Raw genomic sequence first — 203640 nt, forward strand, 5'->3', positions numbered from 1 at the left:
ACAGTGCTCTAGCCCCAGGGCAGAGCAGGGAAACCTGCGTAACAACATTGAGTGAATTACGCTGGGAGCTACAGAGCAGTGTATGATCGGGAGGGTGGTAAAGATGGCTTTTTTTCCACCCTTCTTCTGGGCCATGAGTTCTGTGCTGCACAGCTGAGAGGCACAGCACAGAATCTCGCCTGGTGCCTCTGTGCATGACTGGTTTGTTAGTGCCCATGCATGCACACACTGCTGGATTTAGGGATGAATTATGTCAAATATCTGCCTATCCTAGATTTTATTAAGTGCCCATCACCAGGGTGCCTAACCACGTTCATGCAGATGAGCAGCTGAGAGCAGTCCCTCCATGCAGACCTAGCTAGCAGGGTCAACACCTGCGGTGCCCTCTTCACAACTGTGGTGTGTTGGGACATAACTCCATTTTAACATTGTAATCGAAGAGAGCAGCTCTTGATCAATAAACAGAGGCTTTTATCTTAATCATTGATCCCTGAGTCATAAATATGCAGCCTTTTAGCCTGTCAGTAACATGGTTTATGCCTTTTCATGTATGGTTAAAGGGGGGGTAGTCAAAAAAAACAATACCCTGTGCATACTGGGATATGGAAACTGTTACAGCCGTGCCAGCAACAACCGTGTCTGCAAACTGCCAGAACCGTGTGATGACTGCTTTTAAATTCATTTGCTGCTGGCATAGTTCCAGCTGCCGGGTGGCAGAATAAATCCGTGCTAGCTTGATCCATTCCAGCGTTACCTAGTCATTGTGGCTGTGTCTAAGCTACCAAACTTTATAGCTGTAATATACTGTGTCTGGTAGTAATAGTGGGAGCTTGGATATAGACAGAGCCTTTAAGTACCATTCAAACACCTGAACTCGTCTGCATTAAGTAAATGTTATTTATCATAAAATAGTCAGTGCTTTTCGTTTAATGTAATTATACTCAGGAAACAGTTTTTGTTTGTTCCTTAGTGCTTTATAAAGATTATTGCCTTTCATGGGGAAAAGCTTCTGTGTAATCCTGATGTGTCAAAAAAGCCACAAGTTATACTAGCTCCTGTTTAAATAAGCCTCAAATACCTGTTGTAACCAAGAGTCTTGGGGGCTGTGATTTACCCCAGGTCTTGGTTCTTTACTTTGAAAAGATAAACAATATTTCCAGCAGGTTGCAGTGACTTTGGGGGATGGTTAAGCACACTTGATCCAGATCTGGATGATAAGAGATGAGGTTGGGATGACACTTGTGGGATAGGCATTGCTAAGTTGTGGTGAAGCTGTCAAAATGTTTTGAGGAAAATGAATGAGTGACAATAATGCCCTCTGATATGCTTTGTGAGAATATTTTTTTAAAATTTTTGCAGTTTGTGCAAAGTTTCCAAATATTAGAGCAGTTTTAGTCTGGCTGATATGTTTTCTTAAGATGAGGACTTTGCTGCAAGAAAAAAAATAAAATCAGCTAGAAGTATCTGTTTTTCAACATTCAGTTCTTAGTCGTATTGATTATCTATTTATGGTATTTTTATGCCCCTCATTACCATAGTGTCTGAACACCTCTCAGTCTTTAAGGCATTTATCCTCACAGCACCCCAGTGGGGTAGGATGGTATTACCCCCATTTTATAGCTGGGGAATTGAGGCACAGAGAGGCTAAGTAACTTGTTCAAGATCACACAGGAAGTCTGTGGCAGAGCAGGGACCTTCCAGCTCTCCCAAATCCTAGGCTAGTGCTCTAAGCACTGAATGTCCTTACTCTCTGTTTGGGGATTATGTTTTGGGATTAATGAGCACTTTACAATCTCAGCTAGTGGGGCAGTTGCTTTTAAATTCAACTAATACCACTTTGTCAGCTAAAAGGAAGAATGCAAACTCTGTGTGACTGCCTGTTGCATATAGAGGAAAGATGATCTTGTAAGACATTGGACTAGCGAACAGGAAAATGGGGTTCTACTCCTGGTTGTGTTACGGACTTCCAGTGTGACCTGAATCGCTGTGCCTCAGTTTCCGCATCTGTAAAACTGAGAATAACATTTTACCAGAGAATCTAATAAATTGATCTCCCAGCCTCCCCATCTGCTTGTTAGCAATTTTGAAATAAACCATCTCCATTCTGTTCTTGTAGGAAGTATTTGACTATACCAGAAAGGATGCTAACCATTCTATTGCATCAATGACAATACTCCTCCTGTTTCTTTTTAGACATAAAGAACAGCAGGTTAATAAATACAGATTGTAAAATAAACACCTCTATCCTTCTTGAATATATGCTACTTTATGGTAAATAAATGTCACTGTTATTCTTAGGTGCTCTGAAATAGGGGTATATCTTTTTAATTGGAATTTCAGCCATATGCATCACCAGTGTATTCTGCTGTATTGTCAAATAATGGTACGGTTCTGGCATCTTAAAGAGACGTTGCTATATTTGGCTTTAGACATAAATAACAGCAATTCTTTTCTGCTAACACTTGTTAATAACTATCACAGATCTAGCATTCCAGAAGATAAAACCATAGGGCAACAAATTCCGGGGCATTTGGGACCTGATCCAACTCCTGTTAAAGTTACTGGAAAGACACCCCCCCCCCCCCCCCCGGCAGTAACTCTGATGCATGTTGGATCAGGCCTCAGTCATTGTGAGATCAAAAGAGGTGTAAAAAGGCCAAGCTGGTCTTCTCTCCAGCAAATCAACTCTAATCTTAGATTCAGTGTAACAACAGAGGAATCGATAAAGCCATGCTCATAGCTAGGTAACAAGCCTACACAAAGCAAGCTGAAAATAAATTTGCCCAGCAGTTAATTTAGCCAACTGACAAAAGAAACTGAACAACACAGAGAAAAGAAAAGGCAGAGAAGAGACTGAATTAATAAGGATGCAGCTTGTCAGAGTTCTCAGCTGCCAAGTCTTACCTCATTAGAGACAGGAAGCTATCTTCTCATGGCCCTAAAAGCAACCTTTTGGTTGAGTGATTAGGGTTGTAGTTACACTGTGTGGTTTTTGGGTCATCTTAGTCTAGTTACAGCAGTATTCTCTTTGAGGTGTTTTGATGGCAAAATCTGATGTCATTTTAGCTGAGTTACTTATTTAGGATGGGAGGAATGAAAATAGACTCCTTTTGCATTTTGTGCTTGTGAAAGCATGGAAGGTCCCTCAGTTAGTGATTTCTCTGTATTTCTGAGTAACTACTTCTCCCTTATTTGATTGAGTTTGCCAGAGGGTCTTCCTTCTCCTTCAAGTGACGGAACTGTCCCCCACTGGTTCATGTGGTTTAGCTCCACCTATTCAGCCATCTGACCGCCACTCACTGAGGCAAATGGCAAGACAGAGGCTCCAGGTTGGCAGAGGAAGGTTTCTGTAGCAGCTAGAACACTGAAACAATCTTCTGATCGAAGGATTGAGGGCTGGGTTATGGTGGTTGGAGCTAGAGCTGGGTGAAGAGAGGAGGCACAGTGCCTATATAATGGGGATGCCTCCAAGTTTGTGCTTCTCTGCAGCAGGGTGGCTGTCTAGTCAGAGAGCACGAGGAGGCTGTAACCAGTGGTGCCAGTAGAAATCATTTCTTGCTGGTAGGCTGCACTCATGAGAGGGACACAAGGTGGGGGGTGACCTCCCCATGATCCACATTGTCCCATGTTACCTGGCAGAGGGGCTCTGTCCTCCTTCCGCTACGCCAGAGACTTCTGCTGTACAGCCCCCAGGCAGGACTCAGGAGAGGCAGCTGTATGGAAGGGCTGGGGGGTGGGCTCCTCCTTGTCTTTCCGGTATGATGTACTGGCTATAAATATCTCAGTGGTACAGCATACCAGACCGTACCGCTGTACTTGCCCCACTGGCTGTAACCACCCCCTCTGTGGAGCACAGCACTGCCTGCAAAGCTAACGGAGTCATTTTACAGGATGGCTGATACAATGGGGATTGAACCAGGGTCCTCTAGAGCTACGTACAGGAGCTGCTGCATCATGAGTGAAAGAACCAAGCCTCCCCAGTAACAGACTCCTGCCCTGTGTGGATCAGCACGGAGTGGGGGACCTGTGCCACACTCCCCAGCAGGTTACACTCGCACTCCGACTGCCATGTCGGATATCCTTTCCTTCTACCCACAAGGCAGCCTCTGGGGTATCTACACTTTGGCTCGAACTTAGACTACGCTGGGGCCTAGTCTTGCTGCCATAAAGGTCAATGATAAAACTCCCATTGACTTTAGTGGGAGGCTCATTAGCGTTGCCACCTGTCTAGGTATTTCCCCTGATCCTCCCCCTTCTGAGGCAGCTGTCCTGGGAAATCTGTAAGTAGGCTTGCCACCTGCCCAGGTGTGACCCCTCCTGGGGTACCCAAGGCTGAGAGGCACCTCGCTAGCACCTACCTTTAGTGTGAGGAAGCCATGGCTGTGCCAGCTAGGGTTTCAGCTCCCCAACTCCACCAGCCATGGGCAACACAAGTACTGCCCTCTAGGCCTTGCAGGCCCCACTGTTACTCTACAGGTTACCACTAGGCACACTCCCAACCCAAGCATCTCCTGGAGTGCCCAGCCCCTGTCACTGGACACTGTGTTCACATATTCAGTGCTCCCAAAGAAACAGCACACCCCTCCGCTTAACCCGCAGCACTTCGATTTGTTCATAGTGACACCAAGTATAAGTTTATTAACAAAGCAAAGAGTCAAGTAATAGCAGTTAAAAGTATAGGAAACAAATGGTCACGTATCAAATAAAACCATAACACACATTCTAATGCAGTCTTGGGATGCATCAGGCGGGATATTTCCAGTAGAGATAAGGAGGTGTTAATACTGTTATACAAGGCACTGGTGAGACCTCATCTGGAATATTGTGTGCAGTTCTGGTCTCCCATGTTTAAGAAAGATGAATTCAAACTGGAACAGGTACAGAGAAGGGCTACTAGCATGATCCGAGGAATGGAAAACCTGACTTATGAAAGGAGACTCAAGGAGCTTGGCTTGTTTAGCCTAACCAAAAGAAGGCTGAGGGGAGACATGATTGCTCTCTATAAATATATCAGAGGGATAAATACCACGGAGGGAGAAGAATTATTTAAGCTCTGTACTAATGTGGACACAAGAACAAATGGAAACTGGCCATCAGGAAGTTTAGACTTGAAATTTAGACTAAGGTTTCTAACCATCAGAGGAGTGAAGTTCTGGAACAGCCTTCCAAGGGAAGCAGTGGGGGCAAAAGACACATCTGGCTTCAAGACTAGGCTTAATAAGTTTATGGAAGGGATGATAGGATGGTATAGGCTAATTTTGGCAATTAATTGATCTTTAACTATTAGCAGTAGATATGCCCAATGATCTGTGAGGGGATGTTAGATGGGGTGGGATCTGAGTTACTAGAGAGAATTCTTTCCTGGGTGTCTGGCTGGTGAGTCTTGCCCACATGCTCAGGGTCTAGCTGATCACCATATTTGGAGTCGGGAAGGAATTTTCTTCCAGGGCAGATTGGCAGAGGCCCTGGGGGTTTTTTGCCTACCTCAAAGTCTCTTTAAACAATTATTTGAGGACTTCAATAGCTCAGACGTAGGTTAGGGGTTTGTTACAGGAGTGGGTGGGTGAGATTCTGTGGCCTGCGTTGTGCAGGAGGTCCGACTAGATGATCGAAATGGTCCCTTCTGACCTTAAAGTCTATGATTCTAGAGCCTAGATTTAGTTAACAAGATATTCTTATGTCTAATAAATGACTGCTCATCCAATACCCCTGCAGTGCTTCACAGCCAGTCTGGCTGTGACCCTCCTTTCATGAGATAAGCATGCTGTCAGTTTGCCTCCTAGGTGAAGTATTCAGTGTCTCTCTTTGTACTCCAAGGTACACTGGACCAATACTTAATTTTATTCATAAACAGGACGTGCCCCTGCTGTTTGTCTCTTCCTTTGTGAAATTTATGAGAGAGAAAATCCAATCTCGAAATGTGCATCTGGCTCAGTATAGGAACAGGCATACAATACACAAATGGCCAGACAGGAAGCTAGGTGTCAGCTACCTCCCACCTGAAAGGAACATCTCCAAGATATGTCACCTCCTGGTGACCTGCCTTAATGCCAAGACCTAAAGAGCATAATTTTTAGATTAGATACCTAACTCCCTAAATATATGATGACCAATGGGAACTGCCTTTTGGTAGAGAACTCCCACGCCACCCTTGGGTGAACTATTAGGTAGCTATTTTTCAGGAACTGCCTAAAAACTGGAGAAAACTTAACTTTTCAATTGCTGAGTACATTTTGAAATCTTTCAGATATACTAAAGCACTTATTGCCCTAATTCCTACACCCAGATGAGAAAACATACTAAATTATTTATAGGTATCCAAACCTCCCCACCCACACCACCATGTAGCATGGTGAAACTTGGCTCTTCGGTTTGATAATTTCAGAAGGGGTGTGCGATTAGGATAATGTCCTACCCACCAGGTTATGGTTTCATTTGGAGTTTCACACAAATTATTACAACAGTATCCTGACCCCCAACTTTTTGTGCAAGCCCAAAATCTTCCCCTACCATGAAGACCCTAGTCTGAAAAGTCCGTAGATGCTGTTCCAGAATAGGGGTTAGTGAATAAAGACGACCCACCTCTCAAGCAGGAGTACACACAGGCTGAGTATGCACTGCAGGGAGTGGTCTGGTAGCACGTGCGTGCACACACACAGAGAGTAGTCAAGAATCAACTGAAACAGAGAGAAAAAAGGGGGAAAAAAATCTCCTCTGAGCTCTGGATTGCTTACTGTGAGGATGGGAACACCTTTGTCCAGGGTTATGCACAGCTCACACAAGTCTTTGCCTCAGGACTGACCAGAAAAGCCTCTGTAGAACCAGCTGAAGTTAGCCAGCAGGACTCGCTGGACTCAGGAACTTCCCCAGGCTGTGGCTCCCAGCATGGCTGGGAGCAGGACTGGGCCTAAATCCTGTCCTGACAGCTTGAGTTACCTGAGGGCTAAGTAGGTTTAAAAAAAAAAAGATTGTTTATCTTTTCTTCCTGTTCCTGCCGTGAAGTTATTTGGTTTTGTTTTTTATGTGATTTATACGGTGCTTTACTTTAGCACAGTCTATTGTAAATGAGACCCAACAATAGATGATAGATTTTGTTATGGTGTTATAAATTGTAGTGGATTTTTAAATTTTTTTAAAAGAACACATAATGGCTGCCAGCTGGGGTATTTAATTTATTTCCCATGTCAGACCTTTGTAACAGTCATCAAAACATCATCTGCATATATCATTTATTAGGGACCTTCCTGGAATATTCTAACCTGGCTCTTTAAGAGATTTGTTTTCTGTCTGTACTTTCTCCAGACCCATCACTGCAGACTGGGGTGGGTCAGAATTGGTGGCAGGCAGACAATGTAGTTCTAAAAAAAAAAAAAAAAAAAGTGTTTGAGGGGAAGAATCTGATACTTCTCTGTTCTCATTCCCTTACTAGAGAAAAGGGACAGAACACAATCCTTATGACCCAAATAATCTAAGCAACTGAGATAAGCAATCCAGAAAGCAGCCCGGTGCTTCAGAATAGCCTTTATTACAGCAGACTTGCTAGGATGCACTGTTGATGTGTCCTGATTAAAAGAATCCTAGTTCTAGGCAAGAAAGAACTTTTGATAGCTTTTCTTAAAAGCCCTCTCTAAGCTCCACGGGAGAATCGCCAAATGTTTTATACATGAACCTTAATAAGAAAACATTTATCAAACAAAGCAATCAGATAATTTAAAACTGGTGCACAGATGAGACTCGGGCTATGGCTACACTACAGTAAAAGACTGGGGGCTGGGCCAGGTCAGCTGACTTGTGCTCAGGGGCCTGCAGTTGCAGAGCTCTAAACCTGCAGTGCCGACATTGAGACCCCTTGTGTGTCATCTCATAGGAACTGCATCTCCCACACACGCTTTTTCGCCCATTAAAGGATCTCCCAATGTAGTCGTAGTCATCCTATAAGGAGAATTCTGGGCCTGGTTCCCCAGTGTGTTACTCCAATTTTAGCCTAGTGTCATTCCATTGAAGTGAAACTGGTGTAATGCAGTGGTGTATCAAACCCGAATTTGATAACTGTTCTCATTACTGCAGGTGGAAAACCTTTAACGAGCAAAGTGGTGGGTGTGTGAGAGATGTAGTTCTTGCGGGATGATTCGCAATAGAAAAGTGTTAAGGTTATTAATTATTTACAAAATTAGGGTTGGGCCTAACCCACAATGCTCAGCTCAGAATCCTGATCAGATTTTCCCCAATGCCTAGAATGCTAGGATTCTGTTTTTTGGTTCAGGTCCTTCTCCATGTATAACTAACACAACTGATCCAAACATACAAAGGCCCGCCATGGAAAAATAGATACAGAACCAAAAACAACAATTAGATTCACTGGAACAAACTCTGCTCTCAGTTGCACCAGAAGAAATTTGGAGTTGATCCAATGAAGCCAGTGGAGATCTTCCAGATTTGCACTGGGGTAAATGAGAGCAAAATATGACCCATTGTCTATTTGAAAACTTTGATATATAGAATGATACTATTTAAAGAATCCTAAATAATCCCAGAATAGCAAACCTTCCAATAAAGACCTACACAAATGGCTCCAAACAAACTTTTCAAAGATACTAGGACAATTTAACTCCCTAGTGGAAAATAGAAAGCAAATAAGCATGCTGACTTTTCCTTTTCCTATTCCAAAACAATAGAGATGCTTTCTAGGTTGTAGAGTAGCAGCTGTGTTAGTCTGTATCTGCAAAAAGAACAGGAGGACTTGTGGCACCTCAGAGACTAACAAATTTATTAGAGCATAAGCTTTCATGGGCTACAGCCCACTTCATCGGATGCATAGAATGGAACATATAGTAAGAAGAGAGTAATAAATTTGTTAGTCTCTGAGGTGCCACAAGTCCTCCTGTTCTTTTTGTTGTTGTTGTGTTATGTTTGTGACAGTAACATCTAGGAACCCTGGTCATTGACCAGGACCTTATTGTGCAAGGTGCTGTACAAATACAAAACGAAAAGCTGGTCCCTGGCCCAAGGAACTTATAGTCTAAGTATCAGACGAGACAACAGCTGAATATAGACAGCCAGGGGGAATACAAATAAACAATGGGACAATATTGGGAACCATGGTAGGCTGTGGTCTCCACACACCAGCAGTCTAACCGTTCTCTAATTGTTTATGGGCATCATAAATTGATGATTTAGTTAGGGATTGGTCCTGCTTTGAGTCGGGGGGTTGGACTAGATGACCTCCTTCCAACCCTGATATTTTATGATATTCTATCACGGCAAAGGAGAGGTTCAAGGAGGTATTTGAATTAGGCTAAAGAGGTAGCTTAGCAGCTGTTTCTTGGGAGCTCCTCCAAAGCTCAAGGGGTGGCACTGGAGAAAGCAGAAAGGGGCTTGTTTGCAAATGTAACAAGCGGGCAGTGGAGGCTGGCCTGACGGACAATCAAAGATGAGCATCGACAGCTCAATGATGAATGTGAGATGAGAGGTGGAGTGGAATTTGACTGTGAGGGGCCCTGAAAGTGAATACGGGCAGCTTGTGTCTGATGCAATCGAAAGGAAGAAGCAAGCAGAGGAATGCGAAAGAGGGTGATGTGGTCAAAACAGCAAGCTTGGAAAATCATCTTTGCAGCAGCATTCGGAATGGAGGTGAGATGTTAGCTAGGGCTGGGCAAGGTCCCACTGAAGTCAAAGGCATTATTTATGTTAGAACTATTTGTGTAGTAAGGAGGAGAGAATCAGGCCTTTGGTCAGCAGTCTCTTTACTCCCCAGCCCCCCTACAACCTGCATGTGGCCTTAGCCAGAATGGGAAATTCCAACTACTCAGAAACATTCCAAAATTAGGAGGTGGCTACTAGATCCAAGGCATTGGTTCTGCCCATTGTAAAATAGGGGCCTTTTGCAAAACTGAAATCCAAATATTTGGATGTAGTGCAGCCATGAAGTTTGAGTATTACTGTATGCAGGGGTCTGGCTGGAGTTCAATATGATCCAAATCGCAGTCTCTGACCCAAGCTGAAGAAACATAGAGTGATTTTTTTGACCCTAAAATGCCCAAAGCCTTGAGAAGAAGGGACCGATCAAGCAGAAAGTCTGAAGAGAGAGAAACTTGAGTCCCCCAAAGGCAGGACCTCAAATTTGCCAGTGACCAAGAACAAAGAGAGAGAGCCATATTCCTCCAACAGCTGACTGAGGGATACAGATTGTGATATCCAAAATAACAAGCTATCATCTGCCAACAGCACAATTTTAATACATACATATGTTAAAGCTTGTCTAGCCCTATGATAATGGGGGCTATATAAGGATTCTTAGTATCGGAGACTGGTATCTGCATTTAAGGTGTTACAAAAAAAGTTTAATTGAAAAAAATGATCCAAAATTTAATTTCTCGAGCAAACAAATAAAAAAATTGCCCAAAACTTTTCTCCCATCAAATACAAGGCAAAAGCCTCCAGGCACTAAACTCTTGGCAACGCTGACTGGTTATCTAATGCTACTGTTTACTGATTTTCCTAAAACAAAGCCTGTGAATAATCCACAATAGAACAGGAATTAAGTAGCATGCAAATATTTTAACTCTAATCTTGTTATCTAGGCTTACTAATGAAATTGGATTACATGATTTGCAGTTTCGAGGTCTGTCTTTTTGGGGTTTTTTTCTCCAATGGTGGGAATGTCTCCAGTTGTCCCATAAAGAATCCCTAAGGACAAACTCTAAATGAACATTGGAAGAGGTCTGAGGGAGTGTGTATCTTTCAGAGACTTATAGAAGACAACCCAACTCCATCAGGGCACGAGTCTGACCAGACCGACTGATCACCTGCGCGAGACCTCCTCCACTCATGACCCTTCTTCTATCCTAGGTGATTCCAGGGAAGGTCAGGGTATTCAGAAAGGCTCACTTCATGCACCTGAAGAAGTGGGTTTTTTACCGACAAAAGCTTATGCCCAAATAAATCTGTTAGTCTTTAAGGTGCCACCGGACTCCTTGTTTTTGTGGCTACAGACTAACACGGCTACTGTTACTCAGAAAGTTTTGTGTCTTTGTCTTTGATCTGTCCACAAAATAAAAATCTTTGACACCAGAAAAATGTTATATGAGACATAGGAATATTTGTTCTTTTCCCTTCTTTCTAGTGTGGCCGGGCCAGCGGTGATCTTGAAAGGAAGCAGAAGGCAGGGAGCTATAGCTGCAGGAGATGATCCAGAAATTACAGTTACTCAGGGACCATTAAGATGTCTCCATTTGTGATACTGTCAATCTAATATTCCTTCTGCCATGTGCCCAGTCTCAAAAAAACTTTTGGCCATTCTCCTTTTTTCTGGATCCAGGCATACTTTCCCTATTGAGGGCATAGCAAGCAATCTTACCTGGACCATAGTCACCGGGTCAGCTTCTGCTGAGTAAGGTGTGGTATGGGGTCACACTGCCCCAGGGAGAGCTCTGACAGGCATTGTCTCAGGAGGCACCATCGGTCCTTCCCCAGTTCACCTGGCCGGCTCCATGAGCCAAGGCAGGGTGGGGAAGCGTTGGCCCTGCCTCTTCCTTGGCCCCTTTGGGGTGATTTATGTTCCTGAATGCACTAGAAGAGCACAGTCCCCATGCTCCGGGATTGATTGATTTTTGCCATTATATCTGGCCCTATGTGGAGTGAGAAAGGGAGGGGTGGGGAAAGTGCCTTGCATCTTCTCCCCGCTCTTCTCCTGCATCCACATTAGCCCTAGACATCATCGGACCAAGAGCAGACATACCATTACATCCAAATGGGCCAAATTCTGCACACACACAGACAGCTCCCCTTGAAGTCACTGGGAGCCACACATGGGTCACTGAAGGCAGAATTTGTACCAATATGGGTCATAACATAGTAAGTGGCATTAGAGAGACCTGAGTTTCACAGTTAATCCTGCCCTCAGGCTGTGATTGAAATCAATGGGCATGTTGCACACGGACTGACCTGCCAGTTGCCCTACGAAACACTGAAGGAGGGCATTTCTTAAAGGCTGAACCATGGCATTCACTGCCTGTTTCACCCGGGTGCAGCTGGTCCAATGTAGCCTGTGTTATCAGGGAAATTGCTGCTTCTTCCAGAAGTGGTTGGACATCAAACACCCTGTCTAAGTTCTTTTGCAGGAACTTAGTAATGATGGTGAGATTGGCTGTACTTAAACATATGGTTACTCAAACCTATGTTCTTGGATAGCTTAGCTGGGTTTAGGGATACAATTGCTGGTGAAAAGAAAAGGAGTACTTGTGGCACCTTAGAGACTAACCAATTTATTTGAGCATGAGCTTTCGTGAGCTACAGCTGGTGAACTCTGCCATCCATGCGAGCAGTTCCTGAAATTCTTACAAATGTTTTGTCCAGACTTCCCATTCCAATAGGCGTCCAGAGCAGGAGATTTCCCAGAGTGTCAGGAGTAAACTGCTTGCATCCCCTGAATCTAAGGGATTAATTGTATTTCTCTCTCGCTCTTGCTCTCTGTCTGCCTTGGTAAGTGGAGACAATTTACTGGTATTTAAAAATTAATCAATTTCCTCCTTAACAGGCTGCCCTGCTTGCTTTTTAAAGTGCCTTGCGGTGGGAGAGGGAACCATGTTAAATTCAGATACAGTTGCTGCTATTTGATAGAACTTTTGTTTCACAAAACTCTGATCTCGCTCATGATTACAAGTGGAGACATTGTCCCAGATAATCTGAAATTTCTTCAGTATCTCCATACAGCTGCCACACTGCCTGCCTTTCCAGCCCATTAATATCCTCTAACAAACTCCTGTGCTCCACAAGACTTTAATACGTTTTAGAAGCAAAAGAGAGGCATCCAAGCTCCTCTTTCAGGGCTATATTTCTGAAAACCCAGTCTCTAACTGTGCCTGTTCACAACCCACCCCCCTCCTCCACCTGCCTCCGTGCACGTAATCTTGGTGCGTGCTTTTTTGTAGATACACTTTTTCTGTGTATACGCTGAGGTGTTGGGGTTCAAACTGTATTTGTGTGACCTAATTGGGTAGGTAGGCGGCTAGATACCTCACTTGCATGTGCAAAAATAAGGCCCTATCCTGTAAGGTGATCAGGCTCTGATTCAGCAACGTACGTAAGTATGTGTCTCCCTAGGGTTACCAGATAGCGACTGTGGGGAAAAAATGGGACAGTGGGTAATAAGCGTCTATATAAGAAAAAGTCCCAAAAAACGGGACTGTCCCTTTAAAAACAGGACATCTGGTCAGCCTATGTCTCACTCTCAAGTGTGTTTTACTCTTTTGCTTAAAGGCAGGTGCATGCCTCGATACCTTGTTGAACTGGGGTCTAAGTGTCTCCAGTGAACATTCCAACCCCCCAGTAGACATCCCACCCCATACAAAACTTGTTTGTTCTTTCCTCCTTCAGATGGGACTTTAAAAACCAAGGTACTTCCTGCTTTGCCTGGACGTTAAAGATCCCATGAGGCTTGTGCAAGAAGGGCGTTTGCCCTCGTGTCCTCCTCAGCTGGAGTTTCCCCTGCTCCAGCTACGGTGGACTGTAGTCGCTGCGACCCTCTCACATCGGAAATGTTTAAGAAGGGGAGGGGAAGTTACTTCCGGCCCAATCCTTCAAACCGGACTCAGCCAAAATTCCTAACGAAAGCTTTGCCTGAGTTAAGAGTGCAGGATCAGGCCCTTCATCACAGAAAGCCCCAGGAAGTGTGCTCAAAGATTAAAGGCCTAATGGATCTTGGAAGGTGCTTCCAGAGATGCTGAGTGCCCTTAACTCCCATTGAAGTCAATGGTGAGCCGTGCTTTAAAAATCAATGTGACCCATTGTGTTTTCAGAGAGTGTTAGGCTATTGCAGAACTATGGCATCCACGTGGTTGTGTTTAGTTCTGAGGGGAAACTATGTCAATATGATTTGAGACCATCAGCATTAAGTACCTAACTATTGACAACTAGAATACAGTTGTATTTTATTTTAATTCACATTTAGCAGTTACATGCTGACTGCGTAGCACTGTATCTGAAAAAGGAAAGTCTGGCTAACCATTCCCGCAGTTCTACTTTCTGATTTTTTTTTTTCTGCCCGTTTGGAGTGAACTAACCAGATTGCATTCAGTTCAGAAGGTAAATGGTGTACTAATAATATTATCCAAAAAGCTATTGTTCTTCATTAGCAATCCCTTGAGGCCAGATCAGTCATTTTGCAGCTACAGAAAGCCGGTGCTTGAATACTAATGGGAAAATTGGCACGTAAATGAACTGGAGTAATTCTTACCATTTCCTAATGATCTGGAATTGTTCATTCTGACATTTTGATAGATCAGCAGGTTTTCCTTCTACATGTGTTTTATTCCAGGATCCTAGGATAGAGCTTGAAAGATGCTTATTCTCTATATAGGTAAATATTGCATGTATATTACTCTGATATCCACACATATATCTTCCCTTACACGGAAATCGTGAACTCCTGGCCCCATTCAAGTCAAGTGCAAAAATCCTATTGACTTGAATGGGGCTAGGATGTCACACAAAGTATTTTGAACCTCTTTTAAACATACAAGAATGACTTTTGGAAATGAGAAACCGAATGCTGTGTGGTTTTAGATTCTGTACTTCAAAATGGAACTGGGGGGGAGGGGTGGTAATAGATTTCACCCACTACGCCCAAAAATATGAAAGTGGTCATTCATTTTTTTTTTTTAAACTTTCTGAAATTCTAGCTGCATCTTTATTATCCCTTAGAAGAGCAAGGTCCTTAATCACAGATTCTGGAGGAGGCCTGGAGAATTCTAGGACTTTCCTCCCTTTCTTCTGCAACTCGGAGGTCAGTATTACAGCACTTTCCCTTCCGCTGTGCGGGTTTGAGATGTGCAGCTGTGTCTTGTCAAGCCAGTATCGCTCCGCTAAGCATCCAGCTGGAGGTGCTCAAGTCTCTGCTCTGCCACAGGCATCCTGTGAAAGTCTCTCTGCCTACATTCCCCATTTGTAAAATGGGAATAATGCTTCCCTGCCTCCCCGGGCTGTTGTGAGGCGAAGCACAGTACAAGACTGACAGGTTTCAGAGTAGCAGCCGTGTTAGTCTGTATCCGCAAAAAGAAAAGGAGGACTTGTGGCACCTTGGAGACTAACAAATTTATTTGAGCATAAGCTTTCGTGAGCTACAGCTCACTTCATCTGATACTGTATACTCCTGATTACCCCAATAGCAGGCAGGATGTGGATTTTCTTTGGATAAGCGGGAGTTCAGATAATTGAGATGGTAGGAGTCATTCAGCAGCAGGCTAGCCTGACCAGTGGCGGCTCCTCCTCACACTCCTGGCTGCGAGTCTCTGCTCCACTCACTCACTTCTGAGACAACGTGGCTGCAGTGGGCTCCCTCCCCTTCCCCTCCTCATCGCCCTCCTCGCTGGGGGTATCTGTGATGAGTTTGGTCACAGATACGCCCTTGGGACTGTCACCGATATGCTGAATTTACCTCTGAGCCCATTTTCCCTGCCAGCTTGGGACTCCAGAACTCTGCCTTGTTGAGCCAGACATGCTAGCCTGCTGCAAACACAGACCCCGCTCTGATCCATGCCCCTAAAGTTGCAGACTTTAACCAAAAACTGCTCAGCAGGTCACCATCTCCAACACCCAACCACCCAGGTCCCAATAGGATCCAAACCACAAATAAGTCTGTTTTACCCTGTATAAGCTTTATACAGAGTAAACTCATAAATTGTCTGCCCTCTATAACACTGATAGAGATATGCACAGCTGTTTGCTCCCCCAGGTATTAATCACTTACTCTGGGTTAATTAATAAACAAAAGTGATTTTATTTAGTTAAAAAGCTGGATTTTAGTGGTTCCAAGTAGTAACAGACAGAACAAAGTGAATTACCAAGCAAAATAATATAGAACACGGAAGTCCGTGTAATACAGTAAGAAAACTTGAATACAGATAAAACCTTCCCCTCTCTTGCCCACATCCTAGTCTGGGCCCAATCCTTTCCCTGGTACAGTCCTTGTTAGTTCCAGCAGGCATCTTTGGTGAAAAGCAGGGGGTTTCTCATGACTGGCAGCCCCCTTTGATATCTTTGGCACAAGGAAGGTGGGGAACTTTTGTCTCTCTGGGTTCCCACCCCTCCTTCTAAATGGAAAAGCACCAGGGTTAAGATGGATTTCAGTATGAGGTGACATGTCCTGTGAGAGCCCCTCCACTCTTCCAGGACTGGCCCACACATACACAGGAAGGTTTGCAAGTAAACAGAGCCATTTACAACCCATTGTCCTAGTCAGTGGGAGCCATTAAGATTCTAAACCACCCTTAATGGCCCACGCTTTGCATAATTACAACAGGACCTCAGAGTTATACTTCGTATTCCTAGTTTTAGATACAAGAATGATACATGCATACAAATAGGAGGAATATATTCAGTAGGTTATAACCTTTGTTATACCTTACAAGAGACCTTTTGCATAAAGCATATTACAGTTACATCATATTCACACTTATAAACATTTCCATAAAACATATGGAGTGCAACGGCACAGTATCTGCTCTACTCTTCGAATCCCTTCCTTGTCCCCCAGCATGAGACGCATGGGGGACGAGGGAGGGATTTGGAGAACGCAGGGGTTTGGAGCAATGGGTGTATCTGTGCTATTGCAATGCAGGCTCTATCAACGCCACATTGCAGCACTGGGACCTGGCTTCAGAAATGAAGCATGGATGAAATTTGTCATGTCTCTTCTCGTCAGCCTGAAAATCATCATGGCTTTATGGGAGTGTTTGAAACAGACTTTTATTCGTTAAAAATAAATGACCTTTCTGAAAGTAATAAAATATTCTGCCCAAAAAGCGAAATATTATGGATCCCGCATGCAGAGGTGGCTACAGCTATCAGCAGGAATAGTCAGTTTGCTGAGATCAACTCAAACATTGGGGGCCTGCAAAAAGAAAAGGAGTACTTGTAGCACCTTAAAGACTAACAAATTTATTTGTCTCCAAGGTGCCACAAGTCCTCCTTTTCTTTTTGCGGATACAGACTAACTCGGCTGCTACTCTGAAACCTGTCACTGGGGGCCTGGTATGTTCAAGGGGTTTGTGTTGGCTCAACTGAACCAACCGTTACTGTTTTGCTCATCTGAACCATTCAATTCCATTCAAAGGGGATAAAAGGAAATAATTTTCCCCCTCAACTGTGGGATTCAGGCCCCCCAGAAGGCAGAGAGGCAAAGATTCGCAAAGGGATTGGATCTTTATAGGGATAACAATGCTATGCAAAATTGTCACAATTAATGGGGATAAAGTGGTGGTAGGGAAATTAAACCTTCAGGATTTAAGAAGCCAACTTCTCAGGCTTAGAGCTTAGCCTAAGCCAGGGGTCTCAAACACGCAGCCCCCCGGGTTATTTTCTGCTGCCTGCCTGCTCCTCACGGCCCCTCCGCATCCTCTCCAGCATTTACGTAGAGCGGCTCCCTGCCTACCCTGCCCCCCACCACCCCTCAGCTCTGGGAAGTGGCCGGGACCAGGGGGGCACAGGGGTCTGTGTTGACCTGGCTGCTCCTCTAGGTACTTCCCCCGAAGCTCCCATTGGCCGCGGTTCCCCATTCCCGGCCAATGGGAGCTTCGGGGGCGGTACCTGGAGGCACGGCCAGGGCAACACACAGACCCCTGTGCCCCACCCCTCGCGCCCAGGACCCAGCTGCTTCCCGGAGCGGGCGGGCGCAGGGGCAGGGCAGGGGGCAGGGAGCCTCCCCCGCCCCCTGCTGCACCCTGCCCGCCCCCCCGAACCCTTTCTGCAGCCAAACCCCCTACCCGGAGCCCCCCCGGCTGCACCCTGCCCCGCCCCCCCGAACCCCTTCTGCAGCCAAACCCCCTACCCGGAGCCCCCCCGGCTGCACCCTGCCCCGCCCCCCCGAACCCCTTCTGCAGCCAAACCCCCTACCCGGAGCCCCCCCGGCTGCACCCTGGCCGCCACCCCGAACCCTTTCTGCAGCCAAACCCCCTACCCGGAGCCCCCCCGGCTGCACCCTGCCCCGCCCCCCCGAACCCCTTCTGCAGCCAAACCCCCTACCCGGAGCCCCCCCGGCTGCACCCTGCCCGCCACCCCGAACCCTTTCTGCAGCCAAACCCCCTACCCGGAGCCCCCCCGGCTGCACCCTGCCCCGCCCCCCCGAACCCCTTCTGCAGCCAAACCCCCTACCCGGAGCCCCCCCGGCTGCACCCTGGCCGCCACCCCGAACCCTTTCTGCAGCCAAACCCCCTACCCGGAGCCCCCCCGGCTGCACCCTGCCCCGCCCCCCCAAACCCCTTCTGCAGCCAAACCCCCTACCCTGAGCCCCCTGCTGCACCCTGCCCCGCCCCCCCCAACCCCTTCTGCAGCCAAACCCCCTACCCGGAGCCCCCCCGGCTGCACCCTGCCCCGCCCCCCCAAACCCCTTCTGCAGCCAAACCCCCTACCCTGAGCCCCCTGCTGCACCCTGCCCCGCCCCCCCAACCCCTTCTGCAGCCGAACCCCCTACCCTGAGCCCCTGTCCTAAGCCCCCTGCCGCACCCCACACCCCTCCTGCACCCAGAGCCCCTTCCCTGAGCCCCCTGCCGCACCCCACACCCCTCCTGCACCCAGAGGCCCCTGATGCACCCTGCCCCCAGGGGCAGAGCTGGGGTGCAGATTTCAGGGAAGGGGTGGGGTGGGAAGAGGCAGGGCAGGGGCCTCATGGAAGGGGTGGCGTGGGGGCGGGGGCTGGGCCAGGGCAGCAGGTTGGGGGGTGGTCAGTGGTGCGGCCCTCAGGCCAATGTATTAGTCCTCACGGGGCCCTCGCGGTCATTTGCGTGTGGGACCCCCCTGGCCCAAGCCTTAGTGGGGGGCAGCTCGCGGGCTCCGACACCTGCGGCTGGAGCGGCTGGTGCTGGCCAGGGCTGGAGACAGGGGCCCTGACTAGACAGCCCCCGGCTCTGCCCCAGCCCGGCAACGCGCCTGTTTCTCTCCGGCTGCTCCCGCCACGTGCTGCCCGCAGGCGGCTGGCTCCGTCCGACGCTGGGGGCTCCCCGGGAGCCGTTGCCGCCGGCCGGGAAGGCGCCGCCTCAGACCGTGTTTCGGGGCGGGGGGAGTCCGGGGCTTTGTACCGCTTCCCTCACGAGCCCTCAGCGGCTGTCCGCCCCCCTTTCCCCACACGTTCGCCCCCTCCTCGTGTGTGTCCTGCCCGGCCCCTGTGGCAGGGTCACCAGGGGGAGCCGCCCCGCCCCGCCCCGCCCCGGCTGAGGGGGCGCCGCGCCTGGCCCGGGCGGGCTCTCTTGGCTCCCGCCGCCGGGGGAGGAGCGAGGCGCGGGGAGGTCCCGGAGCCCTGCGCTGGCATTTCAGACCCTTCCGCGGAGCTGCCAGCCCGGAGAGCGGAGCCTTTCGCCGAGTCTGCCCCGCGCGCCCCCCGCCTCCCGCCCATGTCGGAGCCCGCCGCCAGCTCGGAGCTCAAGCGGGCTTTGCACAGCGGCCCCGAGAGCAGCGTCCAGCATGAGCCCCCGCAGGCCGCGCCCATGCCCAAGAGCTACCTGGTCCTCAGCATCTTCTCCTGCTTCTGCCCCGCGTACCCCATCAACATCGTGGCCTTCGTCTTCTCCATCATGGTGAGTGGCCGGGGGCAGCCCCTGCCCTGCCCTGCCCGCCTCCCGGAGGCAGCTTGCAAATGCCCTTGGCCCTTGCGTCTCCGGGTGGGGGGCGTGATCCCCTGGCACCCACCGTGGGGTAACCCAGCCCGGCGAGAGCCGGCCCTGGGCTGTCCCGCAGCCACGGGCTGAGATCAGCCCCTGCCGGGCTCGGTTTGCTCAGGTCCGCCCTCGTCCCTTTGCTCTGCGAAGCCTTGTCCTAGCTCGGCCCATCTGGGCATCAGGTGGGGGAACTGCTGGGCTGCGACAGAGACTTCCCTTGGCCCGGCCTCTGGCCTTTCCCACTTCAGTGCCTGGAGTGGTGACTATTTCAGTGTCCATTGCAACAACCCCCATCGCACAGTATCCACCCCTCTCCAGTATGCACAGGAAGGGGGCTGCCCCCCGCCCCCCCAACATGTGCAAACTCTGCAGCTGGCCTCCTAGCTGTAAAACTCTGGGGAGCTCAGATTTGGCTCTACATTTTGTTGCTCAAACCCCTCTCTCATACAGAGGGAATTCCTGAACACTTGGCAAAGGATTTGGGTTGGTTGTTTTTTGTTTCTTTTCAGTTTATTCTGCAGTGTCCCGTCCCCCCCCCCCAACACTGGAAAAACACAATAATGTTCTGGACAAAGTCCGCCTTTGATCTTAAACCTCCCCTAATGCTTTACCTCTTTACACCTGCTGAGTAACTGAAGAGGGGTAAAGTAGGGGAGCACACACCTGCAGGCCTCTCTTTGACCTAGTAGATAAGTGACCTTCTTGAAGTATAGAGTACCATCTTTATGCTACTGATCTGTAGAAACAAAGGGTCAGAGCCAGTCTTACCTTCCCATTAAATTATTCTTAAATACCCAGTCTCTGATCTTGACTCGGGTGACCAGACAGCAAGTGTGAAAAATCAGGACAGAGGGTGGGGGATAATAGGAAACTATATAAGAAAAAGCCCCAAATATTGGGACTGTCCCTATAAAATAGGGACATCTGGTCACCCTAAGCTTGACTGGCATCGCTATGAGGAGCATGCATGATAAAATACATCAAAGGTTTCTTTCCCTGCCTCCCTCCATACTCCTCTCTAGCTCACTTTCTTCCTCTTGTGTGGGTGAAGCCAGTCTTTTTCTCTTGCACTGAGGAGCTTCCCCCTGTTGGTTGACGGTTCTGTTGTTTTGGAGGAACGGTACTTGCTGTGGAGGGCCTAGGTGGGAAAGGAAGAAGCAATCTCTCTGGTGGCTAGGGCCAATCCCATTGAGGACTTTAAATGTCAGGACAGAGACCTTGAATTGCACTGTAGATTCAGTGGGGAGCCAAGGAGACAGAGTGCAAAGCAATGTGTTCATGGGCAGCTGTGTTAATAAGCAGAAGGGCTTTTGTGTTTTGTGGTACTTGGAGCATTTGGGGGTATGTGGTTTCATTCCTAGATAGGAGTCACCGTGTACAAGCTTGGGGGTCAAAATGCATGAATCTCTGCAGCCTGAACTGTGTCTGATGGGATGGAGTGCATCTTCGGGCCAGTCACAGGGGGAAGTGGGTGGTTTTTTTGCCACCATGTCTCTATGCAATAAAGACGCCAAAAGGACTCCAGGGCTGCAGCCTGACTTGACAATTTGAGGGCAGATGCCTTTGGTGGTGGGGGTTGTGCTAGACAGTCAGGTTCTTCCAAGTGCTCCCCTTGTCCACCAGCATCATTGCAGTCCTGCCTGGGGTTAGTTTTTACTCAGCTGGTTTGTTTCCAGACACTAATATTAGCAAGGCCACGAGGAAGCTGTCTCATGGTGCTGCTCACATATGATATAAAGGAGATGGAGATTTGCCGTTCTGAGTTCTGAAGCTTTTTCTTCCTTCAGTTTTGTTGGCAATCCTTCTAAGAATACAGGTCCAGATTCAGTAAGGTACTTGAGCACGTTTATCTTGGAGCACTAGTCCCATTGGAGTCAATGGCACTGTTTTCAATGTTAGGCATGTGTTTAAGTACCTTACTGAGCCAAAACCATTAAGGAGATAATAGTGTCAGTGGCATAAATCAGTATCACAACCTCATGTTCTCCTGTCAGATAAATGAAAGCTGAAACATTTGTCAGGTCTAAAACATGGAGGCAAAGATGATTCAAATAAAGTCTTCAATGTTCTGTTGTCTTGGTCACAAAGTTTTATTCCAATTAACTTTGGCTGTTAAACCAACATTGCAGACGTTTATTCTAACACATCTTTGTGTGTGACAATGATCACAGCAAAGCAGCATTCTGATTGGCAAAGGAACAGCTGTGTTTTTTCTTCAGCCAGTCAACTTTTATAGGTGTGTGATTTTTAGCAGTAAATATGGGCTTTTCTGATTGCCTGACACTAATTTTATTTGCTACAATAATAAGCAAATCAGTAATAGTTTGAATTCTTTGGCAATAACCGATGAAAATTAATGCACTGAGTACACTGAGACACAAAGGGCCAATCTTGCAAACCCTTACTCACACAAGGAGTAGTCCCTTAGTAATGCAAGAAGCCCCATTAACTTGGGGCTGTGTGGGTAAAAATTACTTGACTGGTTAATATCTCTAAAAAGATATATGATCCATGTGATCAGTAATCTTCCATTATTTAATGGAACTGAGAGGACAAACATATTTGTATATTGCATCTCTTTTCGTCAATGAGGCTGCAAAGCTCAGTAAAAAGTAAACCTATTCATATATATGTACCCAAATGATTACATGTGTACAATGTGTATCAAAACACACTAATCCAAAACAAATCAGAAATCACATTTTGATTCTTACATTTGATAATTAGTTAAAGTAGACTTTCCAAGGTGGTCTTGACTACCAAGTCTTTCAGAGATGAAAGGCATTGGCTATAGTCGTATTTCACCAGGTAGGTATTTTCTTTGTTTTTGACAATCTATACCACATAATCTCTTTCTTGATTTAAGAAGACCTATCTTTGATGGTATGTGACATCCTTTTTGTCTGTGGATGTTCTGGGTACTATATAAATATAAAAGAACAATAATTTACTGTGCTGGTTCATGAACATCAATTTGCTATAATTGTGCGTTCACTAAAGTCAATGTGTAACAGCCAAGAGCCGAATGTGGCTCATGGACGCCTAAGGTGATCTTCACAGCACCCTGCACCCTGTATGCAGATGCCCGTGCTCACATCCCAGTTTAAGATCAAGCAGGCTTTTGTAGGCAGGCTCAAATAAATTTCTCCATGGGATGTGTAGAAACAGTTGTGGGAAGGGCACTTCCTGAATGCTGGACGGTCCTTGCAACTTTTAACCACCCTCTCCCTTTGTCTTCATATCACCACCAGCCAGAACCTCTCCTGTTTTACAAAGACAACCTGTCCTGTCCAAGCTTCTCTTGACAGAGCCCCATAGAGCTTCAACTCCCAGAACCACCCCACCCAACCAGACACCAAGTTCTGGATTGGAACCTGTTACGCTTGTACTGTCACCTCTCCTGGCGTTGGTACCCTTTATCTCACAAACGTTTTTCAGAATCTCTGAGCATTTCCATTCATATCCATGTGGTGTGTTTTATTTTTCACAGAAGATGCCTAACTATACACACTGCAGCGATAACCAAATAGCCTGCTACCTCAGAAAAGACTTCAGAGCATATATAAAATGTAGGAGATATATAAAATGTATGCTCACTTTCAGAACCCATAATGGGCCTGATCCTGATCCCATCAAAACCAATAGCAAAACTCCCACTAACTTCAAGAGGAGAAGGACTGCGCCCAGTATCTGTTTGTCATGTCCTTCCAACATGCTTGTGATATGCTGACCCAAAATACGGTTCACACCAAAGGTATGATCTAACCCATCAGCAGGATTAAATGACAGATTTATTTTCTATCTTCTGCTGTCTCACATGTTATTGTCTATGCAATTCATGTACTGTAATGGGTTTCTGATCCTTTTTTCCCTTGCTTTTGCTGACCTTCCCACCCTCCCCACTATTGGGGCTCCAGTCTTATCCATTTTACATCTTATTTCCTTGAGTATTTCTGAATGGACCTTTCCACCCATCCTAATTATTTTTCTCTCCTCCTTATTCCTTGCCTCCTTTGTAGAACTCATGACTACAAGAGATCAGTGAATCCAGGAGGATGAGTTTGTGGCACTATAATGCTGGAGGTGCTGTCTTTTGGATAAGCTGTAAAACTGAGGTCCTGGTTACTCGAGGTCATTAAAGATTGCTTGGCATTTTTTTTTTTTTTTTTTGCAAGAGTAGAAGTGTTTACCCCAATGTTCAGGCCAAACTTCATACTTGAGCGATTACATTCTCCCCAACTGTATTCCCTGACAACTCCGATTGGATATTTGTATTCTTCTTTCCCTTGTGTTTTAAGCTGTTGTGTCATGTTGCTGTGCGGTGTTAAACCATTGATGTGTTCCACCCCATATTCAGCTGTTTTATAATGCTGGATGAAGTGATTTCTATGTATCCCTGACCAACCTCATAGCGGTGTTGGATTTTAAATTAATTGATGTGTGAGAGCTCCTTGGATGAAAGATTCCACAGAAGTGGAAAGTACAATTATAATTGTTCTCCAGTGTCTTCCTCAGATTCCTACCTTGATCTTTTCTTTACGCCATATCCTGAGCCCATTGATTTCATTGAGCTCGGATGAGATTCTGTGCCTCCTCCTTTAGAGATCTATCCTGAAGAAGATCACCTGGTCCAGGTGCCATTGCTAATTTTGTGCCTGGTTCTGCTCCCGCTGCAGTCAATGGTGAGCCGCCTATTGGCTTCAGCAGGACCAAGGTTGGGCCCTTGATGTTAACCCTCGTTGTCCACTGCTGACAACTCGGCTTCAGCTCTTTTGTTTTAGTGGAGCAGCGAGGCACCGTGGCAACCTCCGTGTGGTTTTATATTTGCAGTGGCATCTCAAGAGCTACTTCTCATCAACTCGTGGACTTTAAGGTCAGAAGGGACCATCAAGGTCATCTAGTCTGACCTCCTGCACATTGCAGGGCTCAACCTCACCCACCCATTCCTATAATAGACCCCTAACTGCTAGCTGAGTTATTGGAGTCTTCAAGTCATGATTTAAAGACTTCAAGTTGCCACTGCTCTCTGTGGGGGGTGGGTATTATTGATGGGACAGGATGAATCCTTCACACAGGGTGGGCAGCTGACCTACAGACTCCAGAACTCAAGGTATGAGGCTCATAATGGCAACTTATTGGACTCCAAGTCCAGCATTGCTGCAGCTGGCTGGCTCTTGTCTGCTGGTACAATACTTTTCTTGAGCAGAGGCATTGCACGAGGTCCATAGAAGAGGTGGTGGGAGTGTGGAAGCAAAATGATGGAAGTTGCTCTCTGAAGCAGGTCCTTCCCCACTCCGTGGTTTTAAAGCACTGGTAGAAGTGTTTGTTCTGGTCAGCGGCGTGAGGAACGTTCACTAGCATTTCCTTGCATGTGACGTTATTCCCTTTGGAAGGTTTATTTGGGAACATCAAAAGGACGTGTTATTTAAAAAGTAGCTAATAGCTAATTATGTGCTAGGGCGCCTAGAGCCTTGTATAGGCAGGCATGGGAGGGGTTGTTACTTTAATTTAAATAACTAACTAACAATGCTTGGCAGCTATACTGAAGCACATCTGCCCTTGCTGTTAGCTTTACCCACCAGAGATATTTTTCTTTAATATAGTCAGTCCATCCCTGCAAACACCGAAGTGAAAGAGTGGTGGGGAGCTGTACCAGTGGTGTAGAGTGGCTTACTCATTCCTGTGTGCCCAGCTTGCTAATATGGGACAGGATGGAAGGAAGATGAAGCCAGCTCTCCTCTCACTCCCTGGCCCTCTCTGCTCCCTCCCTACCCATTTGTTCATGGTTTGGTAGCACTGGGCAAGTATGTCTTGCTCACCTCCTCTTAGCCAGAGTCAGTCTGAGCAGGAGAGCACAGGGAGCCTCACTCCCCTGCAAAGGCGGGGAAGGGCTCTGCCAATCTGGCCTACAGGGAGCACAGACTGCCTTCAAGTAAGTCAGCTAAGAGGCTGTTAAGGTTTTTAAGTGTAGCAGAGAGGCTGACTTCTAGGGTATTTGCCATCTGTAAAACGCTGAGGGTTCTCTAGTCTGTTTTACTTTGCAATGAACAGTCAGATTTCAGTCTAAGGAACTATGAGCAAGCACTGTACAGTGGAAATGCTTAACAGTAAAAGCAACTTAAAATGAATAAAAACCTTAGGGCTCAATCCTGCTACCTTCTACGCCCATGAGTGCAGGACGGCCAGTTAGGGAACAGAGGAACTCTTGTATAAATAAATGAGTGAGTAGTCCTGACTCACATGAATAGAGCTGCTAACACCAGTGGGGCTGCTGAAATATACAAGAGTTTGCAGAACCAGGCCTCTAATTTGTTTGACTTAAAAATGACCAAGAGAAGAGGAATTTGAGAGATTTCATAAGGAATTAGACTGAAAGTGGCTGTGAATTGCTATTGAAACTAGATAAAGACTAAGAGGTTAAGCACAGATCAACATATTACCCTAGACATAGCAGTTAGCCCTAGAAATAAGATTGGGGTTGGGTTGGTTTAGTTCTATAACAGCTGAAGGTGTCCTAGGGGTGGAGAATCAAGGGCTTGATCCACAGCTCTTTGAAGTCAGTGGAAAGACTCTCATTGATTTCTGTGGGCTTTAAGTTTGTCCCGCCCATATATCCATTTTATCCTTGAATAATATCTACTTAATGCTGTTTAATATAAGCCTCCTGACAAAGGAGCCTCTCTCCTGCTGGTTTCTCTTAAATCTGGTGCTTGCCCCTTCATGCTAATTGCCTTCTCCTCACCCATGGATTTTTATTAAAATAACACTATTCCAATAGCATTACTTATTGAAGTATGCAGTATGAATTATTTATCCATCCAATGCCCATGCAGGTCACTTTGAAGCACTCCTTCATGCTTCCAAAATACATTAGAATAGTTCTACAGAGCCACAACTTATAGCTCCCTGCCTTGCCAAAAGCTTCACTTCAGCCTGCATCATGTGTTCAACAGGGAATAATTATGCCAGAAGTAACAAACTGCTCTAAGAGTAGGATGAAGTTTTTATTTTCCCCTTAGGAATTGGGGCCTTTTTTGCAAGTAGCAGACAAAATCCAACCTGACAACTTTAAAAATAATAACCGTTATGTTTTGTACTTCTGTCGCATCTTCCAGTTGAGGATCTCAAATCACTTTAAAAACACTAAGATATTAAGCCTTACCCTTGTGAGGTAAGTAAGTAAACATGATTAGACTCATGTTGCAGATGGATACAAGACATTAAGTGACTTACCCAAGGGCATCTTCAAAGTCATGGGCAGAGACCAAAATAGAACTCAGCATCCCCAACTCCCAGTCCTTTGTTCCAACCCTAGGATCTTCCCTTCCATATAAACTGCTTTTAATTTAGCCTCAAGAGTGTAATTTGAGAGAAACTGAGATTTCTTTTGCTAACATAAAAGAGTGACAAAGTTAGTTCCTTATTTCACTTTACCATCCCCTTGTCTCTCCTGCTGTCCATCTAAATAGCACAGCAAGCCAAACTCTGCTTGCTCTGCTCATGCAGATAGTCCTGGTAAAGTCATTGGAATAACTGCTTGAGTAGATAAGCAAGATTTTGACCAACATGACATAATAATAGAGGGACCTCTTAGTGAAGCACCAAACAGGTGCTAATTTAAAGACGGACAGAGTGGCCATTTCCCCACTTGGGCACAATAGCCGAGTCTCATGACATATCGCTGCTTTTCTGCCAGAATGATCAGTTGGGCTGGTTTCTGTTAGTTGAAGGCAAGTAACCGGAGTGCCATAGCTCATCTCTCACCAGCTATTTCCAAAGTGACTTTCATACATCCGATTTGACTTTTGCTCCTGTGGAATGAAGAGTGGGTGTCCAGCTATTGTTAGAACAGATGAGAACTTCTGAAGCGGTTGGAAAAATCAATCCACTCTTGCTGAGTAAACCGTGAACTTTTTCTACATGGGCTTTGGAGGCTGCCATCCACGGCCCCGTACACAGGGAAGATGTGAACTCACAGGGCTGAACTGTGGCTTTAGGCTGCAGTCTGGCCTGGAAGGCACCACAGATGCCACATGTCTAGTGGGAACTCCCAGATATTTTGTGCCTGAGGGAGAGACGGATGACTAGCACCCAGGTTGTAGGGAGGAGCAGAGTCACTTCTACACCCCTTGAGAGGACTACGTGCAACTTTTCCCACTGCTGGGTAGTGCAAAGGGCTTAGGGTCAGCACCCCATTTGATCTTTATGGGTTTAGTTCTGCCACCCATGGGAATCAGAGGGACTACTCAGTGAGTAATGAATGTACTATTTGATGTGAGTAAGGGTGATGGGCTCTGGCACTAAGGGAGCACAAGGACCTGAATGGTGTCTGCCCCTTGCACCTAGATACAAGAAGGGAGGCTCCTTAGAAGAGCTGTTTGGAAATGTTACAATGGCATGTTTTTCTGCTGGAAAATGTCAATTCATCAAAGTGAAACGTTTCCTGGGAGCATGGTGATTTAGCTGAAGTTTCATTTTAAAAAACCCAACACAAAATTCAGCTAATGTTGCCAGGATCTGGTTTGGCGTTTCTGGAGAGGAATGCTTTGACTTTTTGTCTAGAAATGACGTTTTGTTTCAAAATATATTGTATGATGGGTTTTTTTGTTTTTTTTTTAATGTCCAGTCAGGACGAAATGTTTTGATTGACCCAACATGAGAAAAAAATGTTATAATTTTGTTTTGCAGACAGTGGAATGAAAAAGAGAAAATGAGCTTGCAGAATAAACAGTCCACCCAGCTGTTTTCCTTACACTCTCACTAATCCTGGCACACCTACACAAGGCCAAGCATAATCTGGTCCATAAGGTCAAATTCCTCCTCCTCCCTAGTTGAATTCCTCTGCATTCAGAGACGTTACATCATCGATGAATTTGGCCCATAAAGCTTGGCTCGTTCACTAATAAACAGAGCATATACGGTGTCTGGCAGATGATAGCCCCTAATTATGTTGCTCTGATTCTAATGCTGACTGCTGCTAAATCGATCCAAGATTAAACATCAGGTCCTGGGGGAGCGAAGGCTCTGCAGTAACATCTGGTACCGTTCTAATTGCACTTCAGTAGCCTGAGAGCCTTTGCATGGAACAGGAGACAAGCTACCTAGTAAAGGTGTTCTGGGTTAGTCACGGAAATGTTTTCTGACCCTGTCGCATGGACACCCAAATTCAATCTGAATTAAGATTGAGAGTGCATATCAGTACACTGAAGGTAAAAAATTTTTAAAAATAAAAAGAATGGGAGGAACAGAAAATTAAAAGAAATGCAGACTTTTGAATGCCCAGTAAGTCACTCAACCTTAACTGGTGCCACCAGCACCATCGTAAGAAGAAAACAAACACTGCAATACCTGATCCTCAAACCGTCATGGGCCTATCTCATCACTGACCACAAAGACTGATGTGTACTGTGGTTACCCTAGCTCCAGCCTTCTTTGCAGTTGTGCGCAATCCATAGCAAAAGATATACTTTATAAATTCCCTGTAAGACAAATAGCATGCTGAAGGCCATCATTCTCCATGCTTCACTGAGGGCCTTATCCAAAGCCCATTGAAGACTCTTTCCATTGCCTGCATAGGGCTCTGGAAAAGATCCTCAGATGCCATGGGTCATAATTGTGACCCAAGTGTCGTTGGGCACAAAGTAGTGCTTCTTAGGCCCAGATCATGACATTACATTTTTTTTTACATAAAACAACAAATGTCAGTATGGAGCTTAATTGTCAGATTTAGGATCAGAGATGTGTTTATGAAACTTTACTGTGGTGGGAATGTGTGTTGGTGTGTGCTTTAAGGCACTGTAGTTGAGCCAGGCAAACACATCCTTCTGAATGTGACAATCTTTAGGAAAATGACTGGATTCTGGAGTTCCTAATTCACCAGTGAATGACTTCTTTTATATGCTGTCCAGTGTCTCAAATTTGATCCTGTGCACTACATCTCACTAAGCTCTTTCAAGTAAAGCCCCATCTGAAATCTCCCAGGTGAATCATTTTGAACTAGGACACGGCAAAAAGCATTAGAAGAATTTTCAAACTGTGAAGGTTTCAGAGTAACAGCCGTGTTAGTCTGTATTCGCAAAAAGAAAAAGAGTACTTGTGGCACCTTAGAGACTAACCAATTTATTTGAGCATAAGCTTTCGTGAGCTACAGCTCACTTCATCGGATGCAATAAATTGGTTAGTCTCTAAGGTGCCACAAGTACTCCTTTTCTTTTTGCAAACTGTGAAGGACACTTATTGTTTCCCTCAGTCCTACTGCTTTAAATCCACTTGTCGGAATGATATCAAATTAGGTTAAAAACTACTGGCTGCTGGCCACAAAACACACATACGAGTAAAAGTATTTTTACTGGGAATTTTACAGTGTGTGTGTTGGGGGGTGGACACTGAGCTTTCCGTGGAAAAATGCACATAATTGGGCTTTCCGCCTTATCTACAGAACAGCTGCTATAATTAAATAAGTGGTTACCAAATCATGGCACTGTGTATATGTGTGTGTGTTTATTTAGAAAAGCTGGACGAGCAAAAGTCCATGGGGCCGGATGTGTTGCATCCGAGAGTGCTAAAGGAGTTGGCGGATGTGATTGCAGAGCCATTGGCCATTATCTTTGAAAACTCATGGTGATCGGGGGAGGTCCCAGATGACTGGAAAAAGGCTAATGTAGTGCCCATCTTTAAAAAAGGGGAAGAAGGAGGATTCTGGGAACTACAGGCCAGTCAGCCTCACCTCAGTCCCTGGAAAAATCATGGAGCAGGTCCTCAAGGCATCAACTCTGAAGCACTTGGAGGAGAGGAAAGTGATCAGGAACAGTCAGCATGGATTCACCGAGGGCAAGTCATGCCTGACTAATCTAATTGCCTTCTATGATGAGATAACTGGCTCTGTGGATGAAGGGAAAGCAGTGGACATGTTGTTCCTTGACTTTAGCAAAGCTTTTGACACGGACTCCCACAGTATTCTTGCCAGCAAGTTAAAGAAGTATGGGCTGGATGAATGGACTATAAGGTAGATAGAAAGCTGGCTAGATTGTCGGGCTCAACGGGTAGTGATCAATGGCTCCATGTGTAGCTGGCAGCCGGTATCAAGTGGAGTGCCCCAGGGGTCGGTCCTGGGGCCGGTTTTGTTCAATATCTTCATAAATGATCTGGGGGATGGTGTGGATTGCACCCTCAGCAAGTTTGCAGATGACACTAAACTGGGAGGAGTGGTAGATACGCTGGAGGGTAGGGATAGGATACAGAGGGACCTAGACAAATTGGAGGATTGAGCCAAAAGAAATCTGATGAGGTTCAACAAGGACAAGTGCAGAGTCCTGCACTTAGGACGGAAGAATCCAATGCACCACTACAGACTAGGGACCGAATGGCACGGCAGCAGTTCTGCAGAAAAGGACCTAGGGGTTACAGTGGACGAGAAGTTGGATATGAGTCAACAGTGTGCCCTTGTTGCCAAGAAGGCCAATGGCATTTTGGGATGTATAAGTAGGGGCATTGCCAGCAGATCGAGGGACGTGATCGTTCCCCTCTATTCGACATTGGTGAGGCCTCATCTGGAGTTTTGGGCCCTACACTACAAGAAGGATGTGGAAAAATTGGAAAGAGTCCAGCGGAGGGCAACAAAAATGATGAGGGGACTGGAACACATGACTTATGAGGAGAGGCTGAGGGAACTGGGGATGTTTAGTCTTCAGAAGAGAAGAATGAGGGGGGATTTGATAGCTGCTTTCAACTACCTGAAAGGGGGTTCCAAAGAGGATGGCTCTAGACTGTTCTCAGTGGTAGCAGATGACAGAACAAGGAGTAATGGTCTCAAATTCCAGTGGGGGAGATTTAGGTTGGATATTGGGAAAAACTTTTTCACTACGAGGGTGGTGAAACACTGGAATGCGTTATCTAGGGAGGTGGTGGAATCTCCTTCCCTAGAAGTTTTTAAGGTCAGGCTTGACAAAGCCCTGGCTGGGATGATTTAGTCGGGGATCGGTCCTGCTTTGAGCAGGGGGTTGGACTAGATGACCTCCTGAGGTCCCTTCCAACTCTGAGATTCTATGATTCTGTGATACATGTGTGTGTATAAAATATAAACAGACTATTATTATGGCATAACTTTCAGAGTACTATGGATTTGTATTATGTTAATCATTAATAATATGCAGCGCTTTACAAAAACCTGAATGTGCAAAGTCCGTGCGCAATAAGTTTCCTCTCAAATTCCTATTATTGTGCTTCATTAGCTCTCTTTGCTTTGCCTATCCCATTAATACCACAATTAATACTTCAGAATTTGGCTTTGAAAAATCAACACTGGAAAAAAGTCAGTAATTGGCAAGGTTCATTTAAGGCATTTCAGACAGGTTCACCTTTTGTTCATGCTGCTGGCTATAAATAACAGTCCATTTCTCTCCCTGTTCATGTTCTCTTCGCATTTCAGTTCTTGTCACAGACAAGGTAAGTGTCACAATAACCTGTAACAGTCAATGTTGATGAGAAAAGGTGAAAATAGGAGACAAAAAGACAAACAAAAAGATCTACTGATATAACTCAAGCACTGCTAAAACCATGGCTGATAAACAAAAGACGTGTGGGACTGGAAATTAGTGAACCAAAATTGGTGTGTCGGAAATTAGGCCTTTGGTGGACACAGTAATGAGGGGATGGGCTATTTCACCAATCACTCCTTTTTGGGGTATGTAAAAATAAAAGAAGAGACTTTGAGGGGAAAATATAGACAGACGGATGGAAACGCTGGCTGACTGAAAGAAGGGGAAGGAGCAAGCTTCACCACCATGGCTGCCACCCCCACCATCTCCCGGGGAAACTGGAGGACCTTTGTCATCCTGATCCTGAAAGATGGCCTGACGAGACAGAGCCAAGAGAAAGGCACCCAGATGGCATTTCCACCTCCACCAGCCCCGACTAAATCCTTTCTACCGCCCGGGATGTAAGGCTTCGTCATATACCCCTCCACTCACCCCATGTGTCCTTTTCCTTCCCCCATCTTATTTCTCTCTTTCCGGTCCCTCTCCTTTTTCCTTCAGTCTAATAAGAGTCTGGCTTAGCCAGCCAAATCTGTGTATTTCGCAACCCTGCTGCAAGCCTATGACCAACGAGGAAACTTTGAAAGCAGTGCCCTGAGCAGCCCGATACTGGCCCAAGTTTACGCAAGTTCAGAGTGGCTAATGAGACAATTTGCTGGGCCTGTGTTTTTCCAGCAGTGAGGTGGCAAGTGAGAATCAACACCAGAGAGAAGCTGCATTTTCTACTTGTGCTGTTCATTTCTTTCGCCTGTTGTGTGCGATTGCCTTGTCGGTTAGGAAACAGTATTGAATTCTAACAACAACAGCTCCAGTCCATTTCAGTTCACTTCTTCTCTTTTCCCCAAGAGGACTGTTATTGCCAGCTTTAGTACCATCTAAGAGTCGGTGAAATGGCAGGGGGGGGTTCATTCTAAAGCCTCTCTCCAGCTAAAGGAAAAGGGAACAAGGGATGCTGTTAAAATCGGAGGCTTCCTTAATACTTTACATTTCAAATTCTTGAATTGTTTCCCCTTCTTTTTTCTCAAAAAGAAAAGGAGTACTTGTGGCACCTTAGAGACTAACCAATTTATTTGAGCATAAGCTTTCGTGAGCTACAGCTCACTTCATTGGATGCATACTGTGGAAACTGCAGAAGACATTATATACACAGAGACCATGAAACAATACCTCCTCCCACCCCACTCTCCTGCTGGTAATAGCTTATCTAAAGTGACCACTCTCTTTACAATGTGTATGATAATCAAGGTGGGCCATTTCCAGCACAAATCCAGGTTTTCTCACCCTGAGAAATCCAGGTGAGAAAACCTGGATTTGTGCTGGAAATGGCCCACCTTGATTATCATACACATTGTAAAGAGAGGTTTCAGAGGAACAGCCGTGTTAGTCTGTATTCGCAAAAAGAAAAGGAGTACTTGTGGCACCTTAGAGACTAACCAATTTATTTGAGCATGAGCTTTCGTGAGCTACAGCTCACTTCATCAGATGTTTACCGTGGAAACTGCAGCAGACTTTATATACACACAGAAATCATGAAACAATACCTCCTCCCACCCCACTGTCCTGCTGGTAATAGCTTATCTAAAGTGATCAACAGGTGGGCCATTTCCAGCACAAATCCAGGTTTTCTCACCCTCCACCCCCCCACACAAATTCACTCTCCTGCTGGTGCTAGCCCATCCAAAGTGACAACTCTTTACATAATCAAGTCGGGCTATTTCCTGCATAGATCAAGGTTTTCTCACATCCCCCCCACCCCCATACAGTGGGGTGGGAGGAGGTATTGTTTCATGATTTCTGTGTGTATATAAAGTCTGCTGCAGTTTCCACGGTAAACATCTGATGAAGTGAGCTGTAGCTCACGAAAGCTCATGCTCAAATAAATTGGTTAGTCTCTAAGGTGCCACAAGTACTCCTTTTCTTATTGTAAAGAGAGTGGTCGCTTTGGATGGGCTATTACCAGCAGGAGAGTGAGTTTGTGGGGGGGGGGCGGAGGGTGAGAGAACCTGGATTTGTGCTGGAAATGGCCCAACTTGATTATCATACACATTGTAAGGAGAGTGATCACTTTAGATAAGCTATTACCAGCAGGAGAGTGGGGTGGGAGGAGGTATTGTTTCATGGTCTCTGTGTATATAAAGTCTTCTGCAGTTTCCACAGTATGCATCCGATGAAGTGAGCTGTAGCTCACGAAAGCTTATGCTCAAATAAATTGGTTAGTCTCTAAGGTGCCACAAGTACTCCTTTTCTTTTTGCGAATACAGACTAACACGGCTGTTACTCTGAAACCTTCTTTTTTCTGTATCTTTAAAAAAGGGTGACAAAGATTTTTACTGGTGTGTTTGCCATGGTACTAAGCAGGCTGAGGTCTCTGTGTAACCAGACCTTGTTTAAAACTGCGTAAGTCTGGACAGTGACAGGGTCATGTTAACACCTTTGACTCTTTGGGCCCATTTATTCCATCTAACGTAATACAACCGGCGTAAATAACACATGAGATTGCTTGGTGTTCTTTTAGCTTTTAGGGTTTTTTCACTGCTGATGAAACAGCCAATTTCTGCTCACATGTAAATCATAATTCATATAAAGCTGAAAAAAAGGTTTTTCTAGGATTGTGCAAGTCAGTAACACCTGGGAATGAGTGTGAGGAGAGTTGATTCAGCAATCCTTATGTTGATGACTTCAGTGGGGCTACTCTTTGAAGTAAAGGCTTGTCTGCCTGGGGAGTTATTCTGGTCTAGATGTTCCTGCTTAACTATTCCTGATTAACTCCATGTGTTGTTCTAGAATAAGAGTGCCTTATTCAAAATTAATTTAATCCATTTTGGCATCCACGCATGGAGTTAATCAGGAATAATTAATCCACTTTGAATTTACATGCTAATTTATTCCAGATTATTTTTTATGTGTAGACAAGACCTGAGAGCTGCATAATTGAAACCTAAAGTAGTCAAGAATAAGCCCTGAAATTTTGTGAAAATAGAAACTGGAAACCAGAATCCCTTGTTACAATGAACCTCACTTAGTACAGATATGTGTTCTAAAAATAATGCTCAGTATTCTGAAGTCTTGTATATTGTCCCAAAATGCAGGGCACTAAACTTTTAGTGAAGTCCATTGGACTGAGGGTGGATTGAGTTGTTTAACAATAATCACAAACTCTGTTTCTGTTCTGCAGGCTTTAAATAGTTATAGTCGAGGAGACATAGAAGGATCAAGAAGACTGGGTCGCAATGCACTCTGGGTTGCTGTTGCATCAATCATGATTGGCCTTCTGATTATTGGGATCTATTGTGTAGTTCACTTCACAACGGTAAGCAAAGTTTGGTCATTTCCAATACAAGTAGCTCTTCCTTGAACAAGAGCTTCATTATAAGAGATTGACAACTATGACAGACTGATACTATTCATAGTGTTGTGTTATAATTCAAGCGTTCACTCTCATTAACTAAAAGAGCAATTTTTGCATTATTTCTTATTTAGAAGTAAAAGGAGGTAGTGTTGTCTGGTGGTTAGAGCAGAGGACTGACTGACTAGGCATACTGGGATCTCCTCCAGCCTTTGCAACTCACTGACTGTGTACCTTGGGAAAGTCACTTATTGCTCTATTCCTCAGTTTCCCTACCTGTAAAATGAAGTGTATGGATCTCCTCAGATGCAAAATTCTAGTGTGTATAAATACCAAATTTCAGGATCAGAAAAGAGACACAGGATCTATTGTAACATTGCCAAACAGGAGAAGAGATGTGATTACTGATTCATTTTTTGGTATTAACTAGCAATAATCATGCCAAAAAGCAACCTCCTGATTCTCATTGCCTTGCTATTTGTGAAAGTTGTCCACACACAGTGCTATGTACATATGATCAGATTTTATCTTTTTTTGTAGCCCTGGAGGAGAAACAAGTGCTTTTTTGTTTCTCTAAAATGATTTATCAGAGGACACGTTGATAATGAAAACAGGACAAAAATAATTAGGACAACAATATATTCTCTTCAGGCTGTGCAATATGTTCTTTTCTCTTTAGCGATGTGCATTCCACACAGTTAAATCCATTTATTAGCATCTAACCTCTACAGAACCCCTTCCTTCCCTATAGTGTCCAAAATGCTTTACAATCTAATGTACAACATGTAAAGAGAGAGCACCTCAGCCACCATTGAAATGCAGCCATCTCTGGGGAGTGGAATGCCGTGGCTGTTTAACAGTGCACAACCGCTTCAGACAGAACAATGACTTCAGGGACAAGTTAAAGAAATAGGCTGCAATTACATAGGAGGCTGGACACAGCACACCTATGTTTATGAAAAGTGCCATGAGGTCAGGGACTTAGCTGTCTAGCTCACTGGAAGTAGAGAACCTCCAGTAGCTCAGTGCCCTTTAGCAGTATGCCAAGATATTGATTCTTGTACTGACTCAAAGCCAAGAGTTTCCTTAGAGGTCTCCTGTCCAAATAGTAGCCCAATCTTGCCTTGCTTTGCTTGAAATCTGATAGGATCACAGACCAAGGCGGTAGGGTTCACTGGGCTCCCCCGCTCTCTTACTGCCCAGCCTCTCCATTTCTTTTCCTTCTCTCGTTCATCTCTGAGGAATCCTTTGACTGGGGCAGTAGCTCTCCCTCTACTTGTGTAATGAGAATGTGCAAACAGGCGCACCCAACTGACTTTTTCCGATATCTGCGTGATATGCCACTTTTTCTTCATGAGCTCTCATGGGATAAGAGGGAAGGTCCTCTCATGGATTGGTAACTGATTAAAAGATAGGAAACAAAGGGTAGGTAAATAAATGGTCAGTTTTCAGAATGGAGAGAGGTAAATAGTGGTGTCACACAGGGGTCTGTACTGGGCCCAATCCTATTCAACATATTCATAAGAGATCTGGAAAAAGGGGTGTCAAGGTTCCTTCCCCACTCTGAACTCTAGGGTACAGATGTGGGGACCTGCATGAAAGACCCCCTAAGCTTATTCTTACCAGCTTAGGTTAAAAACTTCCCCAAGTTTTTAACCTAAGTTAACAAACTTTGCCTTGGCCTTGAACCGTATGCTGCCACCACCAAGTGTTTTAAACAAAGAACGGGGAAAGAGCCCACTTGGAGATGTCTTCCCCGAAAATATCCCCCCAAGCCCTATACCCCCTTTCCTGGGGAAAGCTTGATGATAATCCTTACCAATTGGTACAGGTGAACACAGACCCAAACCCTTGGATCTTAAGAAGAATGAAAAATCAATCAGGTTCTTAAAAGAAGAATTTTAATTAAAGAAAAGGTAAAAGAATCACCTCTGTAAAATCAGGATGGTAAATACCTTCCAGGGTAATCAGATTCAAAACATAGAGAATCCCTCTAGGCAAAACCTTAAGTTACAAAAAGACTCAAAAACAGGAATATACATTCCCTCCAGCACAGCTTATTTTACCAGCCATTAAACAAAAGACAATCTAACACATTTTCTAGCTAGATTACTTACTCACTTTACAGGAGTTGTAAGGCTGCATACCTGATCTGTTCCCGGCAAAAGCATCACACAGAACAAACCATTTGTCCCCCACCCCGATTTGAAAGTATCTTGTCCCCTCATTGGTCATTTTGGGTCAGGTGTCAACGAGGTTACCGTAGCTTCTTAACCCTTTACAGGTGAAAGGGTTTTGTCTCTGGTCAGGAGGAATTTTATAGCACTGTATACAGAAAGGTGGTTACCCTTCCCTTTATTTTTATGACAAGGGGTAAACTGTGAGGTGGCAAAATTTGCAGATGATACAAAACTAGTCAAGATAGTTAAGTCCCAGGTACACTGCGAAGAGCTACAAAAGGATCTCTCAGAACTGGATGACTGGGCAACAAAATGGCAGATGAAATTTAATGTTGATAAATGCAAAGTAGTGCACATTGGAAAACATTATCCCAACTATACATATAAAATGATGGGGTCTAAATTAGCTGTTACCACTCAAGAAAGAGATTTTGGAGTCATTGAGGATAGTTCTCTGAAAACATCCACTTAATGTGCAGCAGCAGTTTAAAAAAAAAAAGGGGGGGGGGGGCAAACAGAATGTTAGGAATCATTAAGAAAGGGATAGATATCGTGTTGCCTCTATATAAATCCATGGTACACCCACATCTTGAATACTGCATGCAGATGTGGTTGCCCCATCTCAAAAAAGATATATTGGACTGGGAAGAAGTACAGAAAAGCGCAACAAAAATGATTAGGGGTATGGAACAGCTGCCGTATGAGGAGAGACTAATAAGACTGGGACTTTTCAGCTTGGAAAAGAGACAACTAAGGGGAGATATAATAGAGGTCTATTAAATCCATGACTGGTGTGGAAAAAGTAAATAAGGAAGTGTTATTTACTCTTTCTCAGAACACAAGAACTCGGGGCTGCCAAATGGAATTAATAGGCAGCAAGTTTAAAACAAACAAAAGTATTTTTTTCACACAGTGCACAGTCAACCTGTGGAACTCCTTGCCAGAAGACGTTGTGAAGGCCAAGACTATAACAGGGTTCAAAAAAGAATTAGATAAATTCATAGAGGATAGGTCCATCAATGGCTATTAGCCAGGATGGGCAGGGATGGTGTCCCTAGCCTCTGTTTGCCAGCAGCTGGGAATGGGCGACGGGATGGATCACTTGATGATTGCCTGCTCTTTTCATTCCCTCTGGGGCATCTGGCATTGGTTACTGTTGGAAGACAGGATACTGGGCTAAATGGACCTTTGGTCTGACCCAGTATGGCCTTTCTTATGTTCTTCACTTCCCAGTCTTCATTTCCTAGTGTGAAAACCTCTAATCTCTCTCCAGTAGAAGTCTTCCTGTGCATCTACTAATTCTTGTTGCCTTTCTTTGGACCATTTCTATTTAACACTAAATGCTTTTCAAGATGAGGGTGCCCACAGTGTTTCAGTGGAGAGTGTAACATTGATATAAATAATGGCATTATAATATTCTCCATATTATCTGTCTCACTCTTAATCCATCCAAACACCTGGGGCCTGATTATCATTTACACCAGGGCCACTTTACATTGGTAGTGGAAAAGGACCTGTGTGGGAAAACTGCTTTTATACTGACTTTAAGGCCCCTTTACATTGGTGCAAAGTAGCCTGGTGTTTGCTTTATTTGACGACTGCTGCTGTGCGTGGAGTAGATGTATTCACTGAGCTGTGTACTATGACGTGTGTACTGTTTTTTTTCTGACAGGATATAGTGAATAGAAAAACCTGGACCAGCAGCATGTACAAGCAGCATTAACTTGTGTTTATCAACACTGAATTCCACCTGCTGTCATGTTATCCCATCATCAGTCATTGCTAGCTCCCTCTTAAGTTTCTCAGTCTTGTCAAGACTTAACTAGCCTAAATGATTTTGGTCACTGGTAAACTTTGCCCCCTTACAGTTCATCTCCTTTCCAGGTAACTAATAAAGATGTTTAGTAACAAGTCTCATTATGGATCCTTTGGGCCACCCCACAATTAACCTCCTGGAAAATTCCTCCTCTTTGTTTATTGTTTGTAGCCAGTTTCCAACTCATTGCAGAATTTTACCTCTCCTCTCATGACTACTTGGTTTCTTGAAGAGCTTGCAGACGACTTCACTTGGGCGTTCATAAAGCTTCAATTAAATTATACCTGCCTCTTCTCCTTATCTACTGTTGTGCTGATTCCTTCAAAGAATTTGAACAGATTAAAGAGGCATGATTTTTCTTTACAAAAGCCAGGCTGATTTGTATGTTCAGCTCAGTGTTTTATAATTCTTTCATTATTGCTTCATCCAATTTACTTGTTATTGACATAATGGCTTAACTGACCTGTAATGCCCAGGATCATCCCTAGCATCTTTTTTAGGATGCATACAATATTTGCTGCTACTCTGGTCCAGTCGCTGATTTTAATGAGTCCCTATTTTTGTTAGCAGCTCAGCCCCGTCATGCTTAAGTTCTTTCAGAATGCTTTGGATTAAGACCATCTGGTGACTTGCACTTTACAACTGAGATTTTCAAAGGACCCAGACTCCTTTTGAATTACACCTGTTTCCGTTAGGTCCCTTTCATAATCCCAGCCACTGTTAGCAGTTTGTTCCAGCATCTTCTCTTTTGGCCCCTCCGTCCCTAAATATAAACATGTGCTCAGTCCCGCAGGAGAGGAAGCAAGCCCTCTGACCAGTGGTTGGATCAGAATTGTAGGAAGGCTCCAGTGGTACACACACCAAGCCATCCTCGGCTGCCTGGAAACTCCTAGTAATTCAGGGCTGGGCTGTTGGGGGTAGTGATGGTAGCAGTGGCAGAGGGGGAAATGGGGGATGTTCCACCCTGACACAAAACAATGACGAGAATTGTACTTTCTGTTAACTGTAGGGCCCGCCTTAACTTCAACAGGGAAACAGGATTTGGTAGGTGGTGTTGGGATTCCCCTTGAATTTTCTAGCTAAGTCTGGCATTTCTGAACTGTGGAGTGAACAGGAATGGATTTGGAGTGACCACTGCTAGGGTTTGTCATTCTCTGTGACAGATTGAGGGCCTGCTAAGGCAATGTGCCTGCAGAATCAGGCTGCCTCTGGGCCCTAGAATTCTGTTCTCTCTGACAAGGGCCTTGTCTCTCCTGCAGATGAGCTCAAAGATCAGACACAGCTGGGAAGAACTAGAGCATGTGGCGAGGTCCGCTAGCAGCTTGCGTATCATAGGAACTGCCAAAGATTGTTCTGCAGCAGACTGAAAATAGATCAGGGGGACTGGTGGATTCAGAAGGGAGAAGAGCTCTTTATATTTCAGTGAGCTCCTACCCTCGGAGGAATCCTGCCCGTCTCTGCATAGCCGGAATAGTTTTATTCAACACCTCTGGCGAGTCCTGAGGAACCAATCGGAGAGTTAGAGCAGTTGGGAGGCTGGCCCATGTACGGTGGGAAATGTCTAGTCTGTTTTCATGGTAAAGATTTACCAGGAGGCAGATACTGAGCCATGTTCTGGGCTTCTGCTCTGAGTGTCACCTGTACAAGTTGTTCACCTGTCTGTAAGGATAGCACTTTCTCTCTAGGGGGCTAAAATGGGGCTCACTACTCACTGCTGGGGTGCCTCCTTTTGTGGCTTGTCTGGGGACTAGCTCTCAACTGGTTTGAGGCCTCCTCCTTCAGTTGCTGGCCCCACAGTCTCTCCCTCTGGACTCAGGTTATTCCCTCTTCACCATTCGGTCCACCAGCCAAATCACATAGTCCTCCTATTCTGAGATGTCAAAGGCCACTGGCCCAACTGGCCCAGGCAATAGGGGAACCTGGGCCCACCCACCACCCTGGACGGCAGCCCAGGGACCCTACACCCAGCCACCACTATCTGCTCAAGGTCCAGTCTTGTTGCTGTTTCTCTGGTCTCTTTCCGACCTTTCTGCCCTATCATCTGGCCCACCTCTGGGTTACCACTGGAGCCTCCTCTGCTTCCCCCTCTCAGCTACTTGTCAGGGTCTGTAGTTTCCAGGGCTCACTCTCCACCTAGACCACCTCCTTGTACTGAGCCAACTCCCCATGCCTCTAGGGAGTGACAGCACAGCTCCTCCCTGCAGCCCTCCTCCTACCACCAACTTTCTCTCTTTATAAGCCTGTCCCAGCTCCTTCCCCAGCGGAGCTTCATCAGCCATTCGTCTTTACCAGTCACTAGCGCCCCTCCAGGTGCAGCCTGTAGATTAATGGGCCTATTTTAGCTGTCCAGGCCATGTGCAGGGTGGACACCCCATCACAAGGACATGTGGGAAACATCCATTTTAAGCTGGGAAATGACATCTGACAGAAAGGATGAGGCACAGCCTGGTTAAGGGAGTATGGCGTCCCTAGACATAATGTTCGGTAGGACACTGAGAGGCTAAAGCACCCCACAGTTTGGAGTTTCTAAACCACTGCTCCATCTGCCCAGTCATTTGTTTGGAACTGCAGTCACTTTAGCTGTGTTAATAGATTTCACAGCTAGTACATGTCGAATGAGATGTGTTTAGATTCCCCTTTAAATTTTGCGCGGAAATGTTGTTTCAAAATAAAACAAATGCACAAAGTGTTTAGATGCCAAATCGTTAGCAGAGTACAGACTTAGCAGCACCAGCCTCAGAGGAAACAGATTCTTGTTTGGTTTAAATTGGATACTTTCTAAACAAGATGGATTTACTTTCTTAATTCACTGGGGCAACTCTGGAAGAGTTGACAGTCTCGTTGGGCATAAATCCAATCCTCATCTGGTATAAATCAGCACAGCCCCATTGAAATCAGTGGATCTTACTCCACATTATACCAGCTGAGGATCAGGCCAAATGAGATTTTGAGTTTTGTTTCTATATTTGCATGATCGACTTTTTCACCAGTTGAACTAATCGTGCAAGGGTAAGACTCGATTATCTCAGTCGGTGCAAACTTTGGCATGTCCTTGTCTAGGCTTTGGAGCCAGTGCTAGTTGGACATTGACTACTGAAGCGGGGCTATTCCCAATGCAGATAAGGCCTGACAGAAGGTGTCAGATAAAGAAGGCCCTTCCTTGCTATACCTAGTCTCTCCTGTTAGTTTCCTTCCCTGTGTACACAACCCCTTCCACTCCTTCGGTATGTAACTGACACTCACACAGACTTGCTAAAATGTAACTTGAGCCACTGCTTACCTCACCACCAAGTTTAGCCCCAAGTGTGACGCTAAAGGCATTTTATCTAGGTGAAAAAAGCTGTGTTTGCCCTGCAGGAGCCAATACCCCCTAAGACCTAAACAGGGATCAGTTCCCTTCACTCCGCGTTAGGCCATCACTACGCCATAATGTGGTTCGTCAGAGTGAACGGGATGTGTGCCAATGTCGGACCTGCTCATCATGGGCCTGAGCTAACGTCCATTGCAGTTGACGAGTCTTTCCACCAACCTTAGAGGGATTTGGGTGAGGCCCCATGTCACCTGCTGGTGCGTGCAGCCTACCAAAGCTCTAATCTCTGCCCCAGCAATAGTGAATGGGGATTCTTCTTTGGTGCAGGGGACAGAGACCTGGATCTGTGGAGCAGAGGGTCTTACAGTTCTGTTCCTGCTGACAACCGTGCAGTCGAGGCAGCGACAGATTTCATTCCGGTCTCACTAGCCACAGTGAGGACCCAGACTCCTGAGCTCAGGTCACAGCAGTGAAATGAGGGAGGCCCCAGTTCACCAGTGTTTTCTTTTTAAAAGCATATTTATTTATCATATTTATGCTATGCTCGAAAGGGAGACCCCTCGCCCTCTGCAGCAGGACTGGATTGGCTCCTGATTCTGTGATTAATCTGTGATTTTATACAGCCTTTTACGGTCCTTATTTTTAAAACCACTGCAGTTTGACTCTAACATGTGTTCAAGATGAGGGCACCGCTGGGAGCAGAGTTAGAGATCAAATTTGTTTTGTTTTCCCATTAAGCACTGAAACGTGCCCGCTAAAGACCAGTTCTTTGGTACGGGTCTCCGAAGGGATTTACTAGTCAATGTAAGTTGGAGAGAGCTGAGTAGAAATGTGGGGAACCACTAAGCACTGATACAGCAAAGTAAAAACACTCACCTGGATGTATAGACCTGACTGAAATACAGACAGCCTGAGGATGAGGAGGGGTGGCCAAAATATTAAAGGGAAGGAATTCAAGGGGTTCCTGCCAATGGACAGGCACTCGGAGCTGTTTTCATTCACATCAACAGCTCATCCTCCCAATTTGTCAGGAACCAAGCTGCCAAAGGGCGGATCGAGTTTCCAGCTGGTGGATGGACACATGAGGAGGGCAGTCTGTATTCAGCTTCTTTAGAATTTCATCCCAACTGTTAGGATATTTTAACATTCACGCAGAGGAGCGAGACCTTTTGACTCGCCCTTTAATCTCTGTTTAGACGGCGCTTCACCCCATGCAAGTCCCAGAGAGCTTTCAGGAAGTAACCGCTTCCCATGGCTCATAGAGGAAATATGGGAACAGTCAGGCTTTCTAAAACCATTAAAAGTACTAGTCCTTTCCCTTTTAACGATCATAGGGCCTCAGCTAATCCACAGACATTATGATTTAGTGTTGGGCAATCCCTGCTGGAAGGAACAGGATTAAGCAATTATGCAATTGGCAGGCACAGTGTACACTGAGATCTTTTCTTACTAATTTATCAATTACTCTTCGGAAGGAAAAGATACCTAACAATAATACTCTTCACTTCCGTAGCATTTTCCACCTGAGGCCCTCTAAATACTTGACAATCATGAGTGTATTAAGCCTCACGGGACATGACCATGCAGCCCATGGCAGTGAGCTCCCCACCCAGGTCGACAGACTTTGGGCTTGCAGGGCTCATGCTAGTGGTCCAAAAATAGCTGTGTAGACAGCGCTTTGAAGTTGCTGCTGAGGCTGGAACTCCAAAGCGTTTTCTATACAGATCTTTTTAGAGCACTATCGTGAGTCCCATTAGTACAAGTCTCTTCACCCAGGCTGGGAGGTTCACTGCCCCAGGCTATGTAAACATACCCTTAATGACCCTATGAGTCTTGAAATAATTATATTCTCCATGTTCCAGATGGGATAAATTAAGGAGCTGCAAGATGACGTGACTTGCCCATGGTTACACAGTGAGTCTCTGGTAGAGGTGGGCACAGAACCCAGATCTTTTCACGCACTGTTCTGGTCTCAGACTGCTTGACCGTGCATCCTCCTCCAACATTAATGTCACTGTGATGTTAACCACACATCCATCCCTCCACAAATGCCTTCTCCCAGCCCACAGGCATCACGTTAAAGGTATTTATAAACCAAATAGCATAGTTGCAAGGAGAGTCCAGGCTGTTCAGTGTTATCAGCATTCTGACAGGAGGATAAAGAACACACCTAGGGCAGGGTCTCCAAAGTTTGGCTAATTATTATTATTTGCATTCCTGTAGCACCAAGGAGCCCTAGCCAGTGACCAAGGCCCCATTATGCAAGGTGCTGGACAAACAGAACAAAAAGGCGGTTCTTTCCCCAAAGAGCTTCCAATCTTAGACAAGACACAATGGATGGAGACAGACATGGCTGCAGCTTCCCTCCTATTTATTAATGGAGTGGCCTATGTAGCCTGAATGCTCAGACCTGTGAACTCTGCAGCCTGCACCTCTATCTAGAAGACAAGGCTGGCTGCAAATTGCTGTTTTCCATAAGCTAAGGGAAGCCCCAGCTCTTGGCAGATTGGTAGTGAAGCCCCTTTGATTGGGCACAATTTAGGCACCCCAGCAAAACTTAGGGCAAGCCTGATAGTCCTTATTTATCTTTAGCCTGGTCCTGAGAATTGCAGAGAATCCTTTTAAGTCCTGACTCAGGTAGCCTTCTCTCCAGCCTTAAGAGGAGATTTCCCTGAGTAAGAACTGAATAAAAAATGATGGCCCAATTGTTTCCCTCAGACCTGTGCATGGGGGGCACCCTCTGCACCAGATGTTGCCCTTTCCATGGAGGACCGGACATAGTCCTGCTCGGTGCCCAGCTAAAGAGTAAACACAGTCTGAGGCTGCATTTACTGTTTCGTGGAGCCCCCTCTTCCATGCTTGGCATCTCCTTTAAGGCGTTCCTGGGGCAGCTGCTTGTGGGGAACATTATGGAAATTGTCCAGAAAAGAGGGAGGGGGATCAACAGAGAGCCCAGCTCCCTTGAGTATCCTGTGAGATCAGAATAACCCTTGGGGGAGCCATGAGTTCTGAGGGCCACAGCTGCTGTTTCTCTGGGGAGCAGGCAGGCCCTGCCCTCAACACAAGAATTGGGAGGAAACCCCATAAAGGGAACCTCTCAGAGTTTTCCTCCCCTACCCATGCCCCACAGGAGGGGCGATCAGGCCTTGAATAAGGACCTTGACAACCCATAATGCATTGCCACAATATCAGACATTGGTGTCACCTGCAAAACCATGTTCTTGCCTGGCTGATTTTTACAGTTTAAGGCGAAAGAGCTCCTATTGCCCATTTCCAAATGTTGACTCACCCCTTAGCAAACATTAGACTGTTTCCTGGCAATCAGGCGATCCTAGCCTACACTGATTTAGGTAACCCTGATTAAAAATTCAGGTCTGACTGAGAGTAGACTGATGCCAATGGAAACATAATGCTTTGCTTCAAAAGTACATTGAACCACTAATCCACTGGGATATTTGTTTAATAGGAACAAGCACCATTAAATAATGCATCCATTAGGCCTGTAGAATGAATAATTTAAATGCAGATCTCTCTCTCTCAAAAATACATGTTTTTGTGCCATTGCAGCATGCTCTCTGAAGACCAGGACTGACCATGAAGGATTATCATTATCTAAACCTCTGGGAAGGAAATGTGTGAAGAAGAGGGGGAAAAATCCTTCATTCCAGACTGTTAGATTTGACCCTCCAAGTCCCTCTCCAGAGGCAAGTTGCTGGTGGATGAACAAATAGTCCAAAGTTAGCACATCAAAGTGGTGTGACCAGATGTGCAAAGTTATTTATTTGAAAAAGAATCTTGGTATAGAGCAATGCACACCCTCCTATGCTAATGTACGGTGGGGTCTTGGTCCTTAGTGACCGACTTTACTTTCTCTCGTATGTAGAGGGTGCCCTGAATCCATGGGTGTTCACTGGTTGAACTTAGTGACACAAAACCAACTGTTTACAGCACATGGTTCATGGCCTCATCCTAAGCCCGGTGAAGCTAGTAGTCTGACTCCCATTGACATCATGGGGCTTTGGATTGGGCCCTGAAAGATTTGTATAATAATTTAAAATTGCCTCAGCATATAATCATACTAAATAACGAATTTATGGTCCGTTTTTATCTGCTATAGAATCACCCTGAACCTGCAGTTCTTTCCTTCTGAGTCATCCCGAGCTTTTCCGTCTTTCACCTGGGTTTTTTTTTTCCCAACATCTGAAGGCTGATTTCAATCACTTGATTATGAAGGGATTCTCTTGTCCCATGTTGTGAGTCTATGTGCATTTCCTCCAAACGATCTCTCACATCTGTTGTCTTGTATTGTTGAGCCACCTTGCATTGTCCCCCCTCCTGCTTTGAATGTGCACTAAGCATCTTTTCCTCTGCCGCGCTGTGTCTATAAGCACATTTTCTCTTCTTTTTTTTTTCTGGCAAAGTAGGTGCATTTTAGTCGATGTGCTTGTCAGTCCATTTTTTACAGTGTCTCTAGCAAATCAGTTCATCGGATTGTGCCCCACTTCATTAGTGTTTGTGTTTAATTCACCAACTCATCTTGCCGCTATCGTTTGTATGTCAGCGCACTTATCAAAAGACAGATCCTGCCACCCTGGGCGATGCTGAGTAGCATCGGACTAACAATACAACGGCCTGCTCGCAGAGTGAGGTACTGCTCAGTAAGAATGGGGATACATCTACACAGCCCAGGGTAGAGAACCTCTCAGCCTGGGTCAACACCCTCCAGCTAGCACTAACAGTATAAAAATAGCTGTGTAGACAACGCTTTGAAGTGGCAGCTTGGGCTGGAGCTTGGAGTCGGAAGCCTAGGGAGGTGGTGGGCTTGCTGCCAGGGGCTGTGTAGATGCACCCTAAGGAGGGCAGGTTCTGCCTCTAAACAAATACCAGAATGCAGGACAATACAACTGCACTTTCTTAGCTGAAAACTTAAGAGAACAAATTTGTTTTTTTAAGCAAAATAATCCATGCCCCAGAAGGATGAAGTGCAGTAAAGGTTAACATGGAGGGCCACATCCTCCACTGGGGTAAGTCGTTGTAGCTCCGTTGACTTCAGTTATTACTACGACTTCAATTTACACTCATTCTCCTCTGATTCACAATGGTGTAACTCAGGAGTGAATCCACTGAAAAGAGTTGGATTTTACCGGTATAAAACAGGCATAAATGAGAAGAGAGTAATGCCTGGAATGAATACAGCTACGCTGTTGCAAAGGAATAATCTTCAGAAACCTGTGCCTGTCAAAGCAGACATCCGGCAACAGAGTGTATTTTCTGTGCACTGAGATTAGGTTTTTAACAGAATTGTACTGTGGGGTTTTTTGTTTGTTTCTGCCTTCATGGTGGCCAATTTCTGTTTTTTCATTGAAGTCAGTGATGTAAATTCTGTTCTGAATGACACTAGTATAAATCTTGAGTCATTCCACAAAGTTGATTGATTCACTCAGGATTTACACTGGTAGAATTTGCCCAATTAGGAGTTTGTATGCCACTGACTTCAGTAATCCAGGAACTGCCCCATTCTGAACACTTCTTAATGATTTTTGGATACTGTTTCACTGATTACAAATGTTTTGTAGCTTGCATTATTATCAGGTGTAAAAAAATTGTCATTGAGAGGCAGAATAAAATTGGTTTTAACTAATCATGTTCACACTAGTGTGTGGAAAGTGTCTTTCCTAAGGTTCCTTGTCACTCATTTTTTTATTATTATTATTTTAATGATTAGTTTGTCTTTTTCAAACCACTTCAGAGAAATTAGGTCTCAGAATAAAAGGAACCAGGCCAAGAACAAAGGGTGGCCTGGCTTATTTGGTGCTGCTCACGCATTCCAGGGTGAAGAGGATCTTCTGTTTTCAGAGCAGATGTAGGTTTTAATTATTGCAGTATAAAATAGTCCAGTAAAAGATCAACACCACGACTGGCCAGTAAGGGTTGAACTCTGCTCTGTCATTCTAGTGTAAATTCAGAGTAAGTCTACTGAACTGAGAGGAGTTATTCCTGGTTTACACTGGGGTAAGCAAGAGCAAAATTTAGAGCTAAGTGCCTGTTTTTCCATGTGTAGCAACAGTCTCGAATGGTGGCACCTAGCAAGACTGACAGAAAAGAAAATACCTAGTTTAAAAACCTTGGGTCAGATTTTGCTCTCATTTTCAAGGGTGTAAACCTGGAATGGAGTTGTACCTGATTTCTCCTGATACATTTTGGCCAATTAAAGTTAACGTGTTCAGAGGTCACCAGTGATCAGCGAGCAGCAATGGTGAATGTGTTCAGGGAGAATGGCTAATGAGAGAGCTGCAGAAAGTCCCTCAATAAACAATAAAGGTTAGATTCCAGTAAATCCAGAGTAAACTCCATTGACTTAGTGGCGTTAGCCCTGATTTACACCCGTGCAATGGAAATCAGAATCTGGCTCTAACATTATAAAATATTAAAGTGCAGTGTTGTGAACAATCTGAGCCTTTGCTTCTCTGCTCCGGGGCCTTGAGGGCAGATTTTCAGTCACCTAAAGGCGCAGCTGGGTGCCAAGTGTATTCTCAGACTTGCCTAAGCAGGATTGCAATCAGTGGGATTTAGGCACCGAAGCTGCATACGTGCTTTTGAAAAACCTAGTAGGTGCCCATCTGCAATTTTTGGCACCTAAATATATTTGAAAATCTGCCCCTTAGTGTAACCGGGAGTTGAGCCCCCATTTCTGCAGCGATTATGAAGATAACAAAGGGTGCTGACCTACAGTACTATGGATTTGTATAAACACACAGACTTTTATATTAAGCCACTTCAATCGTGTGAAAGAAAGGAAGAAACCCTGCAATTTGGTGTTTCTAAGTTTTGCTTTACTGATATCTCTGCTCTTCATTTATTCACGTATGGTCAATAAAGCTATGCCTGTCCTAGGATTTTCCTCCATGTTTGATGACTGGTGTCAAACACAGCTCCCCCAGCAGCCCCACGCAGCTGATGTCAACAAGGACTGTGCTGCTGCCGGGCTGGGTCACTCAGGTTCAGTGCCTCTTGTAAGAAAGTGGGACAGACTCTGATGGAACAAGTGGTCAAGCACATGGGTCTTGACATAGTTTGAACCTATCTACACCAATGAGACAGCAGCTTTCAGCAATGGGTGAGGGGAGTGGGTGGAGTCACGTTTGACAGAAGAGGCTGAAAATATGAGGCTAGTGCCTGCTTCTCCCCTGCAAAACCTTCTACGGGCATGCCCCTCTACCCCCAGTGGACCAGTTCTAGCATCTGTTACAAGGACTGGGGACTTTCCAATGAAGGCCTCTCTTACAAGGGACAGCCCCCATTGGCCACCAGGGGCTGAACACCTTCATCTTCGACCCATAGACACACTTACCCGTTGTGGCCTGAGCAGCTAACCAAAATTTTGGGGTCTTACAAGTTGTTCCACTTAGGAGGAGAAACTGAGGTGGAGTCAGGTACCTTTGATGCAATCTTGTTTGTTTACAACAAATTCACAAAGTCCTGTTTCCCTGAACCCAAGCAGACGAAAAACAGAAGAAGAGAGTTTCCTTGCCCACAGCCCAAACCACTTTTAGCCAGTACTGGATCCAAAAGCTTTCTCTCTCTCTATGCTTTTCCAGAACCACACATCTGTGCTTGTTCTGGCTGTGTCTGTCGCTTCCTTCTCTGTTTCTGTGTGCTTCTTTCTGCATCTATTGCTGTGTGCTTCTTCCCCCAACATGCACACATTTACCCAAAACAATACCCAGCTAAGCCCTCCACCCACGTAGTTCTGACTCCTGGCTCAACTTGCATATACCTTTTTGAAGTGGAGGTTGCTATAAAGGATCTTAATTGTTTCTTACATCTATCTTAAATGCGGGGCAGCGGTTATAACCACCAGCTTCAACCCCCAACAACGTGTACTTGCCATGAGGACAGACACATCTAGGTCTTTTTTTCTTTCTTTTTTGCATTTGTTTTCAGTTCACTTGGGCAAAGTGTGTTGGGTTTTTTGCTGTGTTTTTAATGAATGACTGTTAATCTCAAATGTGGCCACACTATGTTAGCTGCATGTGGATGAAGTTTAAGCAACATGCTCTTAACCTGCAGTTACAGAAACAAAAGACATGTGATGTGCTTTTTCTGCCCCAACAGATAAGATCAATAGCAGGAGCTTCCAAGTGATCTTCTTTACAAAAGATACAAGCCATTGCTTGCAGTTTTCCCGGAGCAGTGACAAATATTTTCATTTTCAGTAATTTACAAGGGTTTCTTGATTGTTGGAGGGGTGTTTTGAGAATAAAAATTGACCACGAAAATGGAAAAAGCTGCCATTTGCTGTGTACACCAGCGAGCTTTATTGGTTCTACAAAACCCAGTGCCCTCTATTAACTACTTACACTGATACAGACACAGAGCACATAGGTAACGGAAAGAAAGGAGCTGGATCTACAGACATGCAAAACAACTTGAGGTTATACTGAGCTACAGAGATATCAGTGACTTCAATGGAGATGGAACCAGTGGAGCTGCTCCGGGTTGACCCTGTTGTAACTGAGAGCAGGATTGAGCCCAGTGGCTGTAAGAGACATGTGAACTGCTGCCCCCATGTTTCACAGTGCAATGGTAATGCTGAAGTCTAATTATGACAGTTTAGATGTCAACATTGTTAACTAGTTCATGGCTGATCATGATCTTAGCAGAAAGATCTCTAGCTCTTCTGGGAGTGTTGGATGGAAGCTAGTTATGCTCAGGTCAACACAGATTGTATTTTTAATAAGTTACATTTATCAGAAATTCTTGTTTAATTTTTCACAGACAGTCGGTCTTATTTATTTATTAAAAAAAAAAATCCTGTAACAACGATGTACTTTTCTTTGGACTACTCCATAGCCCATCTTCATTGGGGAGGTACTGTTGCCTAGTACACTGGGCTGGGCTTCAGCAGGTCTGAGTTCTAATCCCAGAGCTGACACCAGCATGCTAGGTGACATAGTCATGTGACTTGACCTCTCTGAACCTCAGTTGTGGGGAGGACGCTTACCGCCTTACCGCTTATGTGCCTTGAGATCAACTGATGAAAAGTACTATATAAGAGTTAGATATTATTATCATGCTATTGATTTTTTAACTAGAACTCCCTATTGATTCAACTGAGAATTTTGCTTGAAAGTGTATGTCACAATATCGCCCTGTGTAATTTTTAATATGTCTTTCTCAGAACAGAATCTCGGTGCTTTGCAGATGACGGGTGCAATATTAGAGTTCATCATTCCTATCATGTCTGGGTAGGATCTTGCCCTGCTTACTCAGTTCTTCATAAAACTCCCACTGAAATCAATGGAAGATTTACCCACACAAAGGCTGAATAAGAAAACCAGGTTTGGACCAATAAAAATAATGCTTAACTCTTATGTGGTGTTTTACATCCGTTACTAAGTAATCTTCAGAATCTCCCCGTGATGCAGAAAAGTACTATCCCCATTTTACAGACAGTAAATGGAGGTGAAGTGACTTGCTCAAGGCTGAAAAGGGAGTCAGTGGCACAGCTGGGATTTGGAATCAGTGACTCCTGGCTCCCAGTTCTGTTCTCAGATCATTAAGACACCCCTCTTGTCTTACAATGGGGCTCTTGTCTGAGTCAGCACCTGCTGAATTGGGCCCATTGTGAAGATGCATTGCACCCTGCACAGTTGGAGGAGAAAAACAGGCTGTCAGGTTTGCATTGTGAAATGATGATGGACTCAGTGAAACATCAGAGCTGTAGGAAATCTAAGGAACACGAGATGCCAGTACAGAAACTCCAAGCAGGACAACACAATCTTCCTCGTGCTGGCAAAACTGCTCCAGACCTGAGATTTTTCTCTGCACCCGTCTTGCATCCTCCAGGCACTTGCTGCTTCTTGAAAGCAAGCCCCCTTTTCCTCCCTGCATGTGTTACAGGCAGAGACAGATGGAAACTTTAAATCGCTGGCCTCAGCTCCTGGATCAGATTAAGACCTTTCACTTCTTACAGGACAGCTGCATTCTGCAAAACAGCAGTGTACAAGTATCCTGATATGTAACTCTAGAGCAAGGCTTCTAAATATAAGAGGCATTTCTGCTCTGCCATACAAAGTGTGTCAGACAAATGTTTAAACAGCATGCTGTATATATTTCATTAGATTGAGCGACAAATTAATACCAGTAAGACAATATGAAGATGAAGTCCTGTAATGCCCATCTGCTGGGATATCAGCAAGCTTCACAATTCATGCACTGAAGATTAGCACTGGAGCACCCAGACAATTTCAAATAATCATTTTAAGAATGATCAAACGCACACATCCGTGTTAATGGGGAATTAAAATCTGCAGCAGCATATATTCAGCCAATCCCCATGTGATGACACTGTGTCTGGGTGTCGCTGGAGTTCGTCTGTCCCCATGTTCTCACACCGCGTCTGCGTGTGACCCCTGGAGGCAGCCTGTCTCCCCCACATGCTCTCACTAGGTCTGTGTGTGCCTGGGTCTGCAACTTCATCATGCCTATGTGTTCTGGAGGCCACGTGCACTCACGTTCTGTTCTGGATGAGAAAGGGAGGATGTCCGCCTCTATCCCTGGAAACAGCCTGTACTTGTATGCTGCCGCAGTGTCTGTCTGTCAACGCCTGTGTCTGTGCTATAGTGTATCTATATGGCTGTATGCAGCCTGTTCTAATCTGTTGATCTGGGGCCTGATTCTGCTTTTCTTTATAGCCAGTGACTTGAATGACTTACTCCAGTTTTGCACTAGTAAGAGGAGAATCAGGCCTGTTGGCTGTGATCCCTAAAGGTGCTTAGGCACCCATCCACCCTTGAGGCTCCATGGCCATTCTCAAAACTGCTGCTCAGCTGCCACCTATCCCCATGGGTGCTGTGTTTCCACCCATCAGCATTTGCAAAGTCCCCCAAGCGCTGGTGCCAACACATAGCTGATGACTTGCTGAGAGCCCTGGGCACCCCAAAGCAGGATTCTCAGGAACATGCCTGTCTCACCAGCGGAGCCTGGGCCTATGAGCATACACAGAGCACACCTAACACCTGTTACCTGCCTCTGCCCCCAATCAGGAGGGCCAGAGGCAGGCCACTGATGGATGGAAGGGCAGCAGAGCACCAGCACAAAAGACAGCTAGGGGCGCTGGGAAAGGTCGGGCGAGTGTGAGAGAGGTATGGAGTGCGAACAGGAGATCGTTTTGGCTGCTAGAGTGTGGGCTGTTTAAGCAGCTGGCGTGGCTTAAGTGCCTGGTTCCAGAAGAAGGGCTGCAGCTGAGGCTCCCAAGTGAAGGGAGGTCCGTGTCTCTGGCCCAGCAGCCAGAAGCTTAGATGCCTAAATCCCTGCTCCCTGCCCTGTCCTCAGCATGTCCTTCCTGGCCAGCTCGGGTGGCTTCCCATTCAGCTGACCAGTTTCTGAAAATCCCTTTGTTAGGTTTCTAACTCTTCCCATGCACTGTATGGGGAGCGTGGATGCATAGCTCAGGGCTGAGGATTCCACTAACGGCAGGCCACTTAGGGTGCATCTACACAGCAATGAAACACCCACGGCTGGCCCAGGTCAGCTGACTCCGGCTACAGGGCTATAAAATTGCTGTGTAGACATTCAGGAGCCTGAGCTCTGGGACCCCAGGAGGGTACATCTACACTGCAGCTGGGAGTGAGCCTCCCAGCCCAGGGAGACAGACTCATCCTAGCTTGGCTCGAGCTAGTGCGCTAAAAATAGCAATGTGGACATTGCAGCTTGGGCAGCTGCTTGGGTCTCAAGCCCAGTTCATGGCAACCAACAAAGGATGTTTCTGAAACAAAATATGCTTCCAGAGACCCCAGCAGCTGCTGACTGAAACTGATATTCTTGTCAGTTTCACTACTGCTGTTCTAGCTGGGAGCCTAGGGCCATGGATTCCAGGGCTGCCTGGCTTCTGGCTCTGTCGCATCAAGCTTGAAAGCTGTGAGAGCCCCCTAGGTTTCTAGGCTCCTGCTCCATGGCAGGGAACCTGGCAGCTCTAGAAACCCTAACATGGAGGGGCTACCCCAAAGCTGTAGACTCATGAAGCCCAGGGTCTCTGGCAGTGGTCGTTCGCAGGATGGGCTGCTCAGACCTGGCGGCCCTAGGTTTGCACTGGAACCCTTCCTGAGGCTCAACAGAAGTTTGTCAAACCGGAGAGATTTCTGAACAACATCTCAGAGTGATAAATTGGCAATTTCTGACCAAAACTCTGTCCAGAAATTCCAAGCCAGCTCTAATTATGACATCATTATTCTGGACAATAAACAAAATCCTTTCTAAAATTAATTTCTGAGTATGACGTTGCTTATCAGTTTTAATAGTAGGGCCATGTCCTGCTTGCTTTACTGACCTGAGTATTCCTCTTGGACTTCAAACAGGCTACAGATGGTAGTAAAGGGAGACAGATTTGCCCCTTTCTTTTTGTTAATGATATAATAAAAAACATGTATCATGTAGAACGCTTTATCTTGCAAATTTTTTACAAACGTTACCTAACTGAACCTCACGCACCACTTAGATGATAAAGAGCTGAGTGAATAATACTTAATATGTAACTTACTCAATTAATTTTGCTTTTTGCAGCTTGTGGAATGTCTGTAAGTGGATTGTGGTTTTTCTCAAATGGATCTGTTCAAAATTATTCAATGAATTTTTTCAGCCATTTCTTTCACCTTGCGGATTCCCATTTGAAATGCAAGCTATGTTGCTTAATTGTGATTGGTCACCTAGGTCACATGGTATTGTTTCTGTTCCCTGACTGGACAAGTATAACCGTTACAGTAGAGTTTCTGGTGGGATCACTCATGGAAAGTTATTTAAAATTAGTTTTCTGTAAGCATTTGAATGTCCAAGCCTAACATTTGCTTTCTATAAGCATTTGGGAAACTCTAGTTCATACATGTTAATGGACAGTGAACACAAAGGGACTTGAACACACCTGGAGCAAATTCATTTAAAAATCTGAATTTATATTTAAAAAAATGTTTGTGCAATATTCACCTATCTTTACTATGTATCATTATCTGAAAAGGACAGCCTAGGTATACTTAATACTGCCTCAGTGCAGGGGATGGACTACATGACCTCTCGGTCCCTTCTTGCCCTACATTTCTATGATTTACAACTATCCCTATTTTACAGATGGGAAAACTAAGGGGGAGAGAGATTAAAATGCTTCCTAAAGGCAATATAGGGAGTTGGTGTCAGAGCCAGGATTAAAACTCAGGACATTTTTATCTCACTTTCTCTCTGCTAGGTATTTGTGCAGCTCTCACTGCCATGGCCATTGCACCAGGTTGTCCTATCAAATTATAGAGAGCATATGAGTGGTCCATAACTAGACTTCTCTTTTCACTGTGCACCATGTGCTGCTCCTGCCATTTACTGGTGGTTCGTGGGTGCTGAGCACCCCCTATTTTTTTCTTCGGTGGGTGCGTGAGCCCTGGAGCACTCACAGAGTCAGCAGCTATGCCTGCTACCAGCGGGCCCCTTTCTCTCTGACACGGGACTGCTTTACAGTCACACAGTCCAAGGCATGGAGGCTTTGAATATCTTTAAAGCAGGCATGTGGAATAGATAGGAAGTCTCACTCAGACCCAGCCAGAACACATACAACATAGTGATATCACCCAAATGATGCTCTAGCTATCTGAGGCTTGGACAAGCACAGGATCAAATGTTTAATATGCTGTGGATTCCAGAAAGAGGTGGTTTTATTTTTTTAACTTGACAGAGAACAGAGGAGTTAAGTTGGACTGTGAAGGAGAAGAAGAATCTAGAGTAGGGGAACCTGACTAGTTAAGGAACATAAAAAGTCACAGAGAAGCAGTAGCTAGGGTTAAGAAAAGCAAAGAAGAAAGTGTGATGTACTAAGTAGCCTACAATTTTTTGGTAATGTTTTTATGGGGTGTTACGGCTGCTCTAAGAAACCCTGGAGACACCTGTTCTCAGTTTATGCTCAGAACAGACAGCAATAATGCAGGTTTCTCCACCTGTCCTCACCAATGAGCATAATCTTGACCTGGAGGGACTGGGTGAGAGGGGGAATTTTGTATCCAGGGCCTGTTCAGCCCTTGGTCTCTCTGCTGAGACTGTCAATGAAGGGGAGCAATTAATGCCAGTTGTTGTGGTTGGGCCTGAGCTAGAAAATTCAGATCTGGATCCAAACTCTGGGAGTGTTTGAGTCTGGGGTTTTGGCTCAAGTATATGCCTACAAACAAAAAACTAACGGAGTGCTGGCCCTGGCAAGCTTCCACCCAGCTCCTGTGTCAGTAGGCCACAGCCCTGACCTGGAGGAACCTGACAGATCATGAACCCCAGAAAGTAAAATCAAATAAAGCTCTCTTTCATATCACATGTTAATGTTAGTACATCCATTGACTTGGGTTTCGAGTGACTCGTGTTTGTGAGATGTGTGGGCAGCGCCTCTCAGCTGACTTTCTCTTTGCTATGGTGACACTTCTCTCCATGTGAACCACTTCAGAAATCTCTAAGGATGCCTTAGCCATGTTCCTGTTTCACTGGCCACACCCCTGCCACCAACAGCCAAGAAAAGGCTATAAAAGCTACTATGTAGCTCTGCACCACCCAGGGTTCCCCCAATGCTGGGGTTAAGCCTTCCACAGCCACAGAAACTGGTTTTAAAGCAGCTCTGCACCAGCAGAGCAGCACAAAGCTTCCATCGTGCCCTGGAGAACTAGCTTCATAGCTTTTTTGGCCCTATAGAAACTACACCTGATGTTGCTCCCAATTAACTGAGTGCAAGTTATGCCATTTCCCTCAATGAGGGCAGGATTAAGCCCTACAGCCTTTGCAAAATTACCTGCCCCCATTTGACTCAGCCCAGACATCTGCCCATTTGGAAAGTGAGACACACTTCTCACCAGGAACATTTTTAATTACACTTGGCATTTTGGATTTTCTTGCTAATTAAATGTTTTAAAGAAACATATGTGCAACCCTACAAATATAGGAACCTGTTATGCAAGAATTTTAACTAATTCCCATTCTGCTTTAAGCCGGGTCTAGCACTGAGAAAATGAATGTTAAGGCAAGTGTGCTGAGGCGAGGGAGTGCTGGACAGGGTTGGAATACCCCCAGCTCCCTTTTGCACCAGCACAGGAGGCTGGCACTGGGGGATGGGGGGCAGAGTTATATGCTGTGCCCAGTTCTTTCCATCACTGCGGTAGAGAGTGGGGCAAATAGGAAAAATCACAGAGGGGGCCCCAGAAACTGTATTTAAAAGGAAAGGGAGTAATTCTATTGCTGTAATAAGCTAGTCCATGAAAAAGCTCTGCCAGACCCTTTCAGCATTATTTCAGATAATCTCCTGCTTCCCACGTCTCCAGCCTTAACTGCTGTAAGAGAACTGGGCTCCAAACACGGGATGTATGGGACAAAATTATACTTTGGCACATGGGAGAATCCTGGATGTGGACATGCTGGTCAGGAAATGGGATGATGATTTATAATGCACGGACAGCACTGTTATGGCCGTACATAAAACAGGCCAGTCACTGGTGTAATGTCAGCCAGGCCTGGTAACTCACGGGGAACGCATTCCCCATAGCTCTGAGCACAACCTGAAGTGCTCCCACTCATCTCTAGGGCTGCATTAACCCTGAAGCCTAGTGCTGGCAATTTAAATGGCAACCTTATCACATAGAATATCAGGGTTGGAAGGGACCTGAGGAGGTCAGCTAGCCCAACCCCCTGCTCAAAGCAGGACCCATCCCCAATTTTTGCCCCAGGTCCCTACGTGGCCCCCTCAAGGATTGAACTCCTGGGTTTAGCAGGCCAAAGCTCAACCCACCGAGCTGTCCCTCCCCCGCTTGTTAGCGGCTGCCCTGCTGATCAGAGCCGAGGCACAAGAAGGAGACACCTGGCTATGAAAAGCGGTGCCATGGGGTGGGGGCGGCGCAGAGTCTTGGAGAGCACCCCCTCCCCCACGTATCCTCCCCACCTGCCCCACGGCTACCCCACGGCACGCTTGCAACGCGACGTGGGATCCGTTGCACGGTCAGCGGCTGCTGCGGAGCCGGGGGCCCCTGAGGCGCCCAGGAAGGGGCATCCCCTGAACGGCAGAGCCTGGGGACGGGTCGCTTGGCGCCGCCCCCCCGCCCCGGGCTGTGCACCGCCCGCGGGGCTGACGATGGTCCCGCCCCCCGAGGGGCGGGGCAGAAACGCCTGAGCCCCGCCCCGGAGTCCTGCCCGAGCGCGGCGCCGACAGCCGGAAGTGCCGGGACGAGGGGCGCAGACTGACCGGAAGTTCAGGGGAAGGCGGCGCTAGTGACCGGAAGCGCAGCTGCCGGGGGGCAGGTTCGAGGGTGACTCCGCGGACGCGGGGAACGGTCGGAGCGGAAGCCCGCCGCTGGGGGCAGGGAGAGGGGTGCGCAGGAGTCGCCGGAAGCGGAAGCAGCCCGGGCGGGAGGACGGACGGACGGACGGACGGGGCAGGATTCCGAAGGGGTTTCTGAGGAAGACTCGGGGGCGGCAGCCGGTGAGGTGCGGGTGGCGGGTCCCGTCGCTCCAGCCCCTGCCCGCTGGGTATCGCCGTGAAGCGGGGGGTCTGTGCCCGGGGCGGAGGCGCTAAGCGGCCCGGCGACCTTGAGGCGATGGGTGGCGAGGCCCGGCCCCGCCCCGCCCCGCCCCGGGGGCCCGTGGAAAGCGGCAGGGAGCAGGCTGGGGGTGGGGCTGAGGGGAAGGAGGAGCGGCCTGGGCCCCCCGGCGGTGCCGTGACCCGCGTGCGGGGCGGGCTCCCCGCGCTGCCGGAGAGGAGCCGGCGCTCGGGGCTGAGTTCCGGGCCAACCCGGGCCCGGGGGCTCTTGGAGCCTGAGGACGCTGCCCCCTTTGTCCGCGCTAAGTCGGGGAGTATCCGCGCCCCACCTAGCGGGTTCGGGGGTCTCATTTCTGATAGACACGTGACCGCACCCACCAGCGCTGACACGAAATCACCGCGGTCGAGGGGGGCCATGGCGCGAGAGCGAGCTCCCCCCCCCACCCTTGGGAGCCGCCCGTGCGGGGCCCGGTGGCGGCCCACGGCAAGGGAGCCTTTTGCGGCCGCTGCCAGTGCAGCATCGGTTCTGGAGCGAGGTGGCGGGTTTCTGCTGCTCTCTGTAGTACAGCAAAGAACGAGACTCCGGCCTCAAAAGGGATCGTGGCACCGGCGGGCTCTTTCTGTAGAGTAAAAAGTCACGAGTCAGTTTCACGCTGCCCCTTTACTCTTCTGGGATAGACTCGTAGAAACGTAGGGTTGGACGGGACCCTAGAGGTCATCTGGTCAAGCCTACTATGTTGAAGCTGAGCCATGTATACCTAAGTCATTGCTGACCAGTGGTTTTCTAACCTGTTCTTAAAAACTGCAGTGAGAGGGATTCTACAGCCTCCCATGGTAATGGATGCTAATACTTAACTATCCATATAGTTTGAATGGTTTTCCTCCTATCTAATCTAAGCCTCTTTGCTGTAGATTAAGGTGATCACTTCTTGATCTAGTTTAAGTGGACAGGGAGAACAATTGATCACATCCTCTCGATAACAGCCCTAATATATTAGGTCTCCGTTCGTCTTTCCTCAAGACTGAATATACCCTGCAGTTGGCTTTTTTTGTTTTGTTTTTGTTTTTATTTTAAGAAAAACCTTTTAGCCTTTCTTCATAGGTTAGATTTTCTAAACAGTTTATCATTTTGTTGCTCTCTTCTGGATTCTGTCCAATTTGTCCACATCTATTTTAGACCGTGGCACCCAAACTGAACACAGTACTCTAGCTGAGCCCTCACCAGCACTCAGTGGAGCAGTACATTTATGACCCATGTTATACATACAACACTCCTATTAATACATCCACTTAGCCTGGTAATAATTTCTGCCTATAATTAGTGTCTTTATTAAATTAGGTCACGTAATTTTTGTATTTTCGCAGTAATAAATGGGTTTAGTAATTCTGGACTCCAGGTGTTAATGTTATACTAATAAAGTGACATGTCTGTCTGAGCAAATGAGGGAACTCTTGATCTAGATCTCAAACTAGGGTCTGTGGACCCATGGGGGTCTACAAGTATATTCCAGGGGGTCTGAGAGTCATGTCGGGGGGCACTGGCCCCACTGATCAACACCCCCCCACCCCCGTGCCTCCTGCATGCTGTGGAACAGCTGTTCAGGAGGGGCAGGAATGGGTGTACTCGGGGCAGGGGTGTAGCCACGGGTGGGCCTGGGTGGCCCACGGCCCACCCACTTAGGATCCAGGCCCACTCTCCAGTGCTTGCCCCGCTCCACCCGCCCAGCTGGTACTCCAGCCGGAGAATGGCGTTGGGGCACCAAGGCTTGCTCTGTTCTGCCCACCTGGCACTCCTGCCAGAGCAAGCGCCTGCACCCCTGCTAGAGCGCCGGTGGGGCAGATGGAGCAGGATAAGCCCCTGCCGCCTGACTGGAGCACCAGGCAGATGGAGTGGGGCAAGTCCCCGCATCCCGACCCCTTCTCAGGCTGGAGCTCCGGGCGGAGTGGGTAGGGCCTGGGAACGCCCATTTTTCTGGGACCCTGGATTGGCCCAGTGGCTACTCTGCCACTGGGAGGAGAGCGAGCAGGAGCCTAACGGCGGTAGAGAACTTAAAAAAACGTAGGCCCGCCGGCTAGGGGAGCTGGCCCCGGCATGGGACGGTGGGATCTGGAAGGGAGCCATGCACGCTTGAGAGCAGCGTCTCCTCCCGGAGCTGGGTGAGTACCTGGGGAGCCCCTGGCCAGAGGCTCTATCCATCTGCAGAGGATGGGGGGAGGTGGACCCCCTGTAATTGCCTGCCCACCTGAAGTTGGGGCCCACCCAAATATCCCATGCTGGCTACACCACTGGCTCAGGGGAGGGGTGGGGGAAGAGGAGGGGCAGGGGTGGAAAGAGGTGGGGTGGGGCCTTGGGGGAACGGGTGGAGTGGAGGCAGGGCCTGCGCTGAGCAGGGGACTTGGGGGCTTCGGAAAAATTTTAAATCAAAATGGGGGTCGTCAGGTTGCTAAAGTTTGAGAACTGCTGAGACTATGGGATAATTAATGGACATCTTCCAGGTGTGTTCTGCTGGGGTCTCATCAGAGTTTGTTCCTTGAGCTTTAGAAAAAATAAAACTATGAAAACTTAACATACAGAAAAGAAAAGGAGTACTTGTGGCACCTTAGAGACTAACCAATTTATTAGAGCATAAGCTTTCGTGAGCTACAGCTCACTTCCTCAGATGCATATCGTGGAAACTGCAGCAGACTTCATATATACACAGAGAATATGAAACAATACCTACTCCCACCCCACTGTCCTGCTGGTAATAGCTTATCTAAAGTGATCATCAGGTGGGCCATTTCCAGCACAAATCCAGGTTTTCTCACTCTCCACCCCCCCACACAAATTCACTCTCCTGCTGGTGATAGCCCATCCAAAGTGACAACTCTTTACACAATGTGCATGACAATCAAGTTGGGCTATTTCCTGCACAAATCCAGGTTTTCTCACATCCCCCCCACCCCCATACACACACAAATTCACTCTCCTGCTGGTAATAGCTCATCCAAACTGACCACTCTTCAAGTTTAAATCCAAGTTAAACCAGAACATCTGGGGGGGGGGGGTAGGAAAAAACAAGAGGAAACAGGCTACCTTGCATAATGACTTAGCCACTCCCAGTCTCTATTTAAGCCTAAATTAATAGTATCCAATTTGCAAATGAATTCCAATTCAGCAGTTTCTCGCTGGAGTCTGGATTTGAAGTTTTTTTGTTTTAAGATAGCGACCTTCATGTCTGTGATTGCGTGACCAGAGAGATTGAAGTGTTCTCCGACTGGTTTATGAATGTTATAATTCTTGACATCTGATTTGTGTCCATTTATTCTTTTACGTAGAGACTGTCCAGTTTGACCAATGTATATGGCAGAGGGGCATTGCTGGCACATGATGGCATATATCACATTGGTGGATGTGCAGGTGAATGAGCCTCTGATAGTGTGGCTGATGTTATTAGGCCCTGTGATGGTGTCCCCTGAATAGATATGTGGGCACAATTGGCAACGGGCTTTGTTGCAAGGATAAGTTCCTGGGTTAGTGGTTCTGTTGTGTGGTATGTGGTTGTTGGTGAGTATTTGCTTCAGGTTGCGGGGCTGTCTGTAGGCAAGGACTGGCCTGTCTCCCAAGATTTGTGAGAGTGTTGGGTCATCCTTTAGGATAGGTTGTAGATCCTTAATAATGCGTTGGAGGGGTTTTAGTTGGGGGCTGAAGGTGACGGCTAGCGGCGTTCTGTTATTTTCTTTGTTAGGCCTGTCCTGTAGTAGGTAACTTCTGGGAACTCTTCTGGCTCTATCAATCTGTTTCTTTACTTCTGCAGGTGGGTATTGTAGTTGTAAGAAAGCTTGACAGAGATCTTGTAGGTGTTTGTCTCTGTCTGAGGGGTTGGAGCAAATGCGGTTGTATCGCAGAGCTTGGCTGTAGACGATGGATCGTGTGGTGTGGTCAGGGTGAAAGCTGGAGGCATGCAGGTAGGAATAGCGGTCAGTAGGTTTCCGGTATAGGGTGGTGTTTATGTGACCATTGTTTATTAGCACTGTAGTGTCCAGGAAGTGGATCTCTTGTGTGGACTGGACCAGGCTGAGGTTGGTGGTGGGATGGAAATTGTTGAAATCATGGTGGAATTCCTCAAGGGCTTTTTTTCCATGGGTCCAGATGATGAAGATGTCATCAATATAGCGCAAGTAGAGTAGGGGCTTTAGGGGACGAGAGCTGAGGAAGCGTTGTTCTAAATCAGCCATAAAAATGTTGGCATACTGTGGGGCCATGCGGGTACCCATAGCAGTGCCGCTGATCTGAAGGTATACATTGTCCCCAAATGTGAAGTAGTTATGGGTAAGGACAAAGTCACAAAGTTCAGCTACCAGGTTAGCCGTGACAGTATCGGGGATAGTGTTCTTGATGGCTTGTAGTCCATCTTTGTGTGGAATGTTGGTGTAGAGAGCTTCTACATCCATAGTGGCCAGGATGGTGTTATCAGGAAGATCACCGATGGATTGAAGTTTCCTCAGGAAGTCAGTGGTGTCTCGAAGGTAGCTGGGAGTGCTGGTAGCGTAGGGCCTGAGGAGGGAGTCTACATAGCCAGACAATCCTGCTGTCAGGGTGCCAATGCCTGAGATGATGGGGCGCCCAGAATTTCCAGGTTTATGGATCTTGGGTAGTAGATAGAATATCCCAGGTCGGGGTTCCAGGGGTGTGTCTGTGCGGATACAGAAATGATTGGTTATTGTGAAATAAAAGAAAAAGTAATTGAAACTTGAAATAATGAGTTAATTACTTAGAAAGTTTGGCAACACTAATGTTTTAAACAGATTAATAGTAATTATCAAGTATTTAATTTTCTTATACAACTTCAGTGTTTGTTTCTGTATATTGATAGTTTGTGTATGGGATAGATGGGACGGGAAGGGTTCCTATCAGTATTACAATTAGTAATTGGATTGGTGAGTTGGCAGACTTCGGAATTTTTATCTGAGATACTTGAGTCTGGATATTGTAACTTCATGGGATTGCTAAAAAGGGAGATTGGAAGAAGTTCTTGAAACAGTGCATCAGTGAATTGTTGATGAATATTACAAAGACTTTCAGTTATAAATTTTCATAAGAGAAAACTGATTCAATAAATAACTCTTAGTGACTCTTAAATTGGGGGTTAAATCTAGACTCTCATACTTGTTACCAGCGATAGAAAAGGCTGCACTTGTGCAGTATGCTATTAGACATTTAACTTTATCATTCCAATATATATCTGAATATTGATACAAATTTGGCTGGCGAGCAGAAATAGGAGGCTCCCTGTAACCCAGACTTAGGTGGGGCTTTGGACACACCCCTCTCATCAGTATCTCCCATTTACTACCATAGGCTGCTCTCTCCCTTGCCTTTCTCTTTCCATTCATGGTAAAGGGAGTAACGGTGCCTAATCCAGGATTTGTGGATTTCAGTTATTTTCTTCGTGCCTCAAAGGTAGGTGTTGCAATGCTTAAGACCCTTTGTGGATCTGGGCCTTAAGCACTTAGGGGCCTTAGGGCATGGCTACACTTGCAGATGCAGAGCACTGGGAGTTAAATCAGCCTTCGGAGACCGCAGCAGGGAAAACCTGCCGAGTGTTTACACTCTTAGCTGGAAGCGCACTGGCGTGGCCACATTAGCAACTCTTGCAATGCCACAAAGAGCAGTGCATTGTGGCAGCTATCCCAGCGTTCAAGTGGCCGTAACATGCTTTTCAGATGCGGGGGGTGGAGTATGACGGAGTGTGTTGTGTGTATGTTGGGGGGGAGAGAGTGGGTTTTTGGGGTGCTGAGAGTTTGTCAGCATTCTGTCTTGTAAATTCAGACCCCACTCTCCCTGCCTCTCTCTCTCACACTCACAGCAAGCAACATTCCACACCAATGGCTTGCTTTGTCCTGGAGCCGATAAGTATGCCGGCTGTCAGAAAGGGGATATCCGCATTCCTACAGCCGATTCCAAAACAATGACAGGAGTGACCACTTGACTTAAGGGGATTATGGGACATTTCCGGAGGCCGATCAAAGCACAGTAATGCAACACCTCGTTCACACTGGCACTGGGGCATTTCAGCCGAGATGCAACAAGCGTTATGCTACTTGTGCAGGAGGATTACCAGGAGTGCTCCAGCTGCAGAGTCCAGGCGCTCTAAGTGCCTTGCCAGTGTGGATGGGTCGGGAGTTAGGGCGCCTGGGGCTGCTTTAATGCACTCTAACTTGCAAGTGTAGCCAAGCCCTTAGTCTTGCTGAAAGCCAATGGAACTGAGAAATGGAAGTCCCAGAAGCCCTTATGAAAATTCTATCCCAGATCTGGGGCTGGCTTGGTATACTGGTGGGATCCATGAAACCCTGACCTGAGGTTTAGTGGACTTGACACCTGTTACACTGGGAATGAGACTTTTTAAAAAACAATCCAAGTAATTAATAAAACTGAGTAAACTGAGGAAGAAATTATCCTCTTCCCTCTTTTTCACAGTTACTCTGGGTAAATTCATCAGCCTGGTTTTGTTCGTTTTAATAATAAACCTTGATTAGACAAATGCACCACCTTCAAACATCTGTCTCCCTGAATCTCAAAAAGAGCTTATCGCCCCTATAAACTTCCTTATAGTAGGTAGATCTTTCTGAAAACTACTGCACTGGCTATATTTGAAGAACATTTTATTTAAGTAAAATTGTTGATATTTTTGTGGGTAGTTTTGGGCCCGGACAAGTTCTTATTGACATCAATATTTGTGTGGGGTTGATTTTTTTTTTTTTTTTTTTTTTTGCCATTGACTGTAGTTGTTGCCATTATATATGTGTATGCCTATATTGGCTGGCTTCTGCATAGAAAAAACATAAGTCTTCGTTAACAGATAATGAAAGAAATCTTCCTTTAGCTCAAGTTGTAGAGATGTTGTTTTTGGGGCTCCAGGACTAAGCACTCTGATATTAGCTCCTGGTCATCTTTTGAGTGGTACAATAGAGGACCTTATCTTATGATGAGTATCTCTGAAGGGCCTCAGGAGACACTGAGCTTTTGTGACAACCACCTGCATGCTGTGACTTCAAGGTTGCCAGGATTTACTTCGCAACACAAAATAAACAGGGCTATATGCAAAGCTTTCCTTATAGTTATCCCTTTTGCCTTAGGAGCAAGCTTGTTGTTTTACGTACAATATAGTATATTTTAAAGATGTTTGTAGGGTAGAGTAATTGAATGATTTTCTATGACTCTGTAAATCAGAAGACCAGGTTTTTATTCCTAATTCCTTGCTTAGTGTCCTATCCACTGGTCCGTGCTAAGGGTGTGGAGTTGGGTCAGGGGGTATCTGTATGTTCCATTCCTCCAGTGTCGCTTATAAAATACAAGTCAAGCTGTTATGGTCTACTGATTACTATGCTTTCTGTCAGTACTGTGTGTGCATGAAAGGAGTAGGAATATCTTTCTGCTATTTTTTATGGCTGCCTTTGTGTTACTGTGCATGTCTAATTTATCACTGTCTGTTTTGCCGTGGGTTTATTTCTGTAGTCTCTTCTAAAAGCAAAGTGGCAGAGCTCAAATTTCACTAATATGTGTGTGTCTCAGTAAATAAGGCTATTTCTTTTCTTTTCAGGGCCTTAAAATGGGGAACACAAGCAGCGAGCGAGCGGGTATGGAGCGTCATGGGGGCCATAAGACGCCCCGAAGAGACAATTGTGGGGGAGCCATTAGTACAAAAGAAGGTGATAGACCAAAAATCTTGATGGATAGTCCTGAAGATGCAGACTTGTTCCATTCTGAGGAAATAAAGGTATCATAAGTTATGGCTCCTCTTCCGTCATAACCCTTGTAGCTTAGACATTCTATCAACTGTATTTTTGGAAGTCATAAATTTAGCCAATTTTCTGTATAAACTCAGTTTTAGAAACTTGAAGCATTGCTGACTTTCTCTTTTTTTAAGGGAAGAAAACCTTATTTCTTTGTTCTTCTAACCTTTGAGCAGATTTCTGCAAATGAAATACATTTTTCACAAAAATTGTAGAAAAACGAATAAGATAATAGGCTCTAATCCCTTGCCCAGTGTTGTCTATTAATGCACCACTTTCCTTTGCTGTATCTTTTTATCTCCTTTTATGCTTTTTTTAATCACCCGACTCAGTAACATTCCAGGTGATGATTCTTTCCACTTTAAAAGTTCTGTCAGAGTTCCCTAGTTAGTTTCTAATAGTCCTAATTTTGGTCTGTCCCCCTTGTTGGGTGTAATAAGAATGTTTAGCTCACTGTCTTCCAACTTAATTGATCATATGTTGCATTAAGCTGTACCCTGCAGACAGCAATAGCCTTCCTGTGGTCTAGTTGCAAGTTCTCTCTGGAAGGCATTTTGCAGGGTCTAACAAATGCCTTATAAAAGAAATTCCTTTTTAATTATTTTTTACTCCTCAGTTTAAATATATGCAGCTACTTTGTGTGCTTCTCCCACTCAATGATAGTTACTTCTCTGGTTTAATTGTTTTGCATTCTGTTTTAATATCTTCTGCCAATTTGGAAGGCTACTAATCTTTCAACTCATGGGTTATTTACAAACTGACTTGCAAACTGTTGAGATACCAACTTCTGTCTCTAACAGTGACTACCTGCATTTGTTTCCAATTTGTGGGAATGTTGAAGAACACGCATAGGGTTGAGGATACCTTTGGTCAAATGTTACCTTTCTCTAAGCTTACCTCTCCTTTCACAGGGCAAAGGAGCCAACGTAGAACTTCTGTTGAGTAAAGTTTTGTGCTTCTAGGCTCCACAAGAGAGAGAGGAATTTCTAGCTTGGCAGCAAGATCTGGAAGTGAGTGAAAAAGCCCCTGTTCAAGATCGGCCAACAGTCTTTCGCTGGACTGGGGGAGGGAAAGAGGTTTATCTATCAGGTTCCTTCAACAACTGGAGTAAACTTCCTCTTACAAGAAGGTAACAAACTGGTTAGGTTGCATCACTGGCATTCTATCTAAAGTTGGAAACAATTAGGGTCATGCTATTGTTATGCTTAGATTACTGCATACTTCTGTTAGCTTTGAGAGCTCTTGAAGAGAGAAGTTATAGAAATCTTAGCGTATCATGCTGAATGGTGGGACTCTTTGACTGCCAGAGGTGAAAACTTTGCCATGGAAATAGTTATTTGCTTGGCACTATGGAAAAGACATACACACAGTCCATTCCATGCAGGGTTTACTGTCTAAAGGTAGATGTAGAAGATGGGACACACTGGGAAATCCACAAGTGGAGATAATTTAGTGTGTTTTTAGGTATTTTGCCCCAAAGTGTTTTAGGGACTTCAGTAAAGAGGGTGATGGCTTGGTGGTTTTGAGAAGGGCATTCCATGCATAAGCAGCATGGGAGAAATTATGGAAACAGGAGTGGGGAAAAGGGGACCAATGGAGCATCAATACTAGGATTATTTTCAGACTGGACAGATTGAGCGGGGAATGTAGTGGGAAGCAAGGCCCAAGACACATGCCAGGATGGAATTATCAGGAGCTTTGGAGGGACAACAAGAAGTTTAAACATAGTGCAGTGCTTCAAGGGGGAGGCAATGGAAGGATTCAAAGAACTGGATGCCAGATCAATAAGCGAGGGAGGTAGTTTTGGCATGGTGGTCTGCAGAGTTTCAGTGTAGTCTCAGATCACAATTTAGACCTCTCCTAGCAAAGGTACAAAGAAATAATAATGGCGAGTGGGGGAGAAAAGTAGGTTTGTCTCCTACAGAGATAATGTTTAGAAAAAAGGGACATCTGTCCCCCTTTAATTTGCAATTGGCAGTCACTATAGTGAATAAGTAAACCCTGTTACAAAGTCCCTGTTGAATAGACACTCATTCCAAACTCAAATAGCAAAAACAGCTTCTCTGGGAACTTAATCTGCAGACTTTGCCCCCTTCCCTGGGAAGAAGTGAGGAATGGAGGACTCTTAGTGTTGCATGACCCATTGGCATGTGTTCACATGGCATGATTTCTTTCTATCTGAGCTACTGTGAAGACCTCAAAACAGGCAAGAAGCTCAAAGCACAGGAATGACAGTCTGATCAAACTGCATCTACTCAAAGCAGTTTTTCTGGCAGTAGTTAAGTTACTGCTTTCATTTTCACAGTTCTTGTTCATTTGATGGGTGAGATTTGTGATGGAAGATACTGAAAGTCAAGGATCTATTGCAGTGAACTTACCTTGTATGTGAAGCTCTGGCTGATGAGCCCAAACTAATGTGCTCTTACATTGTATTGAGTAACGAAGATGCGAGAAGAATGGCTTTTCAAAAACATAACATTAACCCTTTGACACCAGGAGCCTGGATTTTCAGGTGATCGGTGTTAATGTAAAACGTGCAGCTGTGCATATGAAGAGATGGGACTCAGCTGTCACTGAGGGGGTACTCATTAGCTTTAGCTGGTTTCTGTACATTTAGATTATTGCATTGGATTGCCTCAAGTGCTCTCTTAAAAGGGTCAATAACTTCAGGAACTGTCTGAAAGATTCTGTTTGAGATTTTTGCATTCTTTTTATCTTTATTTGCATTCTTTGTAATTGTAGCGAGTCTGTAGATGGACAGATTTTTCAGAATAAAATGTTAATTGTTTGTGTATTTATCTGAAATCACAGCCACAATAACTTCGTAGCAATCCTGGATCTGCCAGAAGGAGAGCACCAGTACAAGTTCTACGTGGATGGTCAGTGGACGCATGATCCTTCGGAGGTAACATTTTTATTCGATCCTGCAGGTTTACAAGATGATTCATGCACATGAATGAGAGAAATTAGTTGGCTTCCACGCTAACCTAAAAGAAAGGGCCTTTGCTAACAATAGCAATTGGTGGTTTGATCTGGTGAAATGTTCCTGGCCCCAGCTGGCCTGTACCAATCTGAGGCTAGTAATGCTGTCTGCCTGTTAAATAACCAGAGGCTAAACAAGAAGTAGGTGATGAGGACTGTGGGACATTGGTTTTTCAAGTCTGTAGAATATTAATAACCTGCATACCTTCTGAATTGTGACTTTTTGCCTCTGTTTCTTCCCAGCCAGTAGTAACCAGTCAGCTTGGTACGGTTAACAACATCATTCAGGTGAAGAAAACTGACTTTGAAGTATTTGATGCTTTAATGGTGGACTCCCAAAAATGCTCAGATATGTCTGGTATGAATCCATTTGTAATCTTATACCATGTGCTTGAAGTTACATAAATACCCTCTACGTTTAATTCCTGGTCTTGAATTAAATCCCCAAAGTAGAAGAATCTCACTTTTTATACCCAATCTGTTGGGGATATGTGCAGGGACCATGAAATGTAAAAGGAGAGAAGCTGGAATTAGTGAGGAGATTGAAGCAGAGTACAGGTCACTGATCAAACCCCATCTAGATTAGTAGTAAGTCCTTGCCATTTGAATGTGTGACATGAAGTGGTGATTTCAGACCACTCCCCGGTGAATCAGTAGCTAACTCAAAACAGATACTGAGGTTGACCGCTTTGACAGCAGTTTGAAGGTCATGGAGACTCACCTGTCTCTGACCCCTTTTTTCAGGATTGTTGTGTACTTGTGGGGAATGCCATGGCAGCATTCTGGGTACCTGGAGGATTTTGTTTCTATTTGCAAGCTTGGCCCCTTTCATATACACTAAATAATTTCAGTAATATTTTGTCACCAAGAAGGGGATTTTATTCCACTGTTTGCCAGGACTGCCAAAAACTAGCATAAAAGCAAATAATCTGTGGTAGCACTTAGTAATGAATGTGTGCTACAGAAATACTGGGCCAGGAAATCTCTTTCCCCCACTCCCCTCCCACTCCCTCAAAAAAAAAAAGGGGGGGGAGGGGGGAAGAGGGGAGAACAGGACCAACCCTTGAAGTTCTGACTGTTGACCCTACCCACCTGGTCTCCCGTAAGCAGACTCTGGAGTCTTTAAAATCATCTCTTGGGCTTCTTGCTAAAGATCTTTGTGCTTGAGCTTCACAAAACTTCCCAAATTCTGTAACCAGATTCTGAAATTTGGGTTCCCTTTGCATTCTGTCAGCTAGTACTGGTCCCATATTTGTGTGCTGTTGGAGTAGAATCTTGCTGATGAGCAGACCAGTGTCAAGATTAACCCGGTATTATGAACAGGAACTACATACTGAAATGATGTGACAAAACTTCCTACTGTGCTATGTAGCTGCAGCTTGCAAGAGCCCTGTCCTGAGTGATGGTTGTATTTTTTAGTTTGTTTCTGGCTCAGCAGGAAATGTGTCCCAGGAAACCAAAGATTTCATCTAGAGTGTACAGGAAGTGTGGCATCTTTATAGTTTCTGGAGGATTTACTCTATAGCGCAATTAGCTTCTGTCATACACAGGTTTCTGGATGTGAAATTACTACTGCAGCTTAAAGAAGATAAACTCTTTACAGGTACATTAAGGTTAAATATTTTACCATCTCCCTAACAGAGCTATCAAGTTCACCCCCAGGACCCTACCACCAGGATCCCTATGTTTGTAAGCCAGAGGAACGTTTCAAGACTCCACCTATTCTTCCACCACACCTGCTGCAGGTGATCCTGAATAAGGACACTGGCATTTCTGTGAGTGGACAACTTTCTTCTTTGGGTCAGGGTCAAGTATTTAAGAGGTTAAACGTGCACTGGAGCTGCTTTTAACAATCCCAAACCTTGGAAATGTCCCCTAGTGGGTGAGATCTTTATTACCGAAGTCCAAACTGATCCATTATCTTAATTGATGCTTTTTCAAAACCAAAACAGTTTCCCCACCCATAAATCCTAATCTATACCCTGCAAAATTATCAGAACTTCTGAGAACATAGCAAACCTGGTCCCGCCTTAAGTGATCTTTGATCGTATTGGAATTTTGACGGGGAGCCAATACAAAGATTTGTTGAGTGGTTGCCTGGGAAAGACAATATGCCATAATTTAGTCTTCCACTCTCTGTCTCCTCCCTTTATATGCTTTTCAGTGTGATCCAGCTCTACTTCCTGAGCCCAATCACGTCATGCTGAACCACCTCTATGCGCTTTCTATCAAGGTAAGGGAGTCCTACCTTATCACAGCAGTTGCATTTAGTTAACCATTACATTGTGCTAATTTGTTTTCCATCTTCCCTAGGATGGAGTGATGGTGCTCAGTGCCACTCATCGTTACAAGAAAAAATATGTGACTACATTGCTGTACAAGCCAATATGATTAATCCTGCGGTTAGTGAGCAGGTATCCTGGGGCGATGAAGTGCCAGAGGGAACAATTCTTCGTTAAACCAAAACATATGCATGGCCTATGCTATTGTAAACAGACTCTGATTTCATATGGTTTTAAAGACTTCACATTTGTTTCATATTTGCCTTGTTCTTCCAGTGCCATCTGGAAGTTTTCAGACTCAGCCAGGACCAAAGAGATGACTGGTGGTGCTGCCATTTTTTCAGCTCAATAACAATTGCCTGGGATCTACCAGTGAAATCAGGGTGGGAAATGTGGGGATAGTGACCACTCAAATATCGTTCATGAGTGATACAGGCTGTGGAAAATAATATTCTAAGAAGTGCAGGATCCTTGCTGACTGAGTGGCTGTTTTTATCATAAAGCTCAAACATTCAACTGTATTACCACCAAGCTCCCCAAGAGCCCATTCCCTGGCTCGACTGACTACGCGTGAAAAATGGCATTCTTTCTGTTCGCAGCTTTTTTGGGCAAAGCCAGAGATGCTGCCGCCACTCGCTATTTCTTTGTTTGTTTGTTTGTTTAATCAGTAGACGGGGGTTGAGTATGTTTTCCAATGTGAGTGACGCTCTTGCATTGTTTCTCTTGGGAGAACTTCGAAATAACTTTTCCTGAGTGGAATTGCTGATAAAGAAAATTGTTCTGAATTGCAGGGTTTTGTGTAGATCATGTAATGCACCCTGCGATAATCTGTTCCTGTAACAGACTTGTAGCTCTCTTGCCAGTAAGGACTGATTTAAACTGAGCTGGGTTCCTATAAGGAAATTGACCAATTTAGCATAAGGACTTTAATTCTTCAGCATCAGCTTTTATCAAGTTGATGGTAAGGTGATTCCAAGTTACTTTAAAAACTGGATAGTAAATGAGATATTGAGGGGACAAGCTCATCTGCTACCATAAGCAGCTGCAGCCCCTGGGAAGTAGCACTGCACCCCCTTATGTCAAGGGCTGGATTGGCCCTGAATCTATATTTGCATTTGACTCCACCAACTTAGGCTCATGTGGTCTCTGCAGCAAGGACTCCCAACCATTTCTATCCCTTCGAGCTTTATTTATATTTTGTAAATGAACATAGTTCTTACAAAAGGTGCCAGGATGCCTTTCTTAGAGACTGATGATTTATTTGATCTCAAAACAAATGCAGTAGGAGCAACACAAAATTCCCTGCCACTGTGCCTCAGGCCTGACCTGCAGGGACCAACTTGGGGAATGTGTAGTGCCCGTCCGTTCCTGGGCATCTCTGAGAGCCAGTAAGAGTGCTGAGAGTGACCTCAGTCCGTGGCCTACTATACAGGGGTGCATATTACAAAAACCACCAGGTAGCTAATCAGATGGTGACTTAGATCATTGGTGACCACGATTAGATGTGATACAGTCAATGATAAGACTCATTTCCAGGCTTCTGAACTGTTCAATTGTCTTGTTACAATATTTTGAGTAGTTCAGGGCACATTGCTCTTGGGTTTTCTTTGAAAACACTACAACTCAGTGTTTTGAAAACATGGAATTGCTGTCACTGGCTGACCTCTTCAGAAACAAGTTCAAATATAAAGCATTTTAAGGAAAAATGGATAATGTGTTTGTTTCCTGTCAGCCCCACTGACCAAGACATTACTGGGTTGGCTGGCTGCATAATGCTTGGCTAATTATGCAGTTTCTCTCCCTGGTTAAATTGGTAGCTACTTTACTTTTATAAAACCAAGTTTGGACGCACATCTTCTCATCACACACTTGTAGAGAACAATACATTTTAAGATTGGTGAAGGGGGAGTAAACCAAGCTGTTAATGAGCTTTGGCCATTGGCAAACCCAAGGATTTCATTTCTGGAAAACTGACTGCTCTCTACCCCTGTTTTTGTTTTGTTTTTTTGTTTAAGGCTGTCACATTTCAAGCAGCTTGAGCAATCTCCATTTGTTGGCCTCCGTGATGCTGGGTATACTTGACTGCTCGGAAAGGTCTGTTTTAAGTTTGTTACGGTTAATAACAACTGTGAGAATGTCTGAGAGATGATTATACCTGGCACAGCACACCCTGTAATGTTTGTGAACATGGGCCAACAGGAAGTCTAGGCATGGGGAGGGCTCTGAACAGCGAGAAGAAAGCATTAAGTGCAGTTCCAGCCGTGCAGATTAGCTTAGCTGGAATCTCAGCCACAGTGGTGCCTCAAAGTATATCCATTGCTTTCACCTCGTCTGCCCACATCAGGGCAATGAAAGGCTGTCTCAAAAGTAAGAAAATACCCACACCAAAAACTTGATGCTCACGGTCATGTGATAAAGACAGCATAAACTTACATTACAACGCAGTCCCACTTTTTTTAAAAAAAACAAAACAAAAAAAAGAGTACTTTGTCATTTGAAACACCTTAATCTCTTAGTGTGGAAATACTAAATTATTAGGGCTGTCGATTAATCACGATTAACTCAAAAAAAAATTGTGATTAATTTTTTTAATTGCGCTGTTAAACAATAGGATACCAATTGAAATTTATTAAATATTTTGGATCTTTTTCTACATTTTCAGATACATTGATTTTCAGTTCCAACACAGATTACAGAGTGTACTCTGCTCACTTTATATTATTTTTATTACAAATATTTGCACTGTAAAAATAAGAGTATTTTCCAGTTCACCTCGTACAAGTACCGTAGTGCAATCTCTTTATCGTGAAAGCGCAACTTACAAATGTAGATTTTTTTTGTTACATAACTGCACTCAAAAACAAAACATTTACGAGAGATAATGATGCCTGCTTCTTATTTACAGTTTCACCTGAAAGTGAGAACAGGTGTTCACAGAGCACTTTTGTAGCTGACATTGCAAGGTATATACGTGCCAGATACGCTAAACATGCATATGCCCCTTCATGCTTCTGCCACCATTCCAGAGGACGTGCTTCCATGCTGTTAAAAAAAAAAAAAAAAAAAAGTGTTAATTAAATTTGTGACTGAACTCCCTGAGGGAGAATTGTATGTCTCCTGCCCCACATTCTGCCATATATTTCATGTTATAGCAGTCTCGGATGATGACCCAGCACGTGTTGTTCATTTTAAGAACACTTTCACTGCAGGTTTGTCAGAATGCAAAGAGAATGCAATGTGAGATATCTAAAGATAGCTACAGCACCCGACAGAAGATTTAAGAATCCGAAATGCCTTCCAAAATCTGAGAGGGATGAAGTGCGGAGCATGCTTTCAGAAGTCTTAGAAGAGCAACACTCTGATGCGGAAACCTCAGAACCCGAATCACCAAAAAAGGAAATCAGCCTTCTGCTGGTGACATATGACTGAGATGATGAAAACGAATATGCGTTGGTCTGCTTGGTGAGCTTGATAGAGTTGGTCTGCTTTGAATCATTATTGAGCAGAACCTCTAATCACCATGGATGCATGTCCTCTGGAATAGTGGTTGAAGCATGAAGTGGCATGTGAATCTTTATCACATCTGGCACATAAATATCTTGCGATGCCAGATCCAATGCTGCCAGATGAACACCTGTTCTCACTTTCAGGTGACATTGTAAACAAAAAGCAAGGGCAGCATTATCTTCCACAAATGTAAACAAACTTGTTTGTCTGAGCAATTGGCTGAACAAGAAGTAGGACTGAGTGGACTTGTAGGCTTTAAAGTTTTACTTTTTTTTTTTTGCAGGTTTTTTTTACGTACTTCTACAGTTGTAAATTCAACTTCCATGATAAAGAGACTGCACTACCGTACTTGAAATGGGGGAATTGAAAAATACTGTTTCTTTTGTTTTTTACAGGGCAAATATTTGTAATAAAAAATAAAGTGAGGACTGTACATGTTGTAACAGAAATCAGTATATTTATATAAATAGTACTAATTATTGTTTAACATCATGACTAATGCAATTAATTTTTAATTGCACAGTTAATGGTGATTAATTTTTTCATCACTTGACAGCCCTAACACTTGGCCACCCATTTCCCATGTTACTGTTGGCTATAAGCCACTGAGTCTCACTGTTACACAGAACCCTCTAGTTATTTATTTAAATGATCACCAGAGACGTCGGCATGGCCTGGTAATACAATAGTTTGCCAAGGTGTACTGCAGAGTAAAAAAGCTATATACTAATAAATATTAGCTAATAGAGTATACTGACATTGAAGCCACCGCCGGTCAGTTACATGCACTATTTAAAGTTTGGCAATAGATAACAGCTGTAATTTCAAAGTAATGTGAGAGTAATGATCTAGATTAGGACATGTGTGCTAAGTGCACTAGCCACCTAGCATGCTAATTGATACTAGGATGTGGAAGGGGATGGAATAGTTAGTGGGAGATCCAATCAGAGTTGGTTTTAAAGCAAAGCTGTAATAGCAGATTTCAAGAAGTGATTATTCTCTAATAGTGTTTGTGCAAGCAGGGAAATTGATACCTAGATGCATGTTTTGAATAAATAAGGGTTAATTCATACGAGAATAAAAAGGAATCCTTGAAGTGACCCAACAGAAATATAAATTGTTCATGAGTGAAAGGTTCAGGAAGGAAGAGCTGTGCTCAAATAAGTCATTAGCTTAAGCTAAGCTTCATGTATTTTCCAATTATGTCCACACCCGGATCACTTCTTTCAAAACTTTCCAGCAGCATTGCAGAGGAAGATGGGCACAAATATTTGTTGAAGATGGAGGCTGTCAGCCAACCATTTATAAATAACAGGCTGCTGCAGCCTTCTTTATATTGCATCACAGGCTGGCCCACCATGGGGCTGCAGAGCTCTTTTTGCTGGGCTCCAGAAAATCGGCACAGCGGGAGAGCTGGTGCAGCATAAGCCTTTTCCCCACAGGGATTGCCAAATAGAAAAAGCCTCGTGCTGTGTTTTGAACTCACTCTGTTCAGAGAGTTAAAGCTCATCGTTGTTTGAGGCCCTGCAGGGCAGCGCTCACACTGCTGGGGAAGACAGGGAAATGTTTGAGCCCATTGTGCCAATGGCTGACCTGTTACATATTCTGCTTTTGGAGGACGACTGAACATGAAAGTGCCCCTGGCAGCAATGGAAGAATGTGACAGTGGCTCCCAGAGTCTGTCCCGCACCCCCAAAGCTTCAGTGCATAAAGTCTCTGCCTTATTTCCCATGGCATCCAGTAGAACCCCTGCATGACAAGCTGCACGCCCAAACACAAAGGTTAATCTGCCTTTGAATGGCTCCTGCAAATTTCTGGCACATGGCCAACATTTAGTCATGGGTAGGTCATGGGTGATAAACAAAAATTCATGGCCCTTGACCTGGCCATGACTTAAATACCCACGATGACTAAATCTCTGTTCCCCACTGCTCTGGAGCTCCCGGTGTTGCTGCTCCAGCCACACTGGCTACTTGGGGGCTGCCCAAGCCGTGGCTGGTGCAGCTAGCCACAGGGCACCCAAGCAGCTGTGGGAGTTATGGAGGTTGCAGAATGTCACAGAAAACCACAACCTCTCACAGAATCGCAGCCTTAGTTATAGTGGCTCACTGTGCTTTGAGGGAGCTCAGAAAGGAGGGAATCTGGACCACTGCTGAGGCCACACTGGACACTAAACAAACATGCAGTTCCTGGGTGACCATGTTTTTAGGTGCTTGCTTTTAAGGCAGGTGGCCATACATCCATGTCAAAAACAAAGCCAGCCAGGCTCAAGAGCCGGCTGAAATTTTTGCAGCACACCCATTTTATGATAGGGCCTCACCTCAAAACCCATAGATCTGTTTCGTGTAGTTATTTGACAGTGGTTTGTCATCTGTTTAGTGCCACACACACTTTTTGGCTGGGGAGGGGTTACATAGCTAACTTTGGGATCTTGAAAAAAATTTGTCCCCTGTTGAACATTTCTTTTGCCAAACAGCATTGCGTGTGGTAAATCTGGTGGTTTTAATTCAAGCAGGCAAAGATTCGGTCGTAACACAGCTCATAGGAGTGCTCTCTCTTACAGGCAGTGGGCCTGAAGGCCTTTCAGGACTTCAACAGTAATCACTGTTGAACTAGCGTCACAAAGTGCCTTCTTGCACCTGCATTGAGTCGTATGCCGCACACAGGGCCAGCCCTTTGTGTGTAATTGAATAGCAGCCTCGGCATCCAGCCATGCCTAGGAATTAAATAGACACTCAGCCCTCATCTTTATATGTGGGCCTAAGTGTAGTATATCCCCAGCTTTACACATGCAGAAAGATCCTTTAATTACTTCTCACCTTTCTCCGACAAATGATGGAGAACAGTTAACGGTCGTCACTGTGACTCCACTTTCCTGGGCTGAAGCAGAATGAATCGCTGCTCCCACTGCTCTGGGGTCTCCCGCTGGTGCTAAAGGCTAATCCCCAGTCAGCGTCACACCACACTACACAACGGCAATAGGGCCGTAGGCCATCTCCATCTCAGCCACTCCAGTTTCCTCAGCCGGAGCTGATAGCAGGTGTCAACCGTAATACCCAGGGCCATATTCCAGTCCCACTCTTGGGGCAGGGGCTGTTTCCTCTGGAACACACATTCTCTGAACTGAAGCAGTGACATGCTCGATTGTCAGTTTTGACCTTTCGTGAAATAGCAGCAGGCCACAGGGCGACACTTTGTTAAACCGTAGCCAGCCCTATGGGTTGGATTCCTGCCAGAAGTGAACATGAGTCCAATTCATTGTATTGAGCTCACTTTCTATAACCCAATGAATTAAATCCCTCCACAAGGAAAATCTGGGTGCAAAGGGGGATAGTGTAGCTGCTACTTTCTATGCCCGCTTGGATTTGGTGTGTCTTGGCTGTTGCAGGAAGGCTAGAGTTGGAGGTAGGTGCAGTATTTCTCCTTCCTGTGAGTAAACCTGAAGAATTTTGCAATAGACACAATGCTTTTTCTCCAGTAAATTTTACCAGTGCCGCTACAGTCAAGGTGACCGTGAGAATTTGTGCAGTGTTCATGGTAGTCAAAAGGCTTAATAAATATTTTACTTCACCAGTTGCTGAACTATTTTAGTTTTGTTACAATTCTGATCATGCACCATAGGACTGAAACAATGAGTTTTAAATATGTATTCTTAAAATAGAAATAAAGGAACATTTAACAAGTTAGCATTTCATCAGATACATCAGAGAGCAGGCACAATAGATAAATCAAGCAGTTTGGCTTTATGCAGAACATTTCCATGGAAAATGTCGTGTAGACCAAAGTGGAATAGTAGCTATTAGTCGTTCTCGCACACGCCCACCAAGAAAACCCTTCCTAGGGAGGGTGGGGGTATTTATGTGCACAAAACAATGACAGAAATGAAATAAGTCACCGCAGGCAGCAGAGTGAATATTAAAAACTCTTCCTGTGAAAGAATTCTTCAGACCCGGTAAAAATTGTTTCGTTAAAAATAGTTGTATTTACATTTAAGTCTGATTGAGAGAGTTTTCCCACCAGCTGTAAGTTATTAAGATGTACAGTAACTTGGCAGATTGAGTACAATCTGAATTATATTTGTGTAGGCTTTTAAAAAATTGCAGCTCTCAGGCATTACAGCACCAGAATATTAAGATGGTGGGATGACTAACTCACTGGTCCCCTTCCTATTAAAACACCGCTGCAGTAGAGCAGCAGCAGCACGAGACTATGCTGTTGGCAATTAAAGGGGTTTATTCCGAGCTGAAATTGTGTGTCTGGATTATTTGCCAAGGGCCAGATTCTTCTCCCAGATATTCACGTGTATCTCTACCACCACCAATGGGTGTGTATCTAAGGGCTCACCACTACTAGGTAAAAATCTGGTCAAATCCACCTCTGTTTCCGTCCAAGTCAATATGCTTTAATTTTCTGATAGCACCTATGCTACTCGTTCAGGGGAAGATGTCTGCTAAACGGCAGAGTATTCCGAAGGTGAGCTCTTTGGTAAGCTTACACTCCTATCAATTACGTAGCTCCAAATATTGGCTGATCTGTTAGAATGGCTTAGTGGTACCTTACATGGAAGGAAAAGGTCATTTCACCATGCTAGTTAATATAGTTAATTGTTTTATTTGGTTATTGTTCAACAACAAAGTTCAATATTTTCCAGGTGGAGCTTGATCTGTACCTCTGATTCCCTCCCTTGTCAATAATAAAAAGGTAATGAAGAAAAATCCTGTACTTTTAGATACCTAAAACCTCATTTATGCTAACAAGCTTTCGATTGCAATTTAATGTTACAATATTTCTTCATGGGATCTGGGAGGATTAAGCTGAGGCCCCTCCAATGTCTGAAGATGGCTGTCCACAACCACCATTAAAACAAAAAGCTAGTGTTGAAAAATGCACAGTTTACAATAAAAAAGTAGAAACTGATTCAATTCCCTTTTGTTACGAATATAAAGTTTCTTGTAAATATGTACAGTCCTTTGAGCTATTTCTATAGCAGGAAGCATTTCACAAACAAGACACAAGATATACACTTTCAGGACTTGACAAGCCCATTTCTCAGGTCATGAAGATCTTCCATGAGATGCAAAGATTTAAAGACTGATCTCTGTGACCTTTCAAAATACTGAGACCAAGAGACACATTTCAGCACGTTTCCTGCCAAATCATCTGGTCTAAAATAACCCAACAGACAAGAGAACAGAACACAATATCCATGAAACTCGCCAAAGGGCACTGACAAGGCATTCGGAGGTTTATGGGTGTCTTGGACAGGTTAGCACTGGCTGGCAAGGGACAAGCAGAAGATAAAAGGCTTGGCCAACGAGAAAACTCTTTTGCATTTATAGAGAACATGGTTGTTTACTCAGCATGTCGCTGAAGCAGACTGAATGGTCAAAACCTGCCTTGAAAATCATTTGCTCTCTGGCTCAGTTACAAGGGATAATGTTCATGGCATTGGAGAATATGAAGCAATAAATGGCTTGAGGTTAGAGGCAAAAGCAAAGGTGAGGTGTTCGGTAACCGCCAAAGCTGTTTATTGCAAGTATCCTCTAGTGCCGTGACTATTAGGTTTTACTGTACAACAAGATACAATCAGAACAGGAAAGAAGAACTTTGTTTTGAGAGATGACAATTCTGTGCACTTGCTTTCGCATGCTTTCCTTTTAAGTTCTTGGGGAACCGGGAGGCAACCTGTCAACCACTGTGAGGAGTGGCCTCTGTGGAAAATGGTGACTATAAGGATTTTGATACAATTTCTGAATGGGATTGTGTTTAACACTGGGGCGTGTGAAGGTGAGGGCTAGTGATTGTAGTTCTCTTGTCATATAATAAGGATTGTAACTCTCTTCTGTGCCAAATTCTCCAGGAAATCATGGCGGTTATTTTGCAGCGTAATGTAAAGGCTTCAATTAATTTACAAGTGAGGTACAATACAATACTTAGCACAGCAACCTAAAAGGAGAGAGCAGCCAGAGTGATGGTGCAGCAGCATGCAGTGAATTGCCATGCAGAAAACCTGGGTCAAGAGTCTTGTACCCCAGTACGTCAGAGACAATGCACTTTGTTTTAGGGCATGGGGGATTGTGACCATCTAATCAGGGGATCTGCCCTCCTCATCATCCAGCTGAACAAAGCTGCACTGGGGCAATTTTACTGAGAACAAAAGAGAATGAGCTTTGAAAGTGGCGGGGGAACAAACGGATCCAGATTAATTCTCTAGAGCTCTGTAGAGAATATCCAGTGATGCTGTCTATTGCAACCGAGTCACCATTGCCTTTCAGTTTACAAGGCCATGACAAATTCCAGCATCTTTTTCAAAACTATGATTTATTATCTGGTAAATGGTGCTAACCACATTAAGATTTGGGTTGGGATCTTCATCCCAATTTGATTTCCTTGATGAACTGTTAAGGACTAAAGCTAGAGTACAAAAAGTTTATGAACTGCTTGAAAGAGTAACAGTAGTACAAAGTGCAAAAGGTATGACTGCAGGAAGGTGCAGGGAAATAAACTGAGAGGCAGACAATCCTTGTTAGAGTCACGTGTCTCCTGACATGGAGCCCATTCTGGCCCAAGAAGGTTGATTTGGTGACTGGGCAGCAGAAGCACAGAGTGCATACACTCAGTACATTTCCTTTGTTTTTCCTGCAGATCACGATGAGGAGTAAGTTTGTCTAGCTGAGACTTACACTGAAGATTGGTCCCAGACCTAGCAGGGAAATAAAATGACAAGTTATACAAGATGCAGTAAAACATTCCTGTTCTCCTATATGTAGTCCCAGGTCATATAAGCAGCACTGCTTTCAGCAGGAGGCGGAAGCAGAGTTTTACTGAGTATCATTTGTCTCCTTGTCTAGGTGAAAAATGCTATGTGGCATGAATCTTCCCCCCTACCAATGATGAAGGCCACCATCTTCACATGGCATGAAAGTAGTGCTGGGGGGAAATATTCTCTTTGGAAGAGATTTTCACACAGCCCATGCATATCATATGTTTCGATGTACTGTGATGGCACACGTATTTTAAAGCGGGTTTAGGTTGAAGCCCCTCACCCACACAGGCTTCTCGCAGTACGAACAGCCACTCCCCACTGGGAGACTTTCCTGAGATGAGAAGACATTTGACAGAGCTCCAGCTTACCTTATTGACTTGTGAGAGTGGAGTTCTTGCACCTCCCACAGGCGTTCGCCCCCTGCTGGTCTCTTCAAACAATCTTCCAGGGGACCTTTCTCGGCGGGTGCTCAGAAGTCTGCCTGGAGATTTCTCTCTCTCCAGTGGTCGCCCAGGAGACTTGTCCCTGCGCAGCTCTGTCCTTCCCTCTCGGTACCGATGTGGTGTGCTTGGTTCTCGAGGATGGCTTGGACCTTCTGGTGGTCCTGGGCTTGACGCTACCCGCTTGGTTATGTGCTCATTATATGTTGGGGGACCTCTCTTATTAGGGCTGCTGTCATTCAAAAACAATGGGCGCGGACAGCTGAGTGACAAAAACCTTAAAGTTACATTTTTATTAAAGCGGACATCTCTTCCCCCCAATCACTCCACAGTGTTCAAATGAAAGCGCATCCAGAGCTAAGTCAGCCTTACTCAACAATGCGAACCACTTCCATGTTCAGAAAAGCCACACTCCTAGGCTCCCAGCTGTGTGCTCTGTGGGTATAACAGCACCAACGTGCAAAGGGTTGTTACCACCCACCAAACCAGTCCTGGTTGGATGGAATGTTATTATTACAGAGATTACCAGCACTACTTCTTTACCGTGGTGTCCTAGAGAGGCCTAAATAACTAGTCATGAAAGGAGATAGAGAAGTGTTGCTTTAAATAGGCTACAGCCAGAAATCAAGTATGACGGAAGAGAGGGTTACCCTCCTTCTGAAGATAAATATAAGTATTTATGCAGAAATCTCTGCTTTAGGGGGGTCTCTACTAAATCAGACATTTCAGCTCCTGAAGGAATATTCAACACAGATCACGTCTATAGAACAGCTACGAGAACTACTTATTTTCCTAGGGAGAGAGCCAGAGACTTTTCCTGTATGAAAGTGCATTAAAAATTAATTCACACCTCATAGGATTTGTTCAAGAAGCACAAGTTACAAGACGTCTAGGTAAACGTTCTGATTAAGAGGATAGGAGGAGAGGTTACAAATTTGCCAAGCTTTAGATTTCGCTCTCACTTTATAGGTAACACTTTTCACTCTTCAACAGGGCACTATCAGTCACAATATTCACTGCCCAATTCATCCCCGCTCTGCTTAACAGAAAAAGATCATGTCACTTATCTGAGTCATGTCACTTATCTGAACAGTCATGTTCAGACATACAAGTGGCCTGAAATGGTCTTTAAAAGCCACAATTCCAACCCTTTAAATATTGTATTTTATTTTCATGGCAATAATGAATGTTAGCACTAGACTTTCAAGCTATGGCCACATCAGCAAGACATTAAAATATCATTTCTGGTCCAAATCCTGTTCTGTCAGTCCCAGCTGTTGTAGCTAAGGAATAATTAATTCCATGAGTAGGGACAAGCAATTTATTTCAAGAATATTTTATTCAAAAACATTTGATTTAGTGTATAGATGTTTAAACATCTAATTTTATTACTGTTCTAAAACAGAACATTGGTACAGGTTTTCTTAGTCACATTAAGAGAACAAAGCATCCAGATTACTTGTGGCAAAAACTCATCTCTGATTCATCCAGTACTAATCTAGGGATCAACTGTGGATCTCTGAACAACTGACTATAACCCATTTCTATGCAAAATATTCTTCAATGAGGAAGGCAGTCACCCTAGACTTCAATGCAGAAGGCCTTCCCATGGCCTAATTACTGGTTCTAAAGTAAATTCTTTTAATTCCAAAAAGTTCAGGACATTCCTGTTCTATGGGACTTTGGATATCTGAAAGTGGACTCAGCTGGGATACATCTCTGTCTAGAACCATTCGGAAATGTACCTCCCTAGCAAGATTTGTTTTGGACACACAAGTTAAAATAATTTCAGAAAGAATCTCAATACAGATGCGTGCAGAGATTCATCACCACCTGGGGCCATCTCTTCTTTCACAACAGTATTATTAACATCACAAAACACTCCTGTTTTGTTTTGAAAGTATATGTGGAGGAAGTTATCCATGTACGGCCACAGAGTTCAGGTTTCCAGAAGGGAGACACTGGAACTCTGGATTTTAAAAGATCTGTTAAACCAGCAGGATTTCCTGATGCTTCTGAGAGAAGCTGAGTTTCTCCCACCAGAACAAAATGAGGTCGTCATGCAATAAGATTGGAGAAAGGGGTCTAGAACTAATGCTGCATACATAGCATGAGGAATGGCACTGAATGTAGAACAGTAACGCCTACCTGCGTGTAGCGGAGGATCCTCTGTGGTGTTCATTGTTGGACTCCTTCACTAGATTTCCCTTACAGCAGATCACTCTTAATTTGTCCTGATAGGAGGAGGCCAGGTAAATTGCTCCAGATGAAATTGCTGGCCCTAGATACCGGGGATTTGGGATATCCAAGTGGGCTCGTGCAGGAGTGCTGAGTGAAGGGGAGAGAAAAAAAAATCTTTATAATCTGCTTGTTGTATGTTATTCTTGGAAAGCCTCCACCCCTGCAGCAAATCATAGTTCTTCTCTTCAAAGCGCTGAGCAGAGCATGACTTACCCTAGAGAAGCACGAGCCTGAATCTCAACCACTTCAAGGGAATTGAAATGAGTCACAAACAGGTAGGGTTCTCTGTAGGCTGCAGCAGAGAAAGAACACCATGCACAGATTCTACATTAGTAAAAATTAGTCAGGAAACTTGCGGGATGAAGATAACATTTTCTTGCCCTCCTGCAATCTGTAGGGAAGACTAAGGATGTGGGTTTTCTGTGCAGCGCTATATACTATAAGGCTAAATGGGAAGAAACAAGCATAGAGAAGCCTTGTCTTGTGCCTGTCTGCTCCAATACCATTATATCAATCATAACATCACACAAAAGGGATTTAAAAATGGACTATTAACCGGAAAAAATCTGTTAGGAACTGCAAAAGCCCCTGTGGTTTCATTTTGATAAGCCAGACTCTTGACTATTTAGAGACATCCAAGCATCCATCATTAAAAATTCCAGTGGCCAATTTAGTCATTGTCAGGCTGGGAATATTAATCAAATACATCACTTTGATTTCATTTTCCTCTTATTCTTCATGCTTCAGAAAGGCTGCTACATCCATTTAGGTTTATAATTATTTGTAACCACTAGAAACCACTGAGTCTGAAGGGGGTCCTTCCCACTGGGCTGTTTCTGGGATGTGACAACCCCCAGAATGCTGAATATTTTGGAACACTGGAACTGGGTGGAACCAGTACAAAACTGGTAAACGTTGTTCAATACCTACCAAAAGCCAAAGGCAAGCGACTCCATTTCAGGTCCTCTGTCCTACTGCGCCTTCCATAGGAATCCACAAAGACACCAAACTCTGCAGAGAACAATCACCAGTGTCATTTGCTTGTGGCTGGATTTTTTTTTTTAAAAGGGAGGAAGGCAAGCAAAGGTGGGTTTTTACAACAGAAATAGGAGGGCCATCTTTTGCAGCTGGTGAGTTCTACAGTAGCCAGAATTAAATTACCCTCATTGACATAATGCTTGCAAACACTGCTGGTTTAGGAATAATTTCAATAGTTCAGTTGTTGCAGTCCAAGTCCTCTTTATACCAAGTAAGGTAAAATTGTTATTCCTTACCCTTCTAGGAACTCAGCATCTCCAAATAGGAGAAACACAGAAATATGAGTCATAAAAGTGCGTCTCCTGCCCAAGCAGACAGTTATAGTAAATACCAGAAGGATTACTACTGTTGGAATTAAAGGTGCTTTGTGAACTTCTAGGACATTGGATTAAAGGATCAACAAAAACAATTACATCAAAAAGTAGCTTGTAACCCTTTGTTTCTCCACTGAGATGAAAGGAGCAATCTTTCTATGGAAGTCATTGCATCACATAAGGAATCCTCTAGTTTAAGTTAGAAAGCCAGGAATGTTTAATCAGAGTGATTAAACATCTATTTGCACTGAACATTCATTTAAAAGATCACATTGTATTCTCTTCATCACTGGCATAGAAATGAAAGTTATTTACCTATAATGAGTTCTTCAAAATGGATTCTAAGTTCGCACTCCTGGGATGCTCTGACAGATGCAGCATGAACAGGTAGAATTCTAGCAAGTTCATGCAGTACCCTCCCTCTCCCCTCAGTGAACAAACGGTTCCAAGGCGAGGGGATAAAAGTGGGCTTGGCACTCATTTAGACCCAATACCACAGCGTCTGAAGAAGAATGTTTTTCCCCAGGGTAGGTTCCCTGAATACCCTCTGGTCAGATGGGTCTCTCTGGGGATTTGCTCTTTGCAAAGAGGCTGACAGACAGGGCTGGGGTGCTCATGCTCGCCAGAACAGCTGTAGCCTTTTGTTGTGGATCGACTCTGGAAACAGGGACTGGCAACTCAGTAGTTTCCTCTTCAGATGCGTCCCACTTCCAGATCCTTTCGTACGACATACTGAGGTGGATGGTTTGTCCTTCTTCCCTCCAGATTCACTCAGAGCCAACACTGGCCTCATACTTGTTCAGACCTTTTACTTGCCCAATTCCAGGTGGTTTTGCTGACAGTGCTTCTTGTAATAAAATCGTCTGAAGCCTGTTCTGTCTGCTCTTTTTCACTCATGTTGTATAAGTCAAGCAAACCAGCATTTTGAAGGTGAGTGTCCCTCAACCAGAGATGCCAAATATCCAGCATGAGTGTCAGATGCCACAAATATTGCCGGATGTGACACACGTCTTTTCAAACAGGGCTTTTTCTTTTTCAGTTCTGCCATTTCTGAACTGCAGACTTATAACTAACTTCACCTAATACTCAACTAGTTAACGATCTAACAAACTGCTAACGAAATCTAACTATAAAATTGTTAACTAGCTAATAAGCTATGGATCCAGGAGCACCCCAAAGCAGTTCCTCATGCATTCAGCTGCTTGCAGCTGGATGTAATTTAGGCGGCTGGAGTGCCACGCCCCCTTTTATACTTTTGCCCTGGAATGTTCAATGTTCACCGAGGGGATTGGCCAGGGAGGTGCAGGAGTGCTCCAGTGACCATTGCTAGTTACAGTCCTACTGGTTCACGCTGCGCTGGTTGGACCATCACACGAGTGGGAATATGCAGAGGACGCTCAAAGAAAAACTGACTGACTGACAGGCACAGAGATTTTAACATAACCCAGAAGGAATCTGACCAATGTATTTTAACAGATGGGATCAGTGTCTTGCCCCTTTAGGGTCTACATCCTTTATATTTTACAATGAACAATATGACCTACAGTCTAACATGCCATTTCCAGCAATAATGTTACCTATATGATCATGCACACCCAATGGCTAGCCTCCCATCAGTACAGTTCCCAGGTATCTTGTGACAAATGCTGTGCAGATGATCAAGCTAGTCCAGCAGCCACATGATACACTTACCATGGAAACAAAGCAGGTACTCCTCCCTCTGTCCTGTAGGGTTCACCTGTATGATACTGATTGGGAAGCTATTGGTGGAAGAAGCAAACACAGCAGAGGCTAAGGAGTGGTCATTCTTATCGAGAAACTCTGTAAAGGGGTAGAAAGGAACAGCAACGTCAGCACCAGCTTTTCTGTAAATTCATACCCCTTGTTCCCATTTAGGTAGTAGACAAGTATCCACCCCAAAGGAACATTCACAGAGCTGTTTAATGTACGACAGGAAAGGTCTCCTACCCTCCAGGGTATACTGCTTCATCTCAATTTCATAGAACTTGTTGGTTCCGATGATGATGCTGTAATTGGTCAAATGGACACAGCTACAGGGCTCTGAAGTTTCAATCTCCTGGAAGAGAAGGACAAGGCACATTGGCATGAGCCTAGATGATCCTTATTCAACTCTTCTGTTCCATTAGCTCCCCTGTGTTTGTTTAAACATTTCTCTTATTACGTAGGGTTCTGAGCGGCAATATTTCCCTCTATAAAAGGTGTTTAACAACTGCCGCCTGCAGTCTCCAGCAGGAGGAACTGTTCTCTTGCTGGCAGAACTAGTATTAATTTTCCGTGAGTTCCCTCCTGGAGGGGATTTTACTGGCTATTTAGGGGGCAGGTGCGCACGCTATGGGTCTGGTTGAACTCCAGCTACCATTAGAAGTGGTAGAACAGTTACAGCCAGATCCGCTTTTGCATCTGTAAAAAGCCAAAAGATTGCACTGGTTTCTTTCAGACAGACCAGGCAACTGTCAGCTACACCTCTGTCAGCTACAAATTAGACTAATACTCTAAATAGCATGCTGTGGTGTTCACTGTACGGCCCCATTATGGGGGTGTAGAGATTTGAGAAGCAGAGTCAGAGTAAAGCAATGATCCTTAGTTATACACAGTGTTACATATTAACGGTCAACTAGGTTGAGGCACTATAAAATTGGGCACCTCCAGGCCTTAAAGGCAAGAGTTGCATGGGGGGGGCTGCTGGAGGGGGGCTGCCAATCAAATTTATTTTTTTAACATACTTTAAATGAGAGAATGAAGAATTTTTATTTTTAACAAAGTTGGTTAAAAAAAAAACAATTAGGTTCTCTCAAGACTCAAGTGGATTGGACACTTGCAATTAAACAGCCCCTTAGCCTGAGCCCGATTCAGCTGGCATAGGCTAGCCACGGGTTTTTAATTGCAGCGTAGACATACCCAAAATTGCCAGCAGCTCTGATTTTAACTGGAGCAGGTTACAATTTACTGTCACTTTAGCTAGCAAGCAAAATCTGTATGAGCAACATAGGTTTTAGGCACTTGCTCCTCAGCAGAGTGGAGTCTCGCACTGGATTGTTATGAACATGTGAACTACTGAGAGAAATCAATAAACTTGCCTTCCTGATGCAGAACTTGCTGAGGCTCTCATTATAGCGCAAAACCACCACTTTGTTGGGCATCGCTGCACAGATGCAGAGTCCGTTCTCAACCTACAGGGAGGGTTAAAAATATGGTTAGAGATAGCAATACGGACGTTCACACTAAAGCCGTGGAAAACATTTTGAACACGTGAAACAGTTCTCTTTGGTGAAAGGTACCCAGATGTTGGCAGAGATGAGTGGGTAATATTTGTAATAGGACAGTGTGGCGTAACTGCAGATTAGTGAAACAATGAAAAGCCTTTTCACACTCCTAAGGGACAGCACACATCCAGACTGCTTCTGTGATTTCTTTTGTAGTTGAAGCAAGTTAATTAAAAGAACAGGAAGCTTTTAATAGAATGATGTTTCTATTAAGAGCGATAATTAACCCAAATTAACCCAGGCAGGTTAGATCTTTAACCTCTTGAACCTGTATCTGAAACAATGCTTTGAAATGAATGATGTTCAACTTGTCAAAGATATGAGTAATCTGCATAAGCAGTTCCTGCTGAAAACTTCTGCAGTGGCCAAGTGTTTCACACTGAAATTGGCAAACACTCTGAACATTGTTGAATGATGATACAACTGTATGAGCAAATTTACTACCTTGGTAAGAATCACCCTGTGTTCAAGAGCAAAGACAGAGGAATAAGAAATTTATTAATCGTAGGAGTCTAAAAATGGAGAGCAAAAGTCTACAACCAGAGAGACAAGGGGGAGGAAGTAATATTTTTTATTAGACCAACTTCTGTCGGTGAAAGACAATAGCTTTCAACTCATACAAAGCTCTTCTTCAGTCAGTTATGTTAGATTTATCTCACAGTATGCATCATATAACAGGTTAGCATATTCCACTGATTGGTTGTCTGTGCTTGTTTATATTTGTGATAGACCCTTCAAGCTCCTTCCCCTCCCCACTCCTCCCCCTTTACTCATTTTATTTGGAGATAAATACAGAAAACCAAGGATGTAGCTCCTGGATGTGCTGATTATGACAAGAAATAAAGATGCTGATTTGATGAAGATTAAACCTGGCAATCCCTTCTACTGTCTCACTGTGCGTGTGATCAACAGATAAACTAAAGTACAGCCCAGGGCACAAAGGAGCTATATCCTACCTTGCCAGCAGCAAAAAGGTGACATCCCTTGACAGCCTCAAAGATGTTTGGTGAGATATCAGGCTGGGCTGGGAGGTGAGACTGGGCTAGAGACTGCTTCACTTTCTTTACATCAGCAAGACACAGAGCTCTCTCTTCTCCTAAGGACAGGAATGGTTACATTTTTTCCGTGTAAGTCAGTCAAGCAAGGGCAGAATTTCACTCTTCACTGCAAGAGCCTATTCTGTTACATAAGCAGCAGCTTTTCATTATGGGTTGTTACTGTGGTAACAGCTACAGAACACTGTACATGTAAAAAATAATTCCATGTGAAAGAGGACTTTAAAAAAGGATTAATAAATACACCCGGGAGAACAAGCAGTGTCTCTTGGGATTCTTATAGTTGCTAGTTCTAGCTGAACAACAGTAGTACATGGCCCCCCATGAAGGCACTGCCTAGATTACCAGGAAGACCGCTCCTTTCCAAGGGAAAGGTGCTTTCTCATTTCTGCCCATACAAATCTGTAGTAGAGCCTCATGGGGCTACAGTTAAGGATCACTTTGACCCATGTTGGAACCCTGAGGTTTCAGAAATATCACCTTTTCAAAATCACATTGGGTGTAACGTTTGTCTACAATTATTTTCTTTCCTACAAACTTGAAATACTGTTTAAAAAGCTAGGGCATCTTAACATTATACAGCAAATTTGTGAAGCTTTTTTGTTAATTCCATCCAAACATTATACAGGAGGTTTCGATATTAAATTGTGCTATCTATCGAGTCTGTCTAGTCAAAGAGCAGGACGGAGAGCTAAGCACCATTGGGAAAGTATATTGTTCCAGTTAGCATGCAGACCTAGGGACATAAAAAGCAGAAGATGACAGCAGCCCTAGTTATATTACATGGGCTAGTGTTGTGGGACCCCCCTTTGGTAGAGCATTAGAGGGTCATGGGGCTGCACTGGTGCCCAATCTGTGGCCCTTCAGGGAGACTGTTAAAAACAAAGAAAAGGGAGTGCAGTTGATTAAAAATTGAAAATGTATTCCGAGTTAGGCCTTGAAACTTTTAAACGGTGTTTGCATCAGCCCCACTACTTCAGGGAGGCAAAAAGGGACACACACACCACCCCCAATCATCACCTACCACTTCCCTGGCAGCCTCAAGAGCAACTCCATTGTGCACGGGGGGTGTGGGGGGCGGGGTGGTCAGCAAATCTCTGCTACTGCATGGGAGGGGAAGGAAAAGAGAGCTGCTCTCACTGTTGCATTGCCTGCTTCCCTGCTAACCCGTGGGAATAATACAGAAACAGCAGGACAAGATCTTGACTGGCTCTGCCTGAGAGAGCTCCTAGCAAAGAACAGCTCCTCTCCCCTATACAGACAGCCAGAGTAGTCCAGGAGAGGTGTGGGAATCAGCAAACGTTTATGGCTGACTTCAATGACAGACCTGAGTGTTCAGCACCTCTGATAACCAGAACACTTTTATTTAGGTGCTAAATATATAGATTAAGAAGCCTAACTTGTGAAACTCAGGTTTGAACATTTTGGCCTCTGTTATTCAATCCCCCATCTGTAAAAAACAGAGACCTCACTCCCTTTGTGCAGGGATATTGTGAGCATTACTTCATTCGTTAGTGTACATGAGAATCTGAGATGATTCTGTGATAAGCACCACAGAAAAGCTGTACATAAAAAGTAGACAGGAACCCAGGGAAAGCAAGTTCCACTGACATTGTACTGTGGGAAGTTTCCCCTTAACCTTCACAAACTAGAACATTTATCAGAACACTTCCATAAAAGTGAAAATTTGCCATCTTCCTACCATCATACCTGCTATCATGAGCAGTTTATCCAGATCCTTTATGAGGTGAATTTGGAAAACAGCACCAAGTCCTGGAATGTGTGTTAAGGAATTTTTCAACACATTCAGGGCATAGAGACCCTCCTCTGTACCAACGAGTACTACCTATAAAGACAAAAATTGAATAGTCAGCACTATATAAGAAGATCACAGCAATGCTCCAAGACTAACTTTCACTCACACGTAACACCAGCCAATGGAAAATGGAATCCAAACCCAAGGTACAAAAGGAAACATGTTCCTATTTACAAGTCTGGATACACATACTCCATTCATGCAAGGTATACAGTGACTAGGTTGAGTGTTGTCCATGATTGTCATCACCTGGTCACTGAAAGGCATTGTGCAATTTATATCCAGACGGTCTTCCCCCTCAAGCTTCAACAGAGAGTTTCCAAGCAGCTTCTGTAAGTGACAAAAAGAAAATACAGTGTGATTAAGTAGGCAAACACAAATCAAACACTTAGATAACACTTAGCACTGACTCACAGCAATTTTCCTTATCCCCTCATCCAGAACAGCTAGCATGTACAATCATGTACATTATTGCCTCCAGACTCATGCTACACTGGTTGTAACTACCACTAAACAATGTATTGCTATCTGAACTGCAACCGTCTGCTTATGCACAGCATTCAGCAGTGGAAAAGCAGAGTTCTTCTGCAACACGAAATGTGTGTCAAAGCTGTAGGGACCCCATCTGCAAAGGGTTCATAAGCTGCCACTTAACAAGGCACAACTATTAGGGAAGTGAGGAAACAAGCATGCATGTCTCTCTCTTTGAGCCCAAGCAGAAAGGAGGCTCTAAAACAGTCACATCAGTCTATTAATAACACAGAAGTTAGCAGAAGGCTCATATGCTAGTTTATTACAGAGTGGGACCTCGCTTCAAGACACATACACATCCCAACACTTACTTGAACAGGGAACGTTTGTGAAGTGATACAACTTAAAAAATCCTGGTGTGTCTCAACACCCACAAATTGGTTAGAAAAAACTAAACAGAAACTTTCAAAAGAGAGACTGCCGAACAGTGTAATATTTGGGAAGAAAATCAAGAGAGTTCTAATTAACATCCTGGACTACTCCTGCTAGTCAGATTTCCATTGTCTCAGTAGCCAAAATTTGAATATGTGATGCCAAAAAGCACAATCTCCCTATATCAGGAAAGTTCTAGTAATGAAAAGGGCTGTTCTGAATGAAACAGCAGTGAGACCACTTAACTTGCCATTTTTGTCAGGAATAAACAGCTAACAAATCACAAAAGAGGGGAAAAAATAAGCCTTTTTCTGAGATTTGCTATTTTTCAGATCTGAAAGGAGGTGTGATACCGTGAGGCATCAAAGTCGTAAACCATGGCTCATGGTATTCCTATTAAATGATATTAATGACAGAAATAATATTAACTAGTTTAACTTCCTTTCAAACTCAGCATGTCAGATACTAAGAAAGAAAATTTCAAAATGGTTCCCTCCAAGAATATTTTATTATTAGATAATCTATTTGTACTTACAGCATCAGCCTCAGCTTTTTCCCTGGAAACTCTCCCTCCTGCCACTATTGACTCCAAAGCAGTGACCCAGCGCTGCTTATCAGGGAAAGTAGGTGGTAGTAAGTAGAGTGTCCTACCAGGCCAGCATGTGGTGTGTGGATGAGACTCCACCTTTAGTATATATGGCACATCTAAGGTGTTACACAGAGAGAACAAAATTGGGATTAGCACTTGGAACAATTTCACTTGGCTTAAATTAGCATCCTTCATCTTTGCAGAGAGGATGTCACCGTAACAGGATGTTTACTGCTACAATTTATACCATCAGTAAAGATGGGCTTTTCCATTCCAGGTGCTGCAAACTAGCTATTAAAGCTAAAATAAATAGATAGCAGATAGAAAGATGGAAACCATACACACAAAGCTAAGTAAAGATTAACTATCAGCCTTTATTCAGACAGGAAGAGAAGTGTCAGCTATAACAGAGAAGTTCCTTTTTCTATAAGTCCTATGACTGAAGCGATGCCTGATAGTTTTCTCTGCACTGCTACACAGTGTACAATTTCTAAAAGCAAGTCACTAAGTAATCTCTTCCAGGTCTGTAACATTGGCTTATGCAACACAAGACGACAGTTTCCTTTTTTTAATTGTAATTCAATAACCTGTTTTAAGAAAAATAATGTTCCTACTTTTGATAGCTGAACTCTACCCTACAATATAAAAACCAAGAGGTATATTATCTTTAAATCAGTTCAATTCCATATATACACACAATCAGTACAGTACAAATATTACTTCTTCTTAGAAAATAACTGATTCCATATGCCTCATATTATTTCTAGTTAATGGTTTACTGCTAGAACATGCACTTTGAAAATTCAGATTGGCAGAGGGCACTGAAGGAGGGAGTTTATATGAACTATGTTTAAACGTGCTTTATAATAACTTTATAAAGCCACTCTAAGGTTTACCTCTATTTGAATGAAAGAGTATCTCATTCACAGTTCAACCATCGGGAGAGAAGCAATCAACTTTGTGGGTCCAATGCTAGATGTCTGAACTATTCACAAGGCATACCTAATTGAAATAGAGGTAACCTCAGAAAGATTTATGATATTACAGAACAGCAGTTTAAAAGGTTAACTGCAGAATGAGATCTGTTCTACCACAGTTAACTGCTGGTGGATGCCAAGCCATATTCATGGATCAGTTGAAATCCATTCTACCTCAGATGCACTGATTCTCACCTGTCTTTGCTGTATTGGCAAGTTCAGTAGCTCCTACAGCCCCATGAACAGTTACATCTCCATCAGGAAGGCACAACTCAAACTCCTCCACAGGCCGCTGTCCAGCTTTCAGGAGTAGGGGAAGGGACAAGAAGAATGAATGAGAACAAGACACAAAGAAACAAGAAAGCAGTGAGAAAATAATGAAGAACTGGAGGAAGAAAGTAAGTAGCACATTGGATTTTTCATAGCTGGAGCACAAGGTTATTTCCAATATTTAAAGCATATAAGGTTAATAAAATCCTAAAGGGGGGGAAAAAACAATTCTGCCTTATTAGACACATCAGTTCAAATTAGCAATAGTTAATGTTAACGTATTCATTAGACCCTTCAATTCAATGAATAATTTCAGAAAACAGAAAAGACAAGTCTTGTTTATTGATCGTGTGAAGTTACCTTCTCTTGCTTCAGCATCATAAATTAGCACTTTAGTTCCTTCCAGGACAATGAATTTCCTATCCCAGCCCTGCTGTCCACGCTTATTATTCCTGAAAACACAGCAAGCAAAATAGAACATCAGAATTTCCACCAAGATTCTGAATTGGAGTGGCAAGCAAATCCCTGGGGGATAGATTTCATTGGTAACACAAGAGTGGAAAGGCAAATATCGAGAGAATTCAGAGAAATTGCCTCAGGATCCGCGATAATTTACAGCACAGCTCCATACATGCCACCACCTGCTCTGGCACAAAGACTCGTGTTTATACCTCGGCACTTTCATCCATCCTTCCAGATGCAAACTGCTGCTTGGCTCCTTCAGCTGCAGTCCTGGAGAGTTCAATTTGTCCCGACAGAAAGCTTCAGAAAAGTGTGTGGCATATTCTGCGGGCAGTCCACACGTAGCTGGCAAGCATGTTGAGCACTTTGGGTGACACATCACTTGGCATTCTGAGAGAGTAAAACTTTATAAGGACATACACCAGAAAACATGGCCCAGTCCATTCAGCTTCCAACCAGTCACCCAGAGACCCCCCCTCTCCCATTCAATCTAGCCACCTGATGTTTTCAAATATGGAGTATACCCTCCAGTTACTCTTCAGGTCTTCATAATTGGACGCTGTCAATCTTTGTTTGCAAGGAGAAAGAACTGGATGGTGAAGTCTCTGACGGTGCAGAATATGTTATCAAATACTCTCATGGAGCAAGAAAAAAGTTGGAATTCTCCAGTTCTCACAGGCAGTGCTGGTCCAGAAAACAACATACTTTCCCTGATGAGGAGTTCCTGGTAGTCACACTCTATCCCAATTCCCAGCTGCTTTTAACAAGGCAATATGGGCAAAATAACCATGGGGTAGCTAGGAGAGGGAATCAGTCACCTGCCTTCCCAAATAAAGAGAACAGTCTCTTTCCACTGACACCTAGAAAATGTAATCAAGGCTGCTGGTGGAGAAGCTCACCGTCTTCACTGAACAAGGACATGAGAATCTATTCTGAATGACTTGAAGTGTTAACCCTCCAGTCTAGCATTCAATTGCCCTCCATTCACTCACACGCCCTGCTCTTACCAAGACATTTAGATGCTTGACGTCCAAAGTGCACAGTATCCAGACACACTGCACATTTTGTTGCCCTCATATTTAGCCCCACATTGAAACGGTGAGGGATATTGTGATGCATTCGCTCTTTCAGACGCCGACTGAACTCTGGAAGGAGGAAAAACGTCATAGGGATAGACAAAAGGTATAACATGATCCAATGGCTGGAGGTTGAAGCTAAACAATTTTGGAAATTGGTGGAAATAGAGTGGACATTTTGAACAGTGAGGGTAATGAACCATTGGAACAACTTACCACAGTCATGGGGATTCTGCATCACTCGCCGTTTTTAAATCAAGACTGGATTTTTTTCTAAGAGATATAGGAATTAATTTTGGGAAAGTTCTATGGCCTATGTTATAGAGGAGGTCAGACTAGATGGTCATAAAGGACCGCGCTGCCAACAAACAAGCCTTTCACCAAAGCTTCTCTCACTTTACCTATGCTAGATACTGAGCATGCTTTCCGCATACCGACTTCATACCACCGAAAACAGATTTCCCCAACTTTCAGTGCTGACCAACGAGCACATCTCAGCACCTGCCAGTACATTTGATTGGCAGTGAACAAATCTTACCTCTCATGTCAAATCCTTTCCCTGCTGCATATGTCTTCCCGCGCTACCCATACCCATCCCTTACCCATGATTGAGGACATCTCTCCTTATGTCTATGTAATCCATGCTTACAAAGCATGGCTCTCTTTCCACCTCCTGTGGAAACCTGTGAGTTTCTGAGTGTATGACAACCATTGGGCTAACAGACCTGGATTTTTCAGCTCAGGCAGTAGAGGCTTATGGTTTTAGATTAGAGAGTTCAATCCCCATTGTTATGACCCACCCAGGGACCATCCAGACACCTAATACCAATTCTCTTATATACAAGTGAGCATAACCCCTTAAATTTTCAATTGCATCCTTCTTGCTGATGAGTCTCGCCCCACACTTTCAACAGCATGCATCTCTTCCTTCATTCCTTACTAATAAGGATCCAACTTCTCCTCTCACTCAGTACCTACCCTTTCCATGCACAATTCATGGGTCTCCTCATGCCTATTGCCATTCCTTTCCTTTATAGCGATTTCTCGGCTCAGCTGAATGATGTTGCAGCTTAGACAAATAAAGATATGCCAACCATGGAGGAAACATTCATACATCCTTTTGATCAATGCAGAATTGTAGTTGAAAAAATAAAGTGTAGTCTGAAGAGCAAAAGCCTACAATGGCACTGGTTTGTGCTGATGTAGGGCAGCATATCCTCTGTATGATTCCCTATTTTACAAAGAACATTGTGACTTTGAAGCAGCACATAATGGAACAATAATAAGACTGGAATGGATTTTGTTTGCACTTTTCATTGTCAGTCTTTCCTGAGACTTAAGACACACAGATGTTAGCAAAAAAACGTTTTTTCCCTCAGTATGTTTACTTTGTGCATTTCACAGCTCTTTGAGTCTAGCCAGCTTCACTATTTCCCAGAGAATTTATTCTTTGCTGAGAAACACCTACTAAACATCAACAAGGGAGCAGAAAACCCATTTTAAAAAAGTGTAATTTCAGACACACTATTTAAAGGATTCTCTATCAAAAACTAGATATCTTTTAATCAATCAATAAAAAAAACCTCAAGTGGACGGAAAGCCTTTAACTGAAGTTTTATAAAATAAGTAGTGTTGAAATGTCATTCAAGCAGAGATTTAGACTGTAGAACAAGAGCAAGAAGGGATGATCCAAGACTTCTATGATGACAGGAGTTTTTACAAAAATTCATCCCTCACAAATAGGTAACAGAACCCCTTTCCCTCATACAAACTAGGCTCCAATTCCCCTCACATTACTATCCAAGTCTGCTACCTAGAGCTCATCAATACTTGTGCACATGTCATTATACACACCTGCATAAAAAGAGAAAAGATGGTTTTGAAAAGGGGGAGGGGGGGATGAGTATTCTGAATAGGAACAGGCAACTTCATATTCCCCTTGAGACTTACCCTCTGGTGTGGAGGACTCCTTTCTGCGACTTGAGGGTGGAGCAAGCAGGCTGATGGGAGTTGGCTGATGCTCTGGGGAGCGGACTATGGCAGACATGATGATCTGCTGTCTGGCTGTGGCCGGAGTGGATGGATGACCGTGGTCTGTTATTTTCCGATGGGCAGCTACAGAGACAAATACAACTTGTTAACTCATCCAGTAGGCGGCTAATTTCCAGCCGTGGGTTCTATGTAACCATTCAAGGGTTACAACGTGCAGAAAACATGTAGCCCTAATGCATCTTCAAAGCAGCAGACAAAGTAGGAATTAGACAGTAATTTTACTGTTACAGAGACGCACAATTTAAGGCAAGTTTTGGGGCCAAAATGTCTCTCTTCTCCAGATTCAACTTTTCTGTTACCCCCCCTACCTTCTTCTCGAGCAGATCTGAGTTCAATGCGTGTTTTCTGTAAAGCCTCCTCCAGCTCAGCAGAACGAGCCTTCTCCTTCTCCAATGCCACTTTCAGCTCATTGTATTGCAGGGGAACCTGTGTGGGTAAAGAAGGGTCCTCTTTCCGCCGACTAAACAGGCCCTAGCAACAGAAACACACAGACAACTCCTAACTCCTAGTAAGAGATGATTTAAACTAGGCAAAGGGAAAACTAACTAACTGCAGGCCAGAGGGCCTAGTGGTAATTATGATGTACAAAAGGATGGGCTTTTAATTGGAGTTGAAGAGAAAAAAGTGTTGAGAACTTTGCTTATTTGAATTTAAAAAAGCAATGTACATTGCTTGTATATCACCACCAATACCTTGTATTTCCTATAGCACCTAACAGAGGATCTCGATGTGTGTTAACACTAGTGAATTGAGCTTCAACACCCTTGACATAGATCAACATTATATCCATTTCACAAACTGGTATAGATTAAATTGCTTAATTCAGGGTCACACAGAGGTCTGTGGCAAAGCTGGGAATAGGACTCCTGACTACCTATCCTGTCCTTTAACTAAAAGTTCAACCCTTCCTGATTCTAATACATTCACATATACTTACCATTTTAAAAACTTGTTCGTACATTTTCATTAAAAAATGGGGAAGATTCATATTTCCCCAGCTGCTGCAGAGGCGTTTTTACTGGGCTGCAACTTGACTCATTGTGGAAACAGAAATACTGACAAGCCACAAGGAGGACATGTTGCCTGATAAAGCTTTTTTCAGTCATTTATAATGTTCCTTAAACTGGAATGTGTTTGTGTTATGCAGTAAGGATAAAAATAAAAAAAATATTTCAAATACACAGTAAATAACTAAATCATGAAGACTTCAGTCATTTAACTCCATGGCTAGTTTCCTGAATTCTGCCTCCCAAACCTTTATAACCCACCTTTTTCTTTTTGGCTGGCTGGTCCATCTTTGCTTGCAGGAAGTCAATGAGTTTGGTTTGCTGAGAAATAGTGCCCTCCATTTTCACCTTTTCATGGGAATAGAGAACCTGTGAACCACACACAAAAAAAAGAAAATTAAACCTCAGCAATAGAGAAACAGCAGCATAACAATCAGAGATGTGATAGTATGGAAGACCAAGCAGGAAGTCAAACACTCAAGCACAGCTGACTTCATCCAGTAGTAGGAAATGGCACATAACAATGACAGGCCAGGTACTGAAAACCTCTCATTTGATATTTGCTTTTTCCCTTACTGACCCTCACCTGAATGTTTTCCAGTTGGTACTCAAGGTCACTCCTTTCAGTCTTCAAAAGATCTGCTCGATCCAGAGCTTCTTGCAGGCCTTGAGTCAGGCGGAAGATGTGGTTTTTTTGCAGATCCATTTGCTGCTGCAACTTTGCTTGCTATTAGTGGGAAAACAGAGGCCAAAGGTTTTTTAAACTAGCTTTTAAATGTTAATGTTTCGTGCAGCACAAGCATCTTCCTAGAACTTAAAATTAAACATCCGTTTATTTTATAGCTCAAATATTAATTTCCCCTATTTATAAAATCCCAGAATCTTTCCTTCTTCCCAAAATGCCATATTATCATCTTCAATATCAGTGATTTGCATGAGTTCATAGCAATGCTGCCTTTTTAAATATATTTTTACACACACACACACAAATAAAGAAGGCAGTAATTTGCTTTGTTTGGGTTTTGGAAATCCTATATATCTGCTAGCTAAACTAGTGAGGGAGACAGCAACATCAAGAATTTCTGCATGCCAGTTTTCCAAGCCTTTCACACAGACACCAAAAGCTACCTCAACATTTCTCTATAAGAAAGACTTTTCTTAGAAACAAGGGCAAGCATCTGCATATTTGGTTGATCTGGGAGATTAAATTTAATACAAAGTGCTCAGGTCTCTGCCCCCGACCTGTGGCAGAAGGAGCTAGGTGTGAATCACCTCTGCTTCCCTTCTTCTGGCACCTTAAAAACCTCAAGCCATCTTTTCGCACAACCAACCAAAGCATACAGAGCCACCAAAATGCCAAGGCTATGATGAGGCAAAACCAAAACCACCTTAAATGCGATAGGTGATGAGTCATCATCTCTGGGATAACCCTTCTGCGAAGTGAAAACTAACACACCATTTTGATTTACTTTCTATTCTCCACAGCAACATTAAGGAAGGATAGAGTAGCAACCTGGATCTTTGGCACTAACTCTGAATTTTCTAGCTTCATTTAAACCTAGTAGAACTATTTTTGTGGGTTTGCATTGTGGATCCTTCCATCGAAATTTTTATAACATGAAATCCCCTCACAGGGTAGCCCTTACCTCTTCCAGAAGCCTCTGTTTGAGCTCACGTTCTGTCTCAAGCTTCTGTTGTAAACTGCGTGCATTCATCTCCAGCATTGCATGCTTCTTCTCCAAGTCATTGAGCTAGGCAGTTGGGACAGACATATATATATATATATATATATATATATATATATATATATATATATATATAAATAGTCATAGATGCTAACAAATATTATAAGACCCAAAGATCTTAAAATCCAAATTCACCAGTCAAACATAAAAGGCTAGAATGAAAAATATTACCTATTGCTTTTTTTAGAAACCCAGAAAACTGGGTTTTGGCTGTTGCTGCTCAAATGTGGATGTCACATCAGCTCTTAGAGATTTCATTAACCCCCATGATGTCAGGATGTTTGTGTTAGATTTAACTGATGGGAAAGCTAGGCTCCTGGCCTTCAGAATTGCATCCTCAACAAGAGAGGCCTCAGTCTTTTTGTAAAATTTATCCCTCCAACTGAAAACGACTGTTCAGCTCAAAACAACATTTCTATCATGAACACCTGAGTTGACACATTTTTCTTTAGCGTATATATAGAAGATTAAGGTAAAAAGACACTGACCTTGTCAGAAAGACTCTCAGCTTTGAGTTTTTGCTCTTTCAGTGCTTGCTGAAGAGCAAGAATCTCCGCTTTGTGTTCTTTAACAGCTAGTTCTACCACCTGGCGGGATTCAGTAATACGCTGATCTGCTCGCACTCTGTATTAAAAATGGAAAAAATGTTGTTACCTGATGATTTCCTCTCTGGGACTGACCTCTTCCTAGGATGCTAGGACATCAGTAGACACTTTCAGAGTTTTGCCTCAAATTCACAGTGTTGGTTTATATAGCCAGTCATCTTATTGTGATGCTTCCACATTATACAATCCTGTTCTCAGCCCCTGCTGAAACTACTGCTTGGGAATTCAAAGTCACCAGAACAAGGAATGAGAATCAAAAATGAGTTTACCATATCATGGTACAGTCCAGATTTAGTTTGAAAGATAGCTTGCAAGTTACAGTTAGAAATACTATTTTCTGAATTCAGTGCCCTTGCACAGGAAAAAAAGGGAACAGATATCACTGGAGAGTCACGTGTATCAGTTTAAATAGCCATCTTCCAGATTTAGCTCATATAAATAAATATTGGGTGCAGATTCATGTCTCACATTCTATATGTATATATTGAACTATATTCCACAGAGCACTTTTACACAAAGATTAATGAAGAGAAAAGCCATACCGGCTCTGTTTCTCTGTGTCCAACATTCTCTGTAACTCTCGCACCCGACATTCAAACTGGGACTTCTCATCCCCTAGAATGCTTCTCCATGCTTCCCACTGACGTTCCTTCTCTAGCAGTTCATCATTCAGGGCCTCCAAGTCCATCACCTGCTCTTCTAGCATTGTGCATGTTGTCTTCAAGGCCTCCATTGTCTAAAAATAAATCTTCCCATTAATTCTCACTTCCCACATCAAACATGCACTTTTTCAGATAGGGCTTCACCATTTCAATTACAGTACATGCAAATCCTCACCATCAACTGGTAAGTCACATCTCATTTATTTCTAGGCCTGTATCTTTATGTATTTAACCCTAGTTGCCTTTAATGTCAGCAATGCCTCATCATGGCTTTAGCCACAAGCAAAAATGAACCACTAGGAAGCACCATTCTTTGCCAATGTTGCAGTGAGCCACAAAGGGACATACTAAAGATCTCAATGCATTTTTACACTCCCTCCCAGAGCGATCATTGTAGGATCAAGTTGCTATAAAAGTTATAAATGCCCTCCATTATTTCTCCAAATCAGAAAGAATTTCTAGCTAGTCAGAGTCTTGCAAGTGGATAAGTGTCCTGAAGAGATTTCAAACAGAATTTCTAAACTCTCACTTGTTTCTGACTGGTGAGCTGCATCTCCCTCTCAGTGATCTCTCGACGGAGGTGGTCAACCTCACTTCGCAGCTGTACTATCTCATCATCGGCCCCAGAGGCCTCATCAAGCTGCTTTGACAGGAAGAAATTCTGATTGTTCAGTTCTGCATTGTCCTCACTCAGCTGGTTCAGCTGTTCTTCCAAGTCTGTAATCACCTAAAAAGAGCAAAAGAAGTTTGGGTTACATGTCAGTGAGTAGAGTTCTGTGAAAGAACGTTCTTCACTCCTACAGCCACACCTTGCCGAGCAAATAGACAGATCGTAGCATTTTTGTCCCATTCAAACATGATTTTAATTGCAGATCTTATGAATGGGCATGAGCTTAGCATGGGCAGTCTTTCTTGCTTCTTATAAAAAGCATCTTGAGATACTTTAATTCTGATTTAGCCTAAAAAGGTATAAATATGTTGCAATACAATTTATGATTAATTTGGTGGCACACCCTAGGGGTTAGAACATCAGTTTGAGAGCCAGGAGAGGAGTTCCGGTTCTCTTCCCAGGTCTTCCACTGACTTGCTGTGTCCCTTATGCAAGGCACTTCACCTTGATACCTCAGTTTCCCCATCTCTGAAATGAGGATAATACTTCTCAGAGGTTTTGTAAAATGTAATCTTTAAAATCATTAACGAGAGGTGCTACAGGTGATACTATTTGGAAAGCTGCTGCCTAGAAATTGCTTAATTTACTGTAACTAAAATCATAAGTAGCCAAATTATAACTTATGAAGGAACAGGTGGTATCAAGACAAGAGAGTTATGGATGGCAACATGACGAATATGACAACAGAAAAAGCTTGGCAGCACCACAGATTATAGTAGAAAATTCAGTATTACCATCAATGAAAAGCAAGGATTCAACCAGGTTGACAAAGCCTTGCCTTTATGAACCAGGATTGCCCATTTATTAAACTAGATTGACATCTCATTATGCAAAGTTTGGTTTTTAAAACTATCCCTAAGGTTTAAAAAATATTAATAAACATTGAGTATTTTCACACAACCCTCCAGTGTCTGTGAGTGGAAACCCGTATGAAAAACTCAAGGGGAGATTCTGCAACTACCTGTACTACAAGACCAATGCAATTGGGGGGAAGAGAAATACCTCATACATCTAAGCTGAAACTAGCTTAACAAAAAGAACCACAGATCATCACTTAGCACAGTCTGTGTTAAAATGCCCCAAATAGGTTCAAGAGGCATTTCAGCCCATATGTAAAATGCTAGTGTACGTCAAGGTAATAAAACACCTTATTAAAAACAAAAATTAAGATTCCAGAATATCATCTGATTACATGTTTAGACTTATATGTTCTGGTTTCCCATGCAACAGTCAAGGACTTCAGTATATGTAGTAGAGAGTACAGTTCCTTTTGGCTTTTCTGAGGGGAATGCAACCGTTTCTTTTCGACTACAGGCTCTAAAGCATACTCATGGCAGCCTTTCACCATGATCCTAGATCTAAACCAACAGTACTTGCCTTTTAAACTGTTGGCAAAAAAGACAAACTTAAACTACTCCCTACAGGGTGAAAGGGGGGTTCTGTCAACCATTTGTTTAGGGCCAACTCATAAGGTGATTCATACCCTAAAATGCAACATCACTGTTTTCAGTAGTGTGGCCGTTACTGGAACACTTCTACTGCTCTACCGAAATTAAACATTCTGTCCTGGTATCACTTATATATCATACAAGTTATTTAGGTACCATGATTGCACCACGAGAATATGTCAGTCTCTACATTGTTCAAATGGACACCAACTTAGAAATAAAAAAATAAAAAATAAAAACACTTCTGTCTGAAAATGTAATAACTGAGATTTCTGTTACGTTTCAGACCAGAGAAATTTTTCTTCTATTTCCAGTTTGCTTTCTTTATACATTTGACAGCACCACCAGTCTTGTCAGTTTCATCACCTCCCTTATACAATCAGTCTCACTTACAGTTTGTAAAATACAGGAAAGAGCAAGTGTAAAACTGCAAAACTTGGCAGGACGACTCAGTGGTTGGCGTAGCACTTGAAACAACTTAATTCATTTTCATTCAAACTGACTAAATTTCAAGATGATAGCGTCGTCCCTTCAGGGCGAAATCTAACCTTCCATTATAAGCGTGATTTTTCTCACTTCCCTCAACCTCACCAGAACTAAACCAATCTGCCTGAACTTGGTGATCTTACTCCAAAGCAGAACATTTCTAGAAAGTTTGAGGCAAATCAGACAAAGTACTTGAGAGATGAAGGGTTCAAAAATGGAAGAAATGAGGTGATCTCATTTCTTGAACATTATTTTGGCTCATCCTAACTCCAAAATGGCTTGGCCTACAAATTTCAAATTTATTTTAATCGGTTAGCTTTGGCAAGGAATGCTCTCTCAGACTAGGGTTTTTCTTTCTGCAGATGATATAGAGGAAGCGGAGTTTTGCTGACAGATTTAATTATTAAAATCAGCTTCCATGTACATTATGGGCCCAATACAGAGTTTATAAATTCTACATAGCCGAGAGAGTCACAATGGGAGCAGCAGCCTGAGGGCAACCACATGGGGCAGAGCCCAGATTTGGAATAGTAGATGAGAGACAGCGACACAGGAAGGTGGGAGCCAGTTGTGAGGGAGCGGTCTAGCCTGAAAACCAGGAAGAAGGAAATCATGCAGCAAGGGCAGTTTAGGTTGGACATTAGGAAAAACTTCCTGTCAAGGTGGTTAAGCACTGGAATACATTGTTCAGGGAAGTTGTGGAATCTACATCATTGGAGATTTTTAAGAGCGGGTTAGACAACACCTGTCAGGAATGGTCTAGATAATACTTAGTGCTGCCGTTAAGTGCAGGGGACTTGACTAGATGACCTCTCGAGGTCCCTTCCAGTAGTACAATTCTATAATTCTACGTGAGGAAACACTGGAGGCACAGTCTGATAAAAAGGGAGGTCCAAGTCCATGAAAATTGCAACCTCCACTGAAGTCTTGTTATTGAGAAAATTCTTGAAGTGATTGTAAAATTAAGGAAATTCCCAGGCAAAAAACTATGTTACACTGGAATTAAATTTGCAAACAGCAATTAAGGGAAGCGCTCTTCAGAGTACATAGTAGTGTCCTTTAAAAACCCAAATGCAATAGAAAACTTCAACATTCAAAGTTAACATTTATCTATTTCATTAAGTAATAGTAGAAAGCATGAAAATGCACTTTCAGGACATCAAGGAAACTTAGCTGTGACACTCTATCACCAGCCACAGAACACCTGGAAGCAAAGAAACAATTCTATCCTCAGACAATACACATCATCACCACATCTGTAATTCTGAAAATTAAGACATGATTTAACTGGACCATGTTAATCTTGTTGAGACAGGCTGTACACTACTGCAGTATTTAAACTGAATGCCTCATTGTCTTTACATTGCTACAATGAACTGCACCTACCTTTATAATACCATACAGATTAACCAGAAAATGACATCTCTTCTATGTAAGTGACCACATTCAGGACAATTCCCACCAAAACATACAATTTAAAATGCAAAGTGCTGCCGTGCTGTGATATTTCACATAGACTCGTAACTGCCATAAATTTCTTCAGGGACTGATCAAAAATTAGGTAGCTCAGATGTCAGGGGCTCAGGGTAGTGGTGTTTAGATTTACATATTTGACAGCCATACATAACTCAAGCCACATTCTCCACAGTTCAACGCTACAGGCAAAGTATGCCAAGAAAGCAGATTTAGGATGTTCTTCACTGCAGACAGCAAACTTCTTCAAACCTCCAACAAGATGTCTCAGACATTCACAGATGCTCCAAACAGGTGTGCAGGGAAGAGGTTTGATGCAGAAAGAAAGAATTAAGATTTTTCGGGTGACCTCAGCAGCACATCAATACAGCTACTTTTTGGGGGTGGAAAAGGTTTTAAGTGCAATCTTAACTTGGAATTTCCAGACTAATGTGTGTGGTTTTTCCCCTTAAAGTTCTGCTCTACTCATCTTTCTCCTTACAATCACCTTGTAGCTAGCAAGAAAGGGTACATGGAAGGAGAAGAAAGCATCCCCCCAAATCCTAGATTAATGGGCAGGCAAGACAAGCACCAGGATCACCATTACTCAGGCATACTTTAGGAGCAGAGGTTGTTTGCCCCACATCCTGGAAACTCACCTACTGCTTACCTTGGGGTTGGGATAATGCCATGGGTCTGAGGCAGCATGACATGCCAGTGCCTGTGTTTCTCTCTGGCACATATTAAGCAAACTTTTTTTTCCCCTCTCTCTCTTTTTTTTTTTTTTTGAGTGGGGGCCCAGGGGATCATGCTTGATAATTCCCCTCTTTGCGTTATTTGTATAGAGTGTTCCTTGTGCTTATCCAATCCCTAGCAATTGGGCTGCCTCCCCCAACCACGAGCCTCATCCTCTACAGATGATGTCCGAGAAGGAGCCTTCTCCTTCAAGGCAGCAGCTCCTGGAGACTCTAAAAAGTCCTCCAAACATGTTCTTACAAAACTGTAAAGGTCCAACTTGGGCTACAACTGACCTTTATCCATAATTTTCTACAAAATGAGGATTGGGTTACAACATAGCCAAGCAACTGACAGATTTTTTTATGCATTTAACTCAGTCATACCAAAGTTTTTGCCTGGGCATTAGCCTCATGTTACAGTCTATCATCTTTTGACAGGCAAGATTTCCTTGCTACAGAATGAAGGTTACTGTATATACACCAAAGAGGTAACTTCACTCAAGTGCATAGTCTCACTGAAGTCAGTTCAGAAACAGGACATCTGGTTGAAGTCAACAGGACTACACACGTGAGTAAAGTTACACATGTGCCTAAAGGGTTTGCACGATCTGTGTCTCAGAGTCCAATCCATTCACATGTGTTTACAGGATCAAGCCCTGATAAGGCTAAAGATAACAATAGGAGGTGATGACAAAAAAGTGTAGGTACCATTTTGAAGGTGCATCTGGTTTTACTGGATTATTCTCTGGATAAATGGAGACAATGCACCCAATTACTATATCAAGATCTTCCATTCTGCTTGCCAAAGTAATAAATAAGAATAGCTTGTAATTGAAAGAGCCTGAAGATTCAGATGTTGATTTATATGAAGAATGTACAGGATTTTATGAACTTCACAGTAATTTATATAAGGGGGTCTAATTTTTCTCTAAGTTTTCACAAATATTTTTACTGTCTCTTTACTGAAATTTATATTTATGAAATGCTTACATTACTGCTGAGGCCAACATAACTGTTTTTGTTGTCCAAAATTATTAAACCCATCAGTAAGCCATAATTAAGAGCAAGGTGGCAAAAACACAAACTTCCCTATTTAGTTAAATGCATTTTATTAGTAGAATCCTTCTTACGGTCTTGAAAATATTTGTTATGGAATATGATTTCAAAAGTCACGTTATGCATTTTTGATGTATTGAATCTTTGAAAGCACAGAATTAGACTTTCCCTCTCAGCAGACTTGCTGGGTAAGCTACGGATATGATAAGATATGAGAGAAGTAAAGCAATTTTTGCTGTAATTATGTTATTTCTTATAAGACTGAGAGCAAAGGCTAAGGGAATAGATGGGAGTAGAAAGAGATATACTGAAGTAAACTGATTAACTCAAGCCTGAATCTATCAGAGAGCAATTGAATATGTAGTCCATGCACACAGCAGGGGCACTTCCAGCAAGCACAAAAGGCCTGCAATACAGTCACACGACAACATTCTCTATGCATGAATCCCAAACCATAGTAAATTTTAAAGTACACAATCAGAAGAGTCTGATAGTAACCTGACTTGGTTGGAGGCACGTAAGTGGACTGAAGGCATAAATAAACCAGAACATACATTAGAAGTGTAAGCTTGCTTTGTGTCCAGAAGCTCGGACCTCCAAAGAGTTAAACAACTAGGAGATATCAAAAAAAGTAGATTGTAAGTATCTTTACCTATCATTCTGTACAGCAACTTTTCACTCTACATTATCAAAATCATTCAGTCTTCAGTAATGCATTTTCTCTATAATTCATTTTATTTTCATACTTATATTGCTTTGAACTTGTAAATAATGTAAAACAAATGCAATGGCCATTATAAAGTTTGACAGCACAGTGCTTCAAGGAAATTCACTCTTGATGTTCATTCTGAAGGAACATCCCTTATCAGTAGAACCACTAATCCTTACTAGGCTGACTAAAAAGGAATGTGTTTGAATTACAACCCTGATGGATCTTCTTGTTTTTAGTTCAGCACAAATTCTGAACCACTGCATAGGTGCTGGAATTAGGAGTGCTGCCGCACCCCCAGGTTTGACGTGGTTTACAGTTTGGTTCAATGGCTCTCAGCACCCCCACCATAAAAATTGTTCCAGCACCCCTGAACCACTGTGACATAGCCTTGGATGTCTACTAAAAAGTTACGGCTGCATCATAATGGTCATTACTGCAGAACATGGGGTTGAAGCATCAGAAAGAGAAGAATGACAAGAATTCACTGATCTCTCCTTGGTCAATACAAGATTGTGCTGTCATTTCCTCAATTCTTATGAAGAAAAGAGGATAGGGCTGTTAGACATCTTATGACATGAAATGAGAGCTTACGTCTATGGACTATTGAGAGAAGTCTTGAGAACTATACTTTTCATTCTCTTGGGTTGAGAACTGAATGTGGTGGTGGAATTTCTCATTCATTCACTATTCATTCAGTTGCTGTTTGACTAATTTCTTATTGATGGCGATTGGCTGCTGCACAAACCATCCTTCTAAAGGACCTAAGATGAACATTACACTTGCAAATCTTTTAATGTGGCAACTCCAAAGTTCACACTGTTCTTGAAACCACCTGGCACGTTTGGCATCTCCTTGTGCCAGTCCTCACTGTTGGAGATTATTGCCCATTCTTACAAGTCATAGATCAGCCAAATAATGAATTTTGACTTCTTTAAGTTAGCTTGCTGTGCAGAAGAGAGAATTTATGGGAATATCCACAGATTATATGATCTTTGAAGCTGGCCAAATTCAATCATCTGTATCAGTCACTTGCACAGAAAGCTGCTAATTCTGTGCTGACAGCAAGACAGAGAACAAGGGAATGAGAAAAGGAGTATCTAACACTGAAGTAGAAAAAGCAACTGTGGGAATAAGCACTGATAGATAGAAGTGCACATGTGGACCCTCTAGCTCCTTGACGGAGAGAACAGAAGGTATAGATAGTCTGAATTTCTTTTGGAAGAGGTTAAGCCACAGCAAATTAAGACTAGGCCTTACTTAATTATTCATTTCTTCAAATCAGTGTACACCGGAAACAGAGTAAAAAAATTTCCTGGCCCTGAGGAACAAGGACTACAGATTTGGGAGGTTACAAAAAAAAGAAAATTCTGAAAGATGTTCTTGAAAAAAGGCATTTTCTTTCTATCTTGGGTTTTCCTACAACACCTATGACTATGCAATCAAAGCATGGTGGAAAATTAACTTTGTGGAGAGGCCACTGAGTATGAAAGAGGAACACACATGACAGAGGTAAGGAGCAATTAGGTCCAGCTAATGGAGAAGGGATTAAAAAGACTGAAGAGACCTGCCTCCAATTATTACACACAAGGTGGTGGTCAGTGTTGACACTTCTAGAATTTGTGTGTCATTGAAAGATCGATGTCATCATGGTCCACATAGCACCATAAAGAAATAAGCAAAAAGAGTGGAGATCTGGGAAAACATTTAACAATAAGGAACACATAATCTAGGACATCTGTCCCGTATGAATGAAATGAATGAAAAAACATATCAAAAGATCTCTCAGGAAACAGAATGTGCAAGTTAAGAACCTAAATGAGTTCTCTTTGAACAAGAGATTATGTAACAATGTATTGTTCAGAAGCACAGGACTTCTTTTCCCTTCAGACAGAGTTAAAGCCCTCCTTAAAACCCAGATTGGCAAGATAGCGCCTTCACTCTGGCCTAGATCTATAATACAGCTCAGGATTTGGACAGGGAGACTTTTCCCTTCCCTTATAAAAGGAAAATTCTATATCCCACAATTTTTGCAGCTGCTACACCATTCTTACTAGCTGCACTGCAATGAGATATTTGAATGGACTTCCTTCTCCAAAAAGATGAAGGACAGTTTCAATTTTAAATCAGAATAAAACCTCTAAATTGAGGCCTAAAAGAAATCAGATCCAATCAGGCTATCTCCTGCTAACTCCTTGAAGCCAGAAGCCAATGTCAGGAACAATTGTCATCAAGGAGTAAATGAGTTTGTTTCCTTCCTTATCCTTAATTTCAAAATAATTCAATGATCTGTATTTAATACTCACTGTGCAGCTATTACGAAGGGCTTCAAATTTACGCTGGATTTCATCTCTATGTGCCTAAAGGAGGTAAGAAGTTAATCATCAATTTTTCATACATTAGAATTAGAATCCAACAGCTGTTGCTAAATAAACTGCAGAACAATCTATCAGCAAGCAAAGTTTGGAAGACAGATGTTGCAGGCTATGAAAGCACTCTGTAGTGGCAAAGAATTGATTAAGTCACATCCTACTTAATCAAAGCACGCACATGCTCCCAATTCTGAGCTACTTTAGCAAAATGTACAACAAACTGGATGATGCAAAACATTCCATCTTAAGTGGTCTCCAAGGTAAGTGACCATTTAATGTTAAGTGTGTACCGTCTTCACTTAATATCTTAAGTATTTGAGTAGTTTGTTTTTACTTCCACATTTGGATTAATACTGCATGGAACATGTTTTTAATACTACATATATTTTAATGATCGCAAAGACAAGTCTACAATGAAGCACTACGTACGCTTCCGCAAACTGCTCTGCCAATCTACCTCTACCCTTCCCCGAGGAACTCCTGTTTAGTCCTAAGACTCTCCCAAACTGTGACGAAACTAAATAATTATTTCTTTGGAAGATGGAATCCGAAGTATAAAAAGCTGCAAAGCATTTTTAAAGAGTGAAATAATGCATGCATCGTTTTACTTCCTTATTAACAAGCAAAGCATGATAAAGCAAAGTTCATGTTTCAGCCTCAGGGCCTCTCTCAAGATTCACTCAGACTGTCAAACTGATTTAAGTTGTGACTAATATTATATGCAAATTCAGGCCTTAACAGATGAAAGGCTAGTGCACTAGCATATCCGATCACCTTTCAAGACATTTTCCTTATAGCCAAGAGACTCAATAGGAAAAGTTGTTCAGCAGAAGTCCAATGTGATAACTAAAACGTTATCTTACCAGAACAGGCAATGCAAAAAAGACCCTCAAAACAAAATATCTCCCAACCCATTAAACTGGAGTAAAGTGACATGGAGGTGCCAGATTGGAATCTTATGACATCTGGTACAAAAGCACTACCATTTCACCAGAACAGCTGTGGTAATATCTGCCTGAGAAAGCACAGATCACACACATGCATCTGTTTCGTTGGTGTGGTAGGAAGACCTAGCAAACCATTTGTTCGCATGGCAGCTAACAACTCTGCCAAATTTTCAAATTTCAGTGGGACCATCTCATTTTTGAGCAAAAAGAACTGCTTTGTATTTGAGATGAACTGCTGCCGTGACCTATTCAGTTACTGTAAGTCATTCATGTTGCTGTTGCATTTTCCCAGCATCTATTACCCAGCATCTACCAGTTTAGAACAATTCTGAGTGAATGACCTCCCTTCTCACTCCTGGGATATCCAACAGCACTGGTGTGCACACACACACACACACACACACACAAACGCACGCACACACCAGTCTTCAGCTGAACCCCAATCCCATCTGAATAGTGGTAATGGCAGGAATAAGGACTCAATGAGATTCCCTTTTATCAGATTCCATTGGGGCAACAGACTATTTCCAGTACTCTGAAATAACTGGATTTGAAGGTCATTGAAGACTGATACTTCGATGAGTGATAGCCGGCAGCTCAAGTAGGAGGTCAGTTATTTCTTTGCCTCCCACAGCATTAGCAAGCCTTTGCAAAGCAAACATTATTTAAAATCCAACAGTTTAAAAGCATCTTTTTGTACTCAAAGTAGCAACCAGCAGCATATAATTTAATGTTCCGTTCACTGGGCAGGGAAAATCTTTCCCCTACACCAACCGCTGCTGAAGTTTGTGTCATTCACACACCTCACAAGAGACTGCAAGATCTAAAAGTAGCAATTCTTTATGGAACAGCCTTTGGAATAAAATTAGAGAAGCAACAACAGTATTTGTCTGATTTTTTTAAAAGGATAGCAGAGTTGGCTAACTTATTATAGAGAAAATACCAGAACATTTGCAATCACATTCCTTTTGAAACAGCACTACTTTCAAAGGTCATACATGAATTTAGAATTAAAAAAAAACAGCACAAAGTCAAAGTCCTACAGTAGGAATAATTTAGTGTGGAGCTTTTAGCTTATCAAGTAAACTGATGATATTTTCACTAATAGCCAATCAGTTTTTGCACAAGTGGACAACAAACAACAAGCATATGTATGTTTTGAGAGACAAAGAACTCTGACATTTTAGCCATCCCTGTGCCTTCCTCAATCCAAGGCACATTTCATATGTTGCACTGCAAAATTAAAAACATAAAAAATTTAAGTTAGGACAACCTCAAAGCTAATAACTTAAGACACTTATTATGAAGCATGCATCAATGTTCTGTCAGATCTGCAGGTACAGTTCGCAATACCAATCCAGAAGTATAGGACTCACCGTGAGAGCCTGAATCTCCTCCTCTGCCTCAGCTGTAGTCTCCTCTAGTTCAGTTTTAGCCTCACGGAGCTGATTCTCTAGGGCTGATCGTGCAGCTTGAAGCCCTGAAATCTGAGATTCTCTTTCCTGGAGAGTCAGCTGCAATTCTGTTAATTGTCGTTTCAGTTCCAGCTTTTGTTCTTCATGCTCTAAGCTAACCTGGAGAGAAACATCAGCAGCTGAATAGGAGTTACTAATAAGGAAATAGAGAGTACAGCTGCTATATTTGTTCATTTCAAACTAGAGACCTGCCCTAGAATTGCACTCTGGGATTGCATGGCAACACTCCAGTCTAATGTCAGATTTGGATGGATTGGTTAAAAATCAGACCTGAAGGTAACTATCCCAAGGATGCTGCTTCATCCATCACTTGAAAAACACTCACTGGGTTTGAAATGGTTCAAAAATAAAACTATATTGTGTTCTGAAATGAAAACTAGGATTTAAGAGTAATGCCAGCTATGTTGTAAATACGTATCAAATGTTGATATAGATAATTGTGACAATATGAAAGTTAAAGTATAATTTGTGCGATTATCTTCCATAGTTGCAAGTTAATATACTGCATTTGAGGCTCTGTAAGAAGAAACTATCAATATTACTTTGACTCTATAAGAAATGTCTTTATATACTGTTCAATTACTTTCATATTTAAACTTCCCTTCAGATTCTTGTTACAGACAGATCTATCTCCTACACTGATGCAACATCTTGGCAGATCCCATTTACCATAGCAGAGTGGAGAAAATAGTTTAAAGAAAAAGTTCCAGTTTAGCTTTCTGATGCCTGACTCCTCATGTTATTGCAAGTGAATCTGCCCATAATATTGCAGATGTGTGAAAAATAGGCCTGCCAGAAGACCTTGCACTGATGTCTAGCAATTTCTGGCTAATTAAAGGAATGACATTGGACATCCCAAATGTCTTAGCCAGAGTAGAGATTTTGGTTTTTATTGAGAATTAGAGGAGGGACAGCAAGGAAGGAAAAAGGATATTATCCAGGAAATCACAGAACTTGAAGGGAGCTCAATAGGTCATCTAGTCCAGTCCCCTGCACTCATGGCAGGACTAAGTATTATCTAGACCATCCCTGACAGGTGTTTGTCCAACATGCTCTTAAAAATCCCCAATGATGAGATTCCACAGCCTCCCTAGGCAATTTATTCCAGTGCTTAACCACCCTGACAGGAAGTTTTTCTTCATGTCCAACCTAAACCTCCCTTGCTGCAATTTAAGCCCATTGCTTCTTGTCCTAGCTTCAGAGGTTAAGAAGAAAAATTTTTCTCCCTCCTCCTTATAACAACCTTTTGTGTACTTGAAAACTGTTGTCTCCTCTTCTGTTCTCCAGACTAAACAAACCCCATTTTTTTTCAATCTTCCCTCATAGGTCATGTTTTCTAGACCTTTCATCATTTTTCAAAAAGAAAAGGAGGACTTGTGGCACCTTAGAGACTAACAAATTTATTTGAGCATAAGCTACAGCTCACGAAAGCTTACACTCAGATAAATTGGTTAGTCTCTAAGGTGCCACAAGTCCTCCTTTTCTTTTTGCGAATACAGACTAACACGGCTGTTACTCTGAAATTAATCATTTTTGTTACTCTTCTCTGGAATTAGGTGGAACTCTGGAAATAGGTGGTTCCAACCTATTTCTGCCTGTCTGCCCTTTTTATTTCAAAATAATATAAAAACCTGATTCTTCTAGTCTGCAACTAAAAATAAATGAATTATCCAGCTAAGTATATATACTGTGCCCATCACCATTATATCTGGGCACTATTAAAGGATGTTGTACAAAAGGATGAAAATAAATATAGTTCTAAGAAAGCAAGCTGATCTAGAAACTCAGACTCTACCACTATAACAAAAACCCAAAATAGTCATGCTCAACTCCTTCCAGCAAGCAATACATTTCCACTGTTACAGAAATGGAGCAAAAATTGGGTCATTCAGCTCAAGTCATGATCCTGCAGTGCTGAACAGTAAAACTACTTAATTTTAATTCTCACTGTACTCCTTGAAATGGGATACACCCAAGTACATCAGCCTGCAAAAGGATTAAATTTTCACCTCTCGCAGTCTAGTCTCTAACTCCAACAGACGGTTCTTGTCAGTATGGTCCTGAAGACTGATCTTCTCCAATTGCTCTTCTAGTTTTCGGTTCTGGGCCTCTAACTTCCCAGCCTGTGTTTCCAGGTAGAACTTCTGCTGTCTGAGCTCTGAGATCATCTCCTCCTGGGCTTTCCTGATAGGAAAATACATAGCGAGAGAAGACATAATCAAGCTATATTTTGATCATGTAGTTTCATTGGTATAAAAGTTTCCTGGTAAGCAGAATGTGATCACATCAAAATTAGCTCTTCCTATTTTAAATTTCACAGCCCCTTTATGGAAAAAATAAGGTCTCTTATGTTGGCTTCCGCACAGATTCCCACATCAGTGATTAAACCAAGTACGTGCTTCGAGTAGCTCAGATATCATGGTTTTGTAGGCTGTGCATCTGTTTGTACATGGAGAAAGATGAACACCAAACCTTGGAAACCTACAGGAATGTCTGATCTACAGCTCATTCTAAGCTGTCACCCTTTTCCTTGTCATTTGTTTTTCCGTTTGGAAAAAAAATGGTTCAATGAATGCTGGAAGCAGGAACTTCCATATGAAAGATCAGAGGAACTGCAACTGGCTTCCTTGCATACAGATTAGTTCTGGATTTTGGAAACTTGCTAGGAGCCCAATCTGGCCAACACTTTAGCAAACTTTTGCCCTGATTGAAACCCTGATGTATGCACTGAACACACAATTACTTATTCACAGAGCTTACAAATATTAATGAACTCATATGCAGAAAAATACGGTGAGATAGGTACTATTATCTTTCTCCCAGAGACATTACGTGGGATCACATAGCAGAGCTAGAAATAGAACCCAGGTCTTCTGAGTCACAGTCCTGTGCTTTGATAAGAACAAAATCATCCTTCCCTTTTTTTAACCTCCTTCAACTGATTACTGGCAGCCAGAACTATCCAAATAGCCTGGGCATCAGTAGAACAAATGACTCCACCTTCTTCAGAACCAATCATTCATTTTTTTCGTTTCTGATAGAACAAAGGCTAGTTGGATTCCACAGTTCCTTGAAGGCTCTAATTGCTAACTGTCCACATCAATAATGCTCAGTTTTGTAATAGCTTTTGTGGATTCAAATATGGTTCAATTATAGATTTACATGCCTTTTCACAGATCAGAGTAATGCAGTAGGGTTTGCTAGTTATATCTATAAGATCTACAGGCACTGCTCAGAAAGAACTCACTTCTCTTAATGACTAAGATGACGCACTCCAAACATGGGGCACGATTACTGACTTGCCAAAGCAATTTGTTTGCCACTCCCTCCCGACATATGAATATTTAACATAAGTCACAATGGGTAGAACTCTTTTTTTTAGGCATCATTATATTTCTTCCTCTGCCTTTTGACTTTAGTCTGGTGTCCTCCTTCCAGAGGATGCATCTAGTCCAGCTTAATGGTGCTTTCAGTAGTAGACTTTCAAAGCTTTTTATGCAACCTCTTTTCAGAATTGCATTATTTGTAATTTTATTATTAAATTATTACAATGCCCATCCTTATAGCATCCAGCCACCAGTATATCTTATGATTTAATATCCATAAGAGTTCCAAAGTGTCTTGATTAAGTTTCTCCAACTCTTATATGTTGGCAAATGTCTCCATTTTTCATAGCCATAGAGCAAGGAAGAAATCATTACAGCATGGCAGACATGGAACTTTGGTCTCACATATGACAACCATGCTGGTTCCAAAGTTAATATTTCAGTTGGTAAAATACCCTTTTTGATTCTGGTAAACATTTCTTTAGTCAGCAAGAACAGCATTTCAAGAGAAGCGAAAGCTATTACCACACTGAGTTCAAGACCACTGAATGATGCTAGGTCTTACATATGCTTTCCCATGTATGACCTGGTAGATTACTTCTGTATTCTTCAGATTAACGATGTTATGGTTTTAGCAGCCTCTACAAACTTTTTGGATGATTAACTAGAGTGCATATAACTAGAGTATAATCATCTGCATAAAGCAACTCATATAACTTTAACAATTACTTTTGTGGAAGATTTCAGTCTGCTCAGGTTGAAGAGCTTGACAGAAGTTTGAAATGTAATAAAAATTCCTGGCTTTACATCTCTGTTGGTACAATCAATCACCGCTAAGAGTTCAGAGATTCTATGCCAAAACCCATCCTTGCTTGACTTCACAAATGGATCTAACCAACTGCTGTCCACTGAGATTATACCCAGCATTCCACTATGCAGCTGACAGTCTGCACATATGTCTCCAGACAGCCAAACTGTGATATGTCTAATATCTCACTGATAGGCATCAGGATCAGAAATAAGCAATCAGGATTAAAGAATCACTTCGATCTTAAGGATAGGGACCCTCTACCTTTTTTTTTTTTTTTTTTTTTAAACTGAAACAGGCAGAGATAACACCAATACCTCATATTTATAATCAACATTTAAAAACATGAAGGAAAATTCCTAAACCAATATTCACTTTTCTTAGATGTCTTGGCAGCTGTTGGGAGCAGGATGGAAGCTTTTGTGAAGAAAGGATATTTAACATTTTCTTCTCATCTTTGAGTGTCAAATAATTATAATAAGGCTTTGAATTTCAATGAATAATGGCCACCAGAAGCAGATGTGATCAAGTCCTAAACACCAGAAGCAAAAGGAATACTAATTTTTATATATCTCCACAACTGGAACAGCATTGGAATTACTGCTTCTCCAGAACTGTTTCAGACATTTAAAAATGTTAGAATTTTTCTACAGAACCTATATATTTTGAAAAATTGCATGCAGCAAAAAAAGGGACAGCAACAGCCTCATGAAATGATCCAAAACAAATGCAACAATAAGGACCAATAAAACTTAACAGATATGATAGGGGAAATATTGAGCAAACTATAGTTTCTTGTTAGAGAAATAATATGTTTGGAGAATAGGTCTTATTGAGCTCACACCGGGGCTTGTAAATGCAAGAATGCTATAGCAGTTCCTTTACTTACATGTTTCTCTGTGTAAAAAGGCTGCTATTTGCTGCCAGTTTATTAGCCTCAGACAATTCCACTATTCTCTGCTCCAGTGACCTTATCTTCGAATCCATGGCATTGATCATCTGAAACAGAGCAGTCTGCCTTTGAGATCATGGGATGAAAGTTAGTGACTACAGCAAGGGGGCATTTAAAAATCACTTCTAGAAACTTCATTCAGAAACAAGATATCGGACTGCGTGGACAAGACAACAAAGAAGCAACCACATATTCAGATGTTACATCTGTTACATCAATCTATAACTGCTTTCCAGTCTCTTCCAGACCAAGAGCAAGCAGCTCCCACGTGAACCATGTACTGGACTGCCAGGTACTAACATACTAGGCATGGATGACTTTCTTGAAAGGGAATGTTCTTGGAGACATCATGAATTAAAAGGACAGCTAGCAAAACAAAACAAAACACCACACGCACACCTCTCCCACCCCCAAGAAGCCTCCAGCAACAAGACCCTTTGCAGCAACAGATCTTTATTTTAGGAACATCCCTGGGTAAGAGACTTAAAATGGCTACTCTTAAAATGTTTCAGTTTCTGATTCAGTTACACCTACCGCCTTCTGCTCAGCCAGAATTTTGCATTTCTCATGTGCTTCTTCTTCATGTCTTCGCAGCATATTCTCAAGTGCTTCCTTATCAGCAAGATCTTTCTTCATCTGAGCATCCAGCACCTGAAGTAAACAAAACAAATTTCCTCACTTTGAACCTGTTTCATTAGTCAAAGGGCAGTCAGAAAGAAAGCCACCAGGGAAGGGTTACGTTCAATGAAGAGGCTTGATCACTTCCTAAGGAAAACTAGATGAGATGGCAGGAAATGCTGGGGACAGCAAGCTTTGAGAGGACTACTCAGGTGTAAGAAATGGTTGAGTTTAATGAGTAAAAGGAGTTATGGAAAGGCTATGGGCTGTTATTGTTTTTTAAACAGTCTTTCATTATTAGTGCTCATGAAATATGCCAGTTTGACATACATGGAAAATTAATTCCTCTATTCACAGAGGAAGTATGGCACAGAAAAGTAGCAATGCAAGCTCCTTTTCATTACCTCACTGATGTGCCTCAACATTGACCTGTAAGAACCACATGTAGGTATGAGAGAGTAATTCAGCCTCCATGACTACTTTAATCCTTTGCCTCTCTGCCGAGACATATAACAAGGGTACCAAGTAAGGTGGTAACCTGAGAGATACCAACACTTGTTCACTAGGAAGTGGACTGAAACAACTCTGTCATAAATATAAAGGGAAGGGTAAACCCCTTTGAAATCCCTCCTGGCCAGGGGAAAGCTCCTCTCACCTGTAAAGGGTTAAGAAGCTAAAGGTAACCTCGCTGGCACCTGACCAAAATGACCAATGAGGAGACAAGATACTTTCAAAAGCTGGGAGGAGGGAAAGAAACAAAGGGTCTGTGTCTGTCTGTATGCTGGGGATAGACCAGGAATGGAGTCTTAGAACTTTTAGTAAGTAATCTAGCTAGGTATGTGTTAGATTATGATTTCTTTAAATGGCTGAGAAAAGAATTGTGCTGAATAGAATAACTATTTCTGTCTATGTATCTTTTTTGTAACTTAAGGTTTTGCCTAGAGGGGTTCTCTATGTTTTTGAATCTAATTACCCTGTAAGATATCTACCATCCTGATTTTACAGGGGGGATTTCTTTATTTCTATTTACTTCTATTTTTTATTAAAAGGCTTCTTGTAAAAAACTGAATGCTTTTTCATTGTTCTCAGATCCAAGGGTTTGGGTCTGTGGTCACCTATGCAAATTGGTGAGGCTTTTTATCCAACATTTCCCAGGAAAGGGGGGGGGTGCAAGTGTTGGGAGGATTGTTCATTGTTCTTAAGATCCAAGGATCTGGGTCTGTAGTCACCTAGGCAAATTGGTGAGGCTTTTTACCAAACCTTGTCCAGGAAGTGGGGTGCAAGGTTTTGGGAAGTATTTTGGGGGGAAGGACGCGTCCAAACAGCTCTTCCCCAGTAACCAGTATTAGTTTGGTGGTGGTAGCGGCCAGTCCAAGGACAACGGGTGGAATATTTTGTACCTTGGGGAAGTTTTGACCTAAGCTGGTAAAGATAAGCTTAGGAGGTTTTTCATGCAGGTATTTCTGTACCCTAGAGTTCAGAGTGGGGGAGGAACCTTGACATGGTGGCACAGTGGTGGGATTAACCTGAAATCATTTTGAGATCCAGTTGAGATTTTTTGAACTAGAAATACAGATTTTAAAAAGGAAATTTTTTTTTCCTTTGGAAAGGAAGTCCAGAAAGCAGCTGAAACTGAAAGCAGCTTGGTTTTTCTCTGCTTTGTGGCCAAGCAGAGACAAAAGGGGATTATCTTTGTGAATTGCAGGTTTTCTTTGCCTGGAGGCAGGGTACTTAACTCCTGCAGGGAAATTCACAGTCTTCCAACCCAGAGGTTTTTTTTTTTCTTTTCTTCCTAAAAGTAAATAGGGGGTGTGTGTTCTACCCATTTGCCTGGAGACAAAAGTGTCAAGGTTCCCCCCCCTTTCCTGGGAAATGTTGGATAAAAAGCCTCACCAATTTGCATAGGTGACCACAGACCCAAACCCTTGGATCTGAGAACAATGAAAAAGCATTCAGTTTTTTACAAGAAGCCTTTTAATAAAAAATAGAAGTAAATAGAAATAAAGAAATCCCCCCTGTAAAATCAGGATGGTAGATATCTTACAGGGTAATTAGATTCAAAAACATAGAGAACCCCTCTAGGCAAAACCTTAAGTTACAAAAAAGATACATAGACAGAAATAGTTATTCTATTCAGCACAATTCTTTTCTCAGCCATTTAAAGAAATCATAATCTAACACATACCTAGCTAGATTACTTACTAAAAGTTCTAAGACTCCATTCCTGGTCTATCCCCGGCAAAGACCCAGCATACAGACAGACACAGACCCTTTGTTTCTCTCCCTCCTCCCAGCTTTTGAAAGTATCTTGTCTCCTCATTGGTCATTTTGGTCAGGTGCCAGCGAGGTTACCTTTAGCTTCTTAACCCTTTACAGGTGAGAGGAGCTTTCCCCTGGCCAGGAGGGATTTCAAAGGGGTTTACCCTTCCCTTTATATTTATGACAAACTCCTTTTGGCTTTTGTAGATTTTTTTTTTAATTAATACTGCAGATATGTCCACAGCTTTGGATTTTAAATAAACTGAAATAATAAAATAAATTAGGGCTGTCGATTAATCGCAGTTAACTCATGCGATTAACTTGAAAAAATTAATCGTGATTAATCACGCTGTTAAACAGAATACCAATTGAAAATTTTAAAATATATTTGGATGTTTTTCAACATTTTCAAATATATTGATTTCTATTACAACACAGAATACGAAGTGTACAGTGCTCACTTTATATTATTTTTTATTACAAATATTTGCACTCTAAAATGATAGCAAAAGAAATACTGTTTTTCAATTCATCTCATGCAAGTACTGCAAGAGGTGACCATGCAGAGCTCATCAGCAGAGGTGACCATGATGGAGTCCCAGAATCACAAAAGAGCTCCAGCATGGACTGAACAGGAGGTATGGAATCTGATCACTGTATGGGGAGAGGAATCTCTGCTACCAGAACTCCGTTCCAGTTTTCGAAATGCCAAAATCTTCCAGGGCATGAAGGACAGAGGCCATAACAGGGACCCGAAGCAGTGCCACGTGAAACTTCAGGAGCTGAGGCAAGCCTACCAGAAAACCAGAGAGGCGAACGGCCGCTCCGGGTCAGAGCCCCAAAACATGCCGCTTCTATGATGAGCTGCATGCCATTTTAGGGGGTTCAGCCACCACTACCCCAGCCGTGTTGTTTGACTCCTTCAATGGAGATGGAGGCAACACGGAAGCAAGTTTTGGGGACGAAGAAGATGATGATGAGGTTATAGATAGCTCACAGCAAGCAAGCGGAGAAACCGGTTTTCCCGACAGCCAGGAATTGTTTCTCACCCTGGACCTGGAGCCAGTACCCCCCGAACCCACCCAAGGCTGCCTTCTGGACCCAGCAGGCGAAGAAGGGACCTCCGGTGAGTGTACCTTTTAAAATACTATACATGGTTTAAAAGCAAGCATGTGAAAGGATTATTTTGCCCTGGCATTCGCGGCCCTCCTGGATGTACTCCCAAAGCCTTTGCAAAAGGTTTCTGGGGAGGGCAGCCTTATTGCGTCCTTCATGGTAGGACACTTTACCACTCCAGGCCAGTAACATGTACTCGGGAATCACTGTACAACAAAACATTGCAGTGTATGTTTGCTGGCGTTCAAACAACATCCGTTCTTTATCTCTCTGTGTTATCCTCAGGAGAGTGAGATATCATTCATGGTCACCTGGTTGAAATAGGATGCTTTTCTTCAGGGGACACTCAGAGGTGCCCGTTCCTGCTGGGCTGTTTGCCTGTGGCTGAACAGAAATGTTCCCCGCTGTTAGCCACGGGGAGGGGGGAGGTTTGAGGGGGTAGCCATGCGGTGGGGGGAGGCAAAATGTGACCTTGTAACGAAAGCACATGTGCTATGTATGTAATGTCAACAAGGTTTACCCTGAAAAGAGTGTAGCCACTGTTTTATAAAATGTGTCTTTTTAAATACCGCTGTCCCTTTTTTTTTCTCCACCAGCTGCATGTGTTTCAATGATCACAGGATCTTCTCCTTCCCAGAGGCTAGTGAAGCTTAGAAAGAAAAAAAACCGCACTCATGATGAAATGTTCTCTGAGCTCATGCTGTCCTCCCACACTGACAGAGCACAGACGAATGCGTGGAGGCAAATAATGTCAGAGTGCAGGAAAGCACAAAATGACCGGGAGGAGAGGTGGCGGGCTGAAGACAGGGCTGAAGCTCAAATGTGGCGGCAGCGTGATGAGAGGAGGCAGGATTCAATGCTGAGGCTGCTGGAGGATCAAACCAGTATGCTCCAGTGTATGGTTGAGCTGCAGCAAAGGCAGCTGGAGCACAGACTGCCACTGCAGCCCCTCTGTAACCAACCGCCCTCCTCCCCAAGTTGCATAACCTCCACACCCAGACGCCCAAGAACGCGGTGGGGGGGCCTCCGGCCAACCAGCCACTCCACCACAGAGGATTGCCCAAAAAACAGAAGGCTGGCATTCAATAAACTTTAAAGTTGTAAACTTTTAAAGTGCTGTGTGGCATTTTCCTTCCCTCCTCCACCACCCCTCCTGGGCTACCTTGGTAGTCATCCCTCTATTTGTGTGATGTATGAATAAAGAATGCATGAATGTGAAGGAACAATGACTTTATTGCCTCTGCAAGCGGTGATCGAAGGGAGTAGGGGAGGGTGGTTAGCTTACAGGGAAGTAGAGTGAACCAAGGGGTGGGGGGTTTCATCAAGGAGAAACAAACAGAACTTTCACACCGTAGCCTGTCCAGTCATGAAACTGGTTTTCAAAGCTTCTCTGATGCGTACTACGCCCTCCTGTGCTCTTCTAACCGCCCTGGTGTCTGGCTGCGCGTAACCAGCAGCCAGGCGATTTGCCTCAACCTCCCACCCCGCCATAAACGTCTCCCCCTTACTCTCACAAATATTGTGGAGCGCACAGCAAGCAGTAATAACAGTGGGAATATTGGTTTTGCTGAGGTCTAAGGGAGTCCGTAAACTGCGCCAGCGCGCCTTTAAACATCCAAATGCACATTCTACCACCATTCTGCACTTCCTCACCCTGTAGTTGAACAGCTCCTGACTGCTGTCCAGGCTGCCTGTGTACGGCTTCATGAGCCATGGCATTAAGGGGTAGGCTGGGTCCCCAAGGATAACTATAAGCATTTCAACATCCCCAACAGTTATTTTCTGGTCTGGGAATAAAGTCCCTTCCTGCAGCTTTTGAAACAGACCAGAGTTCCTGAAGATGCGAGCGTCATGTATCTTTCCCAGCCATCCCACGTTGATGTTGGTGAAACATCCCTTGTGATCCACCAGAGCTTGCAGCACTAACGAAAAGTACCCCTTGCGGTTTATGTACTCGTCGGCTTGGTGCTCCAGTGCCAAGATAGGGATATGGGTTCCGTCTATGGCCCCACCACAGTTAGGGAATCCCATTGCAGCAAAGCTATCCACTATGACCTGCACATTTCCCAAGGTCACTACCCTTGATATCAGCAGATCTTTGATTGCATGGGCTACTTGCATCACAGCAGCCCCCACAGTAGATTTGCCCACTCCAAATTGATTCCCAACTGACCGGTAGCTGTCGGGCGTTGCAAGCTTCCACAGGGCTATCGCCACTCGCTTCTCAACTGTGAGGGCTGCTCTCATCTTGATATTCATGCGCTTCAGGGCAGGGGAAAGCGAGTCACAAAGTTCCATGAAAGTGCCCTTACGCATGCGAAAGTTTCGCAGCCACTGGGAATCGTCCCAGACCTGCAACACTATGCGGTCCCACCAGTCTGTGCTTGTTTCCCGAGCCCAGAATCGGCGTTCCACAGCATGAACCTGCCCCATTAGCACCATGATGCATGCATTGGCAGGGCTCATGCTTTCAGAGAAATCTGTGTCCATGTCCTGATCACTCACGTGACCGCGCTGACGTCGCCTCCTTGCCCGGTATCGCTCTGCCAGGTTCTGGTGCTGCATATACTGCTGGATAATGCGTGTGGTGTTTAATGTGCTCCTAATTGCCAAAGTGAGCTGAGCGGCCTCCATGCTTGCCTTGGTATGGCATCCGCACAGAAAAAAGGCGCGGAACGATTGTCTGCCATTGCTCTGACGGAGGGAGGGGCGACTGACGACATGGCTTACAGGGTTGGCTTACAGGGAATTAAAATCAACAAAGGGGGTGGCTTTACATCAAGGAGTATTTCAGGCAGGACTTCACGGAGGGTTCCAATAAGAAATGGTGCACCTAAGTTATTGTTCTTATTGGAACAAGCAGGTTGGTCTGGCCTCTGATTGATACATGGCTAGATTTACCTTGCTGCACCTTCTCTGTGAGTGACTGCAGTGTGACCTAGAGGAATGAGTCCGCTAGATGGGGGAGGGGGGGAAGCAAATGAGTACAAAACAAATCTGGTCTATTTCTTGTTTTGATCCACTCCATCTATCTTTTACATCTTTGGCTGGCAACAGACGGTGCAGAAGGACTGCAAACTATCCACATCTCATGGCTGCTTGGCAGAAAATGGCACAGTAGGACTGCTAGCCAACCTCATCTCTTGCCTGCCTGGCAGAAGATGGTACAGTAGGACTGCTAGCAATCTGTATCGCCTGCCTGCTCACCATAAGATGGTTCAATAGGACTGACTGCAGGACTAAAGAGAATGACCTGGTCAAGTCACTTCTGATGTAGTCCCTGCACCCATGTCTGCCCAGGCGCTCCTGGCTGACGTGGCCAGGAGCACCTCGGACATGACGATGACGGCTACCAGTCCTACTGCACCATCTGCTGCCACAAGGCAAGGGGTTGCTGCTGCTGTGTAGCAATGCAGTACCACGTCTGCCAGCACCCAGGAGACATACGGTGACGGTGAGGTGAGCGGGCTCCATGCTTGCCGTGGTATGGCGTCTGCACAGGTAACTCGAGAAAAAAGGCACGAAACGATTGTCTGCTGCTGCTTTCACAGAGGGACGGAGGGAACGGGGGCCTGACGATATGTACCCAGAACCACCGGCGACAATGTTTTAGCCCCATCAGGCATTGGGATCTCAACCCAGAATTCCAATGGGCTGCGGAGACTGCGGGAACTGTGGGATAGCTACCCACAGTGCAACGCTCCGGAAGTCGACTCTAGCCTCGGTACTGTGGGAGCACTCCGCTGAGTTAATGCACTTAATGCACTTAGAGCATTTTCTGTGGGGACACACACACTCGAATATATAAAAACGATTTCTAAAAAACCGACTTCTATAAATTCGACCTAATTTCGTAGTGTAGGCATACCTAAAGAGTGGGAAAAGATCACACTTGGAAGGCACAGAGATCCTTAAAGAATACTTTTGCTGAATGACAAACTGTAGGTTTTTTAGATAAATTCTGAAGTCTATTACATAATCCTGTCTCTCTCTCTATGGTTTTCCTAATTTAGGTGGTGTCTATAATCATGTTTTCAACTGTTTGTTATAAATCTTAAAATATCCTAGAGAAGAGAAAAAAATTCAGAGTGGGTGGATCCCTGGACTCACTGGCGGATGTTACAGCTCCAAGGAGATGGAATTTCAAAAGTGCTTTTGTGTTTACTAAATGTAAAGCTTCTACGGCTGCTCATGTTAATGCTCTTCAGATCAAAGCAAGATCATCAGAAATAATTAAAAACCTTTTTGAAAGACTGATTTCCCACAAGCACCTGTTCTAAAGGAATGGTCTGTTAACAGTTAGATTCATCTAGCTCTCACAAAGCCTACATGGATAACGCAACCTCACACAAAAGGTGAGAGCGTGATGGGAACGGGTTAGATAGGCAGAATTATTCAGTTTTCATTCAACTCTCAGAAGTGGTGAAGAAGGAAGCACAGGACAAGGGATCAGAGTCCAAAACCAGCTGTTTGGGGACTATCCAGAGCCCAATGCACCTCTAAAAGAGAGTATGAAGGTAATGAAAAGGGATATTTACTTTGATTTTTTCATCATAGAACTGCTCTTTCTGTTTCAGCTGCAATTCCAGATGCTGTGCTGACAGCTGAGCCTCACGATGCTTCTCCTCCAGCTCCTGAACACAGCAAAGATTTATGTCAGACAGATACAGAAATATAATACATGGAATTTATAAATACATATACAGGACATGTACAAAACACTCATTCTCTCTGGTTTTAAGGCTTTCTAAAATATATCTCTGAGGCCTGGGATCTCAGCTGCATGAGATACCATTATGAAAGTACATATCACCAGCATTAAACCTTATAAACAGACAGATAGATACATCAGTTGTCCTATTTTAGGGTTAGGTAGTATAATAAAAAGGGTAAAGAGATGTTTAAAAAAGAAGTCGATTCCACCTCCACCAAGAGCTGCCTCCTGAGCCAGTACTGCCCCTTCCAACCTGCTTCCAAAAAAAATTAAGGTATTCCCCAAAATGGAGCCAGAATGGTTTGTGATAATGAGCAGTTATGAACAGCTCATAGATGTGTGATGGGATTCTGAAACCCTAGACAAAAAAACCCCAATCATTTTGCAGTTAACTTTAAATTCCTTTGCATCAGATTGGCTGGTGAAGGTTTCAAATATATGCCTGGATATCTGATAACAAGGGAAAGACATGTGGTAGAGTGATTTGAATACAGGACAGGGAATTCCTGAGAGTTTAGTCTCTTTTCTGATAATGTCCCTCCCTCTCTTTCTAGCCTTGGGCAAATCACTTAGAACATAAGAGCAGTCATACTGGGTCAGACCAAAGGTCCATCTAACCCAGTATCCTGTCTTCCGACAGTGGCCAATGCCAGGTGCCCCAGAGGGAATGAACAGAACAGGTAATCAAGTGATCCATCCACTTAGACCTTGATTCTGCACTGAGGATCATGCAGGTAAACCTCTGGGTCAGTGTAGTTCTCAGTGCAGTGGTGCCTTAGTTTCTATGCTTCAGATTCTCCATTTGTAGAGAGGGGATAATCCTTTCTGTCCTCCCTACATGGTTGTTGCCAGGATGGATGAAAAGTGCTTTATAAGTTATACATTAGGTGCAAAAAAATATTTTTATCCTCAGTGGCTCACAAGGGTGAAGGAACATAAGTCACACAAAATACAGCCCTGAATAAGTTAAATACCCCTGTCTCTCACAGGTAAACCAGTTTGGCAGAGGGGGGCATTTTTGTTCTTTGAAGTTGGTCTTTAAGGTAGAGCTAGAGAGTCTCCTTTCTTGAGGCTTGCTCTCAATAGTTGAGACTTCAGAGAACGTTCTTCTCCTTCATAGCCAGGTTTGCCATTCCAACAGTTTCTGCAGCACAGGAGGCAGATCCAGACCTGTCAAGTCTTGGAAAGTGGGTTGATTGCCACTTAGCCAAGCTCCAGTTTTGTGATCTCTCCAGGTCTCCTGCCTGCCTTCCTATCGACACAGCACAGGACAATTCCCTGACATTTCTCTAGTTGACACACACGCATTTTCTATCCCCTGATCTTCCTTTTCGCTTATCTCGGGAAACCACCTTGGGAGCACACAAATGTTCCTTTGATCCAGTCACAGCATCAACCCTCCACCACACGGGCTACAAAAATGGAATGAAAGCCAGCCAAAAAGCAGTCATCTAGAAGGAGACTGCAGCATTTTGTACCCTGGAAGGGGCACTATTGTTTTGTTCAGTTGGAAAATGGCTTCTAGTACCAAGAAGCCAATTCAGCTTTCACACGGACCCACACAGTATAGGTCCAAATAGTGAATCACACAACCAGGTCAGCAGCAGCTTCAGAGTTACCACCACATGGCTGCTCATGCTAGAGTAGAAGCGCTGCCAACTCCTGAAGTGGCCCTCTGCAGCGTGGACATAGAAATGTAGTCTCTTATTTCAGATAATCTTCTCCAGCAATTCATATTCAGCTCCCTCCACCCAACCCCTGCCTTTTATTCACTCTAGCCACTGAGAACAGCCATCTATACTCCCAAGCAGCAAAGAATAAAATGCCCTTTATTTTTTATGATTCAGAACTTGGCATTTCCTTCCTGTGGCTCTCTTCATCTATAGCCAGGCCAGCAGGGCTCATCAAGTACAACTGGAAGAGTTCATTCCTTCACAGAAAGACATCATCCATTTCTTCTGAAGGCTCACCACCTGACTCCCTTCCTCTCTTCCCTCAAAGAGAAGAAGAAGAAACAGAGGCCATACCTGTTCCTACATCTCCACCCATCCTCTTCTCCCCATCACTACCAAGAACAGTTCATCAGAGTCCCTGTAAAAAATGCCCAACACCAGCTGCTTCATGGGATTAAGGAGTCTTCAGACAGAGGTATGTATATCTGACTCAGCCCACCACCCCACATACTCTGCCACTGTAGCAGAAATCACTGAAAAGGTCCTCTTCGCTACAGGGACATGCCAACAGAACAAAAGTCCAAATCTGACCTATCTTCAGACTTTTGCCAGTTGTCTGGTCACCAGGAGAAAAATAAGGCATTTATGGTTAAAGAAAAAAAAGAAAAAAATCCACTTCCTCAGAAAAGTCCAGATCTCACCAAACTGTAGAGAAAAAACTCTAGATACCATAAAAAGAAACCTTCTAACTGCAATCAGAAAAAGACAACTTTATTTTCTCTTTTGCCCTCCAAAGAGGGCTAATTCTCCAAGTCAGAACTGGCGGGACCTAAGGAAGAGACCCCTGAAGCCCCAGACCTGCTTGTCTTAGTGTTATATAAGGGCATTATGGTCCCCAACATTCTATGTAAACTTGGAGAAAACTGCAGCTCCAAAACAAGGCCCCTGGAACAGTGAAATGATATTTCTGCATTCCCTTCCGTTTTTTATGAAGAATAATAAAACAAACAAAAATGCCCAAATACACGCAAGAGGCTTATGCAACAAGTCACAATATATTACATGGTCTGTGAATACAAAGCTGGCTTTGTACCCGTGCAAGCAGCGGTCTTTCACTTATCACGCCCCGATATTGAAAGACAGAACAATGCCAAGACACTTCTTCTACCTTCTTTATGGTGCCTCAAGGGTTCTGATCTTGAAATCTATTTATGCAGCTATTTCTCAGAACAATTATGGATCACCTATCAACCTCAGGTAAGGCTATTTATACATTCCCATTGGGCCTTCACACAGGGTATGTCTCCGGTTCTCCTACAGTCAGGACTACGACCACCTGTCCAAGGGTGTTTAACATATTAGTTTTCCTGGTAGTAACCCCAAGAGAAAAAGCGTAGTGGAGGGGCAGAGAATCCATATCTATCCCTTTTCTATATTACAGGCTCATCAGACCTCCATTCAAGCTAAAAGCAACAAACACCACCAAATATGTGACCTTTTTCCTTCAACACCACATTTTTAATTAGCTCTCCTTCAGAGCAGCACTGCTGGAACGATAAACTTAGCTATTAAGGGGAGGCTAAATATGTGCTATCCTGATCTCTCGTCTTCAAAAATGAGTCAGGGTTGCTATTCCACCCCTCCTTTGGTAGGGGATCATTTTTAATTTTCAATATATCTTTTGGGTCTCCTTCAGGCACTGTAGAAAGGTAATTTAATGAAAGATAGATAGTTGATACACATATCTTTCCTGGTAGTTGAGTTTAACATATATTTTGTCTCTGGAAGCAGTCTCACTGGGGGGTGGGAAGTGTTCCCAAGGGCACAGTAAACCAGTTCCCTGTGACTGACAGGTCTGGGTCCTACATCCTATGCTTCAGAAGGAAACCCACTGTTTGAATGGGTATTGGTAGAAGAGAACTCATCAGAGCAGCACACATTTATTTATCTGCCTCATCACAAGACAATGGCTTCTTCCCCCAGGGAGGTATAAGTACCAGCAGTACCCTCTGTTTGGTTCACTTTAGACTAAATTAACCAAAAAGACTTAACAGATCTAACAATGAGAAAAACAAGAAATTGCCAACTATAGTGGGGAAGGTATGTGGGTGAGAATGGATCTCTGACAAAAATTTAAGAGAAAAACAGTTTTGATGATTAATTTTGTTCTTCTGCAAAATGTAAGCATTTGGGATAGATTAGAAGTCAGGCTAAATTGCAAGGGATTTCAAAGTTAAATACTGAAGATGTCATTGTTACACAACCCAGCACTGACCATTAAGAAGGTTATGCTTTTGAAATAGACATTAGGAAATGAATTGCATACTAGTGAGTTAATACAACTGAGTTGGAAAATTTCCTACTGGGGCAACTGGGATTTTTAAAAAGTCATTTGGTAAGAGATCATAAATGCTTCGGACTTAGTTTATAACTAACACTGCAGGCAGCAGAATTTGTGCACGGAAGTTATTTCCAACATAAAATTTATATAACATCCAAGTCCCTTATTCAACAACCCCCACCCAATTTTATGTAGTTCTATGTCCTTTCTTCCCACTCCACTGTGGCATACTCTTTCCCTTTATCTTTTGTTTTCATCCCTGCTCACCAAAATTTTGTCTGCCATCTGTTGAATCTGCTGAGATTTAGTCTGAATATCTTCCTTTAGTCGGTTTTCTCTGCGTTCCACAGTCTCTAATCTCTTCACTTGATTCTCCAGAGAATGGCGCCGTTCCTGCAGAGCAATTATGAGCTGCCATTTAAACTAAACAAGTTTTGATGATCAAACAGCAGTAAGCAGGCACTAGGAAAAGTCAGCTGAAGCCATCAGTACGTGGTCCTCTTCTACATCCAAAACCATCCCCACTCCCAAAGCCTTACCCTAGTCACATGTTCATGTTGAATCCAGATGAAAAACAACACCGAAAAGCCTCCCAGTAAGTATTCTTCAGAGAAATACATTTATAAAAGAATGAATAATCATCTGCTATTTTCTAATCTCTCTCCTCTGACAAGCTGTTACAGGGATCCTGGCCATTCAATGTTCCATAAGTAGTAGTTTCTAAGCCCAGTTACATCCTATTGACTAGTCCAGTGCAGCCAGAAATTCTCTGCTCACCTCTGCTTCAAGCAGTTTCTTTTTCATGCCTTCATTAGAGTCTTCCCGATTCTGCAATTTCTCCAACTCTTTCTCTGCTCTCTCCTTTGCCTGACGGATATTCTGAAGAAGTTCAGTTGCTTCAGAGCTGGCTTTCACAGCCTAAACCAAGAGGGGGAAAAAAGATCAGTAAATGTTAGTACAAAGTCACACACACACAAAGTTTTCACAGTAACAGATGCAAGTACAGTATGATGGCAACCTCAGATGTTCAGCATTCTGAATAAAACATTTATAAAAGCCTGGCCTGGCAGCCTAGAATTAGCACAACATCCAACCGTGTGAAGGAATATTTCATTTAGTCTCCTGAGGGCTGTAATATTTTGGTCTAATTCTGGTTGACGTCTAGTGTTAGGCTGGCTGGTTGGTGTTTAGTGGCCTGTGATGGTGGTCAGACTAGATGATATGGTAGTCCCTTCTGGCCTTAAACTCTATGAATCCAAGTTCAAACCTCTACTCCAAACTGCACTTCTGCTGTTGCAAATGTTGGAAAAAGTACAAGGGAAGGAGAACTACAGGTCTGTCTTGTTGTACCAGTAACTTCTACTGCTCTACTTGCACTGGAGTTCAAGCCTAGTCCACAAACTCAGCCTAATCCCTTGACACAAGATTTATAGATATATTTCTGTACAAGTGCTGAGAGAACATTGTGTTGAGCCACATCAATTCTTGAAAAGAATGAAATAGTAATGGTGAAAACTGGTGGCCTGCTTGAAGGACTGAGATGAAAGTGACACCCTCATGCTGTTTTGACCTCAAAAGGGTGTTCACACTACAGAGTCATTATCCTTAAGGAAGCCCCATTTCTGGAAAGCCAAAACAGCCAGCAGACTAGTTGCGTGGAGGGGTTTGAGATGCTTGCAGACGGATATGAAGCGGCTAGCTCTCTCCTCTCCCCAAAAAGAACCACCATTAGCAATGTATTAGCTGGTATAGTGTTTTCTCACATGTAGCCCTTTTGGGTGCACTGGAATTTCAGTGCCCATTAAAGTGAGACTGATAGCACTGATTGCGGCAAGGTAGGTACTGTGTATACTTCCTCCAGATGCTAATGTATCCTAATCCTGTCATGAACCCTTATCATAGAATCATAGGGCTGGAAGGGGCCTCAATGGGTCAGTCTAGTCCAGTCCCCTGCATTCTACTGTTTGACCTATCGACAGAGTAGAAATTGCTAATTGAGAAGTGATTTTATGATTAATACCAAAGTATGCTGGGAGAGTAAGCCAAGACCAAAATACATTTCACTAGAACTAGCAAGACATGAACCCAGGTCTCCAGAAATAAAAGGTTAGGATAGTGTGTTAGATGCTGTACGCCCATGCTGGCCTTTTAAATTAGAATTTCTATGCACTATTCCTGTTGTGACTCAGCTTCATTTGTAAAAATAAACACTGTTAACACATTTCAAGGGCAGAAAGCATATTGAGAATTCTGATTTCAGATACTAGCTCCCACCCCCACTTTCTCCCTCTGACATCCCCTCTTGCCGTGACTAATTCTATTTTTGACTATGAAACACAGTGCACATCTCCCCTGCATTAGGGTTTTACTGGAAAGCCTTGTGAAAAATTCACCAACCCCATCCCTGACTTTACCTTTGCCAGCTTGTCCTGCAGTTCCTGGATTTTGGTTTGCTGCTCTGTATTGATCTACAGTTAAACGCAAGGGAGAAAAAATGAATGCCCGCCGTACTTGTGATTTGTTTATTTTAGTCTTGCTTCCCAGAATCTTTGTTTCTCCCTATAATTCCAACCTGCCAAATGATCCAATGCATTCCTGCTCCTGATTTCCTCTCGACCATTTGCCATATTTCTGTCACTAAATAAATCACTTTGACAAAGCATGCAGAACTAAATAAATTTATTTTTCAGAATAATCGTATTTTCTACGTGCCATTCTTCATTCATAATGATACATACAGGGTTTTTCTTTTAACTCACCTCCAGCACAGATTGCACACAATAGCTTTGTCTTGGCATAGCTACTCTATAAGTTCAGTTGACAACAGACTGACCAAGCCCAGCTTTAAATCAAATCACACAGAACAGTCAGTCCCACAAAGAAAGAGGATGGAAGTCTGTTCATGCCACTGACTATCCATGGATGTTCTGGGTTTCTGACAGTGATAATATACTTGGACAGAATCAGGCAGTAAACTCCACTGACACTAAGGAAGCATACCTTCTCCAGTTTGGAATACAGCTCTCCTACTTCAGTTTTCCCATGGTCTTTAGCCTGTAATTTAAAAATATAAAATGTATAATTCTGAAGAAAAGTTTTAGGATCTTGGACTTCACCCAGAATCATAACCTCAGGCAGTTTAAATGTAAACAGCTTTACAGGGAATAAATGAAATTGTTCCAACTATACTGGTAATACAAAATGGCTTCCACTGCACAACCCATACCAAGTTTCCAAGGACTTGAATGCAACTCATTTATAAATCCCAGCCAACACAAACTAGAAACTAGGAGTGTAACAACACCTCTCCCAGGGAGCCTTCACTACCTTCTGTAGTTTGTTGTGACATTCAGTAGCTTTACGTTTGAATTCTTCAGCTGCCAATCGTGACTCTCTCAACTCCGATTCATAGAGATCACTACGTCTACGAGCTGAAATAAGATCCTCTTCTAACTGATTCATCATCAACCTCATCTCTTCCACCTGGGCTTGATACTCCTGTGCAATGAAAAGGGATGTTACATTTTGGAAAGCAAAGAGGAAAGACAGAGAGTGGCAAACAGTATGATAGTACCTATACGGAATAGGCAGAAAGCAGACAAAGTATGTAACGAGAGGACAAAAACATAAAATAAGAGGGTGAGAGCCAGGCAGAATACAATATCCATTCCTTTCTGGCTTGTGTCTTTCATGACAAAGAGCCAATAAGTCATTTCCAAGCCATTACCTCAGAGAAGATATGAAATGTAACCAAAAAAACTATTTTGAGGGGATTCCACTCCAGAAACACATCCATAGTTTTTGAAACAAATGGTAAAGTACTTACATGTTATTTCTCTCCCTGAAGGTTAGTGGTCTATATAGACATATGCTTCTGAGTTTTGTGCCTCTGTCAAACACCCAGATATATTCTCTCCGAGTTATTCAGCCTGACAACATGAGAATTACTACAAACCTGGGTGGTCGGGGTGGGTGAAAAGGAGAAAAAAAAAATATGTGTTGTGGCCTCCAACCATCAGTTTACTGGTTTCTTTTGATAGCTCAGGAAATAAACATATTAACCCTAAAGTAAAGTCCTCTATCATTCTTGATGGGAGTAGCGGTAATCTAGTATCAAATGCTACCTTTGGAGGATAACCCTCGAGGAGTCACATTTTCCCCCAAAAGGCCAATATTCTATGTAATTCACACCTCCATTAAACTACAATAAAGGATTTGGAATAAAAATTCTGGAGAAGTGCAACGCCTAAAAATCAAAGAACAAAAAGAACATTTGGACTGATTGTTCCAATTAGGCAAGCATCCAAGATGAGAAGTGGTGTAGATAGATCCTGAGGTGACCAATGAAGTCTTCAGTAGAGGCATTGATTGTTATTACATAGTAAGCATTTGTATAGTCCTTTAAATATACAAGGGCTTACAAGAAAACAAATCTTGTCTCTTTCCTAAAGAGCTTGCTTTTATATCTATCTATCTGGTGGGTGGGGAGCATGCACACCCAGGAGTATGCTAGGCAAGTACACAACACAGACAAAGGAATGGGAGAAAGGACATAACAGATCCTGCTTTCCATGTTATTTTCTTAGAGTCCATATACACACATTATTAGTCATTTCTCCCTACCAAACCTTGCCCATTCACCCACTGCTTTTACTTTCTCCTGTGTTCAAATTCATATTTATCAGTTAATTCTCTGCTCTCTCCACTTCCTGCCACATATGGCTGGAGGTTGCCACTAGCAGCCGTCTGCCTTAGAGTGACTCTCTGGTTCATAATACCAACAGTGGACTTAGCTGGCCCATCTTCCCACCAAGTCCAACTGTTGCAGTCCAACTATTTTCTCCCTGGATGGGGCTGGAGCTTTTATACCATAGGTGACGTAAACATCCATTGATGTGAAAGGCTATTTTGCACTAATGCATTTGTGCAAAGAAAGATGCAGAATGCTTGGAAGAAGTGTGTTCTGCTCAGAGATCACAATTTGGACCAGCACTTCCAAGAATGCTCAATTTCTAGAGCAACAATCACTTGACAAAGGAATTATAAACAAGGCCTCACATGGCATTGAGAAAGTTAATGAATTTGGGGGCAGTTAAATAAAATTTCAGTTTTTCTTGCTTCTTGATACTATTCAGGCTGTATCTTTAAGCACATCATATACTAAGGTCAGAAGAACATGTCACACAACTCAAACACACACACACACACACACAACACTTCCACTTGCACATCTTAACCTAAGGCATCCAACATTGGGCACCTGAACACAGAAAAGCTGAAGCGAAAACTAACCAGAGATTAAAAACTGTTATATAAAAATATACTATATAGTCAAATAATGTTTAGAATCCAAGTCTGAAATAATAATGCTCTCTTATACACTGTACCCAAATTGATGTTGAATTTATGACATTACCCTGAAATATCAATACTTGAACTTTATTCTCTTTGTGGGATTTGCCATTGTTGGTATCTTAAATATCATCACCTCAACAGGATTCTCCCCAAGGATGGCTTTTCTTAGGGTTTTCCCCGCAGGATCTCCATCCTCTCTCTCAGACCCTAATTTCATTTTCCTGAAAGAAATGCTCCAAGCCCTCTTATTTGCCAAGACTGACCAGCTTCTATGAATGAGCAGCAACTACACATTCTAGCACCTGAGCTTAAGATAACTCAGAGGAACCCTGTAGTGGGTTCTTTTAGACAATTTCCTCTGGTGACCTAAACAGCACCTTAACATTCTCATGAATCTTAGCCATAACCTATGTTAAAAGGTATGGAGTTCAAATTGTGTTGGGATGCAAGTTTTATTAAAATTCTTATTTTTCCTCTCTGACAAATAAGTTTGTACATTTTCAAAACCTAATCATCATCCCAAAACATTTTATATATAACAAATATTTAAAACAACTCTACTAAAGCAGCAACAGCTCTCAAAGTAGCTAGCCTTAGAACACTGTCATTTTCCAAAACAACCAGCAAAACGAATACTTAAGCTGTATATATGGTTCTGCCACATCTTGAGGGTTTTATCTGCACTTCATTAAATTTTGCATAAGGTAAGTCTCCAGACAAGAGCTATTACCAAGGGTTCTGTGCATACAGGTCTCACACACAAAAACATTAGTCAGTTAATATTTGTAAAGTGCTTTAAAGATGAAAAGCAGTAGATGATTGTCAACTATTGTTTGAACTCCACAGAAATTTCAATTTCTTTTTTCTCAATATAATGTGTTTCCATTACACCATAGAATATAATGGGTTCTGTGTGGTAGACTATTTTTAATCTTAAAATTACCCAACATTATTTGTTGTATTTTTCATTTAAGCTCTCTTTCTCCACCCCCAGTAAAACAAAGTTCACACTTTTCTGAAGGAAAAAAATTATCTGAACAAACATCTTCTCTTCAAAAAAATCTAAGTTAGAAAAAGAACAGTTCAGCGACAAAGGCAGTATTTTGAAAAACAGCCACATTCAAAGCTGAGTAGACATTGAAAATGGTTAAAATAAAACAAGATATGGGTTAATGTGGTTTCCCCCCAATTCAGAATTCCCATGTGAGGATTCATGAGCTCTAGTTGAGAGCAATATTAATCCTTGCTAACTTGTATAACGTGATTGCTTAAAATGGATTTTTCCAACATGTCAGTTTCACAAAATATTGCAACTCTCTTCTAATTTGTTTTTTTAGGCAAAGATTTCATTTGATCAGTTTGATGGACTGCAAAAAAATGTAGGAAGGCTCGAGACCATGCATGTTTGCAAACAGACACATGTCCAAGTTTGTTCTTAGTTACTTTAAGAAACTCTTCCCTCCTGCCGCCCCCCGACACACACACACACACACACACACACACACGCAGCCTTGGCATCCCACCAATATAAAAACACATTCCTGGCATTAGAACCGGGCAATACAAGCAGTGAGTTCTACTGTCAGCTATTCTGCTCCCAAGAAGCAGTTGTACCTGTTCTTTGATCTCCTGCAGTTTTCGGCTCTGCTCTCTGATATCATGAAGAAGCTGTAGCGCCTTGTCATCCTCCTGAGACACCTCCAACCGCGCCTGTTCCAGGCTTCGCTTTAAGCTCTGCAGAAAGCAAAACGTTCAATGCATAGACCCTTTGCATGCTCCTCTATAAAAAACATCCTCAGTCAAAGGAACACAAAGCTTCTCCTCAAATACGGTGAGACAACATAAATTAAGACACCAATTACGGAAACTTGCAAATTCACTGCTACTGAACTTCAATTTTTCCAGCTGGAGAAAAGCAATACACTTACAAATACAATCTACTGCGCAGAGATCTTAGTTCAAACCCTACTCTTGTAGACCAGGTGTGGAGTCAAAGAACACGCACAGTGAGTGAGACTTCTTAGCGACATTAATTATCCATCCTTTACCACTAGCACTCATCTGATGCTATATTACTACCATGACTTGCTATTTTTCTCCCCATTATTGAACTCAGTTATGTCCTTTACTCTTTTTTAAACTTTAAAGAGAAAAGGGCAGACTATTATTTCAAGGTTTGGGCAAAACCTTTGCTTACAAACTTCAAAATTAGACAAATGGTCCTGTCACCTTCTTAATGTGTATATCATTTTTCATCCAGAAGGATCCAAAACTTTTTAAATGTTGTTTATACAATAGAAAATAGTATATCCAGATGGTTCAACCCAGCTTCAGATGCACCTCTTGCTGTGCATTGACAGCCCCCCCATTTATCAAATAAATTCATGTTCCCCATTCCATTTAGATAAATAAAGTTACACTCTATAGGAAATGCTTCACACTCCACTGAAAAGCAGCCACTGATAGAGTGTTGTCTTGGCATGCTACATAGACAACATTTTGGGTTTTGGTAAGAGAGGGGAAGGAGGACAGAAAAATACCAAATCCAATGGAAAATATAAACACTATTTAAGTGGGCAGAGTGTAAACACCCTCATTGAAATTTTGCCAAGACAACAGGGCAGACATCTCTACTCCTGTAAAAATGACAAAGGATCTTAAATACATATCTTTAAGGGCCTCGTTTTTATATCCCATCTAAAAAGCAGCAGTTGCCACAGACACATTGCTATCACTACACTGGGGAATAGGAGCAGTACAAACTCAGAATGTCACATTATTGAGTCAACACCACCATATCCTGAAACATCTTTGTTGTCCTTTGAGGTTTTCCATTAGGTATTGAATAGGCCCCACCCTGCTTTCATTCTGAAGTCTATCAAGATCAGAACCCAAAAGCGGTACAGTATTGCTATTAAGACAAGAAGAGAACCAGAGTGTAGTTCCCTGTGAGCAAGACAACAGTTGTAGCTCCTCTACCATTACTACTGAATGATGTTGTAAGCACAAAGGCCAAGGAATAAAGTTTGAACAAACCCATATCTAACAGGCCTTCAATACTCTACAAACTGCTCCGATTTCAATAGACAACTATTCCTCTTCCACATTATCTTCTTTCTTTATTGTATATGCACCACCGAGACCATCATGGAACAGAAAGCTAAAGACCTAAAACAGAAATTGCACCTTCAGAGGCAAAAGGACTAGGGTAAAGGCTCACACTGCATTCTGTGATGTAGGTTGCCAGGTCCTGCTCCAGGAGGGATCGCTGGGTCTCAGAGGCTTTCAGTTCCACCTCCTTTTGGCTAAGTACAGCCTCCACCTCTGACACCCTCCGGTGCAATCGCGTCATTTCCTGCTCCATCTGCAACAAACATTGAAAGGTTTAAAAGCATTGCCAAAGCTCTATCAGTTGCTAATTTCAACACACCACATGTGATGAATTTCAGTCTCTAAGAGACTCCTAGTTATAATTCTCCAGATGCTATTTAAATTCCAATACCATTGTCTCTGCTCCTGGGAATGCACAGTTCTTCACAAGGACAGGTAGTAAGTCTAAGTCACCCCATTCATTCAAGCTGCTTGTTCATATTCAGTCATTCTTCGAACCCCAGTTAGCAAAGAAGCCACAATCATTTTTCACTTGGTTTTGCAGAGATGGGTCACTTTAGCTTTATCCCAAATCCATGTTGGACCAGAGGACGGGTCTCCCCCATCTCTTTGCAGGAAAAAATGGTCAAATCCAGCACAATGCAGGGAGACAAATAATTGCACTCTCATAAAAGTCTCGAGCAACACTTGAGTTTTTATAGACTCCAATGAGTTCTCTTTACTCAGAAACAGCAACTGTTAAAAGATGTTCACCATAATCAATGAAATGGTAACAGTTACACAAGTAGAAGCAGAAGGACTAGGAAGAGAGACTTTGTATCACTCAGAACAGAAATGCAGCAACTCTGCAACCGATGAAGAGTAAATGGCTCATGCTGGAAGAAGCAGTCATCTGTGTCATGGTGAGTAAAGGGCTATTTAAAATCCAGAGCCTCCTCTTGTTAAGTTTAACATATCTACAACAAAGGCATGGCCTAAATTCATCTTCTTCTGTACTGATCAGGAAGCCACTTCTCTGAAGGAAAAGAACTTTGCCCACCACAGATCTGGACGATCAGCAGCATCTGAGAGATCCCTTGGCATACACTGGTTGTAGATTCCTGGAGCAATGAGGGAGGCCACTCACATAAATAAATACCTTGTGACACTTGTCCTGGGTGTCCTGCAGCTCTTTGCTCTTTAGAAGGAGTTTCTTTTCCATGGAGCTGATCTTGGCTGGAGAGTCCAATACCGAGACAACAGACCTAAAAGAACAAAGCCAAATAATACATAAATATAGACAAAACAGTACAGGACTCTCCACTTAAACAACTTTGGTCAGATCATTGGGTAGTTATCCTGGGCTAAACTAGGAGGAAAGATGAGGCAAACTTTACGGAGTAACAGCTACTAGATTAGGTCAATCAACATTGTGTGTCATTAGTAACCACCATGTCAGCTCCTCTACTGGTTACAAGATTAGTACTTTCATTTACACAATAAGTTTTAAATTCATAACATCAGACAATGTGACACAGAAAGCATTTCCAGGTGCTTCTTACACATATCTGCAGGCATTACAAAGCCAAATGTCAAATTGGTTTTAACCACTCAAGAAGTTAAATAATTCACTGAAAATTCACTGCCTGTTATATTTTGTTACTGTTAAACAGGTTTCAAAAACAAAAGCAGACAGTACTAGAAAAGCAACTGAAAACCCAAATGTGCCAAACTCTGAACCACAGTGAGCTGAAGCATCTGCTCGTTAACTTGTTCTATGCTATCCCAGTCCAGCTCTCTACACCCCTTCTCTATTTCATCCACACGGACACGATTAGCCCCATGTCTAGATCTCAAAGTTCCACCAATAAGCTGGGTCTCCTGAGAAAAATCTACTTAACTGTAGCATTCATTGAAATTTGACTCCAGGAAATTGAGGAACATATTTACATTTTTTTAATCACTCTCTCTGATGTGGCTCTTTACCCTCTTAAAGTTAACCATTCGTGTCTCGACCCCAAAGGGGACCGCAAGCCTCTTGTGGGGGGGTCATGGTATTGCCACCTTTACTTCTGCGCTGCTTTCAGAGCTGGGCAGCTGGAAAGTGGCGGCTATTTGCTGCACGCCCAGCTCTGGAGGCATTGGTGCCGCCAGCAGCAGTGAAGAAGTAAAGGGGGCAATACCATACCAGGCCACACCCAGCTCTGAAGGCAGTGCCGCTGCAGCAGCAGCGCAGAAGTAATGGTGGCATGATAAGGGGGGAGTGTCATCACTTTTTTGGGGGGTGGTCATCAAAGCCTGAAATATTTACAAAAGGAGTCCCAGCAAAAAAAAAAAAAGTTTGAGAACCCTTGGCTTAAACTGATTGTAGAAAAGCCTTAGAAGGGACTATTTGTGATTTGGAGCATATGTTCGTGTTTTGTACTCTTAAACCAGATGTTTTAACTATTACCTGCTTAAATATGCATCCCAAATTATTAAAAAAAAAAATTAAAAAACAAAATCACATTCTACAGAAACAATTCCCTGTAGCAAAATGCGATTCCAACTAGGTAGTTAAGCAGCTAATAAGGGAACCAGTTTTAACAGAAGAAGCCTAGAGCTCATTGTTAGTTGAGATTTTAAAAGTACAATGAAGATGCTAATAAAAGAACATGCAGTCTGCCCACACATTGCTTGCCGGCTTCTCCTGGCCACAGCTTTGGTATGCAGCCAGTTATCCCCATGGAGAGAAATGAGCTTCGAGCAGCCCTTTGCACATAGCTACACACCCACACACAACAGCACTGTCTCTTCTTACACCAAGGAAAGTTTGATTTTACCACCACCATTTTCTGAGAAAATGTACTCCCAAGTCCAGACAGACACAGAGGGTATTAGTCACATACATGAAAAGCAATGGACTTTATAAAACTGTTCTGCAGCAGCATGTATGGAACAACAGATTTTAATGAGTGCCACCTTCTAAAGCCATTTGGAATGCAATCCTGAAATTAACCTAAGTATAGCAGAGCCCACCACTCCCAACCTGCGTAGAAATGTCTAATATAATTAAATCATTTAAAAAAAAAACCTAACAAAGAAACAAGCCTGTTAGAAGAATGAAACCCACATATCAAATGACAAGATATAATGAGGATTTATTAGAAGAATAAATCTTAGAAGTGAACGCACTGGTTAAACACTCAAATTGGTTAACTTGTCTAATCAACCCTGTCCCCCAGATTATCACCTTTAAAAGTCAATATATCAAAACATCACTATACTCCTCCAGAGAAAAATACTTATTAAATCCCATCACAGGCAGGCGTACAAACAAGGCTAAAAATGGATAGGTGAGAAAAAACAGTCCTAGAAATAAAAATTAAAAGATCACACTAGCTAAAAAAGATGCAAAGGAATCTGCTTCAAAATTCTTATAAATATAAAAAGAACTGCAAATGTGGAATGATAATTTGGACAAGTTTTTTATATTAAAATGTTAACTTTTGAGATCTCTAAATTATCTCAGCAAAAGCCATTTTTTAAAAATAATCATAGTTCCACAACATTTATCATCGCCCTTTAGTCTTCTGCTCATACTGCAGGCACTGCTCAGCAGATTCTAGCTAGTTCTGATAAAAAAGAGGACACTTGCACCACTGGTTCATTATAAATGTTCCTGTTTCATCCTGGTGTGTGTTTTTTTATTTTTAAGGAACATGCTCATAATACTGTACACACCATTTTGCAATTCAAACATTTTGCCTGGAGAGCCAACTAAACCATCTAGCTGCACTGCAACACAGGGAACAACAGGTATGGGATCCAGGGAGAAAGCACACCACGCAGCAATGGAGTGGTGGGATGGAAAAGGGTGTATTGCTACTCTTAAATGGTCCCGCAGCCAAAGTTTGGAATGTCATTAATTGGCTCTGGAGATCGCTGCTCCTCAGGTGTGATGTGTGGGATTTAGGAAGAAATAGACTGCAATCTTTCTCTCCCATTCAAAATAAAAAAGATCCCTTAAGAAATATATGTGCTGACTGTGACAATTTTTTTCTTACTACAAAAATCAGTACATCTCAACCCCAAAGCAAGCTGGTCACCATATACTGGATTTGCATGAGGCACACAAGAGTTTAGCTGTGTCCACTTCAGCTAATTCCTCCTTTCATGCAAACGCTACTAAGACTGCTTCATAAGTACCCCTACCACCCTTTTAAGTATGAAGAAAGAGTAATCAAGAGAAATGGGATGCTTAAAATCTAACAGAAGCCTTATCACAGAGATCCAAACTCCCAAAGGATTTTATGACAAGATGTGATATGTGTGCTGTAGTGTCATTGTTACATACCCCCTCATTCAGAGTTATCTCAGAAGTTAAACACATTCAATCTGACAGCAAAAGCTACCATGCAAACATATCACTCAACTGGTACCATTTCAGAATATTTAATTAAATTAACCATTAAATCAAGGGTCACTTTGCTCAGCACAACAGTGTCTGCAATTTCCTCTAAGGCGTGAAGAAACAAACAACAACAAAAGGGAATCAACTGTTGTAAATAAAAAACAGGAATGAAGGGGAATAGAAAAAACTCAAGTCTTGGTCAAATCTACAATAGAAAACGCTAACCACACTAGCTGTGCTAATCTATTTTCAAGAGGAAAATTACCTCCTTGAGTTATCATTTAAATGAATTGGCTTAATGCTGATTACCTAATAGTTCACAGATGACAGAGCCACAGCCTCTCCCAGAAGGACTGTAGGGAATGGTGCAGATGTGCTGGATGTCAGAGGGCTCCTCCTATCCTAATCTTTCCAAGTAAGAATTGCTACAGAAAAAGCAAGAGGTTAACCAAAAGGGAATGGCAAGTTCACAGCTCACCCTCTATCATGCACTGTATCGTTCCTACCTTTTTATCCCAATCTCATAAGCCTCCAACTCACCTGTGCCTCTTCCTTCTCATAGCTGTTGGTACTATCTGTCCTGCACATATCCATACTCCCCCTTCCAATCCTTCATGCTTAAGGCTAAGATTGTGTCACAGGCATTTTTAGTAAAAAATAATGGACAGGACGCAGGCAATAAACAATACATCACGGAAGCCCAAGTCCTGCTATGCACAGGCTGAAGCTGAAGAAGTCATAGAGATCAATTAAAATCACAGAATCTGTGACCAAATCATATCCTTACTCATGCTCTATTCTCTAACTTAATTTCCATCTCTGCCCTTCCACTCCTCCAGCCTTTCCATTTTCTGCTCCCTCTCAAATGCCTCCTCCATCCTAAAACACAGCAAAAACCAAACAATGATACCATCAAGATGTGAATGCAGTGAACTGAAACAGCAGAATATTATTGAAACCTTGTTCTCCCTTTCCTCTTTTCTCCCTTCACAAGGGCTGGAACAGAAACCGACCAGCTGTTAGATTAAACCTACCAGCCAGAGAGGTCAATACAAAAAATAACAGGGGAAGAAATCCTCACCAGCAAAGTATCAGGTAAAATACTGGTGACAAGGTCAGCCCCTCTCCCAACATCAGCTATTGGGGAGGGGGAAGGTGCTTAGATATCTACCTGCACCAAACATGAGAATTCCACATTTTGTATCAGCCTTACCTCTAGCTAGTAAGAGTCTGATAAATGTGAAGAACCAGTCCTCTTCACACTTCTCCAGAGTCTCTTATTGGCTTAAGGAGGGTAAGAGTTGGGGCAAAAGAGAATGAAGAGAGGTCTGCTCTACCCCTCTTCCATCCTTTTTCGGGAGTCCTCCTTACCCATGAATCATGCAAATGCCTATCTACACTGTTGCTTCTCAAGGCTTTGCCAGCCAGTGGCAGCAATGTGAAAGGAACATGATTCTTGACAGTTTGGCTATGGCCCACTAGATTCTGACTGAACATAGGACTGGAAGGGACCTCCTGGGTCATCAAGCCCAGTCCCTGCTACTGCATATAATCCCATTCATAAACTTATCACGCTCCATATTAAAACTAGCTATACTGTTTGCCCCCTTTACTCCTATTGGAAAGGTGTGCCAGAATCTCTCCTCTGATGTTTAGAAACTTTCTTCTAAATTGCCAGCCTAAATTTATCCATGGCGAGTTTATACACATTTGTTCTTGTGTCCTTTTGGTTAAATAGTTCTACTCCCTGCCTGGCATTTACCTCCCAATGTATTTACAGAGAGCAAACATATCCCCTCTCAGCCTCCATTTTGCTAGTCTAAAACCAGCTCTCCATTCTCCTAACCGTCCTAGCAGTCCTTCTACGCACCCATTCCAATTTAAATTCATCTGTCTTGAATGTGAGTGACCAGATCGGTGCACAATATTGCAGATGAGGCCTTACCAGTGCCTGGTACAATGGAATTAATACTTCCCCGTGTCTACTGGAAATACCTCACCTGAGACATCCCAGATGTAGTGAAAGTAACAGGGACCTTGTTAAACACAATCTACTGCTGCTGCACAAAACCGGGAGCAGCAATAAAGGCACTGGCACTATCAGTCTGCAATGACAGGAAACCAGCCCGGCATCACTTAGCAACCATGAGCATTATAATTCATTTTTAAATGAAAGTTTAAGCTCTGCATTGATGAGTTAGTACCTCACATTTGCTAGAGAAAGCGCCCCCCTTACTACTAGCAAGTACACAAATGATTCCTTCAGCCTTACCCTCTGTTCGTTGTTCTCATTCACTGCCTCCTGTCTAAAATTAGATTGTTAAGATTCCTAGGGCAGGTAATAGGTCTTATTTGTTCAGTAAAGTACCTAGCACATAGTGGACACTTTATAAATTATAAAGAAGAAATCCTCCTCATCCCCCAACCTGGCAGTGGCATTGAGATCATTAGTTACTGCACTAGGTCAACACGAGTTTAAATACTGATGTATCCTAATCTCCCTACATTTCTTGCAATATTTAGCAGCTGCTCCTCAAAACAAAATGCAGTTCTTTACTCCCAAAGGTAAATCCAGGAATGAGTTTATGAAAATCTAGTTCTAAAATAAAGTTCAGCCTATAAAATAAGCAGAATCTTCTTATAATTCCTTTCTTCCAAAAGGAATCTAATATATGACCAATTTTGTGCATCAATATACAGGAGACCAGGCTGCATCAGGCAGTTCTACACAACTTTACCCATAATTCCTCCAATGCATATTAATCTTGACCCTCTTTTGCGGTATCCTCGCTATTCTACTACCAGAACCCAAACAAAATTTCAACCGTTATCCTTAACAGTTATATGCACCACCTCCCACTAATCAGTTCCAACATAGCTTTGGCAATCCATACCTATATCAATCTGCAACACCCCCACTATGATCAGCCTCTAACCAATATCAGACAGATATGCCAGTGCACCTGAGACTTAACCATAAACCCTCTCCACACTTCCAGTACCACCCCAATACATACAGAGTTGTACAGAGTTCTAGCAATACACCTAGATCAAGTTCTGGGTCTCTACTGACAGTTACACAAATGGCATTCTGGTTTTGTTATGTGGAGAACAGTCCGCTAGGGAGTAGGATGACACCATAAGTCATTTCACTTATAATTCAAGGTAGATTTTAACCCCAAGTATCCACAGTTGAAATTTACCAACTCCAAAACTATTTCCACTGACAGATCACTAAAAGCCAACATCTCATCTTTCAACCATTATTATATCCTCCTCCTTCTCCCTCCCAACCATGAAGGCAACACCTGTGAGGAGGGATAGTCACTAAAGACAGTCGGAGTCTCCCCTTGTGATCACCGACCTACACATCATATAACCTTGACTCAAAATATAGGCAACAGCCAAGAATGCCACCAAATTTGGTTCCACACTTCTCTCTCAAGCAACTTACTCAGCACCAAAAGCAACTATCACAGCCAATATGACAAAGACATGAAACCTGGTTCAAGTCCCTGACGGGGACTAACGATCAGCGATGAAAGAAAACAGTTGAAACTAAAAGATAGTACCTTAGCATGTTGAATCACCAAGCCAGCCAAAGGAATTGCATTTCTGAGTGGCCTTCTGATACTGGAATAAGGATTCCTCAATTTGATGTGCTGCACTAATTCTTTTCTCATTAGCTCTAACACCAGGAACCAAGGACTCACCAGGTCAAAGAGGTTGACACCATGCCATTTACACTCTTCCTTTTCCTGTCTCAGTTCTCTCTCTGAAATCCTAATTCCTTCCCAAATGAAGACCAATTTTTATGTTCCTCACCCCCTGCACTGTCTGTGGCTCTCTGACCCCATAACACGTCCACAATACAGCAATGCCCAATCTCAGTGTTTAACTTGACCGAGCAGTACACACTGCCAGCTCAGTGAAGTTCTATCTCTGATTCACTGACCCATCAACACACACTTCTGGATTAGTGGAGCTCCATCTCTGTGGATCACTGATTCAGCCTCACATCCACCCCTAGTTTTGTGACAACCAGTCTCTGCATCTCTGACCTAGCGGAACATACCCCCAACTTCAGCCTCTGAACTCCATAGGATTTTCCTTCTTCCAGAGACCTGTAAAAACAGAAATCAAACTGCCCACTCCTCTCCAGGGAACAGCAAACACAACTAATCCAAAGTAACCAAATCACAATTTTAGCAATGTCAGTTTCAGAACCAGCCTTATTTTCCACACAAAACCAGAGAACAATATTAAATATACAAAACCACAGCAGCAACAGATCGAGCCTAAAGCGGTCAGCTTCCATAAAGCAGAGAGCAGGCCAGTTAAAAACAGCTTTCCCCCTCCCCCATCCCCTCCCCAGTACAAGCCTTGATTTTCTTGTACTGATCCTGTTCACTTTGACAGTAATTCCCACTTACTCTGATCTGAGGATCCCCAGAGCCTTGATGAAGGAAAACCCCACAAACGGCAAATCTTCACCCGAGAAGCCGGCTGGGTTCAACTGCCGCGGAGAGGATAAAACCCGCGAATTCTTCTCTGGTTCATCAAAATTTGAGGTGTCATCATCAGACCTGAGGGTAGGAACGAAGGGGGGAGGAGCTGGTGGAAAAGACAAGGAGAAAAGACAAATTTCAGCTACAGTTTGCTCTGCAACGGTCCCATTCATTCAATGCTTGCAATGGCACTGCAGCTCCTGCTTTTAATCTTGCTAACACAAGCAGACTGAGCTGCTGCTCTCAAATCGTATTACAGCAACAAGAGATTAACCCTTCAGCTACCAACATGGCTACCATTCTGCAGGCACAATGTCTCCCATGCTGGTTAAACTGGTATTTTGAGTCAAAGGCACCAGGCTAAGAAAAGCTTTGGTCTAATATTTACAGGTTCTTAGTTCCTGATTTTTCTAGAAAAACAAAGAGGTCTCTGAACCACCCAATTAGTGGAGTAAACTACTTCATGAGAATAGAGTTAGCTACCTTGCTAGCCAGCTAAGGACTAATTTCTGCCTATCACCTCTACCAGCAGCCTCCCCAGTCCAGATTTCTGGTTCTTGTTACTATCAGTAAACATATCTCGTTCCTGGAAGATTTCAACATGCTGCAGCTACTAAACCCCAATAGTTCTTGGAGGAGAGAGAAAAAGAAATAAAGATTTGCTTCCCCAAGACAGCTTGCTTAGGATTTAGAACTCTTGGTGGGACACCACTGCAGTCTGGCTCCGATACAATCAGCTTTGAATACAGGTATCAATGGCAGGAATTATAATCTATTTCTTACTCAAATTTTTAAATCAAAATCTCTTAACTTCTTAACCAGTTGCTTAATTTCAGCCCATCTTCTAACATTTGCTGCAGTTTAATTATTGCAACGAAACAAAAGGATGTTATTCTAAATGATGTGCAGCACCCCAGGTCCCTGCTGGTTTGGCTGCATGTGAGAAAAGAATGAATGTAAAAGCTTGCTGTGCAATTCCTACCTCATAAAAGCATGTTTCCTCCCAAGATTTTTTTTTTTTTTAATTTCATCATTCAGGTCCTCACTCCCTGCAAATCTACTAAACTCTTTTTTGATCTATGAAGCAGACAGCTCTTCAGTCCACAACTAGAACACAGCCCATTGTTACAAACTGATGGAAGTGTTGTGTGCTAAAACCGTTACCATGGATCCAGTATAGATCTCCTGTAGCTGAAGGGCTGATGAGAATTGAAGAACCAGGAACAAACATTACAGCCCCTGCAGTGCAGGCTCCCTGCTCCTCACTCTGTGCATGCTCTGAGTTTAACCCTACCTGCCTGCATTCGTGACAGATGCTGATTCTTATCTGACTGACACAAGCAGAATGAGTCACTGCTGGAGCTTGCTAGCTCCCTCTAGGTTGCCAAATCCTTTCACAGCTCAATTTTTAACTCTTAATTTTCTACACTAAATTTGTGTATAAGCTAACAGCAGACCAACACCAATCTACCACAACACCAGCATCCATTGGCAAAAATCTGCCTGTTTAAATCAGTAAATTGCAACAGTACATACATGCATGCTCTATTAGTGGCTCTCCAGGGAGCCATGCTGACACAGCTTCCAAATAGGGGAAAGGAAGGAAGCTCCACCAGGCTGGCAAGATACTGCTCACATACCATAGCTTCAAGTACATTGGAGTAGGATGAATGAAAAACTCAAAGATAAAAATATGCATTAATAAGGAAATTATATTACCTCTCAAACAGTCTCTGGAGCATTCAAATCTTCTTTGTCAATATCAAACAAATAGATTTATTGGTTTAAAAAAAATGCAAAGGTTTAATAGGATGGGAACTGTATTACAGAGTAAATTCTCTTAATATAACATCCAGTTATAGCTCTTCTGTCCAGTGCTCTCACTCACACAAACACAGGAGCAATAGATAATAATACAACTTCACTAGCTATAACATTTTTCATACAAATGGCATCCCAAAATGCTTTGCAAAGTTAAGAGTTAAAGAGGGCAGAGGGAAAGAAATACAGGTAATACAATACATTTCATTTTCAGCATCCAGAACTAAAAGGCCTTTGGGCACCCTTTAAAAGGTTTATTCTCCACACCCCCATCTAAGATTTAAAAAGAGATTGGATTGATGAGACAGAGTAATATAGGAAGGAGAAGACTATCTAGAACCCCTCTTGTAAGAGTAGCCAAAAACATACCTTGACAGAAAAGGAAGGGGTATATTATAACTCTATATATGACCATATCATTTAATATTTAACAGATTTGTCCAAGTTAGAAATACAGAGTGAGCTAGAATGTCACCTTTCATCAGAAAGTAGTGGGAATCTACGCAGGAACCATCCTCAGGCAACTACAATTAAAGGCAAGAAACTTTCCTCTCAAAAAAGTCCCCACTCAGACTACTGCTGCTAACGGAAGCAAGGAGGAACAAGATACACCACAATACCCAATAGCAACATCTTCATATGGTTGAAGAGGGCTAAAGATGGAAAGTAAATAGGACTTTTAGAAAGAGAAAGCTAATTTTAATATCACATCATTTTCTACTGCAATTTCTTCTGATGTTTAATAAAAGCTCTGCACAAAGGAGAGACACAGAGAAAGCTAGCTGAAAGGGAAGAAACCTGAATTTGCCCTTTACTCTGCATCTCCTGAAGAGGCATTAGTGTGAGAAGAGCTATTACCAACCTAACACAGTTGAGAAGCACTTCTTTCTAACCTTGTTACAATATTACTATCAAGGAAATAAAAACAGTCATTCAACAAACACACCTCTGGCTGCAAGTGGATCAGAACTGCTGACAGTGACTGAGAGAGGAAAAATGAATTTCTTCGGAGGTAGGTTTCAGACCACTTTGGATGAGAACAAACTCACAAGAGTGAGAAGGGACACAACTGGAAAGAGATATGCTAGATCCGCTTTGCTTGGTTGGTTTTGCTAATTACTTGGTAATGTCTTTAGATTCCTTTATTCCTGAGATTAAGGCATTCCCCTGCTTGTCTCTTGAAACTGCCTGTAAAATAATTGGTGCAGCTTATAAAACAGGCTGAGAAAAGGGAGCAATTTGGTTGGTTAACAAGGGTTTAAATGCATGTCTATGAAAGGGTCCTTGGGTAACCAGAACTGGCCAATTATTTCTTGTTTAAAACCAGAGAAGTCTCATTCCTCTATAATTATGGTATCCTAAAAATAACAAGATGAAGACTAGCAAATACAAAGGTGTAAGCCTGCTCATATCAAGGCTATTCTCAAGTGTTTCTTTAAAAAGAAGAACCGCTTAAAAGAGGTCATAGAAAGACTCTGGGAACTGAATAGCAAATACATGCCATTGTATCTGGCAAGACTAAAGATTTGTTCAGGAGATTCACACTTTCTCCCTCTCCAGGTTTATTCAAAAGGAGACAAAACTATGCTACAAACAGGATATTCTAATCCTGATACTTCAATCTTATAAAAACTGATTGACACATGGATCATTTTCTGCCTGTGATATGCCGCAAGTGACCACATGTGCTGTTTATTATTTAAATGCCTTCTAGAGAACTGCACATTACATAAGAATCAATTGCTTATTCGGATACCCCTCTTATGGAGGAAGGATATAACCCTCATCCATCTGTTCCCTAAGAATGACTTCTGGAGGTAAGGGGGTGTCATATGTTGATAAATTTAAAAAATAGCACTGCAGTAATTACCCAGTTTATCATCATCTTTATGATCACACTAAATGAAACACAGTTTTTGAACTGTGTTAGTATGTGTATTTATGTCTAGTTCAAGGAATAATACAATCAGCTCCATCATTTCAAATTATTTCCATGTAACTTTAGAGATTAGATACTGCATTTCCCTGGGATTCCACTCTTCTAGGCCAACCCTTACTGGACTAGGGAATTTGAAGGAACTACAGAATAGAAATGTATCTTGTCTTGTTCTGTGATACAATCTATTCTTCCTGGTGTCAAAATGTATACTGCCTTTCCAATGGCAAGTAGATTAAGCATTAGTATCTTGTGCTTTCAATAATATTTATGGAAAACCCAACAAAGGACAGCATCAGCTCTGAATTATATCTTTAAGAATATTTGATCTAGAACAGACTAACTGCAAAATACACAATAGGCCTATCCCAGCTATAAACAATATTCACTAATTGTACAAGAAGCTGACCCCCTTGTAACTTCACCCGACCTAAAAAAATTAAAATATTTTAGGACAATGGTCAATTTTTTCTGGAAAGTTGTCAATAAGGCATTTGGGAGATATGAGGGCTCAAAAATGAGATGATCTCAATTCTGGAGTATTTGAAGTGAGCTTTAAAAGCCTTACAAGTTTGACAAGTTCCTGACATTCAGCTATCCAGATTTAATTTGTGGGAAACATTCCCACAATGTATGTCTTGCAGACTAGACTATCATATTGTAAGGATGCATGATTTGATGTCACTTATGCTGGGTAAATTGTTCCTGAGACCCCCCCATTTCTCAAAAAATTACATTACATAAATACCTCAATATCATGCAAACTCCATGCAAAGAGAAACAGGAAGATATTGGTCTTTTCAAGTAGTTTTCACATTTCCTCTCTCGCCATATTCTCCCTGGTTCTGTTTCCTCCTGTCCACTAACCTTTTCTACAACTCACTTTCTTCTTGCTATTGTTAAACATTTTATCCTGCTTATTAAACTATCATCTTTCATCAGAAGGGTACTTCTGAAACTCCCAGGTAATTGCTTCAGTTTCCTCTGCTTTTCAATTTCCCATATTCAAATGCTACTCCAGCCCTTATGGAATCCTCTGATCTGAGCATTCTTTCCCTTTCTCTGCTAAGAGGGGTACGTAGCCAAAACATCTGGCTTGCTGTATGAAAGAGCAATAATGGGGGGGCGGGGGATATCTCTCTATGTATTTGGCTACATTGTCCACTGCCATTAAGAACAAGAGTGTTCTTCCCAAAGCCATGAGATCATTCCTTGGGCCAGGTCAGAGAAAAACAAATGCTTCAGCACCAAAGGCTGACTTGGATCTCTCCTGTGTCATGACACTATCTCAGGCATCACAGATTAGGAAGAATGAATACAGTGGATTTTCTTTTTTATGAAGACATTTCTCCAGAGGTAGTCTCCAGCTCTCTATTACACACCTTCCTTTGCACTAAGATGTAAAGTTCCTTCCTTTCTTCTCAGATACCTTTGGATTAATTTCATACAGGTGAATATTCTGCCCTGGCCTTCAAGACCTTCTGTTAGTTGCTGGGCTGTTAGTTACTTCTGTGACTGCTGCCATTTTCCTTTGTACGTTGCCAAAGAGCAACTACAGGACAATCCTCAAAGGAAATACTGTCCTTGCCCTATGCATTTTGTATTTAGATTAGGGTAAAAAGCCTCCTGACCACTTCTCAACTGTACTTCATGAGATTAAGTTTGTAATTTTAGATTCAAATTAAATGGCTAATGTAATTTACTGACTTTTAAAAAACAATGAAACATGAAACTACAGTTATGAAAAGCTTATTGGATAGCTTGCAATCTTCTGTCCAGTAAGCAAGCAGTACATCATACCCAGTTTCCTCCGTTTCTCTTAGTCTGGGTTCTTTTAACATACTTTAAAGAGCAATGTTCTGAATTTTCCAGTCTAAACCCTGATTTAACTGACAGATAAGTATAAGTATAATTATTCTGGCTACCAATATAATTTTTACTCTACGTAAAATACTAAATACACAATCCAAATCTTTTGCAGTACATTATGTCAAGTAAATCAACATGCAATCTTTAGGAAAGTGAATGATCTGTAGCAATAAACTTCAGTAAACAGCAGAAGTAAATAAATACAGGGCAGAGAGCCTACATTATGTTTTGCTAGTATGCTCCTAGTAAGGTGCAAACTAACAACGAAAAGCTGTTTCAAACACCTACTGGAGCAGATTCAGGTGGTTGACCTGGGGGCTTACTTAGAGCTGCATTCTACTTCTACATTTAGGAGCCAACTTCAGATTCCTGCTGCCTGAGCCCATGGAGGTTGGAACCTTTATATAAGTGACTATCTCAGGGGAAGAGAAGATATGGTTTAAATGCAAAACTAATAATTGTTTTATAAGTTCCCATAACAACAAAAAGTGAAAGGATGTTCTTGGTCAGTATTAACAGCACAAATTCTAAGCTGAAAGGGGTAGAGTTAGGCTGATTATCTAGGCGCTTAGATAGCCCCAGTTACAACAGTGATGGATTTCAGAGTAGCAGCTGTGTTAGTCTGTATTCGCAAAAGAAAAGGAGGACTTGTGGCACCTTAGAAACTAACAAATTTATTCAAGCATAAGCTTTCGTGAGCTACGGCTCACTTCATCGGATCGGATGAAGTGAGCTGTAGCTCACGAAAGCTTATGCTCAAATAAATTTGTTAGTCTCTAAGGTGCCACAAGAACTCCTTTTCTTAATAGTGATGGAGTACTTCCCAAATACTTAACAAGTAACACACTATCTCTTTCTTCCCTCTCATCCTGAAAGAGAAATAACTTGATTGATTTATAGATGCGTATCTGCGTGTGTGCATATAGAACTTATTTAGTGAAAGACACGTCAAAGGAACAAGTTTTACATTTTATTCTGAAAGCAGTTAGGTCCATGATCATCAACTCATGGGAGCAAGCTCCATCGGCTATGTCTAGCTCCTGTGAAAGTTCCACTTCCTGCTCTCACAAGTATCACACTTCCGGTTGACAGTTTCATTGCTCCAGTTGAACACAGCAGTCATGAGAAGTCATGCTGATAGAGAGAGCAGCAATCTTTCTAGAAGCTAACTCCTGACGGCTCTGAATAATAAGACAGACATTGACCTGGACAAACTTAGTTAATGGGGAACAAGTACAGAGAGCAAAGCACCAGGGTGATGTATTCAGTCTGTTGCTAAAAGCAGAAGTACTGCTGTGTTTTGTACCAATTACAGCTTTTTCATGGGGTATGGCTTCATTCCTATATATGAGTCATTATAATTTAGCCTGTAGATAAACACTGTATTGATCTCACCATGGCTAGGTCTGAATCTAACAGACTAGGGCACAATCTTCTGGCCAGTTACAGATGGAAATAGACTGGGAAGTTTTGGGGTTTTTTTGTTTTGGTTTTTCTTTTTGCTCGCTTGGCTATTTGGACATACAAAAGAACCCCAAGAATGCCTACCAACTGAATAGTCAGTCAGCATCATTGTTCTCCTGTGAAATGGCAAGGCAATACCAACTAACTTAGACAGTTTCCAGAATGCCAGACAAGCAGATTGCCAAGATGGCACTGGAATGGATTCCAACTCACCATTTTCCACAACATCCAAGATACCGATGAAAAGTTTAAGTTCTAAACTCAACCAATATAGGAACTTCGAGAACAAAAACTGGTGAAGTAGTAGAGATGGCTCAAGAGAAAGATGAAGAGTGAGCTGAAATCTACACCAGACATGCTGAAATAATAAGAAACTTCCCAATCAAAACTCAATGATATTATAAAGGTAACAACCAACAGTTCTGATAGAATAGCTGTTCTAAAAGTTTAGGCTTCTTGAAGCTGAAAAGAGGGAGAGTGTCAATATTCAACCCGAGAACCCCCAAAGAGGACAAATAGTCATCTGAGGCTGGCAATCTAAGCCTAATAGTAATCTTAGAATCTAGACTACTCTCATGATGCTTAATAATCAGAGTAGCCAATCTGTTGGGCTCTGTACCAAATGTAAGGAAGACATGGTCCTTGCCCCAAGGATCTCACAGTTTAAATAACTGAATAGTATTCTAAAAATCAGAGGTTCAAGGACCACTGGTGAATGGAGTACTTGGCTTCATATGTGGTGCTGGTACCTCAGTATTTCCAGCAGCTAAATTGCATTACTTTCCTAATATTGCAACCATTGTTTACAAGGAAAAGTATTTGCCACACAGGTGGTTATTCTATCACTGGGGAGAAGGTGGCCTGCAAAATTGTGAACAGGAGTGTCCACAAGAAAATCTCTAATTAGATGTGGTCCACACTATGAAAAAGTTTGGGAATCCCTGTTCTACTTTAGTTTCTAATAGCATAAACTCCATTCCTATAGCATCCCTGACATAGGTCACTACAAACAGAAGATAAAAGGAGCATGATTCACATCTAACAAATTGAATCATGAAGTGGTAAGAGGAGAGAAGATTAAGAAACTACAAAACAAAAACAAAATAAAGGTGTAGGCAGACTAGAGTGGGGAAGAGTTGCAGGAATACACTTGTATTTTATATAATTTTTTACTTACATTTTCACCTGTGAGATTATAACATACAGTATATTAACACATCCTAGCCATAAAACAGAATAAATAAATCATTCCTCAAAACATTTCTGCTGCTATAGTGCAGTACCGCTTCTTTTTTTTAAAAAATGATTAACCAGTTCAAACACTCAACAAATACTCATTTTACTCATACCCACATATTATCAAGGACCTATTTTTAATATAATATTGTTCTGCTTACTATTATGGATGTTATTCCAGTCAATTTTAGAGAAGAATGGATGGCAGCAGAGACCCTCATAATCTAGTCTCTCCTTCGGCCCACATAACAGACTCTGGACCAGATCAAGAAATTCATTACTGACTTTCACATCTTCTGGGAACTTCAGGAACCTCTGCATTTGAAATAAAAATATTTCTTTGCTCAGTAGGAAAACAGAATCTGAAGCTTTTAGGTTCAAATCTTCATTAACCTGAGATATGCCAAAAACTTTAAGGTTCAAGATGGGAATGAAAGTTTTTTGCTAATAGATACTGTGTGCCAATTTCTTGGTACATCAAAGAAGATCTTACCAATACTACAGCAGGACACAGAGAAATCTTTCTTAACTGATGAATTGCACAGACTTATTTTTAGACAATTCTTATAATAATTAGTGAAGTAACCTGAGATAGTCAAATGACTGACATACATTCAGGGAGAATATGGCAAACATTTTCAATACATGTTTCAGAGAACACTTGGAATGTGACAAAACAACAGACGTCTAGAACCCCCTTTTTCCAGCTGTAGAAAAAAGTAGTTTTTAGTTCTAGCCTTCTTTATCCTGAAATATAGGAAAGGCCTCTCTACCTGGAAGTTCATGATGTTATTAAAGGTTTTTGTTGAGGTCCCTTCAGTGAAAGGAGATTTTCCATAAATCATATCATAAGCAATGATTCCCAAAGACCACCAGTCACACTCTGGGCCATGTGAAGCTTTACCATCCCCGTTCAAAACAGTTAGCATCTCTGGTGCCATGTAGTCTGGGGTGCCAACAGGCAGCGGGGCATTCACCTGGAAATAAAGACATTACATGTGAAGTTACAGTCTGGCCCTTGATTATTTTCCTGGCACTGAAATTAATTTTTCATCGTGCTTATAAACAACAGAGGCATCTGGTTTTCCACCACTGTTTACAAGTAAATTTATAAGTAGGAGCTTTCCCAGAAAAGAATCAGAGAGCAAGATAACTAATATAGAGTTAGTTACAGTGTTAGGGAAACTGAAAATTAATAACTTCCAATAAAACTATTCACCACATGGAATGAGTTAACATAGATTAAAAGAGCTAATTGTTTCTACAAACCACATACAACTGAAGTAACCAAGACTTAGAATGTTGCATTCTAAAGAGCATGCACTAACCTCTGATGTTTTAAGTGGTACGCACAGTGCCAGTGATGCAACTTTCACTGACATTAATGGGAGTATAGCTAAATTCTCATACACAAGTGAAATTTAGGGATCAACATTTCTCAGCATGACTTCCTGACCCTACACTTCATCCATCATTCTCCCTACCATTCCATTCTGCGTATGCCACCAGCAAACTAAAATTGACTGGAATCCTGGTCTCTGAAGTGCTCTGACCAGGTTCTTCAGGAATCAGAATTAGTCATTTTCACACTGCTCCTGGCATAAGGATGAAACAAAACAGCAGGGGAGAACGACGCAATAGCCAGAAGGTTGAAGAAATAGAAGACATGAAAAAAAGGAGAAAACAGTTAACATAAAAGGTAATAAAGTACGGGGGCTCTGAGAAAAGAAAGATTTGGAAGATACAAAAGTGCAGTATACAAGATAATATAGTATAATACAGTATACTGTCTACACGATAAAGACAGGCTCTTTATATAAATTCAAAATATACACAACAAAAGCAGGCTCTAGACTAGAAATATATATTCTATTTATAAATACAGCTTCTAAATATTTTAATTTAAAATTCTCACTTCTTAAAACGTATGCAGTATTTTAAATTTAGAAACAGCCTGTAAAGACAGCTAAACCTAAATAAGTTTTTTTTCACTTAGAAAGCAATGTGTTCAGAATCTAACCCCAGAATACTGCAATATGACTACTTTTAAAACTGGAGTATCAATAGAGTTCAAGATATGCCACCTTCATGCACACTTTGAATACATTTAGCCCTGATTCAGCAAGACTTATAAGTACATAAGAACAGCCATACTGGGTCAGACCAAAGGTCCATCTAGCCCAGTATCCTGTCTTCCGACAGTGGCCAATGCCAGGTGCCCCAGAGGGAATGAACAGAACAGGTAACCATCAAGTTATCCATCCCATCGCCCATTCCCAACTTCTGGCAAACAGAGGCTAGGGACACCATCCCTGTCCATCTTGGCTACTAGCCATTGATGGACCTATCCTCCATGAACTTATCTAGTTCTTTTTTGAACACTGTTATAGTCTTGGCCTTCACAACATACTCTGGCAAGGACTTCCACAGGTTGACTGTGCATTGTGTGAAAAAAATACTTCCTTTTGTGTTTTAAATCTGCTGCCTATTAAATTTCATTTGGTGACCCCTAGTTACTGTGTTATGAGGAGTAAATAACACTTCCTTATTTACTTTCTCCACACCAGTCACAATTTTATAAACCTCTGTCATATCCCCCAAGTCGTCTCTTTTCCAAGCTGAAAAGTCCCAGTCTTATTAATCTCTCCTCATATGGCAGCCATTCCATACCCCTAATCATTTTTGTTGTCTTTTCTGAACATTTTCCAATTCCAATATATCTTTTTTGAGATGGGGCGACCACATCTGCACGCAGTATTCAAGATGTGGGCGTACCATGGATTTATATAGAGGCAACATGATATTGTGTCTTATTATCTATCCCTTTCTTAATGATTCCCAACATTCGATTCGGTTTTTTGACTGACGCTGCACATTGAGTAGATGTTTTCAGAGAACTATCCACAGTGACTCCAAGATCTCTTTCTTGAGTGGTAACAGCTAATTTAGACCTCATCATTTTATATGTATAGTTGGGATTATGTTTTCCAGTGTGCATTACTTTGCATTTATCAACACTGAATTTCATCTGCCATTTTGTTGCCCAGTCACCCAGTTTTGAGAGATTCTTTTGTAGCTCTTTGCAGTCTGCCTGGGACTTAACTATGTTGAATAGTATTGTATCATCTGCAAATTTGGCCACCTCACTGTTTACCCTTTTTTCCAGATCTTTTATGAATATGTTGAATAGGACTGGGCCCAGTACAGACTCCTGGGGGACACCACTATTTACCTCTCTCCATTCTGAAAACTGAACATTTATTCCTATCCTTTGTTTCCTATCTTTTAACCAGTTACCAATCCATAAGAGGACCTTCACTGTTATCCCATGACAGCTTACCTTGCTTAAGAGAGCTGGTGAGGGACCTTGTCAAAGGCCTTCTGAACATATAAGTATACTATATCCACTGGATCCCCCTGGTCCACATGCTTGTGGACCCCCTCAAAGAATTCTAGTAGATTGGTGAGGCATGATTTCCCATTACAAAAACCATGTTGACTCTTCTCCAACAAATTTTGTTCATCTATATGTCTGATCATTTTGTTCTTTACTATAGTTACAATCAGCTTGCCCGGTACTGAAGTCAGGCTCACCGACCTGTAATTGCTGGGGTCACCTCTGGAGCCCTTTTTAAAAATTGGCATCACATTAGCTATCCTCAAGTCATTTGGTACAGAAGCTAATTTAAATGAGAGGTTACAGACTATAGCTAGTAGTTCTGCAATTTCACATCTGAGTTCCTTCAGAACTCTTGGGTGAATACTCTCTGGTCCTGGTGACTTATTACTGTTTAGTTTATCGATTTTATCCAAAACCTCCTCTAATGACACCTCAATCTGGGACAGTTCCTCAAATGTGTCACCTAAAAAGAATGGCTCAGGTTTGGGAATCTCCCTCACATCCTCAGCCATGAAAACCGATGCAAAGAACTTATTTAGTTTCTCTGCGATGGCCTTATCGTCCTTGAGTGCTCTTTTAGCATCTCAATCGGCCAGTGGCCCCACTGGTTGATTAGCAGGCTTCCTGCTTCTGATGTACTTAAAAAAAATTTTGCTATTACTTTTTGAGTCTTTGGCTAGCTGTTCTTCAAATTCTTTTTTGACCTTCCTAATTATATTTTTACACTTCATTTGCCAGAGTTTATGCTCCTTTCTATTTTCCTCAATAGGATTTAACTTCCACTTTTTAAAGGGCGCCCTTTTGCCTCTTACTGCTTCTTTTACTTTGTTGTTTAGCTACTGTGGCACTTTTTTGGTTCTCTGTGTTTTTTAATTTGGGGTATACATTTAAGTTGAGCCCCTATTATGTGTCTTTAAAAAGTTTCCATGCAGCTTGCAGGAATTTCACTTTTTGCACTGTACCTTTTAATTTCTGTTTACCTAACTTCATTTTTGTGTTGTCCACCTTTTTGAAATTAAATGCTACAGTGGTGGGCTGCTGTGGTGTTTTCCCCACCACAGGGATGTTAAATGTAATTATATTATGGTCACTATTACCAAGCAGTCCAGCTATATTCACTTCTTAGACCAGATCCTGTGCTCCACTTAGGACTAAAGAATTGCCTCTCCTCTTGTGGGTTCCCGGACTAGCTGGTCCAAGAAGCAGTCATTTAAGGTGTCAAGAAACTTTCTCTCTGCATCCTGTCCTGAGGTGACATGTACCAAGTGAATACGGGGATAGTTGAAATCCCCCATTATTATTGCGTTTTTTATTTTAATAGCCTCTCTAATCTCCCTAAGCATTTCACAGTCACTATCACCATCTCAGTCGGGTGGTCAGTAATATATCCCTACTGCTATATTTTTGTTGTTAGAGCACTGAATTACTATCTATAGAAATTCTATGATACAGTTTGGTTGATTTAAGATTTTTACTTAATTTGACTTCATTTTTACTACATAAATAGTTCCAATGAAATCCATTAGACTACACAAGTGCTTAAGTTCTCCACATGTTTAAGTATGTTGATGAGTCAGGGCATTTCTGAGAAAAAGCCCTTAGACCCTTTCATGTGATTTTTTTATCCTAGTTTTCTGAAAAGTATGCATACAAGTAGTACTTTCCACTCAAATGTTTTAGAGGGAACTTTTGTGATAACAATGCAAGATACCTTTTAGAGAAAAATAAAGAGCATAAGAACATAAGAATGGCCATACTGGGTCAGACCAAAGGTCCATCCAGCCCAGTATCCTGTCTACTGACAGTGGCCAATGCCTGGTGCCCCACAGGGAGTGAACCTATCAGGTAATGATCAAGTGATCTCTCTCCTGCCATCCATCTCCACACTCTGACAAACAAACAGAGGCTAGGGACACAATTCCTTACCCATCCAGGCTAATAGCCATTAATGGACTTAACCTCCATGAATTTATCCAGGGAAATCAATAGTTACAGACATCTTTTAAAGTATGAATTCACATTTTAACACAGCCTTAGTACCATGAGAAGGGAAGCACTGTAAAAGATTTGTCCTTTCCTTACCCACAACTAAAAACCTGTATAAGCTAATCTGTTTACAGATCTACCTACAGCTATGGAAGATACTTAGCACTTTTCGTCTTTGAAGTATTATCATTAATACTCCATATTAGCTGGGAAAGACAAAAGAATAAAGTATCAACAGTCAGGAACGGACATGAAATTGGTTTTCAATTTTGACTGAATGATCCAAACAAGACAGACGCAGTTTATATACACTTTATTACCGTTTTGTTCGCTGTCATTTTGGCAGCTGATCCGAAGTCTACAAGTTTAATATGTCCTAGTCGGTCAATGAGAACATTCTCTGGTTTGATATCTCTGTAAGTAAGCACAACACAATCAATAATCTCTCTATGCCAGTCAGTAGCTGTTCCTTGCTGTCACTTCTACATAACATCTCCTTACTACTCAATCTGTGTCTCCTCAACTGCATGCTGTTCTTCATAACCCTACATAGGGATTCTGTGGGGTCCAGACTTCCAGTTGTTGCTCCACTCACAACTTTGGTTTTAGGCAGTCAGCTACTGAGCTTTCCCCACTGGAGGGTGGAGGAACCAACAATTAATAACAAATGTATTTCTTCCACCAAAAAGGAAAGAGAAGAGAGGAGCTGGTGTTGCATTGCTATTTCATGACACATCAATGTGCTGAACTTAAATGGCAATGCAACATCATATGGTTCTCAACCCAAATCCTTAGAACCAACTTATTTTGTCGTTCTTCCAAACTCCATTCAAAGCCAAGTAGTCTTCCAGCTGTTAAAAGTCTGTGTGCTGCTGCCCTACATGCAGCAGCTGTTGGTTGGGACATATGTGTGGTCTGTCCATATGACTGAATACTTGGGGTGAGTATCAGATTGTAATGACATCCATGGATCCATGGTGATAGGTTCCTTAGAAATTCTTGCAATACATACATGCACCCAAGTACTCTAACATACTATATTGGCTTTGTTTTTCCACAGCACTCATCTCACCTCACCTCAATAATCTTTAACAGTTCAAATAGTTTATTTTATTATTTGGTGCCAAAAACATCCAAACTCAATTGCTGTAAAATGTCTTCATATTTCTATGGTACAAAACAATGTAACTGAGCTTTCAATCATATGTAGCCATCCTTTCATATTAGTTTCACGGTTTACATCAAACGTAATGCCTTCAGCAACAACTGCAGCGGGAGTATAATTCATTTTCTAACTTTTTTCCTAACATGTACGAAAGACAGACCTTGAAATAGATGTCACATGAGATATGGAGTTCACCACTCCAATACTCATTCCAGAATTATACTGATAAAATCATAAGTGTATTTCAAAGAGATGCCCACCTACCGGTGTACATAGCCCATCTGATGGACACTGTGAATGGCCAAAACCAGCTCTGCTAAATAAAACTGCACCATACTTTCATCTAGTTGGTCTTCATATCGGTTTAAGAGTGACAATAAGTCTCCTCCAGGTTGATACTCCATAACCTGAATGAAATTTAAGAGACATGGTTGTAGTTCAGATACACAAAAAGACATCTGATTAAGCCCTTAAATACTACATAGGCCAGATAATCTTATAGTTAGGCTTGTATTTTATCAGTAAATGTAGATAAACATCAATTTCACCATACATGCACAAATCAATTGAAAAATATATCCATTGATAACAGAAATTTACAGATAGGCCAAGAAAGAAAAACATTGCTTATTAGAGTTTAAGGCTAAAATTTTGACATACAATGTTGACAGCTTCTTGTTTTAACATGTATAAACCTTTAACTTTTTGAATCTCAGTGTCTGTCATTAAATAATTATTGTATGACTCTGCATAATTTCCCACAACTGCAAAAATATAAATCAATAAAAATCTTTAAAAAAAAAAAAAAAGGAAAAAAAGCTTAGGACCCATAATTTTGCACAACTCTGAAAAGTTAAATTGATAAAAATAGAAAAAATGCTTAAAATAAAAAAAGCCAATATTATCCATTGAAATTATAAAAAAAATAAAAATCAAAAATTCTGCCAAGCCTACTTATGGTGTAGGAAAATTTACAGAAGGAAAGGTAAAACTTCCAGCCACCACAATGCTGTTTAATACAAACATAGAAAAGTTCAACCTTAAACACCACAGAAGAGAAAAAAAATTCTACACTTACCAAGTAGAGATTTTTTTTGTCCTGAAATGCATAGTGTAACTGTGGGATCCAGGTACCGCTACTCCGAGATAATATACTCCGTTCTTCCTTGAAAAATGACACCTACAAAAAGAAAATGGATTAGTTTTAATCCTAATAAAAAGTAGCAGAATGCATTAGAATTCCCTAGCTCCAGAGGAGCATCTATCATTGCCATAAGCTTATAACGTGCCATTTATTCAAAAGTTACTTACAAACCATCATCTGCCACTAACCAGCTGTGTGATCTAGGAAAGTCATTTCACCTCTCTGTACCTCTATTTCCCTTCCCACACTTCATTGCCTTGTTTGTTTAGATAGGAAACTCTCCAGGGTAACACCATCTCTCATTACGCATTTGCATAATATTTAATATAATGGAGCCCCAATCTCATTTGGCACTTGTCACGGAGCCACTGGGCAATGCTCTGGAACTACTCCATATGAAGCCAATCAGGACTCTGGGGGAGCTTCTTCTCTGTGAGCAGACTGTCTCCAGGGCAAAAAGCTTACACAGCTTTGACCTTCCTGGGTCTGACCTTGGAGCATTCAGCATCCCCTTCTCATACCGTGCACTTCCCACAGCAAGTCCGCACAGGCGGGACTCCTGGGGAAGCCAGAGGGCCCTGCACCCCCAACTCTGCAGTCAGACGTGACTCTCAGCCAGCCAGTAAAAAAAAGACACTATGGTGCTAATAAGCGATGGCCACATAAACACCGCCCTATACCGGAAACCCACTGACCGCTATTCCTACCTACATGCCTCCAGCTTTCATCCAGACCACACCACACAATCCATTGTCTACAGCCAAGCTCTACGATACAACCGCATTTGCTCCAACCCCTCAGACAGAGACAAACACCTATGAGATCTCTATCAAGCATTCTTACAACTACAATACCCACCTGCTGAAGTGAAGAAACAGATGGACAGAGCCAGAAGAGTACCCAGAAGTCACCTACTACAGGAGGCCCAACAAAGAAAATAACAGAACGCCACTAGCCATCACCTTCAGCCCCCAACTAAAACCTCTCCAACGCATCATCAAGGATCTACAACCTATCCTGAAGGACGACCCATCACTCTCACAGATCTTGGAAGACAGGCCAGTCCTTGCTTACAGACAGCCCCCCAACCTAAAGCAAATACTCACCAGCAACCACACACCACACAACAAAAACACTAACCCAGGAACCTATCCTTGCAACAAAGCCCGTTGCCAACCGTGTCCACATATCTATTCAGGGGACACCATCATAGGGCCTAATCACATCAGCCACACTATCAGAGGCTCGTTCACCTGCACATCTACCAATGTAATATATGCCATCATGTGCCAACAATGCCCCTCTGCCATGTACATTGGTCAAACTGGACAGTCTCTGCATAAAAGAATAAATGGACACAAATAAGTCATCAAGAATTATAACATTCAAAAACCAGTCGGAGAACACTTCAATCTCTCTGGTCACTCAATTAGAGACCTAAAAGTGACAATTCTTCAACTAAAAAACTTCAAAAACAGACTCCAAGGAGAGACTGCTGAATTGGAATTAATTTAGGCCTGAATAGAGACTGGGAGTGGATGGGTCATTACACAAAGTAAAACTATTCCCCCATGTTTATTCCCCTCCCCCCCCCCACTGTTCCTCAGATGTTCTTGTCAACTGTGGAAATGGCCCACCTTGATTATCACTACAAAAGGTTCCCCCCACCCCCACCCCCACCCGCTCTTCTGCTGGTAATAGCTCATCTTAAGTGATCACTCTCCTTACAGTGTGTATGGTAACACCCATTGTTTCATTTTCTCTGTGTATATAAATCTCCCCACTGTATTTTCCACTGAATGCATCCGATGAAGTGAGCTGTAGCTCACAAAAGCTTATGCTCAAATAAATTTGTTAGTCTCTAAGGTGCCACAAGTCTTCCTTTTCTTTTTTTAAACGACAGGAACATGGTCTAAAACAGAGCTTGTAGGTACAGAGACCAGGACCCCTCAGTCAGGTCCATCTTGGGGGGCAGAGAGGCCAGAGCCCCCTCTGGCCCTCCCTCCATTTCCTCAGCCAACTCCAAACTGAAACTCTCCAGCTCCTCCTCTCGCCTTTGTCTCTTTCCTGGGCCAGGAGGCCACCTGATCTCTTTGTTCTCCAACACCTTCAGTTGGCACCTTTGCAGAGGAGGGGCCCAGCCCATCAGTTGCCAGGAGACAGGGCGTCGGCCATTCTCTGTGCAGACACCATCACACTGGCCCTCTAGGGCTCTGCAACAATCACACACCCTTATCCCACCACCTAGATACTTAAGAACTGCATAGGGGAAACTGAGGCACACACACAGTATTCAGATAAAACATTAAGAACATTCCCACTTTGTCACAGCACTTTTAGGCACTTCCATAATAAAAATAGTAAATAATATCACCACCACCAATTGAGGAAAAACAAAATCAGACAAGAACAAGAACCCATGCTAGCACAAGTAGGAATGAGCATCCTATGACCAATTCTGCAATAAATACATAGTGAAACATTAAATTACAATGCTACCTTAAATGCAATTCATTCAATAAGATTTCCATCAATCTAGCTAATCCCAAATCAACCCAAACACCATGAGGTGGATTTATTGTTGAAATATTAGTGTAATTCTTTATTATATCATTTAACTCCAAGTTAGAACCATCTTTCCCATCAGAGTTTTTAATCAAAGTTTAATAATAGAGGAAAGAAAATGCTCACGGCCACTAGGTCATCTTTTGCAGGTCTACTGACATAATTAAAAGAATATACCATAAATTAATACACATACATGTTCTCGTGCCAACAAGGACTCCTTGCTCATCACCTTCATAGCATAGACATCACCAGTCACCTTCTCTCTCACCACCTGTACTTCTGCAAAATGACCATTTCCCACCAGACGTTTTACTTCAAAATCCTTCACACTGGGCAGCAGTTCTCGTAACTCAGCTACAGTCTCTGAATCTGCACAAAAGGAAAGTTATTTTACATTAGACACGTAACATTTTGTGATGATTACAGTTTTAGCAAAGGAAGAAATATTCCTTTAGTTCCAAGCCCTCAATAAGTATTAAATCACTTTATAATTTGCTTGTTTACCTACATCAAGCATAATTAATTATTAAAAAATACTAATGCAAAGTTATGACTGAGATTTTAGAGTCAGGAAATTCAAAGATAGTTTGCACAGCAACCATAACTCAGCCCCTTTCATAGCATCGGAGAAATCAGAAATAAAGGAGACCTATTAGACCATCTCAACCATTCTCTGCCAATACAAAATTAGTCTCTATACTGTGTTAGAGTACTTTGTCCAGTCTAGTTTTAGAAGTCAAATGGCAGGGTTTTCACCACTTCCTCACAACTTCCCTTGAGAGAGACTATTCTATAATCTAATAGAAATTACTAGCAATTTTTTCTTGATATTCAGCCTAAATTTTCCTTTGCTCAGTTTATCCCACTCTTCCTTGTTATACTTCCTGGGATCATGATAATCAATTCCCCTCTTTCCATTATTTTAGTCTTCAAACGCTAGTACTTTCATTCTATATGTAATAATTAGAAGTCAGATGGAACTATTATAGATAGTCTTATAAACTCTGGTTAACTGACTGTTGTGCAATTAGATCTTAGCAAAAATGCTAGTTGATTGTAATGCAGTTTTCTTTAGAATCTCAGCATATCACTAGTAAAATGGGCTGACTGAAAAAAATTCTTAGGTGCTGACCTACTGCTTACAGGATATAACCGCCAACCTGCTCACACACACAAAACACCATACATAATACATGGTATCTAAAATATTACACCAGGCTAAAATAATTAAATATTTATCTTCCTTCTTAAATCAGCCCTTCCAAGCCTTTAATTATTCTCATATTCTCCAAATTCCTTCCAATTTGTTCACATCTGTCAATGGTTTATAGCCAGAACAATTCTGTATGGAGTACTCTGAGGGGCTTAGAATAGAAGTGCCTCCTGAACCATAACTATATCATAACTACAAAATCACATAAGAAAGGATGCACTTTAAATCCTTCAGCTGACTGTGCAGGTGGACTTTTGCATATGTACAGAGCTCCAATAAGTTCAGGGGAGTTCCACATAAATGCAGGAGTTGTCCATACAAAGTCAGTTACAGGATCAAATCAAAGACAGCAATATTAATGCTTTATGCATTTAAGTTTGTTATTTAAATGCCCATACTTTTAACTACTATCCATCAAATTAGTTCTAGAATTACTCTCAGAAAACTTACACTTTTTTACAAAGTTGCCTACATGTTTAATTTTCATTAAAGAAGGATTGCTGCATTCTTCAAAAAGAACGAATAGGGAATCAAGGATGCCTTCCCGGGAGAGAGGAGACATCTGCTGTTGAGTCACAAAGGGCGGCTTCCCCTGAAAAAAAGCAACAGCAGATGGAGACTCAGACAATAATGAAAAGCCTCAAATCAATAACATATGTATAGGAACAGATTATATATTATCCATAACCAAAAAAATCACTGCTTCAGAAATTAAACAAATAATATTTTAGAGGTTTGTTTTAAATACATCAGATAGTTGTGTGCATCACTAATCACTATTACAAATGTTTTACTTTTTTCCTTGAAGAAAACTCAAAGAAGGCAGCTAAAAGGCCAAATCACATCATCTGTGTTCTTTTTCTAGGTCCTCTGAATGCTTCTGATTTAAGTTGTCCTATTTTTATACTAGCCCATGGATTTTGCCATGTGCTTCAGGAATATCTAGGCCAGCAGTTCTCAAACTGTGGGTTGGGACCCCAAAGTGGGTCACGACCTCATTTTAATGGGGTCGCCAGTGCTGGCATTAAACTTGCTAGGGCCCAGGACTGAAGCCCAAGCCCCACAATCCGGGGCTGAAGCCAAAGCCCAAGGGCTTCAGCCATGGGTGGCAGGGCTCAGGTTACCGGCCCCCTGCCTGAGCTGAAGCCCTTGGGCTTTGGCCCCCACTACCTGGGGAGGTGGGGCTTGGACAGGCTCAGGCTTCAGTCCCCACTCCTGGGGTCCTGAAGTAATTTTTGTTGTCAGAAGTAGGTCACAGTGCAATGAAGTTTGAGAACCCCTGATCTAGGCAATCACCATACCAACTCTTACTTGAAGGAAATGCTGTTTGAATCCTGGACACTAATTGAAAAAAAGATGCTCAAAGTGCAGCTAATTAGTTAAATGATGCTTATGATCATCTTCAAGTGAAAGTGAGAAGGCTGCAAAGACTACTGGTCCCAGCATGCAGTGTTCCATTTTCATCTCAGGAGAGTCCACTCAGCATCAGATGCTCTATCTTAATCTGAAATCTGTAGTATGTGAGCAACAGCTCCATATTAAAAGATGGTCAGCTGCAATCATCTATACTTTATGCAAATTAGGTGCAGACTTTGAGCTTCTAGCAAGATGCCTTTCTATCACTCTCCAAAAAATCAGTTGGACAAAGCTTGGTTGCCCACAGAACACAAGACATTTTTATACAGTGAACACAGATGCAAACAAGATGCAGTTCATCAGGTCTGATGCCAGCTTCCCTATACCTGAAAGAGCAGGTTCAGCCGAGAAGCACGGCTAGCTATGGGCTCCATCGAGGCTGGCTCCGTCGGACTCCGCACGGCATATTTAAACTTCAACATCTTCACAGTTTACCCCAGAAATATACATCCTAAAAAGAAAGTTGGAAGGCCTGTCAAGTGGAGATATTTTGAATAAGGGGAAATTTTAAAAGAAATCTTGGATAGTTTAAACCAAAAACATTTTTTAGAGAAACAAATATTAAAAACTAATTCAGAAGACGGACTTCCTGGAGTCCACTAGGGACCTCATTATTGCTAATATATTTCATGTGGAAGGCTCTGAGCTACTATAGCTACGGGTAACAGTGCAGAGCCCTACGTAGCGCAGGGTGAATAATTGTTCTTTCAATTCAGTGGAGTGACCTGAACCAATAATATTTTCTTTTTTCTTGTCTACATAAAAATCTGAAAGTTTCATTTCGGGTTGGACCCAAAACTAAACATTTTTTGTGGGAAGAGGAGCTAGTTAAATCCAGCTAATTGTATAAATGAAATGTCATTTAAAAAAAATCAAAATGTCTCATTTCCAAAGTGTCAAAAAAGAAACATTTCAACTTTTTTGGAAATTATTCCCTCATTTTTGACTGAAACTATTTGCTAATTTTGACCTGAATTCGTGAACAGGTTCACTCAATCCAGAATTGCATTTTTTGGTGAATAAACCATTTGCCAAAACAAATTCACTCAGCACTAACTCCAAGATGCATAAGGTCAATAGAACTGTTTGTGATTTTGTCAAGTTTCAGTTAAAAGAATGTTGTTAATCCACCTCCCCATGGAGGTTAAGGGCATGGCTACACTTGCAGATGTAGAGCGCTTTGAGTTAAACCAGCCTTCATAGAGCGCAGTAGGGAAAGCGCTGCAGTCTGTCCACACTGACAGCTTCAAGCACACTAGCATGGCCACATTTGTGGCACTTGCAGCGGCACTGAGTGCAGTGCATTACAGGCAGCTATCCCAGCATGCAAGTGACTGCAACGTGTTTTTCAATGGGAGAGGAGGGAGGGAGCGTGACAGGGAGTGTGTTGTGTGTATGTGCAGGGAGAGAGAATGGGTTTTTCGGGGGCCGAGAGCATGTCAGCATGCTGTCTTGTAAGTTCAGACAGCAGCAGACCCCCCCCTCACACAGCATTCCACATTAATGGTTGCTTTGTCTCAGGGCAGATAAGCATGCCGGCTGTCAGAAACGGAGCTTTCAAAGGGCATATCCACATTCCTACAGTGATTCAAAAACAATGACAAGAGTAGCCACTTGACTTAAGGGGATTATGAGATGTTTCTGAAAGCTGATCAGAGCGCAGTAATGCAACACCTCGTCCACACTGGCGCCGCGGCACTCCAGCAGGGGTGCAGCAAACGTTATTCCACTCACCAAGGTGGAGTACCAGCAGTGCTGTAGCCGCGGAGTCAGAGCACTCTACGTGCCTTGCCGGTGTGGACGGGTAGTGAGCTAGTGAGCCCAGGGCTCCTTTATTGTGCTGTAACATGCAAGTGTAGCCAAGCTCTAGGTCGACCTAACTACATCACACAGGATGCAAAATTTTTCACAACCCTGAGTGATGTAACTAGGTCGATCTAATTTTTAGGCATGAACCATGCCTTATATGCTTTAGAGGAGAAATAGCAAGAGAGATCATACAAAGTGCTGCCAGTGTCTTTATCTTGCCAAACACGCAAAATAAAGACATTGAGAAAAGGGAATCCCTCTCATCCACAGTTAATCTAAAGGTCACTTGTAACTATAGGAAGAATTATGGCTTCAAACACAAGCAGAATCTGTAAACTCACGCTGTGCCTTTAATCACGAGGGGAGATTTTCAAAGCTGTTTAGGAAAGTTAGATGCACAACTCCCACTAAACTTATGGGAACTGTGGATCTAAATCCTTGAGACAACTTAGAAAGTCCCACCTCACACCAGTGACAGAAGCAAGGAAACTTGTTGGGTAACAGTGCAGTAGAACCTCAGTTACAAACACCTGGGAAATGGAGGTTGTTCATAACTCTGAAATGCTCGTAACTCTGAACAAAAAGTGATGGCTGTTCTTTCAAAAGTTTACAGCTGCCAACATTGACTTAATACAGCTTTGAAACTCTACTATTCAAAAGAAAAATGCTATTCTTTTTTTTTTTTGGTAGTTTACATTTAACACAGTACACTACTGTATTTGCTTTTTTCTTTTGTCTCTGCTGCTGCCTGATTGTGTACTTCCAGTTCCAACTGAGGTGTGTGGTTTACTACTCAGTTGTAACTCTGGTGTCCATAACTTTGAGGTTCTACTGTACCTGCTTTATAACCAAGCAGTACACCTGGCAGCTAGCCTAGTGCACTCAAATCATAGGGAAAAGACACCTCACTGCAACATTTCATAACCAAATGGTTTAAGGGCCATCCATCCCACCTAGTAAGGGGAGCCCTAGTATAGCTGTCACTACCAAGCCGCCTTCTCCCAAAGAACAGGCTGAGGGCTGCCCCCACCCAAGCGATGCCTCAACGTGTGTGTGGAGGGAGGGGGAGCTGGCAACCCCCTGCCTGAAGAGAGGGGCAAGCCCCCAATGAGAGGGGAATAAGGGGGGGGGAGCTTGACTCCCTCCCTCCCTCCCTCCAAGAGAGGGGACTTAAGAGGCTTGACCTTCCCTACAAGGGAGAGCCCAGCTCTCAGGAAGACCCCAGCGCAACGCCGAATGAGATCGGAATGGGGGGGTGAAACCCCCATCTCTCCAAGGAAAGAGAGGGGAGTGGGGGGGGGTAGGCTGACCTCTCCCTGCAGGTCAGTTGAAGGAAAAGGGGAGGGTTCCCTAGGTCCAGGGAGAGCCCAGGAAAGTCGGCAGGAAGAAAAAGTCCCCTCCCTCCACGGAGGAGCCGGGCTCCCCTATAAACAGGCACACAAACCAGCCCTCCAAGACCTCTTACGCTCCCAGCAGCCCCCACGCCCAGGGCCTTTCTACCCACCGCCGATCTTGCTTTGCCGCCATCCAGGTTTGAACGGTGCGGGGGTAGCGTCCCCATCACCATCATTTCCGGTGACGCAGGGCAGACGTCAGCCTTAGCCAATCCCCAATGTGCCTCCTGGTGACGTTAGCGCTCCGCCCAGATCACGTTCGTGCGTCAACCCAGCCCCTGCCCGGCGGACAGACGTTGTGGGCGGAGGCAGTCCGCTCTTAGGCCCGTGCTCGCGCGCAGGAAAGGGGGTGGGGGGAATCGTTTAACGGTTCTAACCGTCGCGTTTCCCTCCTCTCCTCCCTCCCCCTGAGGGAAAGCGGGACTGGGCTGTCCTGGAGGCTGGTCCCGGTCCCGCGCTCGCCAGAAGAGGCAGCCCGCGTTCAGCGCCTGGCTCTGCCCCTCACCCCACCATCTAAGGCCTGCCTGGGCCCACAATGTAGGCGAGAAGGGGTAGCACTGAGAAAAGGCCCCCAACGCTGGGTGGCGCATAGAAGAAATGCCGGGGGAGGGCACGTGGTAGCACAACGTGGCGAGGTGGCGTGGAAATGCTGCAGGGCAGCGTGGGCCCTGCCAGGCACCCCCGGGGTGCTCTGCCCAGCGCGCCAGCCTCGTGTGAAGATGTTGCTGCACGGCCACGTGAGCTGGGGGAGTGGGTGTGAGGCTGCCCTGCCAAAGTGACAGGACACTTTGAAAATGTCAGCGCATTTATTATGCGATGGGAGGGTGTTACTGGTCCAGTAGCATCGGGGCAGGATGCAGTGTGGTGATGTGCAAAGATCAGGCAATTTGGGGACATACTTTTAAAACTAATCTTGGTAACTGGGTGAGTTGACCAGGGAAATTATGTCAGTTGCTGGCCTATTATTTGGCCACGATCAGATATTCCTGCAAGAATGCTATGATGTAAGCAGCAGCCTGCCTTTTTGATTGAATCATGGTACCGTTCCATCATTTTTAGAACTTGATTGTGTTTCACGATTTCTGATTTAAAATAACTCAGTCAAGTAAGGTTTAGAGTAGCAGCCGTGTTAGTCTGTATCTGCAAAAAGAACAGGAGTCAAGTAACTTGTTTATTGTAATTAGGCATAAGTATCTGTCTATAGCTAAGACTAAGCCTGTTGGAGACCATAAAGTCTTTCTCTTCTATTACTATTGTAATAAATTAATGCTTTAAAAGAGGATTATTTTGACATTTGACTGGTCAATTGACCTGTTATCAGATCGTTCAACTGCCCAACCCTAAAATAATCACATTGCAGTGTAGAGTCTCACAAAGCAATTTGTTACTGTCTTACCATCCATCAATCATTTCAATTATGATAACGTTGTCTTGATATCAAGCCAGCAAAATATGGGAATACTGGTTTGTTGCATGGCTACATGCAAGTCACTTTACCTATACATACTTTCATCTCTCTTTCTGTAAAATAGGGATGACACCTATCTACCTCATTAGGATGGTGGGGGCCTAAATTTTTGTAAATCACTTTGACCTCCCTAGATTAAGGGGTCTATATAAATACTAAGTACTATCCTAAACAGAAAAATTGCTTTTTCATTTTTATTATGAATTTTATATAGTTCCTCTAGTGATTTACTCCTCTCCTCCCCCCCAGGGAGACTTAAAAGGACACTGTTAAGATAATCATACCACACATATTTTAATTCCATATCTGGGTTCACTTCAAGCTACTAAAACTGGAAGTTTTAAAATCTCATTTACTTTCCACCATTTTCACTTCTGATTTATTTGTATTTCACTCAGCTTGAACAATGAACCTAGACTGGTCAAGTCTATGTTCAAGATCTCATGCATTACCATACTGGGTTGTGGTTGTTGTATGCATAACCCTACAAGGGAATATTTAAATCTGTTTATTGAAATTGTTGTAGACTGCTCTTGCACACTCCAAAAGCTACCTGTAAAGAGAATTTTGTGTTTCATGGGAAAAACTAATGATGACTGACAGCCAGCATTGTTTTATTTAAAGGGACAATATAAAGTTAAATCTTATTTCAGGAAACTAATTACAGATATTATGCTTATAGCTGCATGTTCCTATATTTGTGTAAGCCTCATGGCCAGGGGAAAAACATTTTATTCATTCTAGGTGAAAAGGGAAAGTGCTGCCACAGAGAGCTCTATTTGCATAGGCTACCTAGTCACAGTTTCTCTAATGACACTTGGAAAGTCACCATCACTGTATGTGAAGTTGGATTGGCGGGGTGGGAGACGTAGTGGGCTTCCAGAGAGAGTATGGGGACCTCCAAGCAATCGGGACTCTCTGTCCAAGGTTCTTAAACATTCTTGGTTCCCCTCCCAAGGGGACTTTGTTGTGAGAGAGAGTGCAGAGAACAGCATCAAAGCTGAGGGGATTCTGGTGAGGCACCTTTCTGTCCAGGACTTTAATAAAGCTGAATCACTTAAAATGGGTCAGGAGGTAGGTCTAGTCCTTAAAGTGGGGGTCACAGACCTGCCAAAAATCAATCTCTCTCTCTCTCTCTATAGATAGATAGATCAAGTTGGGTTGTTGAATGATACACTAAGTCATGGTCTTATCAAAGCTGCTGCTTCCATGTTATGATAGACCTTCCCATCCCTCTTAGGGGAAGGGGGACCCACACAGATTACTTTAACCACTGGTGGTCCTCCAAGCTGGTCTAAATAAGACTCCTTGGGACTGGAGACAGACCTGCAAAGAGATGCTGGGATTACAGCTAGTTACTGATCCAAAATGACTGTGGTTTGGTGGATGGCTGAGGTGGTACAGCCAAGGGACTGTTACCCTTCCCAGATTCTCACCAGCAGGTGGGAAGGAATTAGAGGCATTGTTGACAAACATATTGAAAAGAAGAGGAGGACTTTACTTGCACACACACACATATATTAGGCCTGTGAAGCGATTAAAAAACTTAATCATGATTAATCGCAGTGTTAAACAATAATAGAATACCATTTATTTAAATATTTTTGGACGTTTTCTACATTTTCAAGTAGTGATTTCAATTACAACAGAGAATACAAAGTATACAGTGCTCACTTTTTTATTACAAGTATTTACACTGTAAAAACAAAAGAAACAGTATTTTTCAATTCACCTAATACACGTAGTGTAGTACAATCTCTTTAGCATGAAAGTTGAACTTACAAATGTAGAATTATGTACAAAAAAACTGTATTCAAAAATAAAACAATGTAAAATTGTAGAGCCTGCAAGTCCACTCAGTCCTACTTCTTGTTCAGCCAATCGCTCAGACAAACAAGTTTGTTTACATTTGCAGAAGATAGTGCTGCCGTTGCTTCTTGTTTGCAGTGTCACCTGAAAGTGAGAACAGGCTTTCTCATGGCACTATTGTAGCCAGCGTCTCAAGATATATACATGCCAGATGTGCTAAAGATTCGTATGTCCCTTTGTGCTTCAACCACCATTCCGGAGGACATGCGTCCATGCTGATGGTGGGTTCTTCTCAATAACAATCCAAAGCAGTGCAGACCGATGCAGATTCATTTTCATCATCTAAGTCGGATGCCACCAGCAGAAGGTTGATTTTCTCTTTTTGGTGGTTCGGGTTCCGTTTCCGCATCGGAGTGATGCTCTCTTAAGACTTCTGAAAGCATGCTCCGGACCTCATCCCTCTCAGAATTTGGAAGGCTTCAGATTCTTAAATCTTGGATTGAGTGCTGTAGCTATCTTTAGATATCTCACATTGGTACCTTCTTTGCGTTTTGTCAAATCTGTAGTGAAAGTATTCTTAAAATGAACAACATGTGCTGGGTCATCATCCGAGGCTGCTGTAACATGAAATATATGGCAGAATGCAAGTAAAACAGAGCAGGGGACAAAATTTAATTCACGCATTATTTTTTTTAATGGGCGTCATCAGCATGGAAGCATGTCCTCTGGAATGGTGGCGGAAGCATGAAGGGGTATACAAATGTTTAGCATATCTGGCATGTAAATACCTTGCAATGCTGGCTACAAAAGTGCCAGGCAAATGCTTGTTATCACTTTCTGATGACATTGTAAATAAGAAGAGGGCAGCATTATCTCCTGTAAATGTAAACAAACTTGTTTGTCTTAAGGATTGGCTGAACAAGAAGTAGGACTGATTGTACTTGCAGGCTCTAAAGTTTAACATTGTTTTGTTTTTGAGTGCAGTTATGTAACAAAAATCTAAATTTGTAAGTTGCACTTTCACAACAAAGATTGCACTACAGTACTTATGAGGTGAATTGAAAAATACTTTTTTGTTTATCATTGTAATCAAAAATAATATACATTTTCTATTCTGTGTTGTAATTGAAATCAATATATATGAAAATGTAGAAAAAATCCAAAATATTTAATAAGTTTCAATTTGTAATCTATTATGTAACAGTGAGATTGAAACTGCAATTAATTTTTTTAATCACGATTAATTTTTGAGTTTATCGTGTGCGTTAACTGCGATTGATCGACAGCCCTAATACTATATATTCTGTTGCTGTGTTTTCCAAGTTTATAATTGTATTCCCTTTCTCTAATAAAGATTTCCGTTGTTTGTATATGGTCTTGCAGTGTTTGCACATGGGGAATTTCTTCCTGTTAAGGGCACGCAGCACAGGAGTATTTAGTTTTCCCAGGTTCTGAACTGGTTTCATTATTTGTCATGAGGGACCCTAGATGTATTGAACCTGGCCCTTTTTGCTGCCATTCGCCACCTGCAAGTAGTGTTACATTTGTAGTTTTTTCCCCTGCTGCTGTGCTCTGTGAAAGACCCAAACAAACAAAAGAGGCTATGCACAAGTACAGAAGAAAATGACAAATGAAACTGATAATACACACAGTGCACCAAGAAACTGAAAAATTCAGAAAAAAAATTTGTTCTTTGTTATAGTAACCTTAGCAGTTTCTTGTGACAATAGTAGGTAAGAAGCTTCAGACTAAAGTGTGCTTTATTTTTGTTTTTTAAGTTGGTATCACTGTAAGTTCTCAGAGCTAAAGGGTTGATTCCTTCATACTTCTACAATGTTTTAAATTACATGTTTCAAGGGCAGTCATAGGCGACTGATTCCTTCCCTTCTTAAGGGCAAGATTGGTGAATGCTTACTAATGTGACTAGGCTCATTCAATTTAAAGACTCACCAGCAGAACCTCTGCAAGTATACAGAACAAAATACTCATTCCCTACTATTAAATTAATTAAGAGGTCAATCAAAGACTTAACAGAATAAATAGCTCTTAGTTTTTCTTCTGCACCAGATCCTGATATGCAGCTTCGCTTGTCTGACATCTCACCATGCACTGGATTGATTACCATCTGTTTAGCACTTCTTGTTATAAGAGATGGGGTTTTCCTTGGCCAAAATTTTCCTTCCTCATGCTGTTAGGTAATGTGCTGAGATGGCTGCATTCCAAATGTTCTATGTGCCTATAACTGGTGCACTTTTAGAATGTATAGTACTAAGTAAATATAAATTAATGATATTTTTTACTGCTGAACTTTAGTGAAACTAACTGCCTGTGTGCAAAATGTAAATTACCATACATTCTGAGAATACTGAATGGATTTCTAAGCGTCTTTTTTAAAAAAAAAAAATTTTACTCTTCGTTTGTACTCTATGAAGAGCCCTTACAACTCTGCTCAATATGTATTGAAATCAATGGATCAGTGTATACATTTATCTTTGCATTCTAGATGGAATCTGAATTGTGATGTAAGCCCTGTACAGCTTAAAACTATAGGATATTTTCCTTTGTGGATCAGGTAGTGGGTGCTAGTGCTTTTAATAATAATAAATAATTAGCTCTTATAAAGTTTTAGAACAGACACTCCAACTGCACTGTTAAATTTAATTTTTGAATGGTCATAATGTACTGTATAGTCGCAAGTCTGAAATCCTAGGTAACTACAGATCTATTACAATGTAAAGTCTGACTTATATGTAAGGCGATATCGGCAATAGGTAACAGTGCACCTATCCAATGCCTTCTAAGAAGCTGATGACATGTCAACAGCTTGGAAGACCGATAAAGGCTGGATGGAAGATGAATTTCATATAAACATTTGCAAGATGCCCACTGGTAATATCTATTTGGCCCCTGGCTGTTTATAGTAAGGTTGTGCAGATTTTTCTTTAAAACGTTTTTCCCCTTTAAAAAAGATGCAACTGTTCAGTAGTTTTGCCTGCGTAAAGACCCATGACTGCATAAATGAGCCATTATAATTGTGGTTATACTGTAAACTTCATCCTTTGGATAAAAGAGATATTACTTTTAAAGTAAAGCATACTATAGGGCATGCTCAAATTCACAACTTCTGCATTGCTTCCCCATGCAACAATGTATATGTCTAAATGCTGTGGGTGAAATCCTGGTCTTGTTGGAGTCAATGGCAAAACTCCAATGGACTTCAGTGGAGTCAAGTTTTCATCCTATATTTATTTACACCCTAGGCCATTGAAGTCTATTAGGTAAATAATGCATGTTTTAAAGTTTGCTTGGATTCTTATACTTCCCTAAGAATTTTCTCTTTTAAAAAAGAATCTAAAATAAATACAGACTACACACACAGTATTAAAGTAATATATCAAATATACAAACTCAAGAAATACAGGGACAACTAAAATTCCATCCGTATTAGCTATTTATCGATCATTGGTGCACAAGAGGTTTTTCATACAAGATAGGTGCAGTCTCTGCCCTGAGGAACTTACAGTCCTAGTAGGATAAGACACAGGATGACAAGAGGCAAGGATGTGAAAAAGAAGGGGGATTTACACTGTAGGAGGTTGTGAGGCTTTAAAACAAAACACACACACACACACACTCTATATGTCATCTTAATTCTTGTAAGAGTGTGATGGCCTCTTTAAGGGCATGTGCTGCTGGACAGGGTCATTACTAGCTCTCAGCTCTTTAAGGAAAGGAAAATTGTGGGAGGTGTACTCCCTGGGGGACAAGGATCATAACAACCAAAGCAACTGTAAGAGCGGCCTCTGCTCTTTGACAAAGATATTTGGACAGAGGACTGGCTAAAAGGCACCAGGCAAGAAGAATAGGCAGGAGAAAGAAGCATTCAGAGAGTAGGAGGAACTGGAGTCTCTCCACCTTTGGGTCCCTGGCTTCATTTTGTAAGGCTGTGTAGGAAATGGCCCAGATAAGAGTTAAGCAAGGTTTGAGTGAAGGGGACATGCTTGTTCACAATTCAGGATATCCAAGCTGTAATCTAGAGTTGAGGAAGAGGCCTGTTCTATTACCTCTCAGCAGCAGGGGCAAGATGGTACTCTCTAGTAGAAGGGGAAAAGGGACAACAAACAGACTACTGACTGAGCCTGACACGAGACAGAGAAATATAGAGCCCACACAGGGCTGGTGAGAGACTACTTTGTCTTTGTTTTGTATGGACTTGTTTTATGGACTTGAGAATGGGGAAAAACAAAAGTGATTTCAAAGGAGAGATTTGAAGAAGAAGAAAAAAATCCTTAAAAGAGATTAGAACTAACTTTCAGGGAGAACACCTCCTATGGTATTTTTACAATGCATGCTTACCTAGACTTTCCAGAGCTAAGGGGGTTCAGAAGTTTTCAAAAGGTGCAAATAGCTGTTCAGGCACCCAATTTATATAATCTTTCATTGTGAGTTAGGCACTTACCAGCCTTTCAAAATTTCCCCCAAGTTTCTTTAAAAAACAAACAAACATGGACCTTGCTTTTCACATAAACAGTGCACTCCCCTAGTATTATGAAAAATTGTTTTATGTTCACTCACTTTTATTATAATCCTTACCCTTTATATTTATTTGCACAAGTAAAATTTAAGGAAAACATTTGAAAAGAAAGCATGACAACTTTCCTATTAGATTCTGAAACTCCGTCCATATGTTTGCTTATAGAACACCTCATAAGTGCACATAGTGTTCCTCAGACAAATCAGACACTACCCCGTCCTGAGAAACTGGCATTTGAGCACACTTCTTATAATGAATATCCGTCGTTTGTTATCAGGCTCCCCCAAAGTTACAGTCCCTGGGTTGCTGAATTTTTGTTTATGCTGAGATCTTGTATGCTGAACTCCTGACATCACCAAAGCAAGAGTCTGTCCACATGGCAAAAGGTAAATTGAGTGAATCATTAACAATTCTTTTTGTGTGTGAACTTAAGAAGTGCTGGATCAGAATCCCAGGAGGAGTATTATTTATATTTGTTTATGTTGGCCCTGATAATGTAGTAGGCTCTTTTCAGACACACACAAAAGGATGCTCCTTGCTCCACAGTGCTCTGTATCTAAGATCTTAGACAGAGATGAAGGTTTTAAGGGAAGAGGAACAATTCATGGGAAACTTGTATGTAGATCAAAGATTGATGTCCAGTTTTTCCAAAGAACAGATGCAGCGTGAACAGTAGTAGTGAAAGCTACCTAGATACTTATGCCCTTATCACCATAATATGAATGCCTCAATTAATTAAAAATAAATGTCTTCATCACACAGGGTAGTTGAATTTTGTTAAATGACAGTGACTTTGATTAAGTGTGTTAAGAACTATTGAGGGAGAAAGAGTTGAAGAAATGGGTTTTCCATTTGATTTTGAATGCTGTTTAAGTCTGTGGTCTTTCTTATCTCTTCTAGGAGTGAGTTCTATTGGTACAGTTCCCATGAAAGTTCTCTCCCCCGTATTCACAAACTTCTCCGTATTGGCCAAGTTTCACTTGTGTCAGGGCTTGTCTATATGGGAGTACTCAGGAAAGTTAAGACAAATTAACTAAGGTGTTAAGTTCAGACATATTAGTTACAGCACATTAAATCACCATTTGGACACTCTCATTTGAAATAAAGTGGCCATAGTTGAATTTAGCATAGCTATCCTAGGCTGTCAGAGGGAAGGGGAAAAAAGGTGATCTTTTAGGTAACTTGGGTCAATCCAATTGTGGGCTTTGAATATTAGAACAGAGACTTTGATTTCAGCACAGCCAGGGCATAAGAGTGGAGTGCACCATTGAGGAATACAAAGAGATGAGTGTAGGCAGATATCAGAGTAGCAGCCGTGTTAGTCTGTATCCGCAAAAAGAAAAGGCGTACTTGTGGCACCTTAGAGACTAACAAATTTATTTGAGCATAAGCTTTTGTGCACTACAGCTCTCTTCATCGGATGCATGCAGTGGAAAATAAAGTGGGGAGATTTTATATACACAGAGAACATGAAACAATGAGTGTTACCATACAGACTGTAACACGAGTGATCAGGTAAGGTGAGTTATTACCAGCAGGAGAGTCGTGGAGGAGGGGGAACCTTTTGTTTTTCCCACCATCAGCCTCAGCCTGGACCAGTCCACACAAGAGATCCACTTCCTGGACACTACGGTGCTAATAAGCGATGGTGACATAAACACCACCCTATACCAGAAACCTACTGACCGCTATACTTACCTACATGCCTCCAGATTTCATCCAGACCACATCACACAATCCATTGTCTACAGCCAAGCTCTACGATACAACCACATTTGCTCCAACCCCTCAGACAGAGACAAATACCTACAAGATCTCTATCAAGCGTTCTTACAACTACAATATCCACCTGCTGAAGTGAAGAAACAGATTGACAGAGCCAGAAGAGTACCCAGAAGTCACCTACTACAGGACAGGCCCCACAAAGAAAATAACAGAACACCACTAGCCATCACCTTCAGCCCCCAACTAAAACCTCTCCAACGCATCATCAAGGATCTACAACCTATCCTGAAGGACGACCCATCACTCTCACAGATCTTGGGAGACAGGCCAGTCCTTGCTTACAGACAGCCCCCCAACCTAAAGCAAATACTCACCAGCAACCACATACACAACAAAAAAACTAACCCAGGAACCTATCCATGCAACAAAGCCCGTTGCCAACTGTGTCCACATATCTATTCAGGGGACACCATCATAGGGCCTAATCACATCAGCCACACTATCAGAGGCTCGTTCACCTGCACATCTACCAATGTGATATATGCCATCATGTGCCAGCAATGCCCCTCTGCCATGTACATTAGCCAAACTGGACAGTCTCTACATAAAAGAATAAATGGAAACAAATCAGACGTCAAGAATTATTCAAAAACCAGTCGGAGAACACTTCAGTCTCTTTGGTCACTCGATTACAGACCTAAAAGTGGCAATTCTTCAACAAAAAAACTTCAAAAACAGACTCCAATGAGAGACTGCTGAATTGGAATTAATTTGCAAACTGGATACAATTAGCTTCGGCTTGAATAGAGACTGGGAGTGGATGAGTCATTACACAAAGTAAAACTATTTCCCCTTGTTTATTTTCCCCCCCCCCCCCCACTGTTCCTCATACGTTCTTGTCAACTGCTGGAAATGGCCCATCTTCATTATCACTACAAAAGGGTGTTGTCGTCCCCCCCACTCTCCTGCTGGTAATAGCTCACCTTACCTGATCACTCTTGTTACAGTGTGTATGGTAAAACCCATTGTTTCATGTTCTCTGTGTATATAAAATCTCCCCACTTTATTTTCCACTGCATGCATCCAATCTGTAGCTCACGAAAGCTTATGCTCAGATAAATGTATTAGTCTCTAAGGTGCCACAAGTCCTCCTTTTCTTTTTGTAGGCAGATAGATTGCCTGTTGAGTTTTGCCATAAGTAGGATTCTTTCTGCATAGGTGCTTTCATTTCTAGATATGACTTGCAGTAATGAAGCCAGAAGGTTGCAAGTGTATGTATTACTATTGCTGGAAGCATATGTGATAGCAGGGGACACAGTCTTCTGGCCAGTAGTGGATGATCTTGAAATATCATACAAGCTGTATACTGAGGTACATCAGAGATGGATTTACATCCTTAAATTTACTGACATAAAAATTAATGTTGGTCACTTAATATTTTAACCTATTTGTGTATTAATGTAAATGGTTGTACTCACTGCTATAGTACCCCAATTGTCACAAACTTCTGGTTGCAAGGATTCTTACCTAGCACCCCTTGCAAGCTAGCTGCCATCATAGGCGCCGACTCCATGGGTGCTCCAGGGCTGAAGCACCCATGGAGAAAAATTAGCAGGTGCTCAGCACCCACTGGCTGCCAAGCTCCCCCCCCCATCCACCCCCCAGCACCTCTCCCCCCGCCAGCAGCCCCACTGATCACTCCTCCCCCTCTCTCCCAGTGCCTCCCGCCCACCGCAAACAGCTGTTTCATGGCATGCAGTGCAGGTTGGCTCCAGGAGAGAGGGGGAGGAGCAGGGAATGGGGGGCCCTCAGGGGAGGGGGAAGAACGAGGTGGGGAAAAGGCAGGGCAGGGGTGGAGCAGGGAAGGGGCTTGGGGGAAGGGGTGTAGTGGGGTGGAGCAGGGGCAGGAAGAGGCGGGGCTTTGGGGAAGGGGTGGAGTGGGGGGAGGGTCGAGCACCCCCCAGGTAGAGTGGAAGTCGGTGCCTATGGCTGCCATCCAGCTGAAAAATCCCCCAATTCCAATCCCTTCTAGGGTAACAAAATATCAAAGTGTAGTCCAAAGTCCCATAGAATCAACCTAGCTTCTGGACCCTGTTCTGAAGCCCTTCCTGGGATTTCACTGGAGTCCTTTTCTCCACTCTGGTATTAAGTACTGTCCCTATTCAACCTAAGTCTTTGGGAGGCCTCTAGCTTCTAACAGTCTTTGGGCCTTTCACACAAATCTGCTCTCTATGGCTTCTTTCCACAGACTGAACTCTTAGCTCATTTATGAGGCTTTAGTGTCTGGGTGATTACCAGATCCTTCTTAGTCCCACCCTCTCTGGTTGAAAAGTAATTACCACACAGGTGAACTGAATGTGACTGACTTGCCCTTTAATCATTTCTAGCCTATGATGGAGTGTCACCCCATCACAATAAATGTCATTCACCTCCTGACAAATATGGGGGTGCTCTTTGATTTTAATACTGTATCTGCATTTGTTATTAGCATGGTGTGTTTGTTCCGTAACTGGGAGTGGATATTTCAGCTTAGAAGTTTGTCTGGATAGCAGAGCCCACCCGCCTAGAGAAACAAAGAAGAGAGGCCCTTTCTAATAGTCATCTAACAAAGTGCACATAAGGGTTGTTAAGCAACAGTTGCAAATGGCTCTAGCCTGTTCTTGTGAGGAGCGCCCAACCCAGTTTGAACACGATGAGTCAGACAGAGACCTACAGACCAGCAAGATTTGAGCTGGCTCTGAGAACGTAAATTGGTTCAGTTCCATTCCTGTGACATAAGAGGAAAGCCTACCTAACATAGCTTGTAGTGAAGCAAACAAATTAGATTAAAAGTGTGTAGGCTACTGGTTTTTTTAAATCCTTTTTCCTTGAATGTTTTGTTCTAACTACTAAATAAAAATACTTTGTTTTAAAAAGGTTGTTGGTCAATATCACTGGTATACAGAGGGTAACGTACCTGGGTCCTGCTCTAAGAATCACAAGATTCCACCCTGACACAGGTAACAACAAGAGGCCAAACACCTGAATTGGGTCCACTCAGGGACCAGAAAAGCATAGAGGTCCAGATAGCCCTATAACTACGGAAATGTAAGAATAATGATTTATTTTCCTAAGAAGAAGGAATATGTAAGAATAATGATTTATTTACAAAAAAACGAGTAGTTCACTGTTACTGGATGAATATCTTATTTATGTCTGGAATGAAAACCAGAGTAAAAAAAAAACCCTATATTTTACACACCTCATCCTCTAGCTTGTTTTATGCTCTGACAGGAACAGCACTGACTTTGCAAAAGTGATTTATTAAACTTCACGATCTATCAAGAGACGTGAATATTGATGTGTTCACATTAACATCCTGTGTAACAGCTGAATACTAGATCCGTCATGACACAATGAGAATCATACGTTGCAAACCAACAAATGACAGGAGGTCTTAATTAAAGCAAAATTGACAAGTTATCAGGGGCTTTTAAGACAAAACAGCTTTATTTTACAAAAGGGAAAGCGTGAAGAAAGGACTGCTTGGCAGAGAAAACATGCATAGAAAGGAGGGGAATATTAAAAACAACTTATTGAAAGGCAAAACTAGTAGGTAGAAGTGTGAACTTGCACTACTTAATAAAAATTATTGTAGTTTACTTTTATCTAGAAATGTACAAAGCCTTCAAAAGTATAGTTATTCCAGTATTTAGCTTTATTAATAGTTTAAAAGATGGCCAAATCCAGTTACTTTAGGTGCAAATTTTAAGTGAAGATACCAATTGTAAAGTTCTTTTTAGAGTATTTAAACAGAAGGCTTTTACCAGGCAGTACGTTGTGGACTGAAACAGCCAGATGTTAAATGCCATCACAATTAAAACTGATTGGTAGAGTTTTAATTCTAACTGGCACTTTTGTTTTCCTAGAACAAATGCAGTCTGCAAGCTAATGGGTGTTTTGTTAGCTATTCAGATCCTTTCCTTGCTTCAAACCAAAATACTACAGAGAAAACGGTTTGTTAGAGCTCAATTTAACAATAATTGGCCTCCTTGGCCAGTAGCTTGTGGGAGGCTCTTCTGGACTTTGCATACATGCCAATTTTGATACATAGGGGAACTTGTAAACTTTCCATACTTTTTGCTGGCTATATCCTGCTTCTAATGCAGGAATTTGACTTTGTCCCATCCACTTAATTGAAATCAAGGGGGATGCTCAGAAAATCCCTCAAACGTCTTAATGCAGGTGATGTGCTCTTCCCTGATTAATCTGTCTCAGACATCAGCCAGAGACAGAGAGGTGTGCCAAACAATGCATATCTTCTAATATTGATGAGCTGTAGAGAGACATGCACGCATCCCTCTTTGGCTGACCTCCAGAAAGGTGCAGTGGTGTGAATTAATTTGGGAGTTAGCTAGATGGCGTTACAGCTTACATATATGTTGCTAGATTGATGTGACTCTTTGGAGTCCAAGTCTGTTTGTTGGTTAGATGTTTCTAGAATTAGATGTAAAGTGTGTGGTGCTATTGCTCTATCTAAACTGCATTATATAGCAAAATGGAAGTAGTTATTTTGGGACTAGGCTGGGCCAAAACAACAAGTTGTTAATGTTTTTGGAGAAGAGGCTGAAAAAGAAGAGTCACTGAAACCAAGCTTCTAATGGATTGGGAAATACTCTCATCTCCCCTTCAAATTTAGATGATTTTTAAAAAATAGGTCAGTTTTAAAGAGTAGCTGAGGAACAGAACCACAATTACATAATGTAATTTATTCTTTGTCTTTTAAAATTAATCACACATCTACAGATGGGTATTTAAGATCTGAAGAAAAGGAATTCAGAGTTGTGGATCAAAAGATGATCTCATTTATGTCAAGTCTCCACTTCCCAGGCATTTCTCTGGCTTTCTACCATGTAAGAGTTACTGGAATTTGTAAATGGTTGTTATGGATAAAATGTAATGAATAGGCCTGAGTTCTGTCATATGAAACAAAAATAAAGATGCTGGATTATGTTTACAAGTTAGCAACAAAAATACTGCAAACCAGAAGGAGCATGATTCTTATGTAAAAGAAGTACTAAAGGAGATAAACCTATTTGTTTTTAATTATGTAGCCTGGCACTGGCAAATCATTTTTCTAAGAACTTATATATAATAGTCTGTTTTATTTGCCAGTGTTTATGACAAAGAGTATAAAAGCAAAGGCATAGCTTCTTAACATGGCTGATTACTTTAAAAGAAAGAAGCTGGAACCTCTTTAGAGAATTAATCCAAAAATTCCAACAAGCATAATGATCTGTACACTGTAACCTGATGTATGTGATGGCAAGCATGAAAAGAACAAATGAACAATATTGGTGCTTTGCTCACAATGTAGGTAAAATCATCATGATGAGCAGTGACAGATTCTGTACAAGGAATCTTGCAAAAGACTGTACAAGTTTTTAGATATTATTACCTGCCTTTTTAATTCAGAATCACGATTTTGGTACTGTATATATTTAAGATGTTCTTTTTCTGAGTGGGTGTGGTTATTCCTGTCTTGGAGAACTCAGCAGTGACATCCTACATGTTACTTTATTTAATTCTTTCTGAATTAGCAGTTGTGTCCTGTTTGCTTTGTCAGATTAGGCCAAGAAATATTCACTATTTTGCAAGGGCTATAGTTTGAGTCTAAAATCAGTTATTCATGCTAATTTGTGTTTGAATATTTTTAAAGCATGCTTTATATGATCAAGACAACAATGGCAAATGAAGTGAATTAACTTCAGCAGTTAAGATGGGTTGAATTTGACCAAAATTGTTTGCTGGCTTTTAGGCCATTGCAAGACCAAAATGTAATTTTTGAACTTTTGGGGGTGCTACTGCCCTTTCTTAACACTCCTGACATAGTAAGAAAGAACTAAATATAAAATCATTTAACATCCCTTTCCCCCACCAAAACACCAACCTCTTCCCTTGCTACTTGGACTAGAAGGCCTCCAGAACCAGCATACTCCTTTTCTGGGGTAGAGAAAGCACCTTGTGTCACTGCAACAACCCCCGCTCTATGGTCACAGAGCACCACTGATGGTCTACAGAAGAATCATGTTTAGCCCCTTTCAGCCAAAGGACGGTAACTAAAATATCAGGCCTTGAAAGAGGGAATGCACTAGGCAGGGGAGTTCCTCTGTAGAAAATGTTCCCTTTAAAAAAGGCTAATGGAGTTATTTTTATTAGTGTTGGTTCTTAAAGTGATGGATCTGGGCTTCCTCATCCTGAGTTTTAAACTTATTTGACAGGTATTTTATTTGTGTATACATGATTTTACGCTGTTATCGATGGTTTGAGCTTGCTGTTTTGTTACATCAAAAGAGATAATATATAGAATTCAGAGCTCCAGTTGGAAAACCACATCCCAAAGACATTTGGCTGGAAAATCTTCTCTGTTTTTAGGGACAGTTGTCAAATTATGAGTGGAGGGGAAGGGACGGTGGAAATTTGCTCGTCTTTTAACTTACAAAGGCTGCAGTTTCTTTCATGTGTCCCCAGGCCCCACTTTCAGAATTGCAATGAGATCTTCATTTGGAGCTTTGGAAAATAAAATACATATATTTTCTTTGACTTTTTTTGTGTTTTGAGAACACTAAGGAATATGGGGAGACAAACTAAGATTCTTGACACTACTCTTAATTAGATATAATTATCTTATATCTTATATCTAACTCTTATCAGTTATAATATAATAAACCAGCATATTTATTTTCTTCTTTAGGCCAAGCTCTTTGTACACACTGGGCCTCCTTGCAGCCCGCCATTCTCCCTGTGTGCTACTCTCCCATCCCCTTATAGTTCTGGGACTCTCTGCAACCTACCCCTCTCCCTCTTGTCAGGGGCTCCCACTTCCCCTACCTTATTACTTTGATTCCCCCAATTTCCCTCTTCTGATTTTCCCTAAAATCAGTACGGTTCTGTCCATTGAGGCCTAGAACATTCTCTGACATTTGGAATTGATCAGATCCAGCATTCAAGAGTTATTGGCTGGAAATTTAGCTTGGCCTATATATGCAATGAAGCATGTGACCCTTTATTTTAGAAGCTCGTGGACACATATCTAAAATGATCTCTTGCTTGATTTTACCAAAAGTGGCATACCAGCTGAAGGTAGGTATTTTCTTGGGCTTCACAAGCTTGGCCAGTAATACAATACACCTACATTTTCTAAACATTAAACAAATTAGCTAACTATTTGCATTTTTGTTCATATCAGGTTGTAATGGTCAAACTTAAATGCCAACCATTGGAAAGCTATGAAGTGAGCTATAGCTCACGAAAGCTTATGCTCAAATAAATTGGCTAGTCTCTAAGGTGCCACTAGTACTCCTATACTAACTATGTAAACTTCACTATTAATTCGCAACTTTTTCTGAAAGAGAACACTAGCCGTCATTTAAAAACAAACATCGGTACAGAGAACTGGATTCTCTGTCAACTTGGGCCATCATAAAGAGATGAAGGCAGGGATCAATAGGAGGCAGGGCTTTTATACTCTTGGATTTAGAATACTGGATTTGAGGGATAGGTGCATGCGCCCTTTCCTAGCTGCACCTCTGTCCTTTTTCTGATCTCAGAAGGTATGTCTACAGAGGGATAAAAGATCCACAGCACAGCCACGGCTGGCCTTGGTCACCTGACTCAGGATGTGGGGCTAAAAATTGCTGTGTAGATGTTCAGGCTGGAGCCTGAGCTCTGGGACCCCCACCCTTGCAAGGTCCCAGAGCTCGGGCTCCAGCCTGAGCCAGAATATCTACACATCATTTGTTCAGCCCTGGAGTCTGAGCCCCTCAACCCCAAGTCAGTGGACTCAGGCTAGCCACAGGTTTTTTAATCCCTGTGTAGCTGTACCCTGAGTATACCCACCTCAGGTCTTAGTGCCTTTACGTATCTGTGTGGAATTTCACAATTCTCCCACTCTTAGATAGGGCGCTGGGCTATAGAATCCTGCATATCCACTGTGCATACCCTGCAGCTCCAACTAAATTCAGGCACCTGTGATTCTTCCTACTATGACTAATAGCTTATAGTGACCAGATAGCCTTCTTAAAACAAAAGTATCACTTATTTTAACAGTTGGAAAAAAGGGATTTTAAAACAATCTACGCACACAGGTGTTTTACCTAAAGGTTGGTAACCTAGGCAGGCCCAGTTTGGAGAACCCCACTGTGGGTGTCTGAACAACAACTGCCGAGAGAAAACGAACCTTGCTTTAGTTCTTCTCCCCCCCCCCCCCCCGCCCCGGCTTTGACCCTTCTGGTGAAAACCACTCCTGTAAGAGATCAAGACGGGAACAACTCTCATGTGTTTGCTGAGGGCTAGCTTATTTTAAGCCATTCTTTTTCCTCCTTGAATGTTTCCAAACAGACTCCTGTGGAGTTAAATCACTGTAGTCATACAGAAAACACACCAACATTCAGTATTTCTTAATTTATTCCTGCTTAGTGCCAAATCAGTCATACCCCTCTAATGGATAATTGCCTTACAATGGCTCTTGTGGTCACATGGCAGGGCACACAACACCCAGTGTGGATCAGCAAAAGCAATACTTTATGAGAATACAATAACTGGTAACTTAATCTTTTTCCTTAACCTCTCTGTCTCTCCTAAGCGACCACATCTGCATGAGTTCTATGCAGAGGATGCAATGTTTCACTTTTTTATTTGCACTTCTTTTCTACACCAAAATAAAGAGGAGACTGCAGTACCTCAAATGTACAAAAATCACTATGCCGAGGCAATTTATAGTATTTAGTGCCAAATGTTCGTTGTGATTATGAAAATTTTTGGAGTTAAATTAAAAAGCTTACATTACACTTGCACGTGTAAAGCTATGTCATCTGTTTTTTATCCAATGCGGAATTCAAGAATTCCTATAATTGATTCCCCTTGACAGCTTAACTACCCTCACTCGCCCACACCGCACATATTGTACTTCCTGACATAGTCTATGTTGGGAGTTACATATTGAGCTGTGATATTTCAACAGAGGAAACTAGTTAAGTCAGGTCAAATAAAATAAGAAGCAAAATCTGCTGGGGTTCTTTCAAGTGTCTGTTAAGTGGCTCAAGCATCAGTAACAGTGTAATATTTTTTAAATGTTGATGGGCTGTCAGAAGAAAAATACATTAGAAAAACAAAATGAAAGTATGGATGCAGGATTGTTCAGACAGACTGCAAGTCTTCTATATTGTTTGTGTAATTTAATTTGGTCTGGAAGTCTGCTGTGAAGTGTTCCTTTAGGGTCTGCTGAATGACAATCATGCTGAAGAGGATCCCTATGGTGAGCTCAGATGCTACAGTGATGACAATATAAGTATTTGGATAAATAAAGGAGATTTTTGCTTCATGCTGACAAGCCGTCAATGTTTTGTTGGATAAACGTGTTTATCCACTACAGTGTATCCCAACCTTTTGGCGCAACTCTAGTTCTCCAGAAAGTTGGGAGTTGTACAACCAGTTTACCAGATTAAGATCTCAGCTGTACAAGACAGTGCCTATTCTACCTATTTGCTTGTACATGTTTTGACTTGAGATGCAGCTTGGGCTGCTCCTGTGTCTTACATGTCATTGAGCTTGGATGACATGGAAGAGTATCCACCTTCATAACTGTGTGGCAAATTGCCAGCACTACTATGATGGGTCCCACGCTTTCTCTTCTTGAAGGGTGGGGGAGGGGTTCAGGGCACCATTTCTCACCCCTGATCTGGGGTATTAACTGTCTCACTAGAATCCCAGAGAAGGGGAGTGGAGAGGGAGGGACCCGGGCCTGCCCTCTACTCTGGGTCCCAGACCAGGGGCCCTAGGGATAGCGGCAAACCACTTGAACTTGCGATTCTTTCCCCTGGGCTACTTCCCTCTCCTCCCCTTCAGCTTGTGGGGATTCCTGCCCTCTCTCTGCTTGGGCCAGGTTTCTCCCAACCCCTTGTGTCTGTGGATTCCCTCTGCTCTGCACAAGCCAGGTTTCCCTTTACCTAGGGTCTTGGTCTTCTGGCCCACCACAGCACTTCTCCAAACTCTCCTCTGCTTCCCTCCAAACTGCTCTTCTTCAAGCTGCTCTCCGCTCCAACACCAAACCACTCTGCTTCAACTCCTCCCACTGTCTGATTGAAGCAGGGGGTTTTTATCAGGTGACTGGCTTTAGGTGTTCTAATTGGCTTCAGATGCTCTAATTAATCTATAGCAACCTCTCTTCCCTCTACAGGGAATAAGACTCTCATCATTCTGGGGCTTATATATCTCCCCTCTATCACCCTCCTGCTACCAGAGTGAGGAGGTTGGCCGATGGAGTCTCCTGTGACTGTGGGGCCTATTTCCTATCCTCCGTCCGTTCACATGTCTGGGCAGAGTTCCTCTGGGCGGCGTCGACTGACTCCCTTGACGCCTTCGAGGAGCAGTGGGCGCTGTCCGGGGTTCTCTGCTTGGTGTCCCTGTCCGGTTCCCTTTGTTTGACCCTTTGACCGCACTCCTGTCCCTGTTGTTCATTAGTTGTCCCCCGTAATTATTTGGTTTTCTAGGTCCTGTGGAAACCCCTCTTAGGCTAGGGGGGGATGCTTTAGCAGTGGGCGGGCTTCACGCACCCACTTCCTGGATCCCAATAGGATCACCCTCCTGCTGCCCTCTGGCCATGTTGTAGCACAACTGATAGGACAGCAACAGGCATTGGTAGGGCACTTGGGTTCTCCACACCAGCTGATCATTAAAGGCCCAATTCTGCAACCATTAGTCAAGTTAAACTGCACTTATTCAGTTAATTCTCCAGCAACTCTGTGCATAAATGAGTGCTAGTCAATATAACTAAAGTTGCAAAATCAGTCCTTAAGGTAGGGACAGCTCAGAGTACTAGCTACAAAAGCTTGAACCATCATTTCTGGTACATGTACCATTACTTGAGATCTAATCTATACATGAATATGAAGTAGTTTAATTTTTAAGAGGACTATTTGAAATGGAGATGGAGATATTTACTTTTCTGGCAGTGTCATAGCATTCCCCTATTATACATTCTCCTTCCAATTTTATGAACCAGTTCAAAAAGACAAGCAAGCAAGTTGTGCAAGTGACCATTACTTACCTTTATAACAAAAAAAAAAGAGAGAGAGAGAGAGAGAGATCCTGGAGGTGGCCAGGACCAACAGAAGTTTTTGACAAAACTCGTAAGATGATTTTTCCCTCTTCTGGGTTCTATGACCATAGATAAGATTATATTATTCTGTTCTCCATGAAGGAATTTCCCTTGAACCAGGCCAAGCTATAGCAGTGTCTTGCAGGCAAGTAAAGGATCCGGGCCTCCTTCACTGCCCTTTTGTACACAAGTTATCTAGTACAAGGTGCCATTGGAGTGGTACAATGCACTCCATCTGCTCTTCCATCTAGAACTGAGCAAGCCATATCCACAATACTTCAACCACTTCTGAGCTGAGAAGCAAAGAACTTATATCAAGAGTCAGTATAATACACTTTGATAGGCTTTCATTGTTCACATATGACCTGAAAATCATGCCTTTTCCAATCTTTGGAGTCAGAAATTGAGGGGTCTTTTCCCCCCCATCCAAACTTGAGGCATTCATATGCATAACTCCCATTCACAGCAGTTAATAGCTTCCATAAATCCTCACATATTGATAGAATAGTCCTCTAACACTATATGAAGAAAATACTTCATTGATTTCTGGAGATGGAAAAATAAATAGACTGATGTAGAATGCCCACAATAAAAGGGAAGGAAACCACTGAGGTTACCCTCAATAGATATGAATGATCTCATCCAAAGATCAGCACAAAATGAGCATAAATTTAGGCTGATTTAATTAATATGCCTATGAAAGTCTCATCACTTCCTTTTTTTAGAGTACTGTAGTTTGTTTCGACTGTACCTTTTCATTGAGGCAGTAAGTCACCAGGAGAGAGCAGTGCAACTCTGGATAAACAACATATACAGAAGTATGTGCCAAGGTAATGAAAATCACAAGGGTCCAATCCTACTTTTCACATGCACACACAACTCCCATGAGGACATCCATGGGTACTTTTCAGTGCATGAGAAATGCAGGAATAGGCTTCAAGGGCTTGCCAGTGCAGATTGCAGACTCTCACTATTTAGGTTAGACACTGTCTTTTTTGCTGCAAAGTCACTTCTGAAATCCTAAATAAACAATACTGTAGTGCAAACACATAGCTGTTTCCATTATTTATGTGAAGGTTAATCGGCTAAGGATAAACAAAAGGATGCTGCAATGAATACTACCTGCTGGCTATACTGTACATAGTATAGAAGACTGCAGCAATTTTCTCATAACCCTCTTTTGGTATGAGAGAGAGCCTGCCACTTTTTATACAGAATAATTAAAGTGAATTTAAAGAGGGCAAAAAGGGCAGAATCTACTTTACTGAGGAAAGTCTTGAATCTGAAATTCACCCACGCAGGAGCTGTGTGCAAGTAGATAATTGATACAAAATATATTTCTGACAAATATGGTCTGCTCATTTCCTAAAATATCTAGACATGTACAATGCAGTATTAAGGATTAGTAGGAGAGGCAGGAAAACAAAGGGAGCTTTTTATCTTAAGATCTATTTTTTGTCATTTATTGAAAGAAAGTATGAACTTTATACAGAACACCCCCAACAAACCTGACCTAGAACAAAGATTTCATTATCCCAGAATATCATACTTTTCCTCTGATTTTGTTTTTATGTAACATGGCCAGTAAATTTGATCTATTATGATCCATCACTGAATTAGTAGTACAGGAGGAGTTGATATTTTGAGAATGTCTTGCAACAATCAGATATGTATTTTCCCTGCTGTGCTGCCATGTTTATAGCTAATTTTTCTGGACTGCGTCCACCTAACCTGAGCAAAGAAAAAAGAAAAGGAGTACCTGTGGCACCTTAGAGACTAACAAATTTATTTGAGCATAAGCTTTCGTGAGCTACAGCTGTAGATGTCCGGGTTCCAGCAACATGGACACAGGTAACTAACCGCTTTCATGTTCTCTCCACAGGTACCATTGCAGAGAGTGGACCAGATGATATGTCTGGGGGGAGAAAGCAGAAGGAGACTCCGCTGGTTGGAAGGCATGAGATGCACTGTCCTGAGATGGGGGGTTCCACGACCACCACTCCCAAGAGAAGTAGGCGGGTGGTGGGGGTCAGGGACTCTCTACTCCGGGGGACTGAGTCATCTATCTGCCGCCCTGACCGGGAAAACCGAGAAGTCTGCTGCTTGCCGGGGGCTAAGATTCGCGATGTGATGGAGAGACTGCCGAGACTCATCAAGCCCTTGGATCGCTACCCCTTCCTGTTTCTCCACGTGGGCACCAATGATACTGCCAAGAATGACCTTGAGCAGATCACTGCAGACTACGTGGCTCTGGGAAGAAGGATAAAGGAGTTTGAGGCGCAAGTGGTGTTTTCGTCCATCCTCCCCGTGGAAGGACAAGGCCTGGGTAGGGACCGTCGAATCGTGGAAGTCAACGAATGGCTACGCAGGTGGTGTCGGAGAGAAGGCTTTGGATTCTTCGACCATGGGATGGTGTTCCATGAAGGAGGAGTGCTGGGCAGAGACGGGCTCCACCTTACGAAGAGAGGGAAGAGCATCTTTGCGAGCAGGCTGGCTAACCTAGTGAGGAGGGCTTTAAACTAGGTTCACCGGGGGAAGGAGACCAAAGCCCTGAGGTAAGTGGGAAAGCGGGATACCGGGAGGAAGCACAGGCAGGAATGTCTGTGAGGGGAGGGCTCCTGCCTCATACTGAGAATGAGGGGCGATCAGCAGGTTATCTCAAGTGCTTATATACGAATGCACAAAGTGTTGGAAACAAGCAGGGAGAACTGGAGGTCCTGGTGATGTCAAGGAATTATTACGTGATTGGAATAACAGAGACTTGGTGGGATAACTCACATGACTGGAGTACTGTCATGGATGGTTATAAACTGTTCAGGAAGGACAGGCAGGGCAGAAAAGGTGGGGGAGTAGCACTGTATGTAAGGGAGCAGTATGACTGCTCAGAGCTCCGGTACGAAACTGCAGAAAAACCTGAGTGTCTCTGGATTAAGTTTAGAAGTGTGAGCAACAAGAGTGATGTAGTGGTGGGAGTCTGCTATAGACCACCGGACCAGGGGGAAGAGGTGGATGAGGCTTTCTTCCGGCAGCTCACAGAAGCTACTAGATTGCACGCCCTGGTTCTCATGGGTGACTTTAATTTTCCTGATATCTGCTGGGAGAGCAATACAGCGGTGCATAGACAATCCAGGAAGTTTTTGGAAAGTGTAGGGGACAATTTCCTGGTGCAAGTGCTAGAGGAGCCAACTAGGGGGGGAGCTTTTCTTGACCTGCTGCTCACAAACCGGGAAGAATTAGTAGGGGAAGCAAAAGTGGATGGGAATCTGGGAGGCAGTGACCATGAGTTGGTTGAGTTCAGGATCCTGACACAGGGAAGAAAGGTAAGCAGCAGGATACGGACCCTGGACTTCAGGAAAGCAGACTTCGACTCCCTCAGGGAACGGATGGGTAGGATCCCCTGGGGGAATAACATGAAGGGTAAAGGAGTCCAGGAGAGCTGGCTGTATTTCAAGGAATCCCTGTTGAGGTTACAGGGACAAACCATCCCGATGTGTTGAAAGAATAGTAAATATGGCAGGCGACCAGCTTGGCTTAACGGTGAAATCCTAGCGGATCTTAAACATAAAAAAGAAGCTTACAAGAAGTGGAAGGTTGGACATATGGCCAGGGAAGAGTATAAAAATATTGCTCGGGCATGTAGGAATGAAATCAGGAGGGCCAAATCGCACCTGGAGCTGCAGCTAGCGAGAGATGTTAAGAGTAACAAGAAGGGTTTCTTCAGGTATGTTGGCAACAAGAAGAAAGCCAAGGAAAGTGTGGGCCCCTTAATGAATGAGGGAGGCAACCTAGTGACAGAGGATGTGGAAAAAGCTAATGTACTCAATGCTTTTTTTGCCTCTGTCTTCACGAACAAGGTCAGCCCCCAGACTGCTGCGCTGGGCATCACAACATGGGGAATAGATGGCCAGCCCTCTGTGGAGAAAGAGGTGGTTAGGGACTATTTAGAAAAGCTGGACGGGCACAAGTCCATGGAGCCGGACGAGTTGCATCCGAGAGTGCTAAAGGAATTGGCGGCTGTGATTGCAGAGCCATTGGCCATTATCTTTGAAAACTCGTGGCGAATGGGGGAAGTCCCGGATGACTGGAAAAAGGCTAATGTAGTGCCAATCTTTAAAAAAGGGAAGAAGGAGGATCCTGGGAACTACAGGCCAATCAGCCTCACCTCAGTCCCCGGAAAAATCATGGAGCAGGTCCTCAAAGAATCAATCCTGAAGCACTTACATGAGAGGAAAGTGATCAGGAACAGTCAGCATGGATTCACCAAGGGAAGGTCATGCCTGACTAATCTAATCGCCTTCTATGATGAGATTACTATGATGAGATTGGAGGTTCTGTGGATGAAGGGAAAGCAGTGGATGTATTGTTTCTTGACTTTAGCAAAGCTTTTGACACCGTCTCCCACAGTATTCTTGTCAACAAGTTAAAGAAGTATGGGCTGGATGAATGCACTATAAGGTGGGTAGAAAGTTGGCTAGATTGTTGGGCTCAGCGGGTAGTGATCAATGGCTCCCATGTCTAGTTGGCAGCCGGTGTCAAGTGGAGTGCCCCAGGGGTCAGTCCTGGGGCCGGTTTTGTTCAATATCTTCATAAATGATCTGGAGGATGGTGTGGATTGCACTCTCAGCAAATTTGCGGATGATACTAAACTGGGAGGAGTGGTAGATACGCTGGAGGGCAGGGATAGGATACAGAGGGACCTAGACAAATTGGAGGATTGGGCCAAAAGAAATCTGATGAGGTTCAATAAGGATAAGTGCAGGGTCCTGCACTTAGGACGGAAGAACCCAATGCACAGCTACAAACTAGGGACCGAATGGCTAGGCAGCAGTTCTGCGGAAAAGGACCTGGGGTGACAGTGGACGAGAAGCTGAGTCAGCAGTGTGCCCTTGTTGCCAAGAAGGCCAATGGCATTTTGGGATGTATAAGTAGGGGCATAGTGAGCAGATCGAGGGATGTGATCGTTCCCCTCTATTTGACATTGGTGAGGCCTCATCTGGAGTACTGTGTCCAGTTTTGGGCCCCACGCTACAAGAAGGATGTGGATAAATTGGAAAGAGTCCAGCGAAGGGCAACAAAAATGAATAGGGGTCTGGAACACATGACTTATGAGGAGAGGCTGAGGGAACTGGGATTGTTTAGTCTGCAGAAGAGAAGAATGAGGGGGGATTTGATAGCTGCTTTCAACTACCTGAGAGGTGGTTCCAGAGAGGATGGTTCTAGACTGTTCTCAGTGGTAGCAGATAACAGAACAAGGAGTAATGGTCTCAAGTTGCAGTGGGAGAGGTTTAGGTTGGATATTAGGAAAAACTTTTTTACTAGGAGGGTGGTGAAACACTGGAATGCGTTATCTAGGGAGGTGGTAGAATCTTCTTCCTTAGAAGTTTTTAAGGTCAGGCTTGACAAAGCCCTGGCTGGGATGATTTAATTGGGGATTGGTCCTGCTTTGAGCAGGGGGTTGGACTAGATGACCTCCTGAGGTCCCTTCCAACCCTGATATTCTATGATTCTAATGTTTCTAATAGGAGGAAGAAAACAAGAAGCATTTTGTCCCTTATAGCTGCTTGACTCTTGGAGAAAGTGTGGTCTAATAGTTAGAGCAGAAGATTGGGTTGGGTGAAATGAAATCAGGCAGGAATAATCAGTTTGGGGCTTGGTATGAAAGTTTCCCTGTTCTAGCAAAAGCCTAGATGTCTCCAATTTTCCTGTCTGTAAAGCACCCATTGCAGTCATATTTCAGTCATTATATATCCTGGTTTTTGCCCTGTCCCCAAAAAAGCAACCTTTGCCGAATGGAAGAGCCAGAATCATAGTGTAAAAATCTTGTGTGTTCACATCTCTAAGAGAATATTATAAACAATGGATAGTAAACACAACCAAACCCAATGAAATTAAGTTGGCAATCTCCCAGTAATGCCTTATTTAACAATACTTAATTTTCTACCTACAAACGTTTATATATTGTGATGGGGCAAGGCCAGATGGCTATAGAAAAGTAATGGGACATAGATATATTAGCTCCAGGCTAAACAAATCCCTGGTACCAGGATAAGTGAAATGGCAGCTGCTCCAGGTCAATTAAGACACCTGGGGCCAATTAAGAACTTGCCAGAAGGCAGGGAGAACGTTCTGTTGATTGGGACACCTGAAGCCAATCAGGGCTGGCTGAAACTAGTTAAAAGCCTCCCAGTTAGTCAGGTGGGTGTGCATGTCAGGAGCTGTAGGAGGAAATTGTGTTGTTGGAGAGACTGAGTAGTACACACTATATCAGGCACAAGAAAGGAGGCCCTGAGGTAAGGGTGAAGTGGAGCTTGAGGAAGGGAGGGAGGGATAGCTCAGTGGTTTAAGCATTGGCCTGCTAAACCCAGGGTTGTGAGTTCAATCCTTGAGAGGGCCATTTAGGGATCTGGGGCAAAAATTGGGGATTGGCCCTGCTTTGAGCAGGGGTTGGACTAGATGACCTCCCTTCCAACCTTGATATTCTATGATTCTATGAAGTGAGGGCTGCTGTCGGGGAAGGAGCCGAGGGAATTGTACATGTCATGTTTCTAAAAGGTCAGGTACCATAGCTGATACTATTAGGGTCCCTGGGCTGGAGCCCGGACTAGAAGGTGGGCCTGGGCTTCCCCCCGCCCTTTGCCCCCTGATTAATCACTGAGACTGGGAGACTACCGAGACTGTGCAAGGAAGGATGACTTCTCCTCACCTCCCTCACTGGCTTATGATGAAAATGGCTCAGTAGACTGTGACCCTTCTCTATCTAGAGGGTTACGTGGAGGGTCACAGTGAGCCTCTGAGGCTAGCGAAATCTGCCAGGAAACGCGGGACCCACAGAGGCAAGGACAGAGCTTTGTCACAATATGTAAATATTGGCTTAAACTGAAGACCATTATGAATCTCATTTTATGGTGAAACATCCTCCTGTAGGAACACAGTGTATTGTTTTTTAATAAACAATATACTTTTACCTTGGGCAGAAGCAGATTGCGCCACTAAAGCTGGGTATTTTGACTCTGATAAAGCCATGTTGACTGTGATTCAGGCATCAGGCCCTAGGAATATGATCCAATAGCCTGGCAAGTTGCCAGGGGCAACTATTCATTTGATGAAACCAGAAAGGTGCTGATAAATTGGAGGAATTAAGGGAAGAGCAACAAGAATGACATGGGGCGGTTGGAGGGTTTTTGCTTCAGAGGAAAGATTAAAAGAACTAAATATGTATGGCTTGCCTAAGTGAAAGCCAGGGGAAAGAGGAGCATGATTACTTCCTTCAAGTTCCTGTAGGTGGTTACCACAGTAGAGAGGGGAATAGTTTAGAATTGTGCAAAAGGGTATAATTGGGGCAATAAGAAGGATCTGAACAAAGGAAAAAGTAGGCTGAATATCAGGACTACATTCTTAACAGTGATGTCTGTTATCCCCAAAGGACACTAATTCATCCCCCAGTGTTCAATTCCTTGGGGACTAAACAGCATTCAGTGTTAAGAGGTGATCCCTGTTGGCATTTTGTGGTGCGTATAGAGGGTTTCTGATCCCTGGAACATGTGACAGTTTGGAACTATTGGGACTCTAACTCGGCAGATTTCTGCTGCTGTTTATAGGGGAATCACCTGATCCTTGCTCAGGTGTGCCTACTTAGTAACTAAAGTTGGCTGGCCCCAGCCTCTAGGAATTTAAAGGGCCATGTTCTACCCCATTAAAAATAACAGGGGATTTTGCTGTTGATGTCAATAAGAGCAGGACTGAGCCATTACAGACCTATCTAACTGTATTTATATATAAATAAATCAGGCCAATTACCTTTAGCATTCATGATTACTTAAAACCATCACGGTTTATTAAATTTATTCAATAGTATTAAACTTTTGCATAAAGGGACTATTCTTTCTATTTTAAAAGATAGCATATTAAGCAATACAGTGTTTAAATTCCATAGTTTGCACAAGATACTCAGGTTAAATGTATTATTTTAAAAGTAGTTTTAATACATGAAAAATGCTGAGAGCTTTCTGATCCTAAAGCCAGCAGTAGTTGGCTGTATACTGACCCTTTAAGCCCAAGACTGTCCGATTTGACTTTTTGAAGTTGACACTGCTCAGACAAAAGACTATTTTAAACCCCTTTTCTCTAGTCTATTCAGAGACTAGGTTGAGTTCTCAGCTTTGAATAATATTAAAAAACTTTTGAAAACTGATTTTAGCCCAAAGCACGTTATTTCCTATGAGCTGGTTAATAAGCAGAGCACCTGAGGGTTAAAGGGCTTGTATGTGTTTTATATCCTTTCCTAGCTGAGTTTATTTGGGAGAGGCAGTGAATAAATGAACTTCTAACCCACAGAGATAGTATTGAAAGATGTACTGGTGGTGGAAAGTCTCCTCCGGCTAGCAGGTGAAGGTGCTTTTGTGCTGTAGACAAAAATCAAGGCTATCAGTTCATTTCATAAAGGCCACCAAGATTTTAACTAGCTGTCTAGAAGAGAGAGGTTCTGTACTCTATAACAAATCCCTTGAGCTCTCTCCAATCCCCCTTCTCTCAACATTAAAGGGGCACATCCTTCCTGCTTCAAGGAAGGTAAAGGCAGGAGCCAGTGGATCTTGAAGTATGTAGATGTACGGATCATATACTGCTTCAGACCAAACGCTGATGAAGCTAACATAATGGCCAATGTGCCTCAGCTGCCACTCAAGGAGAATTCCTTTTCCCTTCTGTTGGGCCTCCAGTGTCAAGCCTGTGTACTTGTGATCAGCACCAAAGAGGATTTGCCCCAAAGAGCAGTTACTGGGCAAGTGAACATGGCTGCAACACTTTGATGACATTATTGTCAATT

General features: G+C 42.7%; 3 protein-coding genes across 6 annotated transcripts; 2 read left to right on the forward strand and 1 right to left on the reverse strand.

Moving 5' to 3' along the window:
• Positions 1-19213: 19213 nt before the first annotated feature.
• TMEM233 (transmembrane protein 233) lies at positions 19214-48444 on the forward strand. Of its 2 annotated transcripts, XM_078848924.1 has the most exons (4): positions 19214-19565; positions 35355-35489; positions 44694-44745; positions 46399-48444. In XM_078848924.1, the coding sequence occupies exons 1-3, from the start codon at positions 19383-19385 to the stop codon at positions 44700-44702; spliced, it is 327 nt and encodes a 108-aa protein (XP_078705050.1). In that variant the 5' UTR covers positions 19214-19382; the 3' UTR covers positions 44703-44745; positions 46399-48444. The 2 variants fall into 2 exon arrangements, with proteins under 2 accessions (XP_078705050.1, XP_073169512.1); XM_073313411.2 differs by lacking the exon at positions 44694-44745.
• A 10713-nt stretch (positions 48445-59157) lies between these two features.
• PRKAB1 (protein kinase AMP-activated non-catalytic subunit beta 1) lies at positions 59158-73193 on the forward strand. 3 transcript variants are annotated; one of them, XM_073313409.2, is made up of 8 exons: positions 59158-59316; positions 66952-67128; positions 68107-68273; positions 69956-70049; positions 70370-70484; positions 71768-71901; positions 72291-72359; positions 72440-73193. In XM_073313409.2, exons 2-8 carry the CDS (start codon positions 66961-66963, stop codon positions 72515-72517), a joined length of 825 nt encoding a protein of 274 aa, XP_073169510.1. In that variant the 5' UTR covers positions 59158-59316; positions 66952-66960; the 3' UTR covers positions 72518-73193. The 3 variants fall into 3 exon arrangements, with proteins under 3 accessions (XP_073169510.1, XP_073169511.1, XP_073169508.1); XM_073313410.2 differs by having other exon boundaries at positions 59161-59311; XM_073313407.2 differs by lacking the exon at positions 59158-59316 and adding an exon at positions 59514-60202.
• A 6141-nt stretch (positions 73194-79334) lies between these two features.
• On the reverse strand, positions 79335-174323 carry CIT (citron rho-interacting serine/threonine kinase). Its single transcript, XM_073313406.2, has 48 exons — positions 174254-174323; positions 171267-171391; positions 169975-170116; positions 168505-168680; positions 165678-165779; positions 164864-165006; positions 163755-163848; positions 158822-159025; positions 158210-158363; positions 149648-149828; positions 141981-142086; positions 140952-141095; positions 139346-139465; positions 135704-135874; positions 135377-135430; positions 134791-134844; positions 133154-133294; positions 132644-132769; positions 128187-128282; positions 120190-120306; positions 119593-119702; positions 116579-116753; positions 114471-114668; positions 112082-112135; positions 103747-103944; positions 103098-103291; positions 102439-102574; positions 101852-101956; positions 100792-100932; positions 100467-100574; positions 99507-99669; positions 99097-99261; positions 97078-97215; positions 96280-96460; positions 95969-96060; positions 95534-95638; positions 94308-94477; positions 93119-93199; positions 92764-92899; positions 90955-91094; positions 89813-89905; positions 88683-88791; positions 88407-88535; positions 86293-86373; positions 85576-85654; positions 85270-85449; positions 83050-83383; positions 79335-82618 (listed from the first exon to the last, which is right to left on the reverse strand). The coding sequence occupies exons 2-48, from the start codon at positions 171360-171362 to the stop codon at positions 82595-82597; spliced, it is 6240 nt and encodes a 2079-aa protein (XP_073169507.1). The 5' UTR covers positions 171363-171391; positions 174254-174323; the 3' UTR covers positions 79335-82594.
• Between the last annotated feature and the right edge of the window lie 29317 nt (positions 174324-203640).

The sequence above is a fragment of the Lepidochelys kempii genome, chromosome 15, assembly GCF_965140285.1.
Source record: "Lepidochelys kempii isolate rLepKem1 chromosome 15, rLepKem1.hap1, whole genome shotgun sequence".
NCBI classification, from domain to species: domain Eukaryota; kingdom Metazoa; phylum Chordata; order Testudines; family Cheloniidae; genus Lepidochelys; species Lepidochelys kempii.

Coding starts and splice junctions, on each gene's coding strand:
- TMEM233 (XM_073313411.2), top strand. CDS start 19,383: ATGTCGGAGCCCGCCGCCAGCTCGGAGCTCAAGCGGGCTTTGCACAGC. Junction 19,566..35,354: donor CCTTCGTCTTCTCCATCATG/GTGAGTGGCCGG, acceptor TCTGTTCTGCAG/GCTTTAAATAGTTATAGTCG.
- PRKAB1 (XM_073313407.2), top strand. Junction 68,274..69,955: donor AAACTTCCTCTTACAAGAAG/GTAACAAACTGG, acceptor CTGAAATCACAG/CCACAATAACTTCGTAGCAA. Junction 71,902..72,290: donor ATAAGGACACTGGCATTTCT/GTGAGTGGACAA, acceptor TATGCTTTTCAG/TGTGATCCAGCTCTACTTCC.
- CIT (XM_073313406.2), bottom strand. CDS start 171,362: ATGTTGAAGTTTAAATATGCCGTGCGGAGTCCGACGGAGCCAGCCTCG. Junction 101,957..102,438: donor CTGAGAGTCTTTCTGACAAG/GTCAGTGTCTTT, acceptor CCAACTGCCTAG/CTCAATGACTTGGAGAAGAA. Junction 95,639..95,968: donor TGATGCTGAAGCAAGAGAAG/GTAACTTCACAC, acceptor TACTCCTGAAAG/CTGGACAGCGGCCTGTGGAG.